This window comes from Cinclus cinclus, chromosome 9 (genome assembly GCF_963662255.1).
Source record: "Cinclus cinclus chromosome 9, bCinCin1.1, whole genome shotgun sequence".
In the NCBI taxonomy this organism is placed as follows: Eukaryota; Metazoa; Chordata; class Aves; order Passeriformes; family Cinclidae; genus Cinclus; species Cinclus cinclus.
This window is the reverse complement of record NC_085054.1, coordinates 23,992,804-24,254,495: the sequence shown is the minus strand read 5'-3', so window position 1 is coordinate 24,254,495 and position 261,692 is coordinate 23,992,804. Positions and strand designations below refer to the sequence as shown.

Below are 261,692 nucleotides of genomic sequence, written 5' to 3'. Positions count from 1 at the left end.
TTTCTGTATCCCACCTTTTGCCCTCTTTCTCGAGGTTCCTGGGAAGAAATCAAACACAAGGTAAAAAAACCCTAAAAAGGATAAAAGCACAGCATTAAGACAGAAATGGAAAGAAGAAAAGTCACCAAAATGATGGGAAGTAAACCATCATTCTATTAGTTTTACAAAAGCTTTTAAACAGGCATTAAGATTTATTTTCTCGCACTTTCAAAACTTTTGTGGTAAAAGCTGCAAACAGTTAACCTGGAAGAAGCACAACAAATCCGCCCCGTTCAGATCTTCTGATATGCTTCTGCTTGTAAGCTCCCTTAAAAAATGCCTTTTGCAACTGAAAAAGCATGCCACATGTTTGTAAATGGGAAATTAAAGATAAGAAATCCCAAATAAAGTCAGGCTGCTGGATATTTACATTCAAAGTGCTTTGCAACTATCAGTCAATTACTTCAGCGTGTTTTTCTGGCTGTCTCCAATCTGGCTGAAAAATGCAAGCTCACGACTTCTCTGTGAGATAGGTGTTATTAACCTGTTTTTGAGAGCTGGAAGTTGAGACAGAGGAGAAGTGGGTGGCTCACCCTGTGTGGTGCTGATGGCAGAGTTGGAAATGGAACAGTTTCTTTGTACACATGTTTCCACCTCAGGATTTTGCAAGCCTCCATCATAGAGGTGAATTGAAAATTTTGGTATCACAGGACAAAATATGCCTCCTACCACCCACATAACCCATTCTTCTTCTTGGGCTAATTATAATATAATTACTCCTTCTTCATGAAATCCTACTTTTATCTCAGTGTTTCCCTTCATCACTGGCTCCCCACTGCTTCAGGACAGGAATCTCTGCATTATTATAACAAATTTTTTTGTTGTTTTGTTTTGTTTTGGGTGTTTTTTGTTTGTTTTTTTTTTCTTGTTTTGTTTTGCTTTGTTTTGTTTTTTAGGCAAAATTAGGATGAGCAGTGGGAGGACAGAGGTATGGGCTGGTGGTATTTCTCAGTTGTCAGCATACAAGGCAAAATGGGATGCACATATCCAGATTTCTCTGTTTTCTTTGCTGGCAAATTGTATGTTTCTCCTTTATTACCTTTGGCTTTTTCCCTTTAAAAGAAACAACCAACCTTCAGTTCCTCAGGGAAGGACAGGTAGTTTTTTTTACATCCAATAAGGAATCCATTCTGAAACACTCATTTTTAATCGATGTTGGTCATAACAGCAGCTCTCCTCCTCTACCAGCAGTCATTCAGTCTGCTTGTGCTACTAAAACATTGTATTTGTTCTTTGCTGTGTATAACTAAATCATATTTTATTTATGCTATTTTTTTCCAGTGACCCCTCACTTTGGGCCCAGGTTAAAGTGTTTTGGAGCCAGAGGAAGATTAGCTGTTCTGCATTCATTATCCAGAGGGAATTACTACACTTTTTTCTCCCCACCAAGGAATTTTTGGATCCTCCATCCAAACTCCAGGCAAGTCTTCTCTAATGGAAGGGTTTAAATAGTTAAATGAAATGGATTTAGATTTTTCACTCATTAGAGTAGCTCCTAATACATGACACAATTTTTCTTTTTTTAACACCACGGTGTTATGGGTCTGCTGCTAAAGCCTAAAGATGGAATAATTGAAAATGGTTAAGTGACCTTGAAAGTCATGTTTTTCTCAGAGTCAATAGGGGCTGTGTACATTAATTAGTGTTTTTCAGATTCTACTCTTAATATTTACCAAAGCAGAAAAGCTTTCCCTCAGTCAGTCAAGGGCAGTCACTGCTTGACATATTCGCCTTTGTCATGCTCTCCTTTATATTTGATTTAATTTGCAAAAATGCATTTAATATTTTGTTAAAGAAAGCTCCATTGAAAATATTCCTTTATTACAGCATCATCTGAAAACCTATGCCTATGGACAACAGATTTGAGCACAAGCACTATAGGGCAGCTTCTTCTTATCAATGACAGAAATGTGATTAAAAGGACACAAAAATATGATTCATCAGACAGGACATTAACTCAGAGGTTGTAAATGCAACTCGCAAAATTTCATCAATCATGATCATAAACAAATCCTAATTTTAGTATGACTTTAAAAACCCCTTTTTTTCATTGCACTTATGTTTTTTTTAAAAAAAGCCCTGAAAAAAAAAAATATTAGTTAAGGTTAACATTTATCCACTTCTTAATCAGAGAAGAGTGAAATGTCTGACAAATACCAATACTTACCACAGAGAAAAATTTAGCAGCACTATCTATTTTATTGCTAAATTATTTCAGAAGTCTCATAGTCAGGAACACTGGAGACTAGACTAGACAAAACACTGACTAAAAAAAAGGCAAAACAATCCTATGCTAATACAAAAGTGAACAGGATGAATGTTTTCCATTTTCTTTAGTGGTTTTCTGCTTGGCCTGTAAGTTGCAATCAAAGGACAGATAAAATTCCTTGTTGAGATTTTGCAGGCTCTTTCAATATTATTTTATTAAATGATGGTGCGATTAGACTTTTATGAATGATTAACAAAGTAATTTTTAATTAGGCAACTGTAATATTTTTGTTCTTCACCTAGACAGAGGTTGATCATACTGTATTTGTTGACTTTGAAGACAAATAACCTTGTCAAGGGATGCCTAATTGCCAGCCATTACCATATGTGCTTGCAGCGTTTGAAATATGCACTTGAGCTCATAAAGGTAACTCAAGCCAGAGTCAACTCTCCACACCCAGCCAAATTTTGATTTTCTGGTAGAATTTGCCTGCCTGGCTCTTCTGGGGGCCTGGATTACTGCTTGGATGAAATGCACTGATTCAGTCCCAGCAGATGAAATAGGAATTCCAGCTGTGTAGGACTCCTGCAATGAGACCATCTCCCAGCACAGCTGACTCTGAGGGAGCTCAGAGACTTTCCCCTCTCAGGGCCCAACATTTTATGAGACACAGATTCTCCTTCAAGTAGAGGTTAAGCAAAGAATGACATTTTTTCTGCTTCCATCTTACAGAAGATACTGGGTAGAATGTGCTAAATTGGCAGATGGGCCATACCCAGAGCAGTGTGTTGCAGTGCTCAGCAAGAGCTGGTGATTCATCCAGGACACACAAAACCTATGAATTTACTTGAGCTTGGGACAATGCTTTCTGCTGTCTCTCTTGATCACCCCTGAAATTCAACATGTTTTCACTATAAACCCAGATTAGAGAGAAATAGGTAATATTGGGTGAGTAAAAGCATTTTCAGTGAATATTTTCAAAACGTAGGTAACTTTTAATTATACATTCCTGTATATTGCAAGCATTGCAACACAAAGCCAGTCCAAAGCACAGCTAGAAGAAATGATATTTCCTCCTCTCATTATTTAAGCCAGTCAATAATTTCTGAAGATTTTAAATAGGCAACAATCAAGTCATGATGTTGATTAACTTTATAGGTATAAAGATCAGTTGAAATGGGACTGCATGAAAACAAGCAGGTAAGATCAGGCTCATGCATTTATTTCGCCTTTCATGTGCACAAATTTGTTTTAATCTTGACAGCTCTTAACAGCATTAAGGATGTCCAGCTTGTAAGGGGGCTGGCTCTCAAAATGCCATCAGGAAATAAAAATCCTCATCCTTGCTTTAGGCTGCTTTCCTACTACAGCAGTAGTATTCAAACCGTGCCTCGTAATTGCTTATTTCTTTGGTGTCACACACATACACGTGGCGTTATTGATATTTCCATAAACTATCTTAGTTATTCCCACTCTGGCATATTTATTTGCTGTACTCGATTTTTTAAAATATTTATTTATATAGCTATGAATTAAGTAGCTGCGTACAGACTATAAATCAAATCATGTTGACTTGACACAGGTTGATTTCAGTGCTAAAATTATCCTAGTGCTTCATTTGTGACAACAGGAGGAGTTTTACCAGAAAGAAAGAACAAAACTGCTCTCAGGCTGCTTCTCTGGAACTGTAAGCTGTTCAGGAACTGTTTTGTGAAACAGAAAATGTTGTTAAAAAGTCAACTATCATCTTAGATGGAAAATATATTTTATGGTGTCCTTTTTTTCTTGTTGTTGCATTTGTTTTGGTTGGTTTGTTTTGTGGGGTTTTTTTGGAGTTTTTTTGGGGTTGTTTGCTTGTTTGTTGGTTTTGGTTGGGTTTTTTTAATTTGTTTTTTTAAATAAGCCTCTTCTACCATCTCCCATTTACATCAGTTGCGGGTTTTGGATCAAAGCCACTTGTGGTGAGTAACAGCAAGACCCATATCCAGATTTGCACCCATAGAAGAGTTCCCCGGCAAACATGAATCAAAACGAACTCTTGAGAATTTTGAGGTTCCCAAGACAACCTCTGAAAAAGTTCAGTAAGGCATCCCATGCCCTGCAGTGTCCCCTGCTCACAGATGATGCCCTCTAGGCTGATTCTGTACCCCTGAGCAGCAGGACCAAGGGAATCCAGCTGTGTCTGGTGGAGGAACTTCTGGAGATCATCTGCTCCAGCCTGAATGAAGCAGGATGATCACCAAGACCAGAAATAACAGGAATGTGCAGGATGATAACCAAGATCAGGTCTGGCCAAGAGCAGAAAAGACTTTGTGTCCTCCTGGTCAGAACTGGGCAGTCAACACTTGCAGAGAGCAAGGATGCAGAAGAGAGAGTGAGAGAGAGAGAAAGAAAATGTTTCCAGGCTCCTTCCTTCTATGTTACAGCTGAGAGCTTAAACTTCTTGCAATGAGCTAAGTGCAGCCTTTCTATAAATCACGTCTGTTGCCCACTAATCAGTTGCATTAAAATTAATAAAAATGTAGAGAGAAGATCTTAGATTAATTAACAATTGGGTATGGACTACACTTTTATTATCTGTAGATTTTAGGCAACTTCAAGAAGATCTCTTTAGTGCATAGCACACAGCCAAACAGCAAAGACATACATCTATAAATCTCATAAATTTATATTGCTCTCTCTCTATATACAATTGCTTCTTGCATGTAGCACACACATTATTACAGTGCTGAACAAAACTGCTGTTCCAAAATTATGCTTTGCAATTCACCTTTCTAGAAAATACTGCTATAAGCAATGTCCAGTTTTCACTCTGGCTCTGTGTTGCCTCTAATTTTCCAGTTTGCTTGAGAGAAATGGAAAAAGGTCAAGTGACTGGTCCAAAATTCTAGAGCCACTCCAAGGCTCAGCTGGGTACCAGGGCTTGCTCACACCACACAATCTCCTTGCACCACACAGCATCCCATAGGGCAACAACAGAAGAGGATAATGAGATTGCCAGTTATTTTTCTCCATCAAATAAAATGAAACTGCCAGTTATTTTTCTCTATGATGTAGCATTTCTTATATTCTAGTTTTAATTTAGAAACCTAAGCTGAGGCTGCCGCACAGACTTAAGAGAGGAAATACCACAAAAGTACTCAAAGTAATAAACCCAAAGTACCCAACCCTTTATCATGACCTGCTTGTCACAGCTACAATTGTTTTGCAATCCTCCTGATCTGAATTTGTGAAATTGAGTTCTTGGATGAAGCCCTGCAGAAGGGATTTTGAAAGCACACTGACAAAGAGATGGAGAGCTGAAGTCTGTTCCCACAAAATCAGCAATAAAATTGACTTCAAAAAGCTCAGGGTGAGGTGGGGAATGACTCGATGCAGCAGTGCACCACTGGCTCCAGTGACCTGTTTCAGTGGGCTTGAAAGCCACTTTTTGAGGCAGACAGACTCATCTTGCTTTGCCATCAAACTGAGGTCAGACAAAGCCACGGACGCTGGAAGATCTGACACTGAGAACATCTGAATTCCTCTGTAGGCTGATCACATTTTTCAAATGCAAACATTGAGGCACTTTGGAAATGAATTGCATATGAGAAATTTAAATAAATTAAGAGCTGTAGCTTACTGGTATCCCAGCATTTTTTAATGTAATTAATAGCATATCAAATGGATTGCTCTTCTAAGATAGGTGAATTATCAGAGAGATAGCTCTTATCTACTACAAATAGTCTTTTGTTGCGTGCTGGGTTTTCTGAAGGTCAGCCGTGCTGTGATGTGAGTGACTGCTGCAAATATCACAGAGTTCTGTCTTGTACTGTTCCTGTTATTATTACAAGAATTGTATAAATACTCAACCCTTGACTCTTAGTTTTGACAAAAAGCATGGTGTGTCCCCAAAACAGCAACAGTTGCATGGGGAAAACCAGAGTGGGTTGGTGGTTTTTTCCATTTATTGAAATTATGGAGTGAAATGACAGTTTGAGAGGTTAAATCCCAGTGTGAGTTGCAAGTCAAGTCAAACAAGGAAAAATTTTGCTTTGGTGAGTCCGATTTAAGAATGTTGCTGTAATGAAGGATAATTATGATGATGGAAATTAAGGACAGAATTATGATAATTGAAAATTCAGTTGTGGCAGATATTAAAAGACCCTGGAGTTCTGGCACTGTTAAACATTACCATCAAAATCCTGATAATTAGAAATACTTAACAAAGGCAGGTGAACAAAATCTTGGGTGTTACTTTCTGATAATCCTGTTAAATTGCACACTGTATTACATATTTATGTCTTCTGTTACTGAGACTGCTTGATGGCATATTTGCTTTCCAGCATCTAAACCTTCCATCATAGTGCTTTGGAAATGGATTTAACCTGGGGGGGAGGGAGGGGGGGAGGGGGGGGGAAGAGAAAGAGAGAGAGAGAGAAGAGAAAATCTGAAAAAACTTCATTCACTTCATCCTACTGCTCTAATAAAGCACACACAAGATATATAAAGGTCTAATTCCCATGAAAGCTAGCTTGTGACCCTGCTCTTGGAACTGTACAACTGAAATGGCCCAGTTCCTCTACAGCTGTCTAAAGTTCATTTCAGGGATGCAGGGTATGCATTATTCCACTCTCTTTGGTGAATTTTTTTGGGCTGCTTTTTCTCTATGTAAGGGAACTGCTTCTATTTTCTACTTAGAGAGATCTCCTTAGTTTATTTGTCCTTGGGTTACAAGGAAATCTTCTGATCATCTGTGTAGAGATCAAGTGCAGTGAAACACCTCTAAAAGACCAGGGAGATGTGAGATTCAAAGGTAATATTCAAAGTGGTGGGTACCAGGATGGTTAGGTAAGATTTGATTAGTATATTAATTATTTTCAACTGTTTGAAAATGAAGTGGTTTGGGGTCTGGAACACAAAGAAGAAAGAAATTGCAAGAGTATTCCTATTTGAGCCAATTTAGAAGAATTTACCACTTCTCCATCAACTAGTTCCTATTACTACAGGGTCCAATTCTACAAACCCATAGTTCTGGCAGCCCCAGTGAAGAGTCCTGGTGGCCACAGCAACATTCTCAAGTGTGAAATTTTTCTGCACCCCTGAGCTCCCATGCTGGCACTGCTGGGGACAGGGATCAGCTGTGCATGGCTGATCCTGCTCATGTCACCACTATTTTAACTCCAGATTACAAACCTTGTTTCCCTCACAAAGATCACCTCTTCTGTGAGTGATGTGTTTTTAATGCACTGTTTTATCATTGTCAGATACAGGATTTTTATTGCTGAATTTTGAATATTGCATTTAAGGCACTTTTTTTTCTGATTGCAGACATTTTACATATAAATTGCCTTATATTACAAAAATTATACTCTGTAGTTCTCACGAGCAGTCTCCTTCTCATGTCCCTCACATTTTGATGTTCACCTTAGTGTGCATGGCTGAATGGCTGGGAAAACTGCAACCCAAGGTACAGCTCTGCAGTACCAGCCTTGGTCAGGCATGGCCTGTGCTGCTTGAGGAAACACACTTGAAACTGAATTTTGGGTCCTACCCTCAAATGTCAGCTGAATCTGCAGTGTGGGTGCCTCAATATTCTGATATTTCTGAGAGTTCCATCCAGGGCCAGAATGCCAGAGACTGGAATTTCTTGGCCAGCACTGTGCAACCTGGCTGCATGTTAAGTCATAGAGATAGAGCTCAAGGAAAGCTGCAGGTGAGCAATATTAAAAAAAAAAAAAAGAAAAAAGTTTGGTCTTAAACAATTTTTTACATAATATTCAATATTTGTAATGAGTTATTTCTTTCTTAGCACTCTAATATAGAGTCACCAAGACAAACAGGTATGACAAATTTCTGCTCCTGCTGGCATCAGGAAAATTACCTGCATCTTGTTTCAGACTTTGGGCTCATATAAAGTATTCATGAAGATATGTGGCAGGTAACTAAATATGTGCAGCAGTTCATGAAGCAGTTCACAGAAACTCATCTGGAAAGCCTCCAGATACAGTATTAGATCACAACTGATTGAATATTATCAATTATTATTGAATATTATTCAGCAAACAAATTTTTCCAACTGCCTTTGGATGAGCATTCCCAGCTGGTGACTGACTATGTCAGAATTCAATGTAAAGTAAGTAAAGCAAACTCAAAGTAAGCAAAAGATTAAGTACAACTTAAGTGAGTGGAGAGAGACTCCACCCTAAAAATGCTATTTCCCCTCTCTAGCTCCCATCCAAAGACACAAACACCACCAAATCTGTGATGGGGTTTACTGCTCCCTTGGGGAATCTTGCTCCATGGCAGCCAAACATCTGGGAGAGGAGCTGATGTTCGTAGATGTGCCAACAGCTTAAGAAGGAAAAGAGCAAATCACAGACTGCAAAAAGGAGATAGAAGAGAGTCAGCAAATTTGATGAAGTATCTGCTCAGGAGGGGAAAAAAATGAGCAGAATAAAATGTTACAAGAACTGGAAAAGAAAGAAGCAGCTTATTGCTGGTGAAGATGATGAGTAATTGGGTAATCCCACGTAAACTGTGGAAAAGGCTGGAACTCCCAGGAGGTATTGACACCACAAAACCATGGCTCAAATGCTGCTTGTAGCTGATTGAAATTTCTGGAAAAGAGATCTTTCAAAGAATTATTTCTCCCTGATAGTGAGAAGGGGATTTACCTCATGTGGCCAGCATTTTATGCAACACAACTGTAAGAATGCTTAATTGAATAGATCATAGAATCTTGTTCCAATCCCTCTGCCATGGGCAGGGACATCTTTCTCTAGACCAGGTTCCTTAAAACCTCATCCAGCCTGGCCTTGGACACTTCCAGGGATGGGGCAGCCACAGCTTCCCTGGGCAACCTGTGCCAGGGCCTCACTGCCCTCACAAGGGAGAAATTCTTCCTAATATCCAACCTGCCCCTGCCCTCTGTCAGTCTGAAGCCATTGCCCCTTGTCCTGTCACTCTCTGCCCTTGAAAAAAAGTCCATTTCAACCTCCTTGTACGTCCCCTTTGGGTACCAGGAGGCTGATAGATATCAGTAACATTTATTTCTACAAGAAGGAATATCGGGATGCTGCAGGAAATAACCTGTAAATGCAATCGTGTGAGCTGTGAAATCCTGAAGCAACTTTTCTGATGGTTGTTCTGTGCAGCCTGGCTGCTTCCCAGGGAGCTCAGAGAAAAGTAGTTGAAATAATACCACCATCTGCTGGACAGCTGGATAATTCAGGGAGTGGAGAGCTCCTTCGGAGATGACAGTGCAAGTGACTCCCAGCCACAGCTTCTCCGGTACACGCTAGGACATGCTTGGTAAGCTGTCATTGTGTAATTCTTAATTATTTCTATTATTGATGCCGACTGATGCTTTCCCAGGCTGCTTGCTGTGTGAGAGATAGCTAAATAGATACATAGCAAAACATGTCTGCCTTGCAAGACACGAGGAGGAAATTGGGGAACATTTTTCACAGTAATTCTGTGTAGGGAGCAGCACCCCTATAGCAGCTGTGCCCTGTAAAAGATATATGAATTTAATTCCCATCAGGACTGATATCTTTTGCTCTCCCAGATCTGTTGCTAGGTCGCATGCAGCTGCTCACTTCCAGCCTGGGAAGCAGAACCCAGAAATAGCAACGTCCACTGACAAGTTGAGATGCTTGCCACGGCCAGATGTGGGGAACAGCATGTCACAAATGCCCAGGAATGATTCTTGCAGGATTTATAAATGCAGCAGGACCACTTGCTGCTGGGTGTATCTGACTTCTTGTAGCCTCATTTCTGGCTCAAGAATTTTCCAGGGAGGACGTGAGGTGCCTGTGACACATAGGTGGCATTCAGCAGAAATGAGCTGAAAAGCCACAAGCCTGCCAGCTCAGCTAACGTGGGCAAGGCTCATCATCTTCTGTAGCATAAGGCACAAACAGGGATGATGTGCCTGGGATTGCAGGAAGCTTTTCCTCACCCCCAAATGACCAAAGACTTGCTAACAGTTGGATCAGTAAAGAAAAGCTCTCACAGGAACCATTAAAAAAGGCTAAAGCATGTGCCTGTTACTGTGGGGAGACAATCTGCTGGGGTCCCTCCAGTGAAGATGAGTGACAGCCCTCGTGTGAAAAGTCAGTGAAATATCTGCAGATATTTCCCATTTCTGCAGAGGAAGAGTTGCTGGAGGTACACAAGACCCAAGACCTACCCCCACTCCATCAGCCCCTTGATCTTTTACAAAGTTATAAAAGCTGTGACACCTCCAGCTATTTTAGACCCCCATGGGGAAAAAGAAAAATAGGATGAAGTAATTCAACCTCCTGAAACTCCTGCTGGGGGCGACTGAAACTTAAAATGCTTCCCTTTTTGGAAAGAGATTCTCCGAGGGGATGTGATCTGCTACCTGAACTGCGAAGATTTGCCTGGAGGCAGGACGGTGCACACGCAGTGGAACACTGCTGGGTGAGGATGGTGAGGCTGGATGAAGAACCTGGCTGTTTTGTTCTGGAGTACATGGAGACTGGGGAAATGTGTAATGATGCAAAGGCTGAGGGAAGGAACGAGCTTAGACCAGGTCCTGCAGTAGTGTGGGCTTGGGTCTGGCTGCAGCCCTGATGGCAGCCTTGCCAGGGCTTCCTCCTGGCATGATCAGTACAAAAAAAGACTCCCTGGGATATTTAAATTGATTTTTCACCCTGTTTTCTTTCTATTTTTTTTTTCCTTTTAGGTTGGTTTCTGTTTAGTGTTAGTGTGTATTTTTGTGGCTGTTGGTAAATCCCTAGCCTCTGGAACTTACTATGCCTCTCATTAAAAAAATAAAATAAAATCCTTCCACTATATTTTTTCACTTATATTTACTTATAAATGAAAATTAATAGCATCAGATAGCCAAGGTGCAACTTTTCCTTCAATAGCAGGATCAGCAGTAGGTCCTATGCATTTATAATGATTTAATAGCACTGGTGTCTGTCACACATGAATGAAGCTGTACCAGGAGCTGACTATCTTATCCAGAAAGGACGTGGCTGACAATTTTTAATGTGTTTTTTTAAACCCAGTACCTATCCCCCAGCTATCCTCTGGTTCATACCAAGATATCACTACATGAGGTGCATCTGCTTCAGCACCTTTTCTAGAACAATGCAGAGAATGTAGCCAGAAAGGTTAAATTAAAATTAAGAGTTCATCACAACTATCAAGGAATAATTTTCCTTGAGACAGCTGAGAGCAATCACATTACTTAATATGGTAATGTCAATTTATGGGAGACATTATTGTAGCATTGTCAAAATAGTTACCAAATAAAGTGGGGAGAGGATATTTTCAGCTCAGCTGTGGAATGACCACATCTGAACAATCCTATAGGTATTTTTGACCTGGATGACTTTCAGGCTGTGACCTTCACACTCTGCTTTGTACATTTGTAAATAAAATCAAGGTGCTGCTTTTCCTGGAGTAACTGCTTCTGAGAACATATTGTGGAGGAAGGAAATATATTTAAATGCATTATTCCAACTGGGTCATCTGAGACAGTTCTGTGTGCTTTGCAATAGCTTTCTTGCAAATACCAAATGGCAGATTTTTTTCTGTATTTTTCTTCTCCACTTTCTTGATTTAAAGTATCCTGTTTATTTTTGAAGTGTCAATTTAGCTGAGCCATGTGTTATCATCAAGGCATGTTGCTGCAGTTAACCCAAGAAAATACTGTTTTCTGGGAATGCAAACACTAATAAAGCTATTGGTGCAATAAATTATTTTCTTTTGTATGGAGATCAAGTAGTTCAGTGCTTGTTTCAGAAAAGACAATACAACATATATTGCAAGTCCATTAACAGCATCAACAAATCTTTTCTGGCTCTAGAGGAAGAATTAATTATTTACATGTTTCTCATTAACTTTTTACCTACTGTTAACAGTAGGTTTTTAAAAGAATCCCTTTCTCTCTGTGATCAAAGTTTTCAACAAGCCCATCTACAAGCACCATATTTAGCCATTTTAAATTGTTTGCAGTCTGTCACAAAATGACATTAGCAATTTGTAGGCACTGCTGAAGTACTGCAGGTATTCCAGAAATTCCTCACAAGTCTTTTTGAGAGGCCAATGCTTTCAATCACTGCCCTTGATGTCCTCTTGGATGTTGTGCAAATGTTAAAATACCACTGATATCTTACCTTCACCTTACAAAATAACAGCAAACCTCATGAGAGACTGGGAGCTGCCTGTAGACTCATCCATGGATCTGGTGGTAGTGTGTTTCTCTGGAGTTTGATCTCTGCTTTTGCACCTCCTGGTAGAACAGGTAGTGGAATCTTGGCGTACAGAAAATGGGCTCATACTACTATTTTAAGGGAAAAAATTGCAAGTTTTTTCAGCTAAATGTGGAGTCAGTTTTGGTAAGACTGTCTCAGGGAAACTTGTGATAAAATGGTCTTCCTAATTCCTCTGAAAATCTTATAGAATCTTTAAAATTCTCAGTAATCTCAGCCAAAAATTTTGACTAAATTGTACTGTGTTTTGGTACCATTTTGACTCAGATCCTAAAACACAGAGAAAGCCAGAACTTATAAAAAAGTATTTCTGTTTATTCTTTGATTCAATGAACCACTTAGACCCTCATGTCTCTGTGAGTACATGGAACTGAATCTTTTACTAATTGATTTGCCTTCCAAACAATTTAAATAAATTAAAAACAAAAACACAAGAGTAGAGAAGGTTAATATAACGAGAATTAGATTCTCAGGTTTACTGATTCACACTAGAAAAAGAAGCATGCCTTTCCAAACTGGCTGTTGAGACTCCTTTGCATCACTGTAGTCTCTCATTCCCCAGATGCTCCTCTCCAGTGCAGGGCCAGGAGGATCCTTATTCAGGGGCAGGGAGGTGGGGTTTATCCAAAGGCTGAAAATGTGACTGATGCAACAGTTCCTGCTCCATGAAACAGCCCATTTCTGCTCTGTGACCCACTCCAAACTCGAGGAGCATTTGTGATGTGACAAGCCAGACTGTTCATTTTATCAGGCATTGCCCAGCACCAGCTGCTCCTGAGGAAAGTTCAGCAAACTTGATAATGAGCACTGGGGGAATAACAGAAGTTTTCTCTTCAGCTGAACAGTAGTTGGCTCATATCTTAAATATTTTATGTCCATTACACATTCAAAAATTCTGTGGAAGGTCTGTGTAAGCTCTTGGTTTTCATATTGGTGTTTAGCCTACACTAAACACGCTGAGAAAATCCAGTGTTGTGTAATGCTAATATTACAGACTTAAGATTTATTACCAAATGAAATTGCACTGAAAGAACTTACTGGAAACAAAACAAAACCTGTGACTTGGTGATGGATGACTTTGTTCTCTAGTCTTACACCAATTATTTAACAAAGCATTTGTTACATTTGACTTCAGGCCAAGCAATGATGTGAGTTGACATTTTCTAGAATATTTTAAAGAACTGACAATTTGCAATACATTAGCAAGCCTAAAAAAGAGCAAAGCACATTTTGATGGAGTTATAAAATCAGATACCTTGATAACTTAGCCAATGGTATTTAGTCATAATTTAGCCATTGATATCGAGTCAGTTTTACTAAGTGTGTAACAAAATGCTGTAACAAAATGAATCATAAGCTCCATGTCCCTTAATGCAACTTATTGAGTTAACTCTTCAGCAAGATGCCATTACCTGCAGTGATTACACGTTCACAGTATGGAAGTCAGGAGCAAATCTGGCAGGTGCAAACATCTGCTTCTTTTTTAATAGCTGCAGAGAAGTGTCCTGTAACCCAGTGTGCTTCAACTTGGACCAGAATTTTATAAAGCTCTGTATGTGCTGGGAAAAAAAAAAAAAAGAAAAAGAAAAAAAAAGAGAACAAGCTTTCCTTCCTCCTGTGCAGTTTTCTGAGGACTTATTTAGCTTCATCCAGTTTCTCTAGCTGGATAAGGAAAGGGTTTGTTTGAATTTTTGAAAGGAGTTCTGCAGAATTAAAAACACTGTTTTAAGCTAATAAATAAAATTAATATCTGCTAACAGGAAACACTGATCTCAGTGGCTTTTTTTGTGTAAAACACAGAGATGAGATCCATCTTATTTGCATTGTGAGATAATTCTGAAGTTGAGCTTTGAGCTGCTCTGGCACCAATCTTGAACCAAAAGGGTCTGGTCAGCCCCTTCAGACCACTCAGCCACAGGTGAGGGGGAGAGTCTGTTGGGTTAAAACAACAAAAATCACCTTTCCTACACAGCTATTAGAGAAATAGCTGCTTTGATGGAATTTCAACCATTAAAAGGCAGAATTAGAGGCTGAATTAGAGTATTCAATTAACAAGCAGCCAGCTGTGCAAAACCCATCATGTGACACTGAGGCTGTAAAATCCAAACAGGTAAATGTTGTTAATGTCCCTAATAAAGTAAAAATGTTTTTTTCTTGGGTTTATATAAATAAACACCAGAATGCTTTCATAAGATTTGCTCTGATACACCGCTAATTTCATGTACCAGCATTGCACTGGTTTGAGCCACAAAAAAAAAAAAATTAAGCTGGAAACAGAAAAATTACCTCTGCTGCATTTGTACTGTCTTCATGAACCTTCAGAAGTAGCAACTACAGAATTTTTGGGGTGGTTCATAGCAAAACTCGTGTTGCCAATCAAACTGAAAGGATAGAAAGCAACTGGAGAAGGGAACAACAGGAATAACTGGCTGAAGGCAAGATTTGAATTTTATGAATATTAGAAGCCAAGGGCCACTGCACTGAAGGTGAAATGTCCCCTAAAAAGGTGGCTAAAACAGCTAATCCAAAATGAGGTCATAAAAATGTCAAAATGGACAACAACAAAAAAAGTTGGGCAGAAAGAAAGGAATTATTCAAAAACTAGCCCGAGGGAGGTCTGTGTGCAGTGTGAGACAGCAAGGCAATTATTTAAGAGCAGCCCATTATCTACTGCCCAAAAAGCCACACAGGTTTGTAACACAGAGTTATGATTCCAATTTATGTGATATTTGAAATGAATACTTACCTTGGTGAAAAAAAACACATGAAATAAAACCTATTCTAGACCTTTCATTGCCTCTAAAATGCTACTGGTCTATAACAATAAATATTATCCCATTAGTTTTATATTACTGGGTTTTCAAAGGCAGGTGAATTAGATGAGATCTCTTTACAAGAGATGAATTTAAGAGACAACCGTTATTTATAAGAGCTGAATTAATGTGTTTGGAGTGCCTCAGTTTTTATTTAACACCTGCTTTTCCCCTGCACACAATTTTCTTCAGAAAAATTCAGTAATGAATTGATTTTTACCCGTCTCAAAAGATGAAAATCTGGATTTTGCAAAATGTGTGGTGGAGAATACTGAATGGAAGAAGCCTGGTGGAAAATAAATTATTGGGCTGGCTAGAAATTGACCCTTAGCTCCCATGAGGTCTTTCTGAGCTCTGTTGGAAACTTGCTTTTCCTGTGGGGGGATGTGTATAAATCAGATTAACTTCACTGAGAGCAAGGAAGTAAATATATCTGAGAGAACACAGCACTGTATTTCCAACATTTCTATGGTTTCTGGTGTTTTCAAGGCAGCCACTTGGAGGTTTATGACAGTATTAGCAGTAAAAGAGTGGAGATTTTGAAAACATTGTCTGTGAGAGTCTCCCATCCATAGCTGGATGAGGTGTTTATTTCAGCAGCTCCTGTTCCACCTTCCAAGGCAGCACTAACCACCAAATCATGCATCCCCTAATAATTCTAATAATTTATAATTTAATAATTTTTGTTTCATGCATAAACCAGAGGTTTATAGGGTAACCCACCACCCTTTTCTTCTTAAAATTGATGCATTCTGTAAAATCCCTAAAGAAGCTTTAGAAAAAAAAGCAAAAGCAAAACAGGGAGAAGCAGGTCCCTGTGGATGAGAGTTGAGGTGCCATGGCTGATTTATAGGCCTGGGAAATATTTGCAATGCCCATATTATACTTGTTCTGGGGATAAAGAGAGGATTTAATTCACTAGTGCTATCAATCTGTTACCTTTCAAGGCAGTAAATTCACTAAATTCAGTTTAAAAAAAGCAATTCAGCTTCATGGAGTTGTTGTTATAATATATCATTTATCATTTACTGTATGTAAGTACCAATAGCATAAACATTTAAAATCATCAAAAGAACTATAAAGAGATGAAAGAAAAATGTTTCAGAATAAATCTGTCTTTTCCAAAGCAATCAACTCTGTGGTAAGGTTATAGAGCAAAACATATGTCACTGGGAGCTTGACATAAAATTCTTATTTGTAATTGCAAATGTTTTAACAAAATTGTTAAACCTCATTTCCTATTTGTGTACGACACAGACTGGAAAAAGAGGAAGAGTTTTAAAAACACACTTTGATCCCTCGGTTTCCCCTACAGTGTGTTAGGTTTGCCAATTTCAATATACTCATTTTTTTCTTTGTTGTGAGATAGACTTAGGAGCAAAAGCAAGGCAGGCCTAAAACTTAAAAGGGTGTAAAGGAAAACTTTATTAACAACAAAAAGAAAATAATAAATTCAGAGTAAAATCTTCAGACCACTCCCTCCTTCCCCCTCCCACACCTTCTTAACGACAACACAGAGAAACACTTCAGTCAGTTCCAAACTTAAATAATCTTTCTCAGTTCACTTTAGGGAGAGGAGTCTCTTCTTGTTCCATGGGAAGAAACAGTTCTCTCACGGCTTTATTTTCCACTAACCTCTCCCATCTTCACAGCTCTCCGGAACTCTGTTCATGGGCCATGTCAAACTCATGGGGTATTACTTTTAAGAGTGAACTGTTCAGAAAGTTCTCTTCATCTCTCTTTTCTCTGTTCATACTTCATTCCCAGGAACAGAGATCCCCTTTTTCCCTCGGGGCACGGCAGGGCCACACCGGGAAAAGGCGAGAATCCCAGCAATGGGCTTTGCTTCTCTTTGGCTATGGGGGCTCCTGGTTGGGAACGGGGCCCAGCAGCCTCCTGAGCCCAACCCTGCCTGTCCCCACAGGAGAGGGACCCGGGCCAGGCTGGTGTTACCTTGTGAGAGACTGGCAATGAAAGAGAACCTTTTCCCGGGGTTTACTTGCTTCAAAAATGTAATTCACACAGATAACCGACTTCTCCAATTGGTTTCTCAGGCTGTCGACAACTAAACCAGCCTCCAATTGATCCCATCAATTCTTAAAGGAAGTTCTTATGGAGAAAAACTTCCTAGCATTCCCTCCCCCCTCCTGCCTTCAATGCATTACCAGCACACCGTGATGCAGTGAGGATTCTCTAGGGAATTTCTCAGGGATCCTGAAGCAATAAATTACAGCAAGCGTCCTGTGGAGGAACCTGACTGTCCTAAATCTGATGGGATGCCTGTCTCTTAGGGCTTTAGAGTTAATCTGATAGGGATGAATACTTCCATTAATACTTATATTAACTCATCCTCTCTGAAAAGAAATTATATTTGCAGCATTATTCTGTCTTGAATGAATGTGGAAAGGCAATTGAATCAAATTAGGGGAGTGATCTACGCTGCAATACTCACATTTCTCTGCCACTTGTTTTCATTCACCCAATTGCTTTGGCATATTTTACATCTCATACCATTTATATAATATTTTTGGTAGAGCTCTGATGATTTTTTTGTTTATTCCTAGCATCCCTGGCCTGTTTGGCGTGCTGAAAGCCAGGAATAGGCAACATCCTTGTGGAAGAAGTGGCAGCAAGCAGCAGGCCTGCCCCAGAGGAGCCCTGCCAAGGCCACGGGCTGGAATCAAGCTCTCCTTGAACACCACATCTGCATCCACAGCGTCTCCTACAAGATCCAATTGTAGCAGCCAGGATGGGAAAGGAGGATGAGAGAAGACAGATATATGGAGAGCCAGTTCCCATGCTGATTGTAGTCTGTTTTCCATCCAGGCTGGTGGTTCTGCTCTGACTCTCATCATTACCCCTGGCTGGAACACCAAGGAGGAGATTGGCACTGTGCTGGCTGCCCTTTGGAGTTTTGGTTTCTTCAAAATAGAAAGGTTCCAGGAAAAAGCTGAATGGAAATGGTTCGAGGGATGGGCAACACCTTTCCACTTCATGCCTTTCCACTGCTAATACTGATGAAAACCTCCTGTGGAATTTCTTTCTGCTGCTTTTTGGGAGGAAATTCTTTCTGAAATGGAAAGTTCAATCAATGGGAAAATTCAGTCAGAAAATTTCCTGAGCAATAGTGACTGCATGAAGGCTGTGAGTAGCCATTTCTCTTGCTGTTTCTTTTACTATTGAGACAAAATAAGTCAAGACTTAGGGAGGAGAGGCAAAGTGTTTCAATAACACTTCCATAGTCAGAAATACCAATTTTGCAGAAAAAAAAAACAAAATGCAATTTGTTTGGTTTTTTTAATCATGTATTCATGTCACTTAAGCTGCACAATAAATGATTGCAGAGGCTGAAGCAATTCCTTGTAGAAGGTATTCAGACAGCCAGAGCAGTTCACAAAAGTGAAATAAATTTTGAGCTGATCTAGGAAAAAGAAGAAAAAGAAAAATATTTCTAAAAAATGTTTCACTTTCATACAGATTTTGTGAAAATCATATGCTTTTCCGAAAATTGATTCTGTTGGGAAATCACCAGCCAGTTCCAATATACATAGTTTATACATGAGTGTCCTCTATGACTATATGGTAATTGTCAATCTCTTCACAAAGAATACTCATTTTTGGGTTTGAGCTGCTGAGCAACAGCAACCATTCTCAGACATGTCTTGGGGCATTCTGGAGCAGAGGTGAATTGCAATGTGATTTATTTTGACACCTCTGCAACAATTTGGTCTTTTCTGTGCAATAAGGAGTCACATGAAAAATTCACACATCAGTCCTGACTGTGCCCTGGCACCTGGCAGTGCTGCCATCCAAGAAGGGCACCGAGGGAGCACTCTGCAAATTTAATAAGGGCATGCTGTGCCCAGCTAAAGTTCAGATGGTCAGAGCAGCACACGTGGCAGAAGAGTGAAGAGAGTGAAACAGAGGCTCCTGCCCTGCGCGGCCAGAGCTGAGAGTGCTCCAGGTCAGGTCAGGGAGCTCACCCTACCTTGATCCATGCCAAGGGGTACTGCAGTTACAAGGAACTGATTTATTGCCTCTAATAGGTGCACTTATGCTGTCTCAGAGCCCAGGCACTCATGCTCTTGCTACCCCGAAGAAGCCTGGAGAGGATCATTAGGTTCCTGCATTTTATCTCTGCTTTAGAGTTTGAAGTCCCTTATTTTCATTCACTGGCTAATGAGGAGTGATTCTCTAAAAGAGTTCTCCCTCTCACAAGGGAATTGGGAGCTGAAAGATAAACACACCCAATGATCTAACATAGAAATCTTTATAATCCCAGAGCTCTGAAAAGGATAATACGCTTATGCAATAAATTATTACCCTAAAAATCACAACCAGTTCTCACTTAAAATAAGAGCTTGATCCTCCAAATTATATACAGTATTTCTTGTATTATTTTCTGAAGAACCAGCAGTGCTTTGTTCTGTACACAGGAACACAAAATGGAGGAAAACACGAGCTCTAATGTATTTCCCCAAGGTGGGCATAAACTGCGTTGAAGTTCTTACCATTCCATTTCATCTGTGCAGTCCTAAGGTAAGAGATAAGGAGCAGATTTTTTGGCTAACAAGGGGTTTGAATACTGCATTCTGGTGATCCTAAGATTTTTGGCATCTCTCTAAAATACATGGACAAAGATGACTAAAAGAAATAGGGAGACAGAATCCCAGAACTGATCCTCTTCTCATCCCTGTTAGGAAAGTCCTTTGGTGGGAGGGGTCCTTGCTGGAGGCTGCTCGGACTCAGACAAATTCCATAATGCCAAACTTTCCTCCTGCTCAGAAGCTGCAGAAAGCACTAGAAGAATCAGAGGACACAGCCAGCCCACAACAGCAGAGAGGGGATTGCCCTGGGAGCACAGAGAGTTTATTTCTTGTCACTGGACTTGGCAGGTATTTTCAGTCAGATGAAAAAAAAAAAGCAAACAAAAATGGACAGAGGAGTGTTTTATCATGTGAAATGTGTAAATTCAGACTTGCAAAAAAAAAAAAAAAAACTTTATAGTGAAGATATCTTTTCCCTCTGAAGGACACTATCCTACAAGGAAAATGTGTGTACAGGCACGGTCATGCTCTCTATGTCACCTGTGAATAACAAATCTCTTCTCTGCCTAGAAAGCCACCCCAGGGGACAGCCTCGTGTTAAGGGTATTCCTTATAGGAAGCAGAAGGAAATAAAGGATTGTACAGCTCCCTGCTGGCTTGAGTGCAAAAGGAAACTGCTAGCCACACTCACTTTTTGAGAAGCAGAAAATGAAACACTCCTCTCCTTTCCTTCCTGGGGGTACCCAAATAGAAGGATACTTCTACCTGAGCTTCAGAAAACATGTGAGAGATGGGATTCATCCCTCAACATTCCTCTGTAACCCAGATCTTCTGTGGGCAGCTCAAACCTCCTACACTGACTCTGGAGCCTGAGCATTTCACACTTGGAACAAAGTGCCAAATAGCCTTTGGAGGCCTTTATATATTTGCATTTTATCATTGTGTTCAGTTCCAACCTGACACTTAGTTCTGCATCTGAAGGAAAAGGCAAGGATTGTTGTTCTTAGTACTCTTCCTCCAGCCTTCCTCTCCCCTCTGTGGATCTCCCAGGCTTCTCCATCCTCTCTGCAGAGCCAGCCCATCCAGCACAGCCCCTCCCCAGAACCCCAGCTCTGACGTGCCAGCAGGGATGTTCAGGCAAACACTGCCTCTTTCTTACAAAGTGAAGACATCTGAATACCCAACGTGCGTATCCATCAGGCAATTTTTGGCTGAGTCTGAAATGCTGCTGGCAGCTTCCAGCTGTGACTTTTGGCTTGTTTTATCTCCCTGTATCCATCCCTACCATGGAAAATTAATTTAGTACTAGAAGGACTGATGTCAGGGCTTCACTGTTGTATTGTTCACAGTGAAGAGAATTGTTCTAAGCCTCCACTACCCACATTGGATTACACCAACTTTCTGTGGAGTTTCAGGTTCTCCTCTTACTCAGGTTAAGAACTGTGGAAACTGTGGGAATATTTTCCATTATTTTTATGAAGGATCTCCATGGTTTTAGTTGATTTTTTTTTGTTTTGTTTTGTTTTAGAATGATGTTGGTGGTGGGAAGGGGAAGGAGAAGCCAGTGTCATTCATTTTTTTCTGAATTCTGTAAGGTCTTGTCTTGGATTGCGAGAATGGGGAATACCTCATTGTCTGAACCTGTCGTTGTCTGTCTTCCTGAAATGAAGGGGTCCATATCCAGCCCAGGGAAAATTCCTACTTGAGACAATGGAAAGCTTCAATTTCATCTTTACCACCCTCAAAGGCTCCCTTTGACTAAAACCTGTTTAGGAGACCACAGATAAGAGGATATATAAGTCTCCAAAACTTCCCCTTTTCTCCCATTGTCCTGGATACTTTCCACTTGCACTTTTATTTGCCTGGGTACTTTTGTTTTCTATAAACAGAAAACTAAAAAAAGGCTGGACTGATTTTGGAAAACTCTCTTTGTTGGAAATTGGTTTTGATTACCAATATTTTGGCAAGGATAAATCTCACCCTTCAACAGCTTTCAAAGCTGTGCCTTTTAGGCCAAAACTTTGAGTCAAAATCCTCACTGGACCCCCACCAGGGCACAGAAACTGCCAAAAATGAATTCAAACATTAGCTGATAAAGCCATAGAAAAGTAAAAATTATGTAGTTAAAAACAAATTATTGTTTTCATTTCTAAGAAATGGACAGAGATCTCTTATTAAAAAAAATCAGAAATACTGGACTTGGAGTCCTAGTGATCTTGAAAGAATATAATCTAAATATCAGTGAAATTGATGGAAACACTTCCAATGACCCCCAAAGGGCTACAAAGTCAGGCCTATAAGATGGCTGATCCAATGAGACTGGTAAAACCAGTGATTCTGCAATATCAAAATCCAAAATCAAAATTAAGAACAAAAATTTAGAAGTTTCTTCTCAAATAACCTACATTTTCCTCGAGGAATCCTGTAATCAAACTCCTTGAGCAATGTAGTTAAGCTATTTGAACAACTTTTGAAACCCTTTGGCTGTACTGCAAATTTTTTTAGTGGCTTGGTGTACGCTTTTCCATGAACTGCTCCTCACAGTGATTTGTGTGGAATGTTTACAGTCTTGCATTATATTCTCTTATCAGATAATTCACAATATCTTCACTTAAACAAGTAGATACACGATATTTAAACTTGACAAGTCAAAGGAAAGGAGTGCTGGCAGATATGGAAAACACTGAACAGTGGGTGGGGATGCAATATTTTCTAAATAAAATACTATGAGTGCAAATATCAGAGTATAAGACGAGATTCAATAGCAAAATCTTCTTGTTTTGCATTAAGGTGGCAACATGCAGTCTCACTATAAACTCTGTTCACACTGAGTAGGAACCGTGTGGTGGCAACAGGGCACCTTGAATGACCAAAATTCAGAAAAATGTGACAGTGTTGAAGCCTTTTGTGGGCTACCTGAAACAGAGGCCAGACAAAAATTAAGAGAATAAAAAGTATTATATTTATTGAAGGGCCTTCAGGTGCATTTAGGGCAGATGAAGCCCCCCAGGGGCTGCACCTAAAATGGACAATGGGTCACAGGTTTTCACACTTTTATAAGTTTGGTCCATTTGCATATTGGGGGTTAATCTTCCAATTACAGCTTCAGGTAATGAAGTCATTTACCTCAGGTTTGCTCCCCCCCAACTCACTTTTGTTTGCATTTCTTGGGGAAGGTGTCTCGGGGAATCTCTGAGACAGTGAGGTGTCCTCGATTCCCTGGCCCAGAGAGGAATTGTGTTGTCTGACCAAAAGGTGAAGAGAGTAGCTAACGCTCTATATGGAGCTTAGAGTTATACACTGAAGAGTTTCAGGATTAAAAATATATGGAAAACAAAGCTAAAATCCCGAGACATCAGTGCAGCCTGAGTGGCGGAATTCTTTGCCTCTGTGCTCTATCCTGTTGCTCTGGCTGGAGCGCACCTCTCATTCTCCAGGCCACTCACACATACCCGCAGCAGCAGATACGACTGCAGTGACCCGCACTCGGTGCTGCCTGCCTCAAATCCCTGAGCAGCAGGGATTGTGCCCCAATTCCTGCAGGATCAGCTCCCAGCAGTGAGGCACAGGCTGTCCCGGTGCACACCGGGCTGCAAATCCCAGCAGCTGCAGCCGCAGCAGCTGCAGGGACACGAGGGCCCTGTGTGTGTGGGAGGGGGACTGGGGGTGTGTGTGGCTGGAGGGCTTCCCGCTTGGAAATTCTGGGATTAATGACACGTTAAACCCTCTCCAAGAGAGTGGATTGAAAAGAGCTAAAGAAAGGCGGGGGGGGGGGGGGGGTGAAGAAAAAAAATTGAAACAGTCAGGCGGGCTGATGGCTTTTGTTGCACAGTTTAGGACTTCAAAAGTTAACTTGTAAGCAACTGCAGATGCATGGATAAAAGCTGTCTTGGACGCTATGCAGCAGCCCTTTCCTTACCATCAGCATCTCCAACTTGTTGCCTGCCTCTCTTGGATTCCCTTGCTGGCCACTAGCACTGAGTCAGCGACATTAGGTAAGGATTTTGTGCTTTTAAATTACTTGATGGTCGTTTGGGGGATAGAGTTCATGTGTATTTGAAACTGAGATGATCATGTTTACATTTACTTTTGCATGTGGATTAGAGTGACAGAGAGCTATTATTAGAGAGTCTCTGAAATAGGATGGAAGTAAGGTTAAAATAAACAACTAAAGTAATGAAGAAGGTCACAGTGAAAGCCAAGCACACTTTCAGCACATGATGTATATTGATCATTACAGGACATTCCCTCTCCTTTTCTACATATTTTTTAAAGAAACAAACAAACAAACAAACAAAAATAGTTAAAACCTGTGAAAATTTTTACTTCCTACTAGAACAAAAGATGTGATTTAAAGATTATACATAGCATTTTCCCATAAATGGAATAAATTAAACGAACCATACAAGAAAAAAAGGCTTTAAAATAGCATTCTATTCCTCTAGGAAAGAATTATATACACGATATATCAGAGGGACATTATAGATTAGTTAATTACACATATAATAATCATACACAGCTCCACAGCCTCTGGCAATAAAAAGTTCTTGAGTAATTTCTCTACTGCTGTACACATTAAATGTAAGTCTTGTTTCACTCTAGCAGAGAGTTTGAAGGGGATATAGATTTTACATATGTGGCTTGTTTATACAGCTTTATTAATTCAACAGAGATATACATTGAGAATCATGTTAGACATTATTCAGCTAGTGAAAACTGAGTGAATAAAAGAAACTGAGAAAAACAGAGCGTAGTGCTGTGAGTGATTACAGATTCAGCTTTGGCAAAATCTGCAGAGGCACCCCCTCTCAAAGGAAATGTGTTGCAATATTATACAAAATGTACTTCTAGTAGAGTCCCAACTGTGACTCTGTGACTCTTTCAACAGTGACTGTCAGCCAGCACTCATTAGCTCTATAAAGATAGAACAATTTAGAGCCCTCTTCACTTGAATATCAAAGGGTCACCCAGAAAGTTTTGCAGGACTAAACACAAAGCAAATGACTTACCGGCTTTATCTTCAAAAAATGCTTTTAATTTCTGAAACCTTTTGAAGGGTTGCCAGCTTTATGGAGTGTAGCAGTAACTTATCTGATAGAGCACACTTTTCATGGGGGTAAGCGACCTTTTAACTCCTAGTAACTAAGTCACTGTATTTGCCACTGTATTTTGCCTACTGCAGGTAATATGTATGGACACACTTATTAAACTGGGAACACAAAATAATTAAGTATTGTGCTGTCTCTTAGGCGATTCAGAAGGATTCATCAGGCTCGTTGTGGGTTTTTCTTCATAGAGTGAATATGGAATAAACGAAACTGCTCAAAAAAGTTTACATTGTGACAGATTGGGTTGTGACATTACAAGGATATTAACAGAGCCATATGCTGTTTACTTTTGTACTCTAATAAACCTACTAATCCCATAAGAATTTAATGCTGAATAAGAAAGATCTGACCAAAGAGCTTTTTGCAGATGCTTTGTTAAAAGAAAGAAGATGAAAAAGTCATATAAAGACCAAGAATGGACTTTATCATCTTCTTCACTCCCATTTTAGATAATGAAGCTCCCTGTGACAGAGAGAATTCTCAATATTTGAGATTTTTGCATTATTTCCCATAACTGAGAAACTCAAAAAGTTACCAACAACCCCCCTTAGCTGCTCTCTGTTACAGGACTAAGTAAAGCATCAGGGACAAAAGCAACTCAGTGAATCATAGATGTGGGAGGACTGACACAACACAGCTTGTCAGACTTTTCTGAGATGAAATTCTGTAAATAAATCAGTCAAGAGAAAAAGACAATAGATTTTTTACAGTGGTATCTTACAGAAAAACATTTATCTTAAAATAGTTGATTGTAACATCACCACTGAAAAGGAATTTCTCGCTATCCCCTCTGGAGCCTTTTGATAATGTTCAACTGAAAAAGTTTTTAATTTGGATATGAGTTTCCTGCAAAGGTACCCTTGAAGCTTCCAAAATCCACTGTGGTTTACATATCTACTAAACTCAGATAAAATTAACTGTTTGCAAGTTTACTCCTGTGGGTTTCCCTCACCTCTGAAACACTTAAGAAATTTGAGCATATCCAGAGGTGAAGAAAGAGAAGAGAGAGGATGGTGTCAGGACAAGGTGAGGTACCTACAGCCAGCATGGAAAGATGGTGTGTTTTCCAGAGACCCAAGTGGTCTAATTTGATTTAAGAAAGTAAATGGAAATAGTCTAGAATGGTAAAACCCACTCAGTATGTCTTGCAATTGTATGAACCCTGGTCTTGCTCTGTACAGAAGAGTGATATGAAAATCAGAGTACCTAATTTACTTTGTGTTCTACCCACAATCAACCCACGGCTCCTCTGAGCTTCTGCTGTAAAACCTGAGTGCCATGGACTGTCCATCCTGGGAAAAAAAGTCTGCCGGAGCTGAGAAAGCATCTCCCCATGAGTACTTCAAAACGAACTAATCGAACTATTCAGGACTTTTCCCACCTACTTCAAATGTCTGCCATAGATGACAAACTCTCCCATCCCTTGGTCAGGCTCAAATATTCCACTCAGGTCTCCAGCAACACCCTGGAGCCCCAGGGCTTCCCCTACCCTTGGGGTCCCTGAGCAAATAGGGTGTGACCACTCCAGGGAACTCCCAGAATCTGGAATCCCAGGCCTGGAAACAGCTTGCAGGGATCAAGCTCTCAGGCCATGAGTGGGTTTGGTCAGATCATTCCCGTGCCTCTGGAAATAACACTGGGATTAATCTGGCTCCATGGCTTTTCTCTGTGGAGAGCACGGGAGACATTTACAAACAAACAATAACCCACTGAATGCTTTCCTCTGGAAGTAGAGCCAAGACTCCTTGCCTTGCCAAAGAAATAGTAACAGCTCCTAAAGGGAGAGAAACAACCTTTACAGTATGTTTCTCCCCCAACATTATTTTTAATCATCAAAAGCTGTTTACAGGCTAGTATTTTATTTCCCTCTTATAAAATTTTGTCAGTATCAAGTACCACTACAGCCTCACTGTCTAGATTTCCATGGAGTCCCAGAATATTTTGGGTTGGAAGAGACCTTAAAGATCACCTACTTCCAACTCTCTTGTCATGGGCAAGATTGCCGCCCACCAGACGAGGCCAGTGGCCCAAATTAAGCCAGTCTGTAGTTTTAAAACTAAGATCGAAATCTGAATTTATCTGATATTTTTGCTGTCAAAGGAAAGCAGGGGCTGTACAATGATTTCTGCTTGCTGATAACCTTTTTGTTGCAGTCCTTTTCACCTGAAGGACAAGGGCTGTGCCACGTCAGGGAAAGTTCATTCATAAGGAAGGCAAAAGTGGGGACTGCTGCAGCCTCGGGGTGAGGGAACCTCTGTCACCTTAGTTTTTGACTCTCCTGAACTGTACTGATATATCACTGCTGGATTTTTGGACTGAAATTTTCAGGGAAGTAATTTTTTGCTCATGCATTTGTCTTTCAATCCTCTGATGAAAATCAATGGATGTTTCCAAATTTATGCAGGATTAAAGATATGTTTAGTGTGAGAGGGCTGCCTTTCAGCTGCATCTCCCAAGGATTTGCCTGTTTCTCATTGGCCTGCCAAATGTGTGAGCTGTTTAAACCCCTTAACAGCTATTTCCTACTCTGCACTGTGCTAAAGTTGAGAATCAATTTATTAGACACTGCTCATAACAGTGTAGGACATTCACGGCCAGAATATTTCCTTTAATGGTGCAGTTCCTCAGAGTTATTTTGTCTCCGAACGCCAAATCTGGAGAAGTATTGTGCACATCCAACTTCCTTGGCAATCAATCGGAGCCACGAGGAGTTGAGACAAATCAGAGTTTGCTCCTGACCTGACAAGACAGATTCCAGTGGAGTGGAGAAGGAGCATCATCACTCTGCCTTACTGATAGCATGGGGACCTGGAGTGGCTCAAGGTCATGAGGAAAACCCTTTGGTGAGGCCTCAGGAGTCACAACCCAGCCCCATCATCTCTGGCACAGCTCAGAGCTGGCACAAAAGCCAATACAGTAAATTGGAGAACAATGAAGGCGCTCAGCCTCTGGTCATCTTCCCTGTAAAGTCTGAAGTCAAAAGGCAGCGCGCAAACTCAGGGGACATGAAGTATTTCTGGTAGGTTTTAGTCTACTTAGCATGTTTTAGGTGGCCAATACTTGAAATTCCCCCTGAATTGTTTCCAATGAGAAATTATCCACTTACCTTCCAAAATTCTATAAGTTCTTTATCATACAAATATAGTAGGCAAGCAGAAGGAAAAGTCAATCCTGAATTAGCTTCATTAGAGACTGAATTTCTTTTCCAATTGTTCCTACTTCTTCCTAGACCACTTCTGTAGCTTATTAAAATAATTCAGGCTTTGCAAGTGGCTCTTTCCTCCAGATACATTTCTTCCCTTTTTTTTGTGCTGGAGGTTTGCTGCCTCAGAAAGCCGAGAACATTGTGGAAGTGCCATTTTGTTGATTTTTCATTGGGTTTCTACTGCACCTCTTTGACTTTTTTGCTGGGAAATGTCCTCAATGCAACCAGATTACTGACTTTGTCTAAAAATGTGTTTCCCTGGAATATTTGTACTGACTTTTTTGATACTTACTGCCTGGATACAGTGCCTTGTCACTTAACAGATGGAAGTTTAGTGTTGGACATGGCCAGTCCACTGCAGAAATGGATATTTTCTTTCTTTTTTCTTTTGCAGCACTCTGTGTGTTTAATGATGTTTAAGTATTTTATCAAAGTAGCATATTTTACCTTCAGTTATGACCTTTATTAATGTCACTGTGGCAGCTATATTATGTGCTTTGCCTCAGGTAGAGATTATTTACGGTGAAATCTGAAAAAACGTGGATTAGCTTGAAGAATATTTTTATCTGCCTATGAAACAGCAATAAAACCATGTGTTAGTGCATGCAATTGTTTGTACAGCTTTTCTGGGAAGAGTTTTGTACGTTAAGCTCTTAGGAGATTTACTTAATGAGAGTATGTATTCATTTGCTTCTTTCTGACACATCTTATTTTGATTATTCTGACGTCTATTACTTTGATTGCTGTGTTCACACTGCATGGCATCTACCGTGAGTCATGAGGGAATATTCTACATATTGAAAGGGAAAAAAATTTGATTGCCTAATATAGCTGAGAGATTGTAGTAGTCTGCTGTGCTCCTTTTGCTGGTTTTATATTAATTCATCGATTGAGAACGAGTTTGCTTATTCCCTTATTTTTTTTTCTACAAAGCAGCTTCCTAAATCTGGATAGAAAACTATCTGCCTACCACAATAATGTAATGCATCTCCTGTGGTAGCTGAAGTGTTTTACAACTCAACTGTCCTTTGGCAGCTTTGTGTGCTGACTGTTTCAGTAAATGCCCCCTCCTGCAGTATTTGCTAATTATTTCAGTAGCCACTGCACTTCCCCCAAACCAGTGGGTACCCCAATTTTCCTCCTCCTCACACTAATAGGAAGATGCATAACATCCCCCCAACCTTACTTTCTCTCCATTTTTAAATGGATGATCAATTTATGTTCAATTTGTCTCAGAAGGGAAAAGTCTGCAGAACAAAAAGAAATCTAGAAGATGATACAAAGACAAGAGGGTTCTCGGAAGTTCCTGAATAGCTCTCTAATGAGTTTCATGGTAATTATAAAAAATGACTTGGGATCAGAACTAGACAATTCCTTTACAGAAAGGGGCCTGTCTTATGTCAACACTTTCTTCCTTCTCATCTCCATTTAAAATTGTATTTTGCTGATGCTTGACCATCATGCAAACTTTTCATGGAATTTTTTCTCACTGATTTTCTGCAGGTCTATATGAAGAGCAAGTAAGGTGAAATTCAGTCAGTGGCTTATTTAACACCTAAGCTCATCTTTTGTTATTCATAACTTAATAATTAAACATTTCTTTAGAATTAGTATTATCAGACTTCACTGCATCCATCAGATCTGTTATTTGTTGATGTGGTCCAGGTACCAGAACAGACCAATTCAGAAACATGATTCAGACATTAAAGTAATCTTCTTTGTCCCTTTCCTCCAAATATTTATTTTATAATCAACCATGGGCTTGCTATAAAACTAGTTGTCTGTGACTCAGACTCCATCAACAGCACAGCACAGATACTTTGATTCACTCAGGCTGCCTTATCATCAGCTCTGTTCTTTTCTTAATGGATTAGAGGAAAAAAAATATAAAAATTCACAGAGCCTTTTGCTCTGTTTTTCTATTAGGTGTTAAGATTAAAGCTAGCAACAAATACATAAACAGGATGAAATCTAATTAATTCCTTGGTTTCCTTTTACAAGAAATAGAAGGAAAATAAAGAGAAGGCTATTTTCTACCCCACTGTACCTGCAACCCCCTCTTCAAATGCTAAAATACATGGGTATTTGATTTTCTCAATGTGTAGAAAGCAGAATAAAAGTCATAGAAATCTGTCCTTTTCCCTTAGCTAGCCCAGAACCACCCCAGAAGCTTTTGCATCCAACAGAGTCTTGCAAGTGCCAGACACCCACATCCCATAATGCTTCCTGAAGCATTTGGGCATATTTTCTCCCATATTATCCTTTAAAAGTCTCACTTGTAATTGTTAAATATACAAGCCCTCCAGTTTCAGATAATTTTCAGTCTCCTGCCAGGCTTAGTTTTTTCAGTTCATCATGCAGCTGAAATTCACTGGGAAAGCTGGAGAGCCTCACAGCATTCCCAGTGTGGAGCAAAGGTGCATTTGGCTGACCCTGCTGTCCCTGGGTGTGGGTACCTGCTCAGGGATGTGCTGTACCATCCCCTGCAGCTTCAGCATCTGCCCAGACAGAGGTCATCTGTGCCCTTCAGCACAGCTCAGAGGAAGGAACCTTTGGCATTCCCTTAAGGGGTCACGGTCAAAGACCAGGAGCGTGGGGAAGTTCTCAGTGCTGGATGTGGAAGGGTGAGGTTTGACTTAACCCCTGTCCCTGGTTGTGCTCGTGTGAAGGCATTGGGCTCCAAGGTACTGATGCACTTCAGGACAGCCTGACTGAGGCTGCAGGCAATCCCAGCACAGTCCATGCATCTCCCAGAGGAATTTTACAACTCTTTTCTCCTCTTGACAAGATTTCTGCCTTACAATACAAACAGCTCCGATATAAATCATAAATTTACTGCCCAGCCCAGTCCCTCGCTGCTTCTTCGCGTTTCCCAAATAACTGAGAACTTAATCATGAAAATCCCCCACAGTTATTCCTGCTGCTTCCTAAAGTCTGCTATCCACGAAGATTTCTTGTTCTGCTTGCTATTACCTCTACTCTGCATGGGTGTGGAGACACTTTCTCTCATTAATACACCTCTGACAACGTTATTCATCTGCTGCTTCCAAACAGCTTCATCTTCTGTCTTAGACTGGAGCTTGCAGCTTTCCTCCTGAGAATACCAAGCACCCCCTTTAGGTACTGGAAGTATGTGAGGGGACCTGGAGAGGTGTCCTTGGTCAGGCCCATGCTTCTCTGGCACAGAAACACTCACAAGGGCAAAAAACTTTGTTGGAAGAAGGCAGAAGCTACTTCACCAGTCAGAAAAGCTGGAGGCAGAGATCCTAAATACCTGCATATATGATGATTAATTGGAAAACAATCAGCTCTGGAAAAAAAAAAATCTGGGGTCTGTGGTAGCAATATATATTATTTTTTAAAGACCCTTAGCAGAAAACTTGATGTTGTTTTCAATGGGGCTAAATTGAGTGTGGAACTAAAACAATGCCGTCCTGAAAAAGGTGGCACAGGTGGCCACGTGAGGACCTAAGCACAGGGAACACCCCTTTGGCCACCACAGTTATCCCTGCTTCATGCAATTATCACTGCAATTAGTGCTGCAGAAATGCTGTGAGAAAAAATTATGGTCACAAAAAAACCCCTCACAAATCCACTTATTAAGGGCAGGTTTTGCCTCTGACTTCCATCACTGCTGTTATAGCCTAGCTTCTCACTGTGATTATCTGCATATCTTGACTTCCCTAAAATATCCTACTTCAGCATGAGCAACCACTGCTTATCCACACAGAAGGGTTTTCTTCTGTCTGATTGCTTTCACAACTGCAAAATTTTAAACTTTTTTATGCTTTTCTACTGATACATAACCAGGAAAAGCCCAGAGTGTTAACTGATAGTCTGATGTTTTGTTAATCACTACTGACAGGAAAGAAGTTGCGTTTTAGGATACAGGAACTGGATCAATCTCTTCTGTCACAGACAGGTGCCCTCAGAACTGCTCCATCGATTATGCCAGACAGAATATTTTATCTGAACTACTTCACTTTCTATTAGTAATTAAATGCATCATGAAAGGGGGGCTTTGGTGTCAGTCTCCCATGTGTTCAGTAAAGGTATAAATACCTGTGATGAGCAGCAGCTTCAATCATTCTATGGCATAATGTATATTTACTATTTATATAAAAAAATAATAATAATGAAGCAGTTCCAGCACAAATAGATGAGCAGATAGACTAATCATCAGTTGATCAATACATGTTGTTTGGTCAAAACCTTATGCCCAAGTGCATGAGCCTTCAAATTTTTCCCTTTCTAACATAAAACCTACACCAACAATGAAATTTGCATTCAAGGTTCTATGAGAAGTCTCATTAATAACATGTAAAATAAACTACACTTAAAATTCTTGACCAGCTCTAACCAAAGCATACATTTTTTTCTTTTTAGAAGAATGAACAAGCTGAAAAAGGGGGCAATAAATTTCAATATTAGTAATGATATTTGTTTGTGAGTCTTCAGCAATGCAGAAATGAGTGATTTATGTTCATTTGTGCTTGGGAAGCAATGCTTTAACACACTAATTTTCAACTTCTTTTTTTTAATCAAAGGTCCTTTTCTGCCAAAAGAAAGCTATGTAGTATCCCCTATTGTTTTGTGCTTAAGGGAAGGAAGGCATAAGGCAACTAAGTATTTTGCATAAAGAAGAAGGGATAAAGTGAACTTAATTTCTACTTTACAAAGAGCATAATTTTGCTTAAGGCACAGGACTCCTTAATTTGGGAGGTTCTGGAAGGGCCCTGGAGCTGGGGCAGCAGGTACCCCCTGGCACACAGCAGACAGGGAACTATTGGAGCAAATTCTGTGTCAAGGGCTGGGGGCTCTTGGGTTATTTGTGACATGAGCTGAAGTCTGACATCTTAAGAGCCCTCATAACTTAAATAATATTTCAGCCTATAAGATATGCTTGGGAACACCCATTTTCTAATATCAGAGGCTCTGAGCAAGAGACTGCCAATATATTCCCTGCATCCAGAGTGGGCAGCAGTGGATTACAGAGGCTGCTCTTGATCTTACTCTTTATTCATATCCAATAACTTCTTCAAGGCCATGAGCTTATTCCTGCTCTTTAAAACCACCTTCATTTCCTAAAGTGTAGCCTAGCACTAAAGTGCTCTTTTAAGCTGCTGCCATGTTTTTCCATTCTGGTGGAAATTATTGTTCTATATAGTTTGATTTTAAGAGTGCCTTCTGGCATCCATTTGGGGAAAGGCACTACATAAAAACAAAATCAATATGAGGGACAGTTATATTTCCTGAGCTTTTTCATTAGCTGTAAAATATATACATTTGAAGAGGGAGGAGGAAAGAATGTAATTTCTACCCAAACTGAAGGAGGACAAGACAAAGCGTGGGAGAACTTGCATAAATGTTCACTGGTGGGAGCACAGACTGTGCACCCTTACAGACACTGGCCTCTCCTGTGACAGGCATCAAGCCGTTGGAAAAATGCAGAAACAGATGCATTTTGAAATGGGATTGATCTCTTGACTTGTTCTTAATTTTTATTAAAGCCAAACTGACAGGTAAATTTTGCCCTTGTTCAGCACTAAGAATTTGGCTTGGTATCATTTTATTGTTCTTTTCTTCATTCTTTCTCAAGTCCCCACTGAACTACATCCATGCTATCTTTGCTCTTTTCTCCCAGAATACCCCAAAAAATCATCTTTCTACCTGAGCAGACTGCCCTTGGTTAAAGTCCTCATCACCTCCTATGATATATTTTCTAAATTTGCAAGCAGAGATCTGGAACAAATTATGAAAAGCTGTAATCTGTATTTCTACAATTTTGAACTTAAGGATAGTGCAGTAAGTTTTTATTAGAATCAAATCATTGCTGCTTTGTTAAAGCCCAGCTGAAAAAATTCAGACTGCTAAATTAGTCAGTATTCTGACACAGGTTACCAAATCAGAAAGGCAAACATCTTATTTTAGCTTGGAGTAAAATTTCAAATCACAGTGTCCATTCAGTATCAGCATGTAATTACAGGAGTGAGGAATTGCACACAAGCCTTTTTTCCCCCTTCTTTTTTTTAATACAGGCTTTATATAATGGCATTTTCATTAGCAGGAAATACCTGTTGTCTGCAGAAAAATAATTTGTCTTGCTTTTTGAAAACTAAATTACCCTCTCTAAAAGATTAGCTAGAAAACACTGTATAAATTCATAAGCATTCCAGGTTAAATAACAAAGTTTCACTTCTTTCTGGTGACCCCTTCTGATGCATTCTCTGAGAGAGTTCAAGAGTAAACCCAACATGTTATTTATTTCTGAAACGCAGATAAAGCATCTGGAAGATTTTATCTGTGTGATTTTGCCACTAGGCCATAATTCAGGGAACTGGAAAATAAAGGCCCAGAAAACTTATCAGTGTGTGATTGTTGGTTTGAAACCTAAGTGGAGCTGTGGAGGAACGTGAGCTGGCAGTGACAGACAGCACCAAGCAGCAGAGCAGCATTTGTAGGACAACCACTGCCTAAAATAATTTTCTTGGGTTTGAGGTGCCACTTTCATCACGTGCTTATCATCAAGAAGTTTTACACATCTCTCCCCATATTTGCCTCTGTCTTAGGTTGCAACACATGAGGTGACCAAAAGTATGTATTCTATCAGCATCTGTTGAAACCAGGTGGGGCAGTGATCCTTATCTCTGTGGGAGATAGTCTCTGCTCATGGGCCAGCTGTTAACCAGGTGGGGAAATCATCTTTATCTTTTCCACAACCCATCCTTCCTCCAGGAAGATATCTTCTGTTAATGGGCTATTGAGTCCCACTGCATGACTGACAAAATTGCATCATCCCACTGGGAGATGCTCCACCCAGGGGGAGGAGCCAAACATTTCCTACCTAAGTAAAATCTGAGCTTTGGAACACCAAAGCAGCCTTTTTTCCACTGCATTCCAGAAAAAAAAAATCCACATCATCACTAGACCTTCGGAGGAAACCTGAACCCTTCTACAGGACTACTGCTTCAACAGAACCACATCTGTCACTGCAGGAGGATGCAGCCACCATTTAATGGGACTGCTACCAACACCTTGACTGACTAAAGGGGTGTCAGGTTGGATTCTGATTCTATCAGTGTTTTGGGTTTGTTCTTTGTAATAATGTATTTCTATTTTAATTTTCCTAGTAAAAAACTGTTATTCCTCTTCCCATATATTTGCCTGAGAGCCCCTTAATTTCAAAATTATAGTAATTTGGAGGGAAAGAGTTTACATTCTCCATTTCAAAAATAAGCTCCTTCCTTTCTTAGCAGACACCTGTCTTTCAAACCAAGACAGCCTCATGATCTCAGTGTTGTTATTTAAAGAAACTCCCATCCTGCTTTGGCTCCTCTCAGGGCTCTCAGTGAGGTCAGATAGTGAAGCAAACAAGAACTGGGCAACAAAATCTGAGAAAAAGCAGCCGTTGAGTAGAATTTCATTTTTATTTTCACAGATACCTGACACAGAGATCAAAACTTATTTCAAACCCGTTTCACATCACAAGGAAGCCTCTCTCCCTGCTTGCCCAGACGTCCCATTCCATGGCTGCGAGGCATTGCTTGCTGCGCACGAGAATCCAGCATGAGAGATTGCTCCTTGCTGTGCTCACTCTGCTGCAGTTCCAGGGAAGGGCTGGGTGGGAGAGCAGGAGCCTTCAGCCAGCCCAGCCCGGCTCCTGCAGTCTCACACTGTGGCCCATACAAATAAGAGACATTCGTATGCCCGAGCTGTTCTGCTCAAGGCAGGGGCTGTGAGAGGAGCTCTAGCAGAAGGTTTTGGTGCTGTTGTTCCTCCTATCCCTGTCCAGGGACTCTGCTGCCTTCCTTCCCTGCCCAGAGCCTACCTCATCCCACTTGCTGTTCTCCAGCTCCTGCTCAGTCTTTTCCTTGGACATTTTGTCTCTCCCAGAACCCTTGTACCAGGGGGAAAGGGTGGGAAAGTGTTTCTTGCTCCATCTCTAATCATAAAAACAAGGTAGAACTTTACATTTTTTAGCAGTGCTTTTGCATGTCTCTGTACCCTGCTCAAACAACTGAGTCTTGGTTTGCCACCAAATAAAAAATAGAAGAGTGTGTGTCTAATTTTAAATCTGTATTATTTAACTTGTAATGCCATGTTAAATTCAAAGCTGTTGGTCCTGTCCATCTCCGCTGATTTTCACTGGGAACAGAGCAGCCATACAGTCAACAGTTTGGCTCATTTTTTCATTGTAACAGCTGTCCTCAAACTCATTTTCATTAAAAAAACATCGAGACCAGCCTTACATGTCACAGATTCCCCTTTGCATAGTTTTGCATTTTTTTCTCCTAAATCAAACTATTGAAAAACTAAAATTCATCATCTTAATATTTGTATTACTAGCATGAAGGAAGGCAAGAAAATTCCCCTTCTGTTTTTATAGCAGAAAATTTATTGCAGCTTGCCAGGATCTGGAGTGATTAAGTCATATTAAAGACATTGCTGTCTTCTGAAGTTTTATATTTGGTTAAAGAACATGCTTTGATTTTGTATGTGACGATATTTCTTCACTGTAATACAAATATTTCTGTCCTTCCCCAATGGGTCACAATGAAGTCAATAAAATATGCACAGAAGAAATGCAAGCAGCATTTGGCTCAATATAAAGATTGATAATGTAACCACCTAAAAAAAAGTACTTTTTATCATCATAAGTCTCTCCTGGTTTTTTATAGTTTTCAGTCAGCAAACCAATCCATCATACTTGAACTTCACACACGTTCCTGGAGCCAACATTTAGTACAAGTCAATTTTTAATTATGATATTTTTATAAAACCTACAATTTATTTCCTGACTTTATAAAACACTTTAAACAGCAAGTCATCGATATAAATTATGCAAATCTCGAGGGACCCTAAATTAATTAATCTGACTGGATTCCACAGCAAAGCAGAATACAGCCCAGTTGCCTGGCTCTCCCTCTGACACCCCAGAGCAGCAGTGAGGCACAGTGGGAAATCACCATTTTGCTTTACAGCAGTGGGATTTTTAACCTTTTAAATAGGGTACCCATTATGCTTGGAATACCTGCTGCACTCTCACTTTTAGGGCTAAAGGAAAATGTGAAAGGAGCACCAAGGTTCTCATCTACAGTACAGCACAAAGAGCAATGAACCCCTACTCCAAAATACTGAGCTTTACAGTCAGCCTGTCCATGAACTTGTGGCTATCCCATTCCTACAGAAAGTCACATCCAACCCTGCTGGCAGCAGGAGGAAATCTTCCCAGGAGGGCTGAGAGCAGCAGGGGCCCTTTGGGAGCAGCACCCTCGGGCTGGTTTCTACCCTGACTTTCTGCTTTAAGGGAAACCAAAAATGTCTCTTGTGCCAAACCCCTTCCCCATGGCCTTTAACTGCTACAGCCCAAAGGCTGCAGAGCTGCTAGAAGGGTCTTTCCTCCAACCTGTGTGAAGCACAAACTCTCTTTTCTCCTTCCCATCTCCTGCTGCTGCTCCTTTCCCAGGGTCCCCCCAGCAGGCTGTGAGGCAATCTTGCCTTTCCAGAACCTTTTTTTTTTTTTTTTTTTTTTTGGTTTTCCAGCTGTTCTCTCTTTTGGTAGTGGCCACCTCAGTCCTCTCCAGCTGCTATCTCTCTAGGCACAGCTGTGCTGGCTCCATCCCCATCCCTTCCTTTGTGTGCATGAACATGGCCTGCATCCTTCTAGAGCTGGTGCTGTTAAAGTAGCACTGAATTATGGAGAGCACAGGGATGAATGAGGATAAGTTTTGCTCAGGCACAGGAGAGAGAGCCACAGGATTTAGCCTCTGATCTTTAATATAAAGAGTGTTTTGTGTGTCTCTATTTATCTTTTTCTTTTAAAAGTAGGATGTGGTTATTGTCTGAGTCTCAGTCTTCATGAACTAACATCACTCAGGTTCCTGGAGACCAAAGAGAAGAGGAACTATTAGAAGGCAAAGCATCCTGGCTGTTAATCCTTTCCAGCTTCTCTTGCTTTCAGTGCCTTTTCTTTCACTTTGTGAAAGTCTGTGCAGGAGACCAGCAGGTGAGAGAGAGCAACTGCAGCATCTGAGGATGTTTGCTAAAATGTAGTTGCAGAGTGGAGCATAATGGCTTAAAAAAAAAAAATCCAATGACTTTTTTACCTTTCCTAGGGGACAATTCCCTCACACTCCATTCTTTTTTTCAGCACTTGAAAGTTTCTCTTCCTATTTGCAGTGTAAGATATACAATCTGTGCTTGAGTTCATATTTTCTCAACTTCAGATGCTCTTCTCCATATTCAAACATCTCACAGGCAAATGCATATCCTTATTTATACTTCTTATATTAACCCAGTTACACAGTGACTATAAAATTCCATAATAAGAAATAAGGGCTCTCATTGTGCATTCACAAAGCCCTCCAAAGAACAGCAGAAGAACAGGCCGTACGCCTCATAAATCCTACTTAATTTATTCATAGTAAGAGTGTAAAAATTGGATATTTTTATATTCCAAGATATTTATGATAAGATGATGAATGTACAAACCTCCCCCAACAATAATTCAATAATTGATGATAAAATAAGAAAATAGATAACAGGTTTCAAAATTCTTGCATCAGAAGAGTGAAATATTGCAAACAATAACATAGTGTGTAAGCATTCAATCAAATCTGCAGTGAGTGAGGGCAAAACTTTCAAAACTTTCAGAGCTCTCTGATCCCCCAATCCAGCATCTTCCAGCTTCACTGTTTCAGTGTCTGCAGTAATAGGCAGACATTTTCCTTTCATTAAACATGCCCAAGTAACCTTGGGGGAGAGATTCTTTGCATCATGCTCGTTTTTGGTCTCCAGAAAGGTTTTCAGGCATTATTCCACAAGAGAAAGGGAGTGGGAGACAGACCTTTCTGTCCAGTCAGTGTTGCAGGAGATATCTCTGGGGGTTTTTTGGCCTGCCCCACAGGGGACTTGTTTTGGTCACACCCATGTTCTGAGGAGAGAGAGAGAAAAGAGAGGATTTGGCCATGCCACCACACGGAGCTCCCTCGGTGACAGGACAGAAGCCCCTCCTGAACCAGCCATGCCAGGGCTCTTGCTCAGTTCAAGTCCCTTGCTATACAGACAAGGGACAAATCCATTATGGAAAAAAGATATTTTGCTCGTATTACCTAGACCTTTACCTTTCAAAAGAAAGAAATTCCCCATTTTCCACTTCAAATATGTTCACAGATGTTGCTCTTAAACAGATGTTTTCACAACATCCTCCTTTACCCCAAGTTCCCCTCCCTGCTATGCACATGTCAGCAGCACAAAATGCATCCTCATTTTCCTTTTTGCTAGGCTAGGCAAATTAATTTTAACCTATACTTTAAAAGCAAGCTCTTCATTCTCCTGATTATCCTAGCAGCCTTTCCCACTGCTTGTGCAAATCAGAACAAGGAGGCAGGGATCCAAATGAGCTCTGTGCAGTGGCACTAATTTAACTATTGCTCTACTGTATTGCCAGCACTGAAAGCAGCTTTTCACATCGCAGTGGAAACAGTCACCTTGTGATCAGATAGTACATCCCTTCTTTATTGACCCAATTCTATTGTTAATTCTCAGGCTTGCTAATGTACTGCTCTGCCCTGGAAGTGTTCAAGGCTCATTTGTATGTGAACAGGACTTAAAAGGGTTTTTGGAGATGATTCTAGATAACTGTGTATAAGACACGTGCCTGCTCAATTCAATTATATTTGCTGGAGGAAGGAGGAAAATGAATGTGCAGTAACAAAGGAAATTCTGTGACTCAGCTAGAAAGTCAAAAAGCAGGAATCCAGTAAATATCAGTCTTTAAGGATAATAGCTTTCACTGTTCACCTATTCTTCACAGGTTCCTTATCTAAAGCCTCTGTGGCACTCACTGAGGGAAAAGAATTCAACCCACAGTGCCTCACAGGAGAAAAGGATGTACACTCCGGGCCCACTTTTCAACCACTCAAATTATGAATGTTTTTCCTTGATCATTTAGATTAGAAATCAAGCACGCAGAACTTTCCTACTTGGAAGCAAGGTTCTGATTTACAGTATTTCTGCTTATAGAACCTATTTCTCTCATTTAAGATTGTTCAAATGTATGTCAAGGTCAGTTTTCTGTCAGGGGCCAACAATGTAAAATTTGTGTGTGTGTGATTTTGTGTGATTAAGAAATCCTCTTGCTGCTCTCAGAAACTGCAGCACAAGCAATCATTCCTTCTTTGTTCTTTCCCATTTAAATGGCTGTGAGCGCTCCACGAAATGCAAACGCAGATCCTCCTGCTTCCTACCTGACAGCAGCTTACAAAACTGATGTGGAACCTCCACACAGCTCTTTATTTTTTTTCCCCCAGACATCCTGGGAAGTCTATATTTCTCTAGGACAGATAAGAATTCCTGGCTGCCTTGTTAAAAGTCAACTTAGGGTGCAACACCCTAAAGCCTCTGTAGTTTGCCTGCTCCACCTCCCAGAAGAATATGCCATGCACACATCTAGGAGGGACCAATCCTGGCCTTTTCTTCATAGTCAAAGAGGAGTTTTATGACAGCAGGAGGTGTCTGGGGCTTGAAGCAGCAGAACAACCATCCCATAGCCCAGGGAGGCCATCACAGTCTTTTGTCATTTGCTGCAAAATACAGGAAAGTCAGACAAAATATAGACATGTTGAAATAAAACACCTTTTTCTAGAGTGAATTAGATCATTTTTATCCAAGAACTGAAGGAGATTACTTATTGCTGTGTGGTGTCTGCAGAGAGCTACAGTTTCATCTTAATGATGCTCTGGCATTCACACTTCAGTCCTCAGCAAGCACTCACAATTAATATTAAAAGGGTGCTGCTTATGCATTTGTTTCTGTATTTGAATTGAAGAGGCAAATGAATAAAAGTAAATAAATGTGAACTGTTAAACCACGGGACTTAATACAGTTTGGGAAACAGGTGATGGAAGTTTTAATTGGAGACAGAAAGATTTTCAGATCACTGAGATCGCTTCCACCCCACACTAATGACTGTGGTTTCCCAAATCAAAACCCAGAATTTACAGCCAGGCTCAGCACCCACTTTGCTTAGATCCTTTTCTACATGCAATAATGACCACTAATGAAACAGCCAAAAGCCCAGGTGGCTCTCCTGCAAATGTACATTTCAGAGCCTCGAGACCTGATCCTGCAGCTGCCAGCTTCGCCCTGGGAAAACCATTAGCAGCTGGCTTCACGTCTAGGAAAAGAAAATGAAATATGTTGCATTTTCACAGCCATCAATCAGAAGATGCAGTGCCAGGAAAGCTTCATAATGATGTAGATATCACCAACTGACTTTGCAAAAAAAAAAAAAAAAAATTATCTCAGCGCACGTTCGTGTGTGTGATCCCTTCCTTTTTTAGACAGGAGAGGGTTGAGGTCAGACAGCACCTGCCCAGCCAGAGGGACAGGGCTCACCCTAAGGATGGCAGCAGGAGGGCACATTTCTCTTCTCAGCTCCACCTCACTGGAGCCATGGCAGGGAGCTCAGCCCAACCTTACATGATTAAACGAGTGTCTTCTCCTGCCCTGCTGAGCTTTCTATTATTCTGTGGAGAAGAAAGTTCTGAGAGCAGAAGACCTTAAAATGAAAAAAGATGGAACTTTAGAGTTGCACAATGATGCAAGTAAGCCCAGGAATAAATACATTTTTTAAATGAATAAAATGTCACTTTCGGCATTTGACTTTTTTGTTCCTTAATGTTCTGCAAAATGGCTGAAAATTATCAGCAACCTCACTACTCCTAAGTGTTGTATTTCCAAATGTTTTTATGCTTTTACCCCTTTTTATTATCTTTACTGCTTTCCTGAGAGAGACACTGAAATGCCTGGCATGACTCATGCTGTGAGCAATCCTTCTGTGAGAACTGAATGAAAACAGGCTGATAACAAGGGTGATTTCATTAAAAAGAGCTCAGCCCCCGTGACTGGTTACACGGGATGTTATTGAAATTATGCATGCAGAACTCCAGCTCTGTCATATTGGTTTAGCTCATGTTTTTCATGGCACAGGAGAAAGTACGTTTGTCAGTTCAGTGGAGAAAGGTTGGAGATGATTGAGGTAAAACAGCAGGAGGAGACCAATATGATTAAGTCACACAGCCAACTGCCCATGTATGACACGGTAATGGAGGAGAAAGTAGAGGGCAAACTAAAATTAAGTCAAAAGGACACAGGAGACAAGAGGCCACACATATAGGACAAGGAGAGGATGTACAGTGAGCTGATTTGTACAGCAGGCAGAGTGCAGGATTTTCATGCCATGTATTCAGGTACTTCCTGTTAATATTGATGGGAATTCTGTGCTAACTAGTGCTAGAATGGACAGTCTGTTTAGTGAACATGCATGGAGAGAGGCATGGTTAATTAATTTTACAGTCATGGGCAGAAAGGTCAGATGACAGCCTGTGAGTAAAATCCCCAGCAGCCAGATTGGACAAGAGAATAAAAAAAAAAGGTAGAGGGAAAAGAAAAAAGTATTTGAGAGAAAAGCAAGGTCAAGTCTGGGCTCTCTCTGGTGGTTGTTCACACCTCTTCAGCAGAAAGCAAGGTCTTAATTTTGCTGCAGGTCACCAGGTAAAAACAGCCTCATTGCAGGAAATCTTGGTCACTTCAGAGACAACATAGTCCACTTGAACTGATTCCCTCTGGGCAGAAGGGTGTAGATACAGGTCACAGAACAGATGCTCATGTGAGACATGGGGAGAGCAGGGTACCAGCACTGATGACAGCAGCCCTGCTTGGTACAACCAGACACCCACCACACACTGCAGCAGCGGAAACATCTACCAATCTATGTGTTCACTAGGAGTACATCTATTATTCTGTTCTTTTCCAGTGGATAAGAGCTATGAAAGTATGGAAGAGTTGCCAGTTACAATCCCAGGCAGGAGGGAAAGACCCAACTCTTCCAAGGCAAGGAAGCACTCAGTGCCCTGAAGAACCTGACAGGACACTCCTAGGGCACAGCAAATATTTCCCCTTCCATCTATCGACAAACAAAGGCACAGTGGGAAGTGCTCACCAACCAGGAGACCCCAAAGCTGCAGCTCTTTGCACCGCTGCATTTTGCTCCTCGTGCCTGTAAATTGTGATCTTCTCCTGGTGGCATCACCATGCCCTGACTTCCTGGAGGACTGGTGCTTCCTGCAGCTCCCAGGATAGATGGCACTCCACTGCAGAGCAGTGAGCCAGTATTTCATGTCACTCTTATTGTGAGCGCATGGCTTTAATGCATGCATTGCTCAAAGTAGCAAAACCCATCTTGGAAGTACCGTTTATTTCCAGACTTTTTTCTTCTCCTTCTTCTTCTTCTTCTTCTTCTTCTTCTTCTTCTTCTTCTTCTTCTTCGTTATTATATTAACTGGGTGCCTAATTTGCAGTCATTAATTTACTTTCATAGTCTTTGTAGGGTGAAGGCAAAATAATAACAATGTTAAAGCCAAAGGAAAGTAGTGCAGGTCCATTAACAGGGAAGAAGAGCAGGTAATATAAAGGGAATGTAAGTGCATTCAAAATCTTTTTTTGCTTCATTTTTCTCACAGACATTTCATTACAACCAGATATTTAGCAGTTTCTTTCAAGACCTTAATAAGAACACAAGGCACAAAAGAGAGAGAGAAAGCTAAAGATGGGTATATCACCATAAGTAAAAACCAAATCATTAGAAACAAAAGTTGCCTTTAAAAATGAACGCAGAACTTCTAACATCCAAAGGGCAAAAACAGCAGCAAAAATTCAGTGCTTAACAAGAAAAAGTGAAAAAAAAAGATGGTTTGAGATACTACAAACCAGCCAGACTGCCTTCCATGCAGGTTCTTAATGATTTGCAACTTTCACAGTTATTAGGAAAAATTAAAAATAGAATTTGTTACTGAGCATAGTGCACATAAAACACAGCAACTCATTAGATCTGTGCACATGGATTTGAGAGGCCACAGCTGGACTACTGTGACTAATTTTGATCATCCTAGTGAAATAAAGCTGGACAAATTAGAGGCAGTTTAGAAAGTGAGCTGCAACGCTAACAAGGGACCTGGAAATGTGACCTGAAAGGAAAGTGAAAAGGAAATAGGCTTACCTTAGAGAAGGGAGCACTGGAAGGGGCTGTGTTTATTCTTCTTACATGCAAAGCAGAGAGACAACAATAGGCTATTCCTCATAGCTACAGATGGTGGAAAAAGAGGGAGATGAGCCTGAGCAAGGCTGGAATGGGGTTAGCCATGATTTAAGTGGTGAGACACCTTGTCTGGCAGATCAGACTGTTCCGTTCACAGCTCTGTTCACAGACCTCCCTTCACCTGGAGCAAGAACGGGCGAACCCCACAGGTGCATGGCTTAGCAACCTAAAATCCTCCCTCAGAAAACAGGGAAATAAGGAAAAAGCTGGTGTGGGTTATTAAGAGCCAACTGTACCATGTGAGCCAATTCTCTTTTCTTACAGCATTTCTGGTCTAGCAAGAGACAGGTGTGAGGAGTGGGGTATTCTGCCTTCACCAACATCTCCAGGACAGCAAGTTAATTGTTGCAGAGGCAGGGAAATGGGGTTGAGTGTGTCCCATCTGCTGAGGTGGCCGATTCCCTGAACCCAGAGCTGCCCAAGGTAGAGCCAGGCACAGAGCTGCTCTTGCCTTTCATGAAAAGCACAGAGAATTTTTTTCACTCTTCCACACTGAAATGAAACAAATTCTTTTGAAATGTTTAGTTAAAGCACATAAAACTAGAGGGAGAAGGATCCTCTTCTCCTCCCTTTCCCCACATCCACAATCCCCTGGTAGCTATCAGCCCAGGAGATAGTGACATTAATTTGGGAAGTTTTGCTCAGGCAGACCCGGAGCAGAGCCCAAGCCCCTCGTTTTGTGGTTTCTCATGTGCTTTGATTATGCCACAGTGCAGAGCTTTTTCCCTTTTCTTTTCTCCCTTTTTCCCCTCCAGCAATTCAGCACTAAAAATCACACAACAAGAACTTCACTGGAGAAACAAACTCTGTGAAAATCTCAGCTGTGGCGAGTCAACATTTTCCAACAGAAAAAAAAATATTTTCATCAGAAAGCTCACAGCCAGCTCCAACATCAAGATTTCAGAGGCAGCTAAGCTTTAAGTGCCTCATATTTCTGCATATCAGGGTCGTCTGTCAGGCACCCAGAAAACAAGGAGCACAGGAGTAATGATCACCTCTGACATGGCTGGAGTGACTTATCCAGCATGACACAGGCCCCCATGGCAGCCCTATCCATCACCTCCTCGGGGCAGCATTCCTGGAGTAATTTTTTTCCTCCAAAACATCAATACTTGCTAACATTTTTTAAACACTGTCATCCATTTCAGTCAATCTTATTCTTCATAATTTCAGTTTCTTTTTGTTGGGAAATTGGAGTGTATTTCACAGTGTGAAGTGTCAGGAGAACAACTACAGCAAGGAACAACATCCTTTCCCTTGCCACTTATATTTGTTTGCTCGAGCAAAATGTACACAGTAACCCCAGCAAGAGATTAACTGTTCTGATGCACCACCACAGCCTGAGCATCTCTTAGACATACATTCAAAACCCTTGCATGATCAGAAATCAGATTTTTAGGTAGTTCGATCTTGTTACCCAGCCTTCTGCTGCTTTTTTCTTCCTTCATAACATTGGATCATTTAGATAAAATCTTAATGGAGAAGCTACTGCTTGGCTAAGTTCTCCATGCCATTGCCTTAGCCTATTTATATGCAATAATCTCCCCAAGAGCTTATACTTTTCACTTTCATCAGCCAAAAAACATGCTGGAATTAACATATAGTATCTCACTCTGTTTACTTGCTACTGAATCCAAATACTCAGGGGCAAGTTGTTAGCAGGGAGAGAGTAAAACAAGCACAGAAAATCCATGCCAAGCCCTAAACAGACAAGGGTGTGAACAAGCCCCCCTTGTTGTTGAGCAACAGGGAATGCTTGGAGTCCTCTCCTCAGAGGGACCTGCAGATATTCCCCCAGGGCAGCACTGGAGGAGCTGAGCAAAAGAATTTGTGTTTTAGGGAATTTCTGGGAGCTGTTCAGAGAGATAAGTCCTGCACTAAAACAACTCTCTCTGCTAAGAGCACCCAGCAATTTAGCATCCCTAAAGTTCACAGAGGTTTTCTCAGTGTGAAAAGTGAGACTGTGCCATCCCTGGGGGTGTTGTTGGATGCAGGGGGATTGAATGACCTTCCCCAGTCCTCTCCTGCCCTGTTTGCTTTGAACTTCCATTGCAGTGCCCAAGTGTCCTGTGGTTCCTCAGACCTCAGGTCAGCAGGGACAGGCAGTCTGGCCCCAGAGCATCCCTCTCTTTCTCCTTCTAGCCAGGTTTTGCCTTGTAGACAGGGATTTTTTTCCCCCTTCTCAGTGTAAGAGGTGCTAACTCAGATGTAGTGTTAATTTTACTTGGGCCAGAAGAAGTGATTAATTGGTCTGTTTATTCTTTTTAATCTTGAAATTGTTTGTTACCAAGTCCAGCTTCTGCTTGATCTGGCAGGAAAACATCAACTCTTATTTTAGTTATTATATATATATACAATAACTGTATAATATAGTTATAATACACCTATATTTTAGAAAGGGTGAAAAGCAGTCTCTTCTGCATATTTCATGTGCACACGCATATGATCACATGTCAGTTCTCCGCATGCTACTCTCAGGGGAAGGGAGATTTAGCTTAATTACTATTTGCAGAGGCTTTTGCAAAGAGCTGGACTGTCATTTCTCGTGTAATCACAGCCTAAATGACCTGTTGTTGTAAGAAATCTTGGAAAGGACTTTGGTGATGTGAAAATACTGCAAATCATTATTGCAAATAAGATTCAATCTGTATAAAAATCTATGTCATTCTTGGCATATACCCACAAAGTCTGTCTCCTAAGAAAAGGTTTGCCTTGAAAGAGAAAAGGTAAATTATCCTAGCTTAGACGAGGATTTTAAATGGTGGGACACATTCCAAGAACAGGTCTGAGAAGAAAATATGGAGAGTAGAATCTTATGATCAGAGTGATAATGTTTTTGGTCTCTGATTAAAGAGAAAAATTCCACTTTGATGTGCTCTCTGCAGTCAGGAGTCATAATGAATAAGCAACAGATACCAAGAAATGAGCTGGAGAGAAACATGGAAATTAACTGGTTCTCGTGGCCACCTGGAGTCAGACCTGCCCTGCATTATCCCTGCCAGTGACTGAGACCCCAATGGCAACATCAACAAATTTTCATCATGACCAGGAAGAATTGCAACCCAAAAGGTCCAAAATTGTACTAAGGGCAGCTGTCTCTCAGGATGGATGAAGACTGTCCTGTCATGTTGTTGAAGAAACATGTAAAAATCTTGCAGGAGTATCTAGGGGAGGTGTTAGTTTAGGTGCTTGATCACTACACTATGGGAAATAAATTAGAATTGGACATCCTTGCTTGAGGTGATTTGCATTTTGGAGCTGGCCGTCACAGCCAGAATTTTTTAACAAATTAAAAATTAAAGAAAAATAATTTTTAAAAAGTTAAAAAGAGCTCATCCTACAAAGCAGTGGATGTGGATGAAGGAAATGGAGACAAAGGAAGCAAAAACATGATGCTCCTTGGAGCAAACCCAACACTGGGAGTGCCCTTGGGAGAGTAATTTGGGTTAAAAAGGCATCAGTGACACTTTTCCCCATGTCAGCATGATCTACCATAATTTCATTTTGAATCTGACAAGCTATTTAGCCTAGAGAAAAAGAGCTATATTTTTCTGAAAGTTTATTTTTTTTCCTTTCAATGTCTTGCAAATGAAATGCTTCAATGCCTCCTGCTCCCAATAAGTTTAATTTTAGGTTGAAGAGGAGTTTAGCTTGAATTTCAATATTATCAATCATTCTTTGCGACTTTAAAGATTTTATTTCCCTGGGAAAAATGGAAAGATTTTATTTTAGATTGAAAAAAGTAACTTTTCCTCAGCAGACCAGTGAATTGCAAATCATCTACACACTAAATCTTCTGTATGCTGGTAACATCTGTTCAACAGTTGCCTTTTTTCAAAATTTACAGCAGCACACCATGATAGCCATGTCTTTCTGTCCCTCCTACATGCAGTCTTTCACTTTCTGCTTTGCTCTGGGTGCTGTCTGTACTTTTAATATTGCAGCAGAAAAATGTAGAACATTAGCATCTGTTAATCCTTTTATACCTCAAGCCTTTATATGTTTGTCCAACTCCGCTTCTCTTTGTGCCTTCATGTCTCTGGAATAGCCTCAAAATTCCAGATACAGCAAAATAACCCACGACTGTATCCTGGCCCTGTGGTGCTGCTGGAAGGCTATTTTAGAATTTAGATAATTCAGTGGTTTAAATGTGTTTGCTGGATCCCTAGGAGCAAACTTTTACCCCACTTTGCAGGGATTTAGCCATTCAGATGTTATTAATATCAAGCTATGCTGCTGAATCTACATGTTCTGTAAGGGAATAACCTAGATTTGAGTGCCTTCCTTTGCACCAGACATTTATTTCAGCAAATAATAGAAAGGATAAAATGGAACTTGACTTTAGCCTACAGTGTCACTGTGGCATGACAGAGAAGGAATGAGAGGCTAAGGAATATCTAGAAAAGATCTTCACAGTAAATTTGGACCTTGGATTTTGTTCCACACCACATTTTAAAGCCTTTGTGGGTTAAAAATAGAATCCTATAGAATCCCACTCATAACAGAGCAGCCTGAAGTGGAAGGGACCCACAAGGATCATGGAGGGAGAGTTGAGAGATCATCACAGGGAGCTGCAGTTCATGGCAAAAGGGTAAGATTGTTTAAATAATGTGGGCTGAGAATGAGAGTCCAGCGAGGAGGCAGCAGAACATTTCGGTACTAGACCTCTAGGTTTTCTTCAAGAAAATTATGTATTTTCTAAACAGAATTGAATATGCATCAGTGCAAAGAAAAATTCAAAGGGAAACAGCACTGGAAGTTGGCAAAATTAGAATGTTCTTATTTATATTGAATAGTTAACAAAATTATAGAAAAGAGAGTGGTTTCAGTGGGAGGGGATCTGACATGAAACCGCTGAGTTCTCAGGCCATTGCCCCAGCACATGGCAGTCATGGTTTGAAGTCAGAGAAAATCAGCCAGCTCCAAATTTGTCCATGAAACTCAAATCCAGCAGAAAATGTCCCCAAGTCACCCTGCTCCTCTCACCTGGTTTTTTTTTTTTTTTCGCCTTCTGCTGGGCCTGTTCTGCAGCCTGTGCTCCAAAAAGACCCAGTGCCTCTCAGAACATTTCTGCTGCTTGCCAGCAACATTTATACAACTCAGCTCATCATCAGGGCTAAAGAAGGTTAATGGGAGCCTCATTTCTGAATGCAAAAGATGAGCATTGTGGGGGATAATCTAAGAGAAGGTGTTCTTGAAGTCACCTGTGGGTAAGTGTGAAAGGTGCAAGGGCTGCAGAGCAACAGAGGCACCACCACCCCTCATGAGGTCTGTCACAGGCAAACCCCTTTTTGTTCATGGGCTGGCAGGTGAGTTATCCAAACCCCAGGGTGAAAAACATCATCACATTTCTGTGCTACCCACCACTGAGGGTACAGTGGGAGAGGCAATAAACCACTCTTGCACATGAACCACAGCTGGCTCCTGCACTATTTTCAGTTGTAGGTCCACACTGAGGACTTTAAAGTAGCATTTTGAAGTTTTAGGGGTAACTAAATCTTCTCTGAACTGGGTTAATCACAGAAAACTACTGAAATATTGCTGCCAGGACTTCCAGGCTGAGATTTAGCTATGTGTGCTTGTGCAGGGTATCAGCAGATGCCAGATAGGTCTACCCATAGAAACCCTCTGTTCTCCAACCAGCTCCTAGAATAGAATCACAGAATCACAGCATGGTTAAGGCTGGAAAAAACCTCCAAGACAATTGAGTCCAGCCTTTGGCCAAACACCATCTTTTCAACTAGATCAGAGCACTGGGTGCCTCATCCAGTCAATTCTTGAACACCTCCAGGGATGGTGACTCCACCACTTCCCTGGGAAGTCCATTCCAATGCTTAACAACCTTTTCAGTGAATAAATTTTTCTGATTTCCAACCTGAACCTCCCCTGTCGCAGCTTGAGGTTACATCCTTTTGTCATAAAACAACTCATAAAACACAACACAGAAATGACCAAAGCCTGACACTCACCAGGTTTCACATAATCAAATTTTACAAGTTTCAAAAGCAACTCAGCAATGACTGCAAATTGCTAAAGAATAAAGTAGCAAACGATAAATTGATTGCCTGCTGTTTCTTTGTGCATTAATTTGTATTATGGCTTTCCAATCTGAAATTGCTTGACTAGATTTTTGCCGATTGTTTTTATTTTTAGCTCAAATTGCAAAAGAACTGACTGAGGTAACCTGTATGCATCAAGTCTAATGAACAATTGATCAATTGCCATATTGTAGGGTTTTTCTGAACACAGCTTTCTGTCCTATCTTCTCAGGATGAAAATTACAGTTATTAGCTAATTACCAAGTAAGAATGCAAAACTGAGTCTTGTTTTGATAACAGAAAGATGGAAGAAAACCTGAAATACTGCGTGTCTGCCTGTAATCACCTTGTTTCCCTAGGGATGGAGATGCACAGATAACATTTTCAGTTGAATTATTCCCTAGCAAAAGAATTGAGATCTGGTTGCTTCCTCCTTCTGTTCAGTAATGCTAGTTTTTAAACCATGTGTTTCACTAAAAGGTATAACTTTCTTTTATAAGCTAAAAGCATGCTCTGGCTGTTATCAGGCAAGAAGGAGGTGGAAGATAGAATGAAAAGCTCAGCATGGAAATGGCTCCATGGAAATAAAAAATTGCTGGGATTCATCTCATCTGGTGAGAAGAAACTGTACTGCATTGTCAGTGTCTGAGGAGGAGAGTGGTTCCCATTGTGAATACTCCATCTGGCAATCTGATTTTCTTTTATTTTCTTTCTAAAGAAAGTGCCAGTGCTACACCTCCTGCAAGAGACGCCACATCAACCATGGTGGAAGAAATTCCCATCCCGTTCCAACCCATCCCTGAATGGAAAACCCTCACACATCACCATCAGCCATTGAGGGACAGAGTTCATTTCTGTCCTTTTCCTCTCTTCTGAGGACAGAGACCTCCCCAGCACATTTTTAAGACAGCAGAAGCATTGAAACACACAAGCCAACACTGTGATTAAAGTTAATTCAGTGTAAATGAGAAGAAATCAGTAGATTTGCCTTCTGCATGGCTGATCCTGATCAAAGCACAGCTGCCTGTAATATGCACCATATGGGGCAACAATTGTCTCCTGGTTATCCCTGTGCCACCCTAAATCCCCTGTGAAGGTGCAGATCTGTACCTGAAGCTCTGGCTGGATGGCCACAGAAAGGCGTTTGGCTTTACATATATATAATTATGGAGACATATATATAATTATGGAGATGTTTTCTCTTGTTATGGCAATTACACCCTAAAAGGTTGCACAGGTAGCAATGTGGTTAACGTGGTGAAGACTCAGCTGACACCGGCTGAGCTGCATTTTCTTTTACATAGAAAAGCAGCTTATAGCTGAAGGCCTTACAGGTTCCTGAAAGCTTGTTATTTTTATATTGATGGTCCCACTACTCTGGTAAATAAGCAGAGATCCGTGGAGCAGCCAAAGCAGAGATGAACCTAAACACAAAGGGAAAATCAGTGCCTGTTAGAACTAAATTCAACTAAATAAAAATAGCAAATATGTTTATCTGGAGGTTTTTGTGTATAGGAATGGAAAGTCTTCTTGTTTCATGGCATGAATAGGCATGATCAGACCTCTGTCAGGTGCTAAACACACAACCAGGTGTATGAGATTCCCTGGAATACCATCATGCCTCAGGGAAAATGCTGATACAGTCCTGTTTCTATGGGAGGAAGGCACGGATTTATTTTAGGTTTGAAGATGCCATGACTGTATGTACAGAACCTGTGCCTTTCGAAGGTTGAAGAAACAAACAGCGAGGATTGCTGATAAATTTGGATTTTAGAAATCTATTAGGCTTAACGTCACAATTCCACGGTTGAGAGTACACAGCTTTATCTTATCACAGTGGCCAGGCAGGTTGCTGGCTATTTCTACCTCATGACCTTTTATTTCAATATTTTTTAAATCCATCCAGAGTGCTTTAATGCATGAGAGGAACGTTTTGCATCCACAGCAGGAACTGCTATGTGCTCGAGCCTGTTTCACATCAACTCTCCAAGTTTCACACGGCAGACAGACCACAAGGGGATGAAGGACAGGGTCAAAGAAAACCTAAATTTTGGTAGGATAGTGGAGAGATCCTTCCAGGTTTGTGCAGTAGCTGGGAAGTGGTGCATGTCTGTGTACATTACTGCAGCACTGTAACAAATAAAGCCTTAGTCCAAAGGCAAGAGGGAGTCCAGCCATTCATCCTAAATGTCAGAGCCCTGACAGAAAAGCCCATTACAAACACGTGAAGGGCTGAAGCCACCGTTGTGACAGTGAATGGGATGAATAACAGCAATGAATAATAGCAAAACAATAGCAGAAAAAATTGCCTCATCACCCTGCATCCATTAGGAGCTAAATCACACCCAGGACACACACAGGACCTGGAATTTGGCAGCGCTGAGCTGCCTGCACTCACAGCCCCCTTATCTGCTCACCAGCCTCTGCTGCAGCCTGGAAGCACTGGCAGCAAGGGAGTGGTGACACTTTTCCCAACATAATATCACCCACATACAGCACTGCATTGAGGAAGTGCAGGAAAATGTGGCCAAAATTCAGCATTGTCCACGGGAGCAGTCTGGAAAAATGTGTGGCTTGTGAATGGTAATTAGCCAGTGTCCTGGCTGAGGCACAGCAACAACTCCAGCTCTCAAAGGGGCAAACCATGGAAATCAAATTTCCATCTGAATAGAGCCCAGTGGCTTCTAAAATCAAAACCTGTGAGTTTGTTTTAGCTGCTTCTATTTAGGAAAGCTACGTTTGTGACTGTATGCTCAAGTGAGATTAGGACGTAAGAAAGACCCTTTTCCTTTGATTTCACTTTTTCATTCTGAAGGATGAGAGCAAAATAGACTAATCAATAACAATAATTATAATTTTCTTTTTATTGATTGCTCAGAAGCCCTTAAAGGCATCATCATTAACTTGAGGAAATTTGAGGTTTTACATTTTGTTGTGACACAGCAATAGTAAGTGATTTCTATATTCAGATTCTCAGCCTTCTTGGCTCTAGGGCTGAGCCAGAATGAGTGAGGAGGACACTTGGTCAAATATAATAGAGCTATTGACACAGTTTGGCTTTGCTGGTTTTTTTCCAACTGGCACATTCAGTAGATGAGGCTGCGTTTTGCAAAGCAGGTGTACTGACTTCACCTGGCCTGTACCACTGCCCATTGCTTTTTATCCATGTGAAGTTTGCTGTCCTGTTTGTGTCCACCACATTATCCATGAACAATTTTCACATTGATGACAGATGTCAGACAGTGATTCTTAGAGACAGAAACATTTTAAAGCACAACACTTCTGCTGGACACTTCTGGGATCATTTACTTCAGCTGGCTACACATGCACTGTCCCTGAAAACCAAAAGTTCTTTGATCTGCTCTGTTTACAGAGCACTGAAGAAAGTGCTGTCCATCCCATCTGCTGTGACAGTTGTCCAAAATCTGCTGTGACGTGCCAGGAAGTTCCTCAGACTTCCCATAGTCTTCACAGGGACCCCTTGTTTTCACTTCTTTGGTCAGCCCCTCTTGACACCTTTTCTGGCCCCACACAAAATGCTTCTATTCCTGTCTCTGCATCTCCCTGTGTGAGCTGTATGCAGCTCATTACTCTGCAAATTATTTGGGGGATACACAAACTACAAAAAGCCTCACATAATCAATTCCTCCTTTCTAAACCACAAGTTAAAAATAGAAATGCAAGGCAAGAGATACGAGCATGAATAAATAATTGTTTGCTCTGGAACTGAGTGTTGGCCCTTGGTTTGTCAATAGTTTCTTGCTTTACTCCATAGAGGACCAGGATGACAAGTGACCTTGCTCCCAGACAAATGAAATTCAGATGCAGTATAAAGATGACACCTTCAGATTGTAGGAGGAGGGTTTTCTCCTCTGATCTGCCTATTATTCCAGACAAATAACATGTATTAAATGTCATATTCTTTTCAGCAGGTGCTCAGCCTCTTTGCTCTTCCTGGATCAAAATTTCTGTAATTGCATTCATTTTGCACAATGGTTCATTTATCTCTATCAATTTTGCCTTACAAATGTTTTGTGACTTGTTCAAGACCTGGCCATTATGAGTCTGTGGTGTTTGTACAATGAGCTTCCTTATAATTTCAGTTCAGTAGGAGGTTCCTCTGCTTCAGAAATCTCCAAAAATAGCTTTATTTGTTATCTATCATGGTTTTTAAATACAGTTATTATGTTTTATCTACCAGAAGAGCACTCATGGTTCAAGCATTTTAATGTAGTGATCACTGTCACATTCACAACAAATTTCTGCCTCTGAATATCATTAAGAATGAATTTTTTTTGTCGTCAGCAGGCAGAATAATTGAAGTAAAATCTTTAAAGTATTGGTGAAATAAGGCAGGAACTTTTAATAAACTGTCAGGTGTTCCTTAGCTACAAATATCTTATCTATTAGTAGATGTTTGTTCACCTGGAATGTGCATCCATCAAAAGGAATTTTTAAATGTCAGATTGGTTGGATTCTATTGTTATTTTGAACATATCCATTCAGAGCTTGGAAAGAATATACCTTTTCCAACATCTGCCTTTCCTTCTCTAAATAAACTCTCTTCCAATGTGTGGAAAGTCCTAATATGGGGAAGTGATGGCACTGAGATGCTGAAAGCTTCAGAAGTTCTTACCTGAGCTTTTTTTACTGAAATCCAGCCCCTGAGCATGGAAGTGCCTGATGATTTAAAAGTTTCCTTCTGTTTCTAGAACAGAATGAGAAGAAAGGGAATACACCCTTTGTCTGCAATTAATTTGGATTTGTGGTTTATTAGCCTCAGCAGTTCAGACTGATTTTTCCAAATAAAAATATTTCATAGTTTTCCCATGAAGAAAAAGTCAAACATGCTGTTCCACTGTGGACTGTAAGAAAAAAAAGCAGAAATCTGAAAATTTGTCACAGAGAGAGGGACTTCAAAAATTCACTGTATGTCATACAGGTGTCAAAAATGTGAGGACTCATACATAATTTGAATTTTTTTCATATATTGGTATGCATACATATATATACCTGCACATATTTTTGAAGGAAACTCCAGATTGTGTTCCACAATATAGGAGATGATGGCAAGAAGAAAATCTGCATGTGGGGACACATCTTTCCTGGTTACAGAGCAGTCACAGCCCATCACCAAATGCTGCTGTTGGTTAGCATTGCCTGCACCAGTCACTCACTGGCTTTTCAGTCACCCTCCACACAAAAGTTATTTTACAATTTGCCAGCTATTTCCCAAGGCTTTAGGATGCCCTTTAGATATATTGTGTGGCTTTGCCCAAAGCAAACACGCACCTCAGGCTTGTGGACTATATTTCTTCCAGGGTTTCCTGGCTGCCATCACCTATTGATATTATTTGATTTGCAGCCGCTATTCAAAGCAAACAAACAAAATCTCACAGCTTCTTAAACCTTCCTCCACATAAGCCACTGATATTTACTGGGAGCAAGAGGGACAGGTAAAGCTCTATTACACTTGTACTCACCTGTCTTTACAAATGAAAGCAAAGGTTTAGCAAGTTATTTCCTTATGATTTTTCAGGCTGCCGCTCTTAAGTTTCCTGGCTTTATCTCTGATATGGCTGATGCTTCTTCCCATAGCCATGAGCACCAGCCAGGAGGGACAGACCCTCAGCAAATGCCTGGTGGTCTCAAAGCAGCATTTTCCCCACCAGTACCTCTGCCCAAGGAGTGCACAGTTGATTCAGCTGTTTTCAGAGCATCCAGCCACCAGCCTGCTTGAAACACCAGTGGGTGTTTCAGGTATTAAATGTGTTTGTAGTGGGGGTATCCCAAAGCAGGGAGTATCCCAAAGTGATGCCCTATATTCACCTTTCCAGACTCTTGCTTGGCTGGTCATTACCACCTGGTGAAATGTTGGCCAGCACAGAACTGGATCAAGACTGTCCCCAGGACCTACTGACACAAATATCTTCCTCCAGCTGTGGTCACATCGATATTTCCTTTAGCTGAGAGCCAAATCCCCTGTCCATAGCAGCATATTCAGTTGAGATATCCACCTCCTGCTGATTTTCCATGGGATATTTCTGGATGCTTCTGCCTTATGAAGGAGGCTCCCCTCTCCCAGCAAGCCCACAGGCTGCCCCTCCTTTCCCACACATTAACAGATGACTCTCAACATCCAGGCATCAGCAGCAGCATTCCTCATGGCTTCGATGGAGACAGGCTTTTCCCCAAGGAACCTGCACCAGAGTTACTCAAATGTCACTTGCACTTAGCAGACACAGCAGGTATTATTATTTGTTTGCTTTCAGTGTCAAAAAGGAGCTACTCAGTGTCTCTTTGCCACAACTTTCTGACAAAAAACTGTTACATTAAAAAAAAATTATTTTGAGTCTAGTAAAGCAAACAAATCCTTATGCCTTAGCAACAGCTCCTTGCCTATATTGAGTTGGTGGCAGTTCAAGAAGCAGCTCTTTGCAGGAGACTAAAGCACCAGGTACATCCACATTTAATTCCAGCATCTCTGGGTAGAGAGCCACGAAATCTCATTGCAGTGTTTAATTTCTTCCTGAAGGAAAGCAGAATGGTCATAATGATGAGCTCCCTAAAAAGCCAGCTTTTTTATTATTATTTTTTTCATGGGCCCCTTAAATACAATAGTAGGAATAGACCTGGATTAAATTACATTTGTTATCTTAATAAAATAAATATTTCCTTTTTTAAGATGATCTAATCTGCATAGCCCAGAGTAGCAGTGCTTCCATACTAGACATGAATGTGGACATGAAGGCGGACAACTGGGATGTTGAGCACTTCATGAGTGTCCATAAGATTGACACCTGCACCTGAATTAGAAATGAACAGGAAGGTTTTGTCTGATTTTAATGTAGCTGCAAGCCACCATAAGGTACAAGTGGGCATCTTTCAGATGAGGAACCAACACAGCTCAGCTGTGCCTTCTTGTTGTTTTCTTTTAAATAACATTTTTATAATAAAGTCTGATTACAGAGATGCCTTTATTCATTTATTTCTGCAGAAAAGCCAGGGTAATTAACTTGCACCACAGCCTGCAATTTGCATGTTAAAGTTTACAATCAACCTGTCACAGGGCCATAATAAGCACCATTTTACAAGGGGAACTCAGTAATTGAGGGTTTGTTTTGCTCATGGCTGGCTGCAATACCTGGGTGAGGCTTTTTGTGCCACCAGGTCCGTGTGCCTGGGTCTGATCTGCATCAGGCAGGGAACAAAATCCGTCAGGTTGGCTCCAGGGGAGCTGACAGCAGATCAATTTGCCATCCTGCCTCATCAATGACAGCCTGCCAGCACAACTAAACCCAGGCACAGGTACATAAACGGTCTCTGGCAGTGAATTCAGGGTAAAATAAACCTTCAGGGATGGCTGTTTGAGCCAGGGCTCTTTTGGGACCAAACATACGGCTTTTGTCCCAAATCCTGTTAAATTTACTGGATGAACACTCCTCTCCTTAGGGACCTTGGATGTCTTCCCCATGTGCTCCTCCAAGGGGTTCCCTGGCCTTTGCCAGGCCCATCTGCAGCATTCAGCTCCTCTGGTGTTAATGTGAGAAAAACTACTGCAAACAAAACCATGCAAGGGATGAAAAATAATTAGCCATGTGTCAGTGTCTGATATATTTGCATTGTTTAGACAGAGTAGTTAATCACTGGTAAGACCACAGCATGTGGTGTGAATTTGGATTATAACTAATATATATCAAGCAGAAGGCTATTAGCTACATCTAAAGGCACTATTTGATATTATTATTATTGAGAAAGTGAATGCAGTTAATTATGTTACAATGTCCTTGCAAGATTCCTGTGGCAATACCATGCAAAGACCTGTTTGCTTTTAGATTCCTTTTCCTTTTGTTCAGACAGGAGCTGATTCAGGCAAGCAAAAGGCATCAGGAGCCAAGATTCTGTTCCCATTAACACTCCTGACGCCCTGAGTGGTACTGGAGGGGTCAGCAAGGGTCTACATTCTTTTAAGGGATTTTAAATATAGAGTAAACTTTTCCTTTTTGTAAAATAGTCGGTCTGCTGAAATGTCACCTCTTCCTTTGGGATGGGAATTAGCAAAGGAAAGTCTCCCTGTGGTCTCCAGAAAGGACTTCTGAGGGACGGAATTTGATCCCAGATTTAATTAGAGGTACAATATTTCCAAGTGTTCCCTCTCTGAAATGTCTCTTACCTATAGGAAAGAAAAGCTTAGGGCACCTTTTTTATTTAAAAAGGCAATTGTATTAATTCAGCTTAATTTTGCATTGGAATTGCAATGGCTTTGACAGTTCAGTTCCCTGAAAATTGCAATAAAGCCTCCATTACACTACATTTTGTCCCCATTTGTCTTGTATACCATTCCCTTGCCTTTGCCACAATCAAAATAATCTTTAAAAATACTGCCATAAATGGATTGACTTTGACCTTCTGAGTATCTTGTCAATAAAATAAAAAATGATAAGTGTGTTTCAGAGTGCCAGTGGCGTAATATTAAAGCAGAGCTACAATCTGAAAAGTGACATTTGAAAAATTAAGTTATGGGGAGGGGTCTTATTCTCTGTCAAGGGTGCCACATGAATAAGCTCTATTTACAGTGAAAAGAGGTGATTTTGCTAACTGCCAAGTTGTGCAATTCCTGTGATGTGGCCTCTGCCTCTTACATCATCATTAGCAATTAAAGATTACTGCAGCAAGAAACTAGCTGTGCCTTCTGTTGCTGAGGCACAGAGCAGAGCAGCTCCACCTCAGTCCCCTCCTGTGACCACTCTGCAGTGCTGGCGTGGTGAAAAGGGACCTGGCCTCATCGAGGAATAGCTCAGATAACCAAGAAAAGGCCATTTTTGCAATATGATCACCTCTTTGGAGATAAACAACTGCTAACAGAATCACCAGAAGGCTTCTTTTTATTAGGTGAGAAGAAAAGAACTGAATATTCTGAAAAAAAAGTCAAGAGATAAGAGATGCTTGAAAATAAACAGGGCATGCGAGTAAACAATCACACATCAAGGGGCAGCAGGTTTGATTCAGAGTTTGAGATGCACATGCACAAGCTCTGGTGTGTTTTGCTTTATGCCTCAAGTGAGTCTGACCTGTGGCTCCAATATTTGCAAGCCTAACTTGAGCTGATTTCTCAAAACCCTTTACTGTTGTTATTATACCTTTTTTTTATCTTTTTAACATTTCTTTTTCTGAATCTTCTCAGCACATATTTAAAATCATATGAAGTACACTTTATACTCGAGCATTAATTTGTATCATGATTAAATTGCTCATGCACGTAGTAAATTAAATTAAAACCCCACGTACTTTTAAAGGTCACAAGTCTTTGGAACCTCAAAACACCACTTGATTTCTGAGGAGGAGTGACTCAGACGTTAATCCCTAAAATTAGGCTGAAATCATGCTAAAAGGTGAAGGGGTTTGGTGCTGATTCAGATATGATGAAAATCTAGATAACTAAAATTTCATGTTACTAAACTTGCACCTTTATATAGTTAAATCTGGATTTGTTTGCCTCAAAAATTAGCCCAACCCTAAAATGAATTAGAACATAAAAGGATGTAGGATTTAAGCGGCTATTAGCAGTGGAATTAAACTGATGAACTCACTACTCATTGCCTTTTCCATCCTGCCCAGCTCCCGAGTGCTGGCCGGGCGGACACCGCGTCCTCCGCAATCCCCACAGGAGCACCAGCTTCGACTCCCTGGAGCTGCAGAGAGTGGCCAGCCAGGACCTGGTGTGTGACCACTCCTTGCCACCAGCATGGTACCGCCTCATGCTCGGCCAGCAGCCCGTGGAAATGCCCACCAGATGTGTCGAGGTCAGCAGAACCTGAGCACTGCCCCTGGGGAGCTGGGATAAGCCCTCTCGGGGAGTTTTCCTCCACATCCCTCTCTGTACTCTCCTAGACTGTGTATCCAGTGGGGATGGCTGGGTGGTAATGGGAAAACCATTTCAACGTGGTGATTGATGCTGATGCTGATGCTGATGATGATCATAACTAGTAGTAGTAGTAGGACAAGAATAATGGCAACAACAACAAAACCAACAGCAACAAAACCACCATCATCAAAACCAATAATAACACTACCATATGCAAAGGAATTAATCAGAGACCAGAATCCCTATGGAACAGCCAATATTCCACCAGGCTAGGAAATATTCCAACAAAAAAAAAAAAGAAAAAAATCAAAACAGGTGTTTTCCTGCTCTGCAGAGAGATTTTTAGCAATCCATACATGTCATCTCAAGAGGTGCTTTTTCCAAACAACTGCATGGCTTTAGGAATGGATTCTGCAACCTGATTCTTTTCCCATATAAATTATTACGAGTTAGGGATTTCTTCTGTTGATGAAATCAGAGGGGAGAAATCAAGAAAAGCAATGTTTGAAGTGATCTTTGAGGAAACTGAAGGAAAAGCTAAAGTTGAATCTTTTTCTGCATTGAATAATTTCTTACATTCTTCAGTTTCATAAGTATGCTAATGGTTTTGTGGAGCCAAAAACCCTCCACCACATAAGACTATAAAAGAGACAAAACAATAATTATCTGGTTTTATGTGTATTTAATATTTATGACAATAATGTTTAACTTGCAATCATTGTTGCCAGAGCAACTTGAGCCCCTCACTAAAATCATCGTCACCTCAAATATCCCAACTGCAAGAGGTTAGCATAATTTCAAACATAAAGGTAAACAAAATTATTCAGAAAATAATGAATTAATTACCATAATTTACTTAAAAGATTAAATGTTCAACCTAGAGTGCCAGGATGTTTGGTATCAGGTGATTCTACTCTAGCTGGAGAACCCTCTCAAAATTAGCAAAAAAATATTTTATATCCATGCAAACTGGACCTGTAAACACATCACAACTGAAGTTTGTCTTAATAATTTAACATTTAATGAAATGTTAAGAGACAGTTGTTATTTCTGTAGAATTTCTAACACTTTGAGCATATAAACTATAAATATTATTAACATTATTAAATTGGCAGGATTACTATTGAAAAATTAATTTCATGGCATCTTTGAAAATCCCAATGCACTACATAATTTTCCAGGTTGCTCTATAAGTGTACATACGTATTCTGTAATGTTATTTAATTTTTCATTATATTTCAGCAATTTTGAGTGTATAGCAATGCTCAGCTGTATGAGATTGCTTTCTAACAATGCCTTCTTTGTTTCTTTTAATCTCCTCTCTGAAGTTTTTCATTCAGGTTTGTGAAGGTATATTCATTAGTTTAGTTTCTTATCTTGTAACATAATTCTTGCCATTCGTTTCTTCATTATCCTCTGAATGACAGTAAATCTCTGCTTCGCCATGCTGATGAAGGATTACATCTGTTAGATGTCAAAACTGGAAGAATACGCTTCTTTTAGATCTTCACCTTCTAAATCTGCATCTACATTCTATCTCTTCCACCTAATTAAATCATTGTTTGATTTGGTTTTCCATTTAATTTCAGCAAAACCTCTGGAACAAAATAATTTAAATTAATAACTGTGCAGCTTCCACTCCTTAATAAGCAGTTATTATTGGACATTGCAGTCTGGCTGGAGCGAGCTGATTTTAATTAAAAAAGTCAAAGACAAAACCCTGAACAGATAGAAGAGAAAAGAGACCAAATAAATCCTGACAATATGGCTGCAGAATTAAAAAGTACATTACTCCAGCACCTTGTAAAATATATGCCTGGTGATAGCATGTTGATGCTGGCCAGATACAATTTGCTTATCAATGGATGAGATTAACTTCTTAATTCAAAGTGCTGGTAGGTAAAGATTCCTGTCACCCAACTGAGCTCAGGAGGGATTTGAGCCTCAGTGGAGATCTGGAGGTCCTGCCCAGAGTGCCCAGAAGACTGGGAGGACAAATGTCACAAGCTGGGGGACAAGAGGGAGAGGAGCTCCCACAGCCTGACTCCTCCCCACAGCCTCTCAATGCCTGTGTTCTGAATCTTGCCATGGAATAAACCTTGGCAGTAAAAATGTGTCCCTGTCTGCATGTTGTTTCACAGCTATAGGGAGTCTTATATTCAACAGAGAGGAGAACCAGCTCACACACGGGGGCTGTGAGAGCCCTGGAATGCAACCATGCATTCCAGCTCAGGGACATGTCCCAGCTCAGGGACACAGCAAACTTTGCATTGAAAAATGAGCAGCAGCTCTTAAGGAGCGGCTTCTCATCCACTCATTTAAAAAAAAAAAAAAAAAAGAAGAAGGGAGTAAAAAGGGAGAAAAGACGGGAAAAAAAAAAAAAAAAGAAAACACAAGCTACAGAGAGAAAAAAAGACAGAAGAAAAACCCAAAACCTTTTATGTCAGAGAAAGTGAAAATATTAATTGCTTTCCTGAACTTGCCATCCCTTGAATCCAACTGCTGTCCATAAATTTATTCTTCCAGTGGCAAAATATTTTTTGATTGAAAGAGCTTTCCAATTTAGGCTTTGCCTGCTGAATTTCTCAGGGCAGGTAACAAATGATCCTGACCTTCCTCCCTCTATTTCTTCCTTGCCTTTCCCCCTGTGCTCCCAAAGGAGGTACAGCAATTACTGGATCCTGGATATGAACTCCTGGCCACAGCCACTTCCCTATCCAAAAAATATATTGTAGTAGAAAGCCAATAAAAATTTGCAAATTTTGGATCCTCAGGTACTAAGGCTGCTGCTACAGATCATGGTTTATTCTTCAAGAACTGCCAAATTATCTGTGAAAGGCAAAAAAGTATAGTGAATCTTTTACTGAGATTAAAGCAGTATATTAAGAAGGAAGAAAAAATGCACAGAGATGGCCAGACCATAGCTGACCTTCAGAGGAAGAACAAAAGATGGAAAAATTAAAGTTCAACAGAAAATCTATTAAAAATACAGAGAAGTACTTAACACCAATATGGGAAAAGATACATCAATTACAGAAATTCCAGCTTCTGAATTAAAATAATACAGGGTGTATGCCTACACCTGGATACATGTACATATGGGCAAGCCCCATGGGAGGCATAAACACTAAAAAGAAATGTGAGGGAACATCACATGCTAATGTTATTGAAGATCTGCTCCACAGTCAGATAAAAGATCAGTCTGTGGATTACAGCAGAGCAGTGCAGACTGCTGCCTGTAATGCAAATTCAAATGCCACACCACACTCACAGCAAAGCCAGAAACGGGCTGAAAAATCTCTTCTTCCTGTGGAGAAGTTTCACTGGCCCCAGGTGCTTGTCCTCACCAGCAGCTAAGTGTCTTTTTCTGGAGGGGGTGGTAGGAAAGGGGAATAATTTCATTTTTGCACATTAACAATCTCTAGCACCCCCTGCTTCGGAGACTTCTGACTTCAGACATGGGTTGTTCAATTTTCTTGTGAGGGCAAGAGGAGGGGCAGCCACTGATCTCTTCTTTGTGGTGACAGTGACAGGACCTGAGGGAATGGCCTGAAATTGTGTAAGGGGAGGGTTAGGTTGGATATTAGGAAAAGGTTTTCCCCCAGAGGTGGTTGGGCACTGAACAGGCTCCCCTGGGAAGTGGGAACAGCTCCAAGAACTCCAAGTGATCCACAGATCTTGACAGAGCTCAAGAAGTGTTTGAACAATGCTCTCAGGCACTTGGTGCGGCTCTTGGGGTTGTCCTGTGCAAGGCTAGGATTTGGACTTGATGTTCCTTGTGGGTCCCTTCCAGCTCCACAGATTCTGTGATTTAAATTAATTTCTCTGCCATGAGCCAGCCCCATAACTGCAATATTTTTTGGCACACACAATTCTGTAGCAAGCTTTTCTACAGGATCTTTAAGGACATGAGACTCTGTTTGGGAAATGCCCAGTAATACCTGCCTGTGATGGGGTATCAAGATAACTTCCAATACCCTTCCTCAGAAACTTCATCCTCTAAATGAACAAAACCCTCTCCAAATCTGAGTATGCTCTAAATTCGCATGCAACTGTAAATGTGCTTGTGTAAATGAAGGACGTGTTAGGCAGTAAGGGTTGATATTTCTCAATAGTTTCATTTTTCACAATATAGGTTTACTTTTCTGCATATATACTAGGATTAAACACAGGTTTAAATGGTAATCTTTGGTGAATAAAACAAGGTCATGTTAAAGCATGTCAAATCTAACCTGCTCATGATGCTTAATGTGTCAATCCCTAGAGAAGAAGATTTATTTTTCCATACTTAGTTTCACTCCCTCCTCTTTAACCTCTTCTAGAACATTTTATATTCACAATCAAAACACCGTACCTCAGCTGCCATTAGTTTATTATTTTGTTTCAATTATTATTTTGCCCTGAATCCAGCCCCACTTTGATTTGCAATTGTTGTATGAATTTAAAAGCAAGTGGTACTTTCAAGGTATTCTTTAATCTGTAATTCTTTCTTGAACACATATGTGAATATTCCAAATCATAATGGTAGGTGTGAGGAGCCTTTGTTTTTCTTGTTTGTTTTTCAGACACACAAAAAACCTTCTGTAGAAATTACAATTACAGCCTTTATTGTTCAGAGGCATGTGCTTAAAACAAAAACAAGACAGGAACCAGTTTAATTGCTACTACAGATATTCCTGACGTAAACTGATTTCTGTGGAGTTTGGCCCCAGACTGAATTTAAAAACAAAAACCCCCAAACTTATTTACTTTAACTGACTACAAAGAAATAATAATTTTTAAAAAAGCTAAAGTAGAGTTTTGAGTGGATAACAGATGCAAAATCACAATGCTTTAACTGCCAACCAGAAGCACACCAAAAAGCCTTCCATCTCCCTCCGACTAAAACAATGCCTTCCTCACATATGGTGCTACTTATTTTTAACAGCATAATTTGCAGCAACACCCAAGTGACAAAACAATAGAGCTTGATTTCTTTATGCAGTTATGAAGAACCACAGTGTTCAATCAATCAAACTGGTTGATAATCCAAACCCCTGAAAATGGAAGGAGATTTCATTGGATTGAACAATAATGGCTTGTTCCCTTGTTTTGGCAAAGGGGGGAAGCTTTTTATTTCAATTGTTTAGGTTTTCTAAATTGGATTATTTAAATTATTATCTGGTGCCTAATTAGGAATCAAAAATACTTAATGAATGCTTCCCTGCCACATAGAGTTGTTGCAAAGATTAATTGGGTAGGGTTTATAAAATGCTTTGAAGATTAAAAACACCACTTAATTACAATTGTATAAAGTATGGAAAGATACTAAAAAAGGTTGTCAACAGCCTAAAGTGTCCCTTTTGTGTTGGAGAAGTTCTCCTTTGTGCAATCTGTGTCACTGGATGCCCAAACTTGTGGAGTTTGCTGTCCCATAGAGGCAGCTGTGCAATTCCTCCTTCCTTTTGGAAATGCCGAGTGGGGGTGTGAGACTCCCACATCTCTCCAACATCCTCAGAGCAGCACTGACTGTAGGCATTGCAGCTAAATGCTCTGTCATTTGCTACCTCTGTATTCAATTTTCTGGTTACTCTCCCAAATGACAGCGACTAAACTCAATGCAAATTATGCCACAGTGGGGACTTGAAAAATTTGGCTTTTTGAAGCCTTTTCTAGATTGTTCTTCTAAATTTCTTTGCTTCTTTTTTTTTTTGGTTGTTTGTTTTTTAGGGGTTTTTTTTCTGTTCTTATCTCTACTGCTGATTGAACACATGAATATACATTTGCCCTTGCCTTCCCAGCTCTGTCTTCCAATTCAAAGAGGCCTTATGCAGCAAATAATTTTGGCTGGTGTGTGGCAACTTGCCTGACTCAGAAGGACCACATGCAGCTCGTAACAGAAAATAAACTCATGTGTGTCATAGAGCTGCCAGGAAAACAGAAATACTTGCTTTATACCAAAATCCTTCCTTGGCCAGCCAGTAATCCTGTATTACAGTTTGTTACAATGACTTGCTGCCTCACTGTCTGATATTTTTTTATCCTTGTAAGGGTTGGTCATTGTTTGTAATTTGTGCACGTTACATAACAAACTGTCTTGCTCAAGCAGTTTCAGCGCAAGATTGGCCAGGGCAAATGCAGGAGATCCCAGTGGGGGTTTATCAGAAAGCTGCAGGCTGACGTCAGTGATGCTAATCCACACTTTCCCCAGCCCTGAAATGGCTCACAAACTTCTGGTGAGGATAAAAACAGAGGGGGAAAATCACCATCCTCTTGCTCCAGCATTTCAGCTTTTCCTCTGTGTGTAAACAAGAGATCCAGGCCCACCTTTATGCATGGATCACTTTATTTTTTCACCAGCCAGAATGCACTCTCATCTATTTATCTTCATGGCCCCCAGCCCAGCAAAGAGTTGGGTGTCTCATTAATGAATTATCTTCCCAGCACTGCTGCAAGGCACCAAAGTGCTGTCACCATCTCAGCCACCTCCGCCTCTGAGAGATAAGGAAGTGAGGTACACAGAGAGTCAGTGATTTGTTATTTGCCCAAGGCTAAGTAGCCAGAGAAACTGAGGCACTGTGTGTGCCTGGCCAGCAGCTGCACTCCCAGTGGAGCAGCACTGACCTGTTAACACCAGGTACATTGGTAAAGGAAGAATCACATTTTTGCTATAGCTCATTTTTAGCAACAAAAGGTTTTTTTACAGATAATTGTAAGAGTATTTTTTCAGTTGGGATGGGTAGGTTGTGCTGTGTCTCCTCACCAAACCGTTTCCTACAAGACTCTCTGGGTTTGCACATGTCCATTGAAATCCAATGATCACTCATCCCTGCTGCTCTGCTCCCCATAACTAATGCTTCCCAGCTTGTGTGGTTCCAAACACCTCCAAGGTGAACTCACTGATACCTGCATTTTAGGGTGATTTCAAAAAGAATGTTCCAGTCCAGCAGTCTTTACTCACATATGCAGAGGCACTGACGTCTGCAGTTTCCTTGTGTAAGAAGAAATTCGGGTTGCAGGTATCACATCCAGATGAGTAGGAAGCAGACCACTGAGCTCCAGTTTCCATCCTTCTCTCTTCTACCATGCTGCTTCTCTGGATGTTGGTTTTTTCCACTCTCCTGGGTCATTACAAGTGCATGCTCATAAACATGCTTTGGAAACACGCCTTTTCACACCACATCTCACACTCTAGGTCAGAAGTTCACCAGGATGCAACAAATTCCCGTCATCTTTATTTTTTACCAGAGCAGAAAGCACCCCAGTTCCTTAAACTCTAAATAAACAAACAGAAAAATCTCTTATAAGCTGCACACAATGTGGCTTTTAAAGAAAGGAAGGGAAGAGATTGATCTAAAATTCCATCTAGAATTTTTATGTTGGCTTCCTCTTCTTTGCTTGCACAATGCTGTGGGGCTGCTCCTCCCCAGGGAGCTGCTCCGTTGTGTGAGCTCCAGTGCCACCTGCAAGACCACCAGGACACCAAACAGGGAAGGCAAGGTCAGCCACTCTGCTTGGCTGCTGCCACTTTTCAGGGTTAAAAAACCAACAACCTTGGACAATTTCAGTGGTGTGTCTCTGGAATCCTTGCTTTCAGAATCCTGACAATAACTAGCTTCAAATGGAAATCAAAATTTGGCACGTCACATTGTTGATTTTTTCAACTACCCTTGTCTTCCTGGGTGTGCACCCCTTCTCCCCTGCCCCTGCTTTCTGGCTTGAATAGCTCCCACGTGCAACTCAAACTGCAGCAGGGCATTGGTGCGTGACTTAATAAATTTATCCTTTGACTTTCACCACTTCCCCTGCTGTCACAAATAACTTTCGATCTTGATAGTGAAGCAGGGAAAAATGGAGAAAAAATGGTGGGTTTTGGATTGTTTGTTGTTTTTTTTTCCCAATGTGATTTATAGCCAGATACACTGGTAGGAATCACGTTCCTCAAGCTGGACTAGTAGAGATGGCTCAATGTCACTGACTGAAGAAAAGCAAAGCGATGGCCGCAGTCACGCTCTGCTGAATATGACTGATATCTGAGAGCAAATTATTGTCAGTATTTGGCAATAATTTCCAAACTTTAGCTCAAATATCTCTGTGCTTTTCATATTGGCAAATGCTAGGTAATGGTGCAGAAAAATGAGTCACCATTGTAATTGTCTTTGTATATTTAATAAGGACCTGATTACACCTAATCTCCTCACGGAGGTGCTTAAATTAAAGACAGCTTTAGAGAACCATGTTCCTTTAGTCAGGGGAGAGAGCCTGACAGCTACAGAGGGCAGCTCAGATCTGAGATTCCTGAACACACACCCCTAAGTTGGGAAATGGAAATCAGTCTCTCCTGGCCATGACTCAACATGCTATCATTTAAACAATTTAGGACCAATGCCTTCTGCTTTGGGATTTCCTGTGTTCAGGGTATTCAGGGAATTTGTTAATAGATAAAGCCTGAAAGCAAAAATAAAATTTAAAAAAAAATGTTAAGCCATGCATATCCTGCACATATGCTTTGTCCATTCTTTGTATGTGTGTGTCTCTTCAAGAGTGAAGGAGAGGCACACGCCCCACAAACGTGTCTGGTGCGTGCTGGAAGGGCAGGAGCTGTCAGGAGCAGGGCAGCTGTTTTGGAGGCAGGTGATCTAGCCTGCTTTCATGCTTTCATCTTGCTCATACAGACCAACCAAAAACAGAGGAAAATACTTCAGAATACTGTTCTTGTGCTCTTTAAGTGTTTTATCTGTGTAATGCCACCTCCCAAAACCAAGCAAGACATTTTCATCTCCACCCACACAGCTTTTTCACTGACCCTCCAGGTTCACCACACTCAGGGTCTCGGGTTTTAGTGATCTCCACGGAGTCTTTCCACACTTGCTGTAAACAGCTCCTTTTGTGTGCACCTTCAGATGAACAAATGTGGGACACAAGCTCCAGTGTGGCTGTCACTGAAGTCTGAATCCCTGCCAGCTCCTGGGGAGAGCAAGAGGCTCACGGGCTGTGCCACCTGGCAGGTCTTCGGGGGCACCAGGGACTGCTGCCTGTTCCGGATCCCCGTGGCCGTCAGGAACTGCGGCGCTTTCTTTGTCTATCTCCTGCAGCCCACTCCAGGATGCATGGGCTACTGTGCAGAAGGTGAGGACCAGTAAAGTATTTATCAATAAGATTACTTATGCCTCTCAGGCTGGGTGTTCAAAGGCCCCAGTGTTGCAGTGTACATCTCAGTGACCTTGCGAGTCAAGCGTCACTCCTGCTAAGGCGCAGAGCGTGTAGAAAATAAATCAGTGGCAGTCCAAGGTGTTCCTGAAGAATAGCTGCTATTACCAGTGCAAAATGTAATCTGGTGTGTATTACCGAAGCGTTCTTTGCTGGGTTACAGCTCACAGGTAACCTTTCCCACTGTCTTTGGCTCCACTTTGGCTTGAAGTTGCAGAGCGAGTGAGCAGAGGCATCTCAGCTGTACCGAGGCACTGTATCCAGGATACTGTCTCTAAGGCCTCTTCTTATCTTTAATAATCCAGCATCCCCCCTCAAAAAACGGTAATTCTGAAACTCTGCAAGAAGAAAAAAAAACAAACTAAATTGATAACATCTTTTTCATGACATTTATATAATTGCTCTCATCAGAAATAATTTTCAGCCTACTACGAGATATGTAACCCCTGCTTGGTAGCTAGGAAACAAAGGGAAAGCAAAAAGCAATTGCTCATGCAGTTAAACCTCCTGAACTTCAGAGCATGGCCAGGTGCATATAGATTTCATCAGAAAACATGCTTCTTTCTCAAAATGAAAAAGTTACTTTCCTTTTAGTGATTTTGGACAGAAACATGACTCTGAGAAACTAGGGTTATCAGCTTTTCAATCGGGCAAAATCCAAGCTTAAATAAATTTTAAAGAGAAAGATAACTATTTTCTTATCTTTATCAATATTTTAATATTCCTACTTGAAGAGGAAGAAGGAAGGAAAAAAGGCTCAAAGAACATGAGATTAATTCACTATTTGAAATAAAAAAAATCCATTAAAATAAATGAAACCGATTCTTACTCAGAAATTACATTTTAACTGAATAGAGTAATTTTTCAGTTTAAGCTTGGCTTTTTTTATAAACTATAAGATTTCCACTACTCTTGTTCAAAGAATTTTTTTGCCATACATTTTGGGTGAATAACTTTGTTCTATTTGATGATTCATACCTGTTCAGTGATGTAAAGCTGCCTGCATTTCTAATAAAAGAAAGCTTATCCCTTCCCATCTATCCCAATCTCATTTTCAGTGAGGTCCAGTCCTTCAGAGTCTTTAATTTCTTGCCTTTTGGAAGTTTTTGCAGTCTCATGCATTGGATGGAAAATACTCAGAGCTGGAGTTTTTTTTACTGGGGGGGTGTTTTACCTCACTGGCTTAAATTCAGTTGTGAATATTGCACCACAGGAGGCTCAGCTGGACCCAGCTGGCATGGCTTTGTGTCAGGGTCAATTCCCCAGCCCCTTCTGCTGGAGGTTCAGGACACCAGTCAGTGCTTCTGAGCTGCAAAACAAAATGGATTTAAAACTCCATAACTTGGCAGAAAGGACACAGCTGGGAAAAGCAGTGTTCGTGCTTGTAATTCCACTCACATCTTCCTGTGAGCTGATCACCTCACTCTGTCCTTCTGGGATAATTTCCTGCACACAGTCATGATGTGAGCCATGGTTTGAGGCAGCTTCTCTGAGAAACAAAAAAGAAAAGGGTATTAACAACTGGTCTTTATTCATCTTTTAAATAACTTCTTTCTTTTTCTTACCTCTTGCTGTTTGCCCTGGACAGATGTTAACACATTGGTTCTCTGCTCTGCAGGAGCAGCTTCATATTTTATTCTCTTGGGTTCCCACGTATTATGTTTCCTACACTCCTCCAAAAAAGTTACTTAATTTATCCTTTCAAAGCATCTGAACCAGCTTCATGTTTTGTTTGAGTCTGGGTCTCTAGAGATGAAAAACATCCCCTTACACTATTATACTTCTCTTTGTTTCTACTTTGTAGGTAAGTTTAACAGGAAGAAAGGTTTCAGACTTCATTACTTGTTGAAACCTACAGAAAGTGAGTTGTATTTTTAGAGCAATGGCATTATTCTGGGCAGAAGGAGACTATATTGAGCAGACCTAGCCTAGATACATCCTAAAACAGCCTGGGAAGGATCTTCACAGTAAGGCAAGAGGGGCTGGCTGCTTTCTGAGAGTCAGTTTACCTCTGCAACATAATGATTTCTCATATCTCTTCTGTGCTTACTACAAAAGTTGGATCAAAAGGCTGTGCTCCAGGGAAATGCAAACCTGATGACCTTTGCCAGAGTAATTAATTTGTGTTAATCTGAGTGCTTCATTTCAATAATATTTCTCTCACTGCAAATAATTTTATTTTTTTTTTAAAAAGTCACATTCAAAACCAGCAGGTCAGATGGTATAACAGCAATAGGTAGTCAGTACACAATTAGAAATTTTTGCATTTCATATGTAACACACCTTCTTGCTTGCATGGTTACTAATTAAGTCACAGGAACATAAAATGTAGTGCTTCTCCCATGTTTAATTACACTGACATCTTCTTGTTAGAGAACAACTGTAACATCAAAATAACATTTTGTGCTGCATCCCTCTTTTGTTTCCCTGTTCCAGACAAGCTCACAAGCCTTCCTCTGCAACCGGTCATCACTCCCGAGCTCGTGCAAGGCCGAGTCCACCTGAAGTGCAGCTACAGCCCCCGTTCCCTCGAGCCCCCAGTGCAGTTCAGGGTGCTCTGGTCTCGCCTCTCCAGCCCTGGGCAGAGGCAGCAGATCCACCAGGAGACAACCCCGCTGCTGTTTTCCCACCTGGAGATGGACGGCGCAAATCTCCGCCTGGGAGACACGGTAATGTCGTTCCACCTTCAGCAGCACGGGTCACACACCCAGAGGGGATCAACCCTTCTTCCTGAATCTTTGTTGTGCTTTCATTAGTTCTGCTCCTCACTCCTTGTGCTTAGAACTACTGCCCAAAAAAGACCTGAAACTGTTTCATGACAAAATTATTTAATAATGTTAACCCGGCTCAGGACCTGTAACATTTCTTTGAATTGCAGTGAGTTCTTGGAAGGTATTTTACCATATTCTAAAGGAAAATTGAATATTTGCAGTTACATTACACCTTGAATACTGTGAGGTCTGTATAAGTGGTGGGTACTTGTGCCTGAGACAATTTTTGCTCAGTACTTTTTGTGTCTTGTGACAGTGAGATTTTGCAGCAGAGGCAGCTCAGCTGCATGCACTCAATAATTTTTATATCCATGGACCAGAGACACAATAACATCTTTTCACAGAAAAAAAAAATATACATTTTAAAATAGAAGGAGATTCATTTTATGGTTTTTTTTCACTTTGTTCTGCCTCTCTGATTCCAAATTCCTGGTTCAATAGCATACTGAAAGATAGAGTTCATTACAAAACAATCTTTAACAAGTATATTTGATGGCTTACAGAGCAACAATGATCTGCTCTCAACAACAACAGCAAAACAGAAAGCAATACAGATGTGAAAAAAATTGACTTGTGTATGAATTCATGGCCTTTTATGGTACAGAAACAAGACTTTTAAATTTAAATTAGGTTCATAACTTTTATAGGCAGAAGGACATTAGTGATGCTACAGCAAACAAAGAATAAATAGGGATAACAGCCTGGTGTTAAAAGTATGTTGAAAATAGTGTTGGTATTTTCAGCTCTGCTTTGAGGCCATGGAACCATAGAATACCAGCCCAAACAGAGGGTTCAAGGTTCATCTGGTCTAAATTTTATTGGCAAGAGTATAGTCTAGATAAGACAGCCCAACACCCTTTCCTGCTAGACCTGAAGTGTTCGATGTTGGGAAATCCACCACTGCTGAGATTATTCCATTGTTATCATTGTGAAAAAAAATCGTTTTGTGTTGAAACTGAATTTTCCCTCATCTTTTCCATGCTACTTCTTGTAAAAAGGGACCTTCCATCTTCTTTGTTTCCACTCTTCTAAAACTGGAACATGGTGAAGATGTTTCCCCTAAGCCTTATTTTATCAAGGCTGAATGAACCCAGTTCTCTCAACCTTTCGCCACATGGCAGCTTCCCTGTCCTTGGCTCATCTTTGTGGACCTTCTCCAGCCTGCCCACATGTTTTTGTGCACTGGTGACCAAAACTGAACACAGTATTCCATGTGAGAAATGCTGACAGAGATAACAATTTCTTTAGCCCAGTTCAGAATCTGACTGATGATGCCCTCACATGTTATAACATGAGGCAGATAATTCTGCCAGTTTAAGACATGTTTGTGCCATGATGAGATATGCTCATCAAAATAATTTCACATGCAATCACTTCAAATCTTGTTTTAACAGTCATCAGGGATTCAGAGAAAATATGGTTCTGTTAACAAGTAGCATTGCCAAATCTCTCTAAGACTATTTTTATTGTATTAAGTTTCCAGTAAGCCTTCTTTCTCCTCTGCTGAAACTATTTGTTTAATGTAGTGGGTTTAGTGAGACTAAAGCATTCTCTTCCTTGTTAGGCTTCTTTAAAGGTCTTCATGGCCTATTTGACTAATTATAATTATCCATAAATCATCACGGGTGAAAACCAAGTGATGAAGCTTCAGCTGCAACTGAGAATTCAGTTTTACAAAATGCAGATTTTAAAAAAGCATTTCACTGTGTTTGCCATCCCAGTCTGAGTGTCTAACAGGAGTCAAAAAGGAGAAAACTCACTTCCAGTGATGTAAATCTGAAGAAATTTAGCATTTGTAGGGTTACCCTAGAGGAAAGGTGATGCCATTAAAAGGGGAATCCAACCCTGGGTACCAAACTCTCCCACACAGAGGCAATGGGTAACTCTCACCTGCTCAAGAAAGATACATGTGGAAGAATATTCTCTCAGGCAGCATCAAAGGGAGGCCAGATTCCAACAGATAAAACTATATGAGAGAGGAGACAATAAATTAGGAGCACTTTCCAGTACTTTTTCCCCTTGTCCATGCAGAGCCCAGTGGTAGCATCCCCAAGGCTGTGCACTCCCAGGGTGCATGAGGGGCATTCAAGGCAGAATTAATACCAGGACAGAGAACTGGCAGTATCTTGAAATCTGCTTGCCTTTTTTGGACCTTTTTAACTCTACCTGCACAATAATCTGCATTTGGATCCACACATTCATGGTTTCTGTTCCTTTCTTGACAAAAAACTACAGCCAAGCAAGGCAATTTTTTTACACCATTTTTTGGGTGGTTGATGTCGGTGCTATTCTTTGTCAGTAAAAAAGTCTCCAGGTAATAGGTCAGTCACATAATGGAATAGCTATTGATATATTTTAATATGCAGTCAAACCTTAGAGAAGAGTTGAGATTTACCAGCCAACAATCTTGAACTTGTATTGACAAAATAGCCAGTTATTTTTTAATAGCCTATCTTCCTCCCATCTTTGGGTTCCAATTCTGTTATTTCAGACAGTAATGCTGGCAGCAAAATGTTCATGAAACTGTTGCAGTCTTAAATAAATCTATAACATGCCACTATTTCTCTATAAGCTCTGAAAGAAGCCTACTCCATCTGATATGAAAATCCTGGCATTCCTAAGCCTTATTTATGTGATAGTGACAGAGGTCATTTCATTCCTTGAGGCACAGCGATCTATAAATTATAGCAGCACACTGTGAGTAATGAGTTATGCTAAGAAAGAAAGGTGTTTAAAAGAAAACTGTGCAGATTTTGCACAGCACAGCAATCCAAAAGTTCACACGGTGAGGAGCAATTGTCACCCTACATAAACCATGGTGCTCGTTGTGAAATAAGAATGTTTAAGCAAAGCCAGCCTTTCTGAGCTCTGTGATAGAAGTGGCTGCTTTGCATGGCACTCTGCAACAGAAGGAGATTATGCCCCAGCCAAAAAGATAGCAAATTATTCCTCAATATATAAAATAACTATTTTTTCTCTCACAAGGGAAAAAGTGTGAAATCTCATAGAGTGGTTTGGATTGGAAGAAACCCAAAATATCATCCAGTTCCAAACCCCCTCCATGGGCAGGGACACCTTCTCCTAGACCAGGCTGCTCCAAACCCCATCCAAGTTTGCCTTAAACACCTCCAGTGATGAGGCAAGAGATATTACAGTCCTGTTGTTCTTGGTGCTGAAGATAGCCAAATCTTGCAGAGCACATACACTTCATCTCTCAAGAAAACAGGATTTTTGTCTTATTGCCAGCCCTTCTAAGAGATGTCCCAGTTCAGCTCAGGGGAGAGAAGCAGCTCATACCAAATGATGGATCCACTACATTTATTGCACTTAGAAGGAAAACCCGGGGCATATGGGCTCATAAATGTTAAATCAGAATCAGTATATACCTGTGGAAATACTCAAGCACCTAGAAGGCCATCTTGAGTATTTTCCCCTCTCCTCTCCCAGAAATAGTAAGGTCTCATCTTACAGGCCCCCAATCAGCACTGACTCTCAGCTTTTCCCCTTTGGGGTCTCGTCATGCCCTTGGCTCTGCTCTCACTGACTCAGACTCTGTCACTGCCCAGCTCAGAGGTCTGCAGGTCTGCAGCAGCATCAGTCCAAACTTACAAAGTGGCATTTCCCCTGCTTAAGTACTAACCCCCTCCCAACCACTGGATTTGTCAAAGTCAACAACAGGAATAGGAAGACCTGCCCGTTTGTAGGTCACAGCTGAGTTTACAATTTCTTCCTCAACCTCCAGGTAGAAAATGAGAAGCATCCCCACAGAAACAGAACTCTAGGTGAACTTGAACAGAGATTTTAAAGCAGAAAGGGTCAGAAAGCTGATGAGCAAAACTCTGCAGATGATAAAACACCTTACTACTACCCTGGGAAAATTTCCTTCCTTAGCAGAATAATGACCTAGAATCAGCTTCCACACACTGCCTGGCCATTTGACAACTGGGAAGGGCTGTCTTCTTCCTGTACAGCCAGTAGCAAAGTGAGCAGAGCTGGACTACCCGCAGTGCCAGGTCACACAGCTGCACCTGCTCCCTCCTCTCCACAGCCAACAGCCCCTCGCAGGGAGTGATTTGTGTTCTAAAGCTGGAAGGTCTAGTTCATTAATTAAATCAAAGACAGATTCTCCCTACTTTCCCCTTCCTGCTAACCCTTCTGGAAAGCCTTCCCAGAGACTTTGTTCCTACCCCTTTCTGCAAATACCTACAGCCAGATCATTTTCTCGAGTTAATGAGAACTATTTTTCTTTTCTTCCAGCTTCCCTAGAAATGTCATCCCTCAGTTCTGCTCATCCTTTGCTCTTTTCATCAAGGCTGTAAACCACAGCTCCCTCCCACACACCCAGCTCCCAGCAGAGTGGTGACTCCAGGTTTTTCTGACCCTAGCCCATTAGTGTTTAATGGAGAAGGCAATGGCAGCTCCAGCACCCTGACAGCCATCAGGAGACACCTTACCCTGCCCAGCCCTCCACCTTCCATCCAGGAGCATTACCTGTGACTCTGCAGCCCCAGCCTGCTCTCTGACACCTACAGGAGGGTGGCTCCAACCCCAGAGTTCATAATCAGGCTCCAACTAGGCACCTGCATCTTCCAGCAGTGCCCAAATTTCCCTGCTGAAGGATTTCCCAGCAGTAGGCAACCCTAAATGCTTCCTGTGTTGAGAAGGGAGCTTCCCACAGCTGCCTTCATTAACTGAACCCCTTGTATGAGCACAGGGGGAGAGGCTGATGGAGAGGAGACATGGCAAAGCTGGATCTGCTTTGCCCCATCCATGCCCCAGCCTGGACTCCCCACACTTCATTCAGAATTAGTTGGGGGGAAAGGTGAAATTGAAGATGTTTTTATAGTCAAAATAAGTAGAAACAACTGATTTGGAGGAAACTTGAATTCTGAAAGCTGTAGGAGAAAATATCCACATTTTAATGTGCAAATTATTAGGGAGAAATTTTCTGGAAATGGTGACGGGTCATAGGATTAAAATATTCTCCTAAATTGTTTCACAGAACTAACTGACCTTCACCAAATTAATGACTGACATCTGCTTTTAGCCTAAGAACCTGCTCATGGGGTTCATGTCAAAATGGGTGCAACTCTGAGTCCATGGAAGGTGGGAAATCTGCTCCAACATGCACAAAGGGAGACACTTCTTAGCTAAAAGCGCCTTTTTTGATAAGAGTTGTGTGCCTACCAGTTTTGCCAGCACACAGGGAAAAAGAAGCACCCCATGCTAAGAAGCAATCCAGTCATCCTGTCCAAGGGCACCTGTCCCTTTAAAAGCGATGATGAAAAAATAAAATTTGAATTTTTTTTTTTTTTTGACAGATCCAATGAGTTTGTGGAAAAATACTTCCTAACTTGTCATGGCCATCAGCATACTGCTGTCAGTGGTGCTTTTATCTCTTTGCTTTAAAAAGACTGCACCCTGAGATGGATGTAGGTGAGGGGGGAGAAAAAGAGAAAGAAAAAGTTGATTACTGAAGTGCAGAAAAAAAGAGTTAGTATTTAGCTGAAGGCAAAAAAACCCCTCTCCTCCGTGGGATGACTATCATAATTATGTGACAAACTGTCAACCTGTAGCTCAGTAGCTGATGAACATATCTGCTGATTGTGAGATGTGCACCCAACAAGGAAGAGGCAATACGAGGGAAGGAATGATATAAAAGACAGAAGTAAAATATAAATTGTGATGGGTGTCCATGCATTTTTAATTTTTAAAGTTTGTGCTCACCTCCAAAAACGCTGAAGATTGAGCTGGGATGGACTGATAGTCTAGAGATATATCAGTCCCTCATTAGGGAGTAAATTTTTATTAGAGTGTTTGGTGCTTTATCAATAAAATATACCTCTAAAATATATATGAGAGGAAATACAGCAATGCTGGGTTCTGATATTTGCCAGAATATCACTTTGGGGAAGATCACCAGGCAATGCCTCTGTCAGTGCTGAGCATCCCTGTGCCTGTCCCTGCTGCAGCTCCATCCCTGGCACAAACACTCCACGTGAGGGGATCTCAAAGTGAATATTTTTGGTTAAAAGCACTGAAGCCAGAAGTGCAAACAGCCCAGTGAGTGTAAATACATCATCTGCAATGCGGGTGCATGTGATCTGCTCAATGAGCTCTGCAAGGGGGTCAGTGCTGTTTATTTTTTGGTAGGGGGAATATGCATTATCTGAACTCTTTCCCTGTTGTCATCGCCTTGTCAGATCCTGATTTTGCAGACTCTCCCTGTGGCAGCAGCAGGAGAAGCTGCAGGAGCATGATCAACACTCACTTTTTGCCTTCCCAGCAGAAGAACTGTTTTGAAAAGTCTGTAAGCTGAACACAAGCCTTTAGGGGAGGATTGGAGATAATAAATATCTAATGATAGCAGAGGCTTATTACCTTGAGGAGACAACAACTTGCTCTCTTTCAGAGGTAAAGTGGATAACTATGAAATATCTGAGGAATTTTAACTATAAAGTATCTCTGTGAGGTGAGATCTGTGTCTGTTTTCCCCCCAGTACACCCAGTATGACCTCAAGGCTTCCATCCTGTTAATGTAATAAATGACACCATTTTCACTGGGCCAAACTGTCTGGAGCTTTCTGCAAGAGAGTGAGAAAAATTGTGAAGGTAAAAACATCCCAAAAGGCACATAAGCCTGGGACTGAGCTGAACTGGAAATAATCCACTTGAAGAGCACAGAAAACACAAGTTTTTCCCCACAGCCCTACAAACAAGCCTGTATTGCTGGTTAGGAATTTCTGCTGTGCACCAATGAGGTAGGGAAGAAGATTCTTCAGTTTGGAGGAAGCTCATGACTTGATGGCAACGAGCAGAGATTTTTTAGGGTGCTAAAAGAAATATTGCAGGCTGTTATGCAGCCCATGCCCATATGACCACATGAATCTGGGAATATCAAGGTGTGGAACCTGCTCTGCAGGTAGTGGTCATGAGGGTCGTGCCTGAGCCAGCAGGTGAGAGCTACAAGCATCAGCATGGCCAGTGAGCAATGTTGGAAAATCTATCCAAAGCTATTTGCTATAGTGGAAAATAAATTGGATTGGTCCAGTTCTTCCTCATGGGTTACTTGAGGTTTAAAAAAGGCAGCAACTATAAATATGTAATCTGAGTTTCTGGAATTTGATTTAATATGTCACAATCTGTTATTCCGTTTCCAAGAAGACTAAAAAAAATATTTAGAACTACAGTTTCAGAGTCTATTGTCATTTGCGTTAAGGAAAATTTCTGTATTTTAATCTTATGATGCTAGAAATTATTTTTGCAATTTGGATTTTCTGAAACCAATGAAACATTAAGTTAGCAGATGGTGTGCAGGCTCAGCAGAGATAAAAGTTGTGTGGCTGTGCTAGGAATACACCATAAGTGTCCTGGTACATTGTGTTTGGGGGAGTTTTCTGTTTGGGTGAATATTTTTTTTATTATTTTTACTACAATATAAACCCTGTAGGCACATCTGCATCATCTTTCATAGTACAAAAAGGGGGGAAAAAGGAGCTTCTTTTATTGCTGACACAGTTTCTGAGACTGGATGACTGTCAAACTAATTTAAATTTTAAAATAAAATGCTTACAAATCTGGTTCAGAGAGAAGATAGTTGATCCAGTGGACAGACTGGAGTCTGGGATCCCAAGAGCAAAGGTCTGAATTCTGAAAGTAATATATATGAACAGTATAATTTCTCTTTAGTGAAAGGAATTAAAATCAAAAGCCAAAGATCTTTAAAAACTGCAGAAGAAAACACATCGTACGCATAAACTGTGATTATTTGTTGAGACAAAAGCCATATTCCTTTGCTTATTAAGTGCATCAAAATCTCAAAATTTACATATAAATATTCTCAAAGCCTAAATCCCCAAAATATATTTCAGCAGTAGAATGAAAGCTTAAAAGCTCTGAGCAACAGGAAGATGCATAATTATATGGATGTTATTCAAGGAATGCTATAGCATGTGCAGTTTATTTATTTATTTATTTATTGATTTATTACAGGTCTTTTGCACTGTCGCAGCTTTTAGGAGGGGCTCTCCTGAGCAGCAGTCACTGCCTGAGGACAGCAAAGGTTTCTATGCTGGGATTAAGGTAACACCCATGGCCCTGAGTCACTGACTAGGAAATGTTGGAAAATCGTGATGAAGAAACATAAGTCCTGATCATCACAAGCAGTGCTGCTTGGAGAAAATGAGGTTCAGTTTGTCTGTAGAACACCCTGAAGCACCACTGGCACCGTGTGCACGTGTGGACACTGATGTGCCACAAAGCACAGGCCAAGCTACGTGTCCTAGTAAATGTGCCCTGAACTGCTCTGGGGGTTTTGTGTGATGGGAAGACACACCTGCAAACCTTCCAGGATGCACAATTCTGTTGTAATTAAACCAGAACAAAGTGAAGACAAGCTATGAATTTTTATCCGTGTTTCGGTCGGGCATACAAAGCAGAAGTTGCTGGAGATAAATTCACACAGAATGCAAGGACCAGGTCTAATCCCACTCAAGGATTAAGCTGCCAACCTGGCAGTCCAGGAGATTTTGGGAATCTTCTGAGTATCTGAGTGTCATGCCTCCATGAAAGGGGTTTCAAAAATCTGGCAGCCCATTCTCTGTGGTATCTGAAGAGCAGTTTCTGAGGAAAATTTTTAAATGTCAGAATTTTCCAAGGAGTGGAAATTCCCATTTCCAACTAGCCCTGAGTGCTACTTCTGCTGTATTCCCAGGACAATAGGCAGACAGAAAAGGCACAACCCAAGCTCTCTCCCTGGGAGCAGGGGTGTCCAAACCCCTGTCATTTTTATGTGCAGAGAAATTCTTCTTCCTGCCGTAGTGGGGAAGGAGAATTGTTCAAAAATTGCAATTATTTTGCACCTGGTGCAGACTACAAACATAGAGTCCATGACCATAAGGTTATGCCAGCCTTTATGCTGCGGTATTTCTCCTACTGCATTGGGACAGGTGCTCCTTTAAACCAGGGATATTAACAAATAATAAATTCTACAATATTATTCTCAGGTTTAATAAAAGCTGGCCTTCAGATTTGGAGATAAGAAGAAATTACACATTATATATGGGAACTGCAAACATTTTCTTAATTGCCAAAAATGTTCAAGTATGTTAATAGCAATTTTATCTTACAAAGCTGAAGATCACAATTGCAAAATGTATTATTATTATTATTATTGTTAAGGAGATTATGTTAAAGATTATTATTATTATTTTGCAAGTAATTATACATATTAATAACTGATTAAAACCACTTAAGACTTCATAGATGTCAGCATTGCCTTATTAATTTGTCATCTCTCTTGCCAGTCAAAACTATTTAAAAATTGTTGTCTTATTTCCAGTTTTTACCAGAATCACTAGAAATTGCAGAGGATGGCAAGGAGCATGTTTTGACTATCCTGAGCACAGTACCCATTGCCTGTCCTGGGCAGGACAATTCCTGTAAAATTGCTTTGCAACTAAGTACTGAGGACTTGGGTAAGAGTTTTACATATTGATATTTTACTTATCAAATCAATGTCATTACTTTTTCCAGTAGTTAAGTTACAATGAATTCCAATAAAAAATATATTATGTAAATAATACCAAAGGGCAGAAGCCATAAAATCAGAAAACTAGGCCATATTTTTATCTGCAAAATAAACCAGCTGATAATATCTGATGGGTTTTAAAGGAAAAAAAAAAAAAAACAAAGCCATAAATCTGACTAGCAATAACCTGAACAGTAGTCTGTTGAGATTTATGGATGAAATAACTGTGAGTAGAAGAACTTATTTTAAATTCCAGGAGTGTAAAATTCCATTTTAACTTTTTTTTTTTTTTTTGTAGCAGGAATGTTCTTAGGTAGAATAATTTCATTAATTATCAATAAAAAGCTTCCCTGCAGATTTATTATTCAGTAAATGCATAGTGAAGCCTTTTTTCTTTCTTTTGTTGGCTTATAGTTTTTGCCTAACCTAATAGAGAAGGAAAAAGTCATTCTTGTTCTTATGTATTATTCACTTTCTAAACATTTAGGGGTTTTTATTTTATTAACTTGAAAACATTGACAATGTCACTGAGGAAACTCTCGCCCTTTTATTTAGCAAATGTTGTCTTCAGGTCAATCAGGTGGAATACCCTTCCTGCCTAAGGGTGGCATGTAGGTGTTTATTTTCTATTTGCACTAAATAAAACAAACCTTTTTCTAACAAATCACTTCTTTCTCTTCCATAAGTGATTCAATGAGATAAATGTTTAGAGATAGGATTACATCTGCAGTTTCTCTACCCACAAAAAGCCAGCTTAAAAAAAGTTGGCAAAACCCAGATAGCTCCTGATAATTTTTTTTTATTTCCTTTCCTAGCTTTCCTCAACATCAGCCAAGTGCTTAGACAGAAGAAAGAAAAATAATTTAAATTATATCATAACACAATGAACTTAAACTGAGCAGGACCTTATGGTTCCAGCAGCTGTGCTGGCTCTTGTACATGGAGTACTTTGCATTTCTCCATGGCTAAGTGCTGCTCTGCTCTACATATTGCTCTTGGCTTGGAGTCTGTGCTGCTCCATCAGGAAAACATCCACTGAGCTCACGGGAGTTTCCTTGGATTGTGAGGTAGAGGAGAAGCTGCCTCACGCTGAGGAATGGGGGATGTTGGTGCTGCTGTGTGCTGGGGCATCCCCACAGACCCCTGGCAGCTCAGACCCTGCTCTGAGGATCAGATGGGAATTAGTCCCAGTCAAGGCCATTTGTTTAACTCATTCTCTTTGGCATCGATCAAGGCTTTCAGAATCTTCCTGACACTGAGAGCGTGGGCCAGGAGCTCTCAGGTGGGGGAGGCTGAGCTCAGCACGTCAGACTGAGACTGACCCCTCAGCAGGGTCTCCTCCAGTCCACAGTGTGCACTTGACTGGAAGAAAGAGAGGACACAACACTTGCAGAAGCAGCTCTATTTTCAAGCTGACAATGAGCTTGATGTGTTGGTGCCAAGAGGTGCCAGGAGGAAGGCACAACTCCTCCAATTAAATCATATTTGAAGGAAGTTGTCACTGAAGTGGAAAACTTCTGTTAGTTTCAATCAACTAGTTTCTGCAGCTTAAACTAAACCCATCTCTAGCCCTTGGTTGCTCCATCCTGAGGCTATTTCCTCAGATGACACTTGGGCTGTTATCTGTTGGGAAATCTATATATGCTTAAGGCTGGGGATCTGCTGCTGGGTGTCTGCATAACCACGTTTGCTCTGAGCCTTTATTGTCTTTAGGGTCCATTAGTTTATCTGAAGGAATACTGCGGGCTTCTAAAAAATGTGTGCTGGCCACAGTGCTGGAAATTAAAAATAAAAACCATTTTAGTTGTGATTCGTTTATACCGAATAAATTAACTGACAAGCTTCTTGTCTGACTGAATCCATACAACTACACTGTTGTGCTAATTATGTAGGGAATAAGTGATAAGAAAGCTAATTACAAGCACAGAAATATCTCTCCAAGCTCAGACAATATCATAATGAATGCCAAGGCACAGCAGAGCCGCTGCAGTTCGGCTTCTGTTAAGTTTATCGCTACTATTTTGACAAGATGATTTTCTTTGATTTTAAACTTTTGTTCTGGGTTGTGAGCACAGCTCATGGGGCTGTAATGGCAATAACTATTCCTCATGGAAACCTCCAATTTAATTGAATCAAGAACCTTGAAAATGAGCCAGGGCTTTTCTATAAGACGTGAGGTGAGGCAGCCTTTAAGGATTTGATATGAGAGATAATATGTCATTAATATCTGTAGATTTTAGCTCAGTTCCCATAGTACTGTACAGGGTTAATTTAAATTGTGTTTTGTAAGATTTTTCTATAAGGAATAAGACACTGATTATTTGATTGCATTAGAAATGCCATCTTAAAATACTTTAATGCCATCTCTATAAATTATTAAGCAATTCCACAAATGGGAAGAGTGGTACAAAAATCACTTATTTTAGTATCAGAAAATCACTTATTTTCATCTCATCTTAATTTTATGGCCACCATTTCTAGAACTTTATTCTTAATCTGATGATCATTAGCAGTCTGGGCCAGAAAACTAAGTATTCCTCAAGAAACGCTATAAGTCCTGAAATCAGCAGTTAGATTTTGACTGGTTTCAGCAAGACCACAGTTTCATTTTCTATCAACCAAAGGATTCATGAAAGCCTGAGTAGCTTCTTGAGGAGAAAATGCAAACTGTATATAGTGCAGACCAGATGGCTCAGAACAAAATGCTATCGTAATTCAGTGTGTGTGAGGGAAAACACACCTATGGAAATGAAAATTCAGGTTTTCCCTTTACCTGAGACCTCAGCAGAAAGGGTCAGGAGCCAAGAGAAGTGGACACTGCCATTCTGGCTGTGTGTAGAGGTCTTGTTAAGAAAGATATGATGTGCAGTGCCATTGTCACATTTTTTTTATCACCACACATTTCTCTACCCACCACAGAGGCTGACATAGCCAGTATCTCCATAGCTTATTATTTTTCCCCTTTTTTTTTAGTGAATTTATCAGCACAATACTTCTGTAAAGGATACAGATAAAACTATCATCATTTTACAGACTGGGAAACAAAACAGCATAATTTAACTAAGCCAAAAAATACAAATACAGACCTTCTGCCTTGCTGTTGTGGATACACAAACTTACTCAAGAACCCTCCCTTTTCATAACAAAACACCTCTTTATTTTAAATTAAAGATCTCCCAGAAGATATCTCCTTACACATCAGACAGTGAAAGAGAAATGTTTCCCTGATTAATCTCTTTCTTTGTCATGAGAACTCCTCATCTTCATTCACTGGGCATGGGCCCTTAAAGATAACACTGTCATCCCAGAAATATTAGCACCTGTGGAAAAATAGACAGCACTGAGTTTTTAGTAAACTTTGGGGATAAAAAACCAGCACAGTGAAAAGTGCAGAGGGATGCCAGATTCACTCAGTCACAACTGTCTTCATGCAAAGCCCATCTGGCTCCAAGGCATGCGTGTCCTGGAAAGAGAAGCATTTGTGTTGAACAGAACACGGGAACGAGCTGCGCTTGGGATAACTCTTGTCAGACTCTGTGTTCGTGTTCCCTCCAGGCAGCCAGGTACCAGGGCCCCCTGACATCACCCTCTCGGCCTGCCAGGTGGATCTGCTGCCCGATTCCTGCTCGGGGAGCAGCTGTGCAGCAGCCATGGTGACAGTGACAGCCGTGACAGACTTTGTGCAGGACGGGAACCGCGTCAGCCGTGTCCGCGCTCAGCCGGTCGCACCAAGGGATTTGCTCTGGAGGGATTACACACCCAGCGACGTCAAGGTTAGGTCCTGAAACCAGTTCAGTTGGAAAATGTGGCAAATCTAAATGAGAGGCTTTTCTTTTTTTCTTTCCACTTTTTTTTCTTTTTTATTTTTCGGGTTTTTTCCTTTTTTTTTTTTTTTTTCCCAAGGAAAATACATTTTTAGGGATGGTTGTCATAATGGTGTGGGTTGGAAGACCATCCAGTTCCACCCCCTGGCACAAACAGGGACACCTCCCACTATCCCAGGTTGCTCCAAGCCCCATCCAACCTGGACTTGGACTCTTCCAGGGAAGGGGCAGTCATGGCTTCTCTGGGCCACCTTTGCCAGGGCCTCCCCAACCTCACAATAAGAATTTTCTTCCTAAATCTGATCTAACCCTGCCCTCTGTCAGCAGAGTAAAGCAAAACAGTCACTTTAAATACCAAGAAAATTAACGTGGAATTTCTTGTGCTTTGACAGATTTAGGTTTGATTATTAATCCGCACATCAGTAAGCCCAAGAGCTGGGACACAGGGGGAACCAGGAGTGCTTCTGTCCACTGGAAAAGGGGAGAGGGAGAAAGAACATGGGAATGAGCCTTTTTGAGAAGGAGGGAGGGGGAAACTGAGTGTTTGGAGAACATTCTCTGAAAATGCAGAGGAAAGGCAGAGCCTGAGAAAGGAGAGAGGAGAAGAGGATTCAGCAGTGCAGTGTCAAATTTGTGACTGTGCCATGAATGGCCAGGACACCTTCAACAACACACGTGGCTGCTCCATCTCTTCATTTATACCACTACAAAATGTCCAAAATTATATTAAGCAGTCAGGAGGGCAAGCCACACTTCCATTGTAGAAAGCCTGGCTAAAGAAATGTGGCAAACAAGGACCAGCCCTTTGTCTGTTAAGCTATTTCAGGTCCTCAGGTGGGAGGTTTGAGAACTGTAATCCCACAGCCCCACAGAATTAACCAGAGCACAGATTTGACTGAGCTAAATTTCTCAGAGCAGGGGCACATCCAGGCTGGCATATCTTAAGTAACTGAAAACAACCCCCTAGTGAAATCCACATATTCCCTGTCCTAATTTTTGTGGACTTTGCCATGAGAGAATGTGATTAAACAGGACCAAAGAATTTTTGTCACCAAAGGCAAAATGCTTAGCATGGGTGTATAACATTTCATCTCCAGAATTGGCTTCTTCTAAACATTTTAAGATTCTTAAAACCAGAAATTGCAGCTAATTCAGTGCAGTGTGCTCACACACTCATAGTTTTTCTTGAAATTACAAATTCTTTCATTAAATATGAAGATGTATCAAGTGTGAAATTGAATTAATCAATTTTAATAATAAATTCCATTTATCTCAGTTAAAACTTGATCTGCGGAAACGTACTAGACAATTCCTTCCCTTCTCTCCCCCCGATTTCTCCGTTGCTGCTTTGCAGTTAATTAGAGGCCTTAATGTAACATAGTACTTGCAACACAGCAAGAAGAAGTCCTTGTATTAAAATCCACATAATCTCTAATCCTTCTGACTTGTTCAGATATTTTTGATTTATCTGAAAATTGAACAGAAATGGTGGGCAGGAACATCCTGACACATCTAGATAACTGTAAATAGAATTTCCTCAGCAAATTACTCCTGCCTTCAGCCAGGAATTGTGTCTTCTGCTGACATCATACAAGAAAGAGCAGACCAGAAAGGGCCATATGGGTTTGTTTGTGCTAAATTTTTACTTAGGTTGTGCGAGGTTCTGGAGAATATGGGAAAATTCTGAGACACTTCATATCACACAGTAAAGTCAAATGGTACAACTGACCCCAGATCAAAAATTTATTCAAAGAGAGGTTCATTTTTTCAATCCTCAACACCATCAGTCTAAAAGTTTGGTGTGCCAGACACAGGTGGGCATCTAAGAAGTGTTTCTGTGTCATGGTTAAAGGACATTTTGAAATAGAGATGATGCATTGCTGCAGGTGAGGAATTTTGTCATGAACTGAGGTTCTATCTTCACCCTCTCATTCATTTATTTAATTTTATCCCTGTTCCCAAAAGCCAAGTTCTGCTTTGTCACTGAAAGACTGCACAGGGATATAGCAGCCATCCTTCTTCCCCGCTCCATGGATCCTGGTAGAACTAACTGAAGTGCACTTCTGGACTCCTCATGGGCAAGGAGGGAGCAAAGAATTAACAGCACTGGCCAATAAATCAGTCTGTCAGGATGGATAATGGAAAACCATAACACTCCCAACAGTATGACTGGGAGCTCTTCATATCACAAACCACTACACAACCCAGTCCTGCATTTTTGGGAACTGGTCAGCAGAGCACTCAGCCATTAAAAAAACACCCTCTTGAGCAGAGCTGACAATGTGGGTCCAGTGCTGTCTGAGATTCAGGTGCTATAGCTCCAGAGCCCTGTCTCTGGTTTCTGCAGGCACATGTGTTCCCTGCAGGGTACCAGGGCTCTCACAGCTCCTGTGTCCCAGCTGGTGCCCAAGGAATCAGGGGCTGATGCAAATTAAGATCTCTGCAGCTGTAGTAGATCCTTTCCTGTATCACCCACATACTTAAAGCAGTGTGGTTTGGAGCCTCCTCAACAATATCTGATCAATATCCACATCAAATAGATAAATCAGCCATTCAGATGCTGTAACAGGAAATCTGAGGTCAAATTAGGGGACAGGCAGCTACTACTAAAACATGCTGATGTTACTTAATTACAGAATACCTTTTTACCATACTTCAGGCATTAAAATTAGTACAATTTAATGAGCACTCTATTCTCCTGGTAATTTCAGTGAATGATCTGTTCATTAGCAAAAAGTTTTTCTAAAAAACTTCAGCTTTTACCAGATAAAGGAAGACATTACATCAGGTGTACAGGAACACTTTGAACTCCCTTTATTGGCTATGATTGAATTCTGTTGTTTGAAAGCGAAGCCTGTTTTGTACCTATCTGCAATCATGTTTCAGAAGTCAGATTATAGTTTGTACTTAACCCATGAATCCTGCCCCTAATGTTCTGTGAGGAACAGTAATGAAGAAAAACTGCTGTGTAGACTGTATTCATTACACATTTCATTTTAACTAGGTCACAGTTCGAGACCTCCCAACAGGGAACTGCTACTCTTTCACTGATCCACACATTATCACATTTGATGGATGGTGAGTATTTTACTTTGAAATAATTTGGCTCAATTACTGCAGTTATCAGTGTCTGGATGTGGCATGCATTTGGGTTTACATTAGAATATCAAAAAAAGCATTGAACAAGTTTGCTCACAATGAGGAATGTACTGTTCAACAACACACGTGGTTTCCTTCCAGCTGTGTGCTCCTTTTAACAAAAGGACAGGAAATAGATTAATCTTTGAGAAGCAATGGGTTTGAGTCTGAACAATTTTTACAAGCCAAAGGTCAGGTTCCAAAATGTTCTTCAAACAGATCCATTGCTAATGGCTTTGAGAGGCTGTCTACACCACGTGTCATCGTGTCAGTGACTTCCCAGTGTCACCCAAGTGACATGTTATGTCACCAGGGCAGCACAGCACACAGGGACAGCCTGGTCCTTCCCAGGAGTTTAGAAACATCTGGTGCAGAGTGACTCATCAGAAGGATGCTCTTGATTTCTTCTACTTCCAGAGCTAGTTTATGTCCAGCTGGAACTGACAATCATAAACACAACCAAAAAATCCCATATAAAGATGGTTCTAATGTCTCAGATAAAAAAACCCAGAAATTATAAGTATCAAATATTGGGAGAAAAAGGCAAAAATAAAGTTGTGCATCCTCCTGTAGTGTCCAAATGTCCTTCTGCATTACCCAGCAATAAGCTGCTTAAAGACTTACTGAGCCAAAGTGGTGCCTTTGTGTTTGACGGCTTGAACTGTACAAAACTTTTTCACATTTAACTCCCCTAATCATCCATTAATATATTTATCCCAGATAAGTGGCATTACTGAAAGTTTTTAAAATTTGCACCTGGCACGTTTGATCTAGTGTTGCAAATATTTCAGACAATATTCCAAGTTTGTCATGTGCCATCAGCCTCCTGATGGCGCCACCAATGACTTTGGGTGCACAGCTTCCACAAGGGCTAGGCAGGTGTGAATCTCTGCTAGGCTGATATCCCAATTTCAGTCCAACATGCTCTGGAGGTGGCATCTGAAATGATGTCAAAGCTGGAGAAATCTGTTGATGAAATGTGAGAAAGGTAATGATTCCATTCAAGGTTACACATCTGCTTCTAACAAAGATTTCACATAAATTGGGCAGTCTGAGGTACAACATTAGATCTGCTTCTCCATGGTTTGTTTCCCAGTCCTGCTTCTGCTTTTCTGAAAAGCATTTAAATGTGGTCAGGAACTTGCTTCATACAAGTTTGGGTGCTTTTCTTGCTTTGGCAGCTTCATTAGAGCTGCAAGAGGTTCAAAGATATTCCCATGCCTCATGTAGCTGCAATTATTTCAAGTCTGGGATATTTAACTAGATCAGAGTATAATTTCAAACCTCTCTATATATTTATACTCTAAAATACTCCCTTTTGATTTAGGGCTGGGAACAGACTGTGTTCTGTCATATTGTTCTGTTTAGGAGGTTATAAATAGCTGAAGTGAGATACTTACCTCTTGGAATGGGGACACCTTTCCAGCCACGTAGCAGAAGTTTACATTGCTTCCATGGAAAAAAAAAAAAAAGGTCTAAAACCAAATAAAGTAATTTTATTTTAATAACTCATTATTTAATCCTATTGTTTATAGCACACAGAAATGCTTCTAAGCACTTTATGTTGTATTTTGGCAGAGGAATTTGGAAAAATTCTGTGTCCTCCTGTTTCAGAGTCATACAGCCTTGAAAGAGGAGAAGGCCAGGATCAGCTTGGCCCCTCAAAAACTGCACGTTTTTTCTTGTGGACAGACATTCATCACTGCTCTGTCCAGTGCAGCTTTAAATGAGCCACGTTGATGGGACTTCGTCCATCTCAATAACTAGGCTATTTCCCTAAGATGTATCACTTCTTGATATTCAGCCAAGTTTCTTACCCATCATTTCACAGTCCCATTACTCCTACTTATATTCCCATTTATTATTGTAAATAATTTCTCTTTCAATTATTATAATGATTAGGCTACCTTATTACACATCAGTTAAGCAACTTCTCTGACTGCTTATCCAAAAAAATTGTTACCACGTTAGCAAATGATTTTAAAGCTCCAAACTTAAGGGGTGAGGAATGCAATTCCTGCTTCTGTCCTGGTACAAAACTACGATCTGAAGGCAAAGGATGACAAAGAGGTCTGGAAGTGAAACATTCCCCTTTTTTAATGGAAGAGAATGCGGTGGGAAAATGTGTTTGAAATGAGAACCTTTCAGTGGCTTCAAAATTTAAACAAAAATCATTAAACATTTAAAATTTAACTTCAATAGAAATAGTTATTTGAATAAATTTAGAAAATTGAAAAATGGTATAAAAATCAAAAGACTGGAAGTGATTTTCTTATTGGCAGTAAAATTTTCTTACTGAAATGGCCATTTCCAATGCATTTTTTAACTTCTATTGTGCTGTTTCCAAGGTTTTTAATCTGACATAGTGAGCTCACATTACATCTGAGGTAGTTAGCTATTCATTAGACAACTGAAATACCCAACTCCCACTCCTTAATAACACTCCCCTTTGCTGTGCCTCCTGCTAATATATGTCTGTAGGAATACTTATCTTGTAATCTTTTCATTCTTTTCACCAAAGGCAGTGACTGAAAATCAAAGAAGAATGTGTCATATTTTACAGCATAAGCACAATCAATTTGTGTATACTGGAGCGTAGATGTGAAATAATGTTAATTATACCAGCTAAAATCCAGAGAGAGCACTTCCTTTTATAGCAAAGTACCTTCTAAATTAAACAAATATGAAAGCCTGGTAAAGCAAAAGTATAGCCTTCATTACTGGTTATGGCACATTATAAATATAAAAGCTTTTCATGCCATAATTCACAGATTCTTAAATATGAAGTACTAGCTTAAAACTAAATATGCAGAAAATCCTTTTAGGGCAAAGTAAAAAGGGGATTTTTTTTTTTTTTTTGGGGGGGGGAAACTATATACATAATTCATGTTAGTTTGCATTTTACCTTACCAAAAAAAAAAAAAAAGTTAAAATATTTTTCAGATTTCTCAAAAATTTTATACTAATCCATATTATCCCATTAATATTATCACCAAGGAAATGGCATCAGTTGCTGATTGGCTTTAATGACTTTTATCAAAGGAGACCACAACTAAGTCCTGGGCACGAGCAGCCCTGCCAGGTGCTGGGGATTTGATAATCTGCAGCACTTTAGTTGTCCCGAGGCATCCAGTGCCTGCTGAATATAACCCAATATCTGCTCTGAGAACGAAGTGATGGGATGAGCACTCTGAAAGCAGAGAATGTCCTTCAGCATCAGCCAGCTTGTCATAGGGTCAAGCCTGCCATGAAATAGTTCCTAGTAGCAAGGAAAGAAGGTATCTCGAGGGTGATGTCAACAAATCAAATCATTTGGTGGCAAAGCTGTGCTGGAAAATCTCCAGGAATTACCACAAAAACCAGTGAATTAATGCAAAGGTGTAGTGCAGCTTGGTGAAGAAGAAGTGCAGGGTGTGAGTAAATTGAACACTACTAGGTACTAGTTGTTTACATGTGTCTATACCCCCTTTTGCCCTCTCTTATGACTACCAACAGAAATCATTCCTATAGAAGCTCACTTCCATACCCAAGCACTCAGAAGTGTTTTATAACTATTGGATAAAGAGCATAACTCGAGCCATGACTTTGTGCTGGGACAAGAACTTGCTTCCTCCCTTGGAAAACAACCGAAGCACGCAGAGGAGGAGGGAGGGAACCCCTTTTCACCCAGTGTGTCCATTGCTGCAGACTATCAGGGAAGCAGGATGGGGAAGGAGGGAGATTTAGACAAACACTGGTGCCTGATCCACAAGGAGCACACAGAACTCCCTCGTGCAAGAGCTGCTCTAAGTCTACTTCAGGCGTTTAGTACTACAGGCAACTTCTCCAATGTTGTCCAAAGAATCATTATCACAATTACCGCTGTATAAATATCACAGAAGTTTACCTGACTACATCCAATTATCCATTAAACTGACTCAAAGGCACCTGAAAGCTCTAATTTAGGCACGGTGCAGGTTCATTATGTCCTATGCAATCTATGCCATGACTTAATTGAAGGACTTGGAGTGACTTCCAGGAGGGTTGGATTGGGTCCACAGTCAGTGATTATTAAGCAATACACAGCTCCCCTGACTGCAATGGCATTTATATGCATATGCAGAAACAGCCTTCTTTACCAGATAGAGATGATTAGTCTGGGTACAGCCAATCTGATGCCTTATTTCCCATCAGCCTCCCTAAACACCTCTCCTTCTAAGCTGATCCTTAGAAAGGAAGGAAACTGTGGAAGGCGCTCTCATAAAAAAACCCTCTCTCCTCTTTCTCCCCCACAAAGATGTCCAAATAGAGCGAGTACTTGAGGTTTAAAGAGGTTATCTATTTTTTTATGCTGTCCTTAGTTCTGATCAATCTCAGCAGCAGCATCTATGCAGTGTACTACAGGATTTATGTATCTGATTAGAAAATAGGATGAGACAGAACCATTCAAAATCTTATCATTCTGTGGCCAACCTGACTAAGTTTTTCAAGATGAAAGATAAAGTCAGATGTGTTTTGTATCAGAGAAAAGGAGCTGGAGTTTAAATTTTTTACTGTGTTTTAAGCTGCAAAATTATCTGTAGCTCTTCTTCTGAAGAGGAACAAAACATAGAAATATACATGTGAGAAAGTCACAGTTCACAAGCCATTTGTTCCTCTGCATAAGAAACATTAATGGCCTGAAAAAATGTGGATGTTTGCATGGCAGTGCTTTAAAAATAATCTTGTAATTTAGCAGAAACATTTTATACAATCCTTTTTATGTTTTCTTTATTGTAGAAGAGAATAAAATGTATAATATTGAGCTTATAGTTTAGATTCCATATCACTTAATTTCATAAAAATCATATTTAAAACTAATCACAGTGCCTTAATGGAAAGCAGAATAATCCATTGTTTTTAAAGATGGAAGCTGTTGGTTTATAGGGATAAAACATCAACAACATATTTCAAGTATATTCCTACTATTTCCTTTTATGTAACATTAAAATAAAATGGAGTGAGAATGAGACAAGTTTATGGAGTGAGAGCACAAAGAACAAGCAGAAGAGAATCCTCTCACAGCACCCTGTTGTGGAAATTCCAGAGGTTCCAGATGGTTCATGCAGAGGCCAAACACTTGCAAAGTTATTGAAGTTATCCTGCTCTTGGCCTCACCCAGATGGAGCAGGGACGTACATTCCTTAGAGAAAAGAATGAAAGTCCTAAATTCTTCTCCACGCTGGCTTGTGCTGATTGTGAATCCATTGAGTGTGAAAGCTGTGCTTATGGGGAAGTCGTGGAGGGGGAGGAACAAACTTCATTGTAGCTGGCTTTCAGTAGAATCCCAGATTTTCATAAGGAATCATTTACCTAGCTACAGCCAAAAAATTGGTGATCAGTCACAGGAGAGGTAATCTGAGCACTGATTTCCCTTTGAAGAGCATCGTACTCTAAAAGCAACCCGTAAGAACCAAAATATATTTATTAAGACCCAGAGGCAGGAAACTTCTTCCCATTTGCTCTATATAAAATATTTACCCTTTTTATACATGCCCATTACCATGGCAGCAGCTGGGACACAACTCCCACTTTTCACAGGAATTCTTAGGCACTTCCAGCTAACTGCTGCTGCGGTGTTCGTTTGGATTCAGAAACTCTTCCCCATGTGTGGATGGTTCCCTCTATCCAAGGCCAGCCACCACGCTGCCGTAATAATGGAGCGCTGCTGTACCAACAAACACCCAATGCAGACGCATGCTGGGGGGGTCTCTAACCCACTCTGGTTTTGTTCCTTTGTGGCTCTTTAGGCGCTACGACAGCCATAAAATTGGGACGTTCCTGCTGTGCGGCAGCGAGTCGCGGGCGTTCCAGGTGCACATCCGGCAGTGGGATTGTGGCGGCCACCGCTCCGCCACCGCCTGCAACTGTGGGGTAGCTGCACAAGAAGAGGGTGACACCGTGGTGCTGGACACCTGCAATGGCCACTTGCAGGACAGCAGGCCCCAGCTGACCATCAAAAGCACCGAGGCATCGCCACAAGTCAAAATCCTGAAATCTTACGGAGGCAGGAAAATCACAGTATGTGTGTGGGTGGTTGAGTGCCCTCGTGGTGGTTGCGCTTTGAAAACACGCGTTTAGCGTTTCTGAATTATCAATGGAGCTGCTACGAAAATATCTGAAGTCGTCAGAGCACCCGCGGCCAAATGTACTGCAAAACAAGAGGCAGGGAAATACCTGGCTAAAGTGTTGATTTAACAAACTGCAAAACAAAACAAATACCTCTGGAAATTTCTTGGTGACACAGCAGAATTCTGATAGCACAACTTACTCTCTGCAGCATGGCAGCCCATTCCCTGTTTGCTTATGCCAGGCACTACCCAGCCACACCACATAAAGCAAATTTCTTTCCAGAGCTCAAGGTATAAATAAATATTCAAGGGAAGATCGCAGGTAGCAGAATAATGGAGCTTTTGAGTAGAGCAGTAAGACACTATTAGTCAGATCCAGAGAGCCCCCAAGAGCCATGAAAATGGACTGTAAATGTGCAACATTTGCTGTAACATAAAGCATTTGCCTAAACAAATATATGGCCACAACTTACTTTGCATAAGTATCGCTTATCCACATTAATCCACTGAAATCACTGGGAAAATAATAGCAGGCTGCACCAGGGGTTTTGGTAAGGATAAGAGCAGCAAATTATGGCCAAGAAGATAATTTTATCCTAGAGTTGTATCATCAAGATTTATTGCCATGAAATGTTTTGGATGACGATCGGTCCACAGCAGAGCCAGAATGATGCAGAAGTGCCTGTTCTTGGCTCTCCTTGTGATCTCGCTTGGAATAGATCTCAGGAAGGTAGTAATTGAAAGTCTGTTAATTATAGAATAGAGGAAAAGCAGGAATCAAGCTGTCATTTCATTTTGCAACTGAATGCAATATAATTACTGTTTTATTACTAGGATAATCTTAGCAAGGAATCCCTGTTCTCATTTACACCTGGGGTAAGACTCAGGGAAACAAATCAGGGCAGACCGGGGACACAATATGAATCTTGCTGTGATGTGAGTGGTAATCTATAGGAACTGTGCAGCAGTGAACAAGATCCATGAGCACGCCACCAAGTAGGGTGCATCCCAATTCTCCCAGCATTTGTCCATCATTATCCTCATGCAGGTAAGGAACTGGCTCCCACAGCGTTCAAGTCGGCTTGGAATGGGGTTAGGTCATGCAAAGTGGCAGCTTCCAGCAGACAGTCACTAAATAACTCTGCAAACTGAGGTCTCTAGAAACCTTCTTTGAAGCTTCAATTAGCAGCATTAAATCTAGGTGGGATGCGTTGCCTGGGGCAGCAGGAAAGGAAATGGTTAGAGCCCTCCAAACTCCTGAAATAAATCCACACCTGGAAATATTAATCTGGACAGCAGAGAAGACTGAACAGCTCATGCAGTTCTGACTGCAAGGGTTTCACATGCAGCCCTCTAGAAAAAGCCTGAAGTAATGGGGAAATGAAATGGATGGAATTATAATTTAGTGAAGCCAAACTCAGAGTAAACTGGATTCAAGCACTAGAATAAAAATATGAGCTTGTTACTCCTTTACAGATATAAATAGATTTAATGAGGAGGAAATTCAAAGGGACCAGAAAATCCCCACCCAAAATAAAGGAAAACAAAGGACATTATTTGGATGAATAAATTATGTTTAGGCACCAGCCACTTAAAAAAGGAAAATAATTATTCTGAAATTATTATAATGAGATGTTTGCAACGCTAATGTATTTTTCAAGATTAACTGAAAATATTTAATTTTGGATAAAAAGAAAGTATTAAGGCTACTTATTAGGATAGTATGTTCCTGCTTCCTTTCCAGGCCCAGATGATTTTCAAATAATTTTCTTTTTACGTGTATAAATAAGGCAAATTAAAAAAAAAAAAAACATTTCAGTTGAACAGATATTTTCTTTTTTTTCCCTTTTTATTCTTTGGTTAGTAGACTAATCTGAAAAATCCATTATCCACACAGTTACTTCTTGTTTTGAACCCTGCCAGGTTTGTTTTTTTTCCTTTAAAAGGTCAGTGTAAGCCTACCACTAGTCCTTTAATGAGAAAATTGCTTTATCCAATTTAAAACACAATCATTTTCTGGATAATCCGGCCTTTGAAAATGAAATGATTGTTCAGAAGGAAGAAAGATGTTTTTCAATCTTGGCAGTTTCTCTTAAAAAAAAAAAAAGGTAATATTATAAAATTATTAATATAAAAGATACAAGGGTGGCCTTATTGTCATGGAAGTCACTTCAAAAATTAGCTGGTAACTTGCCACTGGGAAAACTTCAACGGATGCAAATATTAATTTAAGAAGAAAGTACTCATGCAGTTATGTATTTATGTAATGCTATCAGATATTAATGCCATGGAATCTGAAAGCAATCTAAATAATAGCACAAATAAATATTTATAGTGTTTCTAAGTGATCTTAAATTACCTCCACCATCACTAACATCCTGCTTTGATATTTTTGTTTATGAAAAAAGACGGTTTTTATTGCATAAAAAGCTTGGTAAGAGCTTCAACTGACTTTTTTTATTCTGCCTCTTCAGATGCTGTTCCCTTCGGGAGCATTTGTTCGAGCGGACCTGAGCGAGTGGGGAATGGGTGTGACAGTGAGGACCCCGGGCAGGGACTTCAACAGCACCCGGGGCTTGTGTGGCCTCTTTGATGGGATGGCTCACAACGACCTCAGCAACGTGCCCGAGGAAGACTTCATGGAGCAGTGGAGGTACAAAGCCAGAGAGATCCCACCCAGGAGATGCTCTCAGCAGTGTTTCAAACAGTCTTGATGGGTTTATTTCATTACAGACCCCCCTAATGATCTGACTGAGGCATCTGCTTAACCTAAGGGAGAAGCCTGAAGACCCATCTCCATCCCAGCAGCACAGGGGCTTAATTTTCAGTCAGCACAAAACACATCAGCAGCTACCAAGAGAGAACTTTTGTATTCACAAATGATGTCATGTTAACAGCTGTGTTAAGATCCCTCTCAGCTGTTAAAAAGTGCAGTTCTCACCCACACTTGAAGACATAGATAGCTGACAACAGGGATTAATTAAGGGTTTCGTATTTCTCTTGTTCTTTTATTTCTGAACACTAATTACAATATGTGAGTATAGATTAAATGTTACATTTTGACAAAGTCTGGTGATATATGTACCATGCTAAAACTTAATATCAATGCTGCTAATGATGACAATGAGCTCTGAAAACTTGTACTTTCTGGGACAGATGGTCTGCAGAGGCAGGAGTCTGAATCTGACATCTCCCTGTCACAACCCCTGTCCCTACCCCTACTCCTGTCTCTATCCCTATCCCACATTTTAATTCCCATTGCTGAATTTCAAACACGCCTATCAGGTGCTCCTAAAACCAAAATGGGTTTGCTTGTGTAGCCTGGTTTGTGAAGTAAGGAAAAAGAAGGCAAAACACTGTAACATAACACTTAATCTGTACATGGGAGTTCAGCACAATCCTATGGGAACGATGACTTTTTAGACTTTTTGCACTTCAGAAAATAAACAAACACCTCTTCCATATTCTAGTTCTGTTCAGTGGGCCTAAATAATGACTATCTAATATCTATTTTGGCCTGTCATTATAAATTCTACTATTTAGAATTCAACAGCCATCTTAACACCCTAATAATATGCTAATCAGTAAGAGATTGCTTCTGGGAAGGCAGATGGAGAAATAATTTGGTGCAAGAGCCTACCAATAAAACCCCAAAAAAAAAGGCTCAAAAGGTCCTTATGAGAATTTGCTCAAAGTAATTTTGTTGAAAGAGCTGAAGCCAAAGCGCAGTGCAAAGGAATTTACTTATGAAACACTGAGGAGTTTTCTAGGGCTATATGATGGAGATTCTTCAGGGAAGGCAGAAGCTCCTGCTAAGTGAGAAGGGCAAGAGGGGTGGTGAGTTTCATCTTGAAGTACTCCCAAGGATGGATTCTCAAGGACCCCTCAGAACCTGGTAAAAAAACCAAACCAATAGAGAAGCTAAGGTCACCTCCAGAGGAGGCTGGATCATTCTCTGATCCACTCACAGAGAAACGGCCCAGTAAAAAACAAAAGCTAGAGGGTGTTCTTTTTGCTGCTGTTTTTAATCTCATTTCAAATAACCCTGAAAGTGTGCTAGGTTTTCTGCAGCACCTGAAGCTAGTCTGAGTGCCCACCATCTGGCAGTTCAGAGCTTTCCCTGGCTCCCACCTCTCTCAAGCAGCTGCAAGGCTCTGCACGCACAGATCAGCTTTACACGCCAGCTTTCCAACACCACTTTTGAACAATAAAACAACATCAGAGCTTCCCAGCCACTAAATAGCTATCAGAGAAGAATTTTAAATAATGTGATTTAATTGGGAAAAATAAAATTTTCAAGCATTTAAAAATATGCCAAAAAAACAGCAGAAATGCTGTTAATGTTGGACATAATAGCAACTCTGGTATCTCTATTAATACCAACTCAGTTTGAAAAACTTTCCTTTAGTTCTTCCTGAATTATAGTGGGTGGTTCAGAGGGATGATAGCTGGTCATCTCATGCAGGGGACAGAGGGCACATCCAAGCTCACTGAGGAGATGCTGGTATGGGCATGGCTGTGGGGAAGGATGGGGTTTCCATTCTTTCCACACCACACACCCCTGTTCTGTTGGCATGAGCTGACCAAAAGAAGGTAACTGGTTTCACGTAGGATTAATGGAGAATTTTGTTTCAATAAAATATCAGAAGAGTTTCATTTTACTGAAATTTTCATTGGTGTGTTAAGTTTCTATCCTGATTCTGGACCAGTTTATGTGGTTGATTTCTTTTTTTATTTAATAAATTGTATTTACAATAGCCTTTAATTTATGTAGTATTATATCAAAAGAGGAGCTACTTCTGCCATTGTAGTCTGGGTTTAAATTTACTTGATGATGAGTCAGGGAAGCTTCAGGGACACGGAACCCCTCTCATAGGGCCAGAGGAATGGAGCATGAAGGACACTCGTTCAGACACTAAAATGTGTTGTCCAAAGGACACCTCTCTCAATCATCAAAAATGTTTTATTTTCCTAGACTGAAGAGAAGTGAAGAACAGCTTGTGCATTTCCATGAGCATGAAAACCATCTTTTTGTCTCATACTGTCTCCTGCTGAGCCCACACTTTGGGCAAAACATAAATGTTTGTGCTCATGCTTCAGGAGGAGAAATAGGTTCATTTTGCCAGTGTCACTGAGATGCTCTATTTAAAAGTTATGATTGTGTCAACAATCAAAATAGTAATATAAGATATGACATCTGATATGTATTTCTAAAATATTTGATGAAGACAATTACAGTTTCCCACAACAGTATCTAGTGTTTGGCTCCAATATGTTGGCGAATGCTTTCACTTTCCTGAAACCCCAGCATTCTGGCTGCAAGACAGAATTCATGCCAAAATAATTTAAATTTTTGGTGCTATTTCAAATTTGTCTGGTAATGACATGCTGCCAAATGTTGGGACAAGAAACATATCATTTTCTATAAAGCTCTAGGATTCCTCTTGTGCTGCACAAATAAGATCAGTAAGAGATATGAAATTTCTGAAGAAACTTGAATCATGGCTATCTATTCAAACTGAAGTCTCTAGAAGGTCATTCATCATTAAAGACTAAATTTAAAAGGGGAAGAGAATCAGTTCAGCTTATATGATAGCCTAGCCCTATGATCACTAGAAAACTGTTGTTTGTGTTGAAAGAAAAATATCAAAGAAAACTCTAGTAGAAAGAAATGAAATGAAGTATAAAGAAAAAAAAAGGGGGGCGGGAAGACATTGTAAAATAAAAATGTTAGCAATCTTAGAGGAAACATTTGATTAGGAGAGAACAGGCACACAGATGAAGGTGATTTTCATAATATAGGATTTGAAACAAATACAACTTTTTTGTCATTTTCCAAGAGTTAGCTGGGTCACCCAGGGACAAATCCAAGGCCTTATTTAATGTATAATACACCAAGGGTAATCTGCACCTCAGGGAAAGTCCTGCAAAGAGAAGTCAAGCAGTTAGGCAATGCTCCAGCAAACCACTTAAACATCTGGTACTAAAAAGTGTCCATGAAGTTATGAAAAACAGACAGGACAACTCAAGAAGGGCAGTGTAAAAGTAACTGAACAAACTTAAGCGTTTTCTTAAGCATTTTGTAGATTGGCAATTTATGCTTACCCCAGCCTCAGGGAAAGGAAGTTTCCTTGTATGACAGACTAATTTGTTGAAAGTTTTCTCCCTCTAATCCCTTCCTATTTTGAAATCAGAATTCCTCCAGGGAAGAGTTTATTTGACAAGACTCCAGCACACTCTGAGAGGAAGCAAAGGAAAAGTTTCTGCAGGTGCCAGGAGGGGAGCACCAAGCCTGTGCCTGTGGTAAACACAAAAAATGCCTTCCAGGCTCCTTCCCCTGAGCCCTCTGGTTGCCATCATGACCATGTGGATCACAGCTCTGCAATCCCATATCTGGATGTTACATCTGAGTTTGTCACTCACACAGAAGCAGAGTCAACTCTGAGAAAAGATGGGAAACCACCGACCAAGACGTTTGGTCAAAGATATTTTTCTAAATCAGTCCAAAAGAGAAGGAGCCCCGAGGCCCTGCTAAAGCCCCTCACACACAATATTTCCATGAACAGCAACAGTTCCATTGACTCTGCCAAACCAACAGGAGACCTAAGGAAAGCAAAAAGGCAAGACTATTATAAATACTCATCCTTTCTCCCATTGCATGGCCCAGCCCAGAGAGATTCAGAGAGCTCTGCATACTTTTTCCCTGAGGACTACTTTGAAGGGGTTCGGAGAAAATTTCCACTGTCATGGCCCACTCCCAATGGCCTGACTGCCACCAAAGCTCAAGAGATTTGCCACCAAATTCTTGCAAATTCCACCATTGGCTTGGTGTGTAAAGGCCTCCTGGGAAAACATCTGGATGAAGCAATTGATATTTGCCTTTTGGACCTGCAGCTCAAAGATGACGTGGCTTGGGTGAGAGCACTGATAGCCCTCTTGGAAAATGAGTGTGAAAGGAGAGTGCTGGGACACAGGAACGGAGAGTTCCCTGTTGGAAACCAGCTATCTGCTGCCCAGGAGGAAATCCTCACTGCTCTGCGGTGTCCCGCACTCTGTAGTGGCCATGGACACTGCACAGAGCTGGGTTGCCAGTGCTTTGAAGGCCATGGCTCCTACGACTGCAGCACTGCCAAAAGTAAGTAAAGAATTCTTTCCATACTAGAATTATTAGGTAGAACATCTGGAGTTGTTTGCTCTTCAAGCAGTGCTACCAGTAAGGTATTTGATGAATTAGTAATCAAGTTTTGACCTTGAAGAGCCAATCAAAATATCTGGTTGGCTAGTCCTTCACTTTTTTTGCCTCAGTAACTTTTTAAAAATGGATTTTACAAGCCCCTTAGCAAATTGGTTTTGCAGAAGTGATTTTCTTTACATCTGATCTATCACTGGCATGCTGACAAGCAGACTTCTTACAAAAAAGAGGAGCGTCCTGCTCACCTTGTGGTCAATATTCATGTAAACAGTGTAGAGATATGTCTTGCTTCTTTTTATCTTGGTCAACAGAGAATAAAGTTTGAACATTCATTTCAAACACTGTACTGGTAACAAAACGAAATTAAAAGTGACAAAATTAACAAGTAATCCTGACAAAGCCATAAAATAGGGTCAGTCTAGGGTCAGTCACCATGGCTTAGCTGAGACATCCAAATCTCCAGGCTGCCCCAGAAGTCCAGTGGCACATCTGATACCCCAATGCATTTAATGTCAGGGATGGGACTACCCCCGTTCTTCACATTAAATATTACTTCTGTCCATGGGTTTAAAGCAGTTAAAATATATCCTAACATCTGTGGTTTTAGGTTTTTTGGGGTTTTTTTGTTGTTGCTGTTAATGACAGACTAAAACTTGCAGAATAACTTCCCAAATATGGAGGAATTAATTCTCTTTCACACAGAGAATAACTGATACCAGGGACTGAAAAGTGAGTTGAGCAATTTTGAAGCAATTGTCCAACACATACTTCAATGTTTAACTTCATTTCTCTGTGATACAGAGAGGTTAAGGGGCTTGTTTAGGCCAAATCTAAAAATTTTATTTTGCTGTGGCTGAAATCTCTCAGATTAGAGGAAAATCGCTTCAGTATGACCTTTCAAGTAAAAGCTAATGGGACTTTGTCTTCTTGCTGTGACATCAAATATAAACAAGGACAGAGAACAGAGCCCAGCCTGAGATTGCACAGGGAGGTGAGAACTGGAAAACAAACACACATCAGCTGTGAGAAACACCTCCTAAGTCATTGCCTTCCTCTGCCCTGACTGTCTCTTGCTGCTTTTTCATTGTCCACTTTCAAGGTTCAGCTGGACAGGCTGCTGGGCCATCTTGTCTAGACAATGATTTTTCCTGAGCTAGAGAAAAACTGAGAATAAAAAGCCCAGAAAAATTAAAACCAAGGTGATAACTGGAATGCTTACTTTTCAGCATATTCTCCCTTGTCTTTGGTATATATGCAGAGAAGTTAGGAGAAAACTTCACACAATAAATTAATTTCAACATTAACTATGGTGAGGAAAAAGTTCTGCCACAGTCTTGAGTGAAACAATGGAATGAACTGCAGTGAGGCCTATTATCAACGACTATTTATGAATTAATTTATTAGTGATTTAGAATATTTTTTATATATACAAAAATAGAAAAGCTGTTTTATATATGTGTGTGTGTGTGTGTGTGTGTGTGTGTGTGTGTGTGTGTGTGTTTGTTTAAAATTACCTGATCTTGTGAATGCAATATAAAGCAGATCTATACATACAGCCAGAGGTCAGATCCCTTACAAGGAGAAATAAAATCTTGATTCTGGCATGCCAATCACCCTGACAAAATAATACTTGGAAAAGGTCATCTAGATAATTTGGTACAGTCAATCAAGACAAGCCTTTATGGGACTTCACCTTTAGCTGTTCTTGATTTTTGAATTTCATTCAGAATATATTTAAAGATATTTGCTTGTTTTCACATTTCACATGCAGAAATGTTCTGCATAGACAGCATAGAATCATTTAGATTGGAAAGGACCTGGGAGATCATGGAATCCAACCCTTAATCCAGAACTACCATTTTCACCACTAAACCATGTCCCAAGTGTCACATCTTAGGTGGTTTTTTGAACACTTATAGGCATGGTGACTCCACCACTTCCCTGGGCTGCCTGACATTGTTCCAATGCCTGACCACCTTTCTAGTGAATACATTTTCCCTAATATCCAATTTCAACATCTCTTGGTGATGACAGCAACAAGATCCTCTTGCCTTTTACTTGGGAGGAGAGACCAATCTCCACCTGGTACAGCCTCCTTTCAGGTGGTGCAGAGAGCAATACAGTCCCCTCTGAGCCTCCTTTTCTCCAAGCTGAACACCCGCAGGGCTGTTCCCCTACATACCCCAAGGTACACGTGTGATGGGACACAGGGAAAAGCACAGCAGTACCACACATCCACAAGCAAACTCTCAAATCTCATTTCAAAAGGCTGGAAGTGCTCTCAACCAAGGTCCTGCTGACGCCACTGAAGCCAGGCTTTCACACCAGAATAGGTTATTAGAGATGAATTAAGATCAATCTCAGAAATAAAGCTGAGTGCTCCAACTAGAACAGCTTGAGCTGGGAGCTCAGGAATCCTGGGCAGGCTGGCAGAGCACAGGAAATCAGCACTGTGCAAGCACAGGCAGGATAAGCCCCTGGGCTTTGTGACTAATAAGCAGAGGTTCTGTAGGAAGGGAAAGAAAGGAGGAGAAATTAAGAATTGAGTTAGGTTCCTGCAGAACATATAAAAGTGCTGTCTCTTTTACTTTTTTTTCAAAAAGTCAGGACAGAAGATACAGGAGAATATGTGTTGATCTCAGAAATGCTGAGTTTTAAGTGCTATTGCTAGGGAAAAGTTATTTTCCAGGAGAAGCTACATGAGTAATGAAGGAGAAGGTAACTCCTTTTGCTGGCTATATATTTCCCCATCAGTTCCAAAGCAAATCTTCGACTAATTTTCTTGGACTGGGAATTATAGATGTGAATTAAAACTCCCCCAAGATCAAGAAGGCCATCAACATAATTCAAATATCTTTTCCAAGGTCACTCAACCTCAGCTACACTGCCAATACATAACAATGTATTCTGCCACTGGTTTTGGCCAGCAAACACACACAAAAAGATGGCCCTGCAGTATTTTTAGGAATCAGAATACAGGCCACAATATATTAGGAGTAATTTTAAATGAAAACACAAATAAAGAGAGAAGATGAGGAGTGTGGTTTGCAGACAGGCTTCCTCCTCTGCTCTGCCTGACTCCACCAGGAGCAGTCCAGGTGGCCAGAGCTATAATTATCCTCACATGAAAATCGCTATTTGGAGTTGAAAGGCACCTCTGAAATTTGGCAGTGCTCCAGAAGCTTAGAATTTCTTAATGTTGCTTAACATTTCCTAACCCCCACCCCCCCCAACACCTGTATAAGGTACTTAAAATGTCATTACCACCTGTAATTAAAGGCAGAATCCAATTACAGCAGATAGCAAATCAGGTTGGTGCTTACCATTTGTATATATTGACCATGTTGCTTATAAAAAAATTGGGACTAGTAAAGCACACATAGAGCAATATAATATGCAGATTGTATGAAGCTCTAAAGAGCAATTACAAGATAAAAGGTAATGAGGAATAATAAGAACAAATTAGTTTCCGTGAAATAATGACACTTGAAGTTTAAACTTCTATATGGAATGTTCTGGGGAGAAAAAAAATTAACCAGCAAAGAAATCAAAGCAAGCAAAAAAAGGAAGGTGAGAAGGGAACGCTCACCTACCACTCTTACAGATATTCCATTTTTGTATCAATACCTTTCATTGGTGTTGTTAAGAGGGGCTGTGAACCCAACTGCATTTTCAGAGCTGTGAACCACAACCACACAGGTCCCCCAGACCCATCTGCCACAGCAGCTACATCGATTACACCCTGTTATTTCTGGAATGGTTTATATAGACCTTTCTGAATTCAGCAGGCTGCTTTGGGTCCTGTTCATGTGCTGTAATTAAATAATATGAATTAAAGCACTCAATATTTATATATATATATATATGTATATATATGTATAATAAGCAAAAGTATGAGGTCTGCTATTACAGTTCCTCAGGCTGGGTCTTCCAATGGAAAAATGTGTCTCCCCCTTGAAAGAATAAGCTCAGAATTTGGATCAGACCAGGAATGGAAGGTCAGGTACATATTATAGAAATCTCACTGTTTATGTAATTGTGATTTATTTTTAGGCTTAATTCTCATTTTCAAAGAGAAAACACGAGGAAGACATTGAAAGAAAATACTTAAATTTTTCAGGATCCCCAGGTAAAAGGGGACAGAGTATTTCAATTAGCTGTGTCAAACTCCAATCTGCTTTGGAGACTTTGTATGGGAGCACACTGACTGATAGAAATACTTTTCTCCCTCTTGAATCAATTCAGTGATCTTTAAATTCCAGATCATGATGATTATGTAAGGGCTGTTAGGAAGTCAAGTAAATGAACACTTTTTGGCATTTTCAATATGTGTTTTGCTGATGTGATGCAGAGGGAGCCATCAGGGTGTATTGGCTCAATAGACACTGTCCTTGTATAAATTAGACTACACAAAGTAAAAAAAAGCATCTTAGACTTTTCAAAGGAAATATAATCCATTTCCTAAATCCCCAGGATACCTACAATGAAAAATATTGCTCATTGTGTGTAAGGCTGGTGTTCTCTGTGGCTGGGACCAGCTTGTGGTGACCAGCCCTTCAAGGGAGAATTCCATTTAATAGCACCACAAGGGGCCCAGAAACAGAGTTACCAGAAACTGTGGCCCTTTCTACAGGAACTGATAATTTTTTTCAAATTGCTTGGGTTAGTAAACAAAGGAAAAACAACCAAGCTTTTTGCTAATGTGGCAAAATATGTTCTATGGCAGAGAGGATGCAGTACATTTTAGCAATTCCATTGATTTTTCAGAATTTGATTTCATAAGAAGAGTCAAACACGCTTGTGAGAACAGCAAAAACCATGCTTACTGTTTCAAACTTCTCTCACCAAACAGAGTACTATTGCTACAAAGAAATGTTAAATTGCATTATTCCTTAAAAAGCCCTTCTTCTTTTCAAATAGTAAGTCATTGGGCTTAATTCTACTCTTCATTATAACAATCCCATTGACTTTGGTGGACATAGTATTAACAAAGTCACAGTTCCTATCACTCTGATGAAGTTACGCTATCAAGATAAAAATCAGGTCTCTTTTTCACAAATGTTTTTTTGTTTTTTCTTTTTCTCATACTAATTGTTGCCTTTTACATTCCACAATGTTGAATTTTCCTGTCTATCCAACTGAGGGAGGTTTGAAACTTTCCACTGCCTGCAGCCTCCCTGTTCCCTCTCATGTGTCCAGGTTCACTTGACAACTCATGGGTGTAAGGCAGTGTTCTTGTATGAAAGTTTAGAAGCTGGGGCATCTGTTTCTATCAAATACATTTTTCTTCAGTAATGAATTCTGTGAAGGAGGGAACATTTCAAGCAGATCTCTATGTACCATTGCAGCATAAAACACACTTTAATACACAGCTCCCATCCCACTGGGATTGTCTTATTTACACTGGGCTTATAGATATTAAGGATATATTCTTATTTCCTTTAAGCTGACATTAAAGAAGTCTCACTAAGATATCAATACTCTATAAAAGCGGTTCTGTACAACTTGAAAATGAAAACTTTCCTTTTGAGACCTGTTATCTCCACTTACTATGATTTTTTTCCCCCAGCTTACCAAATAATATTGGAAAGTAGATAAAGAATAAACATGAAGATATCTTATGCAATTCAAGATTACATTGGGTCCAGTTAGTCAGCTTTTTCCTAGTTAAAACTATTTATAATTTAATGCTGAAAGAAAACTGGGGGAAATATATTTTAAATGTTTATTTACAAAACACACTTTCCTTCTCTCAGCCATCTACAGAGGAGTGGTCCTCATCATCATTGAGGCCCTGGCACAGGTTACCTAGAAAAGCTGTGGATTTCCAACTCTGGAAGAGTTCAGGGCAGGTTGGATGGGACTTGGAGCATACTAGAAGAAAAAAAAAATATTCTATAGTATCTTCAGAGCTGGGCCATAAAAATTTACAAAAATACATTGTTCTCAGGCTAAAACAGAGCAACTACTCGCAGACATAATTTTAAAAGGTATAATGATTAAATATCAAGATTTGAGATTACTTGTCAAAACATCAATTTTTGAACATAGGACTTGTCACCTTTTGAAAATAGCACTCTTGTTCTTTTAGAGGAATGAACACCTCCAACAGCAAAGTTTTAGTAAGAGCTAGAAAATTTAGAAAAGAAAAATAGTTTAGAATCAAAAGAGGAAAAAAAAGCATGAACTTTAACTACCACTGATGCATCCTCCCTGACACCCACACACTCTGCTCAGAGAAACATTTTTCTCAGTCACATCAAATATACTTGTGGGCAACTCTCAGGGATTGGGAACTTCTTGCTAGTTTTGAAGTCTTTCTTCTTTTCATAGCAGTTTTACTTTAGCTTTTGCTGGTGCAGATGCAATAAACAAGCATTGGAAAAGGAAAACATCAATACCAGCTTTAAGCTACTGTTTTAAGTCCTAGTTCTTTCCAATTGAGGCACAGACCTGGCTGAGCAGGAAGAGGACTGACTATTAGCTTGATAGTTACAAAGTCAATAGAAAACAAATTTTAAAAGGATATCAAATCCTCATGATAATGGACATGGAAGGTTGCATGCTCAGTGATCATACTATTCCCTGCAAACTAAATCAGGGAGATCAGTCTTTTCTACAGATTAGTATATTTGCTTTAATGGAAAATGAAAACAGAGTAAACAGTCCAGTGAAACATGTAGCCAAACAAAAACATTTTCTGAAGAGCATAGTATTAAATTACTAGGAAAGTTTAAAAAATTATAGGTCTCATTCAAAGTCACCCAAGCCAGACATCCCAGAAGCACACCTACAACTTTTTTACATGAGGCTGTTCACAGGTACCACAGGAAATCTCAGCCTTAAATCTTGTTAAAGCCAAAAGAAAACAAAAAAGCCCTGAAAAAACAACCTCCTTTTCCAAATACTCACAATGCACATCCAAGATAACAAAGTCACAACAGTTTATAAATTAGAATTAAAACTTGAAAACAATTCAAGGTCTGATTTAAGTTCACCAAAGCAAAAAATTCAGAGCAAACCTTTAAGGACTTTACATCATATTTTATGTTGTGTAAAGAGCCCACAGTCCACCAGATACAGAACATTCAACCAATTGTGAACAAAACCCCGAGTGTAATAACCAGATTTAAGCTAATTCAATAACTTTAAACTTGGGAAAAGAATTAAAACCATCTAATTGGGCACTAGAGTGGACTTAAGGACCAAGATGACACCACGGTGACCCAAATCCTTTTTGTGGCATCACTGCACTCACTCATAGGAAGCCTCAGCCTAAAGTGCCATTGAGGGACAAAACCAGACCTGCTTTAGTGTGCCAGTGAGCACCATGTATGCACAACCAGAGGTTACCTCTCCAGGCCATCTGCAAAAGAAGAAATATTCTGTACCCAACAGCACAATCCTTTTCTACTGCTGAAGTGCATTGCTAGCAAGCCTTTTAAAAATAGAAGGATAAAATAAACCTAAAATGTCATAGTGAGATTTCTAAAGGAAAAAATAATCTGCCATATTGTTGCAGCACATGGATGCTTTCAGTGTGAAATTGAGCCAGGCCATTTCTCACATGCAGAAAGTTCTTGCAAAATGTTTTTCCCCCACACTCTCTCAGGGCACATTTCTGCAATCCATACTGGTTACCAGAGACCCTCAAAGCAGAAAACCAGATTCACTCCATGCCAGAAAAAGGTCATATATCTAGAGTTTGCTACTGTGGAAACAGAGTTGTTTAGGTTGGAAAAAATCCCTAAGGTAGGTGAGTCCAACTGTTAATCCAGCAATACTGAGCCCAGCACTAAACCACGTCCCCAAGTGCCACATCTACACAACTTTTAAATACCCCCAGGGAGGGTGACTCCACCACTTCCCTGGGAAGCCCATTCCAGTGCTTGGCCACCCTTTCAGTGCAGAAAGTTTTTATAATATCCCATCTATACCTCCCCTGCTGCAATTTGAGTCCATTTTCTTTTGTCCTGTCACTCGCTAGTTGGGAGAAGAGATCAACCCACACCTTGCCACCACCTCCTTTCTGGGAGTTGTTAGGGAGATGGTCTTCATGAGCCTCCTTTTCTCCAGACTAAACACCCCCAGCTCCTTCAGCTTCTCTGGTCCCCTGAGACCTGGGTTTGGAAGCAGGAAAAAACCACAGTTTTCATTCAGAAGCCAGGGAGGTCACTGATGAGCAAGACTTCTGGCAAAGAGTATATGGCTGCTGATAGTTTGGCTTTTTTTTAGGGAGGATTATCAAATGAGCTTTGGGTCATGGATAGCATGAGTCCCAGGGTAATGCATTCAATGGTGATTGTGTCTATTATTACCAAAATAACATTATATACAAAAGAAATACAATATTTGTGAAAACATTTGAATGGAGGCAGACTCAGACTTGTTCTGCCCAAACTGTAGAGATAATTAAGCATCAGTTTACTCTGATACCTATGGTAGCTGGAGGTCCACATCCACAACAGCAAGCTCTGGCATGGAAAATTGTTCAGTCAGCTGCCTGATTCCAAGGAAGGGCCAATTGGGCATCATGGGCCATTTAATTTCACACTTCAGCAAAGATTTAACCCAACCCAGCACTTATGATCTGCTTCTTGATCTGCTTTTCATGGCTTAGATTGCTTATTTATCATCCCCTTTAAAAAAGGCAGAGCAGTTCCCTTCCTTCTCTTTATTCAAACAAAATTCTTGCTGGTTTCAATTTCAGGCCTGCTGCTCCAGCCCAAAGCCTCATGAGTAGTTTTTAAACATTGCAGAAGATAGTTTATTTGTGCTGGGATAATTTTCTGATCAGATATGTAAATCCACCATGAACCATTAGAAATCTGTCAGTAAGACTTCAATAAGTTTAGCTCTGCAATACTCCTGATTTTGTGTCTAATGTCTTCATTTTACTTCACAACTTTGCATATTATGTACATAATACACTGCAAAAAATACCTGTAAAACCAACCATGCATTTATGTGGGGGGGGGTTGCAGTCTATTGCTGTGCTCCTGGTCAGGTTTGATTCATGTAAATGATTACAGAATGAAACTGCACTGTCAGCAACTCCAAATTTACTGTTCTTTCCTGGAAATTCCTACTGGAGATGGGAGAAGGAAAGGAAGGAAAAAGAGGTGTTGTGCCTTGAGGGGCACTCAACACAACATTGCAAACCTTATTCTGTCACCTGAGGTCTGGAGGCTTTGGAGATTTCCTTCAACTCCAGACCCTTATCTCCATTTTAACTCTACACAGTTTCATTAAACACAATGTTGGTTTTTTTACTTTTTCCCCCAACATTTCCTGCTGTTCATCACTGTCTCAATGCAATGTTCTGCCAGGTGATAGATGCTTTTTTTTTTTTTTTTTGCGTTTACTTGCTGTGTGTAAAGACTAGGCACTGGAAATGCAGTGGGATGCCCATACCTGAGCCAGTGGATGTGAACACACAGCTCCTTAAATCCCCCTCTGTAGCTGCTGCACCCTGTCATACATCTGAGCCCCAGGTGCCACCCTGAGCTTCAGTTTTTAATCTACTAGAAAAAGTCAAAGCACATTCTTGGCCTATAGGCCATACAGAGAAAAGAAGGAGGGTGTTCTGCCCTGGATTTTGTTATATTTTGACATTCACATTCCCTCAACATAAATTATTAATTTTCAAATATATCATAGTTTTTACAAGCTCCTTCCAGGAAGTGCCTGATTACCTTCAGGTTTCTCTCCTCTCTAACTTGCCCCTCTACAGACATCAGACATCTATCCCAGGTCTCCACATCCTCTGCTTTCTCTGCATATCTGCACTTTTGCCCTCACTCTCACCTCTGTGATGTTTCCCAGCTCTTTATTGTCCCTGTCCTTCCCTCCAGTCTTTAGCTGAACTACTTGCAGGTCTTTTGCTGAGGTTTTCCAGGCTCTCCAATATTTCCTTCTGATGTCAGCACCTCTCTGGACTTATCAACTACCCCTCCTCTACCACTGAGCACTGAACCACAGCTCGATCCTGTACCACCAGCAAGAACAGGGTCTGGAGGATTGCGTGCCCAGCTGCCAGGAGACTTTTCCAGGGCCAATGACATGGAGATTTCACCTCCCCTGTTGGGTTGAAAATGGCTATTGTGCAACACTAGAAGGCAGAGGGGAAGACAGACAAAAACCTTCATTAAAATCAGATGCCTAAAATTCCTAAAATTCCTACACCCATTACATGTGACATTTAAATAATAAAAAAAAAGCCAGATAAAAATAACCTTTGTCAATATTTAGGTACTGCCTATACTGAGGTCTAAAGGCTGAACTCTAGTATCCGTTTCTTTAAAAAAGAGATATCCTAATTATTTTTATTTTCCATCAGACTTAAAGTTGGCAAGATGCTTATGTTTGTAGTTGTTGCCAAGTAGTATTTATATGAAGGAAAGGACTCTCCAGGTTCTCATGTCCTGACAGCAAGTAGTCTGTGGATGCACAGAGAGCTGGAAGGGGACACCAACAGGACAGCTGACCCCCACTGACCAAAGGGATACCCCATTCCATATGGAATCACTTTCAGTACATAAACTGCAGGGCCAGGGATCACTGCTCAGGTGCTGGCTGGGTATCTCTTGGCAAGTGGTGAGCAATTGCATTGTGCATCACTTGTATATTCTAAATATTTTTGTCATGGTCATTACTGCATTTTCTTCCTTTTTTCTCCCATTAAACTGACGTTAACTCAACTTATACATTTTCTCACTCTCACCCTTTTGATTATCTCCCTGATCCTGCCAGGAGGGGCTGTGAGCAACAGCCTGTGTGATATTCAGTTCCTGGCTGGGGTTAAACCCCGACAGAACGGTTTGAGAGAAATAAATACAAAGTGCTGAGCTGATACTGGAAGTCACTGGGCAAAGCATGGGGCTGGGTAATCTTGCCCTGACCCTGACACTGGAGTGAGGCCATAAAGATGTAAGGAAACCCTTGGGGAAGGGCAGGGGTTTAATCAACGAGCAACTGAGCTGAGAGTGCTTTCGTGGAACAGGAAGGGCTGCAGGAGCACATTCCTGTGCCTCACTCCTTCCCAGGCTCTGAGATTCTGCTTCATCCACAGAAGCCTGAAAATCTGCAGTGCTAATGAAAACATTAATGCAGTCCGAGCTACATCAGTACTAGTGGGGCTAACTATTAAAATCGCATGAAAAACATAATGAAGCTTTTTTTTTTTTATTTTAATGCATTAACCACAGAAGAAGGCAATTTATCAAAACCAGTCACCACATCTGACTAATAGTTTTTTACATTACAGTAATCCACCAGTAACTGATGAAATCTGATAAGCTATAAACAATTTCACTTCTTGTAAAAACTGCAAAGTGTCCAGCAGTGTTGGCAATACTGCTGAAATAAAATAAATTTTAAAAAATAAAGAAAAGCTAAAAGCACTTCAGAAGTGCAGGGGGGAAAAAAAGTATTTTCATTATTTTTCATGTTTATGTTGCTTTCCTTCCTTCTTTTCTCTGGAAAAACACGAGTAGTGCAGCTCTATTGTTGCAGGCAGCAATCTGGTGGGATGGCAGTGTTTAAACAGCATTTTCCCTAATTACAGCCTAAATGGCAGAGCCCTAAAGGAATAGCGAGGTGCTGGGAAGGTTGTCAGCTCTGCTCAGGGCATTTTGCCCCTCAAATCAGAGCTGAAATGATGTACCATTAAAATATTAGATGATGGAGAGCTTCTGTTTTAGCCAAGCTACAGCCCAAATAAAACTGATGGGTAGTATTGCTTTTCCAGAGCAGTGGTGATGGGGCAGGGAAGAGGTAGCTAAGCAGGGATAACAACTGGGACTCCACTCTGCTGGTGATCAGCATCCCTCCCAGGGCTCCTGGTCATGCCCCTGATATTAAGTGTTGTTCAGGAGACAAGAAGAAAATTTTCAGCTTTGTGTTGCCTGTCATAGTAGTGGCTTCTCCTGACCACTAGAACTGCAAATAGTATAAATGAAAATATGTAGCCATGATCCCAACTGACTGTTATTATTGATGTATGGTATTGAAGCCATTCTGAGTGTTGTGCTACTCAAGAGCTGGTTCAAATACCTACCAAATTATAATTTTTCTTAATTAAGATGTGAATATTTGCATTTTTTTCTCTGTAAAAATAACCCCAATGTGAAAGCAATGAGAAATTTTAAAAGGTGAATATCCCAAGTACAACAGAACCCAAATGAAACTTAACCTGAGAACCATAAAACATTTTAAAAACAGTAATGGGTGAAAGTCAACCTTGTAAGGGAGCCAGCACAGGCTGTACACCACTTAAGCTCTACTTAAGGCCTCAATGTAGGATTTAAGTGGAACTTAGCTGGTGCATGACCTTTGTGCTGACATTAATGCTGTGCATTAATGATTTAACCCTTACAAGAAAGCATTATTTTGAGAACACTTTTACTGCCACCAATATTTAGGGGAAAAAAAACCAAACAACACAGTGAAAACATGGGACTGGTTTTTACCCTGCTTTTTAACACTCCAGAGATCCTGGTGGCATGGTCATCTCTTGTTCCCACGTTTCTCTATGCTGTGGGATGAGGTCTTGTCCTCTCAGCTGTGCTCCCATCCTGCTGCCTGGGTCAGCAGAGGTTTTACCTCTCTTACCTGAGTCAGCAGATGTGTTCCACTGGATACTTAGGTCAACAGAAGTTTTAACCCTGGAGACCTTTTAATACGAAGCCATGGCTTCATTGAATTGATTCAGAAGATTGTTAACACATCTTGCAGCACTGGGTGCACAGGATAATATTTAATGGAAGTTTGCTGCTTCCCCTCCTGACAACTGTTCTTTCTCTGCCTCAAGGGATGCAAGGAAGACCCTAAGGAAAAGTATTAAACCACAACAACCAGCAACTACAGCAAATCTCTGGTGAAGCAGAACAGAACAGCATGTAAGTGCTGCTCCCTAAAGCTTTGTGTCTCTCTCACCCTTGCAGAGCAAGCTTTGGAAATCACGGGCTTGGAGAACGGGGGCCTCTGCGACATCCGTGCCTCGGACTGCAGCAGGGTCCAGGTGCTGGGGCTCGGATTCAAGGACTCTCCCAAGCTGCACTGCCAGGTCACCAGGTTAATCGTAAGCAGCCTCCCATTGTTTCCTAAAATACTGATGATACAGTCAAACCTTGACATGTTTATATAGTAATATTTTACTCTGATCTGTGCTACCTCCCCTCACTGCTTCAGCAGATTACAAGTACCTTCCAAGTCCACTGCCAGTGTGTTTCCTAAAAGTGAGAGCAGCTGAAGAGGCTCAGAGCTTTCCAGGACTGGTTCCCTGGAAATGTACAGCTATGAGTTCCTGCTCATTATTTCAGTGGAGTTTTGTTTGACTCCTGCTTGGTTCAGCTGCTCTGTAGTCCATTGAAGCCTGAAATCATAATATTACCTCTCATTTTGTACATCTGGAATCACTACACTTGTTTTCCTAAACACATTTAAATGCTAAGTTTTGTGGTTGAATATAGGGTTTCCTCAGCACAGTTACAAAGGCTCTTATTTGAATTTTCTTAGTCATACTTCAACACCAAATCAGAAGTTTTGATGAGCATCAAACCCATCTCTTACGCTAGCACTGTAATTTTATCATAAACAACTGTACACAGGCAATGCTGCAACTGAGTTATTTGGTGGATCAGCATCCTCAGATATGAAATGTTTGATTAAACTCATAAATCCACCTCAGAACAGACACTCAGCCTGACTCCCAGTTGGTGCTGGCACGTTCACTAGGCACAGCTGAGATTTGCTGTGCCCCTTTAGGGCTCCATAGGCTCTTACCAAGTTGGAATGTTTTGTGCAGCTGATCTGGAGGAGTAGCTGACATCACCTTCAAGGAGCCACGAGCTGGCTGCTGAGCTGCAGGAGGAAACACAAAGTTTCTCGATTACATCACCCTGTCTCATCCCAGATGCTCATCCCAAGTACAGACCACAGCACTTCCTAAATCAATAGATCGCCTTCATGCCTAGCTTAACATGGCTTCCCTTTTACTGTAGCCATAGTAACAGCACGTTTCCTTTTAAATAAACCACCTAGGAATGCCTTATATTATCGATTAGAAATATAAACATAAATTGACAACTGGAATCTCTTTATGAGCCTTCAGTTTCTGCACTCTCCCTCTGCTTTACTGTAGCATCTCAATGGAGAATGGATATCAAGAGAACAAGAAAGCACAAAAGCAGATTTTCTGAGCTCTGAGGCTGTTGACTGCCAGATCCCACTCCTGAACATCACAGAGGATGTGCATTTCGTGGCCAGTGACGAGCCGTTCGCAAGATGGCAAGTGAAAGTAGGAATTTTATTATGTTTCAAACAAAGGTTTTAGAAAGAGAAAATCAGTTGTCATGGTAAATTAAAATGAAAAGCATAATTTGCTTCCTTTCAGAAATTAAAATGCCTGTAGAAATACTCATACTGATATCACGTAGAGGAAAAAAAAAACCACCCCACCAACCAAAACAATGAGCTAAACCCAGGTGTCTCCATAGCCAATCCAAAAGGGCAAATTACAACCACTTCTAGAGGTAATCACCTGAGACTGATGTAGTTGTGCTAATCAATTGTTAATCATTAGTATTCCATTTCTGAGAACCCCAGCTCAAGCTCCTGATTAGGCAGCAAGTTGTCAGAGAGCTTTGATTCCCTGGGTGCATGAGCAGTGCATGCAAGGGCTGGCTCCTGGGCAGGCTTGAGGTGGGATGTCACAGTCACAGTCATGGTCTGAATAGCTGCAGGAAGAAGCATGTGCAGTATTTGCTTGTTCTGGGTTCTCTGCTGCAGTTTTAGCCCCTTTTATTCACAGAATGGTACCTATTTTCTAAATATCCCCAGGAAACAACTGCCTTCCCAACCCAGTGTGCCTGCTGCCTTTGGTCGCACGCTAGGCCTGGTTATTTTCCATAGATCAGTTGTTTTTTGCAAGACTGAGATCTTTTAAAGGCTCTGAAGCTGAGAAGGATATATTGCCATTGTAGGGAGACTGCAGATGTGCTCTGAAAATTGCAGCATGCAAAATGAAACACGTAAAACACTCCCCTCACCACGGAATTGCTGCCTGTCCTGCACCCTGCAGCCACCTGCACCCCAGCTGGGGACATGTGCTGCCACGTGGCCTGGGGGAAACAAAAAGATGTTTGAAAGAGCACATCCTTTATTTTAAAAAGACTGGGATTTGGGAGCTTAAGACATTAGGGTAAAACCCTGTGGGTGCAGAGCCTGACTGTTTGCTGCTGGGGTGGACCTTGGACCTTCCTAGTGTCACACACCTGGGCTGAACCAGGAGGCAAGGTCCTCTGCTTAGGGCTACCAAATTTCTTTAAAAATTTGCCAGCTGTGAGATAAAATGCTGCCTCATGGTGGAAGGATCTGAGAGGGAGACACCCTGGGTGTTCCTGGCCCAGGAGGACAGCTAAAATCCTGTATGAGCACAGGAAGGTTTCCCCAGTGTTCCCAGGACAGAGTCCTCACAGCACAGGTCTATTACAATTCTGATTGTGTTCAAGTGCTTCCTTTCAGCCCTGAAGAGGTCTGTACAATTATTCTCATTCTTTCCCCTCAAAAACAGCTACAGAAACCCTTTCTATACACTAAAGCCTCCAGAAAAGCTCTGCACCTGTAAGCTTTCTGCCCTTTCCCTCTCCTTCAAACCCTGCAGAGGAACCAGGCTGACAGCTACGCAGGGAATGCTCAATTAAATCATCTCAGTCTGCACGTGAATCTGGTACTCCTGTGGATCTTTTGATGAACAAATTGGGAAGGCAGAGCCCAGTGCTCAGTTTCAAAGGCAGCTGGCCTTACATGGCAGCACAGAGAACAAAATCATGGAGCTTTTCAAGATAAAAAATTACTTTCAATTAATTCCACAGGTGTTCAAAAAATCACGTTCCAGAAAATTCCTCTTAAGACTTACTGCAACTCATAACACTTTTGGATGATCTGGGTTACGTATCTATGTATCTACTTTTCAAAACATAGATAAAGGATTTTTCAGAACCAAAAGTCCACACAATTCTCTCTGGAAATGCCACTGTTCAATATGTTTTCAGAATCTCTCCCCTTTCCCAAATCATATTTCAAAGGAATCATAAAAATTTCACTACAGCTTTTTCACTACCAGCACTGGGGGAGCAGGAGATTTCTCAGTGCTCTTTCATTTAGTCTCCTCTTGTATGCATGTTTCAGATTTTGCCCATTGTTTCCATGACATGCTGCTGAACACAGATAAGAAAGCACATGTGGCTACACCAGGGTGTTTGGCATAATTAATTGAGATATCAAAATACAAACCCATGCTTGGGCAGCAGATGACTTGAGCTGTCCAGGCAGATGCCTGGGTGAAGAGGTGAAAGAGCTTGGCAGACTCTTACCTAATTTGGGAAGCAGCTCTCATCCTTTTCATTCAGTTGCTGTTGCTGAATTTCTCTAGAATAGAAAAAAATCACAAAAGAATTCAGTGAGGCAAAAAACTGAATTTGAACTCAGCGCAGTTTTACATTTTTCATTTTTCTTTTTTTAGAAACTTTCATACAAAGTCTATGTAGTGTGATGCCAATAGCCAAGACCATTTCATGATGGATGGAAAATCTGAGGCAGAAGCAACAGAGGTTCCTGATCATCCTTTGCATTTATGCAGAAGCAGCTTCTTCTTTCCAGATGATACCTATGCCCAAGCAAACAAAGCCCAACTCTAAGTGGGTTTTTGCCTCTTAAGGTCCAAACAAATGTAAGGTTTTCTCAGCTTAGTTCTCATCAAAGTGTTTGTTCCACATCACTAAGATGACTAATGAAAAAGCAATTAAAATAGCTATAAACCAATCCAATTCTAAAAAGAGACCAAAATAGATGTTTATAATAGAATGTAAGAAAAAAAAAACACAGATAAAAAAATAATCAAATTACAAGAGTTACATTTCACTCACAATGCTCACTTCAGATAAAACAATTACTGCCATTTTACAGCTTTTTATATTTGCCCCTGTCTAGCCATTTTTTCACCCATTATTATTGCACCAGTATTGAGAAAACATTGGACACTCTGGTAAAATAATGACATTAAATTTAAATTGCATTAGGAATAATACATTCTTAATGGAAGTTTGCTGCCAGAGTCTTCCAGTGAAGAGCAGGTCTACAGGGGGGCTGCCTGTCTCAGTTTTTTCTCAAACTGCAGGAGAAAATCTTTATTTCTTTTAAAAGCATTTTTACCTGTAGTACACTACAGTCTAATATGTCAATAGCCTAATATTTTCCTTAAACCAATGAATTTTGCTAGATCAATGAATTTTACTGAATTTTTGGACCAATTTATATTAGTCCAAAGAAGTTATTTCACTTCCACAGTTGAAGTTGTGAATATTCATGAATACTGCCTGTTCCTGTCCTTGTGGTGGTTTCTGCAGACACAAACACTGAGCTCACAGTGCACTTTGAGCTGAGAACCATCCCGTGTGACACTGTGTGAGAATCTGCTCTATTATCTTCCATGAACTTTCAACCACTTCATGATAACTTGTTTTCTATGAAACGTACTAAGGTTTGGGGTTTTTTCCTCTCTGTACTGTTCTTTATCTTTGTTCAATTTAACTTAACATTCTTTCTGTGAACTGAAAGACTTTATTGATTGATCAAAAACTTTATGGCCTCAATCTTGTAAAAATCCCCTGCAAAGGGACCGAGCATGTTTCAGCTTTGTGGTCTCAGGAGAGATGGAGGAGGGTTGGGGATTTTCTTTTAATAGCAAGAAAACACAGGGGTACTGATGAATCCAAAGCAAACCCTGATAGATTTGCTAAATAGCAGCTTTATTTTGACTGTGAGAAGACAAAACCTGAAAAATACCTGACAGAAGGGCCTGGCTTTCCTGTTGGTTCTCATCAGTGTCTACAGCATGGCCTTCCCCAGGGCTTTGGGATGCTCTTTAAAGTTCACACCACTTAAGACATGTCACAAAGCATTCTCAAAACCTAACCATTATACACACTTCTCTGGTAGCTTTTCATTTTTACTGTGGAAAAAAATAAAATATAAATGTACTCAACACGTTTGTATTGTGTAAGCATTCTTATACCAAAAAAAAAAAAATAAAAAGTTCAAGGCTTTCTGAATTACCCACAAGTACTCATTATGACCTGGAACAGGTGGCTGCTCTACCTTCCTACAGAAATGAGACATATTGTCCACCCTGGCAGATTTTATAAGGTTAATTTCAAATAAACTTTTGTATACACTTTTTTTTACCCCCCACTTTCAGGGCAAGGACTTTACTTACTGATTTGCTATTAGTAAAAAAGTAGTTCTGAGCTGCAGCCAAAAATGTTAATTGTGTTTCACAACTCCTTGAAATCTCCCTTGTAGTACTTAAGTAGAGCTTCCATAAGGGTGTCAGAAAAAAGAAAAAAACAAAAACCCTTCAGGATAAAACCTAATAGCAATCAGAAAGCTGAATGCTAGCTGAGCCAAAAAGATCTTTTGGTTATTAATGAAGAGTTTCCAGTTTGGAGCATTAAGCAATTTGTTAGCTCGCAGAGCCACTCACAAGTGGTTTAATTTATCTTGCTGGCATGCATCCAGTTCAAGGGGGCAGTGGTATATGATCCACAATGAGCAGACAGTCTCCATATGGAACATTATTACTTATAAAGATGATTTTTGTATCATTTAGATCACTAACGATGGCTTCCAGTACAGTAATTCCAGAGTGCTGACCCTGTACGACGCGGTCTGCCAGGTCTGCCAATTCCATCCGACCGGACTTTGTAAATTAAAGGTAATTCAAAGATCATAAAGGTTTAATACGGATCGTTCATCTCTTCCTTAGCCCTCTCCCTCCCTCTGATGTGCTGTATGTAATAATTGCTCTGGAAGAGGAAAACCTATTTCACAGATCAGCTGCACAGCCCAACACTTTGCTTTTCTCTTTCGCAATCTCACGTCTGTCCCATGTCTGTGATATTTGATTTCTTTTTCATATTTACGTGGGGTACGAGCACCTGATAGAGCATGCTTTATGACGGACCTTCCTCATGCAAACACCTCAGGAAAGTCCATGACTGGCAATAGTTATCCTTTGCAGCTGTTAGTGGGAGTAAATAAGAGTGAGGAGCCTGCCCTGAGAGGCTTAACTTCACTTCTGAAGTGTCTCTGCTATTTACTCTCTCCCAGCCTGTTTGGTGAGGGTATATCATTTCTATTCCCATTTTCTGCTCAGCAAGAGGCACACAAAGATGCATCTTGTACAGTTTTTGTCATGTGAGAACACCCTTGAGAGAACATAAACCATTCTTGCTTGCATTAAACACTGCTAAGAACAAACATATAGTATTTTGACAGTTTCAGAACCGTAACCAAAAGTCTAGAGCTACATTTTAAACTGCCAGCATGTTAGCAACTGCCTGCAGAACGCTATAACCCTCTGTTTTCCTGGGGAAATATTGGTGTAACATCCCCTATAAAGATCTCCCCTTCTGTTTTTTCCAGAGACCTGCACTAAGCAAATTATCTGGTTTGCAGTGGGGCTTCAAAAAAATTTTGGAGGGTATTAGGTGGGCTCTTTGAATGTGCTGATCCTGCTTTCCTGCCCTGAGGCAAGTATGAATTAATAGGAGGCCACCAGTCTGGTTATTTCATAAAATGAAGATTAATCAGGTACATCTTAACTCATTTGCCTCACTGTTCTCATTAATGCTAATGAGAAACTACAGTTTCAAAACCTGCACGGATTGCAAGCATAAAACAGTTACCAAAAATTTTTAAAAGTTCACCTTTTTTTCAAGTAAGTGAGTGAATAGAAGTTATTTTATAAGCCTGTGTGGTTGTTTAACCCTGACTGGATGTCTCAAAGTCCTTCCATCACTGCCCTCAGAGAGATAAGGGCAGGGAAACCCAACACAGGGCAAAACCACTTTAGTTTCAGATTAAAATACCTGTTTCAGAATAATCTCACTTAAAGCCCTTTTGTCAAAGGCTTTCCTTATTCTTATGTTTTTGAAGCTCAGAAATGCATATGGTCTCTCAATATGGAGTTCTCCAGGGGTTATAATAATTTCTATATTCTAATATTTAAGAAGCTTCAAGGGAATACTTGAACTAGGCTTCCAATTGCATCCGACCACAGTCTAATTACTCCTTCTACATTACTCTGCAACACCTAAATTAGCTTCAGAAAAGGTGTTTCAATTAGGAGACATTTTATATCAGCCCATTTTGCATCCTTTTATGGAGCCCATTCTGTACCACACTGTATCATATCAGAAAAAAAAGCTTCTTTTCTTTTTTTTTTTTCATCAGAACATCAAGCCTTGAAAACAACAATGTAATAAAATCTAATTACCATCAAGGTTTTAATGCTGGAGCTCTGTCATGTTCTATCATGTCGTGGCCATTATGAGAATGCTTTTTGTTTCTCTACCTTACCCATTACCCCAAAGTGGTATTATTGACTAATGCAGTTTGCAAAAGAAGTTTGAGACACCAGTAAAGCAGCAGATAGAAAACACAGGGCTAGTAACAGGACGCATATCGGTCTCAGAAAAACAAAGGAAGGAAAAGAAAAAATGTGTTTGGTAGCTTGTCTGTCCTGCTGTTCCACTGCAGCAAGCACATCCCAGAAGTATTCCACATTTTTCTGGGAATCTGTACGGTCAGATAAAGTCCCACCTGCCTGTGTAGCTCAACACAGACAACAAGGCTCATAGGACCAACAACAAAAACTCATAGGACCTTCCCATGGGATAGATCTTTAACTACATCTGTAAATTATGTCCCTGTGTCCCCTTCTTAGATAACCCAAGTGCCTTCAACCCACATGAGACCCAAATGGCCTCTCTGGCCCTGGTGGGGTCCCCAGCTGGGAGAGGGGCAGGTCAGCCCAAAGGCTGCTGTGCCCACAGGGCATCACCCCACAAATGGCTTTTGGGATGTCCTGCTTCACCAAGGCATCCTGGATGTGCTCAGCTCTTATCTACAGCTCCTCATGGGAGCCTAAATTCTAATGCCTTTCTTTATTCTGCTTTTATAGCATAGTTTTGCCAATGTTTATGAAGAGCGGGATTCCAACATTTCAAATGGAGCTTTTGTCTAGTCTGGGGTTTTGTGAGTCTCACGGAGCTCACCTTTCATGGATACTTGATACTCATCATATTAATAGTCACAGCTGGGAACAATGACCACATACACCACATGAGTGTGGAAAGGGGAAAAGAGTCACGTACTGTTGCATCCATCATCCATCTGTGACAAAGCAACACCTCATTGCCTAAGCTAAAACATTCAAAGCTGCAAGGATCCCAAGCTGGAACTGGAAAACTTCCACAGTTTACTTGCTGTAAGCAGAAGGCACCAAGATTTAAATTGCTGCTGTTTCCTTGTTTCAAGAGATTAGTGAATTTCTGCTTTTATCCAGAAATTATTCATTGCTAATTTCTTACCTTTCTTATTCCTTCTTTTTTTAACTGCCTTCACCTCCTACCCATTTTTATTTCCTTTTTTTATTTTTTTTTTGCAGGAAAATACATGCAATATAGATGGACTTTGTTATGGTGAAGGAGAGTCAAGCCCTACAAGCCCTTGTCTTCTCTGTGAACCTGACATTTCTAAGTTCACCTGGTCTGTTAATGAAAGTAAGACAGGGGGTTCTTTTCTAGAATTTAGAAGCACTTATCTGGGAATTTATGATGCATTTTATTAAATATATCATTCCTCCATTTAGCTAACCTGAATCTGTCCTGTGAAGTGCACATGGACTGTTTGTAGTGGGAATAATTGGGTACATCAGAAAAGCAGACTTCACTGTATGGACTATGCATCTTGTTGTGTCTTAAACCTGATAAATCTCAGATTAGTAAATGAAAAAAATGCCTGAAAATTAAAATTTGATATCCCATGCAGTGCCCAAGTCTGTCAGCTAAAGGTGATAAACCCTAAATATCTCTGTCAGCACCTCGCAGGTACAAATCTTTAAGGAGATAATTTTGGGAAAATACTGGTTTTGAAACACTAGCTTATATTTTTGGTGTCAGTAAGAAATACTTCCTTTTGCTGAGCCAAATCCTATGAAATGCCTCATAACAGAGCTTGGCTTGGCAGGGAGTCCAGGTGATAGGCATCAGACACTCATTACCTGCACTGCCACAGAACCCAAAGGCTCATTCTGCAGCCCCTCGAGGCAGGGGTCATGGAGAAGGCTGCCTTTTGAAGCATCTCCTGAAGGATGAAGAATAAATCATCGTTTTTTTCATGTCTACATGCCCAGTGTAAACAACAACCATTGCTCACCCCATGCTTTACATACAATCTGTTTCCAGCAGCATTATCCTCACAGCCCATCTCCTCCTTTACATGAGCAGGTTTGCATCTGGTCAATATAAAGATTATATTACTGCTTTTATGTAAATCCCTGTGGTGCTTCTAGAAAGAGTTTCTCTGCATTTTAGGCTTTGTAAACACAAACACATTAGAAAAAGTTATGTGAGTCACAGAACCAGTCTGCTTCGTTGTTTTGCGGTTTTATAACATCCCAAAAGTTGCCCAACTAAAAATTCCTTTGGATGCCACTTGGATAAGTAGTTAAAATGCCTAAGGGTGAGTCAGATCTGAAAGAGAGCCTGTGCACTTGAAAGTTGTGTGTTTTTCCCCAGAAAAATATTTAAGTCCAATCAGGGATATTATCTGTGACTCACAAACCTTGCCTTCTTTCTGTTGTAGAATCATGGAACGATGGCAAGTTTTGAAGGGTTAGAAATGGACCTCAGAGGTCATCCTGTCCCACCTCTTGTCATGGGCAGGGACACCTTCCACTAGACCAGGCTGCTCAGAGCCACATCCAGCCTGGCCTTCCACTGTGTTGGTCAGAGCAGCAGCATCCCTAGGGATGAGCCGATTCTGAGTGTTACACAGACAGACTCATAACTAATACCAAGACAGCTCAATTTTAAAATTCAGGAAATGGTATAAAAAAAGTAAAACAAAAAAAGTAAAATAGTAAAAACTGCAGTTTTTTTCCTAAATTTTAAAAACTAGAAGTGATTTGTCAACTCTGAAAGACATCATGGTTCACCTTCAAATGATGTTAAAATTTAAAAGTATTTAGAAGAAAGGGTTTATCAGACGTGTTCAAAAATGTGAAAAACTTTTTTAAAAGTTCTGCTGTAACAGGGAGAGTGTATATATATTTACTGGATGGCAAGCAGATCTCTGTAGAATTATAAACACTCCTCCACAGACTCCTTTCAGAACATCTGATTTTATGTTATTTTGTGCCTTCCACTTCCACTTACCATCCATTCAGTTAACACCTTTGTGTTTATCCATAAATGCATACCCTGCATCAATATTTCATTGATTACTTTGGGCACAACTTTTATGGGCTCCATGGCTTTAGTGTTTGGGAAATAAAAGGTAAATGAATAGATGGAAGCTTTCAACAGTTATGCCAGGACAATCTGCTGGACAAGCATTTTAGAAAGCTCTCATAGCACAGCAGCAATAAAGGAGACACATATTTAAACAACCGCATCATCTAAGCCATACTATGGAAAGCAAAGTTGGATAAAAATTATATGTACCACAAAAAAAAAGCCCTAATGGTGATTTCCCGTGAGCATAAGGCAGGGAGTCCTTAGAAGAGCACATATATAGTTCATAATGTTAAAGCATGGCTTGAAATTAACCGTCAGTATTAGAAATGTGTTTTACATTAAACATAACTATGGTCAAATTACATCGTGAGAAGATTCCTTTAAGTATCAATACCTGTCAATTTGTACTGCTGGCTAAAGAGGAAAGCTGCCTTGAGACTGAGGAGGCTTAGGACATGGAGATGAAATTCCTGGCCCTGAAAAGAGCTGCTGTCACCTCAGGGTACTCATCTGATCTTACTTTTCCTTGGTTTCTAATTATAAAATGTAATCATTTTCTCTACCTTGTTCTCCTTACCTACGTACATTGAAAGTATCTTCAGGTAGCATTTATCTTCTGCTGTTAAATAGCCTTGTAAAATTAGGGGGTTTTATCTTCACTAAGGAAATACTGAATGTAAACTAGAAATAGCAGTGCCAATGGTAGCATGATACACACCACTGTCACTGGGGATGGACAGTCTCAGCATCACTGATGTATCTCTGCTGGCACTGAAAAGACCTTTGTTCCTGATGAAATGTCCAACCAAATTCACTCAAACTGCTCGTTTAATTAGTCCTCATGGGTAAAGGCAGGAGAGTCTACTCAATGGACGAGTTACAATTTATTTTTCCTTCTGAGTTTACCACCCAATTAATTTGTCTTTCAGCATTTTGAGATTTATTTTACTGACATTTAAATGGATGGATGGTAGGTAAATTAAATATCTATGTAAGTACAAGAAATATAACTAATTACAGATTTAGGAAGATTTGGGACTAGGGGGAGGTTATAGAAATCATTTATTATTTACTCCCATATATCACATAGCACACCAAGTGCAGGATGGGACAAAAGTTCAGCATAGGGCACCAAAAAAAAGGGGAGGAAAAATGTGTTCTTTTTGGTAAAGCTATTTGCTGCCTCTAACATCCAAATCTCTTCCTCCATCAGGCTCTGGGTATGATCTGTATGTTTTCTTTGAGAGCATTCCTTCAAAGACTGACTCTGAGAATATTTACATGGAAGAAACTGGAGTTTATGTAATCATGGTTTCATTTTTGCTGTTTAGACAACCTGCCTCCTGTGTTCCAGGCCCCCTCCAACCAGCTGCTGACATTTATTGGTGAGAATTTTGTTTACCAGCTAATAGCAGTGGATCCAGAAGGGTCAGCTGTGCTATTCATCTTGGAGGCTGGGCCACAGGATGCCAGGCTCTCTCCTGCTGGCCTTCTCCTCTGGAAAGTTGATTCAGAAGAAATGCAGACCTTTGAATTCACTGTGTCAGATGAGTGCAATGCACAGAGCAGATACTCTATTGAGGTAAGGGAAAGAACATTTGAAAGGAAAAACAAAACAAATCTGTTTGTCACGTCTACGCAATTGTGCAATTTTCATCATAGCTAATAATTTGTTACTGTCTTGAAAAAACAAGGCTTCAGCTATTTCCTCATAAGTGTATAATATCCAGCACAGCAATAATGAACAGTTAATGGAATAAATATCTCTGAGAACTTAGAAACTATATATATAGGGAACAAGAGAGAGTGCTATTGATTGCTGTGTGAAAGAACATTCTTGCAGAACCTTTTAATGGTTCATTAATCTGATTTAAAATTCACATTCTGCATCTAGATTGCACCAAAAAAAAGCATATAACATAAAAGACCAGGCTTTAGCCATAAAAGGAGATTATAACTCATTCTCAATTATATTTTTAGAGGCTGTCTTGCTCTTATGTCATTACTCTACACTCTAAGTTTATTGGCAGAGCTTGTGCATGGCTTTGTCTTTATTGTACAGGCTAACATTAATTCTCTGACTGCATGAGCTAATAAAGTAGGATGCAGATTCTTGACATAAGAACAGTTTTGTGAAGAAAAGATTTTTATTCCCGGAGATTCCTGTTTTTACTCATTCAAACCACAAAATACAAATCTCCTGAACCCGCACAACAGAGGGGAAACTGGAGCCTAGATACGGCTTTAATGGAAATATTTCAAACTAGACCCGTGTTATCTGGGAGAGATAATGCAGAGCTTTGAATCTGTCGAAATGCAGTTCTTCTACATACGTAAAATACAAGCATGGATCTCCCTTCCCTGAAGAGAGAGAGACCAGATAAGGAATGCCACAGTCATGTTCCTGCCTGGGAGTCATTTGTAATGTGAAAGAGAAAGGTGGGCAGGCAGGCAAAGAGAAAAGATTTTTCCTTTCTTCTTTGAAGAATAAGGAACAAATTCGGCACTCAGATACGATGTGAAATCTGCTGTTATAGCAAATAAGGTTGGGGGTTTTTGCCAAGAAGTCAGAATGTGCCCCTAAACAATGAGAAAAGAAATCCATTTGAAGTCAAGCTCTCAGTCAAATAAGTACAGTGAGAATAAGACCATCTGTCTAGACAAAGGAAATTGGTTAGAAATAAGCTTCCATAATACTGGATAACATGTTTGCAGTGCAAATCTCTCCCTCCCTAAAGGGTAACCGTACACCTCCCAGCCCTGATTATTCAGAGCAATCTTATCACAACTCCCTTTTGCTTTCCCCAGGTTGGAGTGAAGCCCTGCAGCTGCCTCAGTGGTGGCACATGTGTCACCAATATTAAATACCCTCCAGGCCTTGGCGAATACCTGTGCTTGTGTCCAAATGGATTTGATGGGGAATTCTGCCAGGAAGACATCAGGGACTGCAAATCAAACCCCTGTGGCAGTGGAACCTGCGTGGACAGCATGGAGAGCTACTTCTGTAAATGCCCCCCTGGTTTGGGAGGTAGCACCTCTCTGTTTGCATTTCTGGTTTAAGCACAGGTCTATTGGGCTACAGGAGGTTTTGGGTGTAGCGTGACCACAACACCTGCCAAATGGACTGTAAATACAATGCTGCTCTTCTGCTGCCATGGCTGAGCTTTAGACATGGAGAGATGATATCTCTCTATCGAATGATAAGGAAAAATTACCTAAAGTTCTTTTGTCCTGAAATGATGGCTCGAGGAGGATGTGAACCTCCCAGATCTCTGTTGCTTCCTGCTCATTTCCCATGGACTGAGTGAAAGAGAGAAAAGGCAAAGATCCAGGCCCCTTTTGCACTTGACAGGATTTCACTTAATTACGCTGAGGAAAGAACTAGGAATAAATGAGGTTTCCCAGGTCTAGGGAGAAGTAGATATGGAAAACATGGAAAAATAAATTGTCCTTTAGCCCTACTTGAAGCTTCATTAAATTTAAGCATTAGGAAATCACAAGCCCAGTGAGTTGTCAGACATGATGAAGAAACAAAATCTAACCATTGAAACTCTTCAAGGCTGGTGCCCTGGTTTCAAAATTCTATCCGAGCCAAAACCAGAACATCTGACCAACATATGATTTTAAGAAATTAAGGGAAGAAAGATGATCACTTAACCCCCTGCTCTGTTCACATTCTTGAGACCTATAAGGTTGATTGCTGCCTGTGTTATAGGTTTGAAAAATAAAGTAGAAGTAACATCAAATGCATATAATTTTATTACTGCTTATTGTGCATATATATAGAAAACCCTCCATTTTTAACTAAAAGCAGTGAACAGATTTTACTCCATGAGCAAGGTACCCTTCCTGCCTGTCTGCAGCTCGTGAAACCTTTATTGCTTTTGTCATGTGGGACCACAAGCTTGGATTTCATTGCTATAAAATTCCAGCAGAAATGAAAAATAAAAATCATTCAGAAGCCCATAAAAATGGCCTAAAGGATCTGTGACACCTAATCTGTGTTGAATCCAGGTAATGCTACCTAATGGCCAAAGCCTGCTGCTGTCCAAAGTCTTTACACCACCAGAGACTCCACTGATGCAAGAACACACAAGCCTAAGCATGGAGAAAAAGGTTCTGACATAGAAGTTTGATCAAAATATAAAAATCCCTAAGCCAACCATATACAGAATATCTTTAATCCCCTGGAAAGAACATTCCTAGGAGCACAGGAAAAATTGGGAACTTCTTATGGTGTAATTTATGGATATATACAATGAGAAAAAGTTTTGATTGCCCATAAGGAGTTGGATTAAATGAATAAAAATCAATATAATTCCATGTCCGGCAGTGGATCTGCTGACTGGAGAGACAAGGGCACACAGCACCTTGATGGCCAGAGAAAAAAGCAGGTTTTCCTCCACCTTTAGTTCTTGCAAGTTAAATAACAGTGCAAGAGTTTTGCTATTCTTCCCTGTTCTTTCCAAAATACCAAAACAAAAGCAACAAAAGAAAATAACATATGATTGAGTGAAAAAGGAATACATCTCAAAGTTTTAATAGCAAGTGAAAAATTATAAACAAGTGGAGCTGCAAGCCAGCTGGGAAGCAGATGATTTTACTTCAGGGCAGGTTCAGTGACAACAATAAAAGCTCATTCTTGATGCTGTGTTTATGCCTCAATTCCCCAGAAAACCATCAATAATCTAATGAGAAGGCAGTGCTATGCAGCTCAAGTGACAGCACCACTTCACCATCAAATCTTCACAAATGACAGCAAACAGGCTGTAGAAACAAGAAGTGAACATGTGAGAGCTTCCCAAACACCCCTGCAAGGGATGCAGCAGCTCAGGTGCATCAGTGTGAGGGTAAAATGGAAGAATGAGAACAGGGCAGGGAGAAAAGCCAGCAGAAAATCTGAGAGACAGCTGCCTCCAGAATTATTACTGGATCTCTGAGAGTTCAAAGCTTGTTAATTTTTCATTTGCATTGTCAACAAGATAACAAGGATCCCTTTTGTTTATTCTTTTGGCCACAGAAAGCAACAGCACCACCCACCTGAGAACAGAACTCATCCTTGAAAACTATCCTAATCACAAAATCATTATTTCTTTACCCATATGCCAGTGATCAGTACAAAGTTGGGGGTGAGATGGGGAGCAAGATAGAACGATCATTTCATTTTCTATTTCAGGAAACTTAAGAAACTCCCAGGTTTTGTTAATGTTTCTAATATCCATGGAGACCCTAAATAGGATTTTTCTGCTCCTTTAGAGTCAACTTAATGGGAACAGTCAAAAAAATCTTTATTTACATCTGTAGGTGGTCAGCTCCTATCGAGGCATGAAAGGCCTTTATTTTCTCAAACAACTTCCCATGCAGGGATGGAGAAATATAGCTGGCAAAAAACCAGATGGTTCAGCCTTGGAACTTGATGAACTTCTATTCCTATTATTTTTATTTGTACTGTATCAGTGCCAAGACAGTTGAGACTCCCCTGTGCTACAGTGCACAGGAGGTCGTGTAAACAGAATAATTGACACTTCTTGGTGCAGTTTCCTGTCTATTTCTGCTGCTTCTTCAGCATCATTCAGCCAAATTTCACTCTTTGCAAACATTTCTCCTTGGATTCAACAGGATTATCGTTAAGCCCAAATTGGTCAGACACTGTTTAAAATCAAATCTCTCTATGTGAAAAGCAGTGCTTGCATAGTTTCACCATTGCATCAAAAAATCAGCCAAGTGGCTGAATTTCATATTGTTACTTATGGTGTTCCCTTGATTTCTGTAATGCCCTTGTCTTTGAGATTTCAAAGACAGCCCTTTGCAGTGAAAACAGAGTATTTAAAGGTGAGAAGGAGAGTATGAGAAGGACCGAGGGAGAAGTGACTGTTGTTACTGAAACCGAGAACTTTGATCCTACTCTCATTGTTTATGGTAACATGTTTAGTCTTTGTATGATATTCAGAGAAAGAAAGTGATTACTAATTAGAGAGCTACTCATTCAATATTTACCATGTGATGTCTGATAAGTTCTCAATGCATCACCAGAAATCAGCATCAGAGAAAAGCAGCCTGATGCCAGGAATGGAATATAAACAGTCAGCCAAAATGTAACAAGGGAAGGAAAAGGTAAGCCTAGCCCTGCAGCACTGTGTGATGTCCAGTTTCAATAAATGAAGCAAGAAGCATGAAAACCATAAAAAATTATCTTGAGATGGCACAGGAAATGGGATGTGGCTTTCATGCTGCTGTTCTATTTTTCCTTAAGAAGAAGCAGGCATGGGAAGGCGATGTCACTGGCATTTTAGGCAGCTCAGTCTATAAAGAGACTTCAATTTGAGTTTTCTACATTGAGGTGCTATTTTAATTTGAAAGGACTAGTGGAAGCTACCTGCAATGCTGAAGCAATGAGAGATTAAGTTGTAGGAGATGAATAATAATGCTCTGTTTTTATCATCCTGCAATTCATTCCTCTGTGACAAATTTATTTTTTGAAGTAAAAAAAAAAAAACAAAACAAAACAAAAAAAGAACATTTAGATCTTTTGAAGCCGGACACCTGACGTGGACCAAACCTTTCTGTACCTGGTGCTATGTCTTGAGGCACGTCCCTGGATTCTCCAGAAGCTGTCCCAATCTCCTTGTACATTCCTACAGGGACAAAGGGGATGCCTTCATGAGAGTGGTCGGGGCCAGCTGGTGACTGCCCTCAGGGCTGTACATGCTGTGACCAGCAGTAGCCAGGCAAGTTAGACCAAGTGCACAGAGACAGCAGCACCTGAGGCCTGGAGGAGTTTTAAACAATGTTATAGCTGATTACTCTGCCTCACTGCTGTTCAAATAGTAATTTCATCTTTTGGGTCACCCTCCCCTAGAGGTATTCATTAAATCACCCAAAGTTGTGAATTTGAATATTAGTTGCATTGAGGGATTTTTAAAATCTTCCTTTTAAAATCAGCAATAGTCAAGAGATATTGTTTCGGATTCAGATCCTGTGGCAGCCTATCCTCTGAAAACCACTACTGGGGCTCAATGACATTTTCAGAATGTTTATACAAATTTTGATTTTAAATAGAAAAACTTGGTTTAAAAAAAAAAACAACCTGATAATTTTGTAAGGTTTGCCTTGAACCAGACTCTATCAGGCTAGTTCACAGTTATGTGAGGGTCACACAGAACCAGGAAGTACAATAGAGGTCAGTACATGGCTCCTCATGTCCTAAAGCCAAAATGGTGACATTCATGGGGTTCTTCAGTACACGACAAAGATCTCACATTAACAACAAAAACAGCAGCAAAGATGTGAAATACAGGGGCAATATTAATTTAATTTATGTGCACTTTTATTTAACATGCATAGCTTTCCATGAGCAGTAGTCTCAAATTCAGCACTTCTGGTACCAATAGCGACAGTAATAAACAGGGTGATAAAAGCAGGTTTAAGTGAGACAGTGGGGAATTTGGCTGGAACATGAGTGACATACCCTGTAATGAGTTTGCAGTTGAGAAGTGAGCCTTTGTCTGCTTCAACATTTGAGCTGAACGACAAACAGGGAACCTTTCCTGATCATTATTAACTTCCCCTTTGCTTTGCCACAGGGCCTACTTGTCAGGAAGACAAGAATGAATGTGAAGAGAGTCCTTGTTTTCCTGGAGTGTCTTGTATGAATACCTTTGGATCTTATGCATGTGGAATTTGCCCCACTGGGATGGAGGGAAATGGTAAAACTTGCAAATGTAAGTGGTTTACATTATTTACTTTAATAGGTTGGGGGGAAGGGGGGAGAAATCAGTTCAATTCTACTACTATTACCCCAATCGAGTATTTTGCCACTCATTTCGAGTACAGACCCCTAAGTGTACAAAACAGACTATTGCCGTGTTGTATTAATGTGGATGTTTGCAAATTGCTCTGCTATTTTTCATTTTGGTAGAGAATGAACACCACAGCATACAAAAAAAGCACTTTACAGATAGATAATTTGCCAAGGACACTTTGCACATTCTCCACTATTTCGCTCCTAAGTATACATCCATGAGTGAATATTTGGGGAGCACATCCAGGGCTGATTTTGTTCTGGGTACCAGCTGGTAGGAGACTAAGAAAGGTCAAAGTGCCAATCCTTTCCATCCTTCCACCTCTGTTTCCAAGGGGTGTTTTCATTAGAGGACACAGCCCAGAGATGCTTGGCATGAAGTCATTCCTCAGATCCCAGCTAGTGAAGAAAAGGGCCATGAACAGTTTTAGATCTGCTCAGTATTTGCTTTTAGAGCATCAGGCTCTTTACTGGGGAGCCTACAGTGACTTTGTACTCTGAGACCTCCCCAGTGCATTTGACCTCACTCACACACACTCTGCTTGTTCCAGTCACATAGACAAAAGCCTTCTCCAAAACTTTTTTTTTTTTTTTAACCAGAAGGAGATAAATCAACACTTGAGGACTTTTTTACTTGTTTGTTGGTGCCTCCAAAGAAATCCAAGTGAAAGATGCAGGTATATACTGTGCAGCCATTAAGATTTCCTCTTATTGACTACAGGAAGGAAAAAAATATCGACTGGAAGCAAACTGAGTGGTAACTGCAAGACCCTGACATCAGCAGCCACTGCCTTTGTCAGATTTACCAAACATCCCTTCAATCATATTGCCAAACATTTCTATATAAAGTTTTCTGTACTATATGATTTGGCCACATTGGTTATTTCAAAGTGATTTTGCATCTGTTTCACAAATGCATATTTTAGTGATTAATTTGACCCATGAAGGAAGGATATACCAAATAATACCAAACAATGTGCTTTTGAAAAATATAACATTTCTTACTTTCCATTTATTAATTACAGAAAAAAATCCCTGTTTCTGAAATTTATTTATTAGAAGGAATAAACCTGAGGGCTTATTTGTTCACATAGGATAGGATAGAAAGCATTATTTTTAGCTCTGATTCAGAAACTTAACATTCCTGCTCATATTTGCCTTGCTTAAATGAGTATAAGGGAAGGGGGGAGGGAGGTGTAGTAGTTCTGTATGTACTGATGCAGTACTGTAGTACTGATGTAGTTCTGTATCTCCTAAAGTGAGCAACAGCTCATTGCACTGTTTAATATATATAAAGAGTCAGAGTTTCAAGCTTTATTAAGAGTAGAGAATATTCAAGACACCCAAGGCAATAATTGCTTAACTTGCAGCACTATCCATGTAGACTTTACCCTAATTGGTTACCTTAAAATTATGCAGAAAACCACATTTTTCAGTCTCCTCATTGCATCCACATGCACTTTTTACAGGTATTTTGACCCACACAAAGCTGGCAGCTGAACTGACTGAGCAAACACACTCACCAGAGTTTCAGAGAGAAGGAGAGGCTTTGAAGGAGAGGCAAAACTCAGGGAGAGAACAGCTCCCAGGGTGAGGTGTAGCATCCTCATCCAAGGATCAGTGCTGTCAAACCCTGCTTGACCTGAGGCTTTCCAAGTGCCCTGAGCCCAATGAAACATCACGGTGCATATTAAGACTCCCAGACAAATAAAATTCAGAAAGCTTGGGAAAAATGACTTTTCTTATACTTGGTTGAAACTTTGCTGTATGTCAGCAGCTGGACCCACCTGATCTACCTTTATTTGCTTGTTGGCTTCCAGAGTAAACTTATGCCAGCTTACCTGATTCGCTGTTGCTGTGGCTTTTTATCATTAATCACAGCTCAGCTCTAACACCTTGTTTCTTGTCCCTGTGATATTTTCCACAGCTGTGCTTGCTGCTGAAGTTACAGAAGCTTTAAGCAATGGCAAAGGTGAATTGAACAGCACTGAGGTTAAGCAGCCACTGCAATCCTCAGAGGCAAAGGAATCTCCTGTAATTAAGAATTTTAACATAGGTTATAGACACGGTAGGTATACAAAGACATGAAATCTTTTTCATTTGAGACAATTTATGTATTCAGAAATCATTAATTTTAACACCTAAAAAATAAATACAAAATAGCCATTTATAATGCAAGAAAATTTGAGTTAGGAAAAAACACTCCATACATCAGACTGTGAATTTCTGCTAAACAATTTGACATGGGCGGGAGGCATTGCAACAATAACAGTGAGAGTGGCCAGGCTTAATTAGAAATCACACGTCTTCTGAGGTAGGACAAAACCACCCCAAAGTGTAGTGATCAATGGAAAGCAAGATGATAAAAATGGCAGCTTATGCCAGCTTCCCATGAACAAGTGATGCTGGTTTTTTATTTCACTATTGAAATGGGCAGCCACTGAATTGCTACTGAGTTTTAAGCATAAGGGAAGACCAGCTCAAGGAACTTTCCTGCGGCAGGAGCTTCTCCCAGAGGTGCAGCACTCTCTGACACAGGTGTGCACCTGCACAGTGCTTGTGTTGATCCTGCTCTAATGAGTGTTGCATTTTTAATTGATTTTCCAGTGAAAGCGGGCAGCAAAAAATTTAGATTGGTCATATCTGTTGTACAGAGGTATTTGTAAAATAAAAGGGTTTGGGTTTTTTTCTTACCCTCTTTTTTGGCCCTCTTACCCAGGCCAGCCAACCCCTAAGCAGAACTTGCCTCTTGCAGGTATCCTATATTATGATACTGTAGATAAAGTTGAAGAATAATGCAGAAAATACCTGACAATCATGATGGAGACCTCATTGGAAGCAATTAAAAAAGATCTACAACCATCATTAAGATTGTATTCATCATCTGTCCTCTGTCTTGACACTATTAAATACTTCACAGGCAGTTCATATACACTTGCTGTTCAGTGACATCATAAGTGGTAAAATATTATATACTACCAGAGTGTTAAATTTTTGCACATAGTCCTAAGATAATTAAAGCAGGTTGCTGTAATACAAGGTTTGACACATTAAGGATGATATCCAGATCAGAAACATATGTACTTCATAGTGTAATTTCAAAAGTAGGGTATAGGTGCTGTAAGGTTTGATAATTACCTTCCAATTATAAAAGACCAAAAAGATGTCAAATAATACCTTTTCTCACTCAGTTAATCTTTCACTTATGCTTAAAATTACAGTTTCTATATTTTACATGATAAATGCCAAACAACTTCAAGTAATAAACTTGAAAACATGCAATTAGAGGACTAATAAATCTTGCTTTAATGAGAAACAGCTGTTCTGTTACACTGTGCCTACAGGACATTCTCATGTTTGTCTCAAGGTTTGGGAACATTTTGCATTAATCATACTTTGAAAGAATAAAAGAACTTATAGAGCTTTAGCTGGGCTCAGGGAGTGACTGCTAACATTTAGATATGCGTTTTTTGAGAAATTATTAATAAGATGCTTGAACTGCCTTGTGTCTGGCCATGCAGCAGCCGTGTCACACGTCCCCAGCTGTGCCAAGAGGCCATGCTTCCCTGGAGTGCCATGCTTTGACAAGAAGCCCCCTGACATTGGCTACATCTGTGGCCGCTGCCCAGCAGGGCTTTCTGGAAATGGTCGGATCTGTACCAAAGCCCCCACACCAGGTACTGCCTGTTTATTTAGAATCTGAACAAGGTTTTGCATAGAAAGGATGTGAGACACTGTGAGCTAGCACGGCATTGCAACACGCTGTACTCTGGAACCAAATACTGATGGCTGTGTTCTGTCACTCTCACCTGAGGAGCAGCTGGCAGGACTTATTTCAGGAATACCTGGCTCCCTGAGTTGAAATCCAATAGATTAACCACCTCATTTGCTACTAGGGGGAATTCTTCACGTCAGGACTTGTTCAATGGTATGAATCACCACATCTGTATTTCTGCCACAGCACTGGCACATGATTGCAGGACTTGTCTCCTCTTCTCTAAGACCAGAACACGACACATACCAGATCACTCAGCCCTCCTTCTTTCCTAATTCTTCTGCTCCAAGGCATCTATTCTGCAAGGTGACCTGTGAATAATAAACAAACTGTCATGCAAGAACAACTGTACCAACAACTGAAGGCAACAGATAATTAAAGAATTTCTGTAGTATTGCTCACAGCCTGAGCAATGACTTTCCTTGGGGAGCTCTGCAAATCAGCTGCTCCCATTAATCTCTGAGGACTGAAGAGAAGGCCTCATTAAAAGAGGCTTTCTGCTGTGGTGAAAGGAAAGCTGGGTCCTGACCTCAGGCACAAAGTTGCAATGGCACAGCAACCTCTATCATCTGACCCTGCTCTCTCTCAATGATATCCCCATTATTCAGTGTATGGTTCTATAGGCCCAGACTGGATGGTTGTCCCTTTTTACTGCACAGACTGCACTGCCAGCAGTGCTCATGTTTACTCCTTAATAATGGTAGTTGTCAGGTTAGATTCCTTGAAATCTTTTCCTAAATATTCAGGACAGAGTGACTTGAAACCTTCAAATTGTTCCCTGACCTCCTACACTTGACCAACCCCACTTCACTTCCCATTCTGTATCCAAATCAGTGATTGTTACCTTGGTGTTGTATTTTAACGCACTCTATCAAAGTGGAAGCAATTTTACTGTTTAGTGTAGGTATCACCCAGTCTCTTGGAACTATAAATTGATTTTAGCTGGTTCTCAGAATCTAAAGGTCACAAAAATAAACTCAACATTTTTCTCACCCTAGCAATGAGTATGTTCAAAGTATTATTTAGTCTGCCAGTACCACTAAGCCATCTTCTATAACTTGGAGAAGCTGTAACAGTGGTTGAGGAAGAAAAAAAATCATTGTGCATATAAATAACTTTTCCGTTATTGCCCAAAGCTGTGCTTTGTCATTAATGGGATAATGGGATACACATTGTGCACCCCAAAGGTCCTTTAAAAGCTGCTGAGTAGAACAGACAGTCTACAGCTGCAGATATTGGTACAGTAAATCAGGCACACTTCCACTGTGCTTATATAAACATTAACCAATAAATTTGTCTGTGTTCTAGAAAGGGGAATGCTGCCATTTGCTGTGATTCATACCTGTCATATACAACTCCAGGCAAAGATTTAGGAAATATCCCAGGTATCAGGACCTGAAACAAGTACGTACTTCCTTCAAAAGTGAGCTGTATATCAGAGGCAGTAGTATTTTTTTGCATTTTTCTCTTGAATATTCAAACTGAGCCAGGAATTCATGCTGCAAATAATGCCAGCTTGAACACTTCAGTAAGGGAATGAAGAGGAATTATTTTTTTGTTCCAACAGAACCTTATATTCACTCCTGTGAATTATATCACAATACAGGAGACGAGAATCTTGTGCCTCAAGGTTAAATGAGAATAGTCATTTGTTTTAATACTTAGAAATGAAAGCAATGGTTGCAGCTGTATGAGTGTCCTAATTTATGGCCAAAATGATGGGTTTAACTTTCCTTCCTAAGTGCTTTGCCAGTAGAAGCAGAAGTAGTGTATAGCATTGATGATTGAAAGATATCAGACGAAAAAGAATTAACTCTCAATTAAATTTATGTATAGTTGTGGATTATGATTACTGTGAAATCCTCCCTGTTGGAATAATATCTTCTCTCCCTTGTAACTTATGCCATCAGTCTTCAGATGAAACAGAACAAATCCTCTTCAGCTTGCTACAGTGCTTGTGAAGGTACTGAGATTATGTGCCACTTCTTTCCAACTCTAGTAATTTTAATCTAAAAATACTCCTGCTAATCCCTATTTTGTACTTTTATTGGCTGCTTTTGACATGAAATTATACTCAATTGCAGTGATCTAAGGATTAAAGGATAAGTATTTCTTCATACCAAAATCACAAAAATTACCCAACTGCCTTTATAGGCTGCTGAGGAGAAAAACATTCCAGAAGAAAATTGTTCCTTAAGTCAGTGTTTGATGAGCTGCACCCAAAAAGTCCTTCAGTTTTGATTTATAATCAACAAAATACTATTTCCTCAGCACTGATATGTGATGGGTATTCATTTCTTGAAGTGCTTGACTTACTGCAAATTATGTAACTCCAAAGTTTCTGAGCTACATTTATCTGCTCTAAAAATGCAGGGCCTCATTCTGTTCTCACTTACATATTTTACCTGGCTTATATCTATAGTTTGTACCACTTCAAACCGAGAAGAATTGGTTGCAATTTTTCTTGAAGTACATCAGAACAGTCTTAAGGAAAAGCCAGTATGGAATTTCACATGTAAAGGGAAAAAAATATTTCTTTAAAAAAAAACCAAAACAAAATTAAAAAAAAAAAAAGATTCTCCTATCAGAAATAAAAAGCTATCCCTGTCCCTTTCAGACCCATAAAGCAAGTATCCTACATTTATTTAAAAATTTACTAGTAGGGTCAGAAGTCCCTTAAGTCTGCTGGCATTGCAATAAAGAGGTAAACCTAAGGAATTTAAATCTGTCCAGGCTTCCCTGGGCACATTTCACTTTTGTATAAAATATCTGCTGCTTTTTTTGCTAGAAGAGGCAGATCTATTAAATCAAACCTCCCAGTATCATTGGTCATATTCTTGGCACAAAGGAAATGAATATATCCTAATGGGGATGCTGGTGATGCTCCTGCATGCTGCAATATCAGCTCCCGGCAGGCGCCGTGGGTATTTCTCCAGACTGGTTTCATCACTCACAGTCACACAGATACCCATCTGTTTGCACTTTCTTTAGCAGGTTAGAGAGGTTGGTGTCATCACAAAGGATTTATTTTTTAACTATTAGTAAATCAGCAATTTTACTGGACAAAGCAGTGCCACATCCATCACCCATAAAAGATTGTTTGCTCAGAACCAGCTCTTTCTGCCTCTCTTGGTTTAGGCAGCTGAAGATCAAGGGAGAGAGTGATTTTATGATCTCTGTAATCGAGTTCTGCTTTCCCATTCAGAACACCACAGCAAGATCTCCTGTCATAGCAGTTAATTTGCAGTATTGTAGACATTTGGCACTTGCTATACTTTTGCATGTGCAGATATTTGTTATGTTTACGTGCTCTGTGCTTCACACTCCTCCAGTATCTGCACTGTGCATCTGAATTCACTTTGATTTTACATCAGAGAGACCTCTGTCACCTTCTCATTTGCACCACTGTCAGATCAACATCGAGGTGTGGATTTAAAAGGAGAATAAAGCGTTTTGAAGTAAAAGAACGTGTGTCTTTAAACAAATACTGCTCAGAGGAACAGAGGAACATATTAACCTTAAATTTTGCATTTTTAAATTTCAACTTGGAAATCACTTCTGTCATTATTAGCACTCATCATTAATCACTATCCATGAAAAAAAATATCGCCAGTAACAGATTTGGTCACTAAACCAAGGGTTCATGTCTGGAGTTAACTGCAGGAGTAGGGACTTCTTAGTGCCTGGAACCAATCAAATGATTTTGTTTCAAGAGATGACTGAAGAATGTAATAGATGCCTTTCATCTTTTATCTAACAGAATTGATGAATTTGCATTAAAAAGATCAAAGCCCAAATTCCAGTCTCACTTACCCCCGTGTAAATCATAAGTGACTCCACTGAACCAGTAGCATTACCCTAATAGACTGAGCTGAGCACAGCTCCTGGAAGATACAAAAAAAAGTGTTAAGGAAGGCACACATCACACACAGTACTTTTAAATATGAGATGAGTGCGTACCAATAGGTGTAGATAAAAGGGAAACACTGTTCAGCATTCAGAGAGACTTTGCAAAGATTAACTAACCCATCCCGACATGGTTTATGCAATGAGTTACAAGGCTTACAATGAAGGCAGGTATGTAGATGCTGCAGCCATTAGCTGTGAAGTTGCCTGAGATCCTTTCAAAGACAAAACAGAAACTCTAAACCGTAAAGGATACTCTGATTTGCCTCTATGTGGTAATAGCTCTCAGCTCTGCCTGTGGGCTCCAAAACTGGGAAGCATTGAATGGCAATGACTTCCAGCTCCTAGCTCTGACTCAGGCCATGGAAACTGTCCAGAATTCATCTTTGGAATGCATGGTGGGAGTTGCTGGTCCCTTTCAGAAACCCTGTTTCAGTGTTTCTAGCTGGTGTATTTCAGGACAAAAGGTATGTTTTTTTCAGATGGACCAGTTATGATGTAATGATGTCTCCTTCAAGGGATATGTGATGAAATGGCAACTGAAGTAGGGTTAGAAATGCCACACAAAGATATTCCATATAAATTTGGTCTTATGAAAAAGTCAGTTTCGCAGATGGCATACCTGTAATCTTCATATGAGGCCAGGATCAGCCTGGCATTTTGGACATAAGCTCTGACCCTCTCCTGCCCTCTGAACCTGTAATTGCCACTGGAAATCCACTCCTGTAGCTCTCAAGACAGAAAGGGAATCAGAGACAGACTTTCTAATGTCTTTCTCCTCCTTAAGGATACCTCATAAAATATTAAGTATTTTCAGGAAAATATCAAGAGACCTGTACAGTATATGCTATGACCCAAACATAACAACCAAAGTAGGCACAGTGGGAAGAATATGTTTAGATAATTTAAAAGATAAATGGTCTCCAGCTTCACTGATCCATACACTCTGTCAATCCAAAACTTGTTAAGTACTTCCAATACAGATGATATATTTAGGAAATGATGTAGCTCAGCAATAGAAGATCAATGAAGCCCAAGCCATAAAACCACTAGGGGACAGGACTCAGCTATATGCCATGAATAATATTTACATTCAATCAGAATATCAAGTACAGATTACATTTCTCTCCTACCAAGAATGTGCCACCTTTTGCTTAAGCAATCACTGGGCCATCATGACTTTTAAGTGATAATAACAACTCAGTCTCCAACAAATAATCTACACAGGATACAGGCTCAGTAGTTTTTTTACATTGACAGAGCAGAGCAAGATTATCTTCTCTTAGAATTTCCAGGCTGATTTAATCATCCAGCTATAATAGCCCTCAGCTTTTAAAGGGAGCCAACCCCGTTTGCACAAATTTGACAAGATTGCTGTTTTGTTAAAGGCACTTAAAGGCCCCTTTAGAACTGGAAGTAACTCAGACTGGACCAATATCCTGGTCCCAGGATAAACAACATAAGAGTCTTTCCACTAAGGGATAAAGCAAAGAAGGATTTGAAGAGAAAAGACTCGTAAGCAACACAAAACACAGCACAGAACAGGGCAGTAAATGTAGGTGTGAAATGTACAAACTTGTCATGGTCAGGACAAATATAGGAGCAGTTCTTAAACATCCTGCTTTGATTTTCTTGCTTTATCTTTGGTTTTGAACAGGTACATAAAGTATCATCCACTTCACAGGACTCTCTTGCAGAACCAGGGGATGTCCACTGCCAAATCATGTGAATTTTGCCCCAAATATTGCACATCACATGGACAGAGCTGGCTCATTCCTGAAGAGATACAGCAACAACTGAACACAGGGCAACTGATCCTCTGGGCTGGAGGAGAAAATCATTGCCCATGCAGATAATATATTAGATTTAGAATTTCAGAGAATGCAATTAACAAATAGATCAAAAGATATCCAGTCCAACCTTTGTTTTCTCAAAGGTAGATAAATTCTTCTGTGCCATAACATCTGAAATCTTATTATTGTAATTCCTTGCCTTTTGTTTGCTAAATTGGGAAGAAAGTATAGGTACTTATCAACCTAATCAGTTGAAATTATGGAGAATTCCATAAAAGCATGATTTCACTGAGAGTATTTATACATGCTTACATGATTTTTAAATAGATTCATTACTGGTTCCCCGTAAGGCATAGTTCACTTTATGCCTTGGCTTTCATATGTAAAATAACTCAATCTTTAAATGTTTACAGCCCAAAACAACATAATGATTGTTTTAGACCATTTATTTCTTTAACTGAATAAAAAAATATTTCAGTAACTTATTCTTTGCTACTTTTTTGCTGAAATAATTATAAGTGTTTCTGCTATTTTTTCTTTGAAGAAATGTTATGGCTTTTCTTTTGAAGAAATGAACTTTCTTTGTAATCTATTATTACTCTTCTAAAGGATCCTACATAGATATTTCAGAGAATTAGACAGGGATGCTTCCAAAATGATCTGCCTTAATTTAGCCTATTTTGTATATATCTATCAACCTGTTCGTGCCGTGAGAGAGTCTGAAGACCCATGAGGCACCATCAGATAAGAACACAGTTTCTATTAATTTTTCCATCTATCTCAGTTCTGAGAAGTAAAATATACTGTCAATTCTTGAATAGAAAAGATAATTTGGTTCCATGAACTCTATCTTAGTACCACCTTTGTAGCAGCTGAAATAATGCAGTTTCAGGCTCCAATAATTGGAGAAGGCAGAACACAAAAGATGGGAGGTAAAAGTTCAGACCTGAAAGAGGGACAAGGGATAATGAAAGGAAGGGTGATAAAACAGCTACAAGGGGATTAAGTGGGTGATCCAGGGTGTTTTGAAACACAAACACACTTCTCCTTGGCTTCCTGTTTTCTTGGCTGGGTATTCAGAGAAAAGCACAGGAAGAGCACTTCTGAAAACAGCAGCAGAGAAGGGGTCAGACCCAAGGAATATAAAGAGCACAGAAGGAGATCTGGCAACAAAGCAGAGAGAGGAGCACGGCTCCTGTGCGAGGGGTGAGAGCACATCAAACATTTTGAGATTTTTCCAACCCATACGAGGGACGTTTTCAATTAAAACTTGAAATAAACTGGAAGGTAGAAAAGGTGTTTGAGAAAACATTGTTTGTAAAAACACAGGTTTAAAAACCTCCTTAGACAATCCAAAAAAACATACTGATAAAGAAAATTGTTGGTAGAGAGGGGGGAAAAAAATCCACATGTGAGGAGCATGCTCATATCTTTGCAACCAGTAATTCTTACACCATTTTAAAAATGCTGCCTCTAGTGACCCTGATAGTAAAAATTGTATTGAAAACATACAGAAAAAAAAAGAAAAATAAAAAAGAAACCACCACCTCCTCCCCCCCCAATAAACAGAGTCTGACAGCAAAGTGCTCAAAATACATTATTTTCCTCAAGACCCATTTTTCTGTCATTGTGTTAATCACCTTCTTGCACTTTGACTGTACAGGATGTCTTGTCCCAGGAATCTTACTTGGAAAGCAGATCCACATAATTAGGGGAAATGTAATGTGTTAGGATAAATTTCATATTTAAAGCTGCTTTATCAGTTTCAGATTGAGTGCCACTCTAGGACTCCAGCTCATGGCCTAACAGTACTCTTATCTACACAGAAGACCAAAACAGGATGTAATCATTTAAATCTATGAGAAATCTGGCTCAAATTAATATAAACTAAGGCAGTACTAGTGCCCCAACTCTTTGTTCTTTTAGTTTTCTCTGTCATGTAATCTTCACAATTACTCTTTAATTAATCTTCACAATGTCCTAAATATCATGAAAGGGGTTTTTTTTGTTTCTTAAACTCTAAATCACAATGCTTTCTATTTTTTACAAGTAGAAAAATATTCCCTATAAAAAAGAGCTATACCTTAGCAAAATCTTTCTAACAAATGTTTTGTATTTGTTCAGTATGAAAGGGATAATCCTTATGTATTTGTTGACATATCTTAGATAAGACTGAACAATTTGTCAAGTAGTCAATAACATAATTTGTATCTTCATGAGCATTTTCTTTCCTGGACAACCATTTCAGAATCCCCATTTTCTTTAAAGACAGCAGTTAATGAATTGAGAGGTTAATTATATTGTTCTGAAAACCTTGAAGCAAATTAACTGCACAGTGATGCAAAAATTATGAATGACCTTTAATGTGACATAAGCAAACTACCTACCTCACACTCAGGTAATAGGTTTAGGTTTTAATAGGCAATAGGTTTTCAGCATCCCAGAACTAGAAAATTACAACCTTGATAGCAGAGTCTAGACTGCCTTCCATTTGTGGGAATCATTTCCTCTGAACACAAAGACTTATAAACAAGATTTTAGTGAGCTGACTGAAGATCCCAGGTTTTCTCCTCCCCAAAAGTGTTGTGTTAGAGCAGAATGATTTTGTGTTTCATTGACACAAGACAAACTTGCCTTGCAAATTCTGAATGGTGTTTGAGAATTGTGTATGTGCAGCTGCAGCCACATTGGCAAACAGAGTCTAAAGCAGAGGAGTTGTTATAATCAGAAGTGACTGAGTGATGAAGAGTCCACAGACTATTCCCTGCTGCTCATGATTTTGGTAGGTGAAAGGGAAGAAAATTGCTCGCCACACAGCAACGTCAATGACACAATCTCATTTTCTATCAGGATGAAAGAGCTCAGGGACAGTGAACTAGATGTTCACCTTTTAATTTCATCATTAAAGCATCAAGTGAGTAAATTTACCTATCACAGAAGAGGTGATTTGAGAGCACAAGGGCTGAATGCTCCTGTACAGATGGTTAGAGACTCGTGTGACTCCTCTGCTGTGTGCTGAGCTGTGCACAAGTGAGGCACACCAGGTTTACAACACATTTGACTTCTCACTTTTTTACATAAAATAATACACAAAGAATCATTAGGTCAAAAGTTAAGGTCCTATCTAAATTTACACTAATATCCCAATCACAATGAGCCTTTGAAATGCTTTTGTTGCTACAGAAAGAGTCCTGGAAGTAACTCTGTAAAACTTGGGAGGTTGAAGCTGTGTTTCACTTAAAGGTGGTGAGAAATTTATTCTGGGAGTTACTGCTTGTGACTGTAGGAGAAGGGATATGGTGACTGGGAATTCCACCCAGCGTCTAATGTGGGGAACTTCTGGATGCTTAAAAGGAAGGAATGGAGAATCAAAACTATATCACTGAATATTTAGGAGAGGGGAGACATTAGGGTATGACTGAATGGCAAAACAAGAGATTTAGGAATTAAACACACTCTAAGTAGAGAATAAAGTAATGCCAGAACATAATCATATAAAAGAGTAAACTAAGAATTGATGCAAAAACCGAATTTCCCTGGAGCACCCTATTGACAGCTGCTCTTGTTTCCCTTTTCTCACTCAGTAAATACAGAAAAAAATATTAACATGGAAACATACAGAGGGAAATAGGAATAGCCTTAGCACTCTGGTTACAAGACTTCTTAGACCAGTGTAATTTTTCTGTTCTCTCTTGACATTTTAAATAAGATTTATGTGCTGGTAGATGTTTCAAATTTTAAATGATGACCCACACAGTGTAATATGTCAAAAGAGCATTTATCTGCCAACATTCTTCTGAATGAGAAATGGGCTGGACAGCAGGTACTTCTAAATGTTAATAGCTCTAAAACTACACAAATTGTAAATTTATTGAATTGTGTTAATAATGAATCCTTAAGCTGCTCACAGAATTCTGAAGGAGTTGTAACTTGAGCAGAATTAAAGGTGCCCATAACCTCTGAAGTGACAGAGAGAAGTGGCCACAGCCAGAGGAGTTTGTTAAGAAGAAGGAGCCAGTCTCCACCTAAAGAGTAGACTGGTTTGGGGCATTTTATTAGATTAAAAGAGAGAGAAGCACTTAATATTACATGGTGATGCTCAAGTCACTACATAAATAAAAGTTACACTCATATTTAAAACCCAAAAGGAAAGTTTCTAACTCTAACAGCTGCAAAGAGAAGCATGGCAATGGAAAGGTGGTAAATACTAATATCTGCATGTAGCTTAAAGAAGTGTTTGAAGTGTCAGCTGGCAGTTTTGGTCAGGGTGGGCCTGTCTCTAAGGCATATGGCTTGGGAAGAACAGTATGAAGGTGTGTAATTCTAAGCCCAGCAAAGGTGTGGGGAACAGCACCAAGGAATATGATAACCAGCCTGGTGCACCCTGTTCTAGGCAGGGTGTGAAATGCATGCTCCTTCTCTGGGAGCAGGAAGAGTTGGGGCCAGAAGGGAACAAGACTTCTCTTAATTCAAATCTGGATCTGGCCTTTTTCTGAAAGACTGTAAATGCAAAAAAGAACTCCAACAAAACAAACCATAAACTCAAGAAGAGAAAAAAATATATTGGATTTATTTTCTTTTCACAATGTTGATATCTCACTTTGAGTTTAAGAGATGTTGATGTCTTCTCTGTGAATGGCTGATTTCACCAGCTTAAGTAGTCATTTTTATTCCATGCAGAATGATCACAATCCTCTTCAACTACAGATTTGCTGTGCCTTAGCAACACCGTGATGGAGAACCAGGGACTGATTGTGGCACTTCTGATTTGTGAGCTTAGTGTGAGACCCTGGGAGAACCAGAGGCTGAGGGTCACAGGCTGGGGACACTCCTGAACCACAAGGATGGAAAGTGTCCTAGTGTCCAGTTGGATGGGGGATGTTCAACCTGTGTCTCAGAAATTTGCTCTCTGTCACCCTTGCTCTAATAGTCCCCAGACAGGGGACGACAGAGGAATCTGTCTTTTTGGAACCTGATCCCTACAGGAATGATGCTCTGCTTCCAGTGAGACAGTCCATCAATAAGAACAGAGGTCCTGCCATAGACAGCTGGAGCAGAGCAGCAGCATCTGGGTCTCTTATCCACTTCTGTGAAAAATAAACTCAATTATTCCACTGCTGCACATTCCCCCCTTAGAATGAGCAGAAATACTGACAGGTAGTGAAAACCTGTGTTTGTTCCATCGGATAACCTTGAGCACCTTGCCTTGTTGGGTATTTTTGGTGATTTCACCCAGTCCAATACGCAATCATATACTGGCATAGCAGGGAAAAACAGATTCATATGCTCACAGTTTGAATTGATAATGGGTTATACATTTGAAGATATTGATCAACAGCAAGGAAAATAAATTGAAGCAATGCAGGATTTGAGAAAGCTGCTGACTACAGACAACTGAGTCTGCATTCTTTTGGTTTGCTTTCTTTGTTTTAGATTATTTAGATACTTGGAAGGCTGCAGAAAGAAGTTTTCAGGTATTCCAGAAAAAATCTATCATGTTCTTATGTGAGCTAAAATGTACATTATCAATATAAGCAAAAATCTGAAACAATGAAAGCTGAGAGGATGCTCTGGTCAACACCCTTGAATGACAGCAACATCTTATGAAGTTTAGTTACCTCTACAGAGTGGCAGAGGGACCTTTATCAGTATTTATCATAATAAATAACCAGCAAAAATGTGTCACTATTCTTCATTGGTAGTATTTGAGATTATAAAGAATTACCTTATCGCAGAAATACTTACTCAAACAATATGCTCCTCCCTTACAGGGAAAAATGAAGTTTATTTGAACTATCTGCTAAAGAAATAGAAGACGTCCCTTTCTCAGGTAGTCAGTCTGATCCCCTTGCTAGTTACTCAAATTTAATTGGGAGGAAAACCCATTTAATTATGACACAGTGGAAGAAGCTCAAAGTTATAATCAGTGCTCATTTTGGAAATTTGTCAGAGAGGTCATTCAGCCCTTCACTGTCATTCCTGTTGATCTCTGGTCCCTGAATCAAATTTTCAAAGGGTTATAACGATCATCTATTACTGGTAATTTTCTGTGGAGATATTTCTTTCATCTTTCTCTCATTCATTCATTTTTAAAAATCCTTTGACTTCTCCTATCCTCACATGCTCTTTTTGATGATGTCTTCCTGCTTCATCATCTCTGTTCTTCCATTCTGTGTCCCTCATCATTTACCAGCCTTACTATGGATACTAAAATCCATGTATTTGCCTTCTGCTCCCCTAAATACCATGTATTTATCTGCTGATGGCCACAGCTCGATCCAGCACCATTGTAAATCTTCAAAACATTGTGCTTCACGGCAATAGAAACTCATCAGCTGCCAGCAGAATGACACTATTTATCAGCCAAATAAACACTCCTTTGGCTGCCAGGATTTGCCTTGGTCCAGTCAGTGCCCTAACTTTCATCTGACCCTCACCAAGCATCTGAATCTCCTTCCTTGCTAACTACGGTTAGATCTCCATCAACGAGAGTTTTTAGAAGGTGATTAATATTTATATTTAACAGAAAGCGGTGCATCCTGCATGGGGTTAACCCCAGAACCAAGCGAGGGTTTTTGTTCAGGATCCAATATATTCCATATCCTACAGAGTGAGTATGCCAGAACCCGTTAAAAATAGCCTCTTCCATTCATTAGCGTCAGCAGATGGCCATTAATCTTCCTGAAAGTATTGATTCAAACTACTCGTCTCCACTTTCAAGGCCCTTCACAGAGTCCCCTCTGCCCATCTATCATCCCCCCTTACACAGCTGAAAAGGTGGCTGGCTTTGGGACAAGTGGGTGACAGTAACAAACCAGCTGCCTCCCTCACACACTGCCCCGCACGTCTGGAGGGAGCTGTACCCAGCGCCAACAAAGCTCTTCCATTTGTCTCCTTTAAAAGCTTTCCTAAAACTTCCCTTTGCCATCAGGGCTACAGAAGCATTCCAGAGTCACCCACTGGTGTGATGGCACTGGAGCCTCTGCAGAGCACGGTCTTGCCAAGGGCCGTGTTGACACCATGTGTTTCTCCATCTCCAGCTTCTGTCTGTGCCAAACTGTGATGTTCTGTCTCCTTGACTCAAAGAGCTGGAATGCAAACTCTCTGAGTTATGCCCTCAGAGCAATTCCCAGCACAGCATTGCAGTATACACAGCTAATAGAAGCAAATCTCGGCTCAGGAGGTCAAGAACTGGAAGATTCACACCAAAAAAAAAAAAAAAAAAATTAATTAAATAGCACAGTACCAAAAGCTCACAGACTAGTGTAAACCAAAACCAGCATGGCAAGTTTTTGCTTGGCTACAATTCAACCCCTGCATGTCAACCCAGTGCTGCAACTCAAATAATTCCTGAGCTTCCACGAGACTTGCTACCACAAATATATTTCATCTGGTTCATGAATGCTACCCTTCAAGTGTCATCAGTGCAGTTCCCTGTGCACCAGCACTGGTGTCACCCACAGCAGACAGCCCCATGAAATTTCTAAGCCTGTTGGCATAAACCTCCCTGTAGCATATTTGATAATTAACTCTTTTACTTCTGGAATTGATGTTCTGTTGTTTGCTCCAAACCCAAAGGTTCCCTGTGGTTCCTTTCAACTCTAGACCAGCAAATTTAGCTAATATATATCTTCCTTCTGCCCTAGTTTCAAGATCTTTCCAAAGCCATGTGGATTTTCCTGGAAGAAATATTGAAGATGCTAGAGGCTCTCACCAAGATGTATCTAACACATCAAGAAATTTATTTTCCCTTCTTTCACAACCTCAAATTCCAAGACAAGATATCACATTCCTTTTGGAAAGAAATCCCACAGTCATTCACACTCCATCCCTTACAATGGAAAGGAAGCCTTCCCAAGCTCAAATGTCACCAGAAAAACAACCTGATATGGAGCTCACAACACCTGAGAAACAACCTTTTCTTGAGAAAAGAAGTAACAATCTCACACCCCTTCTGCATGAGGAGCTAGAGCCCAGAGTCCCAGCTGCCAGTGTGACCTCCCACACCCCTCTCCATTTTAAGCAGCACAAAGAAACTACAGTCCAAACTGCTCCTCCTCATCCCAACACAAATGCGGGTTCATTCTCTGCAAGGCCACAGACTCATTCAAGGCATGGTTACTCTCCCAGGAAATGGCCCGGTCAAGTCGCAGTTTTGAGGAATAAACCAGCCCAGGGTTTCCCAACAGAGCAGCCCAGAGCCTCTCCCTTGGCCGTGGACGTTCCCCCCCCTCCCCGTGGGTCTGGTCCTTCCCTTGACGCTGCACCCCGCAGTGTTGGTGCCCCAGCAGGCTCTGCTCCCAGAGCAAGGATTCCAGCACACACCACGGCAGCCAGGAAGGTGCTCAGCAGAACAAGGGGTGGTGTGGACCTGCCAAAAACCAGCGGTGGGGTGCACCACAAAGGGGCGTGTGCTGACCTGCCATGTTTCACTGGTGTGCAGTGCGAGCCAGCTGAAGATGGAGAGTTTCAATGTGGTCCCTGTCCCCCTGGATACAGCGGTGATGGAATTACATGTGAAGGTAAGGGAGAAAACCCTCTTTAAAATGCTCTAATAACTCCAAGTCTAATAATTCTCCAAAGTAAAAATTATTTTTATTATAAATTTCGAGATTTTTGTGGCTGGGACCATTCTGTTTTCAAAACCAATTATATTTCAAAATAATAAATAAAACCTATAACTTTGAAACAGCTCTTTCTGCTTACAAAAATGACATATTTATTTGATACCATCTAATCTATTAAAACCAGGGACAGATTATGATCTTGCTTTATTCCAGATTCATTCAACTAAAGTCAACACATTCAGAAACCATATAAAATTTCTGTGAGAAAGTGTAAAATTAATTCTACTTCTCTATACATCACATTCTAGGAAAAACTAATTTTTCTAATATCTTAAAAATTACTTGTAAACATCTATCTAGTATGTTAAATATGAAACTGAACTTGTAGTCTGAAATGCATAGCACCAGAAGGATTTTCACAATATATTGAGTTATTTATTAGGCACCTGAGAATCCCTCCATAAAACAATAGGATTATGCACTTTGTTGAAGCAATGAATTCCCTGACTTTGCTATCATTAATCATTCCTTTTGCTGACATCCCTCTGATAAGTTGATATCTTAACTGGCCTTCCACTACACAAAGCAAAAGTATTTGTATCATTCATTCCCTTCCCTTTCTCATCTGGTCTCTCATCCTTCATGCACAGAGCAGTGAGCACTGTTGGAGATATAGTACAGAATATACAAGAAAATGTTACTATAATCTTGAGCACTTTGTTTTTTTTGCCTATTTACACATTTCTGAAACGCCCCTCCTAAAGGGTTTAGAGTTACTTGACACAAAGGAATCTTTCTTTAACTTCTGTTTTATACCTAGAGATGAGAAAGCAACAAACAGGTTCTGGTACTGGGAAGCTCAAAGCAAGTCTGGCCTCAGAAAGGCATCTCCTCAAAGACCGTGCCCATATTGTAAATATGAATATTTACAGTAATACCTAAATGTCCATACTCCTGTATGTTTAGAAGACCCATCAGTATAGCCCTTAAAATATAAATCTACTTTAAAATATAAATCTTTTACTTGCAAGATATTTTCCTCACTGTTATTACTGAAAATCTCCCTGGAGAGTCCTTAGGATGAAATACTTTATTACCAACATCATTCTGTGTCTTGGGGCTTGATGACACAATGCACAAACATCCTTTTTTTGTCTCTTATCACTGACCATGACACCTGACTCAAGAATTAGCCTGTCCCTTCCCTTTTCTTCTCCATCCTGAGCCCCCCTGCACACCTGCACCCTGGAGCAGAGCCAGCGCTGTGAACAGCACCCATTGTACCTCCAGCCATGGATGTCTCTTCCCATGTCAGATGAAGGTGATTCATCATGACAAATGAGGTAGAAAAATGAGGGTAATTTCTTGGATGAAGGCTTGTCATAACCTCAGCTATCAGCACCTTGTGATGCCCACACTAGACCAACTCCCCTCAAGACAGTAGTGCCCTCTGAGAACAGGAGGCACAAATATAGGGCATAAAATCAAAGCTTAGATGAGAACAACATTTGCAAAATCTCTAGGCTTCAACATAACGTCTTTGGCAAGTGAGCAAAAATGTCAAGAGACTCAGACACTATTGACAGTTGTCACCATCTTATTTCATATCAAAATTCAACGAGATTAAAAAAACAGTTCACTCATAGAAAGTTATAATACCTTTGGATCTTGGGGGGATGTGACCTTTGTTTAATAAGAATGTCTGAAAATAATCTGAAATAAGAAGTACTTTGCCAAGTGGTATGCTTGTTGTGATAAAATACAATTTTTTTCCAAATGTGCAGATTCAAAAACAGGCTTGGAGGACTAGTAGGAAAAAAACATAAGCAGCATTCTGAAAACTAATTTCTTTCCTAAAGCATATCATAACACATTTTATATCTTTAATGTTATTATCCCTCTGGACAAGCCCCACAGTTCAGTTGGAAGTCCTTTCCCTTTGCTTTGTCACCCTGCACTGGGGGTCACAGACTCACAGGACCACAGGGTGGAAGAGACCCCTGGGGACCATCAGGTGTGACCTCCTGCCTTCTGCTGGAAGAGCACAGCTAAATGTCAGTGTGTTTGGCTCATATTCAGACATCTAAACTGAGATATTTTCAGACCATTTTAGCAATTCCCATTTGGATCACTCCCTTCACTACTGACATCTGCGTTGTCTGTCAGAAGTGGAACCTTGCTTTTGCTCTTCCTGCTTTGGTGTAATAAGAATTACAGATTATTTTCCTTCTGTTAGCAGCTGTGTACTCTGCAGGTAAGGGGAGATGAAACAGTTCCTCGAGGCTCTACAGCTCTTCCCCCTTCCTGCACAAAGGCAATAACACCTTTTATTAGTAGCCTAATGTTAAGACTTCACAGCCAAACAGGCCAGCTTTAAAAGCTTCATTTCAGAGCAGTGATTTGGAGACAGTCAGCATCGTCTATATAAAAATAAAAAATAAGTAGGGGAGTAAAGGCCTCTTGTACTCCACTGGATTCTCCCACATTTTCTCTTGCAGAAGATGTTCTCTGGCATTTATGGAGTAAGCTTAGCCAAGCATTCCTCTGGTGTTGAGGGAGGTTGCTAAATACCTAATTTTCACTCTGAGCACCATTTCCAAGGATATATGCAGTAAAAACCAATATATTGTTAGAGTCTCCTTCTATCCGTTTTTGGGACAGCATGAATCACCTGTCAAAGGGCACTGCAAGAGTGTCAGAGCACGGACAGAGCTTCACACATTTCAGCTCCGTGTGCCAGTTGAACAAAAACATAGCCCTGTAGTAATGCAGAATGAGCCCAAACATGATTGATGCCAGAGTACTTCTGACATTTTGCCTGATGTGGTACAAGTGGCACGTGTGCTGCAGTGATTTGTAACATTTGGGGATAATGCTGTGAAGTAATTGTTAGTGTTGGTAGTCACCCTTCAGCAGTTCCTTGTCATCCTGCCTCTGTTCCCCACTCTACCAAGGTGCACAGGTCTTCACTTGCAAAGATGCTGCATCCACTGGACAAGGAAAAGTGGAAAATGCTCTCATTTTCCTGGGTTCAGCTCATCCACCAGGGTCTGTGCATATGGCACTGCCTGAGAGCAGCTGTTGTACTCCTGGAGCTCCTCAGGGTACCCTAAGGTGGAACACTCCCTTTCCATTTGGTAACAGGACTGAATTTAATGAACAATTCTACTTTGGGTATCATTACTGGGCTTCTTTCTAAGAGACTTAGACCTGAAAACTGGTGAAACATAAGAATTTAAACCAAATTCCTGGTCATCCCTTTTATTTTTGGTTTCCCTGACTCCAGGCTCCTTTGATAGGGAGTGTCTGGTCACTGAAACGGTACGATTAAAAAGTCAGTCTCCATTTCATAGAATTCAGACAATTATTTAAACCATTTAGGATTAGGTTGACAGTTAAGGACTGGTATCTTTCCAGTATTTCAGCAGTCATAAAAGAGCCTCAGCATTACTGTCAAAGATAAAGTTATAATACTTTAGAAAAATATTCTTAAGAGGGTGAAGTCAGTAAAAATCTGAATATTTTATTGCCTTCTTAAAGTATTTTTTAAGAGAAGGGGAAGTCTAGAACAATGGGAGTAATTTTTTCTGCTCAAGAGTTGAAAACACAGCATTGCCTTGACATTACAAAGCCACTTTTCAAACCAATTAATTTTCAAAATAACAGGAGAGGTGGAGTAGTTGGGAAAGCATTATGACTTCACCAAGTACAGCTGCATGAAACGAGGAAAAGATTTGGGTAGCTCACATCTTTTCTTTTACATTTTACACCTAAAAAGATCTACCATGTCAAACCAGAAGTCCTTTCCCTATCTCCAAGAGCTGCCAAATGTATTTGTCTGGCAATATGTGGGAAAGATATCAGGATACTCTCCAGAACAGCTTCTCAGAAGCGCTCCAAAACACCAAACACCAAGGTGATGTCTTGGAACTTTATCCTGTTCACCCTTTCCAGGTCACATCTGATTTCACAGTTTTCATATTTTTCCCAAGGACCTCATATATTCACTTGTTCTTTGTACAAAAGCTCTTCTATAACTTTTTTTTTACTTATTTATTTATCCTTGCATCTTACTCTGCATCTTTTCCACTTCTATTGTAGCTTTTCTGAGCTGAGGGACCAGACCTGCCCGTGGTATTTAAGATGGAGTTCACCATGGATACAGGTCATAATGAAGTCTGGCATTTTGTGCTCTGCTCCTTTCTTAATGATTCCTACCACTTTATTTGGGGTTTTTGGTTGCAGATGAGCACTCAGCTGACATTTCACAAAACAAAATGCATTGGTACAACCCAACCAGCACTGGTGTGTGCATTTGTACTCCCAATTTATTCAGTCAAGTTTCTCTTGTTAATATTCCAGTTGCTATGATAGACTTTTCTCTCACAACTGGGCTCCAGACTGCTGGACTATTTAAATATGCAATGAGTTAATTTAACAGCATCAACACATGCTTTAATCCTATGCTTCATTTCATTTCTCTGTGTATCTTACATGCAAAAGAAACGCTTCATTCCACAGCTTTCCAAAAGAAAAAACAGCAACCTAGGAACTTTCTTTTCCCTTTTTTCGCCCCACCCTTGTGCTGAACACATTAAAACTTTATCTGTACATTAAGGAAATTAGGTTAATGTATCTTTGAAAGGAAATAAATAATGTACAATGAAACAAGGTAGAGTACACTCCCTTCAGTGCAGTCTGCCCTGATCTGACTTTTGTGCAAAATCCTAAGCAGGCAATGCTCTCGCAGCTCCGAGCCTGGCTTTGTTTGCACAGACCCAGGGCCTCACGTGTGGATGGCACAGGGAGTTACTCACTGTGGAGATGCCAGGCAATAAGTCTGTCCTGGAAGATGTTTGCTGATTAGGCTATGGAAAATGAGGGGAACAACGCAGCCTCTGGTATTCCTGAGTGCCCCTGAAGTTACTGCTGAGAAACTTATAAAAACTGTATGATCTCATGTTAATGGAAAATAGAAGTTTGGGGATATTTCCCAAAAAGCCTTTTCAGAGAAAACAATAATGCACTTCTCCATTTTCATCTCCAGATTTTAAATTGTAAACATAAACATATGTACACTTGACAGCTAGATTGACCATTTGCAGCAATGTTTTCCTCTTTGCTGTTATTTTTTCCTATCCAAAACCGCTTAGTATAAAAACACCGTAATACCTTTCTACAATTTAGCAAATGCTCATGGAAAAAAAATATTCATTTCAGAAGATGAAAGATAGAAGTTTGGGAAAAGAATTTGACATAAGCAGTATATTTCTATTACAGTGGGAAATGTCTTTTAAGTGAATATTACTCTCACAGAGAACAGTGTTCAGTTTTTATCTTTTGCTATTCACCAGTAATAGAACAGTTTAAAACTCCTTACTATTAAATGTCACCATAAGAGCTAAATGTTTTAATATCCAAAATACCGTGTTCTTTTCCGACAGTTCAGACGCATCTCAGGATGTGCAAATGCCAGATGGAAAGTGTTCTATTCACATGGACACACTTGCTCTCAGTGCTACACACAAACCATGCTGAAATAAAGCGTAATGTGCTTGAATGTCACCGTGCTTGGCACAGCACTCAGGCACCTGGAGGCTTCATGCAACCCTCATCCTACAGGAAAGGCAATCACATTTATTGTGCTTTAAAAAGAGTGGTAAATTCCTCCCCAGGTTTTGTGTCTCCCCCCCCATTACCTCCACACAGGCATTATTAATCAGTTCTACCTGCTTTTAATTTCTAATTGCAAAGAAATCACTAGACCAGGTTGCTCCAAGCCCCATCCAACCTGGCCTTGGACACTTCCAAGGATGAAGCAGCCAGAGCTTCTCTGGGCAACCGGTGCCAGGGCCTCATCATCTTCACAGCTAATAATTTCTTCCTTACCTAAACTTATCTAAATCTCTTTAGTTCTCCAGACAAAGATAATTTTGGTTTATTTCTTCCTTTTTTTTTTTCATAGATGTATACTCAGAATTTCAGCTAAGCACATGTTGATTTGCAAATGTCTAAACCTTATAGCCCATCCAATCAAAACTAAATTTAGCTTAATGATATTCTCAGCATATACAGTATGAATTTAAAATACAGCTAATAAGTTTTCTATTCTCAGGAAGGTCAAATCCTAAAGTTATATAATGAAGTATTGAAAACTTCTCCATTAAATACCAAATATATTTCTTCAATGCTATTTGTGTCAAAATAGTTTATTTAAAAGCACCTTCTTCGAGTCTGTCTTTTTTACTGCAATTGGAAAATGTGTGAGGGCTTTCATTATTTTTTTGGATGGCAAAGTTCATATTCCATGGCTTGGTGACAATCACAAGAGGTGAGGAGCTCTTCAACACAATAACTGCATTTAAAATATGTGGCTTCCCAGGAATTAGTCCTTCACTTAGCTTTCCATTTCCACAGCCCATTTTCCAGCTTTATTAACAAAATGTGGTACATTAAGGTTCTCCTCCCTTGTAACAATACTTAAAATGAAAGATGATTTGTTTCAGGTCTTGTTAGCTCCATTTTGCTTTTTCCTTGGAATAACCTTGCTTAGCTTCATATCCTTCATGGAAGTCAAAACTCTTCCAGTGAAGTGAGCCAAAGTACAACATTTTTCTCTGTATTCACTTCCCATACACAAGGGAAGATATTTTTCATTCTGCTATGTGAGGTGCCTTTATTTTTTCCAGAGGCATGAGGCGCCTCTGGCACGCATTTCTTGCTCTTCTGCTACCACAGAGCTTCTCCTTCGAGTGTCAGTGGTCATCCTGTTCCTTCTGTGATTTTCCTCCTCCTCTTTTGAGTTTGCCATTACCTCTTATTAGAGGGTTAGAAACAGAATTGTCAGGTACCTGCCTTAGGTCTTAGGTTTAACGGTCCAAAATTTCCAGGCTCCCTGTACAATAAAGCTTTTAGGTTCAAAATTATCAACATTTGAAAAACAAGCATGCCTTCAGCAAACAGTCTGTTTCAGGAGCTGCAGTCCTTTCTACACTTATCCTCTTTCTTCCACAGAATCACATTGCATACTGCAATAAGTCAAGAAGTCTTTATCTAATTTGCTGCTTTGTCTGCAGAGCTCATGCTACTCATTAAATATTAAATTTTTTGTTTAAACGTTTGCCATTTTGCCGAAAAATCCACACACAACTCTTTTCTAAAAGGAAGAAACACTTAATCTCTGCTTTATTGTGAGTTCTGACACCTGTTAAGGCTTACTGACCAGCCACAAGGCAAATTTATAGAGAGGGATGGGAAAGGTCTTGAATTGTAACTGCATTTGTACTTCATCCATCACTAGACTTCAAAATATGTACTTAAAAATGTGCATGCTCAGAAGTTAAATATGATTATGTTAAAACCATTCCCTTGCAGATTTTATACAGCTGCTCATTAGTGCTGTATTGCTAATGTGATACCTGCTGCTATCCTGCAGTGTATTCCTCAGCCAAATTACTCACTGGATTAATAAAATGGGATGGGGAAAGAAGTAACCTGTGCTGCGCTCGTAACCACTGAGAATGTAATATTTGAACTGTAATTTTTTCCACACGTTCCACTCTTGCAGCGCAGTGTGAGCCACCATGTGAGCATGGAGGAACTTGTCTGCCTCAGAACACCTGTTCTTGTGCTTATGGATTTGTGGGGCCTCGATGTGAAACCAGTATGTATGAACTCACTCAGGCTTTCTTCATTACATGTTTCAATTAGCAGAAAAGTACAAGAGAAAAAAAAAAAAAGAACAAAAGACCCATTTTTTTCTTTTTTTTCCCCCTATATCTCCCCTTTAAATGATTATTGAATACAAAGGATAACATGTTGAAGTAATACAGTAGGTATTTCAGAGCATATATTTACCAGCAGCATTGTTGCAATATGGAAAAATATGCACATCTAAATCAACATTTTCTACATAAAATTGTTTCTGGAAAAACAAACAAAAAATAAGGGAAAAAAAAGTTGCATGTTTTTTATAGTAATATTTATGAAATTTAAGATCGTGTGTGAATGCTAATTTTGAGAAAACAAAATACCATCCATATCTATTAAGAGTAATCTGCAATACCGAATACTTCAACTTAAGAGTACTCTGCAATACAGGTTTAAAAAGAGGTTCAATACAGAGAATATCTGAAAATCAGCCTTCAAATCCTTCTATATCAGCAAAACACATGTACCTCCATCATTACAGTCCTTGCTGCTTATTTAAATATCAGGTTGCCCTTGAGAGGAATATAATTTTATCTATGAAGCCAAGTAGCTGGAATACTTAAAAAGCAAAGAATTTCAGGTGTCTGGATTCAAACAGAGAAAGCAAATCCAGGAAAGGGACAGATTCCACCCTCAGTTTACCTCCTGGACTAATGCTATCAGTTACTGACTGTAACAGGGCAACTTTAGGATCTGCACGGGGCTTGGTGATAAGGGATTTTAATCTTTTGTGTGTTTTCCAGTGGTGTGCAACAGGCACTGTCACAACGGGGGGGTCTGTGTGTCACCAGATGAGTGCCAGTGCAGGCAGGGGTGGAGCAGCCCCTCTTGTGAGACAGGTGAGTGGCTGATCCTGCCCTTTGCTCCCCAAAATCCCTGTGGCTCCCCCACAGTTCAGTGCTCACACTGGGAATTGCTGCTTGAACAATGAAAGCCTGAGAAGAGGAGACCAAGCACAGGGCAAAACCGCAGAAGGCCTTGAGTTTATGTAACTATTCCTAAGCTTAGATGTTTACCTAAATCTCAGGGTTTTAGAGAGGGAACCTACAAACAAAATCTTTTTGCAGCTTTTTAAGCTTGTGTGATTCTGGAGCTAATTTTTAGCATGCTGTACTGCCAGAATTCACACTGCTCCTCCTGCCTGCATCTCTCACTTGCAGAGCACCTACAAAAAGCATCCACAGGAGCGTGGGAGCTCAGGAAAAAGCCACCTCCACCCATCAGTACAAAATGACAAGGTGTGGACTGGAACTAGGAACTTACTTCTAGTCAGGGCTCAAAGATTTAAACAGACACAGCTCAGAACCCCCTCTCAGGATCAAAGTCCTAAAAGCTGGGGTGGATATTTTCTCCAAAGGCACTGAAACTACAGCACTCACTTGGGACGAGGCATGCAAAATAGTGAAATATTAAAAGATGAGGACTACCTGAATCAGTGCCAGACCTCAAGGCTCCAGAGGCAGTCTGCCTCTGCCACGGTGAATATTAAATGACTGAGACACCTTCAGCCAACATTACCTTTCTTGGAAGGTGAGAGATGTCGTTTTAACCTCCATCTCCTGGAGATTGCTCTTCCTGTAAGTGTTAAAATGACAGACCTACTGAGGACACATAAATTAGCCCAGCTATGATCCACTGGAAATCACTGGGATTGTCACTGCTATTCTCGTTCCCACTAGCTCCGCTTTTTCTTCTCAAGGAGTTCTGCAGTTTTATTTTGGGGTGGCTTTAAACAGAATCATTCCAAGAGAAGGACAGACAACAAGCAACAGTAGCACTAACTTCCAGACCAGAATAACAGCAGGAGGATATTTTTGTCTGCTGACAGCTTTGGTGAAAGGCTGCCAGACTCACCTCTCTGGCACTGTTTTGTGTGCACTGCACAAAATATTTTTTGGGCACTGCTGGGGTTTCCCATTTCAGGTGTTATGACAGGAATCTCAGGAAGGATACAGGTATAAAAAATGAAAAAAAAAAAAAAGAAGACTTTACCATTGGAAATGTAAACACTAACAGACTGACAAGATTATGGGCATCTATGAACTAGCCAGGACGATCAGAGGACTAAACCAAATTCCCCTTAAGCAATAAATTAAATTCATTTTGACTTCATAAGTGAATGCTCCTTAGTCAAAAAAGCCTCTCATCTAGACTACGATTTCACTTCTTTTTTTCTCTTTCCAAATAGACATTTTATTTCTCTTTTAGTTCATCTGAAACATTTTAGTGACCCTTAATTTATTTAAGCTTAAGAGCATTTAATTTATTTAATGGGCAATTCTGTAAGATACTGAAAGACAAAGTGAACAGAAGGGAAAAGGCTGGTTTAAAGTGTCACTCTGGTTTACAATGAAAACTTTATCAGATTCTTTATTCTTTACACACTGACTTCCAGTCTAAATCAATTTGAAATTCTAATAGATTGGTTGTTTTTGTTTTTGGTTTGTTTTTTTTTTAACCGTCTGGTACTTGCCACATAGAAATATGCAAGACAGCTTTTAATTCCTAATGCCTGTTGTATCACCTAGAGTAATAAGAGATACATAAAGAGGCAAAGGGAGCTCAGCCAGTGGCTTTGTTGGTGATGAATGAGCCAATGTGTTGTGGGAACTGGCATTTAAATGAGGCAGAACAAACAGGTTTTTTGGTGCACACCTATTCAAGTCTATGGAAATGCCACAATGCTCTGCTGAACACAGACAAAGCAGCAAACAATTAATATCTCATCCTCAGGTTATCCAGGGTGTATTTTATTTGACTGCATTTACTACCTAGGGATTGCGCTTGGTGAGAATACTGTAAAGGAAATAAATGAACTGTGAGAATCAAAGGAATACATCTGAAATAAATTAAATTATTATATTAAATTATAGTCTATTTCATGTCCCAAGCTATGCTAAAACATCACTGAAATGCTCCCACTGTGTCGACCATGAATAAATGCTGCAGCACAACTGACCTGCAAGGGTTGCATTAAACTTTTCACAGCATCACCAGAAGTATTAATTCTAACGACATGTGCAGCAGTAAAAGAGTGCCTACTCTGAAAGGTTCAACATTAGCAGAGATTCATAAAGTTATCTTATATTCCCATCCAGCTGTGTGCAATCCTGTGTGCCTGAATGGAGGAGTCTGTGTACGGCCAAATATGTGCTCGTGTCCTTCTGGTTTCTACGGGCCACAGTGCCAGAGAGGTAAGAAAGTTCTATTTATCATCTTGATAAAGGGCCCAGGCTCAAAATATAAATATCACCTATAACGTTGCATACCCCCACATGAAATATATCCACAGACTCTCCTTGTCATAACTGCCTGCGCTCCTTTGTTGTTATAGTCTGTCATAAATCCACTTTTTATTGTTCCTGATGGTATTGGGAAGAAGTAAGAACTTATTGGTGATGCTATTAATGGTAACTAAATAATTACTCCCAAACTACCTGACTCAGTGACATCATTAATTAACAACTATTCAATTAAATGTTAAAGCATGGCAGTGCTTTGTTCATTTTGGTACCCTGTGGTGTGTACTACACTGTGTTTCAGTGCCAGGTGATCATTTACCTTCAAATAGGGCTCACAATGTCACCTACTTGACCACCTTAAAGTGTTGTGGATGGGAGACTTCTGTAGGACTTCATCAGATTCTTGCTTAAAAATCTGATCCAATATTGCTCTCATTGAGCAGGACCAGATTTTGAATGCCTGTCCTAGCTCTAAACTGAGGCTAACAGTATCCTGGGTTTCTCATTCACTCTAGTTTTACAATATGGATCTAATAACTCCTCCTGAATCCGAGAATATAAATGCACCCTTATTACCAAAACTATTGCAACATTAAAAGTTATTTGCTCTTACTCTCTCTCTTTTGTTTCCTTGGGCCTCCTAGATGAATTTGGTCCTGATGCATATATTTGTAACTGAAAAATTCACGCAGAAAAATCTGATTTCTAACGGAGCTTGCTGGAAACTCCTTGTTTTTATGATGTTGGGGATGAAGGAGAGAGTGAAAATTTTACAGACTGTAATTTTCTGATCCTGTTCTTGCACACAGAAGGTGATTTTCAACATCTAGGTGATTTGAAAGTTTTTTTGTCTTCAGTGTTCTGGATTAGACAGAGTTAAAACTTGAAAATAAGTATCCACATTCATGGGATCTGGAATTCATAGGAAGATACAATGGATGGATGCTGAAGGAAAGCAAAGCCTTTCCTTCTGCTTCTTTGAGAAAGGAAGAAGAAACAGCACCAAGGCCAAGTTAGGATGTCAAACACTGATCTGTATTTCATGGGGAGAAGCCCTTGAGGAATCCCTTTGACAGAGACTTACAAGTCTGACACCCTTGGGAATATTCTGACCACTTAATTGCAAGCGTCTAAGAGACCCTCGCCTGCTAGGAATCATGTCCCACATTTTTACCACAAACAGCACAGAACCAGAGTCTACATCCAGGCAGCTGCCCAAGTCACCCTTTGGGGGAGACACCTTCCCTACCCCAGCTAAAAAATACTCTGTGAGCTGCTCTCCCAACAGAGGCACCGAAATAAGGAACCTGTGTTTTGGCAGTGTTGATCCCCCATGTGATTTTGGCACACAGAACATTTCCTTTCCTTTCCCCAGCTGTTTGCATCCCCCCCTGTAAGAACGGTGGTCACTGTGTCCGGACCAATGTCTGCTCCTGTGCCGAGGGCTACACTGGAAGAAGGTGCCAGAAAAGTGAGTTACACATTTCCCTTTGTTTTCCAACAGTTCTCTGACTCCTAAACAGCTTTTCTCTTGTTCGTGCACATTTCACACAACATTTAGCCTGTATTTATTCTGTGATAACTTATATTTCTATCAGATACCATAAAGCTGTAGTTATACCCAAAACCAATTTGTAAATTAGAATAAGTCAAGTCAAAATTGGGAGGAGAACATTTTGCTGGAATCTTCTCTAAATATTTCATGTGTTCAAAATGAGTAACATTCATATTTGGAGATAAATTAATTATTTTGCACGAAAGAGTTTTTTGGGGAAAAAAATTAAAGCCATAGGCCAAGAAGCTGCCTAAGATCCTTAAATATATTAGAACATCATAGTTCCAGCTTAATTAAGTAATTGGTTAACAGCACTTCATCCTTGAATTTGTTCTTGTCACTGAAAACTCCCTTTTCACGTTACCATCAGTATTAATATTTGATTCGTCAATTCTTCTGGGGAAATAGGCTATTTTGGCAATTTTACAGACTCAATTGCTCAACAATATCTGTCAGCCAGGGAGTTTAGGATATGCATGTGAAAACTTTTTTTTTTTTCTTTTTTTTAATATTATTTCTTAATCAGTTTGAAATTGGCAAGAGGGGAGCTGTGAAAACAACCATTCCTGGCAGGAAGAATCTGTACATTTCCAGAGCATTTTATGTCTCTCGCACACAGAGGGGAAAAGAAAAAAAAAAAAAAAAAAAAAAGCCAGTAAAACAAATTCCCTGCAGCAACAAAAGCCCTCTCATTCCCCACACTGCCACTCTCCCCTCCTGCAGCAGGGAGGGTCGTGACGCACAGTGCACAATTGAATAGTCTGTTCTGGCAGGAATGTGCTGGAGGGAGAAAAAAGGAGGAAAAAACCTTATGTTTGGCATCCTGTTTTTGAGGTTAGAGAACATCAGAGAAGTGCTGTTTCCAGCTTTAAACACCCTGCCACATCTCCAGGCAGATCAAAGGGAAGTGCACTGATGATGATTGCAGTCGAGCAAAGCACTCCCCAGAATCCTCCAAACTCCAACTCACAGCGGGTTTCTTTCCACTTTCCAAAAGTTCCTGAGGTTTTGTTGTCCATCTTGGTATAATCTTTTGCAAAAATGTTTTTTGGGATGATGAAAACATTTTTCTTCTGTCTGATCCAAGCCTACATTCTACTTCAATAACTGCTATTTAGTCTGGTTTATTTATCCCAGTGTTACAGAAACCTAAATAAAGGGCCTGCGAATGTGATAAATGAAGAGAAACATAATTAAGTGGAAGAAAAACAATTTTTGCTGATTCTTACTGGCCACTGACTGCTAATTCATGAAAAATGTTGAGTAATTTTTCTTTTTTCTTGCCTAAAATCAAGAGCACAAGGAGCAAGTATCAAGATCCATCAAAAGAAGTAGTTAGTTCACAAGATTTTGTAACAAGCAGCTTCTCTTAGAGCTCTGTGTCTTCTTATTGTTGTTATATACAATAACTTCTCTCTTCTGGCAGAGGTTCCAGATTTTACAGCTCCTCTGGAGCAGAAGCCTGCAGGGCACAGCAGAAGACAGTCTCAGCTGACTTTTGCAAACTTTCCTCCACACAAAATGGAGAAAACCAGTGCTCCCAGCACTGGGAGGCTGCACTCTGTCCCATAAACCTCTCAGAGTTCAAATGCAGAACACATCTCACCCCTCTCTTAGGCATGATCTCACATCATTTTGCATCAAGCATAGACTAGATTGGAGGATTAGATGTATGTGGCACGAACAACAATGAAAGGCCAAAAGTGTAAACACAAGCACATGCTCCAAACTTGTGACACTTATGCACAGACAAATGAAAAAGTGGAGAATAAATCCCTAGCATGAAGAATTCTCACTGCCCAACCCCTTTTTTTCTTAAATAAAACATGTAAAAGCTAACACAATATCCATTTGAAATTCCAAGAAGAGCTGGCTATCATGCAGCTCATCCTGCAGTGTCATTTGTAATAAACATATTTGTATTTATACATTTCTCCAGTTAATTTTGATAATCCTAAGGCCACTTGAGGTAGCTGACTGTGCAGAGGTGAGACAGCCCCATGGGCTGTGTGTCTGAGTGCTCAGAAATCCAGCTGGGAGACTTTTTGTGCAGTGCTTCTGCTGACCTACCTGGGAAGGTTATGGCAAGAAGGAATCAGAAAAAAAAAACCAGTAGATTTCTGCTTTATAGAGAGGGGTTTTTTCTGGATTTGAGCATCTTTTCTGTCAAGCTTTGAGGACTCCATGTAAGGCTTGCACATGTGCAAGCAGGTATAGCTTGCACAGAGCTGTAAAATCCACACAAAGAGTGAGGGGGGAAAATGCATATATCATTATAGCAAAGCTGTGATCAGATGTGAAGTTTAACACTGCAAGTTTAACACTACATCATGTCCCATTTCCAAATCACCAGGACAATGTCAGAGAGATTGCTGCAGGTGAACCTGTGGCCCAAATCACAGCTCAGTGGTGTCCCCTGTTGCTGCCAGGTGACCCCACGCTCAGAAAAGTACGGGTGGCTTAGCCACAATGATGAATGTGGCAATTCTGAGGAAAGAAAAATCCCTCTGAAGGATTTTATCATTATTTTAATTGTTTTTTGCACTATGAATATGAAATTGCTCTGTCTGTATGTACTTCTACACTTCTAGCAGTTTCAAACACCTCTGACAGAAAATCAGATTTACTATGAATTTAAACTGAGTCTATAATCTTAGAAATTTGGGGTGGATTATTACCTGACTAATAAAGCCTATCATGATATAGTGAGTAAATTTAATACTAAGGCAGACAAATTGGCAGTTTATTCAATATTGTCATTGTTTGATACATTGATACTGTTTCCACTGCTTTTGGACATTTCTCTTTCCTTCTTAATATCTCACCTGCATGGAAAGAGAAAGAAAAGCTTCTATTTAATTTTGGTAGCTTCAGAGTCTCAACTGAAGGAGATAATTTAAAATAAAAGTCACACAACCCATCAAAGACAAGTTATTTTTTAACTGAACCCAAACAGGCTATTTGTTTGTTTGAAATACATAGAACCGCAGCTTAGGATTTTCATTTTCACCTTCATCCCTGTACAGTTTGGAATTTCTGTTTTATGATTTTTAGTTTCATCCCTGTACACTTTGTGATTTCTAATACTGTCTGCTCGACAGCCAAAATCGTGCAGGACAGAGTGGTGGCATCATGTCTTTTCTGTTCAGGCTCGCTCTCCTTTGCTTCCTGAGCATGTGGAGAAAGGAATTCAGCCTGAAAGTTTGTGTTCTGTATCTAAATAAACATCACTCCAAAACCCCAGAAAGTGTAAATCAACGAGGTCTGATTGGCTGCCAGCTGCAATAAGTGCCTGGTGATTATGCAGAGCAGACACCCACAGCCCGGGCGTGCGGGTGGCAGCGCTGACAGGGAAATGTGTGGTTGTGTTCAGCAATCTACAACCTCCTATCCTCACTTGAGAAGGATTGTTTCCAGTATAATCAGTCTTGTTGAGAGGGAAGAGGCAAATGCTGGCAGCACCTCAAAATAAAAGATATTTCTGGATCAACTTTGCATCCAACAAGCACACTCGGGCACTAAAGAAAAACCGTGCAGTGGTTTGAATTCCCTTTTGGAAAACACAGATTTAACAATCCTGGGATGTCACTGCTTTTCAGGACGCTTTAAAGCAGGGTTCTGACTGATATCTACTGCATCCTTACAAAAACTATAAGCAAAGACAACACAGTAGGTTTGCTTTATTTACTATGTGTATTTTCATAGTACTCCTCTACAAACAACCTTTAAAAATGAAAGCCCATAAAAGCTGACTTTTCTTATGAAAGGTTGGAAGGAAGAGAAGGGGAGAAGAGGGATTCATGGGACCACATATTTATCCTTTCCTCTGCTCTCTGCTTCTTGTGAGTGCATCTCTGAGCGAAAAAAAGGCGAGCCACAGCTCCCTCTGGAGCTCATCAGCAAGCAGAGGTCACGGCAAAACAGCATCCTCCTCCTGCCTTTTCCAGCACACCAGGCACACCTGGAGCCTGACCTCAGCCCCTCTTTTGGCACTACCTCATGGCCACGCAGCGCAGCCAGAGAACTGGGGTTTGCTCCCCATTTAAAACTGAGAATAACTTTCTGAGTGCATCTGTTTCATTGTGTCGGGCTGGATCCTGACGACTTTGTATCACATAAATCATTGCACTGACACTGGGGCTTTGTAGACTGGGTCTGAGTTAGGAGTTAACTATTTCTCCATTTCAGTAATTCCTGCAGCCAGGATTTATAGCCAATCCACAGTGTGCAATATAACTCACAGTCATTCCTTCAGCTCTGCTTGCTCCTCTTCCCTCCTCCTTTCTTTTCCCTTCCCAGCAGCATGAGGACTTTCCTTGCATGAGAGCTAGAGGCAAACTAATTGGAAATGTGAACGCTGGGTTTCAAAGGCAGCTTTTTGCTAAGCAATGTCATATTGTGAAAGTCACTGATTTCCCACATTCCAGCCTTCCCATGTAATGTTTCTGTACATTACTGCCTCGCCAGCTGCATAAGCAGGAAGTTTTACTGCTCAACAAATCAGACTCCCACCGAGTTGTCATCTTGACACTGTGTGATATATTCTCTAGAATGTCTTCACTGAGTAGCCAGATTGACTTAAGTTATCAAAAATCAGCCAGTTTTCAAGCCAAAGGTCCAGCAAACCTTCCCACACAAACAAGCAGGGAACAAACCACATATCTCATCCAAATGGATGGAGGAATCATTTCCATCAGACTTGCTTTTCATACGACAAGGATGTCTTAAAAGGAAAAAAGCGTTTGTTCAAGATTCCTGGATGGCAAAAATGCATGAACAGTGGGTGTTTGGAAGTAAATGAGCAGCTGCTTGTGGCAAACATACCTGTAACTTCCTGTTCAAAGCATTATCCATGCAACAAAATACAGAACTTTGCGGGCTGGCTTGTCCCTTTATTGCTGTCCTGTCCTGGAGACAGGAAAAGAAAACACTGGTCTCAGTCCTTACTTGATTTTCCAGACTACGTAACAGAATAGGTTCATATTAGATGTCATCTTCCTCCCCTGGACAGCAAATATGACAGAAAATGAACCAAAAAAAAAAAACAAAAAAACAAATCAGGCTACTGCTGTCTTTCCTATTCAGCTGAACAAAACATGATCCATGCATCTTGCCTGGGGGGAACAGGGAGAACTGTGACTTCCCAACAGGAGACAGCGACTCACAGCACAACCTGGTTTTTGGTCTCCTCTCAGAGCACTGCTCCGCACTGCTCACTCTTAGTAAGGATTTGTGATAAAACCATTAGTAGGCCTTTCTTAAACATTAAATTTTCACATATATATGTAGCTGATGCATTTATTTTAATAGAGGGTTTGAGAACATGCATCTGTCTGAATTTATTTTTCAGGAAGGGAACAAGAATACACCTGGGTAAGAACTGAATATATTTCCTAAATAAGCCCAAAAGCCTTATTAAATTTTTTATTCATTCCATAAGCAGAACATTCCCAGACTACAGTGTGAATTTTACTAGAGTAGAACATCTAAATTTTAATATTCTTTACCTGTATCTTAAATGCACTGAAAAAATGTGCCAGATCTGCTGCTGTATGTAAAAGCATGCCTAAAGCAAAATAAAAGAATTACTGAATTACTGCATCTCTTTTTGCAGTGGGCTTCTGTGTGAGAATAAGTGCTTTTTGCCCACTAATTGATTTAAGAAACAACAATTTGAGGGTCTATTTTTTTGATTAAAATATTTTTTAAATGTCTCTTAAAAGGGAGCAATGGATCTATCACTTGAAAAGCCCGGAGGACAGATGGTCATGGAGATTAATGTTGTCTGTTTATCCACAAAAAGACACAGGCAAGACCATCCTCTCCAGCACTGATTTCCATATAAGTTCAAGCTTATTTCTGAGGCAAATAATAATAGGGCAATGAACAGATTAGTACAGTGCCAGTGCAGGCAGCACTCCTATTCCAAACTTCCTGACCAGGTGCTGACTTTTGGCTGGATTATCACCCAGACCACTGCTGCCTGTGGCTGCTCTCCTTTTCTTGAGACTTGAATCTCCCTTTTCCTATGCATAGATGAAAATGAACCAAATTGCACCAAGGAGAATGTGCCCAAATGGCCTAAACTGCAGGTCATCCTCAAGCACAGAGTTGCAAAAACAATCAGCAGAGTGTGTATGAGTCCTCTTTCACTTCTCATTCAGGCATGACAAGAAAGCAGCGCAACAGAACAATTTATACACAGGCTGGAATGGTTCACTGACCTAATAAAACACAGAGCATTCTTCAGTGAAGAGAAAATGTTACCAAACTCAAGCCCCTAACAAGTTGGGAAACGTGACCTCTGCTGAGAGTATACTTTGAAATTCCCCACGTTAATTATACACTAACAGTTGCAAAGATGAGAATAAAGTAGAGCTATAGTCTTTTTCAAATTAATAGTGTTGCAATCAGACTCAAACCAGTCTGTAAATGAGAAAACATGACTTACTAATGATCTCAAAATCTCACACTTCTTAGCAGAATGTTCCCCAAACATCCTAATGTGCACCTTCACGTGCTGATTTTGTTTGTGGTGATTTCATTCTGAAAGATGATGAAGTATGTCACAGCTATCCCAACATGATACTATTGCTCTGACAGACAATAGGAAAATGAAGATCATGAGAGCAAGAGGGAGAGGCATTTCAGTCCAAGGAAACTGGGGAGTCCCTCCCCTGCCTGTATTGCAGTGACAATCCCCCACTGGTTTCCTGAGGTTTAGGAGTCTTGCCTACCACTCACTCCTAGGGAATCTTTTGGAGGTGCAGATGGAGAGTTCAGAATCCTCCTTAGTTGACAGCAAATGGTATCAGCTGCTGGGAGCAACGTGACAGCACACAGCAATGCAGTGCATCACACACTGACTCTAGCAGTACAGTCCAGCAGCTCAGTAGCTTTTCCATATAGTAGTAATTATTTCTCTCATTTTTACCAAACTAATAACTAAATTAGATTTATTTCCTGCTTTAATATCTCTAAAAGGCCCCATTAGTATATCAGAGTACACATCAGAATGAAGACCCAGACATAATTAGGCAAAGCCCTGACATTGCACTGCTATCTATATGGCTTGCAATTTTTCTGACCATTTTTTCTTCTGAAATGTGTGCTAGGTCATGCAAACTAACTCTTATTGCTAGAGCTGTGTGGTAAAGTGAATATATTAGAAATGCAAACTGTCACCACAACCATCACAATTACATTTACAGCTCCCTCTGTGTCTTGTAGTAATTTGTTCTCCCGCACTGCATCCCTCAGAGGTTTCTAGCAGATTATTTTTTATTATTCAGAAAGGTAATTTATTGAAGAAGTGCTTTGCATCTCTGTCAGAGGTACGTGAAGTGAGAAATAGGAAGAGCAACCCTCAAAATGATTGGTAGTTTGATATGGATAAGGATCCAAATTTTAGAGCATTGCAGAAAATTTGGAATTTAGTTACATGACAAGCATTCTTTCTCCCTAATATTTAATCTGTGGCTTTTATTAGTAGCATTCAGTGGATCGCACATGCAAGGTTACTCAGATACAGCTTGCAGAGAAAGTTATTTATTTATTTACAAACCCAAATCAACACAGATGAGGGATTTTAGATAAAATCAAGCTGTGGAAAAACGTATGTGCCTAAAACTCAGCATGAGCAAAACTATTTCCTCACTGCCCTTGGACACAGAAAAAAAGGGACTAGAAATTGCTGGTGTCCCGAATCCATAACGTGTTTTTCAGAGCTGGGTGCATTTGGGACCTTCACAGCAGCAGATATATTGGTACATCCATCTCACTAATGATCTGTTGAGCATCAGTTATACCCTCTAAAGGGGTGAATGACATTTTTTTACCTCCACTAGTTTCTGCCAGCAGAATCCAAACAATGGTGCCCTTTGTTAGAAACATCTTTTTTGGCCAGAACACACCCATTTGGAGATTTTATTATTATTATTATTATTTTATTTTTTATTTTAAAGGGTTGAAGATCACTCAGCAAGATAAAATCTTTATTTGGTGCCTGGAAGCATTCAAGCAATTGTTCCCTTTCTGCAGCCAGGATAATGTTTCATCTCAGCAGTGCTGCTTGGGTGCATAATGCACCCAGAGAGATGGAGAACCTTCTTCCAGCTGATCAGCTGAACTGTGCTATTCTGTGAAACTGCTGGTCTGACCTTACAGTTTGTGTCCCATGAAAAGGATCAGCAACATCCCTGTACTTCAAGTCTGTAGTGTCACAATCGTGCCATTCCTGGCACAGAGCTTCTCCATGTTCATTTTGTTTTATCAATAGGTGATATATTTTACCTACAAACACTTGGAAAGAGCTAGAAGTGCCAGCTTTAACACAATATCCACTTCTTTCACATTTACTGGCTTCATCTTTGTCCACAGCTCAACTTCTGCCAGCTGTGTTTTCCTGACAAGACCAGTCAGTGATATTTTTAAATCTGTCCCATGCTCTGTGTCCATACTGGGTTGTATCTCCCCAGTTACAGCTTTGCTTTTGAGGATGTCACACCAAATCGAGGTAACCACTGAGCAGCAAGGAGGAAACAAACATTAAAACAAGATGTACCTGTAGAAAAAACAAACCTGAGACTGATCAAGCTCCCTGCTCCACAAAAGAGCAATAGAACAAGTTGAAATATGCACTGGGCCCACAGAGAAGTCATCAGCTCAAAACCAACACCAGCCAGAAATAAAAGCAGTGCCTGTGAATCACCCAGAAATGTCAGCACAGGGATGGTGACTTAAGGGATAAGTTGAAGTATGTATCTACCAGTAGGTGCTCTTTTGGCTGCATTTCTGTGTTCTTTGTCAGCAAGATACAGCCTGATGCATTGCCTTAGCTGGCCCACACAGATGTTACCGATGGAGGCTATTTTCTCTCTCCCATCCAAAGGAAGGATGCACCCAGAAGCAGGTCAATTTACTCAGATTCTACAAGGGAAAAAAAAAAGGAACAAATATTTTTAAAAAGAGAAAATAAAAGCTATTCTGAAAACTACATCTTCTAATCAGCACTGCAGCTTGATGTTCTGTCTCCTCATCAGAGCCATGGCTCAGGATATGTGATGACAGATAATTTTTGATTCAGAAAGAAATAGTCTCTGTAGTTGCATGGCCAGGAAAGGACATTTATGTTTCAGTCCCTAAAACATTGTAGACGATCTCTTTCTTCTAAGATTTCAGGGCCCTGGTATAATATTCCACCTCTTTTTCTTTGGACTTTATGGGGGTGTTGATATGCCTTATTTCAACATAATTAAAAGCTTTTCATTACTTATTATCTCATTCTAGTGAGAAAAGGTGTAATGAGGTCCTTCTGTCTAAAGGTTAAACTTTAACTTGCTTAGGTTAAACTAGGAAAGTTTTTATCTGATAATCCACAGAAGCAGTGGAAGTCTGGGGGACATGTCTGGCTGTTTCTAATCACTGTATCTGGTCAGCAGGTACAGCTGGTTAATAGTGTGATCCTTCAGTAGTGTCAATTCTAGTATTCACAGCCCTTCTGGCTTTGCACAACAGGGATATTTTGCCTAATATTGTTTATATTTTAGTAGGACTGTTGCTGTAGATCAATGGGAACAAAGGCAAGCAGCAGAAGTCACTGGAACTGTGGGTGTCCATGACTGGTGCTACTTATAGCAGAACAGACTTCACTTCAAACACAACATTTCAGGCATTGGGTGGTTTTAGTCATCTCCAGAAATATTTATTTTGCTGGCAAATTTTGGCTGACAAAGCAGAAGGTTTGACTACCTTAAAGATTTTTAGGGCTGAAGAGTTTGGTATGGAGCTTCATGGAAGTTGATAAGAAGAGTTGCAAGAAGCACTTCACTGGGTCAAGTGAGCCTAGAGGGGATAAGTTATGAAAAGGGTCCTGGGAAATTTTAAGTGATTGTAAGGTCAAAATGCATTAAAGCCATCAAAGAGAAATAGCTTCTGCATTAAACAGAAAACTCAGCAAGTTGTGAATGCCTTTCAGCACGTGGGAGGACTATGCATGTTTTATGTGATGTTCTGTGCAACACTTGTGTTTTATCTTAACACTTGCAGCTGCTTGTTACCTTATCAGAATCACCCCTCATCTGAAATACAGCACAGAACCAGGCTTCTGCTTCAACCTGCATTATCACCTTCAGCATAGGCTTACCTTATCTAACCCACCAGTTCAGGGAAACAAGATCATGGAAGTGTTCTGAGCTGTAAAGGGTGGCCTTAAAGAAATGTGGCACATTACAGACTCGAGTAACACCATTGCATATGGAATTCTGCACTTTGATTCTTGCTGAAAGGAATGGAAATGTCAGCACTGGCAGCAAGGGAATGATGAAGGCTTTAGTGATATTCACTGACTGCCAGCAAGCTTGCACCCAGGACCTGCAGATAGCACGGGACTCCCCCTACTCCCAGTGACATATCCTACCTAACTGCAACACAGGGAAGACACAGATGTGTTTATATCCATGGCATTAGGACTAGTCCCCAAGAGAGATGGAAAACTTATCAAACCACTGCTGTCTCTGGGTCAAGATGCCAGGGCTTTCTTAAGAGGAGGGCAAAAAATAATTAGTCTTTTCAAAGTCATGCCAGTACCTGCGAGGATTGCAATAATTTGATTTGCTCTCCTAGTGTCTGATAATTTATTTAGTTTTCCTGTGAGAGGCTCTAACATTTTTGTTTGCTATTTTGAAATTGGAACTTCTCCACAGAGGCCAAGGAGTGGGACTAGAAAGGATCCGAACTAGTTATCATTAACAAATGTTGGAGTCTGCCTGATGGGTATTGAGATGCAGTTGTATTTAAGAAAGTTAAAGAAAGGGAGGACAAGGTGGAGATGCCAGCAAGGAAAAGGGGAGAGATAACTGCATTCATTCACCTAAAGGTGTTTGTGAATTCCTTGGAAAAAGGAGGGTAGGCAGGCAGAAGGCTCCTCCAGTTCAGAACAGGTTTGGTACTGACTTGAGCCCTTAGTTCACTTTGAATTGAACTCCTTTGGACTTACCACTGAAGTCAGAGATGCCATAAGTAATGAAGGCAGTTCATGCTTTATTTTCATAGTTACTTAGTCATTTGTAAGGCAGCTGAACAAAAAAAAAAAAAAAAAAAGAAGAAATGGAAATTTGAAAGTCATTTTGAACTTACGTGTTTTTTTCAGATCAAGACTGGACCTCACCTGTTGCTGAAACCTTTGCTGAATTATTAATTTGACTCCCTGCAGCTGAGTCTGCTGTCAGTACAAAAAAATAAAAAACAACAGGAATGTGATTGCTTGTGTAAGGTTAAAAATATACAGAAAATGTAAGCAACAAAAAAAAGAAAAAAAGGTGAAATATCTGTCTGAACAAGTGCTACTGTTCTCATTACCTTTTCTTGATTTTACTTTCCAAGAGGTGGTGGGAAGATATTGTCCAAGTTTTATACAATCTCAAAATGAAATCTATAGATCTATAAATCAAAAAGCACAAAGTGGTTTTAAATCTAGAACCAAACTTTACAGTTTGGGATCATCTTATCTAAATTCTGAATGTCTGAGCTGTTTATAATTGAAATATGAAGTGAAATACAGCACAATGTAAGACCATGGATCAAAAATCTCTTATTGCAGGTATGAGATCAAAGGGAGAGAAAAAGAAAGAGGGAAGATAAGAGATTAAATGATTTCAGAGTTATGGATGCCATGGCCCTTTGAACTCGTCTAGGTTTTAACCAGTGGTTGCAGCATTTTTTTAACAGCTCAGCAAGAACTGTAGATCCCTGCTAGCCTTAGTAAGCAGAAGCCAAGATTACAGCATGGATCAGGAGAGGTGGAGAAAGAAGGAAATGGAGGATGACAGTTTGAGGGCTGGGGTCCAAGCAGCTCCTATAATCATGGCCATGTTTGCCCTGCCTAAGGGCAGGTCACGATGCTGAGGGATCCAGGAGGATTGGCACAGAATGAAATGCAAATGTAGCAGCCAAGCAAGAGCAGCAATACAGCTCGAAAAGCTGCCAGCGCAGCAGCATCCGGACTGAAGGGAGAGAGCAGCACACAAAGAGCCACAAAAGCAATATTTCACTACATCAGAGGAATAATTAGGGAACCTAAATCTACCCACATGAAAATGCCTGATCATCCCTGAGAGTGGAAAAAAAAAAAGGTTACTCTCCCATCAAATAAAAGTTGCTGCATTTTTGCATGCTATCTTTTAGAAATCATCCCTATTTTGAAGCTCCTTTCAGGATTCCACCTCCTACAGTTGAGGTCCTCAGGGGGACGGTGGTCATTCAGATTCTGTATGCAGTGACAACTCGACAGTCAGGATTGCAGCATTAGCATTCCCGTTCTGTTCTTGCTGCTGATGTGCTAAAAGGCAGCACAGCCTCGAGGCTGATGGAGACACGGCTGTGTTTTAGCTGTCAGCCCCTCGAGTTCCCCACTCCCTGCTGTCCCACAGCCACCCATCCCTGCAGGCAGGGAGGAATGACACCGATTACCACGGATGGGAAGAAGTGACTGGCGGTTCCACCGTGCCCGTAAAGCTCTGAACATGGCAGGAGCCTTCGAGCACGAATGTGTTCTCACACCTTCACTGCCAAACTCCTCCTGACTTGGCTCTCCTACCCCAGTCCAGCCACTTGCTGTGTTACGTGGCTTTTTGTACTCCACCCCATTATCCAATGACTCCTTCCATGTAAAATGCAAATCATTCCCACTCCCACCATACTGGCACTGCCATGTTTCTGAATTACCCTGCCTCTGATGGGTGCTTCCTACACTTGAACAGAAAGGAGAGACGGGACAGGAGGAATTCAGGTACCTGCCTATGGCATCTCCCTACATCAAAGCAGGTTGGGATTGCAGATGTGTGAGTTCCCAGAAATGTGAGATTTTAATGCTGGATGTTCTAAAACAACTCTGATAAATACAGCTTAATCAGAGACACAAAAACTAGCTATTCTATTTTTAATGAAATCAACATAAAACCCATCTGGCTTCTTCTGTTTGTAAGAACTCAGCTCTCACATCATATTTGTATAAAAGAATAAAGTAAAAAAGTAAGCATTTTAACTAGTAATGGCTCAAAAGGGCAATGGAAGAATAGATCTTCAGGATTTATGCTTGGTTGAATGCAAAATCATACCCAAAACTGTGTGAAAACAATCTATCCTCACCAAGGCTTTTCCTATCCATCTGAGAACACGAAGGAGGAATTTTCCCATATAGAAGTGAAAGCTCTAACAATCTTTGGCCTGTCCACTTGCTTTTCTGAGAATCTTTGCAATCAGCCACTCTGCTCTGTCTGGTGAGGCAGCTCCTAGTAGAGCTTCCACCAAAGAGTTTCCACACATGGCACTACATTTCCCATAAGGATTTCTGGGACCTATCAAGCCTCTGTGTTTCAGATTCTCAATTCCAAATAACTTTTCTGGTTTTTGATTACAAGGCAACTAAGTTTCTGCAAGGAAGCAAGTGAGCCTCCACTGAAGTCCTCCTTCATCTCCCAGCTCCCATGTTCTTCCTTTGTTGTGTTCCTGCAGGTGTCTGTGATCCCACGTGCATGAATGGGGGGAAATGTGTCCACCCAAATGTCTGTGACTGCCCATCTGGCTGGAGGGGAAAGCACTGCAACAAACGTAAGCACCTCTACTCCCATCAAAGTTTTTATTAATTCGTCCAGTTGACACAAATTTGCCATCTTTTAATATTAAAAAGAAACACAGAAAAACAGTAGCAAAACACTGTTTTGCTACTTCAGCAGTTCGAAGAAATAACAGTTTGAAGTAGAGGTAATACAAAATTCTATAAACACCTGATGCTTGCAGAGGAGAAAAAGCTGTGTGGGGGAACCCTGGTTCTGCTTCACGCAGCTCAGTTATACATCTTGTTATGGAAATTCATTTTTATAGTATTAAACTTGAAGCATTGATTTTATGTTTTAACAGCTTCACATATTTTGTTATATTCTGCAGAGAAATGTCATGTATTTCAATGTACAGAACTATCTAAACCTGCTATAAAGCTTTCCAAACTGATGTACTCTCAAGGTCATCAGTGCATAATTTGGAGAATGACGTGTTCTTACTCTGTAACTCTGACTACAGTTACATAAAAATGTAATTAAAGAGAAACCTCTCACCCTAAAATATTTTCAAGGAATATTTTTCCGTACATGGCTATTCATTACCATGAAGTTGACAGATAAACTGAATAAATTTATAATCAAGATGACATACTGTATGTAAACCAGATTAAAATATTGGCTTTTTACCCTTTGGGTCCCGCTAGTAAATATGATTTCAGAACCGGTGGCTTGAATTTATAATATTAATAATTTATTCAGAAATGCTGAAGGAAGGCAGTGTCTCTCATAGATATATGCCCAATCATGCACTCAAGCTTTCAGGATCTCTGAACAAAAAATATATTCAATAAACACATCAAACTTTACTATGAAAATATTTGGTTTTTTACATGGAATATGTAGCAGGCATATAACATGCATGCATGTATCATAGAGAAATTATTCTTAGCTGATGGTGAGCTAAGCATCAGAAATGCCAAGTCTCCCAGCAGACACTTATCAAGGATAAATTTTTAAGAAGAAAATATCAAAGAATCCCGCATACTGATGATGTGAAGAACAGAACACACCCATTCCTTTGGAAGTCAGCCATATGGAATAAAGCCTAGCAGGTCACCTCTCAGACAGCTCTTGAACACACAGCTATATCACGTACATCTTCTCACTTGTTTTGTGTCAACCTGTTCAGCTGCTTGCCTGCAGAAATGTCTCAATGGAGGGGAGTGCGTTGGTCCCAACATCTGTGAGTGCTCCAGAGGATGGGTGGGAATGCTGTGCCAGACCCGTAAGTGCTCCCTTAATTACTGCAGCTCTGTAACCACTGCAGGTTTTTACACATTGGGTTTTCTGCTGTATATTGTGTTAGGTTTATGCCTGAACTCAATAATCTTAAAGGTCTTTTCCAGACTAAAAGAATCTGCGATTCTATTACGTGTAAAAGTCAAGCATAATGTGGTTAGCACCTAATTCTTCCTCTTATTTGTCAGAACTGTCCTATGCTGCCAGTAAAACTGGTACTTTCAAAGACATTTCTAGACTCAACATAAGAGGCCTGACTCATCTTTTTCTCACATGGATGCTGACATCAACCTGCCAGACAAAATAAGTACTTTTAAATTAAATCATTTGAAATACAAGGTGAAAAGGAGAGGTCAAGGAGAAAAGGAAATGGAGTACCCATTCTGTATACCCAAGTGGCATTAAGCACAGAAATTTTGTGTGCCTGCTAACCTTAGAACCTGACCCTGTAAATTCTACTTGTTCAGACTGACCAGGGTGGCTGGGTATTTGCATTTGAGGGGATTGGAAGACCTGGAATGGGAAGAGATCTGTTATTGCCAATTACATCCAGGGTCACTTCAGTTTGTGTCTGCCATTAGCTTTACAGCAAAAGGCTATGAGGAAAATACCAAGGCATTATCCCCTGTAAAGGGCATTATCTCCTTTATCTTCCTTCCCCCTCACACTCGAAGAGCATAATTACTTATGGAAATCTTGTGTCAGCTAACTCCCAATGGCTGTGTAATTGTTTCTTTGTGCCAGCTGTCTTCTAGTTCAAACATGGGAATGTTTAAAGTTATTGATGGCATATTCTTCACTCAGTTTATAAAATAAATAAACAAATCGTGCTTGCTCCTGTGAAAGGCAAGTAAGACTAACATTAACAATTTCTGCTGTTCTATGCAGGCACACAAGCCAGGTAATTTTTTATAGATTTATCTAACCTTTGAAACTTTGCTCCAAATCCCTTCATTTGCAAGTCATTCTGGTTTACTATGTCTTCCCATAGTGGGAGGTTAAATCTCTTTTTTTTTGCTGTACTAAAGGGTCTGGCTGAAACTCCCAGGTCCCACAGCAACCCCAAATTTCTGTTTTTTTAAAGAGAAAGAGAGAAGACTATTGTCAGAGAACAGATGGTGAGGTCTTACAATGTTGCTCCAGGGTATTCACAGCAAGGCAGGGGCGAAGCAGGGGAACAGGAAAGTCTTCATCCTCACAGATGTTAGGTATAAGTTTTGCATAGAAGTGTAACCCTGAAAGTAAGTAATGTTTCATGTTTTAATGGGAGGCTATTTCCTCAAACCCCAGACTCAATGAAACAAATGTATTTATCTGTCTAAACATGAAAACCCTCCTGAACGCCTTGCTCACCTTCTCCTCAGCTCTCCTGGGCTGCAGCAGGCTGAAACCAACCCCTGGTTACTCTTTTTGTAGCTCTTGTACTGCTTTTGGCCCCTGTCCCATCTCCCAGCAGCACAGGGACAGTGGGCCAAACCCACAGGCTCTGCCAGAACCCGTGAGCTTCTGGCAAGGAGCTCTTTGGTTCATCACTCTACTCCCCTGTGCAAAACTGCTTTGTCACATTTAAGCTCCTGAGGTTTCCCTGAGCTCAGCACCCCCATCTTGCTTGGATGTGTATTTCCAAATTCTGTGTTCCACTGTAGTAGCAGCAAGGCTGAATTCAGCCTAGCCTAGATTTGCACCACTTTAACTAAAGACTTTGGCTATTAAACTCAACAACAGAGAAAAACATTCACATCGTAAAATAAGAAAGTAGTAGCTGCCACGTATTTTTCATTAGATGAAAATATTTCATATTTATATTTATTTATTCTATGACATTAAATTAAATCAAAACTACCGTTCTTATACTATATTTGAATAAATTAATTCATGCTCTGTATTAATTCAATGTTTTATATGATTAATCTCAATTGTTTTAATTTTGTTAATTTCAATAGTTTCTGCTTCATAATGCAATAGTTTGCATTTGATAATACTGCGTCTCACTCTACAAGTAAAAATTCAGAGGATAGGTTTTTTCAACAATCACTCTGTAATCCAGAATCCTTTAGGGCAGGATTGTTTCTTGGGGGCTTTTTCAAGGGTAGGAGATGATTAGATAATCCCAACTTCATTCTTTGTTTTCAGCCTGTGAATTCTCCACTGCCTTTACCAGGATGGTGGTGATGGAAATGCAGATACAGGTTTCATCTACACCCTGACCCTCATTTTTTCCTCACTGACTTCCTAACACTTGGAGGGTGACTAAGCCACAGGATGCACAGAGACTTCCCCTACTATTTTCTGGACATTTCCCAGATGGAACAGATTGTTGAGATAGCCAGAGTAAGTTCTTAAGCCAACAAAAGGGACAATGGGCAAATATTAAGAAGTCATCTTGGACATCTACTTGAACATCTTTCTGATTTATCTTTCATAAGAAGTCACAGACCACCTCCATCTGCTCAGTTTCTAACTCACAAAGGCCTGAGCCACATGGACCATTCAAGAAGACGTTTGGAGGCAGCAGCTGCCACAATTCCACTCTAAACACTTTCTTTCTTCAGTCTTCTACTAAACCAGAAAAGGCAAAACATTCTCTACTTTTAGGTCTCTAATAATTTAACTATTTACAACTTCAAATACTGATGTCTCAGATTTTCTTGTCACCTTTCACCAGGAACAAACACAGAGATCTCTATCACAAGTGATAACCCAAAAGGCTTCAAGCTTTCAGTAGATGAACCCATTGACAGTATCCTAGAATAGATTTTCCACTCTCCTGCAATGAAAATTGGAAAAGTCTAAGACAAAATAATTTCATGTCTAAAATATTTTGAAAATGCCTCAGAGAGTTATAATGGGCTGTAGTATCAGAGGTATCCACTGTATGTTAAGGAGCCTATAACCAATTTGGAACAGCTCTGCTACATTTTGGAGATGCAATCACACAGGAAAAACTCTACCTCTTTTGCAATGATGCACAGTGAAATTGCACGTCCATGTCATGCAGTGAATTATGATTTGTTAATGCGACAATCAGTCAAACTCACAATGACTTTCCTGAGACATCTGTGCAGGAAAGTTTATTTACAGTTTCACTGGTCCCTGGCTGCAACTAGAGAACTTGGCAAGAGCAAAAGAGACATTCAGTAGACATTGATAATGGATAAAACACAATAGTCCTCCTTTATCAGACTGTAAATAAAGAGGTCAGTCAAAAGAATAGTTTTCTTCCCCGCTCATCTGTAACTGAACAGAATGGCTTCTGAAAGAGAATCAATAAAATAGGTCATTTGTCCCAACAAATAAGGTGTGTGGGGGAATGCACACGTTATCCTTGATAAATACCTATGACTTTGAGGGGCATAGTTTAAGGAATAATGGTCAATTTTCAGACTGTACTGCAAATGTAGGGAAATAACCTTTTGGAAGAACAGGTTAAAAAAAGTAATTTGAAATATTCAGAGTGTCTCAACTATCGAAAAGAGCAGTTTTATAGATGAGGGCTCTTCCATTAGAATCTTTTTTGTCTGACTCTGTTTTTAGCTTTTGTGACTTCAAAATTATCCAAGAACTTGCCTTTCTGAAAAGAAAGAAATGGTATCCCAGGGACACCATGTTTTTCCTTCAGTGATTTCCTTCCAACTCTATATTAGACACCCAGTTTAAATCTCCATGCCTGTGGCTTCCCCTTGCCTCCTGTGCTGGTAACATTTTTTCTTGAGATCAGAAAGAAACATTAGGCCAAAGAAATGAACATCTGGCAGCAGAATCTGATCACCCTGACAGATACACCCAAAACACAACCCAGTAAAATCAAAAGGATTCTGACCAGGGCTACAGGTCTGTTGTTTAAAGCTCTGAATGCAGGATCAAAGTATAATTCTAACAATTAATTGTAAAGTATAAGAAGGTTATAGTTGTGAAGGATGTTCATCATTAAAATTCATGCTGCTGTCTTCTGTTCTAATATTATTGAACCCATACTGGCTCCTCATTGCCCTTCAGAATAATCTCTCTTTATTTGCACGTTATAAGTGTCAAGCTTATGGCCTTATAATTTCCTCAGTATTCTTCCTATTCTCTCCCTCTGCCTTAAACAACATCATAGGCAGGATTTCTTCAAGCTTTCCTCTGTAACCCTTCCAAACCTTAAAAAAAGTAAATAATTTTGAAAATAATGCTGTTTGCATGCAAATTATAGCTCTGGTCTTTTAACATGCAGGGATAAAACTCTTTCTGTAATTGGCATTTATTGATTATAATTTTAACATAAGCTTAGCTTGTTAAATTACTTTGCTGAATCTGTACAGGATAATGCATACATAGCTGGTGTCATTTTTAGTGTTTAGTGGCTTAGCATCCCTTGTAAATACATTTATGAAATATTCATTTGAACTTCAGCTCTGCCATTATCCTCTGTGATGTCAATTCCAATTTTCCTCCAAAATTTTTTTAACTTTTCTCCTGGCTGAGTTCTTGCTTTTCTGAGTACTACAGAAAGAAGCTGGGGAGGGGAGGGGTAGGGAACAGAGAGAGATAGACAGAAAGAAAAGGATGGGAAAAGGAGGAAATATTTTCCCTTTTTAAAATTTATTTGCATCCACTGAGAATCATGGAAAGTGCAGACAGAAAATAAATCCCAGTACCCCATCGAACACCCACGTGTACCAGACCGTCCCCAGATGCTATAGGGGTCTGCAGAAAATCCACTTCTCTTTGCATCACCTGCTCCTATTTTATCCACTCCCAAGGTGAACGGAAAATCAGCTTCCATTTTTCTCCTGCCCATATTCATATCAATCAAATAATAGAAATATACACAATTCTTTCTCTAATAATATTATCACACACAGTTCTCTCTCTTCCTGCTTACCATGCAGTGGAACAAAACCTGCTTGGGCACAAGGAGCCTTTTCTGCTGACAATGCAATCCCTTTTGGGAAATGGTTTCATTTTAGTGAGTAAAACTCTAAGAATTTTCCAATTGTAAATCTGTCCTTTCAAGGTTCATGGAGGAGCTGGAGTAACACTCCAGAGATAAGATCCCTGTTCTAGCTTGAGTGTGATTTCATTCCTCCTCTGCCCTCTCCACATCCAGAATTCAAACTTGCCCCCTACCCTCTCAGAAAAAGGAGAAATTCTGAGGTTTGCAGCTCACAATTCTGTATCTTATGGAGATTTTTGCAACAGACACCCAACAAAACCAAGTTTCCTCCTTAAAATTTGTTTCAAGAAAACAGCACTTTTACCTTTTCAAGGTGACAGGAATACATCAACAAGTTCACAGACCAAGAAGGCAAGTTCCTAGTTCCAGGTCACTGGAGTCCTCAGGAAATAGCCACTGACACAGCTGGCTGTTCCAAAAGGAGCACCTGAAGGTCACCAGCACATGCAGGTCTGTGTGTGTTCTCATTCTGGACATGGTCTGGGGCAGTGGTTTTGTCACAGCATAAACTCTCACTACTTGATTATAAATACTTTTATAATACTCTTTTGTCGAGCTGGTTAAAGTCTCTCTTTAAGATGTGCAGAGTAGCATTAAGAGGCTGTTGGTTTCCCGGCCCCATAGCTGGGAAATTTGTTATAGATATTTAGATTTTAATATTCCTTACTCTTGCAAAACCTCAACCTCCTCACTGGCATAATAACCTGACAGAACAAACCCAATACAAATTCCAGGCGTTGTGAAACATGATGCCATTGGCCTTCCAAAGACATTATAACAGTTATTACGACTCTGAGAATCACTTTTGGATGGCTTAGGATCACACAATGTGTTTTCTGAAGGTGTTTGCCCTGGTCTGTCTCTGAGACTTCAGATCTCAACACAAAGACTTTGCACAAACTTAAATCTGTGTCAGAATCGGAACCTAAGCGCAACAAACTGGAATTGTGGAATTTGATCCACCACCCCTTTAATTTTTGAAAGTCAATTTTCTGTAGGAAAAAGAAAAATTCTCATAGGAATTAAAGTAAATTCACTCAAATCTGGTGGAACATCCTGCTCCATCATGAAGGAGATTGGCCACAGACATGTCCACTTCATTTCAGCTCTGTTTTAATGGTGCATGGTTGGCAATTTCCTATACTCCTCTGCCACACAAGAAAATGTAAGAAACCACTTGTTGAGTCACATCTGACTAGTTTTTAAGGCATTTAATTTGACTGCCTATAAGTAGGATACAATATTCTGGCAATATTAATAGAAGGTTTAGCTCATGAGATCTCATTAAAATACTGTGCTGTGTGTGTTCTTCTTGAATTGGTGCCCTCTGAATTGGATGTTCTTTTTCCTCTATGCCAAAACAATGTCATAACAATGAAAACTGCTAATGAGGATGGAAAGCCAGCTGAAATTTGACTAATTGCTTTTTTCTCTCTTAAAAAATAATAGAATGCTGATTCTTTTATTAACAGAATATCTTCAAATTGATGGGCCTTTATAAATGCAGTGGCATTCTAGATAAAACATTTCTCTGATTTCTTTTTTCCTTGGGATAAGTAGTTCATTACTGATTCTCTATGACCAGGAAATCACATTTTCTTATTTGGTTTCCAGAGGTGCAAAGTGTGAAGTTCACCAAATTCTCCCATTTATTTATTTATTTTGATAGCATCACCTTTGGAAGTACATATTCAACATATTCTTTTCATCTCAGCTCGAGGTCAGCTCCTTTAACAGCTGTTATTTATTTTAATTGGAACAAAAGAAAATCAATTTTGGCACAAATCTTGCCCAACCATCAATGTCCAGAATGTATCCTGGCTTTCAAAATTAGGCTTAGTACTGATCCATTTCCAGCTGAACTAAGGTCATTACTTTGTCAGTCTTCTCTTTCCCCCATCATTGGAAAAAAAAAAATGGAAAAACTAAAAATTGCAAATATAAGAAACACCGAGGCATGAGGAGCCTATGTCAAACCATGTTTAATTTTCAATATTTCTAAATACTCACATCCTGATTACGAGACTTAGAGCAAGTGCATTTCTAAAGAACTTCATCTCTCATTTGTAGCCCTTTGTAAGCAAAACTGTCAGTTTGGATGCAGATACATCAGACCAAATATCTGTGCTTGAAGTGGTTATGCTGGTTCAGCATGTGAGAAGAAGGTAAGGCCCAAACCCACTGTTCCTTATGGTAACAACAAAAATAATCAGATGTAACTGGAATAGTTTACAGGTAAATGAATAAAGCCTTGTTAACCTTATGGAAGATGTAAATAAGGTTATAGAATATTTGAAAGGAAATTTAATGACTGCTCAGCTGCAAACTAGGCCTGTATTCAAGTTTTGTTGTTTTTTTTCCTCCCTTTTTTATGCCTTACCTTCAATAGGACATGTCTGACTACCAGGTTGGTTTGCAAGGCTGTAGCACATCTGGCAGCTGGGCCTGACCTGGCCATCACCCCCGTGCAGGTCTACGAGTGCAGTTCATGCCCTGCATCACACTAAGACAAAACAGTTTGGGTTTCTTTCAGCCACAGTCATTGCCCATACCACAAACACTATTCCAGTCAGATGTCCTGGCTGGCCCAGTCTCAGGAGGCTGCCCCATCATCTATGTGTCCTGGAAGGCCAGGGGCAAAAATCAATGTATTTTCATTTCAATTACATACCATATTAAGAGAAATCATGAAACTCTTCTTTAGATAGTCACTTAATTTTGTTAATGATAATTAGAATTTAATATCACAATTAAAGTTCTGTATAGGTTTTTTTAACTAGCACATTCTCCTACTGAACTACAGGTCCTACATCAATATGAAATCATCTGATGTAGATAAGTAAATGATGTAATTTTTTATATATATAAACTATTTAACTAAACTTTATAGCCTAGGAGAGTAAGGTAATTATTTTCTGAAATAATTAAGAGAAGAAGTCTAAATGAAGGCAGGGATAAGACAAGATAAACTGGAGTTATTGTCTGCAGGTGCTTCCATTGAGGAGACTTCCCTAACTAGGTCAAGAGTTGACCTTTTGGATCCATCAGACCAGGATTACCAGAACTGTTTTAAAGAATTTTTCTAGTTGTGAATGTGCAAATTATGATATTTGTCATTTCACAAATGAAGTGAAAGTCTATTACACTTAGAAGAAAATATTAAATAGCAATAATAATTTTAAAAATTGAGCTTCCTTTTTCACATAAATAAGCTATTACACAATAAATCAGTCCTGACATAAAAAGAAAGTAGAAAAAGACTTTGCAAATGATGTATGTCCAAAATGCCAAGTCACCAGTGGCACGTACAAACTCTCGTGTCTCTCTAGCCATGATTCCTCTCACAGTTTTTAAGACTGTTTGAAGCACTCTTCAGTTTCAGGACTTATTGTGCACAAAGTCTGATTGGCCACTCTGATATGGACGTGTATTGCTTTGATGTGAATAAGGAAATGTTCTGAATAAAAGGGACTTAACAGGTTTCCTTCAATCTGTGAGCCTTGCTGAAAGCTAAATTCAGTTCATAATTAAAATTATGGATTTCGTGGTGTCCAATATAAATTACATGGCTTATGTTATGTGAAAGCAAATGAGCTGCTACTCCTCTGAAAAGTTAAAATTATGAGGGATATGGAAAAGAAAAGCTAACTTAGAAGCATGGATTATAGTAAACTGTACACATACCCACATTTTTGTGAAAAACTTGGGATAATAAGCCTCCCAATAATTCATTTATCAGATTGGATTCGGTGTATGTGAGCAATCTGTATAAGCTTTAATCAACTTCTCCAAGCCTGTCAGTCATAGAAACCTCACAGTTTATCAAAGTAATTGTTCAAGTATTTAACTATATTATTAGAGCACAGTTTTGACTTTCCTAACACTGAACATAAAGTCTGCTGTGAGTAAAATTGATACTTCTTGGTGCCACCTTGATGAGTGCAGGGAAAAGTTAGCTCAGGTCTCTCAGTGGCAGCATTTGCATGTCTGAAGGAAACTTGAGTCTCCACTGCCTGATTTTATCCCGTTTTCCTGAAGCAAACCCTGCTCTCCATCTAAACTCCAGTTTCCCCATGTCCTTCCTGGTGTGCTGTTCCTGAGTCCAGCCCCCAGCAGCTGCCTCCCCAAGTGGCTCCTGTCTCTGATTAATACATTTAAAGAAAGAAATCTACATTTTTCTGCCACAGCCCTGCACAAGTCCTGTCTTTCCCACAGCCCTGACACCTTATCACTTATTTCCCATTTGGCATTGGTGCAGTTGACTTTTTCTCTGAAATAATAATCGCTATTGTCTATACTTAATTTTGTCTTATTAATTTCAAGTTGTTTCACCCATTTATCAAAAAGGTCTTTGATTCTATGCCAGCTTGCAGTGCCTCCAAAAGTGTCATTGCTCAAAAATGTGACATCTCATTGCTGGGACATTAAGGAAAGTGGTGAATAGCAGAGAAATCAGGACCTACAGACTATTGATAAAATTATTCCTTGATAATGTTTTCTCAATCAGACCTTGCTCCTTACTGACTTACTGTGAATCATACTTACTGGCATGACTGTCTGAGTCATAAAGTGAAAAACATCTGTTCTTTGTGGGCAGAGTGACTTCTTCCCTCACTAAGCTTGAGGAGCTTTTAAATTGCTTGTTTAATAATTTATGTTAGCATCTCCCCAGATAACAATTTAGATTGAATCTTTGGCTGTCATTCCCTTGCTTTTTCCTATTTTTTTCTCATCTAAAGACATGTACTATGCTTATTGGGACTATTTATACCCTTGGGGAGTTCTCAAAGCAAATCACTGTTGGTTTAGAAATCACATCTTTAAATATGCTGGGGTGACTGAGGATTCCTTGACCTGGAAAAGCTGCTTCATGTAAAGACCTCTTATTTGCTGAGATGTTCCATATGGGAAGTTAGTACATAGCAGATAGTGTGCCATAAATGCAAATCCCAGATTATTGCCCACCCATTTAACCTTGTAAACAGACCTTAAATCTGACTTTTCAGAATCCAAATACTCAGTTCCTTCCCTATTCTCCCTTGCATTCATGTTCCCTTGCTAATTCTGATCATGTCAAACCTTTTGTCACATTTAACCTTTCTGTGAAGAGTGAAGAAGAGACACTGAGCACATCAGCCTTGCCTGTGTCATCTGCAACCTTCTCTCCTCCCTGCTGGATTTACCACTGCATTTTGCTATGGGAGTTAAAACTCAGGCTTTGCTCTGCTTCTGTTATGAATCTTTGAATAATGGGAACAATACAGTAGCAGTGACATGTGAAATTTCTCAAACAAACCTGGATTAAATGGGAGAGGAGCAGCCTCTTCCCTCCTTCCAGCAGCAGCTGATGGGGATGCTCTAGGTGACTGCACCTGAAGTTAACTGGGGAAAAGAATGCAAGGTGATTGCTTCTTATCCACTTTAGGATACTTATTTCCTCCTTTAAACTTAATTTTTGGTCTTCAATTTATTCTCATAAAATTAGAGTTAAATATTCATTTTCAATCTTTTTTTCTCGGAGCACAGACTGAAAACACTAAGGAAACAGAGTCATGGACTCGCAGAATGGTTCAGGTTGGAAGGGATGTAGTTCCATCCTTCCTGTCCTTTAGTTTTCTTTGTACCAAGAATCTGCAAGGCAAGAATTATTTACTGTGGAAATACTGAAAATGTCACAAATCCAGTCAAATTGGCTGATGTGAATTTGGGGAAAAATAAAGGCCTCACTAAATAACTCTTTTTTTTTTCTTTTTTTTCTTTTTTTTTTTTTTTTCACCAAGTAAATAGTGCCTGGAGTCTGATTTTGCCAATGTATTTGGAAAAGCTGGATGGTCCATATTTGTTTAATCAAGTTATTCTGCTTTCTCTGCTGTAATCTTTAGCATTGTTCCCATTCGTGCAGTTAAGATTCCTGGAGGAACAATATTCATTTCCCTAAATTATTCATCATCTACATTCTATTTCTTACATTTATATTGCCAATTGATTTGCAATTCATTTTGTGACATTTTTGGTTTACTTTGTTTTGGACTTCTGCTAAACAAAGCCTGCCAACAGCATTCCTCAGAAGGCTAATGAACTCGCTAGAACTGCAATCACTCTCTTAGAAACCTTGTGCGTATTTTTAATTTGTATTGACTCTGAGAGATCCAGATAATTTAGCAAGTTCCATGTAGACACGAAGACAAATGTTTATGCTGACTTTTACATTCAAACCTGCCATTAGAGCACATTTGTTCAGGGCTGCAAGGGGTGACCCAAACAAAACAGGCTAAACAAACCTTGTTTCCAGTGGGAGCACACTTAAAAACTTTGGCATTAGTCCCAACGGAGACTGAGACATTCATTTGTACATCATCTGTACAACATGGAATTTTGTGGGAAGTTGAAATTGATACGGTATCTGTTGTCCTAACTGATACTATCACACTTTCCTTGTTGTTTTTGCCTTCCTAAATGGATTAAAGTAATAGCATTAATTAAGCCAACAGAATTAATTTAAGCTAAACAATGTTATCTGGTTAGATATACATGGTACATAATACTACATTACAAGCCATCATGATGGTGTATTTTGCCAGTAAGAGTTTAAATATTAATGTGCTAAACTTACTTGTCTCTTGAATGCTTATTCTAAGGCAGAAAGGTACTGAGAAGTATAGCAGAAAACAATAATTAAGACGAGGTAAATGTTACAGAAGTTATTTTTAACTCTGGAATTTACCAGTGAATGGAGCAGTAACTGGCCATCTATTCCCCAGGAATGAACCCAGTGAACACCTCCCAAAGATTAAACACACTATTGATTTCAGTATAGCCTGAAAATACACAGTGTCTTTAATAAACTATTTCTCATATTAAGGCAGTCCTTTTCTGCAGCTAGTGACCTTCATATTGCTATTACTTAGTTCATTTATACATTAAGAGACATTAAACCACAAATCAAGGGTGCTCAAGTAATCCAAGCTGCATTCAGTCAATGTACAAGTCAGTCATCTGTGGAGTTTTCTGAAAATACAGCTTGTCACTTTGTAAATTATTTGACATGTAAATGGAAGTAACATGAGATTAGAAAGGGAAAGTCAAATATAAGCAGTATCGAGCTGCACACATCTGCTGGTGAGACTATTTGTACATATATATACATATATTTATATATACATATATAAACTTACGCATAAAAGTATGCACATCTAACATCCAGGTAGACATTTCAGTATAAATGTATATATACATACATGGAAATATGTAATATGACAGAGACATGCAGGTAAATTTTTATTTGACCTCGATAAACATTTATCACATATCTTTTTTTCTCAAATCCTTATTCTAGCTAAACCTGTCTAAATCTGAGTAGGCACTTGTAGGAGTCTTTTAATATAAAATAAATATGCCATATATACACAAATAGTGCCTAGATAGCTCACTATCCAAAAGTAAGGAAGGGTATTTTAGGATCAAACTGGGAAGAAAAATTTGGATACATGATGCTAATATCAAGGTTAACCTGTCATATCAAATACAGATATACCAAGATTAAGAAACACCTTTCTTCTTGTCCTGAATAATAAAGTAACATCAACCTCTTTATGTGCTTTGTAATAGAGATTTCTATAAAAATGCCCTTCAGAACAGGTTCTTAAATGTATATGCTAGCATAAAATAAAGCTTTTCAAATCATCTATTATCTTGCTTTGGGATAAAGCAAATTCGCCAGTGTATTTAAAATGGGGTGATATTCATCTGACAACTTCTGCTGTATGAAAATGGGATAAGTGCCCTGAAATGCTTTCAGGCAAGAAGCCAACAATCTCCATGCGTTACACAGAAGTGGCAGAGTGATTTTTTTTTTTTTTAAGGTGCACCTGCTTTAGATGAAAGAAATTGAATTCCAACTCCATAACTGTCAAGCACCACCGCAAATAATAGAGCCTAAGCGGAATCATTCCAGCAATATTGCTATTTTCCTGCTGGGGCGATGGAGCAGAAACCAGCCTCAGCTTGGTGATAGCACTTTACGTGCATGCTTTGGGAACAGTTCCATTCATCATTCCACTGCTTAAGCCCTTTCAAAAACATGTTCTTCATTCCCGGGTTGATAAAACCTTTGGTTAGCTAAGTTAAAAGTGGGGTGTGGGGGGGTGGGGGGGGAAGGTGGAATGTGATTTTGCAGAATTACATAAATTCCAAAGGAATACTACAATGGTGCAATAAATCATTTGAGCGCTTACATGTAATATTTCTTACATGACACCCCATGCATGAGGCTGTTTCTTCTGTTGTCCCATAAGCAGCTGAATCCTCATTTCTTTTTTGCAGCTCTCAATAGGATGAAGAGAACAGAAGGACAATGAAAACAAACATTTGGGTATTGATAATCTGACTGAGCACGTTTTTTGTTTGGGAAGATGCAGTGTGAAGAAACTGGTAGTTCTCTCCCTTTTACCCTTATATAATCACACAGAAGAATAAACAAAAAAGCTGAAATCTTTCTCATACGTCAATAAACCAACATTTATTTTCAAATCTGTCTATGGCAAGACTCAAATTTATGATTGTGGCTGCAGTGACACTGTCATAACTGCTCCTGACAACAAGATTTCACAATGGTACTGACCACTCTATAATAAAAATTTAGTGCCATGTTATTCTGCTTTCATTAAAATTAGATGGCACAGATGAATTTCCTCTCTTTTATTTTATTTTTTAAATAAACATGTGTATTTACTCACAGTCTAGAGAAAATTTAATAAATTAGATCCTGATTTTACTGAGATGTTTCAGTGACTACGAGTGAAAAGACCTCAATCATGTTTAACTAACACAAACTCAGAGTCTTTCTGCTGAGTAACTAATATTTAGCTAAAGCTAAATATTTTTGTTTTCTGAGTTCTTAATGTGTCAGCATTTATAAGAAAAATGGGGGAGGGGAGAAGGGAATGTGAAGAAGGGAATAAAAACAAGTTCAACTGGAAAAAAAGAGTCCTCAACTGTCATGTTGGACAACTCGGGTTCAGTAAGGTAAATCCTAAACATCCTGGGTATCCACCCTCTCCTTTTGTTTGTCTCACTGGAAGATTCAAGACAAATATAGACTGAAATCTTGGATGTCTTGATTGAGGAATACAGGAGTTTTGATATTCCCTCATTCTTCCTGAAGAAACTTAGGGGTACGGTGACACGAGCAAGGATTGTTTGATTGAACCTTCGGGACTGCAACATTAACTAGGTGTAATATTTGATCTGACTCTTGCTGTCAATTTATAAGAACAAAAAAGCCTGACTGTGACATGTTTGAATACTCCAAATTAAGTCTTTTTTAAAAGCTTGGAAAAACTGTAGCTACTATAATTCACTGAAATGCTCATCCTTCCTTTCACCCTGCTTCTAAGAGTAGCATTTCCCCCCACATTTAACCAACAAAGCAAATTGATTTTAAATCCATGTATCCTGTTCTCCAATAGATGATTTTCTATTCTTTGTTTCTGAAGTTTCATTTGATGTTACTAGCTGCTCCAGTGTAAACAATATCCCAGATGCAAAAGATTTGAAAAGCAAATTACTCTCAACAATGCTTAAAAGTTTCCTACAAACATTTAGACAAAGGACCAGACTTCAAAAATCCTTCCTATATTTTACTAATACACAGTGCTGATCTAGGCCACAATCAGCAATGTTAATATGAAGTTTTTTAGCAGTTCCAGGAAGACGTTTTGACTAAAAGAGAACATTGGCACCCGACGTGTATCTACAAGATTAAATTTAGGGTGGCAATTACACCTTTCTTCAAGTACAGTCCCAATCAATAAAAAAGATTTCTATTACTTTGCCTCCCTGCTTACCAGAGACAATGCTAATGATCAAAACTGCTTGCCAAGATTGGATTAGAAAACCTAAAACAGCTTTCCATGCCTTGCAGTCTCTCACTGTATTTCTATAAGGGACTATTTGAGACAACCTTCATCCCCATCTATTTTTAGACAATTTAAAAATGGTTTTGGGTTCACTGAAGTTTGTTCATGTGTGGTTAGATAAGAGAAACAATTGTTAATAAATAGCAACACTCAAGCTCCAGTATCTGATACCAAACTATGGGTAACCTACAGTTGCTTTGGCTCACAGGCCATGTGTAACTCCCCTTTCTGAAGGATTAATTTGAAACTCTTCCTTTTCTCACGGTCACTTCAGCACTTAGCTGATTTGTTTCCCTTGATTGCTCAATATACTTTGCTAAAAACTCCCTAGATGTGACAATTACTTTACTCCCCGATTGCATATTAAACAAGCTATCGGATAAGAGAAAAAATATTCTTCAGAATTTCATACAAGTTTTACACCTTGTTGAAAGCTACCCAATAGGGACATGTTTTTTGAAAAAAAAAAACCTTATATTTCTAAACCTTGTCTTACAAGCCACTACTTCTGTTATATGTCCAAAAATACAGCGAGGAGCTAAAGGCAGAAGCCTTAGTAACTGCATTCTACCAAAAAACTGTACCAGATCAGTACAGTAACTTGAAGTTATGAGTTACTTAGTTCTAACTTCTAATTGTCATTATGACTTCCAGTATTCTTTGTTTGCTGAATACTTATTTCAAAATCCTGTTAAACCTAGAATAAATAGGGTACAATAAATCATGATCTCTTCTTATGGGAATAGTAAACAGAACCATTAGCAGAAGGGGGGTTTTGCTTAATGCAGACCTTTCTAAGAGCACAGTAATTGTCAGATTTAACTCATCCATGGCTTATAATATTCATTCATGTGGATATTTAAGCATTAAGTCACTGCCTCTATTCTTCTAGGATTTTCCTCGGGTTTGTGTTGTTTTCAAGCCAAAAAGTGCCCCCCACACTTTTTCTTCCTAGAAAGCAGGAGACTGCAAAATGAATAAAGAAGTTATTTCTTGGGGGCCTACTTTGCCACTATTAACCTTTGCCAAAAAGATGGGGCAGGTTACAATCTCCATTGAACTTAGATATATGTGCACATACATGCATCATCAGAGTACATCAGCTCAAAACCTCAGCTCAAAGTAGAAATTGCTTTGAAGCAAAAACAAAAACCAAAACAAAAAAAATGCATGTTCTCCCTGTAGAATACATAGATTCAACATCTTCACTTTTTTTAAAATAAGCAGTTTCGCATCAGAAATGTCCCACTTTTGGGTGCCTGCAGATCTCATTCCTTGATTTATCAATGAATAAGAACAGCAGAAGCCACAAGTTCTGACTGAGGGAGACCACCCATAGGGAGAGGAGCAGCTCAGCCTTCCTGCCAGAAAACCCTCTTCCCCATGGATCACTGACACAACAGCTGGGAGAGACAGAAATGAGAAAGTTTTGGGGCTCATTTCAAGCTGATGACAATTTGAGAGGATCTGCCAAGTCATATACCACATCCCAAATGAGCAAGACTTCGCAATATTACATATACATAAAGGAATATAGAATTATGCATGGAATTATTTTCCTTTTTAATTATTTAACTACAAAAGCTGTAGCTAATGATATGCTCCGTGGACTTTATACTACATCTTTATGCTCAATTAATTTTTAACATTAACATCAATTGGGGAAGGAGCAGGACTTACCAGAATATACAAAATATGCACAACAATATGTACCTCTAAGATTACTGTTTATACTTGGGCAAACTAATTCATGCTCAGGAGCCCTAGGTAGGAGCTGCCACATCCAAAATTAATGATCATTATTCAGAAAAAGTTGTCACTGCGCTTGAGAACAGGAGCTCAGGGGCAAGTTTGAATAGGAAGAAGGTCTCTGGTTTTCAGGACAGTCCTCTGTTCTCTATATTGGTGCCTATTCCTGCTGTGATTTGGGAGATTTTAGCCAGTTTCTCCCAGGGACAGGAACACAGGGATGCTCTGTGGAGTTCTTTTATAAAAGCTGCAGGCTCTGCACTGTCAGCAGAGGTGCAGGAGCTCCTCCTGCAGAGGTGAAGTCTGGCTCTGGCAGCACAGCCTGTGCTTGTCTTTTCTGCATGCCCACTGCCGTATCCAAGAGGATGTGTTCTGTCTCTGCTCCTAAACTGAGACACAAATTGCCTTTCCTTTCTTCCTCTGCCTGAGTCCCAGGCAACTCAGTTCCAAATTGACATCTTAGTTGACCTCTTCAGAGTTCAAAAAATTACATCCTTCTCTCTCTTCTCTGCATCAGACACAGTTCTCTTATTACTTTCCAGTCTGAGAGGTAACTCCACATCTTCCCAAACTCTGCGGCTAACCTGGCTTGAAGAAGCCTCTCTATTAAAACTGGAAAGTGACTCCAAGGAAAAACCCTTGCTTAACAAACTCTCAGTCTGAGCCAGAAAAAACTTCTATCCTGATGATCATAACTGTCAAAGTTCTTTTGTCCTAATTTTGCTCTTGAAATTTTATTCTTCTGTCATGACAGTGCTTTGGGTGGAATCAGCCAGTTTCCCAGATGATTTCATTGCCACCTGGCTAGGTTTCTTTTCCCTTTGTTTAGAAATAATTTCAATCTAGACATGCAACTGGCTGGCATTTGTACTGTATCGGGAAGATGAGAATAACACACGATGGGTTTACTGAGAGGACACAGAGACTTTTAATCAGTTTGCCTTACAGCCATGGGAAGAAAGAAACCCATACCTGATATGCTCTCAAGTTCCTGCCTTTTTCCTTTCTTTTTTTTTTCCCTGAAGCAGCTTTCAGCATGCATTATCCACGACTGATTTATTAGATTGTCAGTGCTGTTAGAGTCCATGTCAGGTGTACGACAGATTTGTCATAAGGGTGCAGCAAACCCAGATTACTCTGTTCAAAAGCTGCAAGCCTTCCTATACTCTATGTCAAGCTTTTAACAAAGGGTTTGTCACTAACATGGATGTCTCAGAGAATGAAGATCCAAACCTTTGTGATTATCAAGCTTGTTTATTTCACATTTTAACTAAGTCTGCTGGATGGAAATAGAATTTCAACGTGCACAAGATGAAGCAGCCTATCTGTTTAATATCACAAGCCACTATCAACCTCATATGTTCATTTGCCCTTTAATACAGAGACCATTCAAAATCTTTCCCCTGCTATTAAGACACTTTTAAAAGCTTATGCCTTTATAAACCAAGCAATCGTTTTCCCCTCAACAGCTACAACCTTCCATCACTTTACCAGACCAAATTACTGAAGAAGATTGGAGGTTCATGAAGGCAAGAGGCAGAGATTTCCTTCAGGAGATAAAAATGACCAAAATTCTATTCACACACAAAAAGAAAGTCAAATCTGCTTCTAGTCATTATTTCTTCATACAGAAAAAAAACCTTTTTTTGCAACTTCTACTTGGAAACGCCTGAGAATAAAGATACAAGTCCAGACACAAGAAATTAGCTAAACAAAATTGTTTTAGACTGGGAAGCATCTGGGAAGATCAATAAGAAAAGCCATCAGTTATTTAAATTATGCAAGGTTCAGGACATTATAAAATTTTAAAATGGAATAAGTAGTGTGGTATCTGAGCAAGACAAGAGCAGAAGGATTAACAATGTCATAAGGATATTACAAAATAAACCCAGAACACTGATTTGCCTTCCTTAAAAATAACCAGGATAGAGGAGATGAATGAATTCAAAATAAACAGAGGAAAGCCAGGACTAATCTCTCACAGTAAAAAAAGTTGAAGATGTATTTTTGGGTCATAAGGTGGAAAAACAAACAAACAAACAAACAAAACAACTGGGAAAGGTTACAGCTGCAGTTAAAAAAAAGCTGGGGGTAGATAGGATATGAATTAAAAATTATTATATACTACTTGGATGAAAAAAAGAAAGTTAAATAATGTTTACATAAAATAGGAGGGAACAATTCTAGGATTACAGTCTAGACAGGACAAATATTTACATGTGGAGAGTGTTTAAAGTGTGTCTTATAAAGAAGATGGGGCATCGTTTTTATGAGGAGTCATATAGAAAAGACAGGAGGTGATGGTTACAAGTTAATCCTGGGAGGTTCTAATTAGGGATATGAGGAAAAATTTTCACAATGAAAACAATCAGACGTTAGAATAATCTCCCCAGGGAAGCGATGGATTCCCTAATGTTGGACACCTTTAAGATTCAGCTAGACATGGTACATCACGTCATAAGGAACACTACTCAAAAGTCATTACCCTTCAAAGTCCATGACTGGTTTAAGTGCACAGAGCACCATGAAGACAAGCTAAAACTCAGATAAATCAAAATCAAGGCAGACAGTTCCAAGGCCTGGCTGCCACTAGTTAGTACACAGTTCAGCTGCAACAAACTTTAGAAAGCAAATCTTAAGTACATTTTAATAGCTAAGTTATAGCACGAACCTAAATGAACTTCTACATTCATCCCAGTCAATTAGCAATCTGCAAACTAATAAATATTCCATAGACAGAGAAAAATTGTCCCTGTGCTTAAAAGTTTTGTGCCAGCAGCCCTACACCACAAAGTGCTTCCAATGTTTGTGTGCTGTTTTGTGCCCGTGAAAAGAAGTCTTAGTCTTAGTCTGCAATTTTAATACTGTACTGACAGTAGAGTACTGCAATCTGCTCCTGCCTGAGTGCTGGAGAGTGCTTTGCCTGGATGCTCTAGGCTAAGTCCTGTCCTTGGGTGCAAGGGCACAGCAAAATGCATCTGTGTACTTGAGGGCTAAATTTAGATGAAGGAGAAAAGGCCACATGAGATAGAGTTTCACTTTGGATCATTTCATGCTTGGATTTGTAGTCAGTAGCTCTAAATTTCCCTGGTTAAGAGAGGGCACCTGCAATACATTTGGTTTTCTCCAAGTTAGGTGTGCTTACAGATTTGTAGTACCCTGCTGAAGTAGCTCTTACCTGAGCAAAGTTTGTACAAAATTAATAGCAGAACTGGGGGGGGGGAGGGAAGACTTAAAAGCAATTAAGCAGGGGTTTAGAAAGTCTTCTGGCTAATTTGGAGGTCAAGCTCACAGCCTTTATACAAACAAAGCTCCCTGCAATTCCTGCACAAGCTTTCTAACACCACTTTATCTCGGCTGGATTTCCAGCTACAGATTCTCTTGCCCCAGGAAGAATCTGCAGAATTCTCTCTTTGTCCCTCATTTCAGGTGGATAGCATCAAGCAAACATTCAATGTGCATGCATTGACCTACCCAAAAACCACCCACATTTCCTCCCCAGGCTCTGGGGAGAGGAAAGAACACGCAGGGAACAGGAAGCATCCCATGTCCCAGCTCAAGAGCTGCAGTGATTTAACAAGGAAGTGAACCCTCACAAAAAAAAAAAAGCCTGAAATTATTTGCAAATTAGAAAGATGTCTAGTAGGCACTGGGATTTGAAAACATTCATCAGTGTATCTTTATTGAAAAGCACATTGTCATTGTTTAATATCCCATACAAACTAATCAGAGATTACTTTACATTAACAAAATTACAGCAAGACTTACCGAAGACAAAAGCTAAAACATTATTAAATAATATGCTCCAATTAAAAATGATAAAATGATTGTTTACTTGTCTTTGATAGAAGTAACTGCCAGGGAACACAAATCCAAGTGGACATTTATTGAGCACAATGCACTTAGTTTTTAATTAGTAGTTTATAGGTAAAATAATGTATAACTCGAAGAGACAGAATCAGCCTAAGTTTGGCTGTTAGACTGTGAAAAATATTATTTAATATTCATGTGTCACATCATTATTTTATAAAACTACCACCAAGACAATGAAAATATTTACATTTTATCATTCCAATCAGGTAAAAAAATTTTAGTGAAGAAAATATGTCTGTTCAGAGGACCAAAACTTTGAATGGACTTGTATCAAAATATATAATGAGAAGGATGGGGGGGGCAGGAATTGCACAATGCATCTTCAAAATGAGGAAAAATAAATATTTTTTTTCAGCCAATCTGAGATCTCAAAATGTAAAGCCTGATACATGGGTAAAATTACTCATTTACTATTTATTTATTTGTATTACCACTAAACACACCTCGATTGGTATTTTCTTGCTTTTATGAACTGTTCATATAAACAGAAAAAAAGCTAAAAGTCTAGTTTTGAGCTGATGAAGGGATTAAAAGTTAAAATCAGAGTTTACCAGTACTTTATAATGAAGAGAGGAATTATATCCAAAAAGTCTTTTAGGTTGTCATCAGACACAGGGCACAGCCAGTGGGACCTCACTGGAAAAATGTGCCCACAACAGGTGCTGTGAATCACCAGTAACTCCTCAGATTTGCTCCCTCCTCTCCCCACTGCAAACACAACTGGACCAGGTTTCCTCAGCTGACTTAAGACAAGAATTCTGACACAGCTGCAAAAGGTATTGAAGTCCAGGCACACACAGCTTTCCACAGAAAATAATTTGTTTGACATGAATTCTTCCTAATAAATTCATTTTGACTATTATTCTTGTTGTTGTTAGTGTGCCCTCCGTACACAGAGAGACAAAACCCCCACCATCAACCTGCTCCTCTTTTTTCCCTTCCCTTCTTTAAGCAGCTCTCATCGTAACCCAAAGCTTAGAGATAGAAGATATTCCCTATTTCTTATCTTTAGTTTCAAAATAGAAGTATGATGGATATTCTGACAGAAATGTGAATAGACATTAGGCCAGAATAATCCTGTGTTCTCAAATAACTTAAGGCACTAGTTCAGCTTCACTCACTCAGCAACACAAAATATTATTTATTGGCTGTTAAAGAAAAATATGGTAGCTCTCGATGACAAATTCATCCTCATTTTTAAACGTATGTTATCAGTGCTCAGAAGGGAGCTGTAAGCATAGGTTTTTAAATAGTCTTGCAAAGACAGTAACTCTGAAAAACTGAAGGCAAAACTGATGGAATTCTGTTTGGTCCCATATTGACAGTCAGAGAGTCATGGAATCACAGCATCACAGAATGGTTTGGATTAGGAGGGACCTTATAGCTCATCCTGTTCCACTCCCTGCCATGGGCAGAGACACCTTCCACTAGGCCAGGTTGATCCAAGTCCTGTCTAACCTGGCCTTGGACACTTCCAGGAATGGGGCAGTCACAGCTTCTCTGGACAACCTGTGTCAGTGCCTCACCACCCTCACAGCAGAGAATTTCTTCACAATATCCGATCCAAACCTGCCCTTTTTTCAGTTTAAAGCCATTCTCCCTTGTCCCTTCTCCTCATGGCTGCTCTCAATCCATCCTCCTCTCAGCCGTTCTTTGTGCTTGGGATTGCCCTGCCAGAAGTGCGGGACCTTGCTCTTGTCCCTGTTGAAATTCGTGATGCTCACAGTGGCCCTCTCCCAAACCTGTCAAGGTCCCTCTGGATGGCATCCCTTCCTTCCTGCGGGCTGACCACACCACACAGCTCAGCGCTGTGCGCAAACTTGTCTGGAGTGCTGTCCCAGTAGCATATTTCCCATATTTCCAGCAAAATGTCTAAAACACAAGTGAGAGCACAGAAAGGTGCTGGGGAAAGGCAGAACTCACTCAGGCTGCTCTCCTTCCACATATCCCCTGCCACTGCACACACACACAGCACAGGCTGGAGACAAGTGGGACAACACACAGCCTGAAATTGGAGCATTTTTAATCCTCCAGACACTGTAATAGAGGTCAAATACCATTTACAGTGTTTAATATTTTATTTTTAGGAAGACTGATGACATTACAGCTCATTGGATATTTATGAAGAGACAGTAGTCTCATTTTCATGGGTAGCAAACGCTGTGGACAGAAATGTTCACACAAAACCCAGCTGTTGATGAGCTGCATTGGGAATTTTTTGCTATCTTACACATACTACTCACAATATTGACATTCTTACAACTGCCAAGCCTGATTTTGAACAGCCTGTTTGGCTGGTGATTTCATATAGCAGAAGGCATTCTGGGGAAAGAGAAAGAGGCAGGAAGCATTCAGTGGCATAGCTTCATTAAGTCATTGCAGCACAATTTAATTCGGCCATGGGACGTTATTTTCCATGGAAACTCTGGTTTGTGCTAACACAGTTCTACAGGAGGCCTAATCAGAGAAGTCTGATGTATTTATTGGGAGCAGAGGGACAAGGGCCTCAATGTGTCCCGTGAGCCCTCAGCTGCCAGGACCATGGCTTGTGGAAGCAGAAATGTCTTTAGGCATTTCTCCAGCTTCCCAAAATTCTGGAATCCGTCAAGGTCCTGGAACACAGTTGCAGAAGCTACAAGGTCTAACTGTGCCTGGCAAAGGTTGGGACGTGTTGGCTGTGCCATTGTGCAGGAGCACTGCTGCATGGCAGGAATAACCTCACAAAAAGTAATTTTGTGTCTGCAAAGCCTCTTTGGGTGTGAGGGAAGACCGCAGGCAGCAGGTCCCATAAACCCTTTATTCCCCACCCCAGGCACCCACACCACGGGACTGCCACAGAATGTCCCTGTTCCTGCAATGGCACCAGGAGAATCAGGATTGCAAATGCAACATTCTCTACCAATATCCTCTGTAACCAGGCTCGGAGGCTGTTTTTCTCCTAAAACCAGGCCATTTATCTTTTAAAATTTCAATGTCAGGCTGTCATTGTCAGATAATGCCAGACTGATATTTATCCTGCAAAACTTGACAAAATCCTCATAAATTGAGTGATATGGGCTTTAATTGCAAGGACACACTTTTGTAGGATCCTGCTCCATCCAGTGCACTATATGGACACAGGAAGGGGTCAGACCCAGACTGCACACAGTGCCACAAATCTGGCATATCTTGCCTCTCAGCACAAAGCAGATTTTCTTTACTCAGGCACCATCCCTGATTAAATACTGATAACTGAAAGAAACTGCCACTAACTCTATCAGCAGGATGAGAAAAGATTGTGGAAATAACCTCTGCTGGAGATACTGGGGGATGAGAGTGAAATGTAGATAAAGCAAATAAGGAGGAGGTGAGGAACATTACAAACTTTAGTGCCCTCAGGCTTCACTTAGAAATATATAAATAAAATACAGAGTTATGATAATCAGGCCAGAATTAAAAGCGTTATCTACTAATCTTTTGAATTTTAAGTGCAGCTATCGGCGCCACACAAGCAGGACTTGTTACCTTTTAACATCCCCTAGAGACTTTCAGCTGTCTTGACTGCTTTCTGTCCCATTAAATGACAAGCACAGTTTTCCAATTAGCTGGGATCTTTTATAGAAGATCTTCCCCTTAAAAATAATGTCAGTTTTACAAGCAAGAAAAGCTTTAAGAGTGAGGTGTCCTTTTACCAGTTTAGTACATAATTTTCATTAACTGAAAGTTATCTATTATGTGAAAGAAAAGAGTTAAACATAGATAGATAGAAAACTTATCAAATTTAAGTTCTAGAGTTATGCTGGTTAAAATCTAATTGTTTTCTAGTAGTTGTACAACCTTTTTATTTTAAAGGTAAAAGATTATGTTGAAGGTAAATACTATTGTCATTGTTACCATGGTAGAATAACATTTAGTGTTCATCTCACAGGATATGCATGTCACCATAATGAATACAAGTTCAATTTACTGATTATATTCATATTAAAATACCTCATTTTATTTCTAAATCATTTGTTATAGGCTGAACAATATATTCCACTATTCTTTTAATTAATAAATGCAAAGTTGATCTGTAACAAGCTACTTCTCTTAAGTTTAAAGGCAAGAATTTAAGGAGATAGGTTAAAATAAATAGTATTTCAGGTGGTAGCTTAGCAAAAAGTATTATTTATTTATTTATTTATTCTTCTTTTAATTCTACTGTGTTTCTAATTGATGGGAAACACTCATAATTCTGCTTTAGATGACATTAACATAGATAACAGGTTCACACATCCTTTAACTTCTCAAAGTGGTACGCACACTTGCTTTCTACCTGAGCTGAAGAAGAGGGATCTCAATGAACCTTGAGTTCATTAGAGCTTAGTGTGGTTTTATGTCTAATATAACCTATTAACAGAAAGAGAAGATTCCACTGACGTATACCATTCACTAATCCTCCAGAACTTTTTCACCTGGAAGTTGGCATCTAGCATCAATGCTAAAATAAAGCAATATAATGCCACAATAGTCTGAAATATCACAAAAAGCATATAATAAAGCTTACTTTTATCCCAAAGTATTAGATAATTTTAACCTCTAAGACAGAAAAAAGCTATAGGTTTATTTCTCTAACATTTCTCATCTTTGTGAACATTGGTTTAGCTCCAGTGGTTTGGAGCAAATTGAAGTCTACAACTTCACAAAGCTTCAATAAAATGCATAATGTTCAATTTCACCCTTTCTGAAGCTCTATGTCCATTACCATAATGGACTTAAATATCTATCACTCAATTCTCAAACTATGTGTTGAACACACAGAACAGACACGCATTAAACACATGTACAGGCTTATGACAAATAATTCAGGCAAAAATGTGCTAAAAGCATTCTGAAATCTGCTGGCATTTTCATTATTAACATACATCACAGCTCTAAGATGCTTTAACCACTTACACCTATATTTTAATATGAATGTTCTGACCTTGGATAAATAAATAAACAAATGTAAACTAAACTTTAGTAAGGTTGGTTTATTTTATTATGAATCTTAAGGCTCTTACAGATAGACCATGAAAATAGGCTGTAGTTACTGCACTTTAAAAAAAATGTAGGCTATGACATATTGTCCAACCCTTCTGGGGAAAGCAGTAACAAATATGAACGAGACCCTTGAGGTTATAAACAGATTTTCCATAAACTATTATCTCTTCCCAGCTATTACACTAATTTCATTCTTACTGTCATCACTAGTTTTACCAATAATATCTTTTCAGCCTACTTATGCAATAGCTAAGTAATACTCCATGTATCTGAATATTTATTTATTTTTGGGACATCAGGCTCAAGGCTCAGCTGAAGGAACCTATTGGAAAATACACTTGAAGTAGACTCATTCTTCTGCTTGGCCTTCTAGAAGACAATTTTATGCATTAGTAACCTTCTGACAATATCCTGCTTGCACCAAGGATCAGAAAGTGATCAGTTTGTTGATGTTTAAGTTCTCCTCCATGTTTGTTTGGTTTTTTGTTTGTTTGTTTTTGCTATTTGAAGGCTATCATCCATTCTTCCATTTCCAAATATATATGGTTAAATTTTGTTTACCACAGGAGGGAGCAGTATACATTGTAGGAATGAGTTAGCAGTTCACAGCTTTTGGAAGATCTTGCCTGACAGAACTTAGTCAGAAAGACTCTATTAAGTTGCGTGAGACTGTGTTTAGGACTAGGGGGAGAGAAAATATCAATTTTAATCCCAAATCTGCCACAAATTTACCACAGATCTTCAGCAAAGGCATTAAAATGTTCTATACTTCAGTAACTTCCATTTTTAAGATGTATAAAGAGCTCCCTTTGTTTTGAAAATCTTCCCTTTGAAAGGACAACCTCATGGATTAATGGGGAATAAATCCCTATTGGCCCACCAACGCTCTAGGCATGTCTCACCATTACCTGCTGCTACCTGCACCACACCCACATGAGGATCAGCAGAGAACACGTCTGCTTCCCTGCATTCCTCAATTTCCTTCTACCCTCTTCACCATCCCAGTATTTGGATCCTCCAGGTCTCGCTGATGCATCAACCTCACCAATGAAATCCCTGTGAGCGCCTGTGCCCTTAGAGCACATAAGTAGCACAGTCTTGATTTTCAACTCAAATTGAGTTATGCCATGAATAGAAATTCATTCTTGGCACTCTGGCAACAGTTCTCCTCCCTGTTATTTTTGATAGCTGCCCAGCAAAACAAATAACATCTGTAGCCTGAAATAATTTTTTGAGATTGTACAAATTATTGTTTACCAATATGTGAGCTGCCATGAGGCAATTGGCACAAAGATGCCCTGGCATGACGATAGTGTGCAAGAACCCAGGAAAGGAGAGATCTTTCCTTATTGCTTCAGCCCACATTGCCATCTTTTGCTGTGGTGAGGATGGAGGAGGTGGACACACCGAACCTGAATTGTGAGAAGGGAAGGGAAGAGGCTAAGCAAGGACACGGGTGAGGACAAGTTGCTTCTGGTGATGACAGGATGGAAAGAAGAGAAAACAAGGGAAAAACAGCAGCTGCAGAGATCACCCAAAGGACAGGTAATTACTTCTATTTAATTGCAGCTTCTCTCCCCTGTAAGCTTAATCCTTGGGTAAGCTTCCTCTAAATCTCACATCCAATTGATAAACATCAAGTTAGCTCATCATTATCCAGGCTTTTTTTAGGAATGTTAAGTCCATTGAATGAAAATTCAGGTCTGATTGAGACTAAATTCATGCTGAATTTTGAATAATTTCAAACAACTGGCACCCATTGGAGATGAGTCCTGAGTTTTTGAAAGCTCATCTGTGATTGGAGCCTTGCTGCAGTTTTCACTGGGCTGATGAGAATTGTGGTGACTATTTCCAAAGCATGTGCCAAGCCTCAGAGGAGGCTCAGCTTCAAGGGAGAAGGAAGGAAACTTAATTAAAAGCAAACTAAAATCATTGCACTGAGTCCTTTGGGAGATTTTCACCTAGTTTTCTGCTTTTAAATACTGCTGTAGCAGGACAAACTACAAGCAAAGGAACTATAAAACTTTATGGAAAATCTTCCATGGAGTTCTGGCATAACATTTCACAGCCAATAACAAACAAAATGCACCACATAAAGACTATCAGTCTGTTGACCAAGATTAAGTTCAAAAAGATTTTAAATTCAGTGTGGCTAAATTATCAGGGAGGATTTGGAGACAAAAGGATTTCACTAGGCTTCATAAAGGTCCAGAAAAACAGGGAGGAAAGTTAAAAGGAGGCAATTTTCTTCCTGCTGCTTTTACAGATTCTGTAAAAAAAAAAAAAAAAAAAAAAAAAGACATGCTGTCACCTTTCACAAATAACTGGTCTGTATTGTGTCACCATTCTTCAGTTGCTGTTTCAGACTTTTGCCCAGGACAGTGCAAGGAATCCCACCAGAAAACACTGGTCTAAAGCCTGAAGTTAAAACCTGCTTAATTGATGGAAGAGGCCTTTTTCTTCTCTGTCCAGATAACTGAGGCAGTGCCCAGCCATAAACTCCATTGTGCACTGGAGCCTTATAAACTCCTGCTCCTGGGAAGGTGAGTAGTGAAGGAGCAGGATTGATGATTCCCTGGCCCCAAGGAACTGCAGCCCCTCTGTCGTGGGGTCCTGCCTCAGCCTGGTATTGATTTCTGTGCTTCCTGATCAGTCAGAGAAGCAGTTAAGTCATTATAAACATGTTTTTCATTCTACTGGGACAGATGTTCCTCCATTGCAGTGTGCAGTTGTAAACTCTATTTAATGCATTAAGCTTCCAAGCTAAATTGCATTGGTAATTTTATCCCCTTGCCTTCCTGACCTTCATAAGTTTAAAAATCAGGTACTTAACCTTGCATTAATGGCAGGGCCTTTATTGCGCAAGATTACACATTTAAAGCCATTATTATAACCTCTGCTCCCAGGTATAAAAGACTGAGAGGCATCCAAATACATGCCAGGAAAATGACTGGTAAGGAAGAATAGGAAACCTTTCTGACACCATCATTTTCTTCTTTTTTAACACTGCTGTGAAAAATGGATCTTCCAGTTACTACAAACAAAGATCTCAACCATAACATAGTTACACAAATATTTCTAATATTTTAAAGAGTGACCTGTGCAATGTTAATTGAGGGATTGTAACTTAGGAGTTAGGCCTTGTTTTCACATGGAAAACAATTGGCATTTGCCAATTACACATAAAATTCCAGCAAAAGCAGAATTAGTGTCATCCTAACATGAGTTTTTTGGCCCAGTTAAAGAAGAACCTCATCATAAAACTTCATTTTGTAACATTATCTTTACCTGTCCACAAACCAAAAATCCTCTCACGCAAGCTTTGTGCTATTTAAAATCCAAGTTGCTGGAGGTGTAAGATGCAGCTTGGAAACCTCTCCTGGGCTGAGTTTCTCAGGGGTGCAATGAAAACTTTGCCTTTTTACAAGGGTCTGGAGTGACAGGACAAGGGGCAATGACTTCAAACTGACAGGGGGCAGGGGCAGGTTGGATATCAGGAAGAAACTGATCCCTGTGAGGGTGGTAATGCCTTGGCACAGGGTGCCCAGAGAAGCTGTGGCCACCCCATCCCTGGAAGTGTCCAAGGGCAGGCTGTATGGGGTCCAGTGAAATGTGCCCCTGCCCACAGAAGATGAGTTGCAGAAAGATGGTCTTTAAGGTTCTTTTCCAACACAAACCATTCCATGATTCCATGATGAAACCAGTGGAGCTGCTGCTGACACCCCACCCTTGCCACGCTGCTGCAGAGGTCCAGTGTGTGGGCCAGGTCTGACAGTCAGTGGGACATCCGAGGAACCAGATCTCTTTGTGCATAAACAGTCCCTTAGTTGTTTTAAAGGGGTTTTTCTCTCAAATAAGCATTTTTGGTTGCAGAATTTTAATTTCCAGGTCTTTGAAGCAAAGCAGACAGATTCTAAGTGGAAAAGCCAAGTGCTCAGAAATGTTACCCACAACGTCTGCAATTCTGCATTCAGGTGGAACAATCCAGTAGTTACCAGACCTTATCAATACACAATAAAAAGTGGCAGCTCTTGTTCATGCTATCCCTGGGAATGCCAGATGGCTTTTTCTGGCTCATGACCCAGATAGATTGCTGGTTATGTTGTTAGTTTACTTCAAATATCTATTTGCTTTAATTGCCACAGCGCTATGTTTTCTAATGATGTTTCTTGAAGAGGCATCAATTTATTTGTTTCACCAGCCATTTCTCTCATAAAATGTGATACTAAATATAAACTGAGATAATACTGGCAGGGTGGAAGCTACTTTTTTTTTTAAGAATAAAACCAACAAACTTGGAAAAACAAAAACTTTAAATTTCATTGTATCCATAGGTCTTTATGGTTCACCTTAGATTTACTAGTATCCTGTGGAGACCTTTTATATGCAGTAAAATGTCTGCCCCAGGTAAAATTGCCAACACTTTAGAACAAAGGTTTTGTAAGTGGTGGTTTATAATGCGTGTGGGATTTGAAAAGTACATTTTTTCTTGTCTTGAAGATAAGTCTTATTAAGATGGCATACCCCCTTGGAGGCAATAATGGATTTTTTCCATACCTCAAGTTTGCAATAATACTATTTCTTGTAAGAAAGGCAAAGAGTGGTTTTTTATCCTAGATGAGGTTGATGCTTTCTGACCTGATATTGTTACAGTAAGATACAGATTTAAAGGAACTCTTGAACTTCTAAGCACAGAAATCACTACTGCCAATATAAATCAACAATATTCAATCTATGGCTGGGCTAAAATCTTCAATTTTTCACCCTGTGTTTCCTTCACAACCTCACAAGCATAGCTATTTGGGGTGTATAGCTCAATTTTGAAATAAATTCGAGAGATGATAGAAGTCTACTATGCCAGCAAACCCAAATCAGGATTATTAGTACAGTTCTAATTATACTTCTAATTTGTTATATTTTCTAAATGCTTTCAGGAATCCCATTTCAGGGCTCACCTTGAACCTCTGGACCCCACCAGGCCCCAGCTGTGCCATTACCCCACAGACAAACTGGGCTCCAGAACTGTGTTTTACAGGCAAGTCAGGCTTAGGAAGCACATGCCCTTGTCAGTCTGTCAGCCTGCACTTTGTTTACTTGACTTCCCAAAGAGTGTTACAGAATTTTAAATCTGCGGGTTGTTCTGAAATGTTCTATTATATAATGCTGGGTATTAAGGTAAATCGTGCTGAATGCATGCAAAGGCAGGTGAATCACTTTAAACAGCATAATAATCAGCACACTTCTGCTGTCTCACCTGTATTGTTTCAAGCAAACCAGATTTAACAGAACATTGGCTTTATAGTAGCATCAATTTGTCAACTAAACTAGAACAATAAATATAAACAAATCTTGCAATAGATCTGCATTTCTAATCTGGTTAAAACAATATAGAAAACAATTACTAACACGAAATCTCTCATAAATGGCTTCTGAGGGCATTGTGGGATTGTATTTTATTGTTCTTCAATGCCCAGCTGAGGTCCTGGCTTCTTCGTAAGGACATCCCAGCTTTCCATGGGGTATCTCAAACCTCTGTTGGGCTACACTGGACTTTGGCTACAATATGAGCAGTCTTTAACCACAACCTGCTTCTCAGCTCCACTCAGAAATTCTCCTTATACACAACTAATCCATTAGGTCATTCCCCCTCTCCCTGCTTACCCTGTTTGTCTGAACTTCCACCTTCAGCAACCACCAGGTCCTCAAGCCATTGCAAAAGTCACAGAAGAATGCAGAATTCAGGCTGGAGCACCCCCTGCTAGAAGCAGGGCCAGATTCCCAGGGATGTCAGTGTGCCCAGAGGTGGATCCAGTATCGAGTTTAGAAAATCTCCACAGCCCCTGTGGGCTGCTTTCCCGGTGATTAACCCTGCCCATTGTGCCATTTTTTCTTCTGTATGTCCATTTTGAATGTGCCTGTCTCTTCTCTAGGCTAGGCAAAGCCAGCATCCCTCACCTCACAGCTGAGGAGGTGCTCCCACCCACCTCAGCAGCCCTCCACAGAAAATCCTCTTTTTTGTGTACATTTCCTGAGATGAGACACCACACCGTGGTTTCAGCTGCCCCAGTGCCACCACCAGGAAGGTGATCCCCATCCCCAGGTGCTGAACTTCAGGCTGGCCTTTGCTGGGCACTGGGAGTTTTCCACTGGGCAGTCTTTCCAGTCTGTTCAGACCCCTCTAGGAGACTTGCTCCGTGCTTTCCTCAGGCACTAGAGTGAGACTCACACCCCTCTAACTCCCAAACAACAACAACTCCCTTGTTGCATTTTTTAATTATTTCAGATGCAGAAATTAAAGTATGCATTAAAATATTATATATTTCTCAGTCTTATCTTATTATTCTGATATTCCCTTCTCACGTTTCTTTCCAGTATGCCCTATTGCATTAGAGCTTACGGGAAAGTTTAATAAGGAAAAAGACAACAACTTTGCTGCATATTATTTCATTAGTTCCAGAACCAACCTCACTAACTCCTCTGTCCCTTCTATTTACATTCTGTATTTGAAGGCAGCTACTGTGTCCTTTGCTTTAGCAGTTGTTAAGCCATGCCATGCATATTTAACTCTTAATCATTTCTCATTAGTTCATCTTTCCAGTTCCTGATTCACTTTTGTGAATATTAATTAGCTTGTTAAGAGCTTTGTGCCTCTGTTGGCCTCAGTCCTGCCTTTTGGAAACTGAGGGAAAATTCCAATTCAAGGGACCAGGCAGCTCCTAATCCAACTGTGACATCTCTGGACAGGAAGAATATCTTCCTTTCTTGTCTTTGCTCGGGGCATTCCTGTCACTTTCCAGGCCCCAGCTGCTATCAACTCCCCGAAGATTTCCAGCTGTGGGAGGCTGACTTTTATTACTGAAGAAATACAGAAACTGATTCTCTCAATAAACTGGAAATGCAAAGGAACAATTTATACAAAGGAGAAAGAAACATTTTAGGTCAGTATTGGAACAGACAGGTTGTTATAAAACTGCTTGGTTAATGGCATAAATATTGATCAATAGCACCAAGTCATATTAAAATACATGTTCTTTCTCATAGAGAGGTAAAACTACACAAAGAAATTTACACCCAAATTTTACATAAAAATTGTTATTGATAACATGGAATTGAGAAATAGAAGAAAAAAATACAACAAATAGGAGAAATACACAAGCTTCTTATCTTCTAAATAGAATCTCTTGATTCTGCTCTTTTTAAATTATTCCTTTCATAGCTCCTTCACTGAGCTTTTCTTTAATAAGGAGGAAACATAAACATCTCTTTTGACTGGAGAAAAGATTTTAACAGCTTTCGATTTGGAAAAGCACTTGCTTTCATTCTCAGATTTTAAAAGTCAAATGAAGAAATCTATTTCTATCCAAGTTCGATTTCATTTTCCCACCAAGCAAATCAGTAAACAATATTTGATAGCTAAAAGACAGTCCATTAAGATGCTCAATTATCTATTACCGTTTAAATGTATATGCTTTGAATACTACACAGTCCCTAAATCATGAGAGGAAATGTTATCTAGAACAAATAAAACCTAGGGAGGAATGCTTTCATCTTAGAAAAGTTTGTGCCAGTTATTACTGGAGGTCACCTTCAACTTCTGTATTAAAGAAAGCACTTATTTTTATGCAGAGTTCTATCTGACAGAGGGTTTGTATTTTCCTTTAGGATAAAAAACAAATGGTACTGAAACTCCTGCAAGTCCCTAAGCTCATTCATTATGTTGAGAGAACTGGAATATTAGTGCAGGAAACAAAGCATCTGAAGAAGAAAATGGAGGTGGTTACGGTAGAAAAATATTATTAGTGTATCCCTCATCCTCCCAGTGCTCCCCATGCAGGAGGGGGACATGGATCCTTGAGCAGAATGCCAGGTCTGCTGCTTTCTTATGGATGCAATTTTTCCTATTAAAAAAAAAAATAGGAGGAAATATAAGAAATGCTCATCTTGTGTTGCAAATAAATTAATCAGTGTACTGACATCTTTCATGGTGCTGCTACACATTCAAAACAGTGGCATCAGCCTGGGGTTTATTTAAAATAATTTGCATAGTTCTATACAAATGGTTTTGAAGAAGAAACATAGGGAGAGAGAACAGGGTGATTTGCAGGAGTTATTTTTCAAATCCAGCTGTAGGACATATTCATTGTCATGCCTTAAAAATGCATTTTCCATTATACAGATGGAGTAAGAAATATGTGGTCTAAAATCTTGGAGACTACCTTAGAATTCCAAAGCAGGGATCTACAACTGACCAGTTGTCCTTGAAATCATCACTGTCTGCAGAGAAGACAAGGACTTTCCAAAGTGCTGAATGTACATTCTTCAGTAATCCATGATCTGTCTTAAAAAATCATGGAATCACAGAGTGGAAGAGACCTTAAAGACCATCTAGGGAAACTCTTCCAGCAGGGACACCTTCCACTATCCCAGGTTGCTCCAGGCCCTGGCCAGCCTGGCCTTGGACACATCCAGGGTTGGGGCAGCCACAGCTGCTCTGGGTAACCTGTGCCAGAGCATCACCCTCACAGGGGAAGATTTCTTCCTAGTATCCAATCTAAACCTGCTGTCATCCATATGAATCCATTGCCCCTTGTCCTGTCACTCCACACCCTTGTCCAAAGCCTTTCTCCCGGTCTTTGGTTGTCCCTTTAGGCACTGGAGAGTGTTCTAAGGTCTTCCCAGGCTGAGCAATCCCAACTGTCTCAGCCTCTCTCCACACAGCAGAGGTGCAGCAGCCCTTGGATTGCCTCCTTCAGGCATTGCCCTCACCACATCCAGCACATCATCCCCAAGGACACACCAAATACTACAGTAAAAGTTGTTCAAGGGCCACAAAAGTCTCATTCTCCTGCATCTCCTAGATGTTCCACTGTCTATATTTCAGCACTCCTTACCTCCCAAGGAAGAAATAAAAAATACTTTGTCATATTTCTGCCTACTTCCAAGATTCAGATGTTTCTGATAATTTGCATGGGGAAATGGGAAACTGAATCTTATTATCCACAGCCCACTATGATATCCATCGCAAAAAAAAAAAAAAAGCTATTTTTAATAGTAAACCAATATTCAGAACACCTGGCTTAGGCGGTCTAAACAACCAGGCGGTGATGGACAAATGCAGCCCCCCTTGGGCTGTGTGGCTGAGCTGTAGCCTGGCTGCAACTGTGCTGGGTAACAAGGCACCATCATTCACACAATGACAAACTTGCCAAAACATTTAACAGGATGTAATCTCCCTTCATCCCTTGTGCCAGACCTGACCTCATTATTCCTCACAGCCATATTTTTCAAAAATAGCCACTTGATGTAATCAGTCATGGCTACATCCCCACTTGCTGAGGGGTGTAATGTGGGTAATGTGCAGGTAATAAAATGCTTGCTCTGCAAACAAGCAGACCCTGCATTCAGCAGTGAATGAAGTTTCCACATTGGATTTAATTACTTCTACTTTAAAATATTATCCCTCCTTGTAGAATAAAACATCTATTTGTGTAAATCACTGTGTCAGGGAACATGCATCATCATCATTCAACTTTCAGTAGAATAATTGAATGTGGGGGTTTTCATCACGATCATGCAAGAGATCCAGAAGATATTTCTCAACAGCAGTAAAGTAACTCCAGGGAGTATAGTTATCATGATTATCATCAGGCAATTACAGTCTAGCTACTGAAGGATAAGAGACCTTGAGTTGCATTACTTGCATCATAACACTGACATTACAGGTTCAATTATCACATAATTCCTGCTTGTTTATCCTCTTTTACTATTTAACTTTCTAGGATGCATAAAGGGAGACAGGCAACAATAAACATGCACAAAGGGCAAAGAGCACTATAAGAACCTGCATGGAAGGAATGCATAAACATCAGGATGATTTTAAAAAAACTAAAATAAGAAGAAAATCATAAATCTGTAGAGAGGAATATCAAAAGCTCTTTTTTGGAAAGATTCTGCAACATTTCCCCTGGATTTTAACTTAATAAAACACAAAGAGCTACTTGTAATCAGACAGCTAATTCCACCGTGAATCCATAAGGCCATGATCCAGCAATGTGCTGCTCATTCTGACTCACTCCAGCAAAACACTTAACTCCTGCTTAGTTTTGAGCACTAGAGAATCCCTCTTTGACCTCAGGAAGATTTAAATCTGATTAAATCAAAACATGTCTTTCACCGGCTGTGAGTTCTGGGGTTCAAGCAACAAGGAGGTTAATTTTATATCTGGTCTGGGAAGAAGAAAAAATAATAGTTCTGTAAAATATAGTGGCGATATATTCTAAAATATTCTGAGGAAGCTAAAGTCCTCTAAGAAACATGCCACTCCATGTCTGTATTAACTTGTGCTGCCAATTAAATGCACATTTGGTAGCACATAAATTGTATTGTCTATGCCAATTTCCACATGCCTATGGAATTTTGCTTTTCAACATTTTATCTGTAATTATGCTTCACATTATTGTGAACAGGACAAATATTGACATAATTTGAAACTGCAGTACTTGCATGGCTGATTTGTCTGATCACTGGGCCTGTAGTTTTTTTCCCAGGAAGATCTCCAATTAATTTTATGATGTTCTATCCAGCTTCAATGGCAGATTTTACTGGGGAAAAAAAAAAAGGATTTTTGTAGTTGACACCAAAATTGAAACAGTTAAGAGGAAATGCAGTGTCATACAAATCTGGAAGTATAGGAAATTTAGTACGTTTACTGAATTTTTAAGAAACATTGTAAGGGTTTGTCTGCCATTGTCACATTTTTTCTATAAAGATCCAAAGAAATTGCCAAAAATAACAGGGAGGGAATATGTCTTTAGGTAAAGATATACCCAGCATAAGACACATGTGAGAATATTTAACATCACAGATTTCAATTTCATAGTTTTAACTGAGTCTTCTGTTATCTTGCAATGTTATGTGTGAACCAACATTTCAGATATGTATATAACTATACATTAATAGCAATTGCTATTTATAACAATCATAATTGACTTTTATATGTTCAAAGTCTAAAAGATCATCATCTCCAGGAAATGCTTTTGTGCATCGTGTGGTTAACTTCAAAGACCAGAAGAACTGTGGTTGAAAGGGGGAAAAAAGAAAAACACTGGTGAAGTAAATCTGGAAGCAAGAATGATAGGAAAGTAAACAGTCATGTTTAGGAAAGCCCTGTTATTCCTCGTCTCTGGCTCCTTGTGGCAGCCACGTGGATAGTTTGTATTGTAGTTTTTTATTGCTAATCCAACTGGCACATCAGGTTCAAAGCAGTTACAGAGGTTTTTTTTTTCCAAAGCCAGTCAATTTGCTGTGGCCTGCACTTCATTCCTAGCAGACATCCAGCAGCGCTCCCTGGGCTGGTAGGTAGCAGCAGGCTAGGGAGATGTTTACAAGGCTTTTAAAACTAAAAGGCAGCCTTGCCACATTCAGTGACCTCCAAAGTGAGTAGAATTGCAAATGGCAAGGACTGAATTTAATTCAGTACCCAGCATACCACTAATGTTTTACATGCATGATCAATGAGCAGAGCCGGGATGAGAAAAGTGTTGAATATTCATGGAAATTAAATTCTCTAACCCTAATTTCAAAGATAAAATACCATTTTCACTTTGACAAGATTGTTCTGGGTGTTTTCCAAGAATATTGATGCACAAAAAGCTCATTAGAACCTTTAAACTGAATGAACAACCACTGCCCTTTGTCAGGCCTGGAATTATTCAGGGTGGAATTGGTTGTGTTCACATGACTTATTGGCTGTGGTAATGCAACGAGCTATCCATGCCAAATCATCCTGAGGAGCTTCCACGTTGTGACTGTAACCTTCACACTTCCTCTGCCGCCCCTGCAGCTTTGTTCCTGATAGCTGAGATTCTCAGACTTGCTAGGTTTGCCTGATCCAGTCCACTGGAAACCTTTGTGGCTTGAGGTCTACAGACACAAATGCATCAGGCACAGGCATGCAGAGCTTTAGGAACACTTTGAGTATAGATTGTACAGTCTCCAGAAGGGATCACTGCAATCAGGCAATTAGATGGACCTGTCTGAGTTATGGCAGGGAAGATGAATTTCATCCCTTCCTCTACCTACCTTCACCAGCAATTCATCACATGCTCACTTCAGACTGCTGGCCCTTAAGACAAGAGCTGTAGAGCAGCTGATAAAAAGAGGTGCCACAACCTGTGAATTTCCTATCATTCTCTGTCCTAAAACCAGCATGAGATCCCACTGGCCTGTGTTCAGGGTCAGTGTCAGTATTGACCTATTCAACCTACTTATAGCATACCCATAAATTCAAACCACATTTAACCCAAGATCAAACATCTAAGCTCCTGCAGAGAATGTCAAAAATCTACCAGACTGAAGGGCAGTTATGTCCAGACGGAAGATCCTTTCTTCATAATCATGAACCATTCACTCAGGACAGTCAGTTTGACCATATCAGGAGCAAGATGTTGCACTCCACCAGGGAATAAATGGCATCCCTGCTGGCACTGGGGCAAATCTTGTGCTAGTCCTTCCACTAATTTTTACTTTGAGCCAACCACTGTATGTAATCTCAAATTAGTTTAATTTTCAATCTGTTTCTATACAATTTTTTATTGCTCTAAATTTACAGTAGAGATTTTTCTAGGGGATTATCTAGCTACAGTCACAAGGCTGTTTTTCCAAGCAGTTTCAATCTTCCTTTTAAAGTCCATATTTAAATTCCATTTTTATTACTATGATTCCATTGAATGCTAACAAGTGCTTTGGCAGTTGTAGGCATGTAGCATTCTAACATTACCTTGGAAGCAAAATTCCCATTTTCTATACAGCTAAAAACCTCTTTCTTATTGACACAATTCTTTTTCTACATCACAATATCCTGCAATATTAGATGAAGATGCAACACATGCTGTTTTCTCAGAGATCTGTTACCACGACTACATATTAATAAAAGATTTCAGGGACAGCTTTAGAAATCCCACACTGCAAATGTAGAGGGTTAAGATCTTAGCTGGAAGGATGGAAGCACATATATCTGGGAGCACCAATAATGCAGAAAGAAGATATAGAGCAAAGACACAGGGTCTGGTGACACACATTTTGGAGAAGTAAATGGTTCTGTAATTGTACTGCATCACCTGCTTGAACAGATTTTTAGGATTTTTTTTCTGGTTTCATTATACACTTTTTCCCTTTGGCTCTAATAAAGGAATTTTCAGTATTTGAACTCCAGACTGGGAAAATAGGTATTTAATTTATTGGAATTCACAGTATTTTCACACATGGCAGGAAGGGCAACAATTATCTCCTGAACTTAAGATATCATTACGATAAAATTGGAACTGCAAACTACTTGTTTATTTTGAAAATTGCCTTCTGCAAAGAGAAACAGCAATTTAGACCACAAAGACAGGTGGTCAATTAATCCAAAGCATAACCAGAGAATTAGGTGAGGTTCCTCAGCAAGAATAAGCCAAAACAGACCTGGAGACATTCAAACATTTGGGAACAGCAACAAAAGTTTGGTTGCCAAGTACTAGGACAGCAGAATCATGCTGGGACACCAAGTCCTGTGAAGTTTTTATCGTATTAATTTAAGCTCCCCTTTGCAAGAAGCAGCATCCCAAAACCCTGCTCTGGCACACTGAAATATTGCTGAAAGGAATCAGATGTATTTGGGATGTCCAGTGGGGGTTACATTTGCACATATGGAAAAAGGTCCTGCAAAGTTTAGATCCCAAATGAGAGCCAATAGCCACAATTTTGAATTTATTTTAATTTACCATTTATTTATAACTCTAAGTGATAGTATTTTCAAACTGAATTTATTTGCAAATTCAAGATGACATCCATGGAAAAAAAAAACTACAACAGGTCACTTACATTTACCCATGTATTCCTCTAATGATTTTTAATGCCTTCTGAATTCCTAATTAGAAAGACATATCTGATAGTTAAATATTGTAGGATGTTATATTTGAATTATTGCCTCCTGGTATTCTGCCAAAAATATAGTTAGAAGTACATTATGTGGAAGAAAAGCTAGTTTTTCAGCTATTTGTGCCTGTGGATAGGTTTGCCTGAGGTCTGTGATGAAATTTGTGAATGCAACTGTGTTTTGATTCTCAAGAACATTTTACATGATTCACACAGATTTCCAGGTAGAAATGTAGAAATGTAAATTTACAGGGAGGCACATAGATTTTTCAGACAGGTAGAAGTTTTCTTCTTTGTTCTTTATTTCTGACCAGAAATGCTGGTATTTGTGTTTATTTGTTTTCTGTCTTTGGCATGCCTGGAGGACAAGAGGCAGCAACACATCCCAGCCCCATCCTTTACCTTTCTATGCACAGAGATCCTCAAAACAATGAGTAATGTGAACAGGGCTGTGGCTGAATTGCTCTGGAGATGATTATTCAGCAAAGAAAATTATCTAGAGGCAGGTTACACAGGCAAGATAAAATTCATTGTGTAAAAAAAATGGCTTTTTGTCTAATTAACCTGTGCTGATCGTGTTTCTGGGCTGATTCACAGATCTATCCTTTGGGGTTTAGGCTAGAGGCCGGGCTACACAGAGGCCAGCTCTGCCATTGCAAGGCCACTGACTCTCTGCTCTGAGTCCCAGCATCCCTATGCAGCCACAACAATGCACTTCTGCTGTGTTTTTTGAGTGGCCAATTCTTAAATTGCATCAAATTCATCACTAAACCATCTCTCACAGGGATGGGAGTTGAACACCCACTTGCTACCTCTAAGAGAGACTGTATTTTATTTAAGCATTTTAAGGCATGAGCTTCTTTAATCTCAGTGGTGTGCTGCAGGTCAGGTATCTGTCCTTACTCCTGTGCAACATTTCAAGTCATATGGTGTTTAAAATCATATATTTTTGCTGAGGATTTTTTTCTTGTATTTTAGTATTGTGCAGGGAATTTGTGTTACCCTTCTTTTGATACAGGAAAGTTGAGGAGCCACAGTAATATGAGCTGGCTTTGCTCCAGCTGAGGAACAAGGAAATGGAATAAAAAGTAGGTAAGATCCCTTTTTGCTACAGTTCTATAAGTAGTTGAATAAATTTCAAGTTCTTGACACATGATAGTAATGAAAATGGAGAAAAGCCATAAAGATCATGCTGTTATTATCCCATGCAACATTAGGATTAAGGTGAGCAGCAGACATGCCAAAAAGCTGAAAGTGTAGGAATTTCTGGGGGGACAGATCATATACCGCACAAGTACCTGCTTTGACCTCCCAAAGTCGTGGTTTAACCCCCCCTGAAGCTTGCAGGGAGGGTTGCACATTCACATTTCATGACCATTTGATATCATTTTCATAATTGATGGAGAGAAAAGAAGTGAGCAACGTTTAAACTGTTTGTGAGATGTGAAAATGAACTTTGAATGGAGGAGCAAGGATTTCTCACCCTTGGGGACCTTGGATCCTCATCCTTGGATCCATGTAGGTGAAAATGGGAGAGCAAGAACCAAAGGGCAGATATTGCCACTGAACAGTGAACATCAAGAGGGCTACAGCTTGCTAAAAGATTTTTTGATGCAGAAACGGTGAAGAATCTTGAGGAAGTTGGCTCATGGAGATGACAGAATCATAAAAATAAAGAAAAAAAATAAAATTTGAATAAATATTTGGGTCCTTGAGAAGTCTGGCATTTCATCAGAGTCCTGCTCTTAAAAAAAAAAAAGACACGTGAATTCCAAGGCATCTGCCAAAATAAATATGAGTATATAGTTCATCACTTAAAATAATCTTCATTAGGACAGTTATATCCACAGGAGAGATTCTAGGAAAAAAATCTTTCCCTAGCACTCTACAGTTAAATAAATTATTATTCTCTGATGGACTAAGATGATGTGATACATTGTGTGCCACAATCAGAAAACATTAGTTAGAAGAAACATGTTATTTTCATTCAGAGAAAGCAGAGGGGGAAGAAACAGAGAACAGAGGAAGGCTCAAAACAGGAAAAAATATAATAAAAAAGGGGTGAGAAAAAGAACAAAGGAGAAGATGGAAGAAGTTGAAGAACCTTGACTGTTGGTCCTCTCAGATTCCAAAGCACCAGTTTTAGGACTCCAGATGAACAAATTCTTTCATGTTTGAAATAATGAAAAAGGCTTTTAGTGAAAATCTCACTTAATAATTTGAAAATAAGAAAACATCTGAATATATATGTGGGGATGAAGGGGAGAAAAACAACATTACCCACACCATCGTTGTGGGCAAATTAGTACAGCCTGAGCAGGAAAAGAGAGTGGCAAGAACAGACACAACCACGGTGATGTTTCTTCCAGTCATGGATGTACTGAACAACAAACCCCCACTGGAGACAATGTCCCAATAGGGCTGTCCCCAAAAGCCTCATCTTGGACTCCTGGAACTCCAAAGCAGAGGGGACAATGCAGGACTGGTCAGTGAACTAGTTTTACCAAACCTTTGTCACTGACTGGGAAAGGAACCACAGCACTAGAGGGACTGTGGTGCTGCATGTGAGAACAAGATGCTGTTCCTCATGCCATCCCACAGCACTGGGATTCGGGCTGTGATGGTTTCTGTCACACTGAGCCAAACCTGTCCCTGCTGCAGATCCACCAATGGCAGCAGAATTCCACCACAGATCAACTTGAAGCACTGCTTTTCCAGAGGTTTCTGGGACAAGGTAGGAATCTTCCTCTTGCTGCCACAGGCAGGCTGAAACTCATTGCACAGTTCAATCAATGTATGCACTGAACTTCAAAAGTTTCACTTAGTGAAATTGGTGATGAAAAAAAATAATAATAAATTAATTTTTTCAAATTAAAAATACAGAAGGTTTTGCTACACAGTTCCCAACACTACAAAATACAGTTATTAAAAATGATCTGTGCATTACTGGCAGACTTCTCCAGCAATATCTTTTCCACCTGGTGAGCTCCTTTTTTAATACAGAAACTATCCACACTACAGGATTTAAAACTAATCAGTTTGCAAGCTGTTCTTAAACATCCACAGCACTATGAGTCTAAAAATACTGTCCAGCCATACATTCTCTATCTATATCATATCATTCGCTAATAACATTTCACCACAAGGGCATAAAAGAGGAAGATGCCCTCCTTTAACACTGCAAAGGTGAGTAAAACTGTCATCTCAATATTCAGGATCACTTAGCATTACAGGTTCTTCTGTACTGATGTTTATTTTTAATTGAATAGGCCTCCATGCCAGCATATGAATTGTTCCTCCACATTTCTTTCCAGGGGCATTCTACCAATTACTTGATCTTCTCCCTCTCCCCTGTGGTGAGTTAATATGAAACTGATCCAAACAAAATTGTAGCAGGTCCCTGTCTTTGGATTGTTCCAATTAAAAAATAAATAAATAAAAAGTATTTGGGGAAAAAAATTACCATAAAAAATAACGAAACAAATGAAGAATGAAAATTGTCATCTGATTGTAATTATTATTGGTGTGGCTTGAGGAAAAATCCATTTTTTTGTGAAAGCGATGAAAAATATGAAAAGTTAAGACCCATATCTTCTCTTATAAAGGAGAAAAACTATCTTGTATTAGAAGGCAGTTATTCTGCTCTTTCTCAGGAAAGCCAGGATACAAACAGAGCAATAATCTGAGACAGCCACTGTTTTGATTCCCTGCACAGGTTTCTTTGGGCTTGTGCCCCCCATTTACTGAGCTCACACAGAACCAGATGTGATCGTTCTCCTGGCATCTCTCTCCCAGAAAAAACACTCAGAGTTTGAGCAATAGGGTTGTGAGGTTGATCTCATCCAAACTCTCTGTCTTTTCCAGGATTGGAAACCCAAATTTCCCCTTTGTAATGGATAAAGCATTGATTTGAAAAAAAAAAAAAAAAACACTCCAGTCCCCTCAGTGCCCTTGAACCAGTTTTCCCTGGAGGCCACAGCTCCCGGGGCAAGACAAAATACTTACAGAAGCAGGATGCTGTGAAAGTGCAGTGGGACCCATCTGCCACGGATGTCCACACCAGCTCCAAACCCAAGAGGAAACTTCAGCCCAGAGGTCACCTGTGCTGTGTTCATTCAGTATCTCTGCAAAGATTCCAGCTGGCAAAGAGCTGATAAAGAGCATGGCAGATAAAGCAGCTCAGCAGAGAGCTATCAGCAGGAAAACACGATGATTTATCAATAAATGTACAATCACATTGTCGATTTAGAACACTTGAGTAAAGTATTTAAATAGTCAGCATTTATTCATTATTTATAGAAAATATGATGTTTAATATCTCCATAAGTGATATGGAAGGTGAGATCAAGTGTACCCTGACAGAGTTTGCTGAGGACACCAAACTGAGTGGGGAAGTAGACATTTCAGAAGGGAGAGCCAGCCTGCAGGAGGTCCTAGGTGGGCTGGAAGACAAAGGACATACAAGTATAATCATTAAAAAGTATTTTTTCTCTGCCTAGGTCACGCTATTTAAAAGCTGAGAGTGAAGTGTGTGGGTAAGACCAGAGCACACCCTCAAACACCCCTGTGGCTCACCCTCAAACAACTCCCTAACTGTCCAATCCATGGCTCTGCTCCATTAGAATCTTTCTTGTCACTGTGTCATCCTTACAGTCTGGTTGGATTACACATGATTAGACAGATTCATTTACACTAAGAAGTTTATTCCAAGGGAGCCCAGCCCATTACTTCCTCTCCATGCCCACCAACTGAAAACACTGGGTGGTAAAGAAAATTATTCTGAATATTTTAACAGAAAAGCACCACTGTAATAAAAGAAGAACACAGTTTTCCTTTTCACATACAAGTTTTCCAGGGAAGATTTTGGTCTTTAATATAATTTAAACCTTAGCCAAAACAAAACAAACAAAAAAAACAAAACAAACAAAAAAAAAAAATTAAAGATTTGGGTCACATTTCTCAAGCTCCTGCCTTTCCAGGCTGCTGTCCTTCCACTCCTCTGCAGAGGTGAGGTTTGTGATCAGAAGCACTTCTTTGCAATCAGTGTAAATGCTCACATTTACAGTGGGCCTTTAAAACAGCCCATGGCCTTTAGAATCAGAGTTTAAGTGCAAGGGAAAGTCTGCTAAAAGACCTCCTAGCCCAGCACAAAATAGATTCCCATTGACACAATATAAACCTACGCTGACCCTGTTTGTAAGAAACTCAAGAATGATACTCAACACAGGCTGTTACATTTACCAAAGCTTTTACAAGTTCCTTCAAAACATTCCCCCACCGCACTGAGATTTCCAGAAATTAAAAATAATATTATTTCTGCTGTGATTAAAGTACACAAGAGTTGCTAAATAAAACCAATATTTTCACATTTTTCCCTGAGTTTTAAATATGTATTTTTAGATTCCTATATTTCAAAACATGACTTCGTAGGAGATGGTTATTATTTTTTCCCCTGGCTAAGCACAAAGCAATATTAGCATCTCTAGCAGAAAGCCCCGGTAATTGGTTTGACAATTAAAAACACAAATATCAAACCACTGAGGGAAGATAACCCAGGACCAGTAATTTGCAGTTTTGTTTAGCAGGACAGGAAGCTTAAGGGCATTCAACAAAGAGCATAAAATGTACTGTATAATGGCAGTGACATTTTCAGTTATCATTATTGCAAAAGGCAACACAATATATATTGTCAGCTAACATACCTGCGATGGCTCGTGACCCCAGAACATTTGTTCAAAGAAGGAATTTTTAGAATTGTCCCAGATATTTGGGGCACAATTTCCTTTACTTGAGAAAATTCAAAGCCATACTTGAATCCTGATTTTCTGAAAGTCAACTCTTCAATCTGTTTTTGATCACAATAATACCCTAAAATAAGGAAATGGCAACACCAGGGGCTGAAGATCCACAATCTGTGCTACCACCTCCAGCTTCTCCAGAGATAAACCAGCATACTAAAATACCATGGATGCAAAGGGTGCCTTGTTCCCTTGCCAGCATCCAAACTCTCATATGCCCATAAAAAACAGTTCAAAATAACTGTTTCCTTCCTTGGGCTTCTAAATATTGAAGATTTCAGTATCTGCAATACCTTTGCAATGGTTTTATCCCTAGGAGAAAGTAATTCAAATTAATATAAAGAAAAAAAATGAGATCCAGTCAGAACCCTACCTGCAAATAGTTAATCTACAAAGACAGCTTAGCCAAGTGCTCCATCACATTTTCCTCTGGAAGAAATAACTTTCAAATAACAGTATTAGAATAAGAATAAAGATTTCACAGGGAAAAATCCAAGGAATCCAGCTAAGAACATTGCACATAAAAGATATTTTCTATGTTTCCGCCATTTTGACAGAACCAGACAGTGCCTGACAGAAACATAAACTCAGCTCAGACTCTAAAAAATAAAGCTGGTCAAGATTTCCAGTTTACCTTTCTACCCAATCCAAAATGGTACAGAAATAAAACAATTTTTGTCTCTTACATGTGCTACAGGAATGTAGAAAATTGCTGTAACTATTGTTGGTGACCAAAATCACTTTTGCATTTACTTTTTGGAGTACAGATATTCATTTCTTGATTTGGATCCTCTTCGGAATGTCATTGGAAATATTTTTACCGCATTTTTTGCTCTGCTGCTACTCTTTTCCTCATACTGGCCTCATAAGCTTAATATTCAGTGTGGTGGTAGAGGTTTTTTATATTCTTTGCTGGTGTTCTATCTTTAAATAATACAACACTGGCATTGTGAGGTGCCTGGAAAGGTAACAGCCAAAACAGAAAAGTGGCATTCCACATCCACTGCTGTGGGGAATCAGAGCCATCTCTCTCCCTCCCACCAGAGCAGCATTTTGGTTAATTCTGCCTAAGGATCTGGTCCTCAGTTCGTATCTGATATAAAGTAAATCTCACTGCTGAGATCTTCCTGGGCTAATGAAAACAATCTCATTTGGTTTGTGCTGTGAGATTGAGTTTCTCAGATATCAGCTCAGCCCAAGGAGACCGCATGGGGGGAATGTGGAGCATCCTCTGCATGGTCTATTGATCCGTGCTCCAGCCTCCCGAGCCTCTGCAGCTCCAGGCAGGACACAGTGCCAGCCTCGTGCATCAGGGCTGATTAAGGATCCTGACTGCTGGCCTTTTGAGAAACACTTAAGGAAGAAATTGGGCAAAGGATGTCAGAAGCTTGAGGGGGGGAAAGAAGGGGAATGAAAGAATAGAAAATGAAGTGTGAAAATAGCAGACAAAGATATAAAGGGGCAAAGACAGTGATGAGTCAGGTGAACTACGAGGATGAAAATTACCTTGAAAAGAATTAAAGGGCATTAGAGATTGGAAAAGAAGCACATTTTTAAAGTTCACAGTCTCACTTTCATTTTGGAGAGTCTTGTTTTGAAGAGAGAGAGAAAGAGATTAGGAGTAAGAAGAGTAATGGGTTCACATCTAATTTAGTCATAAATTAAAGGCAATCACAAACCCAACTTAAAAACTTAGAATTCAGTTGGCATTTGGGAATTATGTTTTAGTTGCTAAATTCTTAATTATGCTTGCCTTGACTCTCCATCTATGCAGCAGATCACTTTGGCACAAGCATTAACACTGCCCTCCACCTGGAGGCTCTACAGCAGCCCCTACTAAAGCCAGCAGGATTCCCGTCTTTCTGCAGGGCACACAGTCCACAGGCATTTCATCCATCACTTGTAGTATCCTATTTAGACATCAGCAAGATGGTTGATGATTTGAGGTCTGCTCATTGAGTTAGAGATGTAAAGGCCCAGGTCGCAAAGTTTAAATTCTGAATGCGAGGTACTGCACACACAGGTGTTGTATCACACAGATTGTTGAAGGCTGACTAATAATAATTGCAGTAACTTGGTGAAAAAGCTTGCAAGGCACAGGTAAAATTGTGCTTTTCTAACTCACCCTTTTTCTCCAACTCATTCTCAAAATAAGAGCACTCATCTCCCTGAGAGATCTGAAATTGTCATAGATTGAGAACCACAACCTGCCAGCCACAGGGATCAGAATGACAAAGGTGAGACAGAAAGAAATGGTAATGAACTGCAGACAGGAGATGACAAGAATTCTCTGAGAGACCTATTACTCCAGTGTTGGCTGGCCTACAAGGAGACTCGCTCTGCTGACCTCCAAGGGCAGCTGAGAATGTCAAGCCCAGCACTCCTGCCAGCACTCCTTCCTCAGCTGATGCACCAGGCTGCCCAGGAGCCACCAAGCTCACTTCCCTGCAGCTATCATGCAACGTCCTTGCCAGGCACTTCCAGTACTGCTCCCACTAAAAAACTCATGTTGGCCTTCAAGGTCTCTGCACCACCAGTGTCCTTCATAAATATGCTTTTGCTCAACTCATTTGTAAAACAGACAATTTGTTTTGTTTATGAGAAACAGCTATGAGGAACAAGTTTAATAGGAGGTTGGTAGAGGCAGGGTTTGATGAGGGATTCCTCCAGGCCCTAACAGGATTTAAACCACATTAATGCTCTTGCTCAAAGGCAACAAGCTCTCCAAAGCAGGCACTCTGCATTGAAAATAATATTCTGCACATCCCAGGGATTATCTAGTACTAAGAAAACAGTTATTAAAAATCTATACTAAATAATTCAGACCTTAAATTATGCCCATTCTGTAAGACAAATTGCATTTTTGAATGGAAATTAAAAGCATTTTAGCCTACCCAGACCAAGGTTTCAGTTTGAACCTACATCATAAATAACAGTTAGAAATTAAAAGCCTTTGCTTTTCAGCTAGGTCAAGTGGGATATTGGCCTAAAAAGCAATCATCAGTCTGCAGCCAAACCCCAGACTTTGGTGCTGGAAACCAAGGACAGAGTAACTCTATCTTGTGCCTTCAAACATTTGCATTCACAATAGTTGAGAAAAAGAGATATTTGATTTGGCAATTTACTTTTTTCCCCTCTTTATTTGCCAGAGATACAGAAAGATTTCTTTTTTAAAGATTTTTTTCAAGATTTGTCAGCTTTTTGAAACTCATAGATATTGTGAGTATTCCTCTGAGCCCTATGGCCCTGCTGTCCATGGACAAGAGAGACCATGGGAGTGCTGGAATTCTGAGTTCTTCCAACAACAAAGATGTTCCCTCCTTACTACGAAGGAGGACAAGAAGCTGCCCTGCCACTAAAACTTTCCCTCACTGAAACTTGAGATGAAGAACATCTGCAAAAGGTTTCTTTGTTATTGCAATTCATCATCACAAGCAAGTTTGTTTTCATGGTGTTTCACATTGAAGCACACAGAAATTTACCTGGGAAAACTGGTACAAGATTTGCTACAAAGCACCACAAAAACAGGCAGCAGGCCCAGTTCAGCACCATTCACCTTCAGTGGTTTCTTCTGTCTTTCCTCTTCTATTGAAAGGACAGAAAAGATTTGGGAAAAAAAAAATAAAATAAAGAACTGATAGGTGTTTCCCTCTGTTCTATCCCCAAATCCCTGAAATCGTGTTTGGTGAAGTGCAATTTTCAATTGGCCAAATCCCTACTGAAAATGTCTTCTGCTGCCTCATCTTGTTTTTCCTTCACCTTGTTCCTTGTGCATAATTTAGATACTTGCTTTCTGCAACCTGCAGAGCACTCATCTTCTTTTCTGAACCCTGGTGCAATGTGACACTTTCAGCTCTGAAGGCAGCCTCCGGATTGTTCTATTTCTGAAACTGATACATTTTTAGTAGTCACATTTCCTTTTCTCCCCTCCTGATTTATTTCTCTCCTGGATTTCATTCCTCTACCCTCTTCTTATATGACCTGCTTTTATATGGGTGACATCTGAGGATGCAAGAAGCCCTCAATAGTTTTGGTGCTTGGAAGCAGACACTGATTTGTCAGGATAACAAGCCATCTTCTCCATTAGAAGTACAAACTTACATTTCAAGCAAACAAAGTCTTTTCTCCCTTCAAGACAGATAGAAGATGTCACATAGAGGCCAAAATAATTGTTCATTCTTTCCCCTTTCTTATCATTGACACCAGAAAATGGACATACGGGAACTTAAACTCCCAGTAGAAATATTCCCATTAACTACATTATTTTTATTACTCAAATATTTGTTGTTGTGGCACTTGAATTTCATCAGTCTCATCTTTCAGCAACTCAGCAAACTTACCAAAGCAAAACTCAAATATGACATCAAGGTCTAATATGTCAAATAAAACAGATCAAAGCTGAACTCCTAAGTTAGGTCACGGAAGACCCACTGCCTTACAGACACACACACCAAAAAAAACCCAAACAAACAAACAAACAAACAAACAAAAAAACCCCACCAAAAAAAAACCATCTCCAAAACAAAAGGTCAACATTTTACTCTGCAGAAGTAAACATCATTACCATCAAGAGTTGTGATTTTGGACCTGATGTTTCTATGAAAAATTAGTTATCGATTTTATAATGAAAGTTGCTTTTATTGAGATTACAGTATGCTCTAAAAACCGTTTGCAATGATTCAGATGAGAAATTCAATGACTTTATGCAAAATTGGTATGTAAGAATTAAAATAAAATATTACAGTCAAACCCCAAAGAGGGACAGAATTTAATGATACCAGGTGGAACTTGAGTTTAATTCATTTAAACTGGAACCTCCTCTGCTGTAAAAACAATTTTTAAAGTATCCTGTCCTCTTACCTCAACACTGTTAACTTGCACAAAGGTCATGCACCTTGCAAATCTCTATCAATTAAAATCTACTTTAGATTACAGCAGGTTTGAGCCGGTCAATTATCATTTTACCTCTCATTACTGAAATGTGCTACCTGCGTCTTCATTTATAATTCACATACATACTCTGAAATCTTGCTTTTTCCCTTTGGAAATCATCACCTTCGCAGAGATAAACTCAGCCCTGATAGACAATAGCTCTGTTAGCATTTAGTAATCTAGAGCAGATTATTAGATTAGGGCTGAACGTGCATTAGTATAATAAGACAGAAATCTATTTCAAATAAAGTGCAAACAAGCCCTACTTTAGAAAATAAATGAACACAACTCATTTTTGAGCACTCCATACAGTAGAAAACAAAGATGATCTGCTGAGAAAGCCTGGAGGAGAATGTGATTTGTGGAATGGGCAGAGGTCCAGAAAGCATTACATCTTGCTGGTCTTTTCCTCCTTTCTTTGTAACAAAATCATCCCTGAGAGCCAACATCCACATATACATTAATTATAAACAAAAAGTAAGCTGCCTGAATTTTTGCTATCATGCTAAAAAAGATCCTAACTCTGCTTTGAACACAGTATATGAACAGGGGTCCAACTTCTACAGTTTTCCGGAGTCTTTCTTTCATAAATTTATGCAACAGAAAGACATGAATCTTACTCTAAGCCTTTCCCCAAAACTGTTTCTAGGGGTTTTTGCTTTGGGATCTCCCTGTTCCATTCTGTAATCTCTTCTGTCCCAAAGGGACTCTTCAACTCTTTATCCTTGCTCAAGTTAATAGGGCTCCGAGGATTTGGCTGAATAATTCCTCATCTCCAGGAAGGGCTCAATAGTTTCAAAATGTGATGACTTAACAACACACCTTTATCCACTGACAAACTTCTTGCATTTCTCCCTCTCCTACACTGAAGCAGAAAATTCAGCTCAATCCATTCTAATCCCTAGATCCATTTTTCAGTTCTACAAACTACCAAGAGAGACTTCTGAGCTGCAGTGTCTTTGGCTGAGATGTATGACAGGGTTCTCCTCAACCCACTTTGGTTCACCATTGGGATTAGAGGTCTTCTCTTCCTGTGTCTTGATTTCTCTGGGCTGGGCAGCCAGGAGGATGCTGGAGGAGAGCCATGAAATATTCTTGTATCATTCAAGCAAAAGAGTTCTGCCCTATGGTCTAAGTATAACCTCTGACCACATAAATCAGATATAACATTAAATATTCCTTGAATATTTAATATATGTAATATATATGTACTGTCTTGATTTGATGATAGATGAAGACTGAAGATAAAAAGAGAAATGGACCTCCAGGCTGCACCTCCTGGTGAGCACCCCTACTTCAGACTCACTCAAATATCTTACCCTGCACTTTAATAGGAGGCCTGCAGAGCTGATGTGACTTCAGTGCCTCCTTAACTTGATAATATTTAAATAAAATTGGAATATAATGTAAAAATAATTAAAATACAACTTTATATTATTCAAATTCCTAATATTCTTAATTTTCTAAGCATCCTTGCTAGTCAACAGGTCTGCTTCTCTGATTATAAAATTCTTTGTGCTTTGAGGCTTCATTCAGATGGATTACAGTCTTCTACTCTTCTGCTTGAAATTCTGCTGGAGTTTTACAAGGAAATCAAAACCAGACTTGAAAAAAATATTTCAATTGCCAAGTAAACGTTGTGAAAAGATAGTTTAATCTCAACAGACCTCGAAGTTGACAAAGTCATTGTTTAATGTGTTTAGATAGAAAGCTAAAAGAAATCTGATAACAGCAATAAGGCACTTCCAAGAATATCGTTGCCATGAAATAATTACATCCCAATAGGATTAGGGGTAATCAGCCACACTGTGCCTCAGTACACCTCGGGGGGTGATTATCTTACCATAACAGCACCACCCATTGTGCTGCACTGCTTAAATGTGTTCTGATAAAATAACATACTTTTAAGGTTTGTGTAGCTGTTTGTGTCAGCAGAGGAGCATTATTAAAGTCAAATTATAGTCATCGTGTATTTTCTTTTCCCCAGTAAATTTGTACTTGAAAAAATTTAAATCCCACTGGAAATTTGCAAACATATTCATTACAAAAATATGTTCAGCATTTAGACTGCAGCATAAATAATCAGAGTTAGGACATTCACATTTATCTTGGCAGCCCTTTTACGCTGTGGTGGCTTTAACTTGTGCCACCAGTTTAATGTTATTTAAATATGTAATTGTACTTAGTAAGTTTATAAATTGCTAGAATGAAAGAAAATAAAGAAATGATTCATAGAAGATTATAAGCCACACAGAATATTATTTATTTAAATGACCAAAAAATAAAGCAATAAATCTTAGTCTATCAAATAAATGAAACTATTATGCCTGATTGAATGCATTTATTTATACTAATAAAAAAAATACCTCCACAGGTATTACTTGGCTGTTATTTGTTATGTGCTGTCAGTGTGTTAGGAAATATAAAATCAAATAAAAATGCCTGCAAGGACAAGAGTTTGACAGCATTATTTTATACAGCAGAGTATTGGGCCACCATATGGGTTCTGCTGATTTCCAAAATCTATCCATGGCAACCCAGGGCTCAACCCACCTCTGAGAATGGACCATGACAGGCACCATTTCTGCAGTCACAGGTAAAAGATTCTGCATCATTTACCAACCACTACAGACAGATGTAGTTGGTGGCCGTTTATTTGTTCTGCAGATATTCAGGGAATTCATAAGCACAAACCAACTTGTCCCAATTCCTTTATTACCTGAACATACCATTGGCATTTGAGTTTGCAGACTCAGCTTAAGAAAAAACAACTTATCCCAGGCACATGAGAGGCCTTGGCGTTGGAGAGGCACAGAGAGTTTAAACAATAAATTACAAATGAAAAGAGATTTATCAAGAGCAGCAACTACTCAGAGAAGGATCATGTTTTGGTCTTCTTGACCTTTCTGAAGACTGACTTCCTGGCTTATTACCAAGAACTTTAAAGATTGTTATAAATGGTTGAGTCAGTTATTCTAGAAATCAATTATGCAGGCTAGAGAGGGAACTTAGCTGACCACATATACTACCATCTTTTGAATGACTACTTCGCTTTGAATTAAAAGTCAAAGGGAAATTTAAATTGTTCTCTTTATTACTCTTTTAAGGAATTTTAAGGCCATGATTGAAAGATAAATATAAAAATGTGCATTTTTATAGTGAATTACTCAAGAATCCCAAAAAAACAGTTAAGGTGTGGGATCCCCATCTTACAGACAAGAAAACTGAGGCAAAGAGACAATAAAGAACAAGTGCACACAGAAAACTTACTGCCTTTTACGAACAGAAACTTCCATTAATACATCCAAGACTGTGTTCCATTAGTAATTACTACATCATGTCATTTCTACACCAGTTTCTGCTAGAAAAACTTATCTTTAAAGAACACTAGCATTTCAATGTTCAGGAAGCCAAACTGAGAATAAATAATGAAAACATCCTTCTCCCATATGCACTGTCTTCTTCCTTATGATCCCTCTGAATTCACCTATTTTCTGTTCATTCTGAGAACATCTAAATAAAGGTGCTAATGCTGCATGTTTGAAGAGAATCAAAGCTGAAATCAAAGAGCAAAATGTCCTACTGTGAAGGCACCCTTCAATTTGTTCTGTGCCATTTTGCAGACGAAGAAATAAAAGCCTCTCTACCATCAATAGGGCTTTGTTTAAACTCCGCATCACAGACTTGTAAATCTACTGCTCCAAAATTTCTCCTACAGCCAGCCAAAATCAATGATCAAATTAGAGGTTTCCAAAGGACTTTTCTTCTTCAAATTCTGAAAACTATTTATTTTGAGGGTTAATCACTACTGCTTAAATTTCACAGTGGAACTAGTACATATACATGAAAGGAAGGAAAAATGTTGTTTTCCCTATTTGTTTTTTTCTAATACCTGTAACTGCAACAGTGCCTGAAATCAACAGCTATTTTGGGCTTTGTGTGCTTTTCATCAAATTGCAGTCGGTAGAAATTTTTTCCCTTGTGATCTTCAAAACTCTGATATACGTGTCATAAAAATCTATTCCTAATTCAATATCCACATTAGCACCAGTGCCATTTGGGAATACATCATTTTGACAAGGACTCAAAACACTTACATAAGGATGAGTGGATGAGAAAGATTTCCTTTCTAGTTAGGCACAACAGGGCAGATCTTAGTCTGCTTCATATCTCCTCACAACAAGCACCAGGCCAAAAAAAAAAAAAAAAAAAAGCAAACAAAAGAAAACTAAAGAAGGCCAGTGTAATTAGCTACCTTGAAATCCCTTGCAGGGATTGGAAATATTGGAAATACCCAAGGAGAAAATGGGTGTTTGGGAGGATCCTGAGCCCAGCCACATCCGGTCACCACAATTAAAAGGCACAACACCAGTTCAGAAATTGAGGGTGAATTGAAGAAAATATCAGAGGGTCAAACCCTACCCTCTGTATCTGTAGGCAAGCACAGTGCATAAGTTTCTTCATGAACCAAGCAACCTCTGTTGTCACCTGACTGTGGTCTGCTCCTCTACTGCTCCTGCTGGAGTGCTCCCCTACTGTTATCACTCTATATTCAGTGTATTACCTTGTCCTTTCTTTGTTTACACCACAGTTCTCACCTTTGGGCTTCCCTATGAACCCAAAAATTTAAAATGTCCCTTAGCAGACAGAAGGAACTGGGCAAAGGAGGGATTCTTACAGCCCTGCTGGCACCATATTTGACTTTGCAGAGCCAAGCTCAAGCCTCTCCTTTTTCCATGCCAGAAGTGCATAAATTACTCTGTTAATCTTCTCTTCCGCTTGCTCATCTCAGCTTCTGATGTCCCTCTGACTGTCTGCACTTCCTTCTCTCTCCTTCTCCTCTGGCCATTGCTATGGAGCTGTCGTGTCCCCCTGTACAAACCTGTGAGAGTTTCACTTTCACTGATCCCATTGATTCTCAGCTGATCATCTTTCTAAGTTTGTTGAAGTTCTTGCCTACAACAGTTGACTATAATTGCTCTTTTCGTGTCTCAAACTAGAGCCAGTTCAATCTAGCTCTTAGCTGCCATGAATTTAGCCTTAACGTAGTCTCTACAAACCTGAATTAGCTTTCATTCTTCATTTGTGAATGTCTCTGTCCTGCAACCAGCAGGTCACTTGAATTCTTATCTTCCTTTGACTCTCTTTGTCACCTCCCAGTTTTCATTCCTTCTCCTTCTTTGCTTTTTAATGAACGTTTGTACCCTTCCTCCAGCTTTCTAGGTGCTGCATCCATTCTCACCCTTTTTGCTCCTATCTCACTATTTATTTGGATAATGCCGTCAAAAGCACAAACTCTTGTCATTGCCTTCAGGCTAGTGCTTCACAGAACTGTGTTCCAGCTTGGGTAGATCTTCCCAGGCACTCTCAGCATCCTCCACAAGCCAATAAGTCATCCAAAGGCCAGGAGGTTTTCAGCTGAGTCCCAGAGGACCCTCACATCCAACACAGACACAAGCAGTATCCTCACATGCCCAGCCCATGTGCATCATCTCTGACTCAAACCTTACCCCTGCTTCTCACATCCAAGCTGATTCCAGGAGGTCCTTTCTCTTATCTGAAGGCTTTCTTGTGCATCCACATGGTCAGGCTTTCATCTGGGATCCCACTGCAGAATAAATCAGATGGTGCTCTGGAGCAGTGTAACTTTCTGCAGCCTCATTGTCTGAAACATCAGCTGCAGGCAGTGCTCTTGGTGGAGAGTGATGCTCAGATTTTTAAGGTATATATTTTGTTTGTATATAATACAGCTTGTCGGATCAACAGATGCCCCAGACACATCATTGATATCTCTGCTGAGGTATTTCAAAGCTGTGTCTTGTTACCAAAACTTCATTTTAGTGTTTTATCTCTTGCCAGATATTTCTTCACATGATGTAAAAAAAAAAAAGAAATGAAGCTTTAAGAGTGAAAAAACACTGTTTCCCTAAGCTGAAAAGTTTCCCAAAAGATTCCAAAACTGCTAACAACAACAGTGGCTACATTTTTTTTCTCCTCATTTCATCCAGCATGGGTTTCTTTTCAATGCTCACTGCCTGTATTCTTCTTCTCAAAATTAAAAAAAAAAAAAAGTAAAAGCCAACCTTGTTTTGGAGTAAAGAAGCACTTAGAACTGCTGTTAACATTTCTTCAGTATTCTAATGAACTTAATAAGCTCCCATGATACTCCTTATAATGCAGAGAAACCTTCAAAAATATTAAAGTGACTTTGTTTACTCCAGCAATAAGGAGTCTTCCAGGTGACTGGGGCAATGCATCAATATTACACATGTTCTTAATGCTGGAAAGGAGCTCACCAGACGAAACAATTATTCACTTTGAAGTTTTTTAATATTTCTGAATGGGACTCAATTACATAATTCTGCCTGTACATGTATTTTTTGTTTCACCTGAAATATAATTTGATTTATGATGAAGTCATATTTTCTCACCCAGTTCTAATTTCATTTATAGCACACTTATGAGTTCTCTATAATTCAGTGGAAGTTGTAGTTTGACACCATTCCTCTGACACCAAAGTGAGCTCCACAACCTAATGAAGTCCGCTGACTCTGCCAGGAGTTTTGAGATAAAGAAATCTTATTTTTAAATATTATTTTTCTTACATGGGATGTAGACCCTCAGGAAATTATTTTAAATTAAACAAATAAAAACAAATTATGTAAATTATTAGAGCAAATGCATAATAATAATCCTCATATCCTATTTTCAAAAAATATCCTTGTATAGAACCCATGTGATAGATAAAATTTCATAGCATATACATGAGTAATTCTTAAATAATCACTACATATATAACATTAAATATTATATATGTATTATATTTGTGACATATAATTGTCTGAAGTACTCCTAGCATTGCATAAGCAATTATTTGAGGCAAGACTTCAGCTGAAATGAGCTTGTTGTCACCATCAGAGCAACAGATGGGGCTTGGGAAGGCTCAGTCTGCTCCCAGTTCTGCCAGTGGTTCACAAGTTGATTTAATCAGTGAGTCACCTCATTTCCCCATCTATAAACAGGAAATGCATTACAGCCCCCTCTGTAAGGCATTTTGAAATCCAATGATTATGCAAGTAAATATTTCACATATCAGTCTTGTGGTTAATTAAATGTTTGAACTCTAAGGGTAACTGAATTTGTATAAGTAGCTGTTTATTGAGTGTAACTGAATCAGAATTAAGCACCTACCTCAGATACACTTTTAAATAACTTTTAGAGAGGTAAATTATTTTGAGGCTGAATTTTTGGGGTGAGAAAGTCGAACATGTTGGTAACAGGAATTGCTATAAACTGCCTGTTTCCCTCAAAGTCTGTAGAAATGACAAGAGAAATTAAAATGTTGAAATGAGCACATTAGCAGTAACAAGAGCCTTCAATTTACAAACTAATTGAGATGGAGGGAAAAAAATAAACATCAAAAGAAGCAGTTTGTAGATTGTGTTGTTCCTAAGAAGGAATCCTGGATGAAGCTGGAGCATGGGACAGCTGAATAAAGGGCACCTGTGCCATGGTCACACACACCTGGATCCCACAGGATAAGCCACAGCTCCAGCCACACTGCCTGGGACCAGAGCTCCTGACCACAGGGGGCAATCCAAGGGTGCTGTAGTTCTGCTCATCATCAGGAGACTTAATGCAAGAAAAAGTGCACTTTACTGGCTCAAGTCTCAGCAAGTCTTCTGGAAATCAGCCCAGACCTCCTTGTTCCCAGGGATCATCAGCAAGGCTATCCTTGCTTTTGTCACTCCCAGTCATCAGTGAAACACAAGGAATCACCATTATCCTCTCTCCACACACATTATTTACTCTTCTGCATTGGTGTGTTCTGCATTGCCAGCACCTCCTTTTCAGACACCCCTTACAAAAATACAAAATAACAAGATTTAATAAACCTCCAGGAACAATTAAGAAGCTTAGTTAGGAAGTCTCACATGTTACAGGAATGCATCAGCTGCAGTATAATCACACCAGCTGGATCTTACTCTGCCTTTCCACAGGGACTGATGTTTCCCATTATGATCTTGTGGTTTGGAAATTAATAATATTAATCTGTAAAAATAAATATACTTAGTTAATAGCCTATTTGGTGATTCGTTTAGTGATAGCTGAGTTGTATGGATAATTGCTTACATTTGTATAATAGCAGATTATGGTCTCAACACTTCAAATTCCATCAGGCTGCTCCTTCACACACACAAAAAAAAAATAAATGGGGGAGAAGATAGAAAAATATGTACACCATCCATTGGCATGGAAATGTTTCAACAGATAAAGGGCCTGCCTTGCTACCTCATCAGTATCATGTGACCAGGAAAAGAGAAGCTTTGGGAAGTAGAAGACCACTTAGAAAAGATATACTCACATACACTCTTTTGCTAAACTGGGTCTAACCTTGGAAAGTATTTCTCCTGAAATTAGCTAAAGGATCAGTCCTTTCTAACTGCACATTTTTATATTCTTTTTTCTATGTTTCAACTTCATAATCTTCTAAAACTCCTAAAGGAAGAGGTCATAGATTATCATGCAATCAAAGCCAGAATGCTTTTATATTTCCATCTGCTTCTACTACACTCTCATTTTATAGAAAAACATTTTCATTGCATCTTCTTTCTTTAATTTTACTGTCTATTTACTTCTCCAAAACAAACTTTAAAATAAACAAACAAACACCTAAATGTTCCACAAAATTCTTATTTAAGAAAAGTGCCTGAAGCACCAAAGAACCGTGCTTGGGAACTCACATGAAGGATGAGCAAGCATTTAAGTCACTGAAACTGCAGTTGGGGAGATGCAGTGGCAGCTCCATTTTCTTTTCTTAAAGGAATTTTAGCAGAACAATCCTTATTTTTTCATGTTAACAAATCTGAACTGCCACATTTTTATACCAATTATGTACAGAAATAAGGAAGGCATAACAAGGGAAGCAAGTTTTTCAGTAAAGTGAGTGCACCAATGATTTAGTAGACAAAAGGCTAAGATTCTTTAAGAAGGAATAAAAAGTCAAACTCTTTGAGGCATAAAGGAAGGAGAGGAGGAAAGTGTTACAAAGGATATGTGACTTTCTATGACATATATAAAATTGACCAAGAAACTTGGACTAAGAAAGACCAGGCAGAAAGGGATTTAAGACAAAACATTTTTTTTTTTCCAGCAAGACGTAAAAATTTAAGCTAAAAAAAAAAAAAATCAAATGGCTTGCAATGAAAACAAGCAGTAAACACTATGAATTTTTAAAATGTGTTTGAAGGATGAGAATCCTGCCTGAGAACAGAGAGAGGAGAATGGCTAATTAAAGCTACCAAGCAAATGCAGTGTCTGGGCTGTTTCCTCACGTCTCAGACACCCCACGTTCCTATATCCAGTACAGCAGGCAGGTTGCTTGGCTTCACTCGAAATGTTCTTTATCCTGGTAACACAGAGCACATTTCTATCAGAGCTGGGTGTTTGCACCCTGCAGTCTCCCGTTACAAATCAGCTGTGAACCCCACCCAGTTATGCTGCACACATAGCACTGCTCCCTCAAAGCTCTGCAGCACAAGCAGCAGCTTCCCATGAGCTGCTGAAGTTTCATTTTCTGTTTGTTGCCAAACACCGATCTTCTAGTTTTAAAAAAATTTACCACTGAATTTTCCTGTGAACTGATTATTTTGTACTGAGTGCAGATGGAAACAGCCAGTGTGGGTAAGCTTGCAGAAATATTTTCCAATGCAGTGGGCAATTTTTCATTCACATATGATTCTTGAAAAAAATCCACAAAAATTAGAGAAATTTGCCATTTTTTCCTCTAAGGATAACCTTGATTATCTTTTACCAGTTTGAGGGTGAAAAAAGTAGGATTCAAATCTAAAATCCCAGCTTCATTGTTTCTTTATTTTTCTAAGGGAAGAAAATCTACTGTAGACCATGATACACTATTCAGTTGGCATGAATATCATAAATATACTTGTAATACTCCTACAAGTTCATAATTTCAATATCCCAAGTATCTGAATTTTGGAGACTGCGTACTTGGGCTTCAGAAGTCAATTGGGAAAATCATCAAAGAATTCAATTAGGAAAAAAAGAGCTGTAATTGTTGCTTCTGGCATTCACTGTGGATTTAGTTCCCTGCATTCACTAGACCACAAAAGACTATCCAAAATTGCTTAAGTTTGATCATAATAAAAAAAAAAATCTTTCTTTTCTGGTTCCATTAAGCAATCTCAATTTTGCAGGATGTAACACTGAAGTTTGCACATTACATTCCTGGAAGCTCAATTTTCTATTCGCTAGTGGGGAAAAAAAAAGAGGAGCAAAGTAGTTTCCACTTGGAAAAGAAATAACCAAATGACAGCTCCATGTACAAATGTATGCTACAAAATGTAATTTTTGGGTGGCTTGACTATAGGAAGAAAGGAGGTCAAAGATGATATTAAAGAAAAAGAGGATCCATCTCTAGGCCATTTAAATAATAACGTGCAATTGCTTCTCGTGGTGTATTTCCTAATGTCTCATTCATAAGAGTTTGAAGTAATGAGATTTTCACAGTTATCTTTTGAAGAATATTCTGTAATCCAGTGACTGAATCTGGACTTGAGTCAAGATCCTGAAAGAGTTATACAGCCCCCAAAATAAGAGAGAACTGGGAATGCAAGACTTCACAGGATTAGCCCTTGGTACCTCATTCCCAGCTGAAAGGGAGGAAATGACAAAAGAGTATTGGGGGGGGGGGGGGAAATGCAAAGCTAATTAATTAATTAATGTTAATTTCTCTTTCTTTTGTGGAGTGTAGGTATACAATGAAAGTGAATCATCTTAAGTAACACATACAAAGGAAGCAGATTTTGGTTGGCTGGGTAAGACTTATGCAAGATCAGAGGGAAAAAAGGCAAAGAAAATGTCACGCTTCAACTCATCCATGTTTTGTGAGTGGTCGGAAAACCTCAAGTGGGAAATGGTGGCCCGAGCTGCCTGAGACCAGCAGAATTATGGATGTGCCACTGGAAGTCCAGCACACCAGCAAGAACTCCAGACTGTCTGCTGGCATGATCTGGGCTGTGAGGCTTTAGACCAAGCTACATTCAATAGGAAATGGAATCTCTCAGAAGCTTTGCAGGGCAAATAACTGAAAGGGGGTTTTGCTGGAGAAAAGTAGGAGGAAATCTGGCACAGTTGCAATTTTTGCATGTTACTAAAGTATTCAAATGTGACCTAAAAAATTGTATCTGACCCAGAGGAAGGTCTTTCTTTACATTGGCTTCCTAATTATTCCTAATTATGCCTGTAGTTAAGCATATTTAGGATTTTCTATTCAGCGTTTAACATTCTATTCAGTTTTTCTTTGCACATAAATCTCTCTCAGAGTAACAATGGAACATTTCCAAATGGGATGTTTAGTTTTGGATCTTGGTTGATTTCTTTTTTCAAAGCAGCTGAGCTGTTTTATTGGAAAGAAGTCTGGTGAAACCATGCTTTTTGCATGTTAACATTTGGGACAGTCTTATCTAAAACTTTCCTGCTCAGAAGCAGAGACTGAATTTTTAGCAGAGGGACAAATGGCACAGAAGGAAAATCCTGTTGCCGTATCATTAAACAATTCAAATCTGGACTCATTTTCAGGCTCTGAAAATATTTGCTCAGTTAGGAGCCCACTAGAATTTCATAGCTAATTTCTCAGCTCACTGCCCTATACCCTCACAGCTCCTTCAGTCTGAGTGGACGTTGCCTGCAGAGCCTCTTGCCCACGCTTGAGCAATCCCAGCACAGCCAGAACTCGGTGTGCTCTTCCATGCAGCTGTTCCTTGGAGAAGACAAATTCTCCTGTCAATGACCCTCGCACAGCTGGATGGAAAGCAGTCAATTCACCCCTTCTCTACAATTAGTGCTTCGTACCCTGTCCAAGGGGAAAGGGTTCAAAGACATTCTGGGTTGGCATGCAGAGTGGAATTGTATATATATATGTGTTTTAAATATATATATGCAAATAATTTTAATATATATGCATTTAACATATACTATAAATACCTATGTAGCATATATATATAATATATATATATTTATATATACTTATATATAATTGCCTATATTCTATACACACCTATATATAAATACCTTTGGGAGCTCCATTACAAGACACTGTGTCAAAAAAAAAGAAAAATTAGGGTTGTAAAAACTGATTTCTCCAAAAAATAAAATGTCAAAATGAGAACTGCACTTAGACATTTCTTTAGCTCCCATAGACATAGAGCTCCTGATACAACTTCTATGTACGTGACTGTATTAACTTTTAAAGATAGGAATTCCACCTCGTTCAGAAAATAAGGTTGTGAATTCAAGCATAGACAGACAGGGTTTGACTTGCAAACAAGCAAACACTCACCTCTGTAACTGAGACCAGCAGAAAATGTAGTTTGAATATATAGCATGCTACTGAAGACACATTAATTTGCAAAAATTAAGTGTGAGCAATTTCAAACTAGATTTACATTAACTGGATTTACATTAAAAGGGAGCATTAACGCTCCCTTTAATTCCATGTTCTAGGTGTCATATTCACACAGGGGCAAACACTGCCTCACCTTGCAGGGGTGTCATGCTAATTAGTTTAGCTACAACACTGAAAGCATGATACAAAACCACTAGCAGACGATTTATTCGACTTGTTGATGCAAGGCTTCAGTAGCATTCAGTAAATAACCAAATAAAAAGGACTAAAATAAATAGTGCCCAAGTACTTATTCAGTAGAAACTGTATGCTGAGCAAAGCAAAGCTCATCTGGAACTAGCAAAGGGGTGATTTAAAGTTTCATAGGTGACTTTGGCCGTGGGATTTCTAAGTGCTTGACTTACTTGACTTTGTACTTTGAGCTTTTTTTCTCCCCTTAATATTAGTATTGGTTTGGCAAGGTCAGTTTTATGTAAATTGGACTAATTAAATGGTACTGGGTGGAATTCAGACTGGAACATAGAAAGGCCCCTACAACACAGATGAAATTTAAAGGGTTCCTTGTTGTAATTAAAGGTGTGCTAAATTGATATAGAAGAAAATCTGTCTGGAGGGAGCATAATGACCGCCCTTGTAATAAGTCACTGCAGGCAGAGGAATGTTCAGACCCATAATGTCAAAGTCACCTGCCCACGTAGGCAAAAGAGTAAGAAAGGCAACCATATATGCATTTGACATCTCCATTTTCTTGGTGATTTCTCTTCCATCGGCAAACAGTGCTCCAAGTACCATCATCACTCAGAAATAATCGGAACTGTTGCCACTTATTCTAGAAGCAAAGTCCAAAATTCAGAGCCTGTCTTTCAGGATGAAAAATCTGTGCAAAAGGTATGCTGTTCCCTTGGTGGGTAACATTTGCCTGAGCATCTCCTATCATACACAAAGGAGGACTGCATAATATGTCCAGCTGAAGCATACACAGTAGCTGTCATTCAAAGCACTGACTCCAAGTGGATTTAGTCATCTTGCAGGGTTTGCTCAGATAGAAATCTGAGCACTGAATGTCTTGAAGTGAAAATTTCAGGCACCAGTTTGTTCATGGTAGTACAAATTAACGATAGGTGAACTTTCCCTGTTCTACTGGGTACGAATACAAGAAGGAAACTCCTGTGTTTGTAGGAGCAGTACCTGCCCCTTTTCAGATTCTCCAGCAGACCCCTGAGTGCATCTCTCAGGCACCTCCCTGAAGTGGTTTGTGTTTGACATCAGCTCCCAGGACCTCTCTGACATGGATCTCTAAATCATATCCCCTTGGCTGGTAATGGCTGCTGCAGCCTTCCAGACTTCCCTCCAACTGAGTTTTTTCTTGTGGAAGACAAGAAGCACTACTAAAAGGCTGTGATGCAGAAAACAAATTCCTCAAAACAAAGTGTGATTTATTTTGTCAAAAGGTGTACAGCACTCAGAGAAATGGAGTTAAAATGGCAGAACCCAAGGCAACACTGTTACTGCTTGGCATCACTGTCAGCCTCTGGGGAGATGTGATTTAACCTTGATGTCCACTGCTCCCTCAGGTACCTTGTCACAGCTGCCCCAGCCCGTGGCTCTCAATCACCTCCAGCAGCCTGTGGCAGCTGCCTGCTCCTCTCTCCACCAGGTTACAACATTCCAGCCTTGTTCCACATCAGGGTCTTCTTGCCTCCTCCTGCTCTTTCTCAGCAAGACAGCCCTGCTGGTGCTATTAAAACTCTGCAGCTGCAGCTCATGGATATAAATATGACCACTCTGTTCAAGTACTTCTGAAGAGCTCTTTTTTAGCTCCTTATTTTGCTTTTCTTGCCTGTTTTTTTTCCTTCTTACTTGTTTCCCTATCTCCCTCTTACATATTTCACTTCACATGATGGAACTCATTCCACAGAACCAGACAGACCCTATAATCATGAAAGTAGCTCCAAGACAGAGAAATTGAAGAACTGAGCAGAAAGAGAAGACCTTGAATTTATGCCCGCTCCCACAAAAGCGGCAAAAGCAAATCCCAGTAAGTGTGAAGCCCTTGCATTCAGCCCAGGGCTATTTCCATCCCTCCTGGCCCAATAGCTGGAAATTGTGAACTTTATTTCCCACTCTGAGATATCTTCTTCTCCCTCTTCCTCCAGGGTACAGAATTCCACTCAGAAACTAGATTTCAATGTATCCTTAGAGTTTCTAATAATAAAACCAATTTCTTTATACCATTTAAAATTAAACCTGTTTTACCTTCCTCTTAATTCTATCTCACAGCAACAACAACAAATTATTCTGATAGATACACTAACAATTTAACAAACCAAAACCACTACAATACTTCAAGCAAAGACATCAATTTTATCTGTTTTCTGTGGTATTCACCATACTGCAACTTTCCTTAGGGACCCTATGGAAATGCCATTTTCTATCCAACAGAAACCTGTAAGTGTGTTGTAAACATTCAACAGAGAGGTAGAAAAGGAAAGCAACAGAGGCTCAAGACACACAGCAGTATTCAAGGGTTACTGGTCATGAAATGACACAGCTAAAGATCATTAAAGGAATTACTTTAATGTCTACACCTTGTCTACACTTGGATTTTCAGATTCAGCATTTAGTGATATTTGTTCCTATGTTAGCCAAGTCTTATCTTACAAAGTAATTTTCACTTTCTCACAACCCAGGGGAGTGGAGTTAACACTGACTAAATGAAATGCCATGGCATTTTTTCCATCTTTCTCAAATGCTGGGGGTGTGAAAGTCCAGAGAATGAGCCATAAACAGCAAAATCACACAGTAGGTGGGAAAAAATGGGGAGGAGGGAGTGACTGGATGAACCCTCCATGGCTGATTGAACAGGACAGCACATTTGGATGAAATTAAATTTCAGTGTTGAAATTATGTTGCAGCAGCAACAATCAGAGGAAAATATTGATAGCAATAAAACGAAATTCTAAAGAAAGTGGCACTACATCAGAAGACAGCACGTTGACACGATTTATGTTAATTTCTTCAGGTTTCATCCCCATCTGCATTAATGTTGACACCTCATGTACCCAAGCAAATAACTCTCAAAGAGCCAGGGAGCGAAAGTAAATGATTGCAGCTGCCATTAGGCTCCTATATATTGTAGTAAGCAAATGCACCAACTCATTATGACCTTGATCTAACAACCCCAGGAGACGGCTCATCGAGCACTACATTTTTAAACATTATTTCATGGAGAACGTTTATAAAAAGTTACATTTCTCTTACCGGTTTTCAATTATAACAAGCAAAAGACAATAGCAGAGAAGAGAGGGAAAGTAAAAGCGAGGACACAGAAGGAAATCAGAGGCAAGTGAATCACAAGCAATAAAAAGCCTCTCTCTACAGTCAGGTGTGTTTTCAAAACTATTTAAGGGTTCACAGATAGCAGGGGACACTTACTTGGGTCACCTTAGCATTATGTTAGCAAGCGTCCTATTCAATCCCATCACCGCAGAACCTGACTCTCTAAGCAGACTCTCAGGCATGAAAATAACTTTAAATAAATTGCACCTAAGTCCCGTTTCCCTGTAATTCAGTCACTTTTGTGAAGCTTCTTGCGGGGACTCTTTCCACTGGGAAAGAGGATATACTGAGTCATAAACTCTTATTTATTCAAAGCAGTGAAGGCCTGATTTGGGCAATTGAAGTCAACAGAAAAATTCTCACATATCTCAATGGACTTTGAATCCTCTGCTAAGTTCTCAATAGGTGTTTGCCATAGCTTTACTTCAGCTGTTGTCCCCTCTCCTTCAGGTGCAATTGCCATTTGGTCAAATTAGCTGTTGTCAGATTCAAGAGATAGATGGCATTTGGGATCTGTCTGTTTGGCTGCCCCTATTACATTTTCATTTTTAAAACCTGCCACTCCTATTTTAATTTGAAAATTACTTTGTTACACTTAAATTGCTTTGAAAGGCAGTCTGTCCAATCCAGCAGGTGTACTAAAGAAGGTTCTTTATCTTTAAAATGTGTAAAGGGTAATTTTCTTTTTTCATTTAATTTTAAAATATTTTATTCTGTTATTTTTTGGTTCACATTTAATTCCAGAAAGAAGGGACAGAAACATAAGATGCTTTGTTGTAATCCTTAATGGATTAGTGGTATTGATCAAAGCTTTGGGTGCTGATGTGAATTTGTCACTTAATCTTATAGGCATGTTTATCTATTTACCAAGAATTCAGAGTGCCAGGCTAGCAGTGCTATGAGGCCAAGGGCCAGTCCATCTGCTTCTATAGTTAGAAACACTCACTGAGGAAAAAAAATAAATGGTCAAATGATACATCTTTGTGTATCAGGGTAGGGATTGCTGTTTCATTTGCTAACTCACAATTTCCCTTAACTTCATCTAAACAGGGCAGTTTCATCAAGAATGGAGCAAAGCAAGACAACATTGTGTATTAAATTAGGTAGTAACCTGCGCAGTGCATGTTAATGAAAAGAGAAGCTGCATCACTGAGATTTCTTTCTTTTTTAATTAGATACAATCAGTTTGACAAAAGGACATTGAGTGGTCTTGATTTTCATTTCAGAGAGATGTGATTGTACTTACAATATATTTGTACGGCCATTTTTAAAAATGCCATATTAGATTAAATTAACTCTTCAAATATATCATATTGGTAAATTAAATCTGAAGTGACCTTGAAGAAATAACTGTCTCAGATTTTTAAAAGAGAACTTTTTGGAGGAGAAAAATAAAGAGGTGGAAGAGGACTTATCCCAGTACTGGTGGGGCTGAGCAGGCTGGGGTGGGGAAATGGGCCAGTGGCTGCCAGCCGCACAAAGGCAAAGGGCAGAGAGGATTTACTGTGGTGCCAGGGAAAGAAGATCCATGATGAAAATGAATATGGAAAAACAGAAAAACACTATTTATGCAACAGGTGTTGAGATGGTCCAGCATTTGCAGTCACGTGTTAGGAAAGGTGGAGTAAAAGCATTGCAACACTGTGAGAACCAGCGCTGCAATGAAAAACAGGGCTGTAAAGTAACTGAGATGCCATATGGGCCAGAGAGGATGCAAAGCACCACCGTGAACCATGGGCTCCCCATAATCCCACAGCCATCTTCCATCAGGTGTGTTTTAGCAGACTGCAAGATGAACCCAGATGTAGTGCTGCCTTGCCATCCTCCAGATTTTCATGTAATATTTGCCCCTGCAAATTAAAATTCATAGCATTTTGGATGAGGTATTTGTATATAACAACCCCTGATCTCTTTGATATTTCTTGCTGCCTGGCCCCTGGTTCTTAATTCCTACCACCAACTCCAGTCTCAACCTGTACTTGCTGTCAGTCCTGTTCCTTTACCTGAATTTGAGGCTCCTACTTATTCACAGCAACTTCCAGCTAAACTGACCTTCTCCTGCAGACTCAGGAGGCTCTAATGTTCTTTAGCATTGGCACAGCTTAAATGTGTCAGCTGGGGCCAATTCTGTGTCTGTATGCTTGAAATTTTCTTCTGTGGATATAATGGTTACTCTGGTTATAAATGGTTATAATGGTTGTTGGTTATAAAGGTTATACTTTAAAAGACTTTCTCCTCTTTTCCTACCCAGAACAATTGTATGCATTTCAAAAGCTGCAGATGATAACTACAAAAGCCTGACAGCACTGACTGGAGAGTTTTTCTGAAGTACTAATATGAGCCACTCTCATCAGTGACTTTGTAAAGAAGAACATTAACCCCAATCTTTAGAAGCCACCTTCAGCTGTATCAAAAGTATCCCACTAAAACAGACCTCCAGGTCCTTCAGGATATCCTCAACTCAGTTGTGCCCTCTTATCACTTTGGGTTATTGAAAACATGTTTAGACTGTAAATAACATTTTTGCATCTCTGTTTGCAAGTGTGAAGCAATGAGATTTCTGCAATTTATGTTTCTATCAGTGTAGTCTTCCATGTACCAATACCTTAATTTTCTCTATTGAAGATATATTCCCATAAAACCCCTGCAAGTTGCAATGACATGGCTCAGCAAAGTTTCTTAGTGGCACATAATTCACAACCTTTTCCTTCACCTGCTCCAGGCTGGGCAGAGTCTCAAGCACAGACAGAATCAGAAGATCTATAGAAGGTATATAAAGGATATTATCCCTGGAAAGAGACACTGGGATTTATAACCTATTCACTCTGGGCCAATGCTTTAATGCAAGTAAAGGCCTACAGCTATAAACATTCTGCCAATAGCACAATGAGAGTGACATCCACTAGAATTTAAGCATTCATGTTTGAGAAATTTGTAATCATTGCGTATTTTTATATATATATGAATAATATATAATTCCAAATATCATAGAATCATAGAATGGCCTGATTTGGAAGGGACCCTCAAAGATGATCTGGTTCCAACCCCTCCTGCTGTGGGCAGGGCCATCTTCCACCAAACCTGATTGTCCAGAGAACCACCCAATTTGGCCATGAGCATTTTCAGTGATAGAGTATCTACATCTTCTCTGGGCAACCTGTTCAGTGTCTCACCCCTGTCACAGTAAGGACTTTTTCTTTTAGTATCCAATCTAAATCTATTCTCTTTCAGTTTGAAGCCATTTCCCTTTGTCCTATTACTACATGCACTTGCAAGATGACTCCATGGTTCTTGTAGTCTTTCTTTATGTACTGGAAAGATGATGGAGAAAATATTGAATTCTTGTCCTGTGAGTTACCTTTGCCCTGCTTTGAACAGTAGAAAAAGTCACAAAACAAAACCTACCCTATATGTTCTGACCTGAAACAACAAAAAACCATCATGCATTGAGCTGGATGCACATGGAATCAGGTGCAAAGACCCTTTCCCTGATGCTCCCACACACATTGCATATGATGCTTTACCATTTTTTCCCCATGTTGAGGAGGTTCAGGCCTGGCAGCCTACAGAGCTGTCCCATTTCTGCATAAGCAGCAGAGGTTGTTTATAAGAAATGTAAGCCATTAAAAAAAGATGCTGAGGAAACTTTAGAAATGGAGCTGTTGTCAGCAGAGATTAAATTGTATACCAACAGCACGACATTTATGCACTGCTACTTAAACTGTGACAAATGGTTGCAAACATGATCATTTCAAGATCTTTAATCTAAATGAATGGTGCTTTTAGCCTACCTCTGACTGGAATTCATTTTGAAAATAAAGAAGCATTTCCTACTCATCTGTGTACAGAACTACACCAGCAATGGCTGAAAGGGCAGGAGTTGCAGCTCTTGACAGTACTGTGGAGCACTGAAAGGACTGGAACTGGATGTCTCTATGTACTTTTTCCCTTCTGAGTCTCAAGCAACGTCTGCAATGTAAATTAAGATTTCACCTACCTGTCAACCTTAGAGGAATTCTTTTCAAGGAGTTTTTTTTCTCTTTCATTTTTCTTGTTACAACAACATGCATAATGTAAGCTCACATAAGACAGCAAAGATCCCATTAAAATATAATTTTTTAAATTACAAATAACTGAAACAGCATTTTGTTCAAAATTAATTTCCATCATTATCATCATTATCAGTTTAAACGCATTATGAACTACTGGAGGAAACTGATGTCATAGAGTTTATCCTACTTGCACTGAATTTATTCCTGTGCTGTCCTCAGACACTCTGCTGAAGGAATTAAGCACGATTCTTACAAACAAGTATTTACAAAGTGACTATTTTAGTGTTTATATTCTTGTAATACAAGATTTATAAAATAATCTAATTTCAAACATTCCAAGGTGTTCTTCAGTTGATAGCACGAGAGAAAAAATAACTCTTTTTATCTTGCCCCCACTACCCACCCCATCCCCATTCCTGTTCTCAATCAGAGACTTGACTGTACCCCTTAGAGATTTTGGAATTAAAGAAAAATAAAGAAAATGGTAGGAAAAAGGAAACAGGAAGAAATGGTAGGTGAAAAACATTTCTTCAAAAGCAAACACCTCATCACAATTACAAAAAAAATGTGAATTTGACATGGAACCAGGTGACCAGGTTCCAATGCTCGGGTGTCATATTCAGTTCCCGCGCAAACTGCAACATTTGCAGCTGCGGGGTGACCCGAGGTGGCGAGCTGGGTGACACACTGAGAAAAACATCCCCTCAAGTTGGCCCTTTAAACCCTGAAGTTTCCGCCAGCTTCTTTTACAGCCTCTATACTTAAAAGAAAAAAAAAAAGAAAAAAAAAAAAAACAGACAATAAAAACAATCTTCTCCGTTCAGGTTTTTTTTTTGTTTTTTTTTTTGTTTTTTTTTTTTTTTTGAGGGAAAATAAAATCTTCGCTCAGAAGAAATCCTTCTGATGAAATACTTAACTTGGAGCAAGGTTAAAGCGAAGTTGAAGCGGCTGCGAAGAGCAGGAACGCAGTGCCATCTCGTGGTGTCCGTGCTGGGAGCAGCCCGGCTGCCGCTGGGGATGAAGCGCATCCCGGCCATCGGCATCCTCCGCGCACACACAGCTGGGAAAAGCAAGTCTCGGCAGCTTTGGGTGCTATAAAAATTTCCCAAAGCAAATACATCTGGGCGAGAGAGATAAAAGACTTTTAAAAATCCATCTAATGCAGAGATGTGGGTGAAATTCTGCCTCGAGGCTGCCTCTATACTGGGAGGTTTCCATCCCGCTGCAGAAACCAGCGGGGGCACAGCGGCAGCTTGGGCAGGGAGAGCCGGTCTGTCTGCTGATGTAGCAGCGACATCTGCCACCAAAAAATCCCTCAGAACAGCAGAGCATGGGTTTGGGGCACATGGATGACCCGGGCTCCTGTGGTGACCCCTGTGCAGCCCTGGCCAGGAGTGAGCTTTTTCTCACAGCACAGCACAGCCCGCAGCAATCCGGCCCTCCCTGAGGTAGAACAGAGCATCACCCTCTCATTTTTTTTATATCAGTGTCTGTTATTTCAATGTATTAGAGCTGAGATATTCAAAGCTGCCTGAGGGTTTGGAGAATTAGATTTGAATGTTCTAGGCAATTCTGAATATTCCTAAGAGAGTGATTTTACAACGCTATGAGTCTGATCCTTCAATCCCTCCTTGTGTAAGGAGCACTTACTTAGAGAAATAGTTTCAGTAGTATTGTCTTAGAGCCAAATTTTGACATTTAGCTGCTGGCCATGCCGGTAGCACTTTTTTTTTCACGGTCTCCAATCTACAAGTAAACTCAGAGTGAGCAAAAGCTGCCATCTTGCCTTTGGGCAAGGTGCACTCCTGGACATGCACCAAGAGGAGAAAGCCCGTAATTCGGAGGTGATGTAATGATGAGAGACAAATTCAGCACATGGAAATGGAAAATATGTTCCTTACATGCTGTATTAGAAGTGGGGAAGACTTTCATTATTTAAAAAAAAATATGCCTTGATTTGCTTGCCTGCTATTGTGTTGTGAGTTTCTGGTGAGCTTAAATCCAGCAAAGGCCAACATGCAAGGGGATAGGAGAAATGGGCTCACACATTGTACCAGGATGGATCCACCCTTAATGAAAAGATGAGGCAGAGAGATAAATGGTGCCACGAGGCCAAAACCAGAGCCCTGCTGAAAGTTTATAAACCAGCTGGGAGCAGTTTCAAGGCCCCAGGACAGGCAAAGGCTGTGTGGATAAAAGTCAGGCTGAAGACTGATAGTCAGATCAATGGAGCAAAGGCAGAGCAAGCTTAGCTCCAGCTTTAAAGGGATGTCAGGAACAAACAGGGCCTATGGAAAGTGTACAGTTCAGGGTGGGCTGAGATGAGTTAGGCTTTTTGCATGGATTTGCAGGGGAAAAAACATACACAAGCAGCTTACTTGTGTGCCTGTGTCTGGCAGTCCACTCCGTGGTTTTTAAATCTTTGAGCTGGTTTAATCCAAGCCAGTAGAGAATCAAAGGCCGTGTAACCCTAACACAGTTTATCAGTACAAACATTGAGACAGAGATAATGAACTTCACACCCCTGTCAAGAAAAAACTGCAGCATGAAGCAGAGCTCAGTCATAACCCAACTCCAAAACAGGCGCAAAATCACAAGAATCCAGAATCCAGAACTCCTGCATTTTGTAGGACTAATGCTTACTCTAACACATTTCTCTCCATCACTACATTTAGTGGCTGTTTTTCCTTCCCAAAGCATTTAAATTATTACATCTCAGGTGGCAAAAAGGAGATGGGGTGGAATGCTGATTTGATTTTAAAACAGGATGAGCAGTGGGATTGCATTTGGAAAGGAGCACAGAGATAGACCCATTTTTTGAGAGAAACAGCCAGGAGAAAATGAAAAACAGTCCATAGCTCACCCTGAAAACATAATGCCTGAGAAAAAGTCTGGCCCAAGTAAAGGGTGGAAGTAAATATTCTCCATTTCATGTCTAAAATAGCACTTCTAGGCAATTTATTTTCTACCCGCTGCATCAGAATGGGTATTCACACCCCACAAAGTAACCTTGACCAAGGTGTAAAAAATGCTGTGCCTAAGAAGCTGGCCTGAGTTTCCAAAATGCCCTGAGTGTCTGATTTGATCCAGTGAAGGGTTATGAACTGAGGACAAGCTGAGGTTTTCCACTTCACTCCCAGCTGGTAATTGCACTCATCATTCTTCCTGTATATAGAAGATCATGGCACACTGTGCGAGGAAATATTTTGTTATGCAGGATAGAGATGAAGAACATGGATAGTATCAGCAAAAGCCTGGCAGGGACTTCAGCATCACAAAACTCAAACTAATTTCTATGGAGAGCTCAGATCTGTGTTACCCTTTATGGAATTCATTAAAGCTTGGAGGGCTGAAAGGTTTGGTTGCCCATGTCTACGGCAGATTCAGTTCTCTAACACAGTCACTGGATTGCAGTATCTTTTTTCTTCTGTCCATATCTTTTAAAGTCTTCTCTTTTGTGCTTGATGTTTCTCAAAATAACACATAGATGAGCACCAGAGGATTTTTGTGCAAGACATTTGGCAAAGTCCAAAAATGCTGAGTTAGAAAAGTATATTGCACCAATAAAAAGAAAGTCACAGAATTACAGAATGGTTTGGGTTGCAAAAGACCTTAAAATTCATCCTGCTCCACTCTCCGCCACAGGCAGGGACATTTTCCACTATCCCAGGTTGCTCCAATCCCCATCCAACCTGTGCTTGAACAATTCCAGGGATGGGGCAGCCACAGCTTCTCTGGGCAACCTGTGCCAGGGCCTCCCCACCCTCACAGGGAAGAACTGCTTCCTAAGTAATTGCTTCCTATTAATCCTTTCAAAGTCTTTGATAAAAATCTACAATAAACTTTGATGCTTCAAATGTATTATTCAAATTACTCCTCAAAAATTATTTCAACATATTTGGACCAGTAGCTTACCACCTATTATCAACAGATACATATGTAACAGCATTTAATTATAATTAAAATGGGTTCTTTTCCCCTGTCCATGGATTTTTTTATTATTATTATAAATATTTCCAGGTCTTGCAGAAAGCAAAATATGAACATACTTATGTGTAAGTATGGTTTCTGTCCTGCTGGCCAAAAGCTACCCCAGTTCGCGGCACACAGCACCAGGACTTGCAACAATCTCAGTCTGGTTTATGAACAAAGTAACCCTGATTAATTACAGGCTGGGGAAGTCATTGGACACAGCTATGTCCCACAAAGGCAGAATTTTAATACATATTCTACACCCAAATATTATACTCAGCTTCATTACATTTTGGCACTTGCAGCTTTTTATTGGTAACTGGGCATTTACTCCCCTCTCAGCACCCAGTTCTTGTTTCATGAGCAGGTTCTGCTTTTCAGCTCCACCTCACCCGTGTGTGATGGAGAGATCTGTGTTGTCATTTGTGCTCCTTTGAAACTGTGAATGTTGTCAACGCTGCATCCGACTGTTGTGGCAGTACCCAAAGGTCCAGTCCGGTCACCATCACACTAAGTATAGTCCTTGCCTCTGAGGAGCTGTTTCACAATGAATAATTTAGCTGACAAACTTAGTCTGCTTGAGAAATACCCATGAGCAGATTTCAATTTCTTCAGCCACAATCATTAGTCAAAATATGCTGGAATAAAGATGGGGTGAAAGAGGTTGAGGAAAAAAAAGATGAGGAAAAAAACAAAGGGGATCATACCTGTATTTCTGGATATCACAGCATGACTTCAGGCTCCTAATTTCTATTCCTCATGCTCAATGAGTGAAATTAATTTGGGCAGAAGAGGAAGAAGAAAGCCTTTCCATACTATGAAAGTAGCCTAGATCAGAATTAAAGCACTAATATAAAATTCACTGCTTTCCTTTCCAAGTAAAAGGGTGTGTTTTAATCATGTTTCTTCATTGATACAGAGGCACCAGAGTGAGGAAATAACCTCCTTATTCCCCAGCCCACGTGCAGGATTGTGCAGCAGAAATCCCACATTCCATGCACCCAGGGATATGATACAAATCACACTGGGCCAGCCACAAGCTGGGAATAGTTTGCACTGGGCATGTATCTCCGTACCCAAAGTGCTCCTGCATTCTGCCTGACGGTGGCCACACACCTTTGCTGGGACAAATGCCTAAGTGATCTTCATGCAGAGAACCCCAGCTGAGAGATTTAGGGGGACTGAAAGAGGGAGAAATTATCCCTGACAGCAGATATTAGTCCAGAACTGAACTGCATCAGACTACAGGAAGAAACAGAGTGGGACCAACAGGTACTGCAGTACCTACTGTGAACTGCTGCACTTCCTGAGTTAACATAATGTTTTCCAAACACATGGGATGTGTCACACTGTATCCAGGACTAATGTATCTAAAGTAAAATTCTTGCTTCCTCCACAAAACATAAGCAGAACTAAAATAAGAGCCTAATTCTGGGTTCATTTCTTGCCTGCCAGAGTCATTATAACTGACTGCAACCAACCTACTGCAGAATTACACTGATATACTTACACAACAATATTGTACCAAACATAAAAGTGCTTAATATCTGATCTATCTTTTATCAGGTGACTTAACTGCTGCTAGTTTACCGCCCTGAGGTATAGGAACCTTTCTTTTCAAGTCTAATATCTGGCTTGCAATCTCAATTTCTCTAAGAAAGAAAAAGAAAGGAAAAGAAAGAAAAAGAAAGAAAATTGTATTTTACAGGTAACTAGTAATTACTCTTTTTTGGTTTATTTTCAAGTAAAACAAGGCATTTCTTTGATTAGAAATGAGCATGTAGCACTTATGATGCTGTATAAGTGACTGAGAACTGGATCCCTGACATAATAATTAGATGCCATTTTTAAGATGAAACATTGGAATACATTGTCCACCTTCTCTTTGGTCCTTCAACACAACATAACAATTTTGATTTTTTTTTTTTAAAGTCCCTACTCCCTTCCTTCCCTTCAGCAAGTTTGGCAGCCTGATTACTGCCACAGAAACCACCATGTGTGAGCTCTGTGCTATATTAGCAGACATTTTTGACAATTTATTTATTTTATTTTTCTTAATGTGGGAAAGGGATGTTTGTTACAATCCTTATACACGGGAGGTTAATAAAGAGCACCAGACACAGTGATCAGTCAGAACTAAACACATTTCCAAGTCCACGCTGTAAATGTCCCTTTTGGAGAGCTGCTGTTTGGGGTAACTAATTGCTCAGGATTTTCTAGAAGGAAGATGATCAGCCCGAGTACCTCCCAAGCAGGCAGCAGCAAGCCCGCTAAGGACACACAACTCTGTGTGGAGCTGCTTCAAAGACAGCAGAGATAACTAGACAGATCTGCCTTGGAGGCAGGTTATCAACAAAGGGCTGTCTCCCAGACAAGTACCTGTTCTTGTCTGCCTGGAAAGTGAGTTATGAGCCTTTGTACAGCACCTTTCAGGCAAGCAACTTATACAGGTCTGCCTGGAAGGCAGGTCAGCATGCAGATATGTGCCTAACAGGCACAGAACTGTGCAAGTCTGCCTCTCCACACCTTCAAAGATTCCAAGACAAGTCAAGGATTTCATTTTAATGATCTCAGCAGAAAGCCATTATTTCCTGTATGAAATAATTTTCAATATAGTTGACAGATATGTCAAACTGCAGTTTCTTTAACCATGCTATCTTCACGCCAGAACACAAGAACAGAATTCCTTTTTACAAGGTTCTGGTAGTATTCTTGATATAAAATGAAATGTTGTTTTAGAAGATTTGGCTGTGGGTTACTACAAAGTGTCCAAAAGAACCAGCAAGTACTGCTGAGAACTGATAATAGACACACTAAGAAATTTTATGTACTCTACCTATACAAACACAATTCGTTCTCTCCCTGTAAGTAACAGCAATGATTGCAGTGGAGGTTTAGATAGAATTAACAAAAGCAATAAATGAAATTAAATGTCATTCATTTCAAAAGGATTAAATTTTTTTTAAAATCTCCATTCAGGAAGGGCTTTAGTAAAGCCATAAGCTCAATCACTTAACTAGAGAGCTTTTTAACAAAGATGCAGGGCTTACTTTACACATAACAGAGGTGAGGCACCATGTATTTGTGAATCCAGGCAGGTCTCCATCAGGCATGTGCAATTCAGGAACTCAAGTTTCCTTCTCTCCTGTATTATCTGCATTTTCACTCTTCCCATGAAAGCTGAGATCACACACAAACCGTAGTCCTGGGACAGTGCTTGAAACATCTTGGTTGTGTGTGCTGGCCCAGAGTGAAGCAGGAATCCTGGGCAGAGAGCAGTTAGTGACAGTAAGAAGTGAGAAAGGAAAACCTGTGACAGACATCAGTCAGTAATTCTAGCAAGGAAAGGCTGTGTGTCCCAGGAAAGATACAGCAGCATCACTGTGAGGGAAGAGCACTGGTTAGGACAGTGGGCAGTGGTCCATTACAGCCTAAGGGGACCCCACAAGGCAGCTTGGAAACTCTGCTTGTTTTAAACTGAAGAGAAACACAAAAGAAGAGTTCTGCAAGACTCCAAAATGTGCTGCAAGGTTGACAGCAATTTAGGCAAATTTCAGGGAGACAGCAGAGCGTGTGCAGAAAACACAAGGCAAACAGTTCTTGTTGAAACTAAAACAGAGTTTGGTTTAATTTAGAGCACCAGTAAGCCTCTTCATACCTGCACAATCTTTAAAGACTCAGAATGAGAGACCCTGCACTTGTGTTCTGCAGGACCACCTGGTCTGCCAACTGTTAGCAGGAGCCTCAAGCAGAACTATTTCTTTCCCAAGTGATATCCCCAAAGGCACCCCAAGAAAGGTCAAATAATCTTCATAGAGGGTTTTCTGTGTCTGAGCTTGATCTTTGGTGTGCAGTCTCCAATATGTGTAAAAGACTTACCACATTATAGGACCAAGATAAAGATTCTATAGGTATAAAACCACCAAAAAACCCCCAAACTTGTATACTTGCAGTACACATGAGATTGTTTTGGTCTGCACAGATTCTTAATCTAACTAGCTTAGTAAGACTTATTTTACATGATACTATCTACCCTGACAGAGCTAGAAATTCATTCCAAAAGCATAATACTGGCATCATTCCATGTTTGTTTGGCTTAACCGAGTATTCTTTCAAGCTTTCAGACTGTAAACTCTTTGTTTGCTGTAGTTCACCTATTATTTATTAAACTGTATTAGTTCAGCTCCAAAGAACCACTGAATACATCTTCACCAACAGCTGTGGATTTAGGCTTCCAAAACTCTTTTCAATTACAGTATTTTAGAGTAAATTCTATTTTAAGTAGATAATTGCTTTGGTTTTATTTTTTCCAACTTGTGAAATTATCACATTTAAACTTTCCAGTTTAATTAGTGATTGATTAAAGGGACTTTTTCAAAAACTTTTCACATCCCTGTCTGAAGAAAAAAGTATCTACTCCCCCTGCCTCAAATGTGAGTTAAAGGTCAGGGATGAGACAATTTTATTATAAAATGTAGGATCACATGGGCCTGAAAAGTTGGCTGTCTTCTTTACAACACACATTTGAAACTGAAGCAGCTTTATGTTTTTATACAAGTACATGTATTCCACTTCAACTTGTCTAGCAAAAAATTGAGAACATGAAGGAATTTGCCTTCATGCAGCCTCTAATATCAATAAAGTATTTTCAACAACAGCTTAAAGCTCATTATTGTTCTGATGGTGCCACCAGCTACACTGATGCAGGGACAGATTAACTCAACTGGTGGCAAGGGAGTCAGTTCTCATCTGAACCTGAGTGACTGAAATCAAATCTGTCCTTGAATCTAATTTGAACTATGGAATCATGACCAGAGATGTCTTTGCTAACAGAAATGCTTGTGTGGAATTGAAGCACTAAGGAGAACAAAGTGAAGTATCTAAAGACTGTCAGATTTTGAGGATCTTTATAGGAGGAGACTCTAGATGCTGAGAAGAGGGACAGAAACCATACAAACAACTTCAGTCGCAGTGATATTGCAGAAGCTGTGGTAATTACACAATCAATTATATTTCTTTCATGGGCTTTGGGATATCTTTGGATTAGTCAGCTCTAAGCACTTTAAAGATATTGTTGGAAATACATCCTTTAAAGTACCTACAAAATCTTGTGCAGTATAATGCTCTTCATAAAATGATATTGTAAAAGTAGAAGAGTGAGGTGAAAAAAAAGCTTTTTTTGGCAGATGTAACTATGATTGGGAGGGGGAAATGGAACAAATCAAATTGCAATTTTGAAGTGCCTGCAATAGTTGTTCCACACAACTGGATGATTCTACATCTCATGTTTCTGTTCATTATTACAGTAGCTGAGCATTTTTTATAACTAAAATTCAGTTGCATTTCTACAGCAGCATCCTACTTTTAGAAAATAAATTAATTAATTAATTAAACCCAAGCAAACACAAGTCTGTGTGAAAATTCAGATCTCTTTAATACTATACATTCTGCTCCTAGAAAACTCCAGAAAAGCTGGATTTCCATCAGTGATCCAAGCTGTTAAGCCTGGATCATGAAACCTTGTAAAACAGACCTAGCAACCCCTTAGTCTCTGAAAGGGCAAAAAATATGGGATGTGAGGTAGTAAAACATTACAGACTGACCACCATGTGACAGCATCTGGAAGTGGACAGAGAGCAAAAGCTGTAGGTGCTTTGCCATGAGAAGAGTCTGAAGAGCATGACACCTCGCTGGGTAGTGCTCCCAGACACTTTTCCCTGGAAAACCAAGCTGAACACACTTCTGCAGTGCATGTTTGAGGCTTGGATTCATGTTTGAGGCATGGATTCATGTTTGAGGCAAAGTACAGAAGAGTGGGAGAGCCACTCCTGGCCAGCCAGCCAGGTATACAAAGAGACCCAAGCTATCACAGCTTCATCGAAGATCTGGTTTATCACCAACACAGGGATTTCCAAATGGATTAGCAAAGGATCTCAGCTCCCAAACTCCCAAACATAACAGCTGAATGTTCTAAACAACATCTTCCCAAACACTAACCAAGCTCTGTCAGGATGGATTTAAAAAGGAGGGAAATAAGGCAGCAGGCAAGGGAGGGCTCTGGCAGCTTTAATGAACAAAACAGACTCTGCAGAAACACTACTTCCAAAACATTTTATTTCCAGGGGCAGGCTTATTGTCCTTATATTGCTTCAGCCTGACAGAGAAAAGAACTCTCCTTGTCATCTTTCTGCTGAATGCAACCACAATCAAGAATTACTTCTGAGGCAGTTAATAACAGCTTCGAGAGTATCAGCACAATGGTGTAAAACACCACTTAGACTTGGCAAGTTTAAATGGTTTTGAAATAGCAGGTGAATAATATATTTGAATTTGCCTCTGTGGGCAGCCAGAGCAGAGAAAATTACTGTAAGACAAATTTTTTGTCAAAAACTTGAAGATAAACAACTCAGCTTTTTTTGTCAAGAGTAACAGAGTGTGTGTATAAATAAAATGCAGTAGGCAGGATGTTCCTGGTGTTTAACAAGGCCTCTAGCACTCCACCACACAGAAAACTCATTAACACACCGGAGAATCATGGCACAGATCAATTCAGATGAAGAACAGAGATTGTAAGTGAAGATATTGCAAGTGAAGAGATAAGTGTCATGCTAAATATGGCTGGCTGGAATATCAAGAAGGGACTTGTTAGATCCCACATTAATCAACTACCAGCAGTGCAGGGCAGAGCTGCTCCTGCTCCTCCCCTGCCTGGGAACTTGCACTGCAGTAGCAGACTGAGAGTTCAAAATGTGTGCAGGATATTTATTACAATCTGGAAGATTCACCATCCCACCTGACAGGATTTTAACACATGAAGCCTTAAGTCCACCTCTTGATTAACCTTTCCTCATTTAACATACTCTGCACAAGCCCTCCCTCTCCAAAAATTCTCTTGCACCTCCCATGTTTTGACTACTCATCAATCTTTTGTCTTTAAAATCATTCCCTTAAAGAACCTGTATAGAGTAAAATGCTATTTGAAAGATTCTTCAATCAACAGGCATTTTATGGCAGTCGCATTTATTAAAAATTGCAATAAAAATGACAACTCCATCACCCAGATTTGTGAAGGACAGCAGTAGTTGTCACAGCCGGCCAAAGTCCAAGACAGACATATAATTGATAACATTTTGTCAAATATATTATTTTCAGCTCTGTGGACATTTCCAGCCATCAACATCCTGTATTTGTTTCTCTTTGTTAGAGCTGGACTCTGCCTTCTGTCAAATGTGATTGAAGTACAGCATATACCTGCATCATCAGGTAAGCACTGCAGAAGTATCCTGGTTAATAAAACAGTTAATAACTGTGTTTTGGAAATCCATACAAGATCTGTGCTTAAAACACAGATGTATCTTCTCATACATGCGAGCAATATTGTATGCAGAAATAAAAATACATGTGTAATGGCTTTGATGGAGAAGGCAAACACAGCATAATCCTTCAAAAAACACAGTGTGTTGCAAGAAGCATTGTGGAGTGAGGCAGAAAAATATGTACAGTTGGGGAAAAAAAAATTTGTCCATACGATACTGTCATATTTCTGCTCTTGAATAAACAAGCTTCTCACTGAAGTCAGTGTGACCTGCAGGCACAGAATGAGGCCACAAACATTCAGGTACTTCTTTTTAAAGGCATTTTTGTCTTTAAATGTCTTTTTTTTTTTTAACAAGTGAACAATTTTGTGTTATACTCCCTATTTAATGGAAATGCATTTGGAAGGCTTCTTGGCCGTGACCAGAGACATTCAGCGCCTCTAATTTAGATTTGTTTCTTTTGTTATCCTCTAAATAACTTGCTCTTTTCATAGGTATAGCTTTTCTAAATTGCCTTCTTCTGAATCCTTCTTCCTTTTTTATTCCCTATTAAGGCTGTTCTTCAAAAAATAAAGGCAAATTAAAGAAATACCAGTCACTAGACTGCAACTAATCAGTGAGATACTTCATATTTCCAGTCTTTTGAATACTGTTGAATGCTTCCTTACAATGGATATCAGATAACTTCCTCCATGTAGCATGAAGGCAAATTTCAGGCAAAACCTTATCACTGCACATAAAATATTGCCCACTCTTCTGCTTTGCATTCATGCAGCCCCATTCTTGCTCGCTATTAGCGATTCAGCAAATTGCAAAATAACAGCAATGCTGCACCTTCCTTGAGGAATATGCTCCCCCTACCACTTGCATAAATATTATCCCAATCAATAATCTAAAGTCAACAGCATTTTGGCCTTTTTACAAGAGTTCTTATCAAAAGAAGAAAAAAAAAAGAAAACATTGTTCAGGCACCCTTTTGTCCTTAACCCCCAAATTAGCTATTGCTATAAAGTCACAGAAAATCATTCTGGTTTTCTCTGCAGACACAGCACCATTTTCTTCTGGAGTATCACTTATTCCTTTTCTCATTCTTGGTTTAGCAATATGCCATAAATTCTGACCTTGAGATTTATCTCGGGGTTTTGGTGTTTTGTTTTGTTTTGTTTTTTGTTTTGTGGGGTTTTTTTGTTGAAAAAAAAATTGTTTTGGCTTACCTTCAGTAATTAAAAAAAAAAAAACAAAGAAACTGAGATGCTAAGGACAGGAAAACACAGGTAAGCAAATGAGTGAGTCTGACAAAGAATCAATTATCTTCACTGTTCAGCTACCAGAAAATATCAAGGGTGAAATCCTGCCTCCATTAAAGTCAATGGGAGTTTTGTCATTGACTTTGTCTGGTCAGGAATTTCGTTCTAGAAATATTGGAGGTGGCAAAAAGGAAGAAACCTGCATGGAGGACAGAGCAGGCTTACCTGGAGATTTCAAAAAAGCAGCACATCCAAGGACTGAAATTCAACTCCAAAACTTTCTAGATCATTTACTTTTTGAAAGGTTAAGCAGACAGAATATCCTACTGTGATATGGTTATCTTCACAAACTTTAGGAAAACTGCATGAACACAGCTTTCCCCAGCATCTGATGATGAAAGTCCACATCCTGCTCTCATCCCAAAGGAATTCCTTTGGATCAATAGCATGACACACACCTGCCCATCCAGTCTTGCATTTCTTCAGCCTTTGCTATCAAACACCTCAATTTCAAACTAATTTTATTGCAACAATATTTTGCTACATAAATCACAAAAATCACCAAAACATAATCCAATGGGAAATCAAAATATTTTCCCCTCTTTCTCCCAAGTAATATAAAGGAAATTTGCGTGAAAGAAGCGTTGCTCATTAGCAGGCCACGGTAGGATATTGCTGCAACTGGCTGACAGATGTATTTGC

The 261,692-nt window shown here is 39.8% G+C and overlaps 1 protein-coding gene across 1 annotated transcript; it reads left to right on the top strand.

Annotated features, from left to right (window-relative positions):
- Window positions 1–23,738: 23,738 nt before the first annotated feature.
- On the top strand, window positions 23,739–185,582 carry LOC134047144 (von Willebrand factor D and EGF domain-containing protein-like). The gene is made up of 28 exons (XM_062498093.1): window positions 23,739–23,835; window positions 59,969–60,153; window positions 69,098–69,323; window positions 71,841–72,073; window positions 80,168–80,257; window positions 81,516–81,651; window positions 85,260–85,477; window positions 88,533–88,606; window positions 94,435–94,705; window positions 97,230–97,408; window positions 100,950–101,890; window positions 114,892–115,028; window positions 116,091–116,246; window positions 120,618–120,722; window positions 123,459–123,573; window positions 126,642–126,892; window positions 128,119–128,338; window positions 132,894–133,031; window positions 135,039–135,183; window positions 136,601–136,788; window positions 150,232–151,107; window positions 158,720–158,815; window positions 159,606–159,701; window positions 161,961–162,056; window positions 163,480–163,575; window positions 177,172–177,267; window positions 178,405–178,500; window positions 185,521–185,582. Exons 1-28 carry the CDS (start codon window positions 23,739–23,741, stop codon window positions 185,580–185,582), a joined length of 5,619 nt encoding a protein of 1,872 aa, XP_062354077.1.
- Window positions 185,583–261,692: the final 76,110 nt, after the last annotated feature.

Excerpts from the sequence above, each read along its gene's own strand:
- LOC134047144 (XM_062498093.1), top strand. The coding sequence starts at position 23,739 with ATGCAGCAGCCCTTTCCTTACCATCAGCATCTCCAACTTGTTGCCTGC. Across the intron at positions 123,574-126,641 it reads CACCTGGTCTGTTAATGAAA|ACAACCTGCCTCCTGTGTTC; the intron begins GTAAGACAGGGG and ends TTTGCTGTTTAG. Across the intron at positions 158,816-159,605 it reads GGGGCCTCGATGTGAAACCA|TGGTGTGCAACAGGCACTGT; the intron begins GTATGTATGAAC and ends TGTGTTTTCCAG.